Consider the following 288,358-nt stretch of genomic DNA (forward strand, 5'->3'; position numbering starts at 1 on the left):
GGAGCCCCAAGAGGGCCAGATCCCAGGACACTGGAATCATGACCAGAGCAGAAGGCAGATGCTTAACCAGCTGAGCCACGGAGGTGTCCCAAGGAAAGTATTTCTCTCAACCAATCAAGAAAGACCTTAGAGATCACGCAGCTCAACTTCACGCCTCCCACAGCTGGACTGGCAACTAACAATTAAGACTTTAGATATATCGTTGAGAGTTGGAGTTGCTTATGCTTTTCCAAGCATTTCATTCTTCATCCCATTTCATTTTTCATCATGAGAACTCTTTTTTAATGGAATCTCTATTTTATTTTATTTTTTTATTTGCTTAAATTTATTTTATTATGTTCAGTTAGCCAACAACGTTAGTTTTTTATGTAGTGTTCGACGATTCATTAGTTATACATAACATACAGTTAATATCACAACATGTGCCCTGCTTAATATCCATCACCCGGCTACCCCATCTCCACACCCCTCCCTTCTTAACTCTCAGTTTGTTTCCCAGAGTCCAAAATCTCTCATGGTTTGTCTCCCTCTCTGATCTCTTCCCATTCAGTTTTCCCCTCCCTTCCTCTATGGTCCTCTGCAATATTCCTTATGTTCCACATATGAGAACTCTTAATAATTATTGCATTAAAGCTTTAATACTTCCCATTAGTCTTCTTAAGCCTGCAGCTAAAGAATTTTCACCCAAAGTGATGTGATATGGTTTCACATTCCTCTTCCATTCAGGTTTAAAATCAAGCATAACGTGCCAAATGTATGCATGCATTGCTTCACTACTAAGGGCTCATACAGATTTTGTGATCAATGAAATCTGCTAAGTCTTTCATATAACTAGTGTGGACATAATTATCCATCAGTTTGATAAAAAGATAATTTTAAAGATATATATTTACCTCCTCTTTCCTCCAAAATAAATTCCAAAACAATTTTGAAAAAGAAAAGCACAGCTAGAGGTATCATAATTCCAGACTTAAAGTTATACTGCAAAGTTGTAGTCATCAAGACAATATGGTACCAGCACAGAACAGACACAGAGATCAATAGAACAGAACATCCAGAAGTGAACCCACAATTATACGGTTAATTAATATTTGACTAAGTAGGAAAGAATATCCAATGGGAAAAGGACTGTCTCCTCAATAAATGGTGTTGGGGAAACTGGACAGCCACATGGAAAGAATGAAACTGGACCACTTTCTTACACCATACACAAAAATAAGACTTAAATTGGAGACCTGAAACCATAAAAGTCCTAGAAGAGAATATAGGCAATACTATCTCTGACGTCAGTTGCGGTAACATTTTTCTCAATATGTCTCCTGAGGCAAGGGAAATAAAAGCAAAAATAAACTACTGGGACTATGTCAATATGAAAAGTCTTTTACAGTAAAGAAAACAATCAACAAAACTGAAAGGCAATCTACTGAATGGGAGAAGATATTTGCAAATATCCAAATAAAGATATTAGTTAGTATCCAAAATATCTAAAAGATCAGTATCCAAGATCTATAAAGAAATGATACAGCTCAACACCCAAAAAACAAATAATCCAATTAAAAAATGGACAGAAGACATGGCAGACACTTCTCCAAAGAAGACATCCAGATGCCCAAAAGACACATGAAAAGATGCTCAACATCACTCATCTACAGAGAACTATAAATAAGAACCATAAGATATCACACCTGTCAGATTGGATAAAATCAAAAGCTCATGGAACAAGAATTGGTGAGGATGTGGAGAACAAGAAACCCTCATGCACTATAGGTGGGAATGTGAACTGGTGTGGTCACTGTGAAAAAAGGTATGGAGTTTTCTCAAAAAATTAAACATAGAACTACCCTATCACCCAGTTATCACACTATTAGATATTTACACCCAAAATACATGAACAATAACTCAAAGGAATACATGCACACCTATAAATATTTTACAATAGCCAAATTATGGAAACAACTCAAGTGTCCATCAATAGATGAAGGGATAAAGAAGATGTGGTATATACATATGACGGAATATTACTCAGCCATGAAAACTAGTGAAATCTTGACATTTACAATGACATGGATGGAGCTAGAGAGTATAAAGGTAAGCAAAATAAGTCAAAGAAAGAGCAATAACATGTGATTTCATTCATTTGTGGAATTTAAGAAACAAAAAAAAAAAATGAGTGAAGGAAAAACAGAGAGAAACAAACCAAGAAACAGACTCTTAACTACAGAGAACAAACGGATGATTGCCAGAGGAAAGGTGGGAAGGGTGATGTGTGAAATAGGTGGTGGGGATTAAGGTGTACATGTGTCATGATTAGCACTGCGTGTTGAATATCTATAATGTAGACCTGAAACTAATACAATGCTGTATGTTGAGTATACTGAAATTAAAATTTTAAAAATTTCAGATAAATTAAGATCAAAATGTAAAAAATAAAATAAAAATATAAATCTCAAATTATTCAAGGAAAAGAAAATATAGCAGAAAACACTGATGATCTTAGAGTAGTGAAGAATTGCTTAAACCTGTAAAAAAAAAAAAGTGTTTCATAATGGAACAAATTGTCAAGTGTCTTAAAATGTCCTTATGCAGTTTTGAAGGTTCTATCAGCCTCATACAAGGGTTTGGACAACTTTCCCTAATAGGGATTTTTTTGTCCTTCAATTCATAAGAATGGCTAGTAAAGCCATTTGTGCTTGAGATACTTCTGCTTTCTCCTTATTTTTTTGCAGGGTGCTGGAGAGATGTGAGAAATTTGTTATATTATTTCTCATAGGGGTTTTGGTATGTTTCAATTTATATTTTTTCCTTGAGCCATGTTTTTTTTTTTTGTGTTCCTACAACATTTTAACTTTCATCTGTTTTAGTGTGTATGTGTTCACACAGTTTACTGGTATAAATTAATGGTCATATCTCATGATTTTTTTAGTATGTATTTTATGGATATTCATGCCCTTCCTTTTCTTTCCTGGATATTTATACAAAATTTTACTTGCTTTTTTACTGTAAGAGCAATCTTACCAGATGCATGTCTAATGTATTATTTTTTTTCTAATTTTTAAAAATTTTGTTAATTATCTTTTATTTTTTCATATATTAACAATTTCTGATTTTATCTTTACTTCTAATTTCTTAAGGTGCATTTTATGAAGTTTTTCTAATTCTTAGATTAAACCATTAATAATTAATATTCATCCTTTCTGTTTCTAAAAACAGAGTTCTCATTGCTTATCATTTCTAAATATTTTCTTTCCACTATGATTATTTCTTTAACTCTAATATTTTTAGGATGATTTTACTATAGCCATTTATTCAATTTTTATTTATAACTTGTTTATTGCATACTCTAATTTCTACCATTTTTCCCATTCTGTTTCCCTTATTTAATTTTTATTTTTTAAACAACATTACTTTTCCATTAAAAACAAAAATAGAGGAACTAGTACAATGGAAACACATTTAATAATTAATCTAAATAAGCTAATTAAATTAATCTAAATTGGAGAAGCATATAAATTCCTTATTCCTGAGGTATTTACATTTACTTATTTATTGAATAATGTTGTAAAAGAGTTTGTATTTATTCTATTCATGCTTGCATCATATTATAATATAAGTAAATTGATAAAAGTTTTGCAAGAAAGATAATGCTAAATCAATAATATTATCATCCATTATTATTTCAATGATCACTTCTTTATAATAATTATAAAATGCATCATAATTCTAAGGAAAAAAGCAGCTAGCAAAAGGCAAGAAACTAAACTATTTCAAAGTTATTTTGCTCCTAATAATTCAAGTCAGAGATAAGGGTTGTGTGCTCTTCTGATAAGTACTAAAGTAAAGCAATTTCCCCTGACACTTCATATAAGAGAGCTATTCAGTTAGGATGACATGCTTCCTATTTCAGAATATTTTATTTTAGTGATGTTGATATTTATCTGAAGCAGGGGATGAATGCAAATAACCTCCTTTCAATATTTTGAACTAGCAATATTTTCGGTAACAATTACCACTATACTTTGAGGTAAAAATTAAGGCAATGTTGCAAGAATATAAATTAATAATTTATGTCATATTTTAAAGGCAAACATTTTAATTTTTTTAAAAAATAAATTTTTTAAAAATAAATTTTTTATTAAATAAATTTAAAAATAAATTTTTTAAAAAAATAAAAACATTTTAATTTTTTAAAAAAAGCTTCTGGGTGGCTCAGTGGGTTAAAGCCTCTGCCTTCGGCTAGGGTCATGATCCCAGGGTCCTGGGATCGAGCCCCACATCGGGCTCTCTGTTCCGCGGGGAGCCTGCTTCCTCCTCTCTCTCTGCCTGCCTCTCTGCCTGGTTGTGATTTCTCTCTGTCAAATAAATAAAATATTAAAAAAAAAAAAGCTTCTGGTGCTTATATGTTTAAGGTATTTGGAGTAATTACTTATGATATTCATTATATAATTTAGTGCTCTGTTTTCCAATATAAAAACTAATTTCAAGAGGAGTCTACTTTTAACTTTTGGATGTAATATAATATAGAGGAATTTGGAGCCTCAAATTTCAAGTCAAAATTCAAAGAAAAAGTATATAATTCTGGCTAGTATTACAGATAATAAAAATGTAAAGCTATAGTGGTTAATAAGCAGTATTACCATTTACGGTGGAAGTTTCCTTTCATAAATGTTTTATACCATAAAATACAGTAAATTGTATTATTTATATGAGTATTTCTTTTTTTTTTTTTTTTTTTTTTTTTTTGTCCAGCACCATTTATTGAAGAGACTGCCTTTTCTCCATTCAGTATTCTTCCCTCCTTTGTCAAATATTAATTTACTGTGTATAAACTTAGGTTTATTTCTGGGCTCTCAATTCTGTTCCTTTGGTCCTTCTGTTTTTTTTTTTTTCCATTTTATTTATTTTTTCAGCGTAACAGTATTCATTGTTTTTGCACAACACCTAGTGCTCCATGCAAAACGTGCCCTCCCTATTACCCACCACCTGTTCCCCCAACCTCCCACCCCTGACCCTTCAAAACCCTCAGGTTGTTTTTCAGAGTCCATAGTCTCTTATGGTTCGCCTCTCCTTCCAAATTTTTTTTTTATATGAGTATTTCTGACTAATACTTTTGAAAATAGTGTATGGTGTATTATCTACTATATTATCTTTATCAAAAACTATAAAATCTGACTCAGCAATAAAACATTTAAGTACATTTAATTAAAAAATACATTATTGTTTCTTCATATAACTTCCTCTAGATTATGCAGCATCCTTCACAGAACATTTATGCCAAACTACAGGCTATTTTGGGGGCTTAAAAGTAACAGTGGCCACCATGAAATATTAATTTTAAATAAAATACACTTACTATAATCTATAAGATGTTGTTAAATTGTTAATTTTCAGATAGTTTGTTTGAGACATAGCATTTCAATTCCAAATCCTCATTTTAAAAAATTACGTATTGTGAAGAAAGAAGTATGGCATTTTTTCCATAGTTTTCCAAGGTAGTAAACTTATTGAGGGTCTTCATTTTAATATGGTCATGAAGGTCTAAACACTTAGAGTAAGCTTTCTAAATCCAGAATAAAAAAGAAGCATAGAGTTTTAAAATTCTGTTTTGTCAAAGACTGGTCATTCCATCCATCTAAAGGTGACCTAGACAATTTTATTTTTTGTTACTTTTTTTTTTGATACTATAACTGTATTTTAATGGATGCCTGCAACATAGCTAAGCAAATATCTTTAAGGGTGAGGGCCACGTAGTGAATTTATTAATCCTCAGGACACCAGAAAAGTAGTCATTACTATTTACCATCTGAGTTCAAGGGACCTATTTATTTATATTTTTAAGTCTTTTTATTAATATTTATATTCTTGAGTATATTTGGAATACAGTTGAGAATGAATTTCTTCCATTTTAAATGAAGTTTAAAAATTATTTTGCCAGGGTGTCTGGGTGATTCAGTCGCTTAGTGCATGATACCTGCTTTCAGATCTGGTCATGATCTCAGGGTCCTGAGACTGAGCCCCCTATTGGGCTCCAGGCTCAGCGGGGAGTCTGCTTGAGAGTCTCTCTCTCCTTCTCCCTCCTCCCTTCCCTCCACAGGTGCACACTCTCTCTTTCTAAAATAAACAAGCAAATCTTTTAAAAAGTTATTCTGCCAATTTTATACTATAAGTCCCAAGAGGATAGGACTATTTGCTTTATTCACTGATGCACTCCAAATGTCTAACAAATCCTTATCACTCAATAACTATTTAATTTACGTATATATAATAATACATTTTAAGTAGATGTATTCTTGAAAGAAAGAAAGATGAAGTATAGTTTCTGAAAGAATTTTTTAAAGCTGATTTATTTTTTAGCCTTTATAAGAAATCAGATATTGTTCTTTTTTTTTAATACTTGACAAAATTAGATATAAATGGAAGCATTATATATTTTCAAAGTTTGCTAATAAAGTCCCTGGATAAACATATACTCTCAGATATCACCTTGGTATTATTGCATTATTTTTCATGTACTCAGAAACAGCATTTTCAAAAAGAAAGAAAGAAAGAAAGGAACCGCATTTTCACAGGCATTTTTGTCTTGTCATGTAGGTCAAAGTAATCTAAAAAAATTTTGGGGTGGCGTCTGGAAACTTTCAAAATAGCTTGTATAGATAGAAACACATGCCTTAGTCTATATGTAAATTTTAAGATTATGCTTTTTTCCTTTTATTTTGAAAGCAAGTAACATCTTGGACACGCTTTTTGTGAAATTTCACTATGTGGCCAGCAATTACCTTGAATTTAATTTCTGCCTTTCTTCTTAATAAGAAAATCTATGAATGTTAATAGCCAATGCACACATCTGTTATTTGGCATTTATAAAGTTCATCAGAAACACTTATATTTTATTTGTCAATTGGGATGGTACCACATTAGCCCTGATTTATAAGTACCATCTATCAGAGATAACACCTACAACAACAACAAAAATCACACAAGGTCACTTTTTCTCTTAATATCTATGCTGCCAATTTATTTTTTTATGAAGTTTTTTTTACTGGTATTCTATTTTTTTATCATCAGTACTTAATCAGTAAGATAAAAGTCTATATCTTAATTATGCTTAAAGGGCCATATACACATAAATTATATAATATATGAATAATATATAAGATCTATATTATATATACATATTTAAGTTTTTCTTAACTTTGGCTATGTATATGTAGTATGCCTATTCATATATTCTGTAAGTTTTATAGTATAGCAATTTGAACGCAGGTTCTGGGAGATTGGCTATTGTCCATATACACAATGGAGTATTATGCCTTCATCAGAAAGGATGAATACCCAACTTTTGTATCAACATGGACAGAACTGGAAGACATTATGCTGAGTGGAATAAGTCAAGCAGAGAGAGTCAATTATCATATGGTTTCACTTACTTGTGGAGCATAAGGAATAACATGGAGGACATTGGGGGATGGAGAGAAGTGAGTTGGGGGAAATCAGAGGGGGAGACAACCCATGAGAGATTGTGGACTCTGAGAAACAAACTGAGGTTTGTGGAGGGGAGCGGGGTGGGTGGTTGGGTGAGCCTGGTGGTGGGTATTAAGGAGGGCATGTGTTGCATGGAGCACTGGGTGTGGTGCATAAACAATGAATTCCGGAACACTGAAAAAAATAAAGTTAAATTAAATTAAAAATAAATAAAATTTAAATTCAGTTAAAAAATCAACCTTTTGTGGTTCACATTATGATGAAAATTTATTGAATATTATTACATTATTATAATTATAACTATACAATTATTATATAATAAAATAAAATTATAAAATAAAATATATAATAAAATAAAATTATATAAAAATAAAAACAAAATATAATAAAATATTATATAATAAAATAAAATATAATAAAATAAAAATTATATAATAAAATATAAAATATAAAAAATAAAATAAAATAAAATAATAAAAAATAAAATTATAAAAGAAAATAAAATATACAATTATTATATAATAAAATATATAATAAAATATAATTATAACTATACAATTATTATATAATAAAATATTATAAAATAAAATATAAAATTATAAAATAAAATAAAATATAATATAGTAAAATTAAAAATTATATAATAAAATATAAAATAAAAATTATATAATAAAATAAAATTATTATAAAATAAAATATATAAAAATATTATATAATAAAATTATATAATAAAATAATAATATAATAAAATATAAAATAAAATATAAATAAATATATTATTTATATATTTATAGTGTTATATTCATATATTATAATAAAATATATATTAAATAATATATTTATATTATATAATAATTATATAATTATATACTATTATATATAGGTATCAATATATAGGTATATTATGTAGGTGTCAGTATTTTGAGGTTTTTTGTAGTAGGATTTTGTAGTCATGTGTTAACTTTAGATAGCATGCTAAAACTTTATAGAAATAATATTGTGGATGTTTAAACTTTTCAGGATAAAATGTTTTGATGACTTAAAGAGTCAATAAAGAATGACTTTTTTTTAAAGGTTTTTATTTTATGATTTTTTAAAGATTTTATTTATTCATTTGACAGACAGATCACAAGTAGGCAGAGAGGCAGGCAGAGAGAGAGAGGGAAGCAGGTTCCCCGCTGAGCAGAGAGCCTGATGCGGGGCTCGATCCCAGGACCCTGAGATCATGACCTGAGCCAAAGGCAGAGGCTTACCCCACTGAGCCACCCAGGCGTCCCAATAAAGAATGACTTTAATAAACTTTCTATGATTGATGGAGGGTGAGAATATCTCTCCTTGAGAAATGGTGCTATAGTACAACTCTGAGGCCTAGTATTACTCTAATATTTGCTGTCCCTAAACTGGGTTGGATTGACTGTCAGTAACTGCAAAGAATCTTAAGGTTTCTCTACTTGTAAGCTAAGAAGTTAAGACTTTTACCTTTTCATGGATGCTGGTACAAAATATGAAACTCTGGGTCACAATAAAAGGAATTTGCTATTTGCAGCATAGTAGGAAGTAAAACCTCATTTTCTTGAAAATTCTCCCTGTTCCTCAAGTCCCAGTGATGACGTGGAATAGCCCAGATGGATGTTGCATACGCATTGGGAATCATGCACTTAAAGAACTCAAGTCTTCTATGGCGGGCAATGAACTTGCCTGAACTTTGCCCCAGAGGGAGAAGGCTCCCAAGGCTGTTTCCTATCTACACATCTTTGATAACACAGTCAGTGCCTCTTATTTCAAAAGTGGGCAGAAATGGTAGAGAACCATGAAGAATTCTCTCTCAACAGTGACTCCCTTAAAGGTTTTCTTTCCCTTAGGACTCTTGTCCTTGTTGGTGTATAACTTTCAGGCTATTATCAGGGAATGGTTTTTCTGGAAAAAGGACAGTGCGTATCAGAGAGATAAACACAAGACCCCACTTGTTAGAGTTATCTTTTTCAGGTTCACAAAGGATCTCTTTATTAAAGGAGTAATAGGTAGATATATTGCCTCTGAACACTGATATATTTTCTAATTTGAAGAAAAATAACAAAGATTTTAAAAAAGGTTGAAACCTCGACTGGGATGACCTCACTTATATTTCACACGTTCTTTGACTGACAAGTTTCTTACGATGTCTCACTTTTTATGAATCTGAGTCCACCACTGATCCTGCTACTAGGGAGTTCAAAACAAGGCCTGGAAACAGCTAGGGAAATTATAAAATTACTCCACAATATGACAATGGTTTAATGAATGGTTAGTATTGTCAAAATACCATGAAAAATAAGATGTGACTTCTTAATATTTTATAACCTAATTCAGGAGATAAAATTTTTATTTATTTTTTTTAAAAGATTTTATTTATTTATTTGACAGAGCGAGATCACAAGTAGGCAGAGCAGCAGGCAGAGAGAGAGGGGGAAGCAGGTTCCCCACTGAGCAGAGAGCCCAATGCAGGGCTCGATCCCAGAACCCTGAGATCATGACCTGAGCTGAAGGCAGAGGCTTAACCCACTGAGCCACACTGTTACCCCGGGAGATAAGATTTTTAAATGCCAGAAATTGAATAAAAGTATTAAGTACCAGATTGAAATGGTAATTTTATAAACAACCATGTAAATAATTGTTAAAGCTTATGTTAGCAAACAACCCTGATGCAAAGAATTTATGCAGGCGATTACTGGTAAGAAATATCCTGTTGCAATAAAGTAGTTAGCTCCTAGTTTAGCTCCCAATACATAGAGGGCCCTCAGTGTAAATTAATTGGTTAAATGAATGGAAAAATAAAGGAATTGCATACACTATCTGCATTAGTGATCAAAATTGCCTCTTCTTGCAAATAACTTAGAGGTTCTATAGCAGAATTTTCTAGTGGTCAACTATGTACTTCTTTCACAGCTCCATGGGATAGAGTCATTCTCTATCCCTCCAAAACCTCTTATCCCATCGTCAACGCATATTGGCTACTTGTGAAAGGTACCTAGTCCAGGGTTTAGTACAAAAACATCAGACTTTTCTCTTTCTTTCCTTCTCCTCCCCAGGGGAGAAAAATCTCCAGAGCAATTACAATTAAGAAAAATATTTATTCTCTGAAACAAAACCAAACAGCACTAAAGCCACATTGTAATGTCACCATACCCCACTACTTCTCCAATAATACCATTCCAGAAAGAGTGGGAAGAGTGAGAACTAATAATAGTTCTGTGAGAATATATGTTAAAAAATTATAAAATCGTGTTACAAAATTTGTTCTAATATTTAAATTATTCATCTAATAGCTTATCCTGGAAATAATTTCACAGGGTTATATACTCTGTAACCTGCACAGTACTTTTTAAAATTTATTTTTCCCTACTTTTACTGAGAAATAATTGACATAACCATATGTAAGTTTAAGGCATACAGCATGATGATCTGATTTACATATTTTTGAACTGATTACAATAGATTCACCTAACATGCATCTTCTAATAGAGATACAATAAAAAGAAAAGAAAGAGAAAAAGAAAAAAGGGGAAAAAGCTTTTTCTCCTTGTGCTGAGAACTCTCAGCTCTCTAACTTTTCTGTGCATCATCTAGCAATGTTAGCTATAGTCATCATATGATACCTTACATCTCTACTACTTAATCATCTTATAACTGAAAGTTTGTACTTTGATTACCTTCTTCCAAGTGCCCCTCCCTTCACCTGACCCACCTCCTCCGGTAACCAAATTCTATCTTGGTCTCTCTCTCTCTCTTTTCTTAAGATTTTATTAATTTATTTGAGAGAGAGACAGACAGAGACAGAGGTAACGAGAGAGAACACAAGCAGGGAGAAGTAGGCTCCCTGCTGAGTAGGGAGCCCAACACACGGCTCAATCCTAGGACCTTAGGATCATGACCTAAGCTGAAGGCAGACGGCTTAACTGAGCCACCCAGGTGCTCTTTTTCTATGAGTTTTGTTTTTTTTTTAAGGTTCTACATATAAGCGAGATCATACAATATTTTTCTTTCTCTGTCTCACTTACTACACTTAGCATAATGCTCTCAACGTCCATCCATGTTGCAAATGGCAAGATTTAATTTTTTACTACTGAATAATAGTCCATTATGTAAATGTATATGGTATATATATTACATTTGTGTGTGTGTGTATATATATATATATACACATGTCCATTCATGTTGTGGCAAATGGCAGGATTTCCTTGGTTTTTTTTTTATGGCTGAATACTATTTCATTGTACATGTGTATGACATGACTTTACCCATTCATCCATAATGGACACTTAGGTTGTTTCCATGTCTTGGCTATTGTAAATAATGATGCTATGAACACAGAACATAGATATGTTTTTAAATCAGTGATTTTGTTACCTTTGGATATTTTCCTAGAAGTGGAATCGCAGGATCATATGGTAGTCTGTTTTTAATTTTTTGAGGATCCTTCATACTGTTTTCTGTAGTGGCTGTATCAGTTTATAATTTCATGAGCAGTGCACAAGAGTTCTCTTTTCTCCACATCCACACCAGCATTTGTAACATCTTGTCTTTTTGATCATGGCCATTCTAACAACCCTCTGCCTTGGCTGTGAATTAATCCTCCTGCCTGTGCTTAGCATGGGAAGGCCTCATGCCCATTTCTTTCCTTGCCCGAGGGACAATCAACCTGCCTTCCTCTCAGCTAGAGTGCCACTGGGCCACACAACTTCCAGGAATTACTACCAGTCCTTCTGGTCAGATGGGACTGGAAGGCACTCTCCACTAGAGGTGGAGCTATGACTCACACTTGGCCTGGACATGGGCAAACTGGGCTCTAGGACCAGCAAAGCTCTTTTTTTGAAGATCTGTACCCCACCAAGTTCTCTCTCAGAATGCACTCCCAATTTGGTTCTGCAGATGAGCAAAACCACTGGTTGTGATTACTACTTAGGCACTACAAGTATGAATTAGGTCTGCTCAAGTCCATGTGCTGATTGTTGCAAGCCCTCTCCTTTCTCCATCATGGTCAGATTCCCAAATGACCGAGTCCTGCAGATTCCCCTGCATCCTTGTGGTGTAAAATCAGAATTGGGCCTCCCACAAAGCAACACAAAATGCTGATGGAGGCTGGTTTTTCCCCCCTTGGAATCTCTTTCTGTGCTGGCCTGCAGGAGGGACAATGCAGTCAAAGTGTAGCTGCTCTCCTTACCCTTCCTGTGCAGTCTCTCTTGGTCACTGCGGTGAGGCGGGTGCTTCAGCCTCACTCTCATGCCCTAAGACTCTCTCAGTAGCATCTGTTTCTTGAACAGTTGTTAGTGGCTCTTCTTATGAGCAGGAGAAAAGTTGGAAAAGACTTATGTTGTCCTCTTGGTGACATCACACATTTCTCAGTAGAATTGTTAGATACTGCATAAAATTTCTTTTTCATCTTCACAGCATTTCAACATTTACTATTTCATTTCTTTTTTAAGATTTTATTTATTCATTTGACAGAGAGAGACACAGCAAGAGAGGGAACACAAACAGGGAGAGTGGAAGAGGGAGAAGCAGGCTTCTCGCTGAGCGGGGAGCCTGATGAGGGGCTCAATCCCATGACCCTGGGATCATGACCTGAGCCGAAGGCAGATGCTTAATGACTGAGCTACCCAGGCGCCCCAACATTTACAATTTCTTTCTTTTTTTTTTTTAAGATTTTTTTTTAATTTATTTGACAGAGAGAGAGATCACAAGTAGGCAGAGAGGCAGGCAGAGAGAGAGGAGGAAGCAGGCTCCCTGCGGAGCAGAGAGCCCGATGCGGGGCTCGATCCCAGGACCCTGAGATCATGACCTGAGCCGAAGGCAGCAGCTTAATCCACTGAGCCACCCAGGCGCCCCCCAACATTTACAATTTCTAACACAAAATAAGTATCTTTAATAATAAAAAAGATGAGATAACCACATTATGAAAATTGTCTAGCCAGTAGGCATTTATTTATTTATTTATTTATTTATTTGACAGAGAGAAATCACAACTAGGCAGAGAGAGAGGAGGAAGCAGGTCCCTGCGGAGCAGAGAGCCTGATGTGGGACTCGATCCCAGGATCCTGGGATCATGACCCAAGCCGAAGGCAGAGGCTTCAACCCACTGAGCCACCCAGGTGCCCCACCAGTAGGCTATTATTAACACCTCTTCTCTACGCCATTGTTTTAATTTACAGTTTCTTGTTAACATAAGAAATTTAGTTCATCTCAAATACCTATTACAAATTGTTACTGTTTTTTTGTGAATTACTTTCTGTTTGCCTCATTTTCTTAATATGCTTTGCAACTATTTTGTTCCAGTGAATAGTTTTACTTCTCACTTTCTATGTGTATCTTATTACAAAATTTTAAGTGTTCAGATAGTTAAATGCATTAATCTCTTTATTTGTAAATAATCCACAGACTATGTAATCTAGCAAGATCTTCTCTACCTTAAACTGTAAGAGTATTTACTCATATTTTATATTTATGAGTCATACTTAAAAATGTAAAATTACAACTATTAAACTAGTTTTTTAAATTTTATTTTAATATGCAAATATCAAGAATGTTGTTTTTATATATGGCATAAGATTATCATTAATTTTTCTCCAAATCAGGGTGCCTGAGTAGCTCAGTCAGTTAAGGGTCCCTCGGCTCAGGTCATGATCTCAGGGTCCTGGGATCGAGCCCCATATCAGGCTCCCTCCTCAGCAGAGAGCCTACTTCTTTCTCTCCCTCTGCTGCTCCCCCTGCTTGTGTGCTCTCTCTCTCTGTGTCAAATAAATAAATAAAATCCTTAAAAAAAAAAATCTACTGTTAAAAATTTTTTTCTCCAAATCAAGTCAATTATACAAATAATAGAGTTTTAATTATATACAATTTTTCCTGCTTATTTGAAAACATATATTCTGAATAGACATGTATGACTATACTCCTTTCTGCCTTAATGAATTCTGTCTATTCTTATAAAATATCACATTATTTAATTGTGTAATTTTACATTTTGTTATGATATGAGGTAGAATATGCTCTTCTTCATTATTTCCTTTCCTCAAATATCAATGACTATTCTTATAAATTACTTTTCTGCATGAAGTTTACAATAAACACTTGAGACTTATTTTTGAATCATATATATATGTATATATATACACACACACGCACATACATGCACATACATAAATACACATCTTATTAAGATATTGGATAGAACTGTATGGGTTTTATAATTTAATACCAGAACAATTAATATTTTCTTTAATATTGAGTCTTTTTCATTTTAAAACATGATCTTTCTCTCCAGTCACTCCTTTTGGCCTCAATGAAGTATTTAATCTCTTACTATCCTTATTTGTAAGTATTTTTTCATTTTAGATGCTATTTTCATTGGGATTTTTCCAGTGCATTTTCTAGTTGTTGATTGTTTCTGTCATCTACAGAAAAGATACTGATTTTTGCATATTATTTTCCTACTTCACACATTACTAGATTATTCTATTAGTTATAACAACACTTCTTTGATTTCCAGGAATATTCTAGAAACATGGGCGTTTCTTTGGCATTTGTGAGTTTTGTCTTCTCTTCTCCTTAGTCAATTTTTAAATATAATTTGTTATTTTTGTATTATCTGGGTCTTCTAGAATTAGGCTGGCCATAAAGGAAGAAAGTCTATGGGAGAAGTGTTCAGCAAACCTACATCTATGATGGAGCACCTATTTGTAACTGGCTTAGTGAATGAGTTAGATTCATCAGAGTGCAATGTTGAAAGCAAGTTACTAACTTCTATTTTTCATTCATTTTATGGCAGCAAAATCTTTCAAACAAATTTTTATTTTTGTTTCTTTTTTTGTTTTAATTTTTGAGAACTTTTTTTAACTTTAAAAAAATCAAGCCAATCATTATTTACAGTGTCTATTTTCATATGTCCTATATATAATGCAAATATCCCCAAAATAGTCATTGCAAAACCACTCTACTCAGTAATTTATTTTATTTAAATTTAATTAGCTAACATACAACCCACATTTGTTATTTATCCTGATCCCAAACTAGAGAAAGGATCACTAGAGCATGGTATAATGAATTGCATGTTCCTAGAACTATTTTACCATTCAGATGACTCTTTCAGCTGTTACAACTCTTTTACAGCTCACTCTGTATTTTAATATTACAACACAAGCAAAAAATCCTCATAATAATTCATAAGCAAGAGCTATCATTTTCCATAATAATTTCCATAATAATTTTACAAAAACTGTCATTATTGCCAAAATTAACTTCTTAGCATTTTCTAAAATTTTACCAATTTTCTTGAGTTATTTCTTTTAAAATTTCTCAACATGTATAAGTAAAATAATTGTTTAAAACTGTTTATCCAATATGATAGATACTATTTCCAGTGGTTATTTAATTTTATTTTTTGAGGAAGAGAGAGTGGCAGGGGAAAAGGTAGAGGGGAGAGAGAGAGAGAGAATCCTCAAACAGACTACTGACGTGCCCCTCCAGTGGCTGTTTAAATTTAAGTTAAAGTTGAATAAAATTTTAAAATTCAGTTCCTTGGTCTCACTAACCATATTTCACATGCTCGATAACCACTTGTGTCTCATGTTTACTGTGTGGGATAGCACAGACATAGAACATTTCCAAGATTGCAGAATATTCTATTGGACAGCTTTGGTTTTGAGTATGGCAAAACTAGCATGTGTTTGTTACTTATACATTTGTGTATTTTTTTTTTTTACAGTTTAATACTTCATTATAAGTTCTATAGAGATTAAATTAGTGAGATTTAGTGTTATAACAGAAATAATAACTATTTTCAATTTTAGTTCCTCTTAAAAATAGCACCAGAACTCTCTGTGTAGAAGCTGTTGAAGAACCTCAAAATCAGAAACATCAGGATCCAAGAGAACTGGGGAGGGGACTATCAGAAGCATAATAAGGAGAGGCCACTTAAAAACTCTCTCACATGATGATATTGTTTTAAAAAAAGTTTTAATTTTAATTCCAGTTAGTTAACATACAGCATTATATTATTGTCAGGTATACGATGTAGTGATTCAACAATTCCATACATCACTCAGTGCTCATCACAAGGGTACTTCTTAATCCCCATCGCCTATTTAAGCCATCCTCCCACTTACCCTCCTTCCTGGTAACCATCAGTCTGTTCTCTATAGTTAAGAGTCCGTTTCTCGGTTTGTCTCTCATTCTCTCACTTTTTCCCTTTGTTAATTTTTTTCTTAAATTCCACATATGAATGAAATCATTAGGGTATTTGTCTTCTCTGACTGGCTTATCTTGCCTTAGCATTATACCCTCTAGCTTCATCCATTTCATTCCAGAATGGCAAGACTGCATTCTTTTTATGACTGAATAATATTCGGATGATATTGGTTCTTAAACTACTTGGATTCCTCATTCATCCATTCATTAAATCCACAACTATTTACTGAGCTCCTGTAAGTGTCAATTATTGTAAATGCTAAGGATAAACAAAAATAGTATGTATAGAATGTTATATGGTAGTAAATGCAAAAGCCAAAAAAAAAAAAAAAAATGCACAAAGTGAATGGGTATTTGAGATTGGGGAGGGATTCTTATCTTAGAGTCTTAGAGTAATCAGAAAAGGCTCCAGTCAGGTGATATTTGAGCAGCGACCTGAAGAAGAAACTACTGTGTGCCTGGCATTGACTGTATGCTGTGTTAGATTCAAGAGGATTTTTGTTTTAGGCATTATGCTAGACTTTGGAACCACAGAGAAGGAAGGGCTTTTAGCTGATCCTTAGGGAGATCTAGTGGAGCTTAGGGAAGAAGATGAAAGAAAAGATAACCCATTCCATACCACTTGCTAAGTGAAATATTAGAAGTATGTGCATGTAGCTATGTTTTCTTACTCTCTTGGTAGTATTTCTTTCCCCAAAGTCATTTTAAGTAAGCCTTATTAACAGTATTGAAAATAATTATCCATCTCCTTATTCAACAACTTTAATAGAAAATAACTAATGTTAATAACAGATTTTTAAAAATGTATTAGTTCAAATAGGCCTTATTTTGGATAATATAAGCACTTTAACGACTTTTCTTTTTTAAAGACTATTTATTTGAGGGCACCTGGGTGGCTCAGTTGGTTAAGTGACTGCCTTTGACTCAGGTCATGAGCCCGGGGTTCTGGGATGGAATCCCACATCAGGCTTCCCCACTCTGTGGGGATCCTGCTTCGCACTCTCCCTCTGCCTGACACTCCCCGATTGTGCGCTCTCTCTCTCTCTCTGTCAAATAAACAAATAAAATCTTAAAAAAAAAAAAAGAAAAAACCAGCTCTATTTATTTGACAGAAAGGAAAGACAGAGTGAGAGAGCACAAGCAGGGGAACTGTAGAAGCAGGCTCTCTGCTGAGCAGGGAGCCCAGTGCAGGGCTTAATCCCAGGATCCTGGGATTAAGACCTGAGCCAAAGGTAGAAGAAGCTTAACCAAATGAGCCACCCAGGTGCTCCTACTTTTAATTTTCTGAAGTTAAACCATCTTCCTTTCCAGGGGGGATAAGGTAACATTTGACAAAGCTAGTAAACACAGAATCTAAAATGTAATAAATAAACAAAATTTATGTTATCTCTTTTTTTTTTGGTCAAGTATATCCTAATAAATAAATGTGATAAAACATGGAAACTTTTTATAGTAAATCTTATCTACTGACAGGATTTATCATTTTTTACAAGTGTTTCAGAAAAAATGTAAATTAATTGAAATTTTCCTATTATTATTCACTGATTATTTTTTAATAACTCCCAAAGTAAAATATGATATTCAGAAATTGGTATTTTTGAGTTTTCATTTTCTTAAACTGAATATTAAGAATCTTAAAACAGATATAATTTTTCATGTACTTCATGATGGATGCCTTAGAAAGACTTACATGGAGAGAGGTAAACACATCTATTAGTTATCTCCAATTAACCATGAAATAAATAAAAAGCAGATATATGATTGATTACTAAAAAGCTGTGAGTAATTAGGTAATAAGGCAGTAGTAATGTTATATACTCATAGAGTATAATCTAAGAACATGATTTTGTTTGTATAAATTGATTACAAAGCAGTTGAAATTAGTATGACTTTTAGGTAAGGACACAATATAAGGAGTTTTAAAGACAGCAAATATTTGAAAACAAAGCATTCCCATCATTTTTTATGTGACTATAAAAGGATATCTTACTCTACCATATTTAAAGACCATTACTTGTTTTGCATTAGACATATAAACAAAAAATGATATTTATTTAAAGCCTGTGTTTTAATTAAGCAAAGCTTTCAATGTAAATTAATTCAGCCTAGATTTTAGTCATGTGTAACATCATATAATTTTACTGTTATTTCTACAGTCCATTAGTTTAAAATTGATTCAATTTATGCTAACAGTTGAGTGATTAAATAATTTCCGAGGAAATTTTAATTATCACTGTGGCTGTTTTCTAGATATAAATTAAAAGGTCTTACATACAAGTTGAATTAAGAAAAAGAACTTTTTAGAAAATTTAGAATCTATAGTGGGAACAAAAGATATTTCTGTTCTATTTACCATTTTCCCATTTAGTTCTCCTTATTTTTAAGTCATATATCAGCACTGGAACAAGAAAGATGACTTGAGGATTCATCTATTTTATACCTATTATTTTGAGAATGGCCTTCTATAGGGCCTTTGTACATACTGTCTGTGAAAACTATGGTACTCTTTCCCTGAATATAGTGTGTTTTATCCCTCACTTGATTCATGTTCCTGTTAAAATTTTGAGAGGATTTTCCTAATGACCCCTAATCCCTTACTGCTTTATTTTTCTTATCACTTACTAACAATGCAATAATCTTCATTTATTTCTGCGATGTTCAGTCCTCCTTTAACTGTTCCATAGGAGTAAGATATCTATTTTGTTTAAAATATGCATCCAGGGCCTTGTTGAAGGCCAGGTAATATAAAAGATGCTTGTCAGATATCTAGGAAAGGATGCGTGATTATCTGTATATTTAGCTAGCTATCTCATGCAGTCAGATGTTACCCTGAAGGCACAACTGATCTTACAGAACACAGTTTCAAAACAAATGAAAATAACACCCAAAAGCAACTGACTAGCAAATTCAACTCTTTCCATGGTTTCAGGAAATAAAAACATTGGATTTAGTTGCATTTCCTCATGTCAATATGTTGATTTAGGATTGTTCAAAATTAGATATATTTCATGATATCCAGATATCTAAATAATCAAAGAGTGTCTTTTGGTTTCTCTCTTAATTTTCTTTATCCAAGCTTCTGTATTTTTCTAGTCCTTTCAAAATACACTTCAAGGGATACTTTGGTGGCTCAGTCAGCTAGTTAAACGTCTGCTTTGGGCTCAAGTCATGATCTCAGCATCCTGGGATCACCCCTGCATCTGGCTCCCTGCTCAGAGGGGGGTCTGCTTCTTCCTCCCCTGCTCTTGTGTCTCCCTGACTCACCCTCTTTCCCTGGCCAAATAAACAAATAAAATCTTTAAAAAAAAAAAAGACAAAATACATTTCAATATTAATAGTTCCTAAATTTGGTTATAAGCTTAGGATTTTGTTTGCCAAAGCCATATTTTTCCCTCACAAATTATTTCCAAATTTTAATGTGTAGATGATTTTAAGTTTAAAGAACTCTTCTCTGCAAGTTAATCAAGTATTTACCTGCCAGAAGATGAGCATTTTTTTATGCAAAACTTTTTGCAGTGATGTTCCATGTTCAATTTTTTGACACGGGAAAATGCTTTCTTTAGAATCTTGAGTACTTCATGGACAAAATGTTGGAGGAATGGTAGAGTGAAAAAGAATGCATGACTTAATTAAAACAACCTGAGCTAAAATTTCAGCTCTTCCACTTTAAAGATTTTGAGACTCAGTGTCTACAATTCTACAGGATATAAAAAGGAATACTATCGCTTCTCGGCCTTTTGGCTAAAGTGTACTATCTGTTCTTATCAGTAAAAAGGAATACTGACCACATACCAGGCTCTTATGAGATAGATACACATACATACACACACATAGAGTCAATATAAAAATTTTTCAATACAATTCCTGTTACCAAGAGAACATCTGATACATTTAATTCTCCTATTTCCTTATCTTGTCTCATTCTCTAAAAGTGCCTCAAGTAGCATTTTCTCTCTGTGGTCTTACATCATCTCAAATTAGTTATGACAGAAAACTTTTAATATCTATTGCCTTTACTCTAGATCTTAGTCTTAGAAAAAAAACTATCATATTACCTTAATTTGCTTATCAAAATCATTTGCTTCCTAACAAGAATGGGATCTGCTAGAGGGATGCCTGGGTGGCTCAGTCAGTTATGCATCTGCCTTTGGCTCTGGTCATGATCCCAGGTCCTGGGATCTAGGTTCCTTGCTCAGTAGGGAGCTTGCTTCTCCCTCTCTCTGCCACTCCCCCTGCTTGTGCTCTTTCTGTCTCTCTCACTCTCTGACAAATAAATAAATAAATGAATAAAATCTTCTAAAAAAAGATACACTAGAAATTATGACTATAAAATTTAATACAAGGCATAGTCCTTTTAGAAATGAACCAAAAGCATAGAAAATGGGAAAGGAGAAAGGAGAATTAAATTAAATAGAAGGATATTGTAAAATATAAATACCATATACATTTTAAAAATTATAAGAGAAAAATAGAATAAACGCATGGATGGCTCTATGTATGCCGAATGCACAGAACAACGAATTAGGCCAATACAAGTTTTGTAGAGTGCAATAATGTTTCACAGAGAAACTGACATTGGACAGGCATAGAGGAAAAGTAAGATTAGAATGGATGGAAAGGAGACAGAAGTCATTTCAGAATCAGCATAAAGTGAGGAGATAAGACTTTCAAAGCTACCTGAAATGATATGTATTTTTTTCTATTTTGATGCATTTCCTATAATCTAAACTGATTCCCCAAACTAATGTAAAATGCCAAGTGAGCTGTAGCCTTAGTGGATCAACACCCATGTCAGGTGAACTCCCACAGATGGATAAAGTAGAGAATACTTAAGTGCTTTGACTTGTACAAAGAAGCCCCTTGATTTTGTTCTTTTTTTTTTTTAATTTTATTTATTTACTTGAGAGAGAGGGGAGAGAGAGCACAAGTGGGGGAAGGGGAAAAGGGAGTGGGAGAAGTAAGCTCCCCTTGGAGCAGGAAGCCAGATGCAGGGCTCCATCCCAGCATCCAGGATCATGACCTGAGGCAGACGCCTAGCCAACTGAACCACCCAGGTGCCCCTTGATTTTGTTTTTTAAAGAGACATTAAAGTTAAAATTAAATTAAATTAAATTAAATTAAATTAAAAAAATCAGAAACTATTGCCTAACCTAAAAAGACATTAAAATTAAATACAACTAGCAAAAGATACTTTGTTTTTAGAAAACATGCAAATCCCCCCAATATTAAGTTATCATTTTACTATTAGCCATCGTTAAATAAGCATAAATGTAGAAAACACCTTCCGTCAGCAAAATTCTAAGGACAGGTTTCTATTCTTTTCATTAAAAAGCTACTGTATCTTTTCATTAAAAGGTGCTGTAATTGATAAACAGCTCTATCCTTACTAGCCTGCAAATTGGTCATTTAGGAAGAGAATGTCACTCAGGTATGTGGAGTCAGACACTCAGAGATGCCTTAGTGCTTCTTCTCCCCCTAGTCTGGATTCAGGCCTCCGCAAATGCTGCTGTCCCTTTCCCAACCTATAGTTTTCCTTTCCCTTGTGCGTGGGTTTTCTTCATTGATAGACTGGCAAAAATTGTTTTTGCTCTTACCCCCAAATTAAGGCTTTTGTCCCATAGAGAAAACCAGTCTGTGTTTGGTTTGGGTATTAGAGTAAATCTTGTCTCTTCTATTTTCAGGAAGATTTTGCATATAATTAGAATAATTTTGTCTGTAAATGTTTAAGAGCATTCACCAAGGAAGTATCTAGGCCGGATGTTGTCTTTGTAGTCAGGTTTGGAAATACAAATATAGTTTCCTTAAAAGTTGCATGGATTATTCAAGGTACCTATTTTTTCTCGATTGAGCTTTTCAGGACATTTCATAGTTCCTGGTTTGCAGGGACTCTGTTTCATTCAAGTTGTTGAATTTATTGCCATAAATTTTTCATAATATCTTACTATTTTCTAAATATTCTACAGATATTTATTGATGTCACCTCTCACATTCCCTTTTGATGTCTTTTTGACCCACAAATGATTTCAAAACTTTTACTTAGGTTTCAAATATTTGGAGATATTCTAGGTATGTCTCTCAAATATCTTTTGCTCTGTAACAATAAAACAGTTCCCATATACATATACAATTTTTTCCAAGCCATTTATTTATTTAGGGAATTGGGCTAATCACTCTGAGTTAAACATGTTCCATAATCTGTATTTCATTTATTGCTCTCTCTTGATAATATTCAACACTTTTTTTTTTCCTTTCCTTTATATTTCCTGGGATTAAATCCAGAAGTTTGCAGATTCAGACTCAAATTTTGTCAAGAATAACTTGTAGGTGGTTTGTATCTACCTTTACTGTTACTTCAGGGGCACATATGGCCTGGTTTTCCTAAGATAGATCAGTGTTTTCGGTTGTTGTTACCCAATTCATCCATTATTAAGTTCACGAGCAACATTTCATGTGATTTTAATAGCATCTGGTAAGAATTATTATCTAGATTCATTATTTAACCTGGCCCTGTAAAATGATAATTTTATAGTTCTTTTTGTTTCTTTATTAGTTTTATTTCTATAAAGGAAATTAACCTTAGCAAATATTTGGCTACCCTTAAACAGTTTATATTATAAAGTAGTATAATTTCTTCTTTTATTTGTTGATTTGCAGAATAATGAGTTATTACATCAGTACCCTACAAAAGTAGAGTAACTATATGATTTGGCCTCCAAATTGAAACATTTGTGAGCACAATGAGGTGATATTAAGAATTAATCTAGGGATGCCTGGGTGGCTCAGTGGGTTGAGGTCTCTGCCTTTGGCTCAGGTCATGATCCCAGGGTCCTGGGATCGAGCCCCGCCACATCGGGCTCTCTGCTCACCGGGGACCCTGCTTCCTCCTCTCTGCCTGCCTTTCTGCCTACTTGTGATCTCTGTCGAATAAATAAAATCTTTAAAAAAATTAATCTAACGCAATGGTTATTGAGAATATTCCAGACAAACCTAGCCAAAGGTGATCCATGAGTATTTTAAAAAATTCGTTGATTCCTATGTATTTTATGTATTACTTCATTGCAATCATTATTTTTTTGATGCCCCAAAATGTTTTATCTTTAACCATGAAGAACCATTTCAACTTGGCTACTGAATCCTTTTAAGGTGATCTCAGTTGTCTTGGATAGATTCCTTACTTTCTTAGACAATCTACATTATGTTCATCTTATAAGAAATATATATATGCAGGGGCGCCTGGGTGGTTCAGTGGGTTAAAGCCTCTGCCTTCAGCTCAGGTCATGGTCTCAGGGTCCTGGGATCGAGCCCCGCATTGGGCTCTCTGCTGAGCGGGGAGCCTGCTTCTCCCTCTCCCTCTGCCTACTTGTGATCTCTGTCTGTCAAATAAATAAATAAAATCTTAAAAAAAAAATATATATATATATATATGCATATTTATTCTTATATCATATATATATAATAAATAAATTATAGTTTCTTAGAAATAATTATAAATTAATTAATTAATAATAAATATGTTTTTCCTTCTCCCAGATCTGAAAACTTAGTAATTTTTCAAAGTATCCTTGTTTCTTTTAGTGAGTAGCAGCGTGTAAAAGAGCTGTAGACTGTGGTTGCTTCTGTGTTGTCATTGCCTTTATGCCCTCTCGATGAACAGAGCTTGGAAAAAGCACTTTTTTTAAAAAAAAGAAGATTAATAATAAGTGTATGCTGACATTTGTAAATGAAAAGAAATATTACTTGAATTTTACTTGATTTCTCTATTTTTATATGTGATTTTCCTTTATTCTAAAAATACTGATTATATCCTTGTTTGTATATTATTGTATATTGTATATTGCTTTGTATATATATTACCTATATTGTTTCATATATATTCACTTAATACCAATATTTTTACCGTCAATGACTATTTAATTCAGTTTCAAATGTTTTTGATGATATTTTTAATCCTTAAAGCATATCCCAGTAATTGTCAGTTAAAATACCATGTCTTTAAATTACATTAAATAATTCTTGTCTGAGTGGTTATGTAACCAAACCAATGTGTGCACATGGGGATATTTTTTAAAATTTTATTTTATAATTCATGTAAAACATTTAAAGCTTCAAATTCAAAACTATAAAACAAGATACTCTAAAAGTTGTAGCATATCACTTAGCTTGTTTCTATTGTTGCTATTCCCCCCAAATATAACATTACCAAAATCACAGTAATGCTGCAATATTGAAACTAGTATTATATTTATTGACATATCAACACAGAAAAGTACACCCCTAATACGCAATGACAATCTTAAGTGTCTCTGATCTCATTCTAGTTTTAAGCAACCTTTTTCCTTGTCTCTGTTACATATTTATGTATGCTATGCTAGTTCCCATAAACTATCATTTTCAGGTGTCTGTACTGGTAGGCTACTTTTAGGAAAATCTCTGTAGTTTTTCAGATACCAGTCCTTAACTTTAGATTATTTCATCACAGCCCTTTGTGCAATGGCTGAGTTCACCAAGCGAAAAAATTTTTTTTATTTTTGCTGTGTTTTATTCTGACCCTATTGCTGTGGTATGGATTTGTAGAAAGCAGAAACTACTAGATGTATGATTCTCCTTTGAGAATAGGTGAATGCTAGAGATGCTGGAAATGCCATTTTTAGAGCTGTCTCATGCAAAGGGTGATATGCTATAAAAATAATGTCTCCCAAGAAACCTTCATCCTGAAAAATTCTGCTGCATAATTCAAAGGGGCTACAAATTTCTGCAGTGAAACTCTGCAAGTGTTTGGGAAATGATCAGTCCCAAAGGTATAGCTTACCTTAGTAGTTGAATTTCACTTTGTAATATGATTTTTCCAGTTCATTTCAGATGATGGGCAGAGAAAATAATATGACTCTAAAAGAGTTAATATTGTGTTCATTCAGATACTGAAGTAAAGTCTAGAAAAGATAGTAAATTTCAGTTTAGGAAATACCGTAGTAAAGAAAACTATTAAATTTTACTTAACTGATTAATATTCAAACTCATTTGACCACAGAATTTTTTACTCTTCTGTATCACATATTAATATGGAGAAGAATTAGTGTTTCAGAGAACACATACATTTTGTAAGGCTATGTTAAATGAAGTTCAACAGGTACATTTGTGATAAATCTTAGCAGCATTTTCTAACTGCTACTGTGAATCAAGAATCCAAGAATCCTCAAGTTGGAGTAAAGTCTATAGACCATATTCCAAACTCCTTTATGTAAGAATAAATTTTCTATATGATACAAACTGAAATAATTTGGGGGAGGGGTAATCATTCTTAATTTTCACAATTTATTTCCCTCTTTCTTACTCAGAGAAGTTCATATAATTTCTACATCATGAACTGCAGAGAAATATTATTTTATTATTTATCTTACTTATTAATAATAATTATATTTATTGAGGTACATGCAGACAGAATTCTGCATATTTCATAAATGTAAAGTTCAATGAATTTTAACAAACAAAGCCTACCCGTGTAACCAGCATCTAGCTCAAGAAATAAAACATTATACCTACCTATTAAAGGAAGGAAAAATACACACATTTCCTCAGAATTTCCAAGACCTCCTCATTTTCTTTAAAGGAATAGTAAGCAGCGAGGTCAGGAGAAAATTCTACAGAAATCCTGCTAAATTGTACTAGCTCAACTTACTGTAGGTTGCAGAAATTGAAGTAGAGGTTTTGCTTGTCAGTGGTACTGAGAACCACACTGTAGATCCATGCTCCTTCCCAAAGCTTTAGACCTAAGAAACTGACCAGCAAAAATGTGGAGTAAATACTTTAAGCGAAATTCATTCAAGCTGTCTTTTAGCAAATGATCCATGTACTGTGGCTCTTTCCTTCTGTTCCCTGAGCTTTTGTATATTGACAGTGGGGTTGGAGATATAGTGAAAAAATACAAATAGATTTGTTTGTAGAAATGCTAATTCATGGGAGAAAGAGGGAAAATGACTGGCAGTTACAAACAGTATTCACAGACCATGGTAGAAGTGGTAGATGGGACAATTCTCATTGGAGCAGTATCTGCCTCATTTGTAACATGGCTCTTTATAATTTTTTGTGCTATCTAAATAGTCTTTTCTGCCTGTTTTCATGGCCATTTAAATTTGATTTGGGAAAAGTGAATGAGATTCTCCCAATTATCACTATTTTAACTGACACCACTTATAAAGCTATAAAAATTGATATATCTTATGTTCTCACCATTATGCTTTTGTATCTGATTACGCATCTCTAAATCTCACATCAACACCATGAGTAGATATTATTAGTCCCATTTTATTAGTGAATAAAACCAATAGAGAGACAAGGCACCTTGCCTTAAATTGTACTAATACTGCACTGAGAAAACAAGTTTTAACTCTACGTACATCTGGCTCAAAAAACCAAGCAGACTTCAACATGCAGACTGTAAAATATTTTAGGTTCTATGTTCCTGAGAGCCACAATATGAGAAAGGGATTGTTTTCATTCCACAGAAATGCAATAATAGAGCCAGGGGTTGAACCCGGGTCAGCAGACTATGGGTGGGCATGGCTCTTTCAACCACCCAACAGTGTATTTACATATATATTTTTCTTTTTAAACTCAACTTTATAAAACCTCTTTCTACTAAGAAGTTAAAAGACTTACTGTATCAAAGTAAAGGAAACATGCTTCTAACTTTCCATAGAAATTCAAAACTCATGGTTTGAAATGGGAATATGGTACTAGCATGATTTTACTTTTAAGGTACAGCCTAAGAAATGGTTTCTTGGATAAGGAGACAAAAGATTAATGCTGGATTTGCACCATTCACCGTTTTTTTTCTGTGATTGACAACATTAATATTTCTATGCTTCAGTTAAGGATGATGATTTTTTTTCAGATTTTTAATATGTATTGAAGTTAAGATACAACATAAGTACATAAAAATAAATACCTGAAAATCATTAAACATAAAATTACATCCATTAGCATTATGTACCCAAAGGTAGATATATTTACGGAAATTTAAAACACCTTTTATGGGAATGCAAGCTGGTGCAGCCACTCTGGAAAACAGCATGGAGGTTCCTCAAAAAGTTGAAAATAGAGGTACCCTATGACCCAGCAATTGCATTGCTGGATATTTACCCTAAAGATACAAATGTAGTGAACTGACCACGTGCACCCGAACGTTTACAGCAGCAAGGTCCACAATAGCCAAACTATGGAAAGAACCTAGATGTCCATCAACAGATGAATGGATAAAGAAGAAGTGATACACACACACACACACACACACACACACACACACACACACTGGAATACTATGCAGCCATCAAAAGAAATGAAGTCTTGCCATTTGCAATGATATGGATGGAACTAGAGGGTATTATGCTGAAAAAAATAAGTCAATCAGAGAAAGACAATTACCATATGATCTCTCTGATATGAGGAATTTGAGAGGCAGGGTGGGGGGTGATGGGGGGTAGGGAAGGAAAAAATGAAACAAGATGGGATCAGGAGGGAGACTAACCATAAGAGACTCCTAATCTCACAAAACAAACTGAGGCTTGCTGGGGGGTAGGGGGTAGTGATAGAGCAGTTGGGTTATGGACATTGGGGAGTGTATCTGCTATGGTGAATGCTATGAAATGTATAAGCCTGATGATTCACAGACCTGTATCCCTGGGCAAATAATACATTATATGTTAATAAAAACTAAAAAAATAAAAAATAACTTTAAAAAACACCTTTTAGTGCAATGAAAGAGACACATAAATTATGCTACTTTCGATTTAACTGTTTTACCCTTAATTTTCTGACTTCTCTGGAGAATTAGTCTTATATTTTCTTAATTGATTTTAGAGTTAGTAAAGTTAGCATGCCACAAAAGGAGGAAAAAGCCAAAAATGTAATGTTAACTGATTTTGGACATTACAAAGTAATGTATAACTGAGATAGATCTATAGATATAGATATAGATATATCTATCAGTTGTATATAAGAAAAATGATTTTTCTGTAAAAAGATTATTCTGATAGTTATTATTAGACAGTTTTCTAAAAACTTAAAATATGGCATAAATTAGTTTTGTTGACAGGACTGTTTTATGTTTTGTTTACCAACAAACTTGATATGGAATTTTCACAATTTTATCAGTCTTATTCAGGTATATTTTCATATAAGAAATTGTACTCACCTAACATATATAATTCAACTAGTTGTGATAGAGATATACATTGCAAAACCACTGTTTAAATCAGGATACATATTTGCACCACTCAGGAAAGATTCCGTGAGCCCCTTTAGAGTCCATCCCTCCCTCTGCACCTTGCCCCAGGGAATCATAGATGATTTTGGTTACCATAGATCAGTTCACATTTTATAGATATTTATAAATAGAATCAAATTGCATGAATACTTTTGTAACAGGCTTCTCTCAGCACAATGACTTACAGATTCATACATACTATCGTGCATGTCAGCAGCTCATTCACTTCTATTGTTGAACACTATTCAATTATAAAGATAAATCACATTTTATTCATCCATGCATCCAATGATACACTGTGGCGTTATTTGAAGTTTTAGTTATTTTGCATAAAAATGCTATGAATATTTCCACGTAAGTCCTTTGTGTGGATATATATTATCAATTCTCTCAAGTAAGTAACTGGAGTAAAATAGCTGGGTTATTTGGTAGGTATATATGTTTTTGTGTGTGTGTGTGTGTTTTTAAAGAAACTGCCTGTTTTCCAATGTAATTGTACAACTTTACATCCCCAGCAGCAGGCATGAGAGTTAAAATGGCTCCATATCCTCACAAAACACATGAAATTTCCAGCCTTTACAGTTAACTCTTCAAATTGGCATGCTGTGGTAACTTTTTTGCTTTAATTATAATTTCTTTAAAATATAACTGTAATTTGTTTAACTGTAATTAAATAATGTAGTTGACATATTTTCACGTGTTTATTTGCCATGTATATATATTTTGTGTGATGTGTGTTCAATTATTTTAAATAGTTTTTCATTAGGTTAGATTTTAAAGTTGTATAGCTTTTGTCTTCTGTTATTGGGTTTTAGAGTTCTTATATGTTCTTCATATAAATCCTTTCTCAGACACATGGAGTGTATTTTCTCCCCATCTGCAGCTTGCCTTTTCATTTTTTAAATAGTATGTTTTGGGGAACAAAAAAGGAATTTTGTTGAAAGCCAACAGATTGTTTTTATTTGTTTCTGCTTCTTAGAGTCTATCTAAATCCTTGCCTACCTCAAGTTCACACAAATAATCTACTGTTTTTGTTTAGTATTGTTATGGTTTTTATTTTTGTTATATAGGACTCTGTTCCATATCAAGTTAACTTTGGCATATAGCATGGGGTAAATATTGATGTTCCTTTTTATTCCATAGATATATCTAATTATTCTAGCACTATTTGTTAAGGAAGTCTTTGCTTCCCAACAAATGGTCTTGAAAACTTCATCAAAAAAAGGGTGATCATATGCAGTTTGGTCAATTTCTGTACTCCCCATTTTAATTGACCCTATGTCTATTCCTTCAACTATACAAACATTGTTTGGATTACTAGAGCTTTGTAGTGGATCTTTAAATCATGTAGTACAGCTCTTCCAAATCTGTTCTTTGAAAAAAATTGTTTTGGCTATTCTAGGTCATTTGTATTTCCATGTAAATTTTCAAATTAGCTTGTCAGTTTTTAAAATGCCTTTAGGATTTGATTGGTATTGTCATGAGTTACACACACACACACACACATATATTATATATATATTAAAAACGTTAACAATATTTAACAATATTGTGTCTTCCTATATATCTTCACTTACTTAAGTCTTATTTAATTATTTATTTAATTAATTATCCAGTTTTATAGCAGTCAAGGTAGAGTTCTTACATGTATTTTATTAATTTGTTATACAAAAAATATATTTAGGTAACAACTCAATGTATTTTGATAATGTTTTAAAATGAATTTTAAAAATCATGTTTCAGTTATTGATGGCTAGTATATAAAATCCAATTGATTTGTATATCTTAATCTAGCATACTCCAACCTTCTCAATTTGTTTAATTCTATTTATTCTTTTGTATATTTCTTAGGATTTTCTATAGAAACAATTGTGCCATCAGCAAATAGATACTTTATTTCTATTTTCCTAGTCTATTGTCTTTTATTTCTTTTTCATGCTCTATTTCAATTGTTACATCCTCTACTACAATCTTAAAATGGTGGAAGTAGACATCTATGCCTTCTTTCTGATCTTATATGGAAAGCATTAAATATTTTACAATGAAATATGGTATTAGCTGTAAGTTTTTATAGATGCATTCTACTTTATTCTTTATTAAAAAGAATGTTTCTTTTTATTTCTACTTTACTGAACAGTTTCATTGTGAATAGACGTTGAATTTTATCAAAATAGTTTTTTGCACCTATTGATATGATCTTGTGATTTTTGTGTTTTCTTTTATTAAGGAAAGTATTTATCATCACAAAATAAACCTCTTTATCTCCAGTAGTTCCTTTTTTCTTGAGGAATCTTTTTTTTTTCTGATTTTATTCTATTTACTCAGAATTATATATCTTTTTCCATCTCTTTACTTTCAATTTCCCTATGTTTTTATATTGAAAATGAGTCTCTTTTGGATACCATATCCAAATTTGTTTGTGTTTGTGTTTGTTTATGTTTATTTTTAAATCTTTTCAGATGTTATGTGCCATATATATGGAGTGTTTTTCAATTAATATTTAATATAATGCTAATATAGTTGGATTTTGTTCTGAAATTTCACTACTTGCTTTCTTTTCGTCTATCTCATTTTCGTGTTGCTCTTTTTTTCTTTTTCTTTCAATAAGTTATTCTGATTATTTGGGTAGTTTCCATATATTGGCTTTATACATATTATTTTGTATTTTGTAGTGGCTTCTCTAAAGGTATATTATGCATCCTTAAATTTTTACCTTCTAAGTAGAGTTGATATTATACATGTTCATGTAAAGTGTAGAAACTTTATGATCATTTTGGCCCATTTATCTCCCTTGATATCCCTTATGCTAGAATCTGTATATGTATTATATCAATATACATTGTAAAGTCTGCAAGGAAGTATCATAATTTTTGCTTGAAATAGTCACATATTCAAACATAATGAAAAAACAATATATCCTTATATTTATCACTTTTTAGGGTATGTATTACCTCTTGACTGTCTACATTTCCCTCTGCTACCATAAACTTTTTTTTTTAAAGATTTTATTTACTTATTTGTCAGAGAGAGAGAGACAGAGAGAGAAAGATCACAAGTAGGCAGAGAGGTAGGCAGAGGCAGAGAGAGAAGCAGGCTCCCTGCCGAGCAAGGAGCCCAATATGGGACTCAATCCCAGGATGCTAGGATCATGACCTGAGACGAAGGCAGCCACTTAACCAACTGAGCCACCCAGGCGTCCCGCTACCATAAACTTTTATCCTAAAGAGTTTTCTTTAACTTTTCTTGCAGTACCTGTCTTCACATGACAGTCTCTCAGTTAATTTTTTTTTAATATTTTATTTATTTGACAGCAAGAAATCACAACTAGGCAGAGAAGCAGGCAGAGAGAGAGGAGGAAGCAGGCTCCCCGCAGAGCAGAGAGCCCAATGTGAGGCTTGATCCCAGGACCCTGAGATCATGACCTGAGCCGAAGGCAGAGGCTTTAACCCACTGAGCCACCCAGGCACCCCTCTTAGTTAATTTTTTATCTGAGAATACCTCTATTCTGCCTTCTTTCTTGAAGAATATTGCCACTACATATGAAACTTTAGGTTGGCAGTTGTTGTTTTATTTTTTTCCCCATGGTTTTCATCATGTTATTCCACTGCCTCTGCCTTCATAATTTCTGATGAGAAGACCACAATCATTTGAATCATAATGTGCCATATTTTTCTGGATTCTTTTAATATTTTCCTTATGTCCTTGGATTTCTGCAGTTTGTATATGATGTGCCTAGAGAGAGTTTATTTATTGCACTTGGTCTGTTTTGAATTTGCTGCATATCTTGCATATTTAAATTAAGAAATTTCACCAAATTTTAAAATATTTGGTCATTGTTTCTTCAAACATTTTTACTACAACATTGTCTCCTCTACTTCTGGGACTCCAATTGCATCCATGTTAGACCATCTGATATTACCTAATGTCTTCTGAGGCTCTGATTGTTTTTTCTATTAATATATTTTTCTCTCTGGCCTTCAGCTTGAATAATTTCCATTGATCAATTTTAAAATCCTTTTTCTTTTTCTTCTGTCAGTTCCATTCTACTATTGATCCCATCCAGTCTATTTTTTTTTAATTTCAAATATTTGTTTCTAATCTCTGTAGTTTCCATTTTCTATTTAATATTTTTATTTAGCATTTTCTATTTCTATTCCCTATTTCTCACTGAGATTTTCTATTTTTTTCCTTTGGTCTCAGGTGTATTTTCCTTTGCCTCATTCATTGTCATTATAAGAGTTCTTTTAAAATCCTTGTCTGACAACATAATTTTAGGAACATCTTAAAATTTATCTGTTTATTTTTTGTTTTCCTTTCAGAAGAATGAATCACATTTTATTGGTTCTTCATATTTAAATAATTTTGGATTATATTCTGAAAATTGTTAGAGTTGTGTTGCTGAGGCTCCACATTTCTGTTATACTCCTATAAAATAAAAATTAACTTCTGGGGGCGCCTGGGTGGCTCAGTGGGTTAAAGCCTCTGCCTTCGGCTCGGGTCATGATCTCAGGGTGCTGGGATCGAGCCCCACATCAGGCTCTCTGCTCAGCGGGGAGCCTGCTTCCCCCTCTCTCTCTGCCTGCCTCTCTGCCTACTTGTGATCTCGATCTCTCTCTCTGTCAAATAAGTGAATAAAAATCTTAAAAAAAAATTACCTTCTGTAGGGTCAAATTGCAACAATGTTTTTGCAGCACCTCAGTACTTTTTCCTACTTTTACCCTTCACTGCAAACTGCTCTAAGTCTTCCCTATACTTACATGGTTCAGTGATTAGCCAGAGTTTACATAGAGATTTTAGGGTTTCCTTCCTTCTCCCCTCCAGGATTCCCCTTGTCATCTTCTAGGAGTATGATTGCCCTAATTCAAACTTTTGGTTCTTTAAGACAGAAAGAATGTAGGTTTCTACTTGAGTTTTAACTTTCCTATGCCACACTGGGACAGTTGCCTGCCTTCAAACTAATGCTATAAAAAAGAGAGAAATATCCCCCAATATAACCATCTTCCAAGTTTTACATCTTTTCAAAAACAAGCAAACAAACAAAGCAAATACAGGTTTCTATAACTTCCAGATTTCTAAAAAGTTCATCCAGATTTTATGGTTGTTATCTTTGAGATGATTCATTTTTTTAGAAGCTTTTTTTTTTTTTTTGGATGTACTTGAAGAGGAATTCCTTAGGAAAGAACAAGTTAATTCTTTTCTCAGAAGGCAGTAATATCTCTCTTGGATAGATTCCAAAACATATGTTACTGTGTAAAAAGATTATCTGAGAGATTAGACACTTATCAAAAACAAGATTGTCAAAAAGTGGGCATCCTAAAATACAAAGAATTACATCAATGAATCAAAAGAGCAGAGTCAGAAAAATCTTAAGCCTAAAGTAGCATTAATAATTTTTTTCCAGCTGGATATATAGCTTATAATTTTATGAACTGGATTTTGTTTTGGTTGTTGCCTGTACCCCTTCCAGATGGCATAATATAAATTGTATTATGACATAGAGACAGGAAAAGAGAGAGGCAGACTGTCTGAACACATGGCTCTCAAAAATCTAATTTCTCATCACTGATAACGTGCAAACAGAATTTCCTCCTCATTGCACCTATGGATTCCTTTTTACCAATAATTCTTTTTTTTTTAATCAGATGCATATCTAGTCCTATGAACTGTATCAAGACTGCTTCTCTTTTAATTATAAATTATATTCTATGGCTGCAAAACTAAAAATCTTAGAACTTTGATCCAGAAGTTAAAATTAAAATATTAATTTATTTTGAAAATCAAGTATGGATAAGTTACAGATCAAACAAACTCCTTAATGCTCTCTACTGACTTTTTTTCTTCTATCAGTTTTAAAACTAAACAATGTCTTTTATAATTTTTTTTTTACCAGTGAAGGTCTATTTCTTTGGTAACACTGACAGTTGGGTGTTTTAGCCAATTCATCTTGAATTACATTTGGTGAGAATACCAAAACAGATGTTATCTGAAGTCACATAGAATAGTAGCTGAACAAGAATTCCATAACTGAGCAGCATACAGTACAATAAAATGTGTTTCCATTTGAAATATTGTAACTGTGAAATGTTACCTTGTATTTCTATACTTTCCCTCATTACTAAAATAAATGTAGCTATTAATTTATCCCAAGATTATTTTTTTAGATTTAGTGCTTGGATGAAATTCTAATTTCAAATAGTTATGAGTCATTTAGATGATAAATCCAGATTTCTACTCAATCTTTGTTTGATGAGAGAAAAGCCATTTTAGACACTTATGGTAATAAAATATCCCTCGATGACTAGCCTTCAAAATTATAAAATTATCTGTAACATTTTATGTATTCTTTGGAAAAGTTGGGTAGTATTGAACCTTTAGTTTTATGTATAGGAAATGCACTAGTCATCTAATTTATTATTTAATTTTTGTTGATGAAACATGGCATTATAACTCTAAAATATCAAAACATACAGTTATGTTTTCCAATTCATATTTATATTATATAGTAATGAAAGAAATATTGTTGTATATTGGACTTACAGTCCATTTCATTTATGACAGTAGTCTGAAAGGATGTTTTATGACGGAATGTAATGAAGACTTCTGTTTTGAAATCTTCTGAATTAGTTATTATTTCAAATGTTATCAATTATCCTATTTTATCACTTAAATTGAATCTAGAACTTTGTGTTAAGGTTCTAGATTCAATTTATTTACAGTAATTTAGAATAAAAATAAGTATTTTTTCTAATACATTATATCCAAAACTAATTTGTAAAAAAATATTTCTAATACCTAGAAATGTTTTTGATTTGCAAAGGATTTTGGTCATCACAGCTTATCAGAGTTCCAAGAGCCAGAAAAATAGAAGGACTGAGATATTGTGAGATAAACACAGAATTTATTTTAATTAAATGTCTTACTTTTCAAGCCTACTAAGCTCATAAACTGCAGGCAATGTTTCTACAGATATTTATCTCTTTATAAATCAAAAATGATTTCCTTATAATTTTTCACTCATTATGTATTTCTATGAACCTTCAGTTTGAAGGTTTATCTTTTCATGTATATCCTTTGCATTGTAGCCAAGGATGTGTGTTTTGAAGTACATAGCATGCATTTTCCTTCAAACCAGATCTTTAAAAAAGTAAAGTAGAAAGTGTGTATTTCCTTATGCTAGAATAGCATTCACCTGAAGTATACCTTTGCCATTGAATCTGCTGTTGGGTTTTCTGAGCTCAATGCTCACAGTTTAATCAGAGATGCAGGGTCTATGCCAGAGAGCAGCAACTGGCCAGAGGCCAGAACACTGCCTTTACCAGCCAGCTCTGCAGAAGGCAAAGCAAGTACCGTCTCTGAGACTGGAAATATGCTTAGAAACTGCCCAAATGAGCCAAATGGTAAAATATTTCAGATGTGTTGGAGGAAAACAATAAACTATTGTTTTCTATTAATAGAATAGTTTATTCTATTAGTTAGTATTAACTAATAGTTAGTATTCTATTAATAGAATAGTTTAGAATATCTAAACTATTTTATTTATTAAATAAATAAAATAAAGGACATCATTAGAGTGCTTTGATGGGCATTTCTTGAATAGGATTTTTGAGCTGTGAATTCTGTGTCTACCTTTGCCCATAGGACATAAATGAATTCTGTAATTTGTTAACAAAGTAGAAGAGTATTGTTTTACTCTCCAGCTGGTTTCCTGAGGGAAAAATAATACTAATTCAAAGGGGAAATATTTTGTTAAACATATTTCTTTACCAGCAATCCAGCATAGTTTTCAACATTTAAACTCATGCATCGCTACTTTATTCTAATATCTTGAGGCTAGTGTTTGGGAAAAGGTGCTAATAAAAACAGGCTTTCCCTTACATTCTCCTGAATAATAAACCGTCAGTAGGAACACTTTCCCCCCATAAGCCTTGTATGCTATAACAAGCAAATATCTGGAGACCCATTAAAATTGAGCATGCTAATTTAATTCCCTTAATATATTCTGGTTTTGTTTCCCGGTGAACTAATGATGACCATCGTATATATTCAAAATAGTGAATAAAGAATTTTAAAATATATTTTTAAACAAACAATAACCATTAACAGTACCCCCCCAAAAAAAGGTAGAGAAAAGAAAAGAAAGAAAAACAAACATTGCACAATTAAATATTGCCACAGAATAGATCATATTATTATCCCAGGGATGTGAAACAACTGTGAAGAATTATACTACAAATCCACTTGAGGGGATGGTATGGAACTAGTACTTGTCTTGCAAATTTTAAGATATCATTTGAAAGGTAGAGAAAAAAATAGCCTATAAAGAAATTCTTTCTAGGGTGCCTGGGTGGCTCAGTGGGTTAAGGCCTCTGCCTTCAGCTCAGGTCATGATCCCAGAGTCCTGGGATCGAGCCCCGCATCGGACTCTCTGCTCCGCAGGGAGCCTGCTTCCTCCTCTCTCTCTCTCTGTCTGCCTCTCTGCCTGCTTGTGATCTCTGTTTGTCAAATAAATGAATGAAATCTTTAAAAAAAAAAAAAAGAAATTCTTTCTAAAGTTATGTAACTTCAGAGGTAAAAATGAGTGGATCATAGAGTTTTGTGTGTGTTCATGTATCAACTACTCACGTTTCACAATTACACACCTATAGAAAAAAATACAGCAGAGAAATAAAGGAATAAGAACACAAAAATATAGGTGGTACAACAAAGATTATAATCTCAAATTTTGGTTTTCTCTACACCACAATTTATAACGAGGAAAATTTAGATTTTTTTCTTTCCTTTTTTAGAGAATAACACATGACTTTTGTATAGTAGTATTAAGTAAGGAAAACTTTTATGAAATTGGCAAAACATGAAAATTGGGCCAATTTTTGAAGATGGAAACCAATGTATAATAACATACACTGAGATATAGTTGGAAGGTTTGAACTATGCATTAGTTACAGTGATTACACCAATGAGATGACATTACTCTTGATGAGAAATACAAACATAAGAAAGAAAACATATTTCCCACTGTTCTCAGTTTTAGATACCTTTTGGTTTTCAATATATCATGTAACAGAAATCTTATCTCAAAAATAATTTCACTGCTATGATTTTTCATAGTAATAACCAGTATTTTAATCAAAATAATGGCATGTTACACAATCATAGAGTAGACACCATAAAGAAAAACAGTCATAACCCTTGCCACCCACTGCATCCTTCGTCCAATGTAAGTAGACATAATCTTTTAGTCCTTTCTCACTTTATTTCTTTTAAGATTTTATGTATTTATTTGAGAGAGGGAGAAAGAGAACATGTGCATGGGAGAGGGGTAGAGGGAGAAGCAGACTTCCCACTGAACAGGGAGCCTGATGTGGGGCTTCATCCTGGGACTCCAGGATCATGACCTAAGCCAAAGGCAACTGCTTAACTAGCTGAGCCACCCAGGAGTCCCAATCATTTCTCACGTTACATTAATCTAGCCTGATTATCCCTCTTCCTGGACACTTTTTCTTCTTCCCTCTTTTGGAAATCTTACAAGAAAATTGGATGATTCGCCTTCCTAGAATCCACACAGCAAGGAACTGACAGAACAGAGTTCAGATTTGACAAATGAGGTACGGGATGGCGAGAGCAGTGGTCCCTATTGAAATGCAGTTTGCCATGTACCTTTAACAAGTTAAGAGCCTACATTTTATTTTCTCTTCATTTTCTTCTTATGGGTTTTTATTTTACTGGACATAATTTAACACGAATTTTTGATGTTACAATCTAGTTCATACCAGCTACACTGGTTGAAGTTTCTGGTTCAATACTGTTTATTTTCACATTGTCAAGACATTTCAAAATGATTTTGTTTATTTATTTTCAGTGAGAAAGAGAGCATGCTTAAGCAGGGGAAACAGCAGGAAGAGGGAGAAGCAAACTGAGTGAGGAGCCCCATGTGGGACTTGATCCCAGGACCCTGGATGACCTAAGCAGATGCTTAACCAACTGAGCCACCCAGCTATCTCAACAATTCAAAATGCTTTAAAGATAGTATTGGATGCATTGGCTGATTGAGTCAATGCATGATATTTTTTCCTCACATTAACTTGAATGAACTTGGTATCTCTCATTAAAATAAATTGTTCATATGATTTATATTTGTACTTTATAAGACTATTCAGCTTATTCATAAAAGAGTACTACCAAAGAAATCTATACTAGTTTGATTGTTAAGAAAAAGACCATTATAATTTTTATTGTTAGAAATAACCTATTAGCAGTTTTGATCCATTATATTAAGAAATATCTGAGACAAAATAGTCTCAGAATAAGAACACAAATGAAAGAAAGAATTTGCAAGTTAGTATCCTTATCAATACCTGTATATCTGCATTTATTAAAGGTTGCTATGGTGCCTTGTAGTGGATTGAGTAGTTGCCCCCCAAAGGATATGTCCACTCAGAACCTCAGAATGTGACCTTATTTGAGTAAGATTTTTTGCAGATTTTATTAAGGTAAGGATTTTGAAATGAGGTAATCCTGGATTACAGTGGGCCCTAAAGCCAAGGACGGCTGCCTTTATGAGAGACAGAAAAGAAGACACAAAGGAATGCAGAGGAGAAGGCCATGGGAAGACAGAAGTAGAGAATGTAGTGATGCACCTACAATCCAAGAAATGCCAGAGATTGCTGACAGTCCCCAGCCACTTAGAGACACTCAAGGAAGCTTACAGAAAGAAGCAACACGTTGACTATGCACTTCTGTCCTCCAGAATTGTGAGAGAATAAATTTCTGCTGCTTTAAACCACCAAATCTGTGGTAAATTAATCATTTTAATCATTCTCTTGGAAATCACCTAACCCCTGTTTCATTTTATGTCTTAAATACACAAGTTCTGGCAAAATTCCAATCTTGAAAAAATATCTGTCTTCCTTCTGTATGATTTTATACTTATCACTCTACATGAGAAAAGAAAAGTCATACAAGGGAAAATGAACTCTATAATGATTATTAACCTAAACTAGGTTCCCAATATCATGTTCATGCTCGATATTTTAAAATATTCTCTAATTTACTTTTCCTGTTTCTAAAGGACTATCCACACTAACTTATTCTCTGAAAATGGTTGGAAAATATTTTGAAATTGTATCAACTAAACTGTAGAATTTAAAATAGAGTGGTGAGCTCTCAGGTCAATTTTTATTTGAAAGTTTTTTGTCTTTTTTTAAATTAAATTTATTTTTTTTTCAGTGTAACAGTATTTATTATTTTTGCACAACACCCAGTGCTCTGTGCAATACGTGCCCTCCCTATTACCCACCACCTGGTTCCCCAACCTCCCAACCCCGCCCCTTCAAAACCCTCAGGTTCTTTTTCAGAGTCCATAGTCTCTCATGGTTCACATTCCCCTCCAATTTCCCTCAACTTCCTTCTCCTCTCCATCTCCCAATATCCTCCATGTCATTTGTTATGCTCCACAAATAAGTGAAACCATATGATACTTGACTCTCTCTGCTTGACTTATTTCACTCAGCATAATCTCTTCCAGTCCCGTCCATGTTGCTACAAAAGTTGGGTATTCATCCTTTCTGATGGAGGCATAATACTCCATTGTGTATATGGACCACATCTTCCTTATCCATTCGTCTTGGTTCTTTCCACAGTTTGGTGACTGTGGCCATTGCTGCTATAAACATTGGGGTACAGATGGCTCTTCTTTTCACTACATCTGTATCTTTGGGGTAAATACCCAATAGTGCAATTGTAGGGTCATAGGGAAGCTCTACTTTTAATTTCTTGAGGAATCTCCACAGCTGTTCTCCAAAGCGGCTACACCAACTTGCATTCCCACCAACACATGTTGTTTCCTGTCTTTTTAAATGGTTAAAGAGCAATACTGGAGTACCCAAAACTTTTAGGGCATCAAACAATCTATACTACTCAACTTTTAGTTCATTTGCTATACTGGGAGAAGTAAAAACTCAGGCACTGACCAAGTGGAGAGTCTTAAAGAGAATCTCCCCCAGATTATCCTGGGACATAAGGGTTATAGCTTCAGGAAAAGACCAAACCAGACCTAGACATGACTCATACCCTAACCCCAGAAGATAACAGGAAAGTCTATTTGGACTGAGCAGAGCTAGAGAAGTAAAAGGAAAGGAAAAATATTTTGGAGATATTATGGTCATAGAACAATAGCTTAATGGGTTTTCAACCCAGCTATGTACTTTTGAGATACTTAAGGAACTTGAAGCCATGAACTTCACTTATTTTCATCTCCAATGGTGAGTTCCCCTCAGGTACCAGGCAGAAGCAAATGCAATTCCTCTCTGGGAAAAGGCATACTTAATTTTGGTTTCAAGTTACCTCCGAGTGTCTTGGGCACCAACTACAGGCAAAGCTGACTAGGTAATTAAAGAAAAAATGATGCATGAGAAAAAGCGAAAAAATCAAGAGGAAGCAATATGAGACTCGTACATTTCAATAATGAATTATCAAATTTAAAATAAACCATGGCCACTGTCTAAATAAACAACATTGCAAGTTGCTCTAAAAGCCTTAAATAAAAAGAAGAGGTTTAAGAAAGTCAGCCTTGTATTATACTGTGAAATTTGAAAGGCCTTTAATTCCCACAGTTGGGGAAAAGACTGAGTAGAAAATCGAAAGTCAGAGAAAACTTTAAGTCTCAGCTGTGACTCCTCCTCTTACGTGAAAGCCATGGCCCCAGTAGGGAAGGCATGAGACCCTGATATCTGAAAAGAGAATATTGGAATGGATATGCATGGGAAACTTGACACCGCATATTCCTCTGAATGCTCCAGGCCAGATGCAGTAGCCCACTTCTCCTTCCCGAGGTAGGTGGCACCCCACTTTCTGTCCTCAGTTGTACTTAATTTTGCTGAGACTATATAGAGTAAATAAAAATTAAATAGGGCTATATATTAAAGAAGACATTACACATGTTGGCAGGAGAAATGTAAGTACTATAGGAAATCATATCCTACATGGCAGAGATCCAGGAAGAGGTTGATGTCACGTAAGTCAGATATCTTGATGGTGCATCTCTGATGTTGACAGAAACCAAGATACTGCTCTTATCTTTCTTTAAATTTTCCTGTTTACACCTTTGTATCTCCACCAAATTGGAAAAAAAAAAATTAAAAAATCTAAATCCTTAGGAAGTGAATCATTTACATCCAAATTTGTCTCACCTGAAAATTCAACAGATTTAAGAGAGGCCTTCCCTTTCTTTGAGGACTATGTCTGGTTATGTCCAGGAAAGAACAAAGTTCATTTTATTTTCAGAAGTGTTTTGAACAACAAGAAAAAAGAGATGGAAAGGCTAACTAATTTATTGCATGATCATATAGAGGACCTTTAAAAAACAAGGAAATGATGATGTTTATACTTTTTTTAAAAATGGCAATTTTGTCTAAAACTAACTTTAAAATAAATATAATTATATATAGGAGAAAAGTCATAATAGTTCAAATCAATCTCTTCAAAAAAACTGATCATCCAAATCAAAAATTCTACTCTCTTCTCAATAGAGGTTGATTGCATTCTAGTGTAAGAATTATTGACATAACCAAAATAACTATAAGAACCATGTTTGCTTTCTAGTTAAGACAAATAGAAACAGCTCTTTCACCTTGTAGAAGTTATTCAAGGTCTTTGGAACTCAATTTACTCAACTATAAGTGAATATTTTGGCTTATCCTTTCTGGCTTGAATATGTCATGTATTTTTGATGCTCTGATTCAAATGTATTTTACTATGAAATTCCAAAGGAAAAAAGTAAACAATCAACATTATTGTTAAAAATAATTTAGAAATTATTTTTGGTCTCTTCATGATCTGTGCTATAAGGTTCACACTCATTTGAACCTCACATATGGTGCTATTCTGAGACATTATTGCCTCCTCTAAGCCTCATGTGGTCTATATATGTCAATGATTATTCTCCATTCTACAAATGTGTATACAACCTATACTGCAGTCAAATGCTCTACCACTGAGCTATACCCCCCATACAACCTATACTGTTTCTTCTTTTGTCGTTCCTCTATTTTATTGTTTTCTCTTCCTTTTTTTTTTTTTTTTGGATGGCTTTAATCCCATACTCACCTGAATGTTAAATATTTCTTTATTAAAATTTTGGGTCAAATCTCACTCCTTTATTAAACTTCTAAAATATAATACATCATTTTATCCTATGGTTTTGTTCTATGTGTTTGTGCTTTGCCTCTAAGAAAAAGTTCCTTTGAAGAATAAATGAAACAAGATGATATTGGGAGGGAGACAAACCATAAATGACTCTTAATCTCACAAAACAAACTGGGGGTTGCTGGGGGGAGGTGGGATTGGGAGAGGGGGAGCGGGCTATGGACATTGGGGAGGGGAGGCGAACCATGAGAGACTATGGACTCTGAAAAACAACCTGAGGGTTTTGAAGGGTCAGGGGTGGGAGGTTGGGGCAACCTGAGGGTTTTGAAGGGTCAGGGGTGGGAGGTTGGGGGAACAGGTGATGGGTAATGGGGAGGGCACGTTTTGCATGGAGCACTGGGTGTTGTGCAAAAAGAATGAATACTGTTACGCTGAAAAAATAAATGGGAAAAAAAAAAAAGAAAAAGTTCCTTTATCATGTCTTGGGCATGCAATATTCTATCTAATATCAGCCTCGTCATTCCCCAATGCCTACGAATTAAAGGACATTATCAGATTTCACATATAGTGATCCTTAGGAAGGAAAAAAAGCTCAGAAAGATTGTTATAATTTTATCTAATTTACACTTATGACCGAAATTCCAGGACCAGATACAGGATTGGTAGGTCTTAGTCTTAAGTTGCATTGCATGATCAACTAGATGGTATACCATTAGAAGGCTAATCACTAGCCATATTTCTGATCTAGAACTGTGGCTATATTCTTCTGGACGTCTTGACAAATTTATCTCTTAAGACAGGCAAGGGCCTCTGGGTGGCTCTGTCAGTTAAGCATCTGCCTTCAGCTCAGGTCATGGTCCTAGAGTCCTGGGATCAAGTGCCCTCCCCCCACTCCACACACACACACACACACACACACACACACACACACACACACACACACTGCTCAGCAGGGAGTCTGCTTCTCCCTCTAGCCCTCCCCCATGCTTGTGATCTCTATCTCTTTCTCAAGCTCTTTCTCTCAAATAAATAAATAAAATCTTTTTAAAAAAAGAACAACAGGTAAATTAGTGTGAAATGCACTTCACCAACCTAAGATAGCATAACAAAAAAGAGAAATAAGATGCTTAAATAGAATTTGTAGAAAAGGAAATACTGGGTTCCAAAGACAAAAGAGAATTCTAGGACTTGAACACTCCAAAACAAAGGCCTTATAAACTACAAGAGATATACAATTGTTTATTACTTTGTATAGTTGTTCTTATTATCCCTTAATAATTGGAATTAGTATTTAAAATGGGAGAGCATAAAACATAAAAACTATCAGAAGACACTTCAGATATATAATTGCTATGAAAACAACTAGAAAAAATATAGATTTTTTTTTGCTTATAACATTTGAACATAACTATTTGAAACAAAAAACTGTTAACTACTATAATGTGGAATACTTTTGTGAGAAAGAAGTATATTAATTTTAGCTATTTCCTTTTGATATTAAAAATGAGGGTGAATTTTATTTTTTATTCATAAAAGTCCTTTGTTTCAAGTAGTAATTACATAATTTACTTGTGACTAATACAAATTGTTAAACCATTATGGTTAATAATATATGTTAATTAACAAGAAACATTAATTATAAAGCTTAATTTCTACTAAACACCTTTGCTACTTGTGTAGATATATTTCTCTGTAGATTTATTAAGGGTTTTACTTCCCTACTAAATCTTACAATATATCCAAATACCATTTTATCCTACAGCATTATTTTAAATATAGGTAGTAAAAGTTAATGCTATATAATCATATAATTAGGTTCTTCCCCATTTGAATGTGTTGACTTTTATACTTAGTTAATTTTTTTTCTCATATAGAGACAGAAAACAGCAGGAAGTTCTGTTTAAACAAATTTTTGACTATCATCTTATACAATTTTGTACAAATTTGTCATATAAATAGTGTTATAAATTAAAAATAAATGTAATTTATTCCTATGCACAGCTAGAAATACTTATTTTTAGAAATCATCTGATCCCAGTGGTGTGTAAGGATCTCTTCTAGATGTCAGGATACAAGCTAATAAAAGATTTGCTATGTAATTGGAAATACGGGCTGTAAATTTAAAGAAAAATAAATAATGCAAAATACATTTTTGTAGATACTACTGATAAAATTATTTGTATTATTATTATTTACATAATAGGAACTATAAGATATGTTTTTAAAAGCTAGATTTTGTCTTCTTCAGAATGGATTAGGCTTCTAATCCATTCTTTGTGTAACAAGTGAGTAGGGAGCATTTTCAGCAAGTAAACCACACATTGGAATGTATACAAGGGTTCAAAGGATGGCAAAAAAACAAGTACAGGGTGTGTATAGGTGATTAGTGAGAATTATATTTGGAGAAGGAGAATGTAATATTTTCAATTTTATTTTATTTTAAAGATTTTATTTATTTATTTGAGAATGAGAAAGAGCAAGAGAGCATGAGAGAGAGTGAGGAAAGGCAGATGGAGAAGGAGAGGCACACTCCCCTTTGAGTAGGAAGCCCACTTTGGGGCTTGATCTCAAAACCCTGGGATCATGACCTGAGCCAAAGGCAGATGCTTAACTGACTGAGCCACAGATTTAATTAATGCTATCATTCAATCATTTTTTGAAGGCCTTCTGAGTAGAGAAATAACATGGTCATGATCAACAGAGCTTCTCAAACTTGAATGAGCACTCCAATCACTTCGGGATCCTGCTAAAAACACAAATTCTGATTCAAAAGTTCTCAAGTACAGCTTGAGATTTCACCTTTCTAATGAGTTTCCAGATGATGCCAATACTGCCGATTCCCAGACCACTCATTGAGTAACAATGTTAAACAGACAGCTGTAGAGCCTGGAAATAAAGAAGCTAATTTGAAGTCTAATGTTGGAATCCTGATGCAAAGCAAAGACGGTTAGTGACAGAAAGGAGATTAGAGAATGTTAGAAATGTTACAATGGAAGAAGTCACATGTCAATTTACCTCAATTAAAATGTTTTAAAGAACCAAAAAATAAAAAAGAAATACTCAAAAAAAAAAGGGGGGGGGAGGGGAGAAAAGAAAAGAAAAAGAATTAACATGTTAGGAGATTTGTCTCCATTTGGGAGCATCTCTGAAAAAGATGAATCCATTTGTTTTTTTGTTTGAAGAACTGAAGGCATAATGCTAATTTGAAAATAAATATAGGGGACCTGGGTGGCTCAGTGGGTTAAGCTCTGCCTTCAGCTCAGGTCATGATCTCAGGGTCCTGGGATCAAGCACCACTTCGGGCTCTCTGCTCAGCAGGGAGCCTGTTTCCCCCTCTCTCTCTGCCTGCCTCTCTGCCTACTTGTCATCTTTCTCTCTCCCTGTCAAAGAAATAAATAAAATCTTAAAAAAAAAAGACAATAAATATAAATTCTGAAATGTGAGTGATGTGGTTTGGAGGGAACAAGTCTCCTTTTAAGTATCCTTTTAGACTTTACATTTGCATTAGTGGCGAAACACCTACTGGACCTGTGTGCAGGCCATACCAAGTGAGGATATGGAGCTCTGAAGAATCCTGTACATTTCTCTTTGAAGATGAAAGTTTCAGTCAGAAAAACAGTTGAAATTCTCCAGAAAAAATAAGCTACAAAAATGAAGAATCAACACATAAAACCAGATATACTCAAAGCGGGGGGGTGGGGGGGATAGTCTGGAATGTGGGTAAGAAGTCATGGAAATTAGGAGACTTTGGACTTTGGACTTTGGACTTCGGGGCCAGAATGTCATCAATGAACTGAGATGTGTAGGGCAAATCCTTCTTTTAGTAATGATGAAGCTAAAATAACAGTGAAAAGTCCAAGTTTAATTGAATTCTTCTAAGGTACATGTCATAAAAAACATTTTCATTTACCCAGAATAATTTCAGTATCTACAAAATTTTGTTGCTGACTATAGTAATATTCTTCCATTTAGCCTTTCTCGTGTAACCTACATGAAGGTATTTTCTCCATCTCCTTATCTATACCATAATGTGAAACTTCCACACTTTTATCTCATGATAAATAGGTGAGGCTGGTCAAGGGTTAAGTCTCGGTACTGTGTGCTGTGTGCTGTGTACTGTGAGCACGAAACTTGGGGAATTTTTTCAGAGTTTTACATCCTTCACTTATATACATGAATTTGAAATACTATTAGGCATAGCTTACATGTGGTTTTGTTGTTGTTGTTGTTGTTGTTGTTCAGTGATGATTTAGAACTCAGGTGAAATATTCAATTATTTCTTTAATATTGCTTTATGGACTTAAGAGATATTATAAATTCTATTTTATTTTTTATAAATCCTTTTTTAAAGTCAGTTTTTATTTTTATTTATTTATTTATTTTGAAAACGAGAGAGAGCACATACATGAGAGAGAGGAGGGTAGAGGCAGAGGGAGAGGGAGAGAGAGAATCTTTTTTGTTGTTGTTGTTGTTGTTTGTTTTTTGTTTTGTTTTGGTTTTTTTGAGAGAGAGAATCGTAAGCAGATTCCATGCCCAGAATGGAGACCAACTCGGTACTCCATCTCATGACTCTGAGATCATGACCTGAGCTGAAACAAGAGTCAGACACTTAACTAACCGAGCCTCTCAGGAACCCCTATAATTTGTTTTTGAAAATGCATCTTTAGGTCTTTCGTATTACTTCTTTAACATTTTATTCTTCAACCACCTTTCATCACTGTATTACTTTAAATAAACAATATGTTTGAATATTAGGAACACCTGTATTTTAACTTTAAAGTACTGTGGGATTAAACCTAGAATAGTTATAGTGTCCAGTAAATAAAATTGTACCCTTTCAAAAGCAGTAAGGAAGTTAAATCACAATTTGTATATGTTTTTCCTATTTCTACCTTTTCCCCCATTTATCTTGTGTTACTTAACAATTATACTTTGAATTTTTTTTTAATTGTCTAATAATAAAATCTACCCAGTAATGCTTAAATATTTAAACACTGGAAACATTTAAGACAAAAGACATGGATATTACTTTAAAAAATTATTCACAGTCTTGTATAACTAGTCTCAGTATGATAGTGCCTTAAAAAGTACCAATTCTAGAGACACTTTGGTGGCTTAGTCAGTTAAGTGCCTGCCTTTGGCTCAGGTCATGATCACAGGGTCCTGGGATCAAGTCCAGACTCTTGGGCTCTGCTCAGCATGGAGCCTACTTCTCTATCTCCCTCTGTGATCTCTCTCACTCTTGCTCTCTCTCAAATAAATAAATAAAATCTTTTTTTTTAAGTACTTATTCTATATTATCTAATTAGGTACTGATGCTGTAAATTAAAGGCTTCGGTGATCCTTCAGTATCCTTTGCTTTTGAGTCATGTCGTTGATGCCTAGTGTGTTTAAACTAGGTGGAGATGAGACCTGAAAATAAAGCACAGCTGGCCCATGTTCATGGTGCCGTTAATTAAATAATATCATGGAGACAACATTCAGAAGGGTGGAAAAGAAGAGTCTAAGTAAGTTGTCAGTGAAAAAGAACCAAAGAGATAAATACCAGAGTAACACAGAACAAATAGAATTGCAATAGGTTGCAAGCAGAGAGAATCAGATTTCTAAGACCTTGGAATTTATAATGTAGGGACTATCGTACAGGACAGCAACAGTGGTGATTATTAAGGGTATTAGAGCTATTAGGGGTGCTGTGTTGGTTCAAACCTGATATTTTTTCTCAAATAAAAGAACAAGTTTGATGTAAATATTTGGTGGGTGTGATTTGACAAAATTATTACAAATTCAATTAAAAATTAATGGTGATTATTGTTATGAAAATTGAAATCTGAGTAAGTAGTGAAACTGTATATTGTGAGGGTTAATAGCCCTCACAACAGAGACCAACAGACTGATGAACCTAGAGTAGATTTCTGGTTCTGCCATTTGTTAACTTGTAGCAATGGCTACAAATCAAATTCTGAGGGACAATGCATGAATTAAAAAATATAATGAATGAACTATATTGGTTTATAGCTAGACTGTTTTTTTTTGCTTGGTTTTTTTTTGTTTGGCTTTTGTCGATTTGGCTGGGCCCAGTGCCCAGATCTGTGGTCAGACATTATTCTGGATATTTCTATGAGGGTGTCTTGGGATGAGATTAACATTTAAATCAGCAGATTTTGAGTAAAGCAGATCACCTTTAAAATGTAGGTGGGTCTCATTCAATCAGATGCAAAAGACTGACATCCCATAAGCAAAAGGAATTCTGTAGCAGACAGCCTTGGGATTTGCAATGCAACAACAACTCCCTGGTTTTCAGCCTGGTGTCTGTTGAACTTGAACTACAGCAAGAGGTCTTTCCTGTATATTCAACCTACTGGCCTGGACTTGCCAGGCTTCATAATTGATCAAGCCAATTTCTTTAAACAAGAATTAGATTCATAGTTGGATGTAATGGTATTTATCTAATTTTGTGAAAAGTTTTTTGTTTTTTTTTTTAAGATTTTATTTATTTATTTATTTATTTGACAGAGTGAGCAGAGAGAGAGATAGGGAGAGAATATAAGCAGGGGGAACCGCAGGCAGAGGGAGAAGGAAAAGCAGGCTCATGGCTGAGCAGAGAGCCTGATGTGGTGCTCAATCCCAGTATCGTGGGATCATGACCTGAGTGGAAGACAGATGCTTAACTGAGACACCCAGGCACCCCTGTGAAAAATTATTTTTGAGTAAACATAGAATTTTCACAAAAAGACTTTAAAATGCATGGGGATGATAACTTTAAAATTGTAGGGATGATAACTCTAAGGATAACAGACCTAGGACCTGTGAAAGAGATGATAGGTCTTTCACTGGGGCTTTTGGAGGAGGAAGCAGATTGATAAGTACAGCAGTCCCACAAGAAATAGAAAAATATGAGAAATAAGAAATATAGCAAAGAAAAGAAATTTTGTTTTTTATATATTTAGAGTATCAGATCTGGAAGGCATCTTATCTTCATTTACTCTAACTCATTTTACAATAAATAAACCAAAATTGATAGTACTAGATTTCTCCAAAGTCACACGGCTGGTTAGTGACGGAAATCAGAGTTCATAACTCATATTGCAGGGTCTATACAACTACTCCTAAAAAAATGAATTTGATAGGCCATATGTCAACATTTTACAGTATCAATATTTCCTTAGCATGCATAAAACTTTTAAACTCATTAATACCTTAATAAGGTTTGTGAATTTTTACCTTACTAAGACATGAATAGAATAAACATTTCTTTCCTTTCCTATGGTAAAAAGAAACTATATAATTATAAAGATATTAAAAATGCATTCTTAGAGATGTGAAACTATCACTTAACAGAAAACAGCAATTTTATATTTTAAAAGCAGTTAAGAGGTATTTCCATCAACTTATAAACATAGCTGTCTTTTTAAAGACCTAGAAAAAGGGATTTCTCTAGGAAGATTAACATGACAGTTCTAATTCATGTAAGTTATTTTGGCAAAGCAGTAGTATGCAAAAGAAGTTGCTACAAGAGAGAATATTCTATTTCATGGAATTCTAAGAACTGGGAATGTAGTAGGAATGAGCCTCATTGCGATTAGAGCTTGAGAATAGTTCTATATCAAAGGAAAGTTCATAGACTTTAGCAACAGGATTTGTGAAACCTTTTTTATTTTTTTTTAATTGCTCCATTACAGATGTCTTCCTTTCTCTTCCCCACTATCAAATGGCTAACAGTAATCTCCTATTATCTATTATCTCATAATTTTGGCATGCACATAACTTTGGTTTATTACGATTGTCCTCCATGTTATTCCTTATTAGAATCTAATTGCTACTAATCTAATGGCTGAGTCAGCTATTTGGTTTTCTTGGTCCGAATTTCAGTGAGAATCTTTGTTCTAGTTCCAAACGGAAGGTTATTGGTTGGGTTGGAACTGGATCTTTTTAGCTGGTTTGCACAAAAGTGGTTTAAACAGCTGTGGCCAGAATGAAGGTACTAGACTCCTGTGAAACACAAAAAAATTTCTCCTATTCGTCATATGAGGATTTTGCCAAGGTAGTTTCCATTTGGTAGGACTGTAGGAAGGAAAGGCGCAGTGATCCTTGTAGGAAAATATTTTCCCCACTTTACACATCAGAGAACTGAGGCTGAGAAAAGTAACATATCTGGCCTTGGTCATATACCTTATAAATGTTTGAGAACTTAGAGAATTGTCATTTCATATCATACTATGTTTTAGTCCTCACACCAATCCAATTTTTGAACAGGTTCTCTTCTCTTTCTTTAGTCTTCTTATAACTAAAATCTATTTGGGGATCATTACAAAATGCATATTTATAAGGTGAATTGAAAGATAAAAAGAGAAAGAAAGGGGAGCACCTGGGTGGCTCAGTGGGTTAAGCCTCTGCCTTCAGCTCAGGTCATGATCTCAGGGTCCTGGGATCGAGCCCCACATCAGGCTCTCTGCTCAGCAGGGAGCCTGTTTCTCCCTCTCTCTCTGCCTGCCTCTCTGCCTACTTCTGCCTACTTGAGATTTCTCTATCAAATAAATAAATCTTTAAAAAAAAAAAGAGAGAGAAAGAAAGGTAGTTAAAGGAAGAGTAAGAAAGGAAGAAGTGCGTCTGCCGCTGTGATAAAAGGTTACTCTTCATATGTGAGTCAGCAATTCTAGTTAGAGTTCACCTGCTTCTCTTAAGTGCATATAGTTTATAATTCTTCCTGTAATCTATTTTGATTTTGTACTGATGCAAGTCTTCTATTTACTATTTGGTTGACTTCCTCAGAAGAGTCAGGATTCCTAAATCTACCAAGCGAAGTTAACCACTTATATATACCATCACACTTATATGTGAGCTCAAAAATTATATAATATAAAGGAACATGGTGATGTGTAACTAATGACACATGAGCCTTATCCAGAGATACCATCCAAACAGAAACTTACCTATAAATACACAGGACAAGTTTGCTGGCAATTTGCTTAATAATGAACGGACACACACAGGAGAATAAAGGACAAGAGGTCTATTCAAACTGATAAGTAAACAATATTAGCGAGATATCAGCTGGGAGTGTTGACTTCTTGTCATGTTCAAAGATTTTAATCTTGAATTTATTTCTTTTAACATTTTAGAGGAGTAGAATGGCTGGCAAAAATACTGCTTACAAATTACATTGGGTAATTTTTTTCTGATTTATTATTCAATATTTCCTCTTTAAATGTTCAGAAACAAAATGTGCTTCAGATGCAAAACCCTAGTGTCTTCCAATTTTATTAAATGTTTTCAGCGAATATTTCTTTTTACCTTTACTTATTTCCTGGCTGAGATATCAAGAAAGAGAAATAGGAAAATTTCCCATCTAACTCATAAACGAGCAACAAGGGGTACACAGAGAAATGAATACAAGAAAATAAAAACTTATTTAAAGTCATTTGAGTATGTACTATTACCAGGATGAAATTGGAGAGGAGGAAATGAAATGTGGATATGGATGAATTTGACACTCAATTTAGTTAATTTCTAAAGTTTACTTGACTGTATCTTCGTTTTTGTGAATTAATTTAGCTAACAAATCTGAGTGTGCTGGTTTACTGTGAGGGTGGTAAACTTACAAACTGAGCAGTCTGCTTCTTTCTTTTATAGAAACTTAAAATTCCTATAACGTTCATGTAAAAAGTAAACCTATTCTAGAAGATCTTCACTTTATATAGTATAGCTTTTTGGGAAGAAAACAGTACAATGTGTAAAATGGTATCTAGCTTAATTTTACTTTGGTAAAGAAAATATATTTTGGATAAAGAAAGTTATGCTTGTGTTTTTTCAGTGATTAAATGTCAAATTAAAAACAGAAAATTCTTTCCATCCATCCAAAACAATAAGTAATACCTACTAAACATTCTTCTACGACCTCCAAATAGCAATGTCACTGGTCACTGGCCCCATTTCATTTCTTAAAGCTCAAAACCAGAGAGAAATAGGAGGAAAAATTCATTTTCACAAAACAATAGAAATACAGTATAGTACAATTGCCTAACCTATGAAAATCCTCAATGAATCAAAGAAATTGTGACTATTTAAATGAAGAAGTGTTATTGACAATAAAGGTGTTATCTCTTATGAGTTTTAATCCCTGATAGGGAGTTTAAATTTGACTAATGACCCCTTATATAAAATCTCATTTGACTGATATCCTCTCTATGTCCTCTACTATGCTTTTAAATGATTTTATAACTTGATCATTGTAATAAGCCCTGGGATTTGAAAGACGTAGGGTAAGTCAATGACATTTTAAGCATCATCTGCTTTTTTTTCTTCTTTCCTGTTACTAGTGTCTTTTCAAGCATGTTTTATTATTTCAGAGTTCTGTAACAAACTACCAAATAAAATCCATAGAATTCAATAACCAAGGTACCAAATATTTTTAACGAAAGTTAATCAAGGCAAAAGTAGCATTACCTCAAAGTAGTTTTCTTGCAGTGAGGGATAAATTATTTAAATTGCATTTTAATCATTTACAGAAAGTTGGCATATTAGCTGTGAATAAACTAAGTAAAAACAGAGCCACGGAAAATGAATGCCAAACTATCAACAATTCGTGGCAAATGACATCTCATTTAAGCTCCCAGGTTAATCTATATGTTATTCATAATGCATTGATATGTAAGATGGAATACCTATCATTTTAACAACAGAAAGACTTATGATATGGCTCGGTGTTAAAAGTTCCCTACAAGATTGTTTACCTCTGAATCCTCATACATAACTGTCAGAGTGTACCTAAGTATTTAATGTATTTTTTGAATGTTGAAAAATAAAAATAAACAATCTTGCTCAGTACAGGTCAAGATTTCTGTGGGAGAGATGAGGAATAGTAGATTCAACATTTAGGGAAATCAAGGTAGCAGAGTTCAAAGAAAATAAGAATAAAAAATACTGAGGGGGGGGCACCTGGGTTGCTCAGTCGGTTAAGTGTCTGCGTTCTGCTCAGGTCATGATCTCAGGATCCTGGGATCAAGCCCAGCACCAGGCTCCTTGCTCAGCTGAGAATTTGCTTCTCCCTCCCCATCTCCCTCTGCGCCTCTCTCTCTGCTTGTGCTCTGTGTCTCACTTTCTCTCTCTCTCTCAAATGAATAAATAAAATCTTAAAAAAAAAAACCCCAAAATATAGATGAAGGCAATTTCCAGAAGAAAGAGGAAAACAAAAGGAATATAATGTAAAGAATGATAAAAAGTGGAAGAAAAATAAAGGCCGATTTCAAAAGAGGTTTATCAAAGAAGGAAGTCAAAGGATATTTTAAAAGGCTATTTTTTACCTCATTCATTCATTCATTCACTCATTCATTTACTCATTCATTCATTCATATGTATTGATGTCTATCATATACCAGTCATTCTTCCAAGAACTAGAGGTAAAACAATAAACACACACAAAACCCTTTCTCTTATTAAGCTATCAAGCTTATATTTTAATGGGGGAGACACAATAAACAATAAACAAATATGTTATTTCTCAGAAGAGATAAATAGTAGGATAATTTAACATTAGGGTTGTTGGGACCCCCAAAAATTGGGTACCCCAATAATGGGTCTATGATTAAAGGAGCGAGACTGATACAAAGCGAAGGTCAAGCAAAGCTTTATTTCACGCCAAGCATCAGGAATCAGACCGACCATCAAACAGACCGGTCGGGGTCGCCGCTTACAGAGGACGACCCCTCCCTGCTTTCTAGACTGACTTTTATAGAGCAAAGACCATGGTTTGGCCTGGCCACACACAGGTGGCTAATTGAATTACAATTTACCCCACAGTAGCCATGGAAACTAACCCCTCACCTTGGTAGCTAGGAGACAGTATGTGCCCCCACTGTTGGGATGTCTCCACCTGGCCTGACCCACCCTTGTACTTGGACTTGTTACCTGGGACTGGTTTCTGGGACTTGTTAAGTAAGTTCCCCTGGCGGGGGGGAGGCAAGGTCAATCCAAGTTTTACAACAAAATAACAGTTCAACTGGGGTGGGGCTGCTCTAGCTGAATAAGCCCTTACAGGGTAATTTCTAAATTCCTCTGAAGACAGAGGGCAGTTACTCTTCCAGAAAGGTTGGTCAAGAGGGTCTCTCTGATCAGTTATCTCTTGAGCAGACTCTTGGATTCAGACATGTGGAGTCAGTTAAAGGGAAGATGGGACAAAAGGAGTATTCCACAGTTCTGGTGAAGCTGAAGAGTGAGAACTAGGGAGAAGGCAAGTTAAGAGAAGTAAGAACGCTCACATCATATTGTTCCTAACAGTCCATGTGGATCTGATTCTTTGTGAGATGAGAAGTCCCTGGAAGGCATTGATCAGAGCAGCAACTTGATTTGACTTGTAGATAAAAATTACTTTGGGGGCACCTGGGTGGCTCAGTGGGTTAAAGCCTCTGCCTTCGGCTCAGGTCATGATCCCAGGGTCCTGGGATCGAGCCCTGCATCGGGCTCTCTGCTCAGCGGGGAGCCTGCTTCCTCCTCTCTCTCTGCCTGACTCTCTGCCTACTTGTGATCTCTGTCTGTCAAATAAATAAATAAAATATTTTTAAAAAATTACTTTGGTTGCTGTGTGGATTATAAACTATAAAAGCTTGGAGACAAGTATGGAACTTTTATAATAATAGAAGGAAAAGAACTTCATTTGTACTTATTAAAGAAGAACATTTAATATAACTAACGTAAGAAGAAAAATACCTTAGAAATGAAGGGTTATTGGCTCAGAGAAAAAAAGAAAACCAAAAACCTAGCTAGATTTTTGTATAAAAATAGGTAATTTGAAAGTGGGAGATTTATTCTACATTGCCTTTTTGGCTGGACAAGTGAAAAACATGGTGAGATTTAATTTTTTAGTATAAAAATTATAAAGTAAATATTTGAAAGGAATTCAGCGTCTGTTTTGGAAGATGAGTGATCATTACCCTTCACCAAGAGGAGAATATGTAAGTATCAGAAGTATAAAATATTCCTTCAAAATGAACATGGAAGAGAAAGTTGTTAGGAGATGGTCATCCCCCTGCTGTTAATCCCCTCTTTACCTCTTCTCACTCAGCTAGCTTAGGCTCACAGTAAGCCCTGTGAGTGCTGCTTTCACACCTGTCCTTGGTCCCTTGTCACTCTGGCCAGGCAGGCATTCTCTCCTTTATCCCTAACCTCGCACCCCTCTAGACACCCCACAAACCCATCTACTTTAATTATATTTTCTAGTTTCAATCCAGTCTGTTCATAAATCTCCTGACCCCAGCTCTTCTCATCAGGCATCCTCTTGCTCATATTTTTTTCTCTTCTTCCTGAGTCATTAAAGGTGCTCCAATGTCTCCCATAACACTAACCAGGATCAACAATTTTGATGCATTGCATTCCCTAATTTCCACCCACTCTCTTCTCCTTTCTCATGCAAATCTGAGTTGTCCTCATTGGCTTGTGTCTTCTTTCAACTTTCCCACTTTTATTGCTCATTGAACTAGAAACTGGTTCCACCTTCAACATTCTCCTGAGTTATCAATAACATCCTCTTCGACATTGTGTTAGTCTGTCATTGGAAATTCTACTGATTTAACACTGTTGATATTACTCCAAACTTTTAAATGGTTTCTTTTCTTTTTTTTTTTTTAAAGATTTTATTTATTTATTTGACAGAGAGAGATCACAAGTAGGCAGAGAGGCAGGCAGAGAGAGTGAGAGGGAAGCAGGCTCCCTGCCGAGCAGAGAGCCCGATGCGGGACTCGATCCCAGGACCCTGAGATCATGACCTGAGCTGAAGGCAGCGGCTTAAACCACTGAGCCACCCAGGCGCCCCTCCAAACTTTTAAAACCTTGTCTTTTTCTTTCTTTTTTTAAGATTCTATTTATTTGAGAGAGAGAAAGAGAGAATGAGCAGGGAGAGGGAGAAGCAGACTCCCCACTGATCAGGGCTTGATCCCAGGATGCTAGGAGAGGTTTAACTGATTGAACCACCCAGGGGCCCCCTTAATACCTCTCTTATGTGACATTGTGATCTTCCTGTTTTTCTCTAATCTCACTAAACATTCTTTTTTGTTGTTGCTGGTTGCATTCTGTTTTACTCATCACTTCTAAGTTGTTGTGTCTTCTCCACTCTTCTAACTCTAAAATTTTCCATCACTGATCATCATGATTTTAACTAATATCAATTTACTTATGGTTCCCAGATTTACTTCTATATTAGATATTAATTTCAACACCTAGCCACTTTATACAATTTCCTCTGGGACATTTCTATCCCTAAGCTGCAGCTGTCTTCCTTCTTGTTCCTATAATATTCTGTGAATATTGCTATCAGTTCATTTCTGATATTTTTTACAAATATAAATATGTTGATGTGTGTATCTCATGCAAAAATTATGAGCCACGTGACATAAGAGAATGTGTAACAGAATGTGTTTTGTCATCTTTATATTTATAATATGTAATAGAGTAGGTACTATTTAAATATGAATTCATGATGAATTAATGATAATTTTCTACATGAATTTTCAAACTAGGTATAGCATAGATTTTTATAAAAATTTTCTGTTAACTGGGGCGCCTGGGTGGCTCAGTGGGTTAAGCCGCTGCCTTCGGCTCAGGTCATGATCTCGGGGTCCTGGGATCGAGTTCCGCATTGGGCTCTCTGCTCGGCGGCGAGCCTGCTTCCCTCTCTCTCTCTCTGCCTGCCTCTCTGTCTGCTTGTGATCTCTCTCTGTCAAATAAATAAATAAAATCTTTAAAAAAAAAAAAATTTCTGTTAACTTGAAAGCACAATATTTTAACTGCATTCAAATCTCACAATTCTAGCTCAGCCTAATTGGGAGATGGCTTCAAGGGAGGGAGTTTCCAATGTCTTTTATCTCCAGAGGAGTCCCTTTGTCCTAGAACTCTGATGAGCAGCATGAAAATCTTTGTTATACAGGCATTTGTTCCACTTATTCCTATTAGTTTTGGTGCTCTTCAAAGAATCTGTTTAATGCAAAAATATTTATTTGTTTTCATTAGAGACATAAAAAAACACATTTGGATGATCAAAGTGAGAACTTTAGGGTAATTTTAATGATGATTAATGCATTTACAGTAGGTTGTACTATTCAAAGCATTTCACATTTGTTATGCTATTTAATACCTACAAAATTGTTTTTATGTATGTCTGAATATTTTAAACTAATTTAATTTAATTTAAACTAATTCCTATCAAAAGACTGAGACATTAGTAAAAAAAGGAAACAAATTATTACATACTGGTTTTGGGGTGCCTGGCTGGCTTAGTTGGTGGAGCAGGCAACTTTTGATTTTGGGGTTGTAGGTTTGAGTCCCACATTGGGTTTAGAGATTACTTAAGAAAAATAAAATCTTTGGGGCACCTGGGTGGCTCAGTCGTTAAGCGTCTGCTTTTGGCTCAGGTCCTGATCCCAGGGTCCTGGGATGGAGCCCCACATGGGGCTCTCTGCTCAGAGGGGAGCCTGCCCCCCAACACTCTCTGCCTACTTGTGATCTCTGTCTCTCAAATTAAAAAATAAAATCTTTTAAAAAAATAAAATCTTTTAAAAAATTATTACATGCTGGTTTCTAACCAACAAAATAGAGTAAAAGCTTACATTTTAAAATATATTCCTCCTCTTTTCCATAATACATAACATACTTAACACATTTAATTTATTCTTGTTTTCCTTTAGCGTCTGGTATAATATATTATTATCTGTTTTGCTGTATGATCCCTATAATGATGTATGATTTGCAATATCTCTTTTGCTCCATAGAAATACTGTCTTTAATTTTGATTTTAATTTTCATATTTTTTTCTGATGACAAAAAATGTATATTATAGAAAATTTTTAAAAAACACAAGGAAGGGGTGCCTGGGTGGCTCAGTGGGTTAGGGCCTCTGCCTTCGGCTCAGGTCATGATCCCAGGGTCGTCCTAGGATCAAGCCCAGCATCAGGCTCTCTGCTCAGCAGGGAGCCTGCTTCCTCCTCTCTCTCTCTCTGCCTGCCTCTCTGCCTACTTGTAATCTCTGTCAAATAAATAAATAAAATCTTTAAAAAAAAAAAAACCACACACACAAGGAAATAATCACAAAAACCTCAGACAGAGGTAATCTTCATTATTATTCTGAAGGGTATTATTCTGAAGGGTATGTCCACTCATTTTTATGCACAAAGAATCTAAACTTTATTTAATCTTTATAAATAAATATGCTTAATTTTTAAAAGTGAAATGATATGTCTCTTATTTTTATAATCTGCTTTTTAATTTATCAGTATATTGAGAACATAATGTTAATATTTTTATAGAATATAATGACAACAAATGGATCCAAAAATAATGCCCTATCACAGTCAACAATGTTTTATAAATGTTCTAATATATATGCCTTTGTACGCATCTCATTTTTTATCTTCAGATCCATTACTAGATGATGTATGCCAATTGTGATAAGCATTTTTAAGTTATTAACACTCTGCCAGTTAGGGTCTCACTAGGAAAATAAAACAGATGAATCAAAGGAGTTATAATTATACCTCTCCAGTGATTGTACATATGGCATTTTGTGCATGTGTTATTGAAAGTACAACAGTCTCCCCATCCACTGGAGATATCTACAACCCCCAGTGGATGCTGGAAAACAAAGACAGTACAGAACCCTATATAAACTATCTTTTCTCCTACACATTCATACCTTTGATAAAGTTTAATTTATAAATTAGGCACAGTAGATTAGTAATAATAATAACAGAACAATTACACTGTAACGAAAGTTCTATAGATGTGATCTCCCTCTCTCAAAATATCTTGTCCTATACTCACTGTTCTTCTGATGATGTATGAGATGATAAAATGCCTACATGATGAGATCAAGTGAGACAGAAATTTTGACGTAGTATTAGGTGACTATCGACCTTCTGATGGTATGTGAGTAGGAGGGCCATCTGCTTTTGGGCTGCAGCTGACCTCAGCTACCCAAAACCACAGAGAGGAAAACTGAGGATAGGGGAAGGCTACTGTACATGCTTTCAGATGTGTGAAATTCTTTGTTCTTGAATCCCATGTGTGAAATGCTAAGTTCTTGAATCCCGTGTTTAGAATAGTCCTTATCATGCTGTTACAATAGCCTTTGCTAGTGTGAGTCCTTTGAAGGAAGAGATTGTGTTTTATTTTGCAAATCATTTCTTAACACATATCTTGGCAGAATATATATGGAAAAAATGTCTGGACCAATGGATATAAGGTATCAAATGATAAAATGACTGGAGTAACAACAACAATAGTAAAAGTGTTGCCTTCCATTTATTTCTGTTACATAGACACTTTCACTCCATGAAAAAATTATAACTAATACATATAAAGTGGTTCCAATCCCCATGATAGGAAAGTTTAAATATATTTATGCTTAATGATATATTTTTTTACTTTAATGTCTTAGTATCTCATCTGCAATTTGCATAGAAAATTTCCTTTCTAAGAGTTGATATTTTTCTATGTAGAGCCTCTGTTCAACATTTTATTTAAAAAGTGGAACAAAATCATTTACATTTCTATTAGTCATCCAATGCCTTACTCATTGCAAATGTTTCAGATATAAGATTATACGTCCCAAAACAATAAGTGCCTTCCTCTACCTTGGAAAAATGCCACTACTCTCTGAGTCATTCTGATTTAGGTCTCCTCTCATTTGTTATCAATGTGGAACATCAAGTCCTTTCTCTCAATGGAAACACTGTTATTGGCTAATTCTCATTACAGAGTTAACATGATTTTGCTTAAAAACTGATTACACCAAATAAAAAGGAATAAAGCTTTTGTATTTCTTACCTCTTTTTCTCTTTCAAAGTCCAACTCAAATTCCAAATTCTCCACAAAAATACCCCGAAATCATATTTATCTCTCTCTTATGTATGTGCCTTTGGCAGCAGTAATTTGTACACTGATTGGAAGTTTAGCATATGTTGTTATGGATTATTATTTGTTTCACGGATAAACCTCTCAGGGTCCACAATTTAATTTACCCTCCTGTGCAGAAATGAATCAACATAACAGATGAGAGGCAGCTATCATTAGAAGAGCTTGCTTGCAAGGTTGGCCCTTGGCTGGCGTCAAGGAATTTGGCTCTCAACTCATACCCTTACTTATGAGAATGGTTCACTGTGCCTATATGGTCTGTACAAACGTAATGATTTATGGTGCATATCTGCTTTCTTTCCAAAGGTCTGGAATTTAAGTACATGACAGGAAGAGGGTGATTACGTGAATAGACCCCAATAGGAAACCTAGGTGCTAAGTCAGTACTGGGCTTCCTTGGACAGAACCATTGCTTATGCTGCTACATTAGTATTGCCAGATGAAAGAACATGTGCAAAAGAGGATGAGAATAAGCATAGAAAGCATGTGCATGAATTTCTCTGGACTCTGTCTGTTTCCTTTGGTGATCCTATTGTGTGTCTTTACACTGTAATAAATCTTAGCCACGTGTACAACTGTATGCTGAATGTTCCAAATCACTCCAGCAAATCTCCAGATATGAAAGTGGTCTTGGGGATCTCCAACATATTTCATTACTACTAAGTCAATGTGTTATTTAAGGATGCTGTCAGAAAACGTGAGAGTCCTGGGTCAGAGACAAAGAATGTTTTAGCACCATAGAGGACAGCATGACTATCATGCTTATATGCGTTTCTCTTGATCTGCAGTTTCCACATGGGTGATGCAGAGGGTCTTGGGTGGGTGCTGAACACAGTGGGTTGTCATTGCAGCTGATAAACACTGATTTTGCAAAATCTACCTCTTTTATAGTCTTCCTGACTTTTGTTCTGGAGGGAAATATTATCTCGTCTTTCAAGGTTGCTCCCCGCTCTGTGGGGAGTCTGCATCTCCCTCTGCCTCTGCCTCTCTCTGTCTATGTCTCTTATGAATAAATAAATAAAATCTTTTTAAAAAGTACTAAGAAATGGCCTAGAGAAAAGGGGTTAGGAATATCCAGCAAGAACGATATGAGATGTTCAGGCTCATGAAAGATTACTTTGACCAATAATATCCCTGCACATCCCACAAAATTGTAAATATCTCAAAAAGAGTAAACATGCTTTCCTTTTTCTTTTATGCCATCAACAACAATTGCACAGTTTTGAACACTAAATGAAAACTGAATGACTCTCCCATTAGTTCCCTGTATCTGCTGTAACAAATTACTGTGAATTTGGTAACTTAACCCAAATATATTCTTTCATACTTCTGGAGACCAGAAGCTGAATATCAGTATCAATGGGCCAAAATGGGGGTGTTGACAGCTACAAGTTCCCTCTGAAAGCTCTAAAGGATAATTCATTCATCACCTCTTCCAGCTTCTGGTGGCTGCCTGCATTCTTTGCAGTTGCTGTCACATCATCCAGTCCTCGCCTCCGTGGTGACATTGCTTTCATTGTGTCTGTCTCATGAAAAATTCTCTATTCCCCTCTTGGAAGAATACATTTAGGGATTGCCTGATAATCCAGGATGATCTCCTCATCTCAAAGTCCTTAAAATAATCACATCTGTAAAGTCCTTTTTTTTTTTTTTTGGTCATGTAAGGGTAACAATTACAGGTTCCAAAGATTTGGACATGGATATCTTTTGGGTGCTATAGGAGATTTCATTTCATTTTGTTTATTTATTTATATTTTATTTATTTGAGATAGAGAGTACAAGACGGGGGGTGGGTTGGGGGTAAGAAAAAGGGAGAAGCATACTCCCCACTGTGCAAGGAGTCCAACTCAGGGCTCGATGCCAGGACGCTGGGATCATGATCTGACCTGAAGGCAGATGCTTAACTGACTAAGCCACCCAGGCACCCTTAGGATATTTTAAAAGTTATAAGATAATTACAATAGGATCATTTTAAAATTGGGGAAAAATCATGCAATTATACAGCTGCAATAGGAAGTAAATTGTCTTACTACTTCATTAATAGGTTGCCAGAAGAACATTTAAACCAAAATACATGTTTTGGGTAAAAGAGATAAATATATGATCTGAAAAAAAAGCACAAGTACTTAGTAAATATCTAATAAAATTAGGAACACCCTCTTAAAGAGACTTGAAAATACAATTTCCTGAAACATAAAGTATTTGTTTTTACGAACTCACATAGAATTTGGAATGCTCATTAAGATAGCCAATATGTGGGGCGCCTGGGTGGCTCAGTGGATTAAGCCGCTGCCTTCGGCTCGGGTCATGGTCTCAGGGTCCTGGGATCGAGCCCCGCATGGGGCTCTCTGCTCCGCGGGGAGCCTGCTTCCTCCTCTCTCTCTGCCTGCCTCTCTGCCTACTTGTGATCTCTCTCTGTCAAATAAATAAATAAATAAATCTTAAAAAAAAAAAAAAGATAGCCAATATGATTCACTTTTCCTTATCATAAGTCAAAAAACAATAAGCAACACAGCTTTCTAATTTGTAGTTTTGGAGAACACTGCTGTGATGGATAAGAATATACTAGAGGGGAGGGTGATTTATAGACTTCTGGTGACTGACAAGCTGTGGATTAGGGAATTCAACAAATGCTATTCTTCTTAATACCTGTGTTTAGGATCTAGTAAGCTTTTACCTCTACACAGAAGTAGAAGTAATACACAGGTATAACAGTGTAGAAAAAAGGGAGGAAATAGACACCAAAAAACCCAGCTCTATCTTAAGGAAATGTCTGCCTTCTTTCCTTTCTAGGAACACATTTCATACGCATATAAGTATTTCTAAATCAAGTAGACATTTCCAAACACAAATTAGAATTAGCAATTTAGTTTACCCTCATAATTAAGTTTTAAATTTTCTATGTGGCTTTCATACATCAATTTAAAACAACTCTCTTAAGCTATTTCTGGCTCACTAACATTTCCTAATCGGTAAGAAATAAACTTTTCTCTTCATTACTTCCTTTGCTTGAGAAGTCAGAAGGTAATCTCTTTTACTACAAATAAAAACTTAACTAAATCAGGTGTGGTTAGATCTCTGTAATTTAAGTGACAGATATCATCGGCTGCTGTGACTTCTTCCTTGAACAAAACTTTCCAAAGCGTCAATGTGGAGCAAACAAGACTCAAGAGCAGCATCGATTCAAGGTGGCAGTAAGCTCCAGCTCCCCACCTGTTTTTGTAAATAATATATGAATATGATACAGACATGCTCATACATTCACATGTAGTCTCAGCATGCTTTTGCTCTACAACAGCAGATATGAGAAGTTGCAATAGATGCTGTGTGACTCACAGAACCGAAAACTATTTATTACCTCTCTCTTTTATGACATTACATAATCTCTGGTCTAGAAGAATGAGAAGATATACATAGTCTTCTTATTAAATAGAAAACAGACAAAAAATGCAGAACCGGATGCGATATAGAATCAGATTGAAAAAGATATTAAGGAGTACCTGGGTGGCTCAGTGGGCTAAAGCCTCTGCCTTCAGCTCAGGTCGTGATCCCAGGGTCCTGGGATGGAGCCCCACATCGGGCTCTCTGCTTGGCAGGGAGCCTGCTTCCTCCTCTCTCTCTCTGCCTGCCTCTCTGCCTACTTGTGATCTCTCTCTGTTAAATAAATAAATTAAAAAAAAAAGATATTAAAAGGTTAGAATACTAGATTAAAAATAACAAGATTAAATGTAAAATAGACAAATAGAAGGTTCTGAATTCAAAAATCACAAATTTAACTGCACAAATAAAAGTTTGTTTGATCCTTAATATAGGTAATATGAGTCGGTATGGTGGGGCAAACAAAACGTACAGGTCAATTTTATGAATTAATAGATATTTGTAGGTTAAAAGAAGTAAATGTTTCTAGATGAGTAAGACTATTAATAAATGTAATTATTGGGTATATAGTATGTCATATACTTTAAAAGACTACATAGAGATATATGTATATGTTCATGTGTATGTATGTGAACTAAATTCTTGATGACCTATTTAGGTAGATATTATATCCCCACCTCATATATGAGAAAAATGATGTGCATGAGATTCTTGTCCTATATTACACAACTAGTAAGATCCAGAGACAGAATTCTTATGCAGGATGCCTAACATCAGAACCCACTCTTAACTCCTAGCCCAGTGCATTAGTCAGTCAGGACTTCTATGACAAAAATATCAGGTAAATGATTTACACAATTATTTTTCACACTTCTGGAGGCTGGGAAGTCCAAGATCAAGGTGCCTGCAGACCCGGTGTTTGGTAAGGGACTTTTTCCTGGCTTGTAGATAACCACCTTCTTGCTATATCCTCACATGGCCAGAGATCAAGCTCTAGTCTTTTTCTCTTCTTATAAAGACATTAATTCCATCATGGGGGCTCCATTCTCATTATCTCATCTAACCCTATCCTCTCATTATCTCATCTAACCCATTACCTCCCAGAGGCCCCACCTCCTAACTGGGGTTAGAGATTCAACATGTGAATTTTGGGGGTGTGGTGTAACACCCAGAGAGCAAAATAGTTAAATAGCAAAATAGAGGGTCATAATACCTGTATTCAAATATTTGAAAAGATTTCATGTATGAAAGGATTTACATTTATAATGAGTTGTTTCAAAAATTAAAGAGCAATAAGAACAAGTAAAGACAATAATAAAGACAATAGAGTTGACTTTTGTCAAAATATTAAAAAAAAAAACCTTTTGTTAACAATTGGAAGAACTGTCATAAATGGAATAAGTTACATTTGATTTCTAAACTCACAATGAGTGAGTTTCTCCTGGAGTTGCTAGACAATAATTTGGGGAAAGGGGAAATATTCCGGTAGAGATTTTTGTATGAGGTGAAGGAAACCCAGATGTGTTCCTACTAAACCTACACATTTGAATTAGAGAAGAAATCAGGGAAATATGAATCTGCTCAGGCATCTTATTTTGATACCACGTTGCCATGTGGGAAGATGACTTGCCTGAAGCAGAATACAGTCCAAGATTAGTTTAAGAGCATACTGAAAGCACACATCACATTCACAGGGAGTTTTAGCTAGCACCCTAGAGCAAAGTTAATGGATTATTTTTTTCATCCCTCTGCAATTTTTTTTCAATTAGGCTTAAACATGAGAGCTATAGAAAGTTGAAACATTTTATTCTATAAAGTTCAAAGTGGCAAAGAAGCATTAGCAATGTAAGTTTCCCCATGATGTTCTGTCAATGTTACTCAACTTTCTTTGAGGGATTAAAGGATAATTCTTATTCTGTGACCAATCTTGAGTCTCTCTGTAAGATTTTCTATGCTTCAACACAGAGACAGATATTTTAAAAAGACTTTCCAACCTTTGGCCATTCAATACATTGAGTACTAGAACAAAACATGAGATAGAAGATATAAAGAGAGATGCTTATTATAAACTTAACTAAACAAAAGTATAAAATTCTGGATTAAGATTATTAACTTTGACCACCAAACAGTGTGCAGTCACATAGATGCACATTTAAAATATAGCAACAGGAATATGTATGGGATAAATGTTTATGTATAGGCACAAAAGATAGAGTTAATATTAATAATCTTGGTGGTTTACGTTAATGACTATTTCATTTTTTTAAAGAATACCCTTTCAGTCTTAACTATCTATTTAAATAAAAATTATAGGGGGAGTCAAGATGGCAGGGAAGTAGGAGGAGGCGCCGTTTCAACCTGTCCCCTAAAGTGAGCTGATTACCTACCAAAGAACTCTGATCACCCATGAAATCAGCCCGAGATCAGAATTATACACGTCTGGATCTCTACAGGAGCAGAAGACGCCAGTGGCAGGTAAAGCAGAGTGGGAACGTCGGACTGATATCGGAATATAAACAAAAGGGGGAGGGAGCCACCAGAGGCGACAAATTGGAAAGTAATACCCCAATACGAGAGTGCCCTGTGTCTGAGGACCAGCATTAGCTTGGAGTCTGGTTGAAAGCACTCAAAAAAAAAGAGCAAAGGATCGTGGGGGGTGGGGGAGAATTGTGGGAATGGGGGCAGTTAGGGACAGGGTCTTAAGTTCCCGGACCCAGGACAGCCTCCCCTGACGCTGAGCCAGAGAGAGTGCGGTGGAGAAACCAGGTCTTGGTCCCTGAGCCCCCAGGGTGCCTGAGCCGCCAGCGCGACCGAGAACGAGTGGGGTCCGGCTTCCGTGAGGGGCTGGGAGCCTGGCCAGACGGCATTCCTGAAACGCCCGCGTCCCACACCCTCCCCTGGGAGAGGTGCACACAGGTGCTAGCCTGGAGCTCTGGCATCCTGAAAAACCAGGCATTCCCAGCCTGGGCCAGCGGGAAAATCTCAGTGTGCGATCGCTGCTTGGAACCTCTCTGGCGGTCTGGAGCTGCCCAGACAGCCACCGCTGCCGTGGTAATGGGTACAAGGAGGAGATCCTGCATCCCCAGGGACCGGGACTCAGAACCTACTCTGCCAACAGCTCTACAGAGCATTCTGAGGCTTCTCTCTGAGAAAGAAGTCTGGGTGCAGTTTGCTCTCCTCTAAGCCTCTAAAAACCATCAAAAGCTGCCAAGGCGAGAGAAAACAGATGAAAGAACATAAAAATCTCCAGAGAACAAAAGCCTGAAAAACAAAAACGGTTTCCTCGGTGCCCACCCCCTTGAGGGGGGCGGGAGGACCTAACTCAGGGAACATCATTGTCTGAAAACCCACGTGGCAGGCCTCTCCCCCAGAAAACTAACCCAGAAGGAAGAAGAAAAAAAAAAAGAAGAAGAAGACAAGAGAACAACCACCACTACTTCATAAATACAACTTTTATTTTTAACTCTTTACCACTATTCTGGCTCTTTTTTTATATATATACATATAGATAATTTTTTAACCTATTTACCATCACAGTGAGATGTCCAGTACATCAAATCCCTTAATAACCTTCTAACCTGAACTTTTTGATACATACACCCGTGTTTTTCTTTTGCTTTTCTATTTTTTAAAATTTTTTTATTTTTAATTTAGTTTACTCTAGTTTATTCTTTTTTAATTTTTATTTTCTAATATACATATAGAGTTAAACTTCAAGGTAATCCCCTTTTCCCAATCAATGCTACCCCTATAGGCAAACCAATTTTTAATCCCCCTTTATCTTAGGAAACTTGAGTCCCTTAACAAAAACATGAAGATACATCCAGGAAGAATCAAAATAACCTTCCTTGCCCACACTGAGAATTTATAACCACTCTCCCATCTTTTCCTTCTGCCAGTGTTTCTGTGTATTTGTGTTTGTCCTGATAGTATATAAAACTTATCTTATACTTGGGCTTCTTTCTGATGAGGTTCTTCCTTTTTTTTTTTTTTTTTTTTTTGCTTTTATATATATATATTTTTTTTTTCTCCTGTCATATACTTTTATCAGTCTTTTTGTCTGTTTTTATTTGTATACTTCATAAATCTTACCTTGGGGCCCATATGGGCTGAGCCTTCTCTTTTATTTTCCCTTTTTTTCCTGTCTCTCTCCCTCTCTCTCTCTTTTCTCTTTTCTTTTCTTTTTTTTTTCTTCTTCTCTATTTCTTTTCTTTTCTTTTTTCTCTCATTTGGGTGGGGAATCCTGATTGCACAGAAGTGTTCCAGGGTGCACCTTGACTGTACCACAGTCGATACATCCAGCTGCATCCGTTCAGTCATCTCTTACCAAAATGACTAGGAGGAGGAATGCCCAACAGAAGAAAAATACAGAGGATGGACCTTCTGCAACAGAGCTAATGGCTATCGACATAGACAATATGTCGGAAAAGGAATTCAGGCTAACAATTATCCAGGCAATGGCTAGGTTGGAGAAAGCCATGGATAACCAAATGGAATTGATTAGGGCAGAACTGAAAGCCACCAGGTATGATGTTCACAATGTTAGGGCAGAACTGAAAGTCACCAGGGATGATGTTCAAAATGCTCTCAATGAATTCCAATCTAATCTAAATTCTCTAAATGCTAGGGTAATTGAGGCAGAAGATAGAATTAGTGACCTGGAGGACAAACAGAGAGAAAGGATCAGGAGGAAGCCTGGAACAAACAGCTCAGAAGCCACGAAAACAGAATCAGGGAAATAAATGATGCCATGAAACGTTTAACGTCGGAATTATTGGAATCCCTGAAGGGGAGGAAAAAGAAAGAAGTCTTGAAGATATAGTGGAACAAGTTGTCTATGAAAATTCTCCCAATCTCACGTATGGAAACAACGTTCATGTACTAGAGGCAGAGAGGTTCCCCCCCAAGATTTTTAGATTCTCGAAAGTCCTCGCGACACCTTATAGTTAAAATGAAAAATTATCATTCAAGACAGACACTCTTAAAAGCAGCTAGGACAAAGAAGCTCCTTACATAGAGAGGAAAGCCCATTAGAATAACGTCAGACCTGTCCACAGAGAACTGGCAAGCCAGGAATGGCTGGCAAAATATATTCAGAGTACTAAATGAGAACATGAAGCCAAGAATACTCTATCCAGCAAGACTGACATTCAAAATGGATGGAGAGAGAAAGAGTTTCCAAACTGGCAATGCTTAAAAGACTATGCAACCACCAAGCTGACACTGCAGGAAATACTAAGGGGGGGGGGGGTCATATAAAAGAGAAAAAATCCCAAGAATATCATTGAACAGAAATAGAGAGACAATCTACAGACAGAAAGACTTCAAAGGTAACATGATGTCAATCAAAACGTATCTATCAATAATCAGTCTCAATGTGAACGGCCTAAATGCACCCATAAAATGACCCTGGGTTGCAGATTGGATAAAACGACAGGACCATTCATATGTTGTCTTCAAGAGACCCATTTTGAACCTAAGGATACACTCAGACTGAAAGTGAAGGGATGGAGAAGCATCTTTCATGCCAATGGGCCTCAAAAGAAGGCTGGGGTAGCGATTCTCATATCATATAAATTAGATTTTAAACTAAAGACTGTAGTCAGAGATACAGAAGGACACTACATAATTCTTTTTTTTTAAAGATTTTATTATTTTATTTATTTGACAGAGAGACAGAGATCACAAGTAGGCAGAGAGGCAGGCAGAGAGAGAGAGGAGGAAGCAGGCTCCCTGCGGAGCAGAGAGCCTGATGCGGGGCTCGATCCCAGGACCCTGAGATCATGACCTGAGCTGAAGGCAGCGGCTTAATCCACTGAGCCACCCAGGCGCCCCGACACTACATAATTCTTAAAGGGACTATTCACCAAGACGATCTACAATTGTAAATATCTACACCCCCAATATGGGAGCATCCAATTACATAAGAAAACTATTAATCAAGATAAAGAGTCATATTGATATGAATACATTAATAGTAGGAGATCTTAATACACCTCTCTCAGTAATAGACAGATCGTCGAAGCAGAAAAGTAATAAAGAAATAAGAGCACTGAAAGAAACATTGGACCAGATGGACCTCATAGACATATATAGAACATTCCACCCTAAAACAACAGAATACTCATTCTTCTCAAGTGCACATGGAACCTTCTCCAGAATAGACCACACACTGGGTCACAAAGCAGGACTCAACCGATACCAAAAGACTGACATTATTCCCTGCATATTCTCAGATCATAATGCTTTGAAACTGGAGCTCAATCACAAGGAAAAGTTCAGAAGGAACTCAAACACCTGGAAGCTAAAGACCACCTTGCTTAAGAATGCTTGGATCAACCAGGAGATCAAAGAAGAACTGAAACAATTCATGGAAACCAATGAGAATGAGGACACTTCGGTCCAAAACCTATGGGATACAGCAAAGGCAGTTCTAAGGGGGAAATACATAGCCATCCAAGCCTCCCTCAAAAACATTGAAAAATCCAGAATACACCAGCTGTATCTACACCTTAAAGAACTGGAGAATCAACAACAAATCAAACCAACTCCACAAGCAAGAAGCCAAATACTCAAGATTAGAGCAGAGATCATGAGGTAGAAACCAGAGATACAGTAGAACGTATCAATGAAACTAGAAGCTGGTTTTTTGAAAGAATCAATAAGATCGATAAACCATTGGCCACACTAATTCAAAAGAAAAGAGAGAAAGCCCAAATTAATAAAATTATGAATGAAAAGGGAGAGATCACAACTAACACCAAGGAAATAGAAACAATCATCAGAAATTATTACCAACAGTTATATGCCAATAAGCTAAGCAACCTAGATGAAATGGATGCATTCCTGGAAAACTATAAACTCCCAAAATTGAACCAGGAAGAAACTGACAACCTGAATAGACCGATATCTAGTAACGAGATTGAAGCAGTGATCAAAAACCCCCCAAAAGACAAGAGCCCAGGACCTGACAGATTCCCTGGGGAATTCCACCAAACTTTCAAAGAAGAAATAACCCCAATTCTCCTGCAGCTGTTCCAATAGATTGAAGCAGAAGGAAAACTTCCAGACTCTTTATGAAGCCAGCATTACCCTGATCCCCAAACCGGGCAAAGACCCTACCAAAAAGGAGAATTTCAGACCAATATCACTGATGAATATGGATGCTAAGATTCTCAACAAGATCCTAGCAAACAGGATCCAGCAACACATTAAAAAGATTATCCACCATCATTGGGAGATGGAGAGGAGAAGGAAGTTGGGGGAAATTGGAAGGGGAGGTGAACCATGAGAGACTATGGACTCTGAGAAACAACCTGGGGGTTTTGAAGGGGCGGGGTGGGAGGTTGGAGGAACCAGGTGGTGGGTAATAGGGAGGGCACGTGTTGCATGGAGCACTGGGTGTTGTGTAAAAACAATGAATACTGTTACACTGAAAAAATAAATAAATTAAAAAAAAAAAGATTATCCACCATGACCAGGTGGGATTCATCCCTGGGTTACAAGGATGGTTCAACATTTGCAAATCAATCAATGTGATAGAACAAATCAATAAGAGAAGAGAGAAGAACCACATGGTCCTCTCAATTGATGCAGAAAAGCATTTGACAAAATCCAGCATCTGTTCCTGATTAAAACACTTCCAAGTATAGGGATAGAGGGAACACTCCTGAACTTCATAAAATCTATCTATGAAAGACCCACAGCAAATATCATCCTCAATGGGAAAAAGCTTGCAGCCTTCCCGTTGAGATCAGGAACACGACAAGGATGCCCACTCTCACCACTCTTGTTCAACATAGTATTAGAAGTCCTAGCAACAGCAATCAGACAACAAAGAGAAATAAAAGGTATCCAAATTGGCAAGGAAGAAGTCAAACTCTCTCTTTGCAGATGACATGATTCTTTATATGGAAAACCTCAAAGACTCCATCCCCAAACTTCTAGAACTCATACAGCAATTCAGTAACGTGGCAGGATACAAAGTCAATGTACAGAAATCAGTGGCTTTCTTATACACTAACAATGAAAATACAGAAAGGGAAATTAGAGAATCGATTCCATTTACTAGAGCACCAAGAACCATAAGATACCTGGGAATAAACCTAACCAAAGAGGTAAAGGATCTGTACTCGAGGAACTACAGAACACTCATGAAAGAAACTGAAGAAGACACAAAAAGATGGAAGACCGTTCCATGCTCTTGGATTGGAAGAATAAACATTGTTAAAATGTCTATACTGCCTAGAGCAATCTATACTTTTAATGCCATTCCGATCAAAATTCCACCGGTATTTTTCAAAGAGCTGGAGCAAATAATCCTAAAATTTGTATGGAATCAGAAGAGACCCCAATTGCTAAGGAAATGTTGAAAAACAAAAACAAAACTGGCGGCATCACATTACCTGATTTCAAGCTTTACTACAAAGTTGTGATCACCAAGACAGCGTGGTACTGGCATAAAAACAGACACATAGACCAGTGGAACAGAGTGGAGAGCCCAGATACGGACCCTCAACTCTATGGTCAAATAATCTTCGACAAAACAGGAAAAAATATACAATGGAAAAAAGACAGTCTCTTCAATAAATGGTGCTGGGAAAACTGGACAGCTATATATAGAAGAATGAAACTCGACCAATCTCTTACACCGTACACAAAGATAAACTCGAAATGGATAAAAGACCTCAACGTGAGACAGGAATCCATTAGAATCCTAGGGGAGAACATAAGCAGTAACCTCTTCAATATCAGCCACAGCAACTTCTTTCAAGATATGTCTCCAAAGGCAAAGGAAACAAAAGCAAAAATGAACTTTTGGGACTTTGCACAGCAAAGGAAACAGTCAACAAAACAAAGAGGCAACCCACGGAATGGGAGAAGATATTTGCAAATGACAGTACAGACAAAAGGTTGATATCCAGGATTTATAAAGAACTCCTCAAACTCAATACACACAAAACAGATAATCATATCAAAAAATGGGCAGAAGATATGAACAGACACTTCTCCAATGAAGACATACAAATGGCTATCAGACACATGAAAAAATGCTCATCATCACTAGCCGTCAGGGAGATTCAAATTAAAACCACATTGAGATATCACCTTTCACCAGTTAGAATGGCCAAAATTAGCAAGACAGGAAACAACATGTGTTGGAGAGGTTGTGAAGAAAGGGGAACCCTCTTACACTGTTGGTGGGAATGCAAGTTGGTACAGCCACTTTGGAGAACAGTGTGGAGATTCCTCAAGAAATTAAAAATAGAGCTTCCCTATGACCCTCCAATTGCACTGCTGGGTATTTACCCCAAAGATACAGATGTAGTGAAAAGAAGAGCCATCTGTACCCCAATGTTTATAGCAGCAATGGCCACGGTCGCCAAACTGTGGAAAGAACCAAGATGCCCTTCAACAGACGAATGGATAAGGAAGATGTGGTACATATACATGATGGAGTATTATGCCTCCATCAGAAAGGATGAATATCCAACTTTTGTAGTAACATGGATGGGACTGGAAGAGATTATGCAGAGGGAAATAAGTCAAGCAGAGAAAGTCAAGTATCATATGGTTTCACTTATTTGTGGAGCATAACAAAAAACATGGAGGACATGGGGAGATGGAGAGGAGAAGGGAGTTGAGAGAAATTGGAAGGGGAGATGAACCATGAGAGACTATGGACTCTGAAAAACAACCTGAGGGTTTTGAAGGGGCGGGGGGTGGGAGGTTGGGGAAGCAGGTGGTGGGTAAGAGAGAGGGCACGTATTGCATGGAGCACTGGGTGTGGTGCAAAAACAATGAATACTATTACGCTGAAAATAAAGAAATAAAAAAAATTATATGTACTTAGTAATTATACCTCCCTAATTATTTTTAATTATACATAGAGATCAATTTTAAGGGTCTTTGGTCTCATGGAAAATTAGTTTACATTTCTAGCATCTCAATTATAAGCTCCAGTTCCAAAATCCTATTGCTGAAGAAAGCGCATTCATAAATAAGGTAAGTTCCTTCACCAGATATCATTAAATTCCATGAATGAAGAATATGCCTTTGAATATGAGAAACTTTTGATAATACATGAAAAAGGTAAGACTGAAATGTAAAACTCCAGTCCGGTTAGAAACAAAGCAAGTAAACACTGCAATATAAACCTTATGAGAAAGAAGACTTCTTCGACCTTATTCCCCATTGTATTCTTGGTGCCTATGAGAGCAGAAGACACATAAGCACTCAGTAACAGCTGTGGTAAATTAAAAAATGAATGAACAAGCGTTATAGAAAATATCCTCTTATTTCCTTCACAAAATTGCTTATCCAGGGAAATGAACCAGAACTCAGAAATAACACTGGGTAAGTGTCATTTTACAGGAGATGAAATTATAATAACATAGGATATTATAAGACATTTTCTAAAAAAAAAGAAACATAAAAAATTCCAACCAAATTGAAATGCCCTAATTTATTGGCCCAAATTCAATTTAGACAAATGACTTGATATTAGGAACATATCTGTAAACCATTTATGTCAGATTTTTGGGAAGAATTTTAGAGACTTTCCTATGCTAGAATTCCCAAATTCACTTGTAATAAAGCAAAACAGAAACAAATAAAAAGAAAATAACTTTCTCCTTTTTCTTAGAACACTGAACTTTTGCCTTGTTACCTATTTCTTCTAAAGCCAGCAGTATCAAATTTTAATTTATTATAGAAATGGTAGTTTTAAGATTTACCTAAATGATACAGTTAAGATGTGAAGTTTCTAAGCCTTCAGAAAGGAGATAAAATTTTTGAAGTAGCACAGAATGCAATGATAAAAATAAAAGTTAACTCCAAGCTGAGCATGATGGAATGTGTTCAAAACAGAAAAGTATATTAATGAAATTTTCATTAATTTTATAAAGGTTTTTATTTATTTATTTGACAGGCAGAGTTCACAAGTAGGCAGAGGGGCAGGCAGAGAGAGAGGAAAGGAAGCAGGCTCCTAAGCAGGCAGCCCGATGCAGGGCTCGATCCCAGGACCCTGGGATCATGACCTGAGCTGAAGGCAGAAGCTTTAACCCACTGAGCCACCCAGGCGCCCCGAAATTTTCATGAAATTGAGCTGAGTTTTGTTTAGTAGCTACAAGGGAAACAGATTTCAACTGAAGGCTGAAAGTACTTCCAATCCAGGTGTGAAAGCATATTGCTTTTCTAAGAATCAGAATGGAGGTGAAGTAAAGAGTCAGAAGCTGGATCTTAAAAAGTGATTGCCTAGTAACAAAAAAAGGAGGAAAGAATCTTAATGGGTTGGTCTAGTGCTGGGACTAGTTTTCTAAGAGACAAAGCAAAATGGAAATAGTTATCAATAAAATTATTGCACTTCAAATAAGTGGGAGAAATATAAGTATAGAAGATTTCATAATTCCAGATTGTCCACTGGAGTCTGAGTACAGCCTTTTTAAGGCAATGTGAGGGTTGCTCTCTGTTCACGCATTAGCTCATTTAAACATGTTTTTCTCTTTCTTTTGAAATGGATTAAATTTCACAGGAAGCTATAAAAATAGTATGGAGAGTTTCGATAAAGATAACACCCTTTTTAAAAATGATGTTTGCATAACCATACTCTATTATCATAAACAGGAAACTGACGTTAGTAAAATATTAACTAAAAATCAGACATTATTCTGATTTTACCAGGTTTTACATGAACTCCTGTTGTTTTTGTTTGTTTGGTTTTGGTTTGCAGGGGGTTTTGGTATATAGTTCCACAAAAGTTTATCACACTCACAGATTAAACATCACTACAGTCAGGACATGGGACTGTTCCTACAGACAAAGAAACTACCTCCTACCTCATTATCTGTAATAATCATACCTTTCCCCAACCCTAAGCCCTGGTAACCACTTATTTGTCCTTGATTCATGTAATCTTGTCACTGCAAGAATGTTATATAAATGCAATTTTACAGAACATGATTTTTTTTTTTTTTTTTTTGGTTTGGAGTTGTTTTGTCCTGTGTGTATTATTTTTTTTTCTTTTTCAATCAGCACAATGCCCTTGAGATCCATTCAAGTTGTTGCATGTACAAAAGTTCATGTCTTTTTGTTGCTGAGTAGTAGTATATCCTATGGATAGAACACAGTTCATCCATTCACCCAGTTGAATGACATTTGGGTTATTTCCAGATTTTAGCTATTACAAATAAAACAGCTATGTACATTCATTTATTGTACGTATTCATTTTTAGCTCTATAAAAAACTGCCTATCAGCAATGTATGAAGAGTTATAGCTGCTCTCCGTCCTCACCTGACAATATATATTTACAGAGAACTAATTACATGTAAGACACAATACCCGTGTCCAAAATTAAAAGCAAATAGGACATGTCTTTGATTTTAGAACTTACTAAAGGAGTCAGACTTTATCAAATTGAACATCTTGTTAAATGGGGAATAGAGAGGATGCCTGGGAGGCTCAGTGGGTTAAGCGTTTGCTTTTGGTTCAGGTCATGATCACAGGGTCCTGGGATCGAGTCCCACATCAGCCTCCTTGCTCAGTGAGGAGTTTGCTTCTTCCTCTGCCTTTCCTCCTCCCCTGCTTGTGCTCTCTCTCTCCCTCTAAAAATATATAAAATCTTTTAAAAAAGGGAAATGTAGAGATGTCCCTCATTCCCAAAGTTATAAATAATGTTACACTTCCAACTTGTAATATAATCTATAGCAAATTACTTCAGTATGAACTTAAAAAATTAAAACTAAATAAATAATGATTAGAAAGCACTCAAGTGCAAATGCCACATTTTACAAATGACAAAACTGTGGATTGAGGAACTGGTGCCTTCTTCATGGTCATAAAACTAGTTATGACAGAACATCAGATTAGAACCCCAGGTCTATTGCTATTATTTTCATATTTTCTCACTATACTTCACTCTTATTATTTATATGAATAATTATCTTGTTATTATATAAAGTATATTATACTTAAAAATATTTCCTTGCTTTAAGAAAATCTGGTATTATACAACAATGTCACTTTCCATTGCCAAGAAAGGGTTAGAATAAGTTAAATAAAATAACATGCACCACAATGAAATCAATTAAGAAAATAATAGGGCAACTTGAACATCTCCTTTAAAATAAAAACATTATTAAAACATCAAGTGTGAGTAGCAATTAAAAAATTAAATTATACACTTAGTACCAGCTTTTCTTTTCCTGGTTGTGACAAAGTAGAAATAGGAATTAAATACACTCCATTAGTTAGCACATCATGAAAACTGTTTCATGGAGACTGGTCTCTCAATGCACATCTATCTTTTATAGCTTCCAAATTCTAGTTTTAAATTAGGTATTTTATTTTTTATTGATATTTGGTTTTAATATATATTTTTAAAGATGTTATTTATTTATTTTTCAGAGAGAGAGAGAGAGACCGCACAGGAGGGGAAGCAGATGGCTGAGCAGGCAGAAAGAAGCAGTCTCCCCACTGAGCAAGGAGCCTGATTGAGGCCTTGATCACAGGACCCCTCCAGGATCATGATCTGAGCCAAAGGCACTTAACCTACTGAGCCACCCAGGCATCCCTGGTTTTAATATTTTAACGATTACTTTTTAAGTGTAAGAACTGTCTCCAACTGAAATCAGGTCGTGTTCTCAACAATGAATGCAAGCAGAAATGAGACATGTATTTCTCAGACAAAAGTAATCGGTTATTATAATTGGATCATTGTTGGAAAGCGTTCATTGTATTGTTGGACTCTGACAATGGAGACACTATTAAGCTTTTTTGTCCCCTAAAGCCAGACAAGTTGATACCATATATTTTATGGAAAAAAATGTGGGTGGGAAAGATGACTGAACCTAGAATAAATGATAACATACACTAAAAATCTCTATAATCAGAAAGTGTGGTGCTAATGCATGAAGAGACAAAAGGTCAGTAGAATATAATAGAAAATACAGAAATAAAGCCAAGTATATGAAGATATTTATTATAATAAAATGTTGGTATCGAAATACCGGAGGCCAAAAGGACTTATTTAAATGTCTGTATATAATTTGTTTTCCATTTAAGAAAACATAAGATTAATTATTTTCCTGACACCATATGTAAGAATTAACTCTAAAAGGATCATAAATCTAAATGTAAAACATGAGCCTATCCCAATAGCAGGAGAAAACATGCATGAATTTTTAAATATCCTGTGTGTAAAGGAAAGCTTTACAAGTAGAACTCAAAATCTAATGTAATAAAAGCCATTTGATAAATTGATCCACATAGAAATAATTTTAGAACTCGTTTACATGGCAAACTGAACCATACCAAACAATGACAAAAAGACCATAAGCTACATCCAAAAATGATGACAGATTGGAAGAAAATATGTATAATACATATTATATAAAGAGTAATATCCCAAATATATAAAGAAAATTTTAAATGAAGGAATTTCCAAAAATTATTTTAAAAATAGATAAAAATTAGAAAACACGTCACATAAAAGAAAAAAAAATGCCTTAAGCATGAAAATGTATTTAACTTTATATGCCAAAAAAGAGTTATATAAATTAAAACTGTATTTAGATACCATCTCTCACATATCAACTTGGCAAAAATTTAGAAACTTGATAACGCACTCTATTGATGAAACTGTGGACATACTGTTATATATTGTAGGGAAAATGCAAAATGGCATAACCACTGTGGAAAGGAATTTGGCACTTGTTAGTAGAACTACCTACCTATGCATTTGTCCTTTGACACAGTACATCTCACATCTATGAATTTACCATGAAGATACAGATTTAAAATATAAAAATATATATGCACAGTAGTGAAGTATTAAAAACCATGTAAATATCCAAACATAAAAAAATTTATTGGTAAACTATCACATACACAGGATTGAATACTATGAAGCTTTGTAAAAGAATACAGGAGTCCAAAGAACACAAAAATACTAATTCAAAAGGGTCCATGCACCCCAATGTTTATAGCAACATTATCTACAATAGCCAAATTATGGAAACATCCTAATTGTCCACTGACTTATGAATGGATAAAGATGTGAGATATATATATATTATATATATATAAAATATTATTCAGCCATAAAAAAGAATGAAATCTTACCATTTGCAATGACATGGATGAAGCTACAGAGTGTAATACGAAGTATAATAAGTCGGGGAAAGACAAATACCATATGATTTCCCTCATATGTGGAATTTAAGAAACAAAACAAATGAGCAAAAGGGAAAAAAAAGAGAGAGAGACAAACCAAGAAACACACTTTTCACTATAGAGAACAAACTGAGGATTGTTGAGGGGCGGTTGACAGGTGGATGGGTTAAATTACTGATGGGGATTAAGGCGGGCACTTAAGCACCAGTGTTATGGAAGTGTTGAATCACTATATTTTATACCTGAAACTAATATTACACTGTATGTTGACTAATTGGAGTTTAAATGAAACTCTCAAAAAAACAAGAATACCAGGGCACCTGGGTGGCTCAGTGGGTTAAGCCTCTGCTTTCGGCTCAGGTCATGATCTCAGGGTCCTGGGATTGAGACCCTGCATCGGGCTCTCTGCTCGGTGGGGAGTCTGCTTCTCCCTCTCTCTCTGCCTGCTGGCTCTGCCTACTTCTGATCTCTCTCTGTCAAATAAATAAGATCTTTAAAAAAAACAAAATAAAACAAACAAAAAAAACCAAGAACACCGGAGTCCATAGTTGATATGTAGTGATTTCCAGACTATATTGCAAAATTAAAAAAAGAAAGAAAGAAAGAAAAAGAAAACAAACAGCTAAAGAGTCCTGAATACTTATGTTAGTGTGCCAGAATGGCACAGGAATCAGTTCCAAGTGTCTTCCCTCTGGCCAAATCTGGAAAAATTTGAACCTCTAATTAAATAAAGACAGTAATGAATTATAACTCATTAAATAAAATAAAAACCCAAGAATGCATACTATAAAACTATGTGAACAGATAAAGTAAAAAGAAAAGAAAAACTCTTCTTTACAGTAAAACTACCACTTTTGCAACATCACAGTAAAAATTGATGAGGGCAAGAATCAAATAGTTGCTAAATTTAAAGTTGAAAAAGTTGATGAAGAATAAGATATTTACATAGCCTAAAATTATCTCCCTCAAAAGTACATATTAATTGCAAAAAGGAAAATAATAATTTTATACATAGTAAATAATATAAATGTTAATATTTATATTAACATAAATATAAATAATAGAAATAATATTAACAAAATATCAGGTGTATCTACATACAATAACCTGGAAAAACACTATTCATGTAGTTTTCCAGCTCAAAAAAACACGAGGAACTAACACGTTAGTGTTCCTGACTAAACACGAGGAAAATACCAGCAAAATAAATCTGAAGGAAACTCAAAATACCAGAGTTATTTTATTAAAAACGAAAAAGTCAATGCCCTGGGAGATAAAGATTAAAAACTGTTCTGGATTTAATCTCTCATGATTAAAGGAAATTTAAGAGATACAGCAAATAAATGTATACATAATTTGGATATGATCCCATTGTGGTAAAAATAGCTACAATGAATATTTATTATTAGGACAACTGTAGATAATGGAATGTAAAATGTACACGAAAATATAACACCAAGGTTAAATTTCATGAATCTGATCATTTTATATGATTATAAAAGAGACGTTCCCTATTCCTACAGAATTCATATTAAAATATTAGTGGCATATGGGGCATGATGTATGCAACGTAATTTCAAATTGTTCAGAAAAAAATTATATGTAGAAAAATGATGAAGCAAATAAAACAAAATATATAATTATATAATTATATAATAAAACTGGTGAATCTGGGTAAAGTGTTTTTGACATAAACATACCTGGTTAGTGCTAAAGATTTTTGGTAAAATATTATGACTTTTGAAATTGTTATTTTTCTTTAAAGACGGTTAGATTTCCTTTGATAACAAATAATGTTATCAAAAGTGTGTGTTCTTTTCCAAATGTGGATTCTTTTGAGTGCTGATTTAAAGCTCTGCAGAACTATTCTCCACCAGCTTTGTTGTTAATCTTAGGTTGTAGTCCTTACTTCTAAAGTATGTTCCTTATACCTAGGGTGTGGCTTTACTTCTAGACCATGGCCTTTCTGGGTTCAACACAAGACTTGGGTGTTTGAGAAAAGGGCTTCCAACTTCCAGGGCTTGACCCTCAACTTCTTTCTCCCCAAAACTATGTGGCTGATGAAATTTCTGCTTAGTTCTCTTGTTTCCAGTTACTATTTATGACAGGGTTTTGTTTTCAGTTTTACTTTTTTTTTTTTTTCCCTTATTTTCTTTAGAGTCTTGTCTTTCACATGCCAGGATTAGGAATCGACCAATGGCTTGAGGGAAAGTTGTCTGCAGATTATTTTTATTCACTATTGTAGTCCCCTCATTTCAAGATTTTTGCTTCTCAAGTCTCATTCAATTTGGCAGCTTGAAACTCCTGCCATTGTCTTTCAGCCCAGCGAGACTACTACTCTGTTTGGGTTCTGCTCTGCGTGCAGTGAATTGGCAAATGTCTTCAAGGAGAAGCCTGGGTGAATGTGGGGCTCATTGTATGTGCTTCCGTTCTCTCAAAGGTTACAGATGCTCAAATCCTGCCTGAGTTGGTTCCTCTCCAGTGCTTTCAAATTGTTGTTTTAATATGTTTTGTCTGGCTTTTATTTGTTTATGTTTTGGTGATAGGATTTGTCTAAAACAAGTTACTTCCTGATAGGCAGAACTGAAATTTCAAAAATTTTTATTTGAGTTCATGTTTATCCTTCTTTTTTAGAGACTCACTCATAGAACAGAGTAGTAACGAGCAGAAGTATAATTTAAATTCAGATCTTTTAATAACAAGTCCATTTATCTTTCAATTATACCTCAAGGGTTATAAGTATTTATCATAAAAGTACTTTCAATATATACAATCAGTGTATAAAATGTAATAATCTATGTTATTTATGTTAGACTTGTTCATCTTCACATATACGGCATATACGTGTGTGTTCATATATGTGTATACACATTTTTTTCTTTCAAGCATAGTATAGCTCAGCACATATAAAATTTATTTCCAAGCATCCCATCCTAAGGCGCTATTACTTTTGTAAGCATACTTTATTAGACTTGACTGAGGCTCTCACTCAGGAGAAGATGTAGGGTAGGAAAGAACTTAAATACTTAACTCAATATCAAAATAGATAGGATGAGTCATTAACTCTAATGAAGAGCAGTTTTTCTTTGCTTTTTATAATTTACCCACTCATGTAATAAATAATAGTTATAATAAAACTATAAAAATGATAATGATGATCTGGGTGCTTGTATAATTTCACACTTCCAGAAGGGCTAAAGCATATCCTACCCATGATCAGTTGTTTAAATTATATGTCTAAAAATGGCACTTGGTGTTTTAAAAAAGAAAATGTATTTTTGGAGGACTTAATCCTAAAAATAAATCTGCCTCAATTAGAAAGCTTGAGTCCTCATTCTCCTGCTCATTTAGCTTAATGAATGCCATTAGCATGGGCTGTTGATCATAATGGATAAGATATGAGTTGCTTTTTCTCTCCCTTATGTTTTCTACCCCAGGAAAAAAATCCTCCATGTAAGTTGGAGTTTTATAAACTTAGTCCTTCTTCATCACAGAGTATGAATGATGAGACAAAAAAATTCATTTGGGCTTAACTTTGATAAGAACATGGCTGAATTTAAATCCTTGCTTTCCAAATTACTCACTGTAGAAATCCAAGCATATTGAAAAATGTGTATGCAATGCTTCAGAAGAGTTTGGAAGATTAACAATATTTATATATTGAATAAAATTTATAATATGACTATAACAATATAATATGGAGATCATCATTTATTCTGCCAAATTGACTTATATAGACATACATGTCTGTGCATATGTATGTATGTGTGTAGGTATTTATGTATGATTGCAGGCAGAGCTACCAAGATATTATAACTTCAAAGCTTAACTCCTCTTATTCTCAGAAAAGGATAAGTTCCTTCCAGGAAATAAAATAGTCTCTTCAGGGAATGTTAGAAAAACTGGTAGTTAATCCATGACAATATACTAATGGAAGAAAGCTGGAGGACACTGGCTAGATGGTCAAAGTTAAAATGCACTTTTTTTTTTTTTAATAGAGCCCAACATGGACCCCAACTCTTCACCCTGAGATCAAGACCTGAGGTGAGACCAATAGTCGGACATTAACTGACAGAGCCATGCAGGCACCCCAACATATGCACTTTTTAAGTGGCTTTCTTTTACTATCACTTTATTTAAGTAGTCTAATTTAGAGAAGCAAACTCCTTGATAAAAATTTCAGTCCTAGAAGCTGTGTATTATAGTAACACAGGAATGGTATGTAGTTGTCTTGAAAAGGACCATCAAATCAAAGTGTATCTTTCAAATAAAATGTGGCTCACAATCTTTAAAATTCCTTTTTTTCCCCCTTGCTGCAGAGAAATACTTTAAAAGATGATTCAGAAGTACTTTAGAGCGAGAACTAGGGAAATTTTCAATCTGTTAGCAATGCCAAAAAAACACGAGGGGTTTATAAATAATCTCTATCTTGCAGAACCAGAAAAACAGAAAAGCAAACAAACAAGACAATCATGAATCTTAACAGTGAAGGTGAAGTCTGAATGTGGAAGAGTGCATGAACAGAACAGAGTGTAGGAAGATGAAACAAAACCAGCAAAGCATAGTACAAAACACAGAGTTTATGACGAACTGGAGGAAGAGATCTATAAAGGAATAAAAGGGGAAACTTAAAATGTAGACAAATGCAAACTTAGAGAAAAAAGAAATCAGGCAGACTTGTATTTAGGCCCATCAAAGCTTTTACGAGATAAACAACAGCTAGATGCTGAAATATTTGCTGTCCCCTGAATAGCAGATACAACCATAACAGCTATTTTTCTCAAGTTATAGAACAAATATTCCAGATCATTAGAGGCTTGCTGATTGTCATTTTGAATTTACTTGATCCTTTAGTAAGCCTACTTGGGATACTCTATCCAAATCAGAAAGACACCCTCTCCTTGGGAACTGCTTTTGCAATCCATCCCTATGGCCCCCTAGAGCCAGTTTTGTAGGATATTATGTGTATTGCATAAAAAACTCTAGAACCATAGTGTCTGGGTTCAAATACTGGCCTGGCCGCTTACTCCCTTGTGTCATCTTTGATAAGTACTATGGACTAATAGCTTGTGTCCCCCTAAAAATCATTTGTGAAAACATCCTCCTTAATGTCATGTTATTAGGAGGTGGGGCCTTTGGGAGGTGATTAGGTACCGATGGTGGGTCCTCATAAATGATAATGATCCCCTTCTAAAAGAGACCCCAGAGGGCTCCTTTGTTCCTTCTGCCATGGGATAACACAGCAAGAAGTAGACCAACTATGAATCAGGAAATGGGCTCTTACCAGACACCAAATCTGCTGTGACTTGATCTTGAATTCCTCAGCCTCCAGAAATGTAAAAGATACATTTTTATTGTTTAAAAGCTACCCAGTCTGTTATAGAATACCCAAATGACTAAGACCATAGGTAACAATAACTCTGTGCCTTAGTGTCCTCATCTCCAAGAAGGGAGCAATAACGTTCTCTTGTAAGGTTATTATGAGGACTAAATGTGTTTCGTCATGTGAAGTGTCAAGAACAGTGCATGTTATATGCTGGGCACTATATGCCTGTTGAAGGAGAAATAAAAATTACATGTGCTGACTAGAAGTATTCTGTCATTCATTTAACACATATTTATTGAGCATCTGCTATTCACCAGGCACTTTGGATTCTTTATTAACAACATAGACATCCTTATGTTCTTGGAAATTAAATTTTAGGAGACGCATGGTAGTGAAAATATTCAAGGTAGAATGATAATGATAATATCTTGTTAGGCTCTGTTCCAATCTCTTGGGATATATTATCAACCCTGACAAGTAGATCCTCTTTCTGTCCCCATTTCACAGATAAAGAAGCTGAGTTACAGAAATGTTACCTAAGATATCTAATACCTATATGTTTCTAAATGCCTATACTTCCTCTAATTTATCTACTTTTATTTGTTATTTATTCACCTACTCATTCATTCATTCCATCTATTCAACGTACAGTTATTACTATTTTCTGGCAGATCCTGAGTTCTGGCTTCAGAATCCCTGCTCTTAACCAATTTGTTTTGCTGCCTCAATTCACAATTTGGTAAAACTGAAAACAATTTAGTCTGAGTTGAGCTTATTGTAAACCTTTAATTCCCACTCAGTTTCCAGTTCAAGGACATTACCTATCTAGTGATAGATTTTGAAATACTTGAATAAATTGGTATCATCTAAGTAGTTTTCTTTATTCTCTAACATAACGTATCAAAGCAATCACAATACCATGTCAACTTTACTTTCTAAATATTTCTTGACCACATTGTTTCTTCCCAATTTCCAACCTAGATGCCTTAGTTCATGTTCTCTTGACTCTGAGGTAAAGAGATATTTAGATTATATCCATTCCTTAACCAGTTTCATTCTTTCCAAACTCCCTTCATTATTTTCCTCAAAAGTATGTATTTGATCATGTTCATCTCATACGTACAACTCTTAATGAACTCTTCAGCATGTATTAAATCCAAGACTCATTACATAGGTACACAGACACTTTCACTATTTGCCTCTCACCTAGTTTTCTTTTCTTTTTTTTTTTTTAAGATTTTATTTATTTATTTGACAGAGAGAGATCACAAGTAGACAGAGAGGCAGGCAGAGAGAGAGGGAGAAGCAGGCTCCCCGCTGAGCAGAGAGCCTGATGTGGGGCTCAATCCCAGGACCCTGAGATCATGACCTGAGCCAAAGGCAGAGGTTTAATCCACTGAGCCACCCAGATGCCCCTCACCTCGTTTTCTAACACAGCTCCTGACTTGGAATGATATTAGTTCTTTAAATATTTATTAAACATAATAAATATTTATATTTATGTAAATATAAATGTAAGTATTTGTATAAATATATACAAGCTGTTTCCTGTATTATTCAGGAATAACAGAGGAAAAACTATTTATACATTATTTATAATTAATATATTTATTATATATAATTATGTAATTACTATAAAATTTGTGATACATAATTTACATACATCTTATATATATTTATCCCCTATATCACCTATTAGTTCTTTCTCTACAATATGTTTCTAAGTACCTATCTTTCCTCCACTTAACTAATTTTATTTATTATTTATTTCTTCATCTATTTATTTGTTCTGTATATAATGGGCCACATGAGATATGGAGGCTAAGAAGTCCCATGATTGGCTATTTACAAACTGGAGACCCAGAAAAGCTGGTGATGTCCTTTGAAGGTTTGAGAATAGGAGAGCTGGTGATGTAGATTCCAGTCCCAGTCCAAAGTCCTGAGAACCAGGAGCACTGAGGGCAGGAGATGATCGATGTTCCAAATCAACAGTTCAAGAGAGAGGAAAGCTTCCCCTCCTCCACCCTTTTCTCTATTCAGGCTCTCAATGGATTGACGATGCCCACCCACACTGGGGAGGAGAAACTGCTTTATTCAGTTTACCAGTTTAAATGCTAATCTTGTCCAGAAACATCTCACACCCAGGAATAATGCTGAATGTTTAATGATATCTGGGCATCATTCAATCTACTCACATTGACGTATAAAATTAACTATCACATTACCTCCTCAGAAAACATTCCTGGTTAACTCCTTTATACACCCCCAACCAAGAGTTTGTACTACTGTCTCTGGTTAATATTGGCAACATGCATTTTTCCTAATTACTAATTATTTAATATTTATTTGTTTATTACATATGTCTCCCACATGAGGCTGAAGTTCTGTAGGGCAAGTTTTGGACCTTATTCATTATTCTGTCCTTAGGGTGAGCACAACACTTGCCAGACTAGTTGTTCAATAAATATTTGTTAAATTAAATTAAATTTAATGTCAAGTCAAGCATTAGGGGAAATTTACATTCTATATTCCATTGTTCCATTAGCCATTTGCTCCTTTTACTTACTTGAGCATCGCTCATAATAAAAAATCAGTTGGTGTCAAAAAACAAAAAAAGCACTACTTTTCCTGTGAAGGGATTTAATTGCTTTGTTTTCTCAGATTGACATTATAACAAATGGGTATTCGGTAGATCTTCCCATCTGGCAGTTTTCAGACAAATAAATTAGAGAAGCAACTGTACAAACTGAAGTCTCATCATCTTTGCCCATCTCTCACTTCTTTGAAAATTTTAATAACCAGAGCCAATTTATGGAATAAATAGCTTTCAGGAAAATATGCGTGATACTAAATATCGTTATCTCTAGGACTTCACATCCTGCGGAGAGTCCAATCAGGATATCACCTGATACGATAATCAGAGGGGATTTAATGCAAGGAGCTGGTTATACAGGTAGTGAAAGAACCAAGATACAAAACGGGAAATCTGTAGGGTGACTCAGAGATTAAGAAGCAGAAGACTATTATCACTCCTAGGCCTATGTGACAAATGGAAGAGGTAATAGTACCAGAGTTGAGGCATCATAATCAGCTGGTGGAAGCTGGAACCATAGAGAGCCTTTCTGGAGGCATGCAGAGGCTTGGAAGAAGAACTGTTGTAGTTGAAGAAACCACTTTAGAGAGACAGAGATGGAGGCACATATCTGGGATTTTCCCTTTCATTCGCTGTCTACTTTCCTGCCAATGTCTGCCATTGACCAAAGCCAGAAGGCAACCAGGTGACTCGTAGCCTGAGAAATGCAGCCTGTAGTAATTATCCTTGCTGTGATACCCAGCAGGACACCACAATTCTGAGAAACAAATCTCAGGGCACAGCTGTCCAGAAATATGATTGTCTATGGGATATGATTCCATTTGTATCTTAAGCTTTAAAACTCAAACCATAGGCTGTTTCTTTGGGGGTAACTATTTTTAGAGTATGTTCGTAAACGGACTATATAACTTGAAAATTCTGTGTGATCTGAAACTTCTCACAATCCTTTATGATGGAGTCACACATGGATCTGACCAAAAAGGTAACTTTTTTTTTTTTCCAGAAACAGTGGTCACCTGAGAGAGAATTAGCCTTATTCATTTATCTGATCAATTAATTGATGCTTTAGGAACCAATTCTACATAGTAGAGGTAATGTCATGGAGAGAAATTTTAAGAACTTAAGTGGTGGGGGAAATGATGGAGAAAGGAAAAACAACAACATTGTGAAGAGGATCTCTTGTTCAGTTTGTTGCGGTTATTGAGGCTATGAGAGACTGGGATCTGGATAGGTAATACTCGTGTGGAATTTGCTAAGTTTCCAAAAGATCTTCTAAATACTCCTCCAGTTGTAAACATACTGAAATTAATAAGATTCCCTTCTAAAATGTAAATAACATATGGGAATAGGAAGTCATTTTGCTATTTACATATCCTGTAATGATTTTCTCCATAAAAAGTCTTTGGATTAAAGATTGTAACTATTTAGCAGGCTTAAATAATACTGGATTTATTATAAGGGAATCCACAAATAGAACTGCAAAAAATTAATAACTAATACATAGGAAGAGGACCCTAGTACAGGAAAATGGGCATATATTTTTTTCTGCTCTCCATTATTACTTATAATCTGTCTTACATAGAACTTTCTGTTTTTCTCTCTATCTCCTAAGTTTATCTATCAGGATTGCTGCTTCCTAACCTTATTCCTAGTCAGAGTTTCCTTACATATTTGAGCCTAATCACCATGATCCATGATTCTTCCTAGATCCTTTTAGATTCAACAATTTTTTTTTAAGGTTTTATTTATTTATTTGAGACAGAGTGCAGGCAGAGGGAGAGGGAGAAGAAGATTCCCCGCTGAGCAGGAAGCTCAATCTCAGGACCCTGAGATCTTGACCTGAGTGGAAGGCAGATGCTCAACCGACTGAACCACCCAGGCACCCCAGCTTTAATAATTTCTAATTGTGCCAATCTCTTGTTCTATTCTTAGACAAAAAAACAATCCATATAGTTTATCTTTTCTCTCCAGGCCACTAGGGTTACTTGCCAGGGGTGTGGATTGACTATTCTTGGGATGAATATCTATCCATGATCCAACCAGTTATGGTCAGAAACAAATGTTCCAGAGTGAGAGAAAATTAGCCATACAAACTAGGTTTTAGAGCAGTTTTGGTGGTGGCTGGAGGAGTGGAGTAGTTGCATTGGTTAAATAACAGTGTGGTGGGGCCCCTGGGTGCGTTAAACCCTGGGTGGGTTAAAGCCTCTGCCTTCAGCTCAGGTCATGATCCCAGGGTCCTGGGATTGAGCCCCTCATCAGGCTCTCTGCTCGGCGGGGAGCCTTCTTCCTCCTCTCTCTCTCTACCTGCCTCTCTCCCTTCTTGTGATCTCTGTCTGTCAAATAAATAAATAAAATCTTTAAAAACAAAATAACTGTGTTGTTCCCAACAAAGGCAGAATTTTCTCTTGGCCCCATCTCACTACAAATTTAGTCACAGAAGAAAGAGAAATGGCTTTCTGATTCTAAACCTTCAGTATCATACATCTTAATCAAGAGGAGTATCTCTAATGTCACAAGTGAGAAAGTGAGGGCCAGAGAGGTTAAAGAGACACATGTCCTATTATATAATTAGTTACTGGCACAGCTTCACCGAATACCTAGGGGTTCTGTTTTTTATAGTCCACTAAGCTATTTTCAATTCTTTATTCATTTGAGACTGAGCATGAACAGAAAAACAACAACAATAAACACTTTTTTTTTCCTTGCCTGTGAATGAGCAGTCCCCACACTAAGACTATTGCCCATAATTCTGCAGATTGGGGCTGACCAGAGTGTTGGGGAAGGCATTCATGGGTAGGCTTGACGCTTCTGAACAGCTTGTAACCATTTGGTTTTCAAGGTACTGACACCCACGAAACAGATTTCTTGCTGAAGGCTTTGTTTTCTTTCTAGATACAGAATATGAAAACAAAGATAGAAAATTTGGCTGGAGCCAAATACTGGCCACTTTCTTTACCTAAGATATTCCACATAACCTAGATTCTATTTTTGAGTTATAGTGATACCAAAGACACCGCTACTTAGAAAATAACTCACATATTTCAAGGAGTAAAAACTTACATAGACATGGTAACTTCTTTTTGGAAAAGAAAGCCTTTGCATTTCATAAAGTAATTAAATATGGTGCTAAGTGAGAAGAGCTTGGTCAGAGCTATTGATGGTGCACTGATGAAAAGGAGGAGGCGTGAAAAGGCCAGAGTATTTCCCATGTTTCCTACCCTTCACATACTCCCCAAAAGACTGTACATGAAAATATATGTATCTGATATATTTGTCTTTAAGGTGACTCCTAAGAGACATTTAGTAAGAGGAGAGCAGGACTTTTTAATGATCTACTTAACAGGAAAGGAAGCTATATTAGAAAGACATTTAATGAAAGAAAGGAAAGAAGGAATAGAGAGGCGAAGAGAAAAGCAAGGGGAAAAGAGGCAAAATTTTGTTTCAAGAAGTTTCAAGAAATAGGTAATGGGTAGTGATGTTGGCTGTGTAACTTGGGTACTGTGTGGTGAAGTAGCATTCCACCCATCTTTTATATAGGTGAAATATTTCAAAAGCAATATCAATGAAGCAAATGTACATAAAATCTGTACATTATTTGGTACTTAACAGCATACTTCCTACTCAAATGCATGATATTACATAATTATGTCTTTGATTCTCTGAGAATGGGTAAAAAAATGCAAGGGGAGAAAAATGTTATTGGTAATAACATTTCAGAAGAAAAGAGTAACTACCCAGCTCAAATTATGTTTATATTGATGACCATCTATTATGTTATGTTAAAATATCATGGGGTAACTATTTCCCAGGGAGAAAAAGGAAGAAAAATCATGTTATGATGTTATGATGTACCAGTTCCCTATGTCAAGGCCCATTTTTTCATCTGATGCTAGTTAAACATTACAAAGGTTCTATAATTATGCATCTCATGTTAGAAGTGGGACAGATGCTCTGTAGCCAGAGAACCTGAATTATAACTTTAATCAACTTAGAAGTTCTGAATATGAGGTCCTAAGAAATGTCCCCCAAACTAAAAAGCAGGCCTCCCACTAGCGAATATTGCCTCTCTAAGATAAGTAAGAATATGACCCATATATTCAAGAAATTAATAAAAAAGAAATTTAAGGGGTCTCTTGACCCTGACGACTGGATGATTTTGTTCATAGCATCGTTTCCCTAGTATTTGTGTGTGTGTGTGTGTGTGTGTGTGTGTGTGTGTGTGTGTGTTCACCTTAAGGAGCCAAGTTCTATACCAGAGGAATTAATTGTTCACCATGGAAAATGGATGATCTTTTCCATCAATGCTGACAGTCAAACAGAACAAAAGAAACTTCATCCAAATGTTAATAAAAAAATTACCTATTCTTGTTAAGAATAACACTTTCAAGCATACTTAAGTTACTCTTTATATGTTACTAATAAAATTAATCTTTACTATCTCTCTTATTAATAAATGTGAAACAAATGATAACTGGGTTCATTTAATTAATAATGATGAAATAATTTGTTGTGTATTATAGCTATATTCTTACCAATATTTAAACATACTTCATGATTATTTTTATAAATGAATGAATCAATAGCATAGGCACTCACTCAATAGTCAACTCAGTTGTATTCCATTTCCAAATTTAACTACATTGTTTCTGCCCTCATTTAATTGTTAACATTTGTTCTCCTCATTCTTCTCTTATTCTTTCTCTTTATCCACCTCCTCTCTTCAAGTTTGTCTTAAATTTCATTTTTGTACATATAATTATCCTATTGCTAGCACTTATCAATGGCTCCTTATTCTGTTAGTAGATTTACACATTTTAGTAGGATTGAAACAAAAAGAGAAAATGTCATGATGAAATGATGTTGTTAATCAATTCACTTAGTTGTCTTGATTGATGTAGGCTACAATTCAAATTCCAACTTTTGGAAGCATTTCTGAATCAGAAGGTGAGCATTACTGATGTGAATAATCTATCTATAGATAATTTTAGAACATATCAAGTGTTCATGCTGCAAATGTAGAACATCTCAGTCATTTATAATTACTTATCAGTGTTTTTAAAATTTTCAAAACAATTGGAAACAGCACAAAATTCTGTATTTTCATTATCTCAGACTGAGGGAATAAACAAGACGGTTTTGTGAGTAAGAGTAAAGAATTCTATATATGTCTTAAGTAGGCTTCAGGGTTTGGGTTTTTTTCCTGTAAATTATTGAACTCTCTTTTTCAAATGGACCATGGTATTTGCCCTTTTACATTTATGATGGATGCTATATAATGCTATATAATTAACATTATCAAGACAATGGGTGGGCCTACAAAAAGTAATTGCAATAAAATAAGCCTGACATTTTTCAAGTGCAAAAGTGGAAAGTACTCTATTTCAGTATCTGATATATAGATACTTTTTAAACCTTTACTTAACACATAAATTTGTTTTACTATTATACAGATTTCTTTCTTCTTATTCAAGGTCCATACAATTATATTATTCTGGATACAGTTTTGTTTTCACTTCTCCATGAGAATAAATTAGAGTGACTTCATAAAAAATAATTGCAGCAAATATTACTTGGTTTACTTGTTCTACTTCATATTATTCACCTTAATTCATGATTGTTGTTACCTTTAAAAGTCAATATTTTATTGGACTACCAAAAGAGATAGTTATGTACATTAGCATAATTCATTTTCATCCTATGTTTTGGGGAACTCTTATAAATAGGCTTTCTTAAATGTATTTCTGTATTTATGAGTACATATTTATTATTATTATTATTATTATTATTATTAATGATTTTGTTTAGTACCTTTATCTTATATAGCATATTGGGATTTTGCATTTCAGCTTTATTTTCTCTAAATAAGTGTTGGCATTTTATGCCTTTCTTTTTAATATCTAAGTTATTTATATTGCCAATTAGAATTTGAAGATAATTGAATGACCCCAGATTTTTTTCCTTTCTCTAACTTTTTAATAACAACAGTAATTATAAGTTTCACCAGTTTATGTGTACTTATATTTATAGACAAGGAATCTTAGAGTCTAATTTCATGGAAGTTTTGATCATTTAGTTTCTCTGATCAGATTTGATGATTAATAGAACTTCTTATCTATATTTAGTAAAGTTACAAAACATACTATAAGTGAGTAGAAAAGGAATATGAAGCATGCTTTGGAAGTCAGCAACAGCAAAAGTGAGCATGGAAAATTCTTTAAGCTCTGAGTTATGCCTTCAGGGTTCTAACTCCAGCTCTGTTACTACTTACTATCTAACTGACAAATTTGTTCCCGTTTTAGGGCTAGTTTGAATAAACAGTCTAATCCTATATATTTTACACAATTGCTATGATACTAATTTTTAATTAACTGCTTAAAAAATACTTTGTTCAAGCAAAAGAACTATGCAACCATAAAATTATCTTATTACTATAATCAATATTATTAAAGAGCATAAAAAAGCAAGGTAAACTAGAAGAAAGAATAGCAAAATATGTGCCATAAAGTAAACCGCCAAAAGAGAACGCCCAGGAAAAAAAAAAAAAATAAATCATTTGTTTATGAGGACTAAGAGGAATCACTATTAGGATACAAACCAAAATAATGATGAAGAATATGGGCCATTATTAACATAAGTATAGTTGTTAAACCAAAATAATGATGAAGAATGTGAGCCATTATGGACGTAAGTATAGTTGTTAAGAGCACCTTTTTTCTCCTATCGAACAAACAATAGTCCTGGTAAGCCGATCTTTAAAAAAAGAAATTAATGGGATGCCTGGGTGGCTCAGTCCGTTAAGCCTCCGACTCTTGATTTTGGCTCAGGTCATGATCTCAGGATTCTGAGATTGAGCCCCCAGTCAAGCTCCATGCTGAGCATGGAGTTTACTTAAGATTCTCTCCCTCTCCCTCTGTCCCCAACACCCTGGCTCATGCCTGCTCTATAAATAAATAAATAAATAAATAAATAAATAAATAAATAAAATTATGTGTTGGGAATTTTGCTCCATAGACAGGAAAAACTTTCTACAACAAAAGTAAAAGCAGATTTCCAAAAATTCCTGTGATCTCAGGAGGTTAACCTGGACTTCACCTTTCCATTTCTGACAATGACAAAGTAGAAGATATCAGTTGCAAGCTCTCTAGTTAATTCCAAATGGGTCTAAAAATAGAATTCACAAAGTTTTCTTTTTTATGTATGTATGTAGACCAATGTACAGATTTGGGGCAATGTTTTAAAAAATCTGTTTATGGGGTGCCTGGGTAGCTCAGTCATTAAGTGTCTGACTTCGGCTCAGGTCATGATCCCAGGGTCATTGGGTTGAGCCCTGCATTGGGTTCCCTGCTCATCAGGAAGCCTGCTTCTCCCTCTCCCACTCCCCCTGCTTGTGTCCCCTCTCTTACTGTGTCTCTGTCTGTCAAGTAAATAAATAATTTTTTTTAAAAAAATCTGTTTAATACTCTGTAGCAACTCTTAGGCTCACAAACAGTTTTCAGACCAGAAGGTTTTTGCTGTGCTCTTTTAGGAGCTTCTAATCAAACAGGTATATTCCTCCACCTTAGCATGTGTTTTTGAACTAACAAGAGAGAACCTAAACTTCCAAGAAAAAAAAACAAACCCAAAACCACATGAGATTAATAGACAAAAGAGAACTTTTGCGAGTATCTAATTGGCAGCACCAGCGTAACAGCACCCGTGGGCTGTATTAAGGCAATTGTTGTGCACTAATGTGTAGCTGCCATTTCATGGGTGGGATATCTATTCTAAGCTTTGGGACCTATGGGTAGGGAGTAACACTGATTAATTTACCAATTCCTATTCTCTGCATGTTGCTGGAAACGGCATTCTTGTTCCCCATTCCAGTAAACACTTAATATTAAGAATTACAGTGTTTCATTGTCAAAATAAGGGGAAACTGGCCTTGGGCCACATTTGTAAATCTACATTCAAGTACACCATCAATCAATTCTTACCCAAGTGCCATGTGCAGCTGGGTATTACAGATGTTCAGTAGGATCGCTCATCTTCTTTCCACCAAAACAGACCTAGGGAAGAAATTTAAAACAAAAGGAAAAAGCAGGGAAACTAATTTTTTATTAAGACTTTTCTCCCCACTAAAAACACTAGCTGTCAACTGATAGATGAATCTGTGTTATTTACAAATTGACTATTATTTGTACAGATTTAAGCATATTCAGAGTTCTATTTCCCTACACATTTCCATTTCATTACTTTTTCATCTATTCTAGATATGCACATGACTAACCATGGGATAGCTGTTACTTTGAAACTACTCTATAGTACAACTACATTGCCTTTTACTTTGGCAAATGTTTTTTGCTTGAATGGGTTAGAATATTTAGAGCATTGGTTTTAATGTATTGGCTTGACATGAAGTGACACTAAAATGATATCCCTGAGGCCTTATATTCATTCAACCAAGCTAAGTAAATTTCTTGTTCTTAAAATGAAGAAAATGTAGATACACACAATATTCTCTGAAGCTTACTAGAAACCACTGAGCTACGTTAGCTAATACCTACATTCTTTTAACTTTAGTCACTGTTCTCCTATTAATTAACATGTGTAAATATTTTTAAATGTCACCTTTAGGTTCAAGAAAGAATGATAAATATTTTCATTTGTCTTTTAGGTATTTTTAAAAAGATTTTATTTATTTACTAGTCAGAGAGAGAGAGAGAAAGCACAACCAGGGAGTGCAGCGAACAGAGGGAGAAATAGGCTCCCTGCTGAGCAGGGATCCTGCCACTGAACTCTATCCCAGGACCCAACATCATGATCTGAGCTGAAGGCAGACACTTAAAAAATTGAACCACACAGGCATCCCTAACTTTTAGGTATTCTTATTTAATATTTTTAATATTTTAAAACTTTTAGGTATTTTAATTTAATATTTTTAATCAAATATCACATTTTTGACATTAGGTGAACTACCTAATAGTTTACATTTGCCTATAAGTCTTACATAAATATTATTTAAGATAAAGCAGAATTGACTAAATAAATATATTTGTAATTTTACTGCCCAAATACTGAAAATGAACATATATGATAAAATATAAATTGTTGAACTAGATTATTAACAAGTCACATACAGTCACTCTTACTTTTTTAATTATTAATTTTCCAAATTAAAAGGAGTGAAAAATAATTAAAGGCCATGTTATTTTTTTAAAAAAAGGTTTCATGGTGAAATATTTCACAAATACATTTATTTTAACTTCCTACCATTTTTGGTCACTAGCTGTCTCTCCACCAGCACGATTCATAAGATGGCCAAGGATTACATCACTTCTTACAAAGGCCTGACAAATTATGCAGTCATTTTAGAAGCTGGTGACATGAATTGAGAAAAAAAAGAAAGAACCATTCTTAGTAGAGTTTTAAAAGTTAATGTCCTTTGCTATGAATATTTTTTAAATTTAGGGACCAGAGAATTTATTATAGGGAATACAAATATAATAAATGCATATCCATTTGCTTAAAGAAGTCACTATTAAGACAAGATCTTTCACCTACCTGGGCCTACCCAAATTTCAAAAACACTTTTTAAAAAAATGTTTTAAATGAAGTAACACTGCTGACAAGTCTTGTATTTAATTTCCTAATGTGTACAAAAGCCTGCTATTTAAATGGCAGATTCACCTGCCAGAAGCTGGCTCTGAAGAAGTCAGATACGTTGGCACAAGCAGGGCTCAGGTGCCGTCTGGTGTTTCTGCCAGCAGGTCGGAAGCCAGCTCAGAGCTTGAGTCAGAGCCAGGACTCAGATCAGAGTCATCAGGCAATGTGAGCAATCATCCTAACAGGAACAGGTTTCAGACACAGAGTCTGTGGATGGCCTGTCCCTGGCAAGCCTGATAGCCGTGTGTGCATGATGGGTGGTGTGAAACACAAAGCAAGTGGTCAGTGGTCAATCAACAAACTCTTTGTGCTTTCTGTGCCTTTTTCATAAACTCTGACCAATCACAGAAGATGAACATGGAATCATGAGACTGTGAACTGCCTGCAGTTGATAAAATGATACACCATAACAAAAATGGTTTCCAGATTAAGAAAAAAATCAGAGATATTTTAATAATACCACAGCTCACTTATGATTTTCTGTGCACTCTGATGATGCACATTATACTTGTTATTTATGTTTTGATTCCTTTCTTGGTCCTTTGAAGTCTGTATTGTAATTTCACTCACAGCTATTGTGTTATTTTGTGTATTCCGAAGATAGATTAAAGAGTTATCATTTCAGGACCGTAGTTTAGCTCTTTCATTATAGAATTTGATTTTAGATATTCTAACATATGTTTTAACTTTAAATGATGATTTATTTTAAATTGAGAGTATTTGAACTACATTAAAAAGTTAAAATGAAATTCCAGGGGTGCCTGGGAGGCTCAGTCAGTTCGGTGTCGGACTCGATTTTGGTTCAGGTCATGATCTTGGGGTCATGGGATCAAGCTGTACATGCAGCTCCATGTTCAACAAGGAGTTACTTGGGATTCTCTCCCTTACCCTCTACCCCCCAACACACACTCAATCTCTTTCTCTCAAATAAATAAATAATTTAAAAAAACGGAATTCCAAATCTTCAAGCCACTTTATAATTGTACTTTTACATTAATACCTGAAGTGGTTTACATATTATCATATCAGATGATTATCTTTTAAAGTCTCCCTTGTATTAAGAATATACTGGAGGAGCGCCTAGGTGGTTCAGTGGGTTAAAGCCTCTGCCTTCGGCTCAGGTCATGATCCCAGGGTTCTGGGATCGAGCCCCACATCGGGCTCTCTGCTCAGCAGGGAGCCTGCTTCCTCCTCTCTCTCTGCCTGCCTCTCTGCCTAGTTGTGATTTCTCTCTGTCAAATAAATACAATATTTAAATACTGGAAACTCATCATAGCACTCAATTTTATAGGACAATCTAAGAAACTGAAATTGTCTTCGGATGAAAGCCTTTGTCCATGTCAGTAACCAAATTCACCTGATAATGATTTAAGATAAACTCACTACACCTCAAATTTCGTCTCTTAGGTACAATTTGTATTAAAGTTCCACTTTCATAATATAAACTTCTATCAGTTGCGTCTTTAATCTGAACTAACCAGTGAGCAGTTTTAGTGTTTCTGGGTGGTTTTAGTGTCATTCTCTATAGCAGTTATTAAATAGCTCTGATCAACACATAACAGAATAAGATCATCTAACTAAAGGACATTTATAAAATGAGACCTACGTTATTTCAAACAAAGGAAACTCCAAGTGAAAATTCTCAAAATAAAACCAATTAGTGCAGTAGTGGGGCTCAATCTTATAAAAATTATATCCAGAAAATTAGCTATAACAATAAATTAAGTAGGTGTTCCTCAGCAAAAAAGCAAACTTACGTTTAAGTGTATAGTTTTCTAATAGGATTCACATAACATTAACAATACTCAATAGTTATGATAACTGGGTTTATGTGAATGTTTGCTTCAAATGTGATCAAAAAGGAAAAATAAATACTGTTTAATAAAAGAAAACAAGTATCAAAAATCCTCCTTTTTATAACAGGCTACACTTCAATTTCCTTTTGTATTCTGATCAGTCCCTATCACTTTGGGAACACCTCAAATATTTGGTTTTTTTGAATGGGAGTGAAAAAAGATATAGACACACAAACTTAAATTGAAAAAGGTGATTCAAAATGTGGTCATAGCAAACGAATTGAGACAAGAAAGAAAAAACACATCTATGTATACATATGCATCTTTTCCTAGGCATTCTAAAAATGTTTTAATGTTTTTACCTCCTTTCGTCCTCAAAATGGTCTAACAGAATAAACATTATTTTCCTCATTTCACAGGTGAATTGAGACTTTCAGAATAAGTAATCTGAGGTCAGAATGTTAGTAACAGATAAAACCACAATTTAATTCTAAACTCAGTGGCCTTCAAAGACTGTTCTTTCCTCTTTATAGCTCAAAATGTTCTGTAATAGCAAAATTTTGCATATCAAGCTTGGTCAATGATCAGTATTTATTAATGTCCCTACTTTCCTATATGGTGACTACGTCACTCCCTTTCAATTGTCCAAGCTGTTGTATTTGCAATTCCTGACCAAGCTATGCACAGATACTAACAGAGTGAAATGGAAAAGGAGAGCTGTGTCTGGCAAAATGCTCTCTCAACCAAGATTAATGGCCTAGTGCACCAGCTCTAACATGCCAGTTAGAAGCTGATGATTGCAGCTGAGCTCTTTTGCCCTTTGACATAGCTCTAAAACCCCCTGGTCAAATTACAAGGAAAACCAGTGATGGTCCCTCTCTTTTTCTCACAAATTATAGCTGTTCTAAATGTTCAGATTTCCATTAATTGCAGTGTTCCAGGTGATGAACGGAACAACTCTCTACTATGAAAATTTGAGAACCACTGACCACAAAATAACACATTATTTAACTTATCTCCTTTGCTCAACTCCTTCCTATATTTCCGAAGTATCCACAATGTCCCTAAAATTTTGCCTGTGGACCTCCATCACAATCACCTGGAATACATATTAAAATGCAGAATTCTTGGGTGCTTCCACAACTAATGTATTGCCATCTCTAGGCACGGTGCCTAAGAATCTGCTTTTCTCTAAACATAATTCCTTGAGGATTTTTTTACATGCCTTCATATTACATACACTGTAAATTTATTTTATTCATTAATATTAATATTTCAGACAAATCAACAAAATTACAGACAAATGGACCACACTGCCCAATAGACCACAGGATTGAAAATTAAGATGGAAACAATGATCTAGATTAAAGATGATGGACAACAGTAGTTTATCTTGAAACTGTAGGTTCTTAAAACTGTAGGTCACTAAGAAATCCTTGGTGAAGGGATTTCCAGGGAATATAATAGTCAGAAAGTACCCAATGTAAACATTATTTTCAGGAAGACTACATAGAAAGAATTTAGTGGATAGTTTTATTTATGTTCTGAGTTTTAAGGCTTTTGTTATTTTTATAAATTTTATATGCACATATTATTTTAAATATATAAATTCATATAAATATAACATATTTATATAGATACTATAAATATAAGACAGCAAAACAAGTATCTAAACTGGTCTATTTTTCAACAGTTTATGTAATCAGGGCAGAAATTTCAAATGACTAAATGTTTATGAAAGTGTTATAATTTGGTCAAAATCCTTACTGGCTATGTTAGGAAGTCTTTTCAAATTAGAATTTGTCTTTCTTCTTCAAAATCAGTCACTTGTGAACTGAAGCAAGTTGAACCATTGTAAATAAACTATATTCTAAGGTGATGCTACTGTAATTTATTTAAACCTCAATTAGTATTTTTTTTAATTTTTTTTTAAATTTTTTTAATTTTTATTTATTTGACAGAGAGAAATCACAACTAGGCAGAGAGGCAGGCAGAGAGAGGGGAGGAAGCAGGCTCCCTGCAGAGCAGAGAGCCCAATGTGGGGCTCGATCCCAGAACCCTGAGATCATGACCTGAGCCGAAGGCAGAGGCTTTAACCCACTGAGCCACCCAGGGGCCCCAAAACCTCAATTAGTATTTTAAAACAAAATTATGAAATCACTCATTTGATTATTAGAATTTGTTTGCAGTCTCTAATTGAAGTATTAGAAAAAATTCATTAAAGAAGAATGGTATCAATTTTAATTAGCATTGTGAATTGAGACAATCTGCAATGTAGAAAAATTCCATTTTTTTCTCTGGTTTGCTATCTATAAAAATGCCTATTTTAATAAATTGTTTTTGTTTTTATATATATACTGTAGTTAATGAGTCCACCGCATTCTCTGTAAAATATTATTTAAAACTGCTGGTTGAGAAAATAAAGCTGCAGTACTTAAAATCAACTAAACAATGTCTTGTTCCTTGGGCATATTGCTGTATAATCTTTATTATTACCAGAATATTAAAATTTAAGTCTTCTCTTGTCACAAGAAGTGATTTTAACTTTTATTTTATTTAATAATCAAAAACTCTCAAGAGTATGCTGTTTGCTTTTGCTTTTTTATTTTCCCATTTTGTTATTGCATGTTTGGTAAACATAGGTGACTTCCCTTAAATGATTTATTTAACAGACATTATAAATCTCATAGAATATGCTTTTTTTTTTAATTAGCTACTACCCCATTGGTCTTTTGTCAGTATTCTGCACAGACATCTTACTGGGTTTCATTTATTGATGCTTAAATCTTTAACTTGAAATGAACATTTAACTTAACAAAGATAAATACCAATTCAGAATCCATCAGAATATAAAGATAATTTAAACCTCTTCATTTACTATGCATTAATTAATTAAGCACCAATGGGTTACCCATGGAGTTTTTATCAGAAGAAAAAAAAGTGTATGATATTGAAATATTTGTTACAAATATAAGTGAACTCACAAAGTTTGTGCTGTAAGTATATTTTACAGATTTTTACTAAACAACTTTCATTCTTATAAGTCTAAATTTTCTTCACCTTTGAAAAAAATATTGAATTTTTCTCTAAGTGATATTAAATTTGCCCATAAATGCCACTGAGGTTAGCTAAACCAGTAAAATAAATCAAGGAATTAGAATTTATACCTGCATATAGGCACAACCTAAGTGATTTTATATAAATTGATATTGTTTATGTGACCCCATTTTGAGAAAATTTGAGATCTACCAGGAAGTTAAAGAAGACCAGTTAAAACTGGTAAAGGGTTAGGGATAGGAAAGGAAACTACAAATTCAAAACTCGATTTCATCAAATCATTCCCCACTCTGGATGAAACCAGTGAACCTGATGATGAGGCATTTGGGAGCTGAATGTCTTATCCACCAGATGTCAGTATGACAAATCAAAATGATGGAGGCAGAAAAGCTAAGAAGAATTAGAAGTGGAAACAGAAAAAAAAAAAAAAAAAAAAAAAAAAAAAAGAAGTGGAAACAGAGCCCTCAACAAACTGGACCAAAATCCCCTGCTGGTACTGAATTAACAAGGAACTTGGATTTGGACTGAAAGACAACAGAATGGCTACAAAGAGTCTATGGCAAATAATATCTGTAGCCAAAATTCACATTGTGCGTTCCAAAGGCTAAAGTTGCCACAGAAAATTTTTAACAGACCTAACAAGTGCAGAACAAACTTTCAGCGGAACGTCTAGCAGCTTAGGATCAGCCCTAAGACACAAAAGCCATAGGGATAGACAGCTGCTGGTGCTCACCAAGATGTTACAGCATTTAAAGGGTGCTGTTTTCCTGGAATAGAGGTTCACTTTCTTAAAATTCAAAGCAAACACAGCATTCATTCACTTTGCTGTCTTACTCAAATCTTAGGGAATAACCCAGTCCCAGTTACATTATAATGTTTTCCAGAAAATTACTCTTCTATATTAATTTTTTCCAATGTTCAGACATTCACCAGAATTTATTAAATACTTGCTAGGTTCTTGCCACTAAACTAGTATATCTCTTTCTCTCTGTCTGTATCTGCATCTCCCTTTGTTTTTTTTTTTATTTTTTTTTTAAGATTTTATTTATTTATTTGACAGAGAGAGAGATCACAAGTAGGCAGAGAGGCAGGCAGAGAGAGAGGAGGAAGCAGGCTCCCCACGGAGCAGAGAGCCCGATGCGGGGCTCGATCCCAGGACCCCGAGATCATGACCTGAGCTGAAGGCAGCGGCTTAATCCACTGAGCCACCCAGGCGCCCCTGCATCTCCCTTTGTAATTGATTGATTCATCAACTGATGAATAGGTAAATAAAATGTGGTATATAGATAGCTTTATGGATAGGAAAGCTTTTTTTTTTTTTTTAACAAGTCTGATATTTGGAGTTCTTTAGGATATAAATTTCTCTTATGATATCTGCTGATTCTCACTGATGATGGCTTAATTCTTTATATTCTTGTAATATTTGGTTGAGACTCTATTGTTGATTTTAATTTGGGGGAATCTTATGAGTGGAGAAGTCTCTGCTTGAACTAGGAAACTTCAAAGAGGCTAAAATTTTGCCAGGTTACTGGGGTCCCTACAAATCCTCTCCAGGGGAAAGCATCTCCAATAAATTATTTGTCTCCCTCTCTCTCTCCATTCATCCATAGAGCATAAAATAGCTACATATAAAAATGTATAACGCACAGATAGGAATTGGCAAACTTTAGCCCATATACCAGCCACACTTTTTAAAATAAAATGTTACACATTTGAACACAGCCACTCTCATTTGTTTATATATATCACTACACCAGTAGAGTTGAATGAATAGTTAAAATAGAGACTGTTCAGCCCATGTCCCTAAAATACTTACTATTTGCTCCTTTAAGAAAAGTCTGCCAAACATTGAAATAAAGACTAGAAACAACTCACAAAGCCAGCAGCAAAACGCTACCAGGAATGTTCATGCAGGATATTAAAAAGAAACAAATGAAACCACTAAAATGAAGAAAATAATAATAATAATTTTAAACTTAAAATTATCTTGGGTGGATTCAAAAAAGAGATTGAACACCCTGGAGAGACAGTTAGAAAATATGAAGACATGCACAATACAGATAGGCAAAAAAAGACAAAAATATATATGAACGTTTAAAGATATGGAAGATAAATAACATGTATGGAGTTCAATGGAGACAGTAGTGGAAATGCAAGAGAGAAGATATTTTAAAAAAACAAAGGCTTGGGGCGCCTGGGTGGCTCAGTGGGTTAAAGCCTCTGCCTTCGGCTCAGGTCATGGTCCCAGGGTCCTGGGATCGAGCCCCACATCGGGCTCTCTGCTCAGCGGGGAGCCTGCTTCCTCCTCTCTCTCTGCCTGCCTCTCTGCCTAGTTGTCATTTCTCTCTGCCAAATAAATAAAATATTAAAAAAAAAAACAAAAAAAAAACAAAGGCTTGGTAAAAGGAACTGTTGCCAGATCTGAACCTACAGAGATAAGAAGCTAATAGACAAGAAAAAAATTACATGTTTAGTCACATGATATAGCAGTTGCAGAGTACTAAAATTAAAGAAAAAAATTAAAAATAATTAAGTGAACAACTGGTGATAAAAGATCAATCATTGCAATGAAAAAAAAAAAAAAAGACCAAGGAAAGACTTCTCGCAACAACAAATGAAACCAAAAGATCAGAATAATATCTTTTCGAAAATTAAAAGGAAATAATCATTAATCAAAACTTTTTCTCCAGAAAAATCAGTCTTTCAAGAGTCAATAGACTTTAAAACAATAGCATTCTAAGGGATGGATAGGTTCCCTGCAAGCATTCATTAGGAAAAATATTCTAAACCTACATACTTAATACCATAATATTAGGTATGCATTAATAAATTCATCTCAAATATATTAATAAATAAGATTAATGAAACAATAGGGAGAACTTTGAAAAATCTCTCATTAAAGTGAGAGATTTCAACATACCTCTTTTAATTATTGATAGCTTAATTAGAAAAAAATTAATAAAGGTAGAAAAGATGAACAACACAATTAACAAGCATGCCTAATTGTATGATATAAAATTCTACCTCCAAATGATATAATACAAGTAGTTCTCAAGCATGTAGAGAATACCAAAACATTTGTATTACACAGATAACCTAAAAGCATAAAAATCAAAAAGAAAAAAAGCAAAATGTTATTTCTTTATCACATGATATGATTGTCTACATAGAATTCTCTGTTAAATATATGGACAGTAAGACCAAGTTAAATTGCCAATTGTATTTCTATATGTGAACATCAGTTTCATAGTTTTGTGAACTTCATCAGGCTAAACTCTTTGGGCTTCAAGTTCCTTATCCATAGAAACAGGAAAAATAATCATAACTATGTCTCTTAAAACATCAAATGAGCCAAGACATATAAAACTCCTAGAATAGTGGGGTGCCTGGGTGGCTCAGTGGGTTAAAGCCTCTGCCTTCGGCTCAGGTTGTGATCCCAGGGTCCTGGGATCGAGCCCCGCATCGGGCTCTCTGCTTAGCTGGGAGCCTGCTTCCTTCTCCCTCTCTGCCTGCCTCTCTGCCTACTTGTAATCTCTATCTGTCCAATAAATAAATCTTTAAAAAAAAAACCAAAAAACTCCTAGAATAGTATCCGGCACATGGCAAGTTCCAAGTAGGTATTAGATAAATAATGTATAGTATTTATAATATTTTTACATTAAAATAAATATTCAAGCTATTGTGCACAATTTTTCATGCTCCTCCACTTTGATGTAAAGAAGATAGTAAACCCAATGAAATCTGATGTCTTTCCCCAAAAAACATAAAGCAAAAATTAACAAAGTAGGTAATAAAACAAAACTAAAGAAACTGATATAATCAATAAATGTTTGCCTAAAAAATAGAAAAAACCTTGGCAAGGAAAGTTTCATAGAACAGAAAGACAAAAATAACTCAGCATTTAGTATGAGGAAGTAGAAAACAAACAAAATAATCATAGAGAAATAGAAACAATGTAGGTTAGTGCAGAAATTTACAAATGGTAAACTACAAAGCTAATTAAAAACTGAAAAATGAGGGCACCTGGGTAGCTGAGTCATTTAATCCTACTCTTGCTTTCGGCTCAGGTCACGATCTCAGGGTCCTAGGATCAAGCCCCATGTTGGGTTCTGTGCTCAGCATGGAGGTCTGCTTGTCCCTCTCCCTCAGCTCCTCCCCCACCAATTCTCTCCCTCTCTCTCACAAATATATAAATAAATTAAAATCTTAAAAAAAAAAAAACCTGAAAAATGTTTCCTTAGTAGAGTCCAGTAAGAAACAAATTGTTAAATGGGGTAAATCAAGTTAATAAAAAATAAAGAAATACAGAAAAGTAGAAATTACATATACTAATCAACAGAGAAATTATTTTAACAAAAATCAGAGAATACTACGTAAAACTTTATCAGTTATATGAAAAAATTTGGGGGGAAAAATAAGTGATTCAAGACAAAATAAGGAAGAAAATAAAATGTTTTAAAATATATTTTTTTTATTTATTTACTTTTTAAAGATTTTACTTATTTATTTGTCAGAAAGGGAGAGAGAGCACAAGCAGGGGGAGCAGCAGGCAGAGGGAGAGCAGACTCCCTGCCGAGCAAGGAGCCCGACACGGGACTCAATCCCAGGACCTGAGCCAAAGGCAAATGCCTAACTAACTGAGCCACCCAGGCGTCCCTTAAAATACATTTTAGAATATACTCTCAGAGTGTTCATCTCATACAATTTTAAGGATATCAAAGAAAAAAATCATATCCCAAAGAAGACAAAAATTTTCCTTGTTATGTAAAAGAAGGAATGTGACCTAATTTATTCCACAATGCTATGAAATATCTAAAGCATTTTGAGCATATGTACTTACTAAGATCAAATGTACCACTTGACATAAACAACTAGAAATCTGGCAAAATACACAAAACAGCAGTTTTTAGACATTAAAAAAAAAAGTGACCCAGGATTCTGAATTTGAGAGAAGAAACTAATAACATTATGTTTATAATTGCCTTAGCTTTCTGAGAAAATGTTTAGACAGTACAGTTGTATGTGGGTTGAGAGCAACTCAGGTAAAGCACAACCTTCTAGTTAAGTTGTTGAATGAAGATCAGAGTTCAAAGAGACTATCACAGATAGAAGTTTTGGTGCGGAGTACCAAATCAGACTCCCTGAGCACAAAGGGAGTCTATAGCAGAACTGAAGGTGTCCAGAGCAGACAGTATTTTTAGTGCAGACTGCTTTGGTCAGAATTCATGGAGACTAAAGCAGGAAGAATTTTGGGGGCAGAATATCAGAAAAGGACCCATAAGAAGAAAGAGCTCCTGAAACCTGCATAGGATTCCCCCTGAATGAACAGTAAAGGGTGCATGAGTACTGATTTTTCCTTATGCTGGGTAAAGAACTAACAGGATGCTATAAGCCAAATGATTCTCAGATCAAACATAGGGCTAAGAGACTTTCAGTTCTGATCAGCAGAGTAGCGGGCCTGCATTGGACATCATGGACATTCAGTAGAGACCACAGAAGGTCTAAGCCTTTTTCATAGACCTAACCTAGTCCTAAATTAAAAGCTACTCGAAATCCACCCTAAACAGTCATAGAAAAAGCTGAAACTCCTGCCCACAGTTTGCCATGTGAGTGAGCCACCTTGGAAATGGATCTTCTATCTGTGAACAAACTTTAAATGACTCCAATCCTGGCCAGTATCTGTTGGGAATCCTATGAGAGACACCGAGCCAGAATTCCTGAGCCACAAAAACGGAGATGTAAGAAATTTTTATTGTCGTTTTAGCCACAAAAATTTGGACTAAACTTCAAATATACAGCAGATAATTTCAATAATGAGAGAAATTCAGCTATCTTCACTGTTGAGCGCCCAATCTGCAATACCAGAAGTCCATGCTAAGTCCCAAGTTGTATCATCCCATAGGTGCACCAACCATCTACCTCACAGGTGGTTGATTTCACTGGACCCGATTCGTAGATAAAAGGTAATTCATTGTCCTTTTAAAAAATAGAAAATCTAGGTATGGATTTGCCTTTCCTGCCTGAAGGACCTGTGTAAACACCACCATTAGTCAACTTATAAAATATTTATTCCATCACCAGGGTCTCCCCACAATGTGCTGTTTCACCTGCCTGTGTAGTTCCTCAGAAAAAGGGTGGTATTGACCTCACGTACAAAGAGATTGGTCTTCTATCATTATTCATCTATAGAAGTAACCATTCTCAGTCTGTTAAGTCTCCTGTATGTTCCCAGCTGAGAAAGGACACACTGTGAGGCTGGAAAACAAAGTTACAAGATGTGGTATAACCATGACCAATGTATACTGACACTCCCTTATATAAGTAGGGGAGATGGGTGTTCTCTTATTTTATACAGGTTTCCTTTACTATCTGAAAGTAAAGTGTGTCCATGTCAACATGAAGCCAAGAAGCAATTACCACTAATTTATTAAAGCAAGGGGTCCACTCTCCCTGCTTGGAGTCTGTGCTGCTTCTTTAACAGCTCACTGCAAAATGGATGCTGAAGGCTGTTTTCACTTTTTTGCCTTTTTCATGAAAGTGAAAATCTTCTTTGGATTTCTTTAATTAGTAAAAACAGGTTCATGCTAATCTAAATCTTTCATAAAAACGAAGGATACCTAACATAAATTTTCCAAAAGTAAGGGTACCTGACTTAATAACTCATTGAAAAAAAAAATGTTTGTTTCACTTTCCCACAACCTAGGAATGATGGATTTAGAAGTTGTAGTGGACAAGAGAAGAATATTTCCAAAATAGACACAATCAAACTTCTAATGAATTGGAAGCTGAGTCTGCCCCATGTTCAGTTTACTCTCATCATGTCTCTGAAACAATAGTTTGAGGAGGCGTGTTGTTGAACTAGGAGGTGACTGATCATGGTTACCAGAGAAACCTCTCAACTCAGTTTTGAGATAGAAAAATGGAAAACCAACATTTTGGTCCATGAAAACCCAACAAAAACTGGCCTCCCAAGACTTACATTTGTAGGAATGAAGGTTTGGGTCATTCCATAAGAAAAAAATCTTGTATAACACACTAGGGGGGAAAAAATCCTGACAGAGAAGAAGGAAACACAGAAGGGAGAGTGTTGAACTGCATTTCAAACATTTATTTCATCCTTATTCTGTGAACCTTTAATCCTGCGACAGGAACTTGTGAGCAGAGAAAGCTATGGAGAATGCAGTAACTAGTTATGTTTTATGTTACCAAGTGCTTCTTTTCTTACTCTTTTCAATCTATATGAAGATTACCTTCATGAAGAATATGAAAGCTAATGTTTTCAGTTTCAGGTGAAACTATGTCCAGATGTATTCTGAGACTCCATAATCATAGAGAGGGTAATGAGATTTTGTGCATTTGCTATGATAGGGAAGTGTAACTCTCATGCAGGCAGAGAGCAAGAGTGTATATGATGGTACAAAATGGTTGTATTGTATTCTGCTCTGTTCTGCTTTCTGTAGCAAGAGCCCACTTACATGGAATTTGCTTACAGTTAGTTTTAGCCAGTGGGAAACTGCATAGAAGATCTAAGGGAAGGAGTAAAGTGAACGAGGATAATTCTTCCCCTGATGTCTGCTTTTAAGATCACCTTGAGCTGACCACCATCCTGATCAAATGTCACTACCGTTCTTAACATGGCCAACTCTACACAGTTCTCTCCAGTTTCTACTAACAGTTTCCTTTCTTATCCTTTTAGACTAGCAGTTTAGCTGTTGTGCTCCATGTGACTGCTGATTCTTCTAAAGTTTCATATTTGTAATTATTTCCCTTAAATAAGCCTTTTTTGAATCCTATTTAAATGTGCCATTCTGACTCATATATACACAAAATTAGCTCTTAATAGCTAGAAATATTCAAGTCAAAGATAACTCCACTAGGAATCAAGAAAATGTGGTTAATAAAAGGTATGGGCCAAGCCTTGCTCTTCTTTGTAACTCACAGTACACCAAATATCTAGTAAATCTTCAGATGTTTTTCCAGATTAATTAAAATTTTATTTTAAGTAACATCACTTCTTATTCTCAGATGTAATTAACTATCATATACATAGTAACTCCTGGAAACACGTAAAGTTTATTTTATTTTACAGAGACAACATTTAAAAAAATGTCAGGTGAGAAATAGCCAATCAGTCAAATAATGTGTCTCTAAAATTGCCATCATAGAATTTTGTCATTACATTTTCCCTATTTCTATATAATAAATCCCCAAAAGGATCTCTCATCTGGAAACATACATGATAATCAATGTGAATTCCTCTTGAATCTATTTGTGTCATCTATCCTATACAACCATATCAGTAACGTCACCACACAGCACTTTAGAATCATGTTCTTCTTGTCCAACATCCACCTCTTCCCCAGTTTCAGGAATGATTTCTCATTCTGCTTCTGGTCCCCTTACAATTCACACTTTCCTTTCCCCAGGGCCATTTTCCAGTACGGGTTCAGTGAATCATTAAGCCCCAACCTCATTTCTCTAGATTAGTAATCTATATTTGTCCTTTTTTCATTAAAATTTTGATTTTTTTTTCATGGCAGAAAATTATTCATGAGGAAATGTCATCTTAGTTACCAAGTTCAGGCACTTTTAATTTGAAGTCAAAGACATTTATAGTCAACAATAAGTTTACACCTTTCCAATTGCAGTAGCTTACTACAGGAATATTTCCAGGTTTGTTAATTCAACATGTACAGAGCATCTAAAGTAATTAGGAGTGATAATTTTTAGTAATTTGTTATTATTACCAATATCAGATTTTTTGCTGAGAATAAGAATATGAATAAGACACAGTTTCTGCCTCTAAGGCACTCACAGGCTAATAGAGTCATGTTGAGAAGTAAAATCCCCAGAGAATCTGACAAGGATTCATTACATTTAGAAATCCTCCTACTAAGTCTTCTGTATTTTGATATATGGCCTTCTTCCAGAGTCAGAATAATTTCACACTGTCTATCCAACTTAAATTGAAGCTAACGTTCTACTGAAAATGGTTTAGATCATATTTAATTTTAATTTTATTTTTGATATTTATGGTATGAATTTGATCATTTCAAGTTACATTGACACAATTCTGTCCACACCAAATAAACCAATAATAAATGGTTAACAAACCAATACAATTTTTACCAGCATTACTGTCACAGCCATGAAATCCTTGAATTCCTTAGGTTTGAGGATAATTATTTTGAAGAAGTTATTCTGTCGAAATGATGTTAATTTGTGATAAAAATTGCCTAGAGATCAAGCAGTGAATCATGGTGAGACTCTGTTCAAAAATAAAGCATAGGGGTGCCAGGGTGGTAGAGTAGATTAAGCATTCAACTCCTGGTTTTGGCTAAAGTCCTCATATGGGGTCATGAGATCAAGCCCTGCCTCTGGCTCTGTGCTCAGAGAGGAGTCTGCTTGAGATTCTCTCTCCTTCTCCCTCTGCTCTTCCTGTTCATGTTCTCTCTCTGTCTCTCTCTCCCCCTAAAATAAATAAATAAATCTTTAAAAAAAAAACCACACACACACAGACAAAAGAGACAAAGAAGGAAAAGGAATTAAAAGAAAATGGGAGGGAAATGAAAAGAGAGAGAAACTATGTCTTGTCTTTTAAACTTTTTATGTTTTTAAGACACACCATGGAACTTACTACAATTTATTTTGGTGGGTAACAGTAAACACACTTATTACAGTTTAATACTTGACTTCTTAATTTAATAACTTGGGGAATGGGGTAGTATTATAAATGAGCAGATGTACTAAAAAGTAAGAAGGGAAGGATAAATCAATCAGGTCAAATAGATTTTCTACAAAGTAGATGACTTTCTTTTTTTAATATTTTATTTATTTATTTGATAGAATGAGAGAACACAAGAGGGACTGCAGCAGAGAGAAAGGGAGACGCAGAGAGAGAGAGGGAGAAGCAGTCTCCTCACTGAGCAGGGACCCCAACATGGAACCCTGGGATCATGACCTGAGCTGAAGACAGATGCTTAACTGACTGAGCCACCCAGGTGCCCCTAGATAGATGATTTTCGAGTCCAGATAAATTTTAGCAAATCTCAGTTATCTAAAGTTAATTATCTAGAAACTGAAAATACTCATGATCTTGTCTCACTTCACTAAAACAAAACCGAAATGTTTTAAGAAGCCAAAGCATCATAGAAACACACAGGACTGAAAGTCTATCCTTAACTTTAGTGAAGTGTAAGAGTAAAATTTGGAAAATTCCTTATATGGATTTCTCCCTGCCTAACAGTGTCAAATGAATAAAATATGATTATATTTATAAAATGAATCAGTTGGAAAATTTTAATATTCTTAAGATGGCATGTGATATAAATGGCTATGATAAAATAAAATTGATGTTATGCAGAATGTACCATGTTAATTAAATAATGTATAAATGGTAAGGGGATTGAATGAGCACTTAAAATAATTTCAGACATATCATACACTTTCATTAAATTATCAATCTCAAATTCATGTAGGAACAATAGTATAGAGAACAACATACTGTTGCAATTCATATTCAAGTAAATAAAGAAACTCAAGAAGTAATTAGCCTCATTAGTAATCCCATATGTACAATATTTATGGAAGAGGTAAAGACAAAGTGGAAAACTTTGACCAGGGATAATTCAATAATGAAAGTTTTTCAGCATGTGGAAAATATACATTAATTAAATTTTAAAAAGATCTACAGTTTACCTTATGACACACACTGAAAACATGGTGTATGCTGAAAATACAAATTTGTTTGCTTGAAACCTTCCTGGCCGTAAGTCCTTTTGCCTGCAGTTCTACAGAGATATGGTTCAAAGACCTGTAATTAGACTTTTGCTTTGTTTTGTTTTTGGTAACTGAAAGGCTAAAATATCTTTTCAGGCCATACAAAGACTTTTTTATGTTAGTGTTAAACTGAAATTCAAATCATTTCTTATTCCATTCTTATGGCATGAAACTTTTTAAAATCCTACAAAAATATCTAATGTGTTTTCTGTTTTCCTCTAGTCAGTGCAGCATTGATAGATATATTTCTGAATATATACACCAGGCAATTTTCTTCACATAGTTCAAAAGTTATAAAAAAAAAAAAAAAAAAAAGCCAGGGGTCATTTGATCTATGGATCTATGTATTAAAAGAAACCAAAGGCTAATTGTTTTTGCAAAACTACACTTTTACAATGAGGTTCATCAACATAATCTTTGCTGCAGATAAAATTCTGGACTTGAAAGTACAATAAGCTTAATTCTATGTTCTTTAACATGCTACTTTTTGGAATTGTTATAATTTGGGGCAATTTAGAGATTGTTTTTAAATTATGACATTTGATTCTTCGGATTTTATTTTTCAAGTTAACAATATTTACAGACCAAGGAGAACAAGAATATTTTCAGAGAGATATGTGAATAAAAAGAGCATACAACCCATACCAAATGCTTACCTATCCTTCTGATCATGACTATGTTAAGACACCATATATTCTTAGAGTTCCCCAAAGGTTTCTGTGTGTGTGTGTATATGGTGTGTGTGCATATAAAATATATCTATTTTGTTTAACATGCGTGAATGAAAAGCAGTATGGATTAAATTTTTAAAGAACCCATCTCCATAAATCCAACTGATCAAAGGATTACATATCAAAGTACGTGACTACATTATACATTGTTCATTCCAAAGGCATTTTTAAGGGCATCTTTTAATATGTATGAAAATTACTTTTCTGCATATACTAACGTGAATTTTAATGAATATGTTGGAATAAAATATATACCCTACAAACAGCTCATTTATGAAATGAACATACTTCTTCACTTGGGAACATGAGAATCAGGAGTACACAGGGTTTTAGCCCTGGTATCATTAATTTAAAAAAAAAGAGGGCAAACTTCAATACAAAGGAAAGGAACTAGTATTTTTCTAATACTATCCACTATACCAGATTTATTTCATTTAAATCATACAATGATGTTATCAAGTTAATTCTCAATGCTTCTCACAGATTAGGAAATCTAGAGTAAGTAATATTCCTAATGTCAAGCTACCAGCAAATAAATATAAATGATAGTGAAATCCAAGTGTGTTTGAATCCAAAGATCTCATTCTAGAAAAAATATATCACTTTGTACATTCATGTCAGTTTTTAAGTTTCTAATATGTCCTAAGCACAACAGTAGACACTTTTCATCATTTCAAACTTGCCCTTTTTAAACCAAATTTTTGTTTCTATTACACTTCTGAAAACAATATTCTGATTATCTTAGGAGTTTGCTTAATTTAAAAACCACATGACATTCAGGTGGGAAAGAATAACTTATTACAACTAGTGTAACTAAAGTCTGAACTTTTCTTCTCCTTATTCACCACTGTGAAAAATAGAACAAACTCATTATGAAGTTGAGATTAAAAGAGTGCTATTAGATATCTTATAGTTAAATTGTGTTATGTGATATACTCTCTATTCAGAGTGATAATTTGTGGAGTATACTTTAGGGTATGTCATACCTGGAGAGAATAATACTTACTTAAAAATCACAGTATTCTGCTTTAAAATAATGGCTTAGTTTAACTCTAGATGAAAAACTTATAATGCATTTTAAATATAGATATATAAGAATTTATAGGCATATAAAGCTATACAAATAATTGCTTTTATGGAAATGCTGTAGCTGAAATATTTGCTCTGATCATTCACTGCGAACAATTTAGATATCCACAGATGTTAAGGCAAGCAAGTTATTTAACGGCAAGTTCTGAAGAGAAAGTCATTTTTTAAATCTCCCTAGACCTTCACGTTATCTCAAATGTTCTGTACTTATTATTAGACCCTCAATTTCAACAAGATTATATTCACCTACAAAATGTTAAAAAAAATTTAAATTACATGCTTCAGAAAGATAGCACAGAATGGCTATATGTAATTTGCAAATGGGCACTAATACGAATACCATCAAGTTCTTCCTGGATAAGTTACTGTGATTTCTCTTTTGTCTTCTCACTGGAGAAAACTGTTATCAATGTGCCTTTGGTTCATCATCTAAGTTGTAAAAATGAAAATTCTCCAAGGAACCATTTATTATTAAGTAACTTAAATAACTGAATCACAGCAATTTAGCTCTTAGAAATTGTAGTTAGAGAGTTTCTGTTTCTAACTTCAACTTAGTTTGTGAAAAAAATAAAGAAGGCCTTAACAGGAATACGTAGTTTCAAATTATAATTTCAGCTAATGCAGAGGAGGTCATCTTTCTTTTAAAATTGTCAATTACTTCCTCATAAAGAAAAACATATCTTATAATTTTATATGCAAAGACTCAGTATTCATGACAGAGCAAAAAGGTTTATAGTGTATATTGTATTTGGGTCATTTTAAGGCCTTTTACTGCTTTTCAGAGTCAACTGTAGTGATCGAAGGGAAAAATACATGAATGTATCTGAATTCATTTTATATTTTTTTACAATATTTAAATATTTCTACAAATTGTTACACTCATAAATTGAAAAAATTCCAAGTATTTGCTTTAAGTAATTAAATTCATATATTGCTACAAGCATTGAGTACCATAATACGCAAGAAAATGTAGTTTATTTTATATTTCTTCTAATTTAATGTGGTGCTTTTCAGATTTTAAAGGTAATACGTGTTGTTACTGTTTTGGAAATGAATGCATATGCCTCCACATATAACCATTATAAATTCAATTCAAAGTATGTAAAAACAACTATCTGAAGCTCTGGTAAGTGACCAAAAATAGGCAGAAACTGCAGATGTACAGACCCTCGAAATAGACCCAAACTCTATTTGTTATTTTTGTTGAGGTGAAACTTATTCCTGAGCACACTCACCAGTCCACAAGTCAAATATAGCTGAAATTCAAACAGAAATCCCTAATTATACTGGCTTGGGGCACCAGAGGGTAGTTATTGGCTGTCAGAGCAGCTGAAAAATTGAGTGAAAAATCTTGGAAGCAAAGGAGCTATCAGGAAATAAGTCCCAATTTCTGTGTTTAAACTTTACCAAAAGTTCGAACAAGACTACCATGCCTGCTCTCCCCACTGGTATTCAAATTTGTAACAGAGGTCCTAATACAGTAATAAAGGGAAACAATGAATACGAGTTTATAGACTTTAAAGATGGTAATGAAATAGTCTGAACATTTTATGACACCACATTTGATGACTCAGATAATACAGATAAATTCCTCGAAAAATGCAAACCAGTAAATCTCACTCAGGATATAATAGACAAATTGAATAGTACTATTCTTGTTAAGAACATAGACTTATAATTAAAAACCTTGTAGGTTCAGAAACAAAGAGAAAGACAGGAAAGCATTGTTCCTGGATTTCCTTAAAAGCTGCTTGTAGACACAATTTAATCCCTACAGGAAGATGACTGCTGGTATCCCCAAAACAGCCAGAAGAGATGCAAGCATCTAGATGAAGAGAACTGTGAGCAAGATACTAAGAGCAATTAAATCTCTGGAAAAAGTCACTAATGTGTCCCATGAAGAAAAAAGTCAGCTTTAGACACCTGCCACATCTGGAGATGGTCTTTCCACCTGACAATGGCACTAGTCAAGTTAGAGTTTTGCTGTTTCCTTTTCTCCTCCATTTCCTCTGATCCAGTGGAGAGAACACACCTGGTGAACAAAACAAGGACTGGAGACAGGAAAAAGTAGAAGATGGGGAAGGAGAAGGAGCCATGCATTCAATCTCTTTCTACTTCAGGTGACTGTCCATCAGTAATTCAGAGACGGGAAAGCACAGAAGCTTAGGAGAGAAGTGACGACATTTAAACTTTCCTATTGCTGAAAATATTGAATGCTCATTACCTGTAATGACCTGAAAATTCGAGACTTTCCCTAAATTTCATCCAGCAGAATTAGAAGACCCAGAACTATAGAATAAACGGAAACAGAAACTATAATAGTATAATGCTAGAGATACACATCTTTATTTTTTTCCAGTGTTTTATTCACCAGCTTTCTGGTGAATAACAGACTTTACTTGGTTGCAGTTTAATAATTTTGTGATCTGCCGCTGACTTTTATTTATTCCATTTATTTATGTAATTAATATCATCTTTAAAATTATTTGGAATTTTTATCTTAATAAATAAAGTTTGTTCTACTTATATCCTTAATTTTTTGCTATATGATCCAAGGAACACCCCTTACAGTTCATTGTACCCTGGAGACAAAGACTCTTCTTAACTTTTTGAAGTTTTTTGGAAAATTCTCAAAAGGAAATTTTTCTCTTTAAAATCAGGGTACATAAAGTAGTGTGCTGGAGTTAGCTAGTACCAGCTCAAAAGAGTTGCTTGTTATTTTTTAAGAATTTTATGAGCTGACTACATCATCAATGGTGGGACCATTCCACCCCAGAAATCGACAAATGCTACATATGAGGATTTTTTTTTTCCTCTGAGATGCAGTTTTTAAGTATTAACCAGCCTACTACAGGTGCAAAATCATTGAAATATAGGCAAAATTCTTAGGTGAAACCAAGGAAATTATAGGTCAAAACTACAAAAGGGTAATGAATTAATTTTTCTGTGTGACTGTGAACAAATAGTGATCAAGCACAAGTTATGAGAACAGAAAAATTCAAGAAAGTATATGTACATGGAAATATATAAGTGAAAGAGACAAATAAGGTCCTTGTTCTCATAAAACTGCCCTCTTAGAGAGAAGGAGACAAAAAGATGAAAAGATGAATGAATGAATGAATGAATGAATGAATGAATATCAAGAGTATGGTGGGGGTAAGAGTGTAGTCAGAAAGCAAGATATTATTAGATATAGGATATTCAATTTTAGTGATTTATACAACTAAATGGTCCTAAAATTTATCTGGGGTATTGCTAAGATTCATATGGCACAAGACAAAGCAAAATATTAATAGTATTTTATTTAAGGTTATATACCAAAACTTAACTTTAAAAAAATGTGCTTGAAAAAATTATGAACAAACTTTCTGGCTGTCTATTATACCTCACTGAGGAATAAGAGGTGAATTTCCAACTCTTTTCACCTTTAATTATACATATGGATGAACTTGCCTTTAGCAATAGTGTTTTTGAAATGATTATTGATCAATAGTTCTACTTTCAGAGAATCCTGCTCTGATCTTTTATAGTTATAATGATTTAATCAAAAGTTGGCTCTTCTAAATTTATTTTCCCATAATTCAGGCCAGAAGTAAAAGGCTCTTAAATTTCTTCACTGAACTATTCTTTTTTTCCTTCAAAGTAAAAATTGTACTTTCATGAAAAAGTTAATATGAAAAGTACATTTATGTGGTACTAAATTGAATTTGAAAGAAGGTATAAAATTAAACCATAAACTTCTCCTGTATTAGTGAAGATTTAATTTGACTCCACTGAATAAAAACCAGGATTAACAATTTAAATAACTCTAATTTTGATGCTAACGAATGATTATAAACAACTCTTGGGGAAATTGTGTTCCACCCTTTTAATCTCTCCTTCTCAATGAATGGTCTGTCTAGAAAATAGCCAGTAAGTTGCTGTCAATAACATTTTGAATTTAGAATATTTTCAAACATCACATAATTGTTGAAGTTCAAAATGCTTGCATTTAATTATATGGTCCATCTATATTGATACTAATGCTTATAAACCAAATTAGAGATGATCTGAATATTAGAAAAGTGATGAGGTAATACTAATTCTCTAAAAACAAAGGTATGACTTCTTTGCTCCCTCACTTCAGAGCAGCCTTACATAGTCTGTGGTATTAGGTCTCCTTTAGAATAGCTTGAACTAGAGACCAAAAGTTTAAGAAGGTACTTCCTTATTTTTTTCTGCCTTTTCTATAATTATAAAAATAATCTTTTGTAGATATATAATCATGTAATCAGGTGATCATTATACCACTGCCATCTGAGGCATAAGAACAGAATTATAATATATATATTTATGTGCAATTTTCATATATGATTTTTCCTACAAATAACGTACTCATTTACGGACTTGTACCTGATAATTTTCTTCTAGCACCCCTGGCAAGATTTAAAAGCAGAAATTCATTTGGTTAAAAACTATATTTTATTGTTGCTGTGTTCCTCTGCTGATGTCATCATTAATGAGCTAATGTCTACATTTATCACTTTCCTTATGTACTATAATAAATCTAAACAACTGTTTTATTTTCCTGAACTATTTTCTATAAAACATTTATTAGCAGATAGAATAGTAGTTATATTACTTCCTTTCAGTCATCTTCTCTTTGTCCAACCTCCAAAAGTTAAAGCTTTAAAAATAGTTTTTCATCACCCTATAATTAAAAGTTCAGTTATATTTCTACATCAGTTTTAATATTAAGGCCTTATTTTAATAGCTGGAAATCTCAAAGTCCATAGTTTCCAAAAGCTATAGAAAAAGGAATTATCACCATTTCCCCCCTTTCAAATTATTCCCATTAGTTTTCCCCAAGATTTGATCAGCCACTTCTATCATTCTACAATATTTGCCATGCTTATATTCTTCCAACAAAGTCATTTGGTTCACTAAAACATGGCTAAATAAAAAGCATATTCGGACCAACATAAAACAGAGGAAGTGATTTATAAAAGTGTTGGAAGTTGTCTCGAGCTGTTGAAGTCAGTAGTTATGCCTCATATGGTCTCTAAAGTAACTTTAAACATCAAAAACTTAAAGAAATTAAATTCACCCCTCTTCATTTTTCCATATTTATTATTTTCTTAAAATAAGTCAAGCAGAGAGAGTCAATTATCATATGGTTTCACTTACTTGTGGAGCATAAGGAATAACAAAGAGGACATTGGGAGATGGAGAGAAGTGAGTTGGGGTAAATCAGAGGGGGAGACAAACCATGAGAGACTGTGGACTCTGAGAAACAAACTGAGGGTTTTGGAGGCGGAGGTGGGGGATTGGGTGAGCCCAGTGGTAGGTATTAAGGAGGGCACATACTACATGGAGCGCAGGGTGTGGCACATAAACAATGAATTTTGGATCACTGAAAAAAATTAAATTTAATTTAAAAAATAATTGTCCTTTTTAAAATTTCTCTTCTCATTTTTGTTATCAAAAATAAAGAGATGTTGTGTGCCTGGGTGGCTCAGTCCTTAAGCGCCTGCCTTTGGCTCAGGTCACGATTCCAGTGTCCTGGGACTGAGCCTCACATGGGGTTCCCTGCTCAGCAGGAAGCCTGCTTCTCCCTCTCCTACTCCCCTTGCTTGTGTTCTCTCCTCTCTGTTTCTCTGTCAAATAAATAAATAAATAAAATCTTTTTAAAAAATAAAATAAGGGGCTCCTGTGTGGTTCAGTTCTTAAGCGCCTGCCTTCGGCTCAGATCATGATCCTAGCCAGCGACCTGGGATGGAGCCCGCATTGGGCTCCCTGCTCGGTAGGAAGCCTGCTTCTCCCTCTCGCACTCTCTGCTTCTGTTCCCTCTCTCACTGTGTCTCTGTCAAATAAATAAAATCTTTTAAAATAAATAAAATAAGAAAAGTAAAGAGATGTGTTCTCAAAACCTGAAATACAGTCATGGTTAAAGGTTTTCTTTATCAGTGTTTAAGGCCTGTGTGGAAAGGATGTATATAAGCACTCATCCACTTCAGTGTGGCTCTCCTGCTGGCACTTTGCCAGCAAGATCTCCCTCCCTGGACCAAAAAAATGATTTTTAATTTCTATTTATCATTTAAAAATTATTCACAGCAAGTGTGCTCAAATAAACATTAAAAAGATAACTAAGGGTCGTTGCTGGTCTCTAGGAACTCCTCCTCATGGCATCAGGAGCCACCATTTGGTGTCCCGAAGAAGAAATAAGAAAGAGACTTCAAACTAGATTGGACAGTGGCTGATTTTATTTTCTCATATACAATTTCATCTCAAATCAGTTCATGGTATTCTTAAAAGCAATGTTTATATCAAATAAAGAATCCTTGGTTCACGCAGTATTCACCATGATCTTATTAGGTTTTGGGGAAGGAAAAAAAAATATAGAAGTTTCCTGGCAATAAAGGATAAAATATCACTCTCACAAAGAAAAATACATAACACACTCATGTGCCAGAGGTAGATTACTGGGGTCTCAATTTTGTCATATCAGATCTATTTTTAGTTCAAAGTACTTTATGTTTCCATTGTTAACTAGTAATAAGCATTAGTCCTCTCAAACTCTCATGTTCTTTTGTAAGACTGTTGTATCCAATGGGTTAATATTCCTTAGGAGATCAGGGATTGGTTCTTTCCTACTCTTATAAATAAGTAATAGGGAAAACTGGCATACAGTAACCTGGATTGGATCTAAGTTTTTGAAAATCAGACTTGGACACAAGTCAAGTCACCAAGTTCTCAGAGTTAAAATGAAAAAAGATTATTTTCCCAGATATGTTCTCTACAAGTTCTTTAAACATATTGTCTATTCTGAATGAGTTTAGTAGCAGCTGTCATATTTTAGCCAGTTTCCTACAATCACATGGAGGAAAAATGATACCACAATATTAAGAAATGCCACTAATTATTTCTGGAATTTACACATGCTACTTGTAATATTTTCATTAAAATTAGTTTTATTCCCCCAAAGACTGTATTATTTAAAATAGAGTAGATTGACCGTCTGAGGCAGTAGTAAGATGTCTTAAGTAGTAAGACAAAGGCAAAAAAAGCAAAATGCATAATTCCTCAGATAAGACATCGCATCTATGTTAACAATAAAATAATTTTTGTTTTCATATGATGTGTGGCAATTTCAAAGTTGATGATATTTATGTTGGATGACCAATGACAATCCTTTGATATTACTTTGTATTCGAATTTTTTAAAGAAGAGACATTACTCTGGATTGACTTAAAACAAAGAAATTAACAACAAATAAACAACTCTTTTTATATGAGACACTGGTAGTCTTATAGAATCCAAGATTTAAAAAGCCTTAGAAATTTTTTTCCAATAAGAGCTCCTTAAATCTCAATGGTAGCCATTTTTAGTCAACACTCACTCAAAAGTTCACCTGTTAACAGAGACTAACTTCCCAGTGCCACTCAGCATTTCCATATCTCAGATCACCACTCTAATGCTGAGAAAATCATAAAGCATAAACATAGCTCTAGGATGCTATAGACCGAATGTTGTGTTCTCCTAAAATTCATGCTGAAACCTAATCCCCAGTGTGGTGATATCTGGAGCTGAGGCCTTTGGGAAGTGATTAAGTCATCAGAGTAGATCCCTCATGAATGGATTTAGTGCCTTTATAAAAGAAACTCCATAGAGCTCCTTCATCCCTCTGCCATGTGAGGACACAACAAGAAGATGCTATCTATGAACCAGAAAGTGGGCTCTCACAGGACACTGAATATACTAACTCCTGCTCTTGGACTTCCCAGCTCCCAGAACTGTAGAAGAGAAAAAGAAATTCTGTTGTTGATAAGCCACTAATTCTATGGTGTTCCGTTATTGTTGCCCAAATACACAACGACAGAATATGGTACCAGGAGTAGGGTAGTGCTGTAAAAAACAAAACAAACAAACAAACAAAAAACTAAAAATGTGGAGACGGCTTTGGAGCTGTGTAATGAAGACAGGCTACAGGAGTTTTGAAGTGCGTGCTAGAAAAAGACTATGCTGCTGTGACTGGATCTTTAAAGTCAATTCTGATGAGAGCTTAGGCAGAAAATACAAGATGAATAGAGAAAGTTTCAATCTTAGGAACTACCTTAGAAATCCTGAACAGAATGTTAGTAGAAATACAGACAGTAAGGATTATTCTGATAAGATCTCAGAAAGAAATGAGGAACTTCTTGGAGAAAAGGTGACCTTTGTTCTGAATTGACAAAAAAAAACAAAAAACAAACAAACAAACAAAAAAACTTGGCTGAATCATGTTCGTGCTCTATTGTTTTGTGGAAGGTGAAACTTGCAAATGATGAAATTGGATATTTAGCTGAAGCTATTTCTTAGCAAAAGTGTTGAAGATGTGGCTTTGCTCCTCCGGACTGCTTATAGCAAAATGATGGAAGAATGAAATGATTTGAAAATAGAATTGGTAAGCAGACAAGGAAGTAGAACTTAAAGATTTGGTAAATCTTCAGCATATCCAAATTGCAAGAAATGACAACACTAAAGATGTGACCAAGCAATTATTTGATAAGATTAGTATGAATGTCATCTGGAGAGAAATCCGAGCTCCTCTCTAAGACAATGGAAGAATGACCCTGAAGATAATTCAGAGATCATCGGAGCTGCTACCCACACCAGGACCGGAATACAAGATCTGGAATGGGGATGGGGATTTCTAGGGGTTTCAAAGGAAGGGCCACTGGCACCTTGAGGACTTGGGTGCTCATACCTTAAAACCCAAAGTGATGATATTTTGAAATGGGGACTATGGCAGGTGATTAGGTCATGAGGGTGGATTAGTGCGTTTAGAAAAAAGATCCCACAAAACTCCCTTGAACCTTATGCCCTTTGAGGGTACAGGAAGAAGACCCATCTATGATATCCCATTATAGCAGTCCAAATGAACTAAGACACAGGGGTACCACCTCTGTGAGAGCAAGGTGAGATTTAGCAAAGAGATGTCAGATATTATACACGGTATATAATTTTCTAGAAATTTCTGAAATTTTCCAGCAAAGGAAAAGATAAAGCCTAAAACTAAAAAGTACTACTCAAAATCCAGGTCTGCTTATACAGACATACATAAAACTGTTTTAAAAGAAACTTTAAACTATTTAAACTGTTATAATGTGTAATGCTGATAAAGTTTAACACGCATGGAAATTAATATCGGATCTTTCATTATGGAAAACTCAGCCTCCTTGACTAAACTGTGGAATGTTATACCCAAGTATAGGCTCCCAAAGAAAGAATTTTGGGGGTTAGGAAAAAAAAATCAAAACTCTGTCAGCCCAATAGCCAGGAAAGTGAGAAATATGAAATTTATTCAAGGCATTTTGAATAGGCTATTCCTTCACATATAAGCTAACCCACATTAATACCATACCCAACTGCATAAACCTATTTGGCTTTTGTTTTTTCCTCCAGAAGAAAACTGCTTTGCAACAGCAGGTTATTTTTATATGAATCCATTAAATATATTGCCAATAAACTCTGTGCTTTAATTCATCAGTTGGCCATTCATAAATTTGTCAATTATGTCAGAATTAATTACTCCGCTAAATTCAAATATTTTGCAACAATACCCCCGAAGACCATATTTTGTCTTGAACTTTGCATTTAACATATGTTCTTGACTTTAGATTTCTATAGATCATAAAACATTAAATAATAAGCTTCCTCCTTGGCTGATATTTAGAAACATCAAAACATTCTATCTTGAAGTCAGAAAAGGCTATGAGAACAAGTTTATTCAGGGCATAAATTCTCCCTATGGTTTAATTAAAGATTGGTAATTAGGATTATTATGTGTTGTGGCTTATCCTGAATTTTGATCACTGTGCTTTGTTCCCAGTTGGCCCTTTTGATCTTTTCTTTCATGCTCCAAATAGTTTTACCAATTTGAGTCTGAAAAAAAAAATCCTTTGTGACTCGATTTATAAAATAAATGTGCTACAACAGTTCAGGGAGAATATTAATGAAGATATAATAGAAACTTCATGATGAAGTTATTTCTTTTGAAATGTGTTCTGCTCAAATTTATTTCTGTATCTACTTTTGTTTTAAAATTCAATTACTCTATACTCATTTTAAAATAGTTATTATCAGTAGATTACCATGTATATGTGTGTATATCTATATGTGTATACATGTATAAATTATTCCCTTTCCTGTGATTTCAAAAAAAAAAGTGTGGTTTTAATAATTTCTAAATGGAAAGCACACTATAAGCCTTTATATAAACAGGAAAATAGTTACAGAAGATGATGTTTCCTCAAGATTTTTCAAGTGTCAGAATTTAATTTTTTTTTAATTTTGTCAACTCTTACTATTGCCATTTATCCAAGAGCATCAAGAAACTTAGTTGAAATGGTAAGTTATGAATCCAGAATTTAAATGGTTGAAAAATTTGGCAGATTCACAAATGATGGTTTAGCTGTTTGAGGAGAATAAGATCATATGCTGGAAAAATCTGGTCAACCACATTCAAACATTTAGAGTAACACAACAAAGAAACCTTCCACATTATCTCAATGTTCACCTCGTGGAAAATTAGTAACTGTTAGGAAAGGCCCAACCTTGTGAGCTTGATTAATGCAGCCCCAATACCAGCAAACTCAGGAGGAGGAAAAAAACCAACAACAACTAAACATTTGTTTTCTTCTTTTTGTTTGAAAACAAAAATTCCCACTAATAAAACTTCAATTTTTAAAACCCATTTTTGGGGCACCTGGGTGGTTCAGTGAGTTAAAGCCTCTGCCTTTGGCTCAAGTCATAGTCTCAAGCCTGCTTCCTCCTCTCTCTCTGCCTGACACTCTGCTTACTTGTGATCTCTGTCTGTCAAATACATAAATAAAATCTTTTAAAAAAGAATTTTTTTCCTTCATGCTAGTTCAAAAGGAACAAACATATTGTAAACATTATCATCGTTAAATAATGGGCTACTTGCACAGTCAATTTACTATTTTACCTTGTACAAATGGTAGTGGTGAAAAAATTACAGTATTATGAAAACTAGGGTTTTGTATTAAACCTTAGATGGGAATAAATAGCTGATAATTTAAATTGCATTATGTCAAACTTTTGTTTTTTATGATAGTCATCTAATTTTCATGATATTTTCCTTCCTATGGCTATAATTCTTGGACAGATTGTCTTAATTTCATAATGATTTGCCACTCTAAAATATGTTGATATGGGAGTATTAGTAAGAACGTATATACATTCTTAGCCCTTAAAATTTTAGCTCCATTTAAAATAACACTCAGGGGAGCCTGGGTGGCTCAGTGGGTTAAGTCTCGGCCTTCAGCTCAGGTCATGATCACAGGGTCCTGGGATCGAGTCCCACATTGGGCTCTCTGCTTGGCAGGGAGCCTGCTTCTTCCTCTCTCTCTCTGCTTGCCTCTCTGCCTACTTGTGATCTCTCTCTGTCAAATAAATAAATAAATAAATAAAATCTTTTTTAAAAAAAAGTTTAAAATAACACTCAGGAGCTTGCAACCACTTCTGCTTCAGCTGTCCTGCCAGGGCACATTTTGCATGAGAGTCCAAGGACCTCACCAGCCCACACCCACTTAAGCTCTAGCTGTCCTGCCAGGGGGCACCTTGTGTGAAGAACCCCAGGACCTCTGAGCCTGTACTCCTCAGCTCCAGCCATCCCATCAGAGTACCCCCATGTAGGGAGTCCTGGAATACCCTGGTTTATAACCATTTCAGCCTCAACTATCCTGCCAAAGTACCTTCTACACATAGAGCCTCAGGACACCCCAGCTTCCACCTACTTTAGCCTTAGCTGTCCTGCCAGGGTGCCCATGAAGGGAGAGCCCAGGGACTCTCAGCCCTTACCAGCCCACAGCTCCAGTCAACCATTAAAAGTCACCAAACACACACAGTCTATATAAAGGATGACCACACACAAGACCACTCCTCCAAGTTAAGGAGAAGTAGTTGTTCCAGCTAATTGACAGTAACAAACAAAAAAGTCATGCAAAATGGGGAGACAGAGGAATATGCTCCAAAAGAAAGAATAAGACAACACCTCAGAAAAAGAACTAAGTGAGAGGGAAATAAGCAATCAGCCTGACAAAGACTTTAAAGTAATGATTACATAGATGGAGAGAAGAGTGGAAAAACTCAGTAAGACTTTCCACAAAGAGACAGAAAATTTAAAAAAGAACCAAGACCTGAAGTATACGATAACTGAAATAAGACAGTATTCACAAATTCCATTGAGGAAGTCTATTCCACACCTGTCATGTTCATGCTCTGTAGGCAGTTGAAGAAATGGTTTCCTAGTATTTTACTATTAATGTATTGCTACGTACCAGTCATTATAACTGGTCAATTGTGGTAATAAACAGTCCCAAATCTCGGTGGCTTAAAGCATCAAAGATTTGCTCTCTCTCATACAGTTTCTGCTAGGATTAATCAGCTTCCCAGGCACTTGTCCTATGCAGTAGGGCTACACCTTCCCAGCATCCCAGGTTACACCTTCACACCATCAGCTTATAATAACTACAGCAGCAGAATGAGAGAGAACATGGAAATAAGCACATTTTTCAGTTAATACTTCATGTATTCATAAAGTGATTCACGACACTTCTGTTCACATTTTATTGCCAAGGTAAGTTGTTATGGCCTTACCTAAGTTCAAGGGGTCAAGAAAGTGAAAGCCTTCTGAATGCCTCAATGGAAAAGGGAACTAGATATATTGATGGGGAGTCGTAACATCTACTATACCCTCTGAGATTTGCATTTTTTTTTTTTTTTGGTTGTTCTTGATTTGTTTTCATGATTACAGTGTACTTTGGGCAAATGTTGGCAAAACTTTTCTGTCTAAAGTAACACAGTAAAAATGTTCAGCCTTGGGAGCCATATCCTCACAGATACTTAGCTCTTTTGTTGTAGCATAAAAGCAGCAATTGAGATAAACAAATGAGCATTCTATGTTCCAAGAAAAAAATTTCTTCTTTTTTTTTTTTTTTTTCCCACAAAACGTGGTGGGTCTGACTTGGCCTGTAAGTCACAATGTACTGAATCTGACCTTGAGTAATATCCATCCCTTCTGATGCAGAGGCCAAATGCTGATATCAAGATATCCCCGGAATCCTCTTCTTTTTTATCCCATCTTGATCTCTCTCCAAGGCTTCCTCATATAGCCATGCAGTGGGACTGTTTACTAATAAGCTGCTTTTTAATATCTCTCAGGAAAATCAATCTTACTAATGTGTAGCCACATCATTAAATTATTTATGAGTTTATATTTTACTGCTTGAGTAGTCTGTGTGCGTTCTTATTCTTTCAAGCTCAATAGTGGAAAGGGGGAAATCATCTCTTCCAGTTGGTCACAGAAATGGGAGGAATGTAGCGATGATAGAGATATGGTTTGGAAATGATGTATTTGAGGGACATTTTTCTAAGAAGAAAGGGCATAGAAATAAATTAGAAGCATTTTAGAGACAGGAAGAGTTAGCAGTCCTTCTGTTCTGGTCTCCTTGTGTTTTTCGTGTTTTTCAAGTTTTCTCAAGCTGCTTTATCCAGTTTCAAATATACTCCCATATGTCCTCTCAAATAATGTTTTCTTGTCTATTAATGGATTCACCAAGAACAAATTTACATGAAATTGCTTTATATTTTTTCAAAGAATATATGAAAAGTTGTTGACTTTAATAATTACAGTTGTACAGTTAACTATAATAATGATAATAATTAGTGTTATTTTCTAAGTTTTCTTTAGCATTTTTAGAATGTCATCCACAACCTATAGTTCTATTTTATGCAGTAGGCGTGTGTTACAAATGTAATAATAGAAAGATAGAAGGAACAAGATGGGAAAAAGGAAAATTGTTAGGGAAAGGAGTTTTGAACTTTAGGGTAATACCAGTATTAATGGCCTATTCATAATAGAAACTATACTATATTTTTATTGTTATTACATGAGTCAACAAAAAATTTAGATATTAGTACTGCATCTGAATGTTGCCCTGAAAATAATCAAATGACAATACATCAGCAATATTAGCAGTACCAACTTTCTTTAACCTCTAACTCTAAGAAACTCTTAGGTCACATCATCAGCCAAAATGATTAGTGTTCTCTCTCTCCAGTAGGGAAAGGAATTAGATATTATATCTGTTCTGTCTTATCGTTGGACATCAGGATGGTAACAAAATGGGAATAAATCCAGGTGCAGCAGACACTGCCAGTTGTCCCACATTTCCAGTCTCATCCTTTCAGTGTGAAGTTTGGTGACAGCTGATGTTATTTCCTTCTTCCATACATCTAGGTATGGCCATGTGATTAAGTTCTAGTCCATGTGACTAAGTTCTAGGGTGTGAAAGAATGTGAAGGAAAATAGCTTTCAGGCCATGTTCTAAATGGCAAAGTACATGCCTTACATTTTTGCCTGTCTCAGTCTTGTTAGCTGGAATGCAGGTAACAAAAAGTAGTGGCTATCTCAGAGGGAAGCTGCACGTTGAGTACAGTAGACCAGCAAGATAGGAGGCTGGGCTCTGGCACTGTGTAGCCACCATATCATACCTGGAATACTTTGGCTCTGACTGTATATAAGAGAGAATTAAATTTCTTTTATTATTATTTATTTAATCATTTGAGAGATAGAGAGAGTGGGGGGCCAGATGGAGAGAGAAAGAGAGAGAATCTCAAGCAGACTCTGCACTAAGCATGGAGCCTTACTCTGGGCTCAATCTCATGACCATGAGATCTTGACCTGAGCTGAAACCAAGAGTTGGTGGCTTAACCAACTAAGCCACCCAGGTGCTCCAAGAATTAAATTTCTATGTGGATTAACACATTTTGTACTTTGTTACTGCAACCAAACTTTAATCAATTAGTCAGCCAACTAAACACAAACAAAACAAATATAAATGGGCTGGGATAAGTAAGAATAAGAAATTAATATTTTCTTGTGTTTGCAGCTATGACAATAAGATTGAGCACTATGGATATATTAAATAGTCACAGTTGTATAGTAAAATATTTGCTTCTACATTTTAAATATATAAATAAGCCTGATTAAGTAAATCCCCAAAGATTCTATGAATGAATATATATATATATGAGAAAATTCTAATAAAATATGCAATACAATCCAACAGATTTTACATGTTGACTCTAACCACTGAAGTTGGTGGAGGCAAAGGCAAGCATAACTAACTGTGATATATCACAAATACAATTATATTTGTGTGAACAAAATACTTTGAGATCACAAAGGAGTGAGTTTATACCACACTTATTTACAGTTTGTAAAATCTATTGCATTTTGTTGTCTATTTTCTTTGAATTTTTTCACATAAAACACTAATATAAAAATGTATCTGATTTGTTCAGAAGATTATAAAATTTAATCTATCTTCAACAAAGATTTATTGACTGCCTCCTGTTTTTTCTTCTGCTTGGCACTGAGAAACAAAAGTTAGTTCACAGTTGTTTTTTTTAAGAAACTCAGAATCGGGTTCAAGAACAGAGGCAAGCAAAACTAACTGTTATAGATCATAATAAGTGCAATAATATTAGTATGAAGAAAGCACTTTGGGAGCACATATGGGTAAGTGATGAATTTTCTTCTAGAAGTCCGAATAGGTTTCAAAGAAAAAGTGATATATGAGCTAGACCTTAGAGAATGAGTTGTATTTTTCCAGCCTTGTCCTTTCAGGAGTTTCAAAAGTCAAATTTATCACAATGTGAAATGAGCTGCTTCAAGAAGCGGTACATTTTATATCACTAAAGATGACAGAGCACATGCTGGACAAAGCTCATATGGAATGTTTTGGTAGGAAGTCAATATCAGTGTTGGGATGTTTGGCACATATACTTTGCTTCTTTAAGTTCCTTCTCCCCCAAGACAGTAAACTAAATTCTGAGCTGGGGTAAGCATTGAGATGAAGAGAGAGTAGGAGGATAAATGTACTCCATGCAAATGCACAGCATGTACAAAGCTCTAAAAGTAATTCATAGATTTGAAAAATGTGAAATAGTCCTGGATGGCCAGGGTGGCTAGTGGCAGGAATGCGCTAGTGGAAAGAGAAGTCAAATGGGCAAGACATGAGATTCAAAGTATGAATTGAGTTCACATTAAAAAAAAAAGCCTCAAATAGAATGTGTAGTTTTATTCTATAAGCTAATGAAATACAATGAAGATTTGGGAGTCAGAAGGGTATGTGAGAGTTGTGAAAGCATGAAGTGAAGATACTATAATTAACAAAATTAGATAAGATCATATATGATGTTGGGGCACCTGGGTTGCTCAGTGGGTTAAAGCCTCTGCCTTCGGCTCGGGTCATGATCCCAGGGTCCTGGGATCGAGCCCCACATCGGGCTCTCTGCTCTGCAGGGACCCTGCTTCTCTTCCTCTCTCTCTGGCTGCCTCTCTGCCTGCCTGTGATCTCTGTCTGTCAAATAAATAAATAAAATATTAAAAAAAAAAAAGATCATATATGATGTCTAGTGGATTTCTGGTGTTTTTGCCCATGAACCATTTTCCCTCTATTGCTAAAAGTGCCTCCTCTTTCTTTTATTTATATATTTATTTTTTTAAAAGATTTTATTTATTTATTTGACAGAGAGAGAGATCACAAGTAGGCAGAGAGGCAGGCAGAGAGAGAGGAGGAAGCAGGCTCCCTGCGGAGCAGAGAGCCCGATGCAGGGCTCGATCCCAGGACCCTGAGATCATGACCTGAGCCGAAGGCAGAGGCTTAATCCACTGAGCCACCCAGGCGCCCCATCTCCTCTTTCTTTTAGAACCACTTCTTCTCTAATACAAGAAATCTTGGCATGACAGTCAATTAAGGTAGACAAATAACCTAAACCAGAGAATGAAGAAGTTCCCTTGAATTTTAATCTCGTGTCCACAGTCGAAGCTAATGATTGCCCCTCACCCCAAAGACTGTATCTTGAAGAGATTATTTGTTTATAAAACTATCTGCAGAGTTGCTTTGTTCTTGTTCTTCCTAAAGTGTCATTGTTCAGCTTTTCCTTCAATATTGTTTGCTACCTCACACCTTTTCATAAAGTCTAGATTGGTGATTTAGTCATAGTTCACTTCTGTTTTTTGCAAATAGAGAACCCCAATACACATCCACCACAGACCTATCTAATAATCAATAATAAGCATATGCTTCACACATCACTTGGTCACATATGAGATGTTGGTGTTGGATAAAAGTGAAAAGGTGGAACAGGAAGCCCCGGAATTTCCCAATTCAACAACAACACACAGACTATTTTCCTTTGAGAGAAATCTAGAGACCAGTTGAAAGAGTCCTGTACCTTAAGCAAAATGCAAAAACAGAGGCATCAAAACTGGTAAGAAAATTCATAGCACCCCCTCACCATAATCCCTCCTCCTGGCACATAACCAACAGAAATTCCCCTAACTCCCCGCTTCTCCCCGGGTAGGGAAAGAGATGACTCTACCATACATTGAAGTTCTGACACTACAGGAGGCTGCTTAAGGGACCGGTATCTCTCCTGCCTGAATCTAGGACCTGACAAGGAAGGGCCCCAGGTTGGGAGCCACTGAGAACAAAAATGAGAGTTTGGACTAGTATACATTCACTTGCCATACCCTTCCCTCAGACTCAGTACAGAATAAGTGGATGAAAACCTCCAAATCCCACCTCCCCTCTGGGGATGGAAAGGTTGGAGCTTTGGGTCCAACATTCCAGCTCTTCAGTGAGGTCTCTTGGAGAGTGAATTTCTGTCTCATCTACTGTGGAGTACTAACAAGACCTGGCACACTCGAGATGCCTGAGGGGCCAAAGAGAACTAAGTCAGAGATTTGGACTATTAACACATCCACCTGAAATTTATAAATATGTAATATGTGAATAATGATAATTGACTATATTTTGTTAAGCATATTGCTGCTCCCCAAAAAAATCGGGGAGGAAGAAGGAATAAAGGGCAGGGATTAAGTTAACAATTAACAAAGCCTACCTCAGAAACGCCAAAAAAAAAAAAAAGTCTTCAAATGTGGACAAGTTATTTCCATTACAGAATATTATGATATGTCATTTTAGAGTTTTTTTTTTCTGTGAAGTTCTGGAACCAAGGAATTTGTGTCTCTCCATCATTGGCTAGACAGCATGAAAAAAGTGACTCTCATTTAGTAAGCATAGGTGAGCTGCGGTAATATGGCAGCAAAGTAGAAAATCAGTAAGGAAGACTCTTACTTATGAACAGATGCAGTCAATAGATGAAGAAATCAGAAATAGCTAATATTTATTTGCATTTTCCTTGTGGTATTTGGATTCACCTATGTTATCTGTAAACCTTAGTAAATTCTATTAAGGGGAAACCCAGAGGTGTGAATCAGAGGCTAAGGTGATGGGCTCCTACCAGGAAGCACTTGCGAAACACATAACTAAGCCCTGGAGATTGGAGAAGAAACTGGATTCCGGCATTTATGCTAAGCGGTGGTGGGATGGGATTATTGTTATTTGAATACTAAAGTAAAAGCTGATTTTTCCTTATCACTTGTATTCCACATAGATGTGGAAATAATCAAGTTTGAGACAGGCTAATAGAATGAACTCCGAGGTGCTTTGTTCTGCCCGTGGCTCTTGCAGCCTCATTTCCCTTAGAAAAGCACAACTCTGGGAACCAGCAGGGTGTTCCTTCACTTGAAGACCTACCAATAAAGGATTATATAAATGTCTCTCCAAACTAAAGAAGTCTCATTTTTATCGCTAACAATTATCCCCTTCTCTCACTCTCTAGCGCCATATGTGCCTCTCTGAGATACAGCAGGACACAATAGAGCTTTGTTTCTTGCTTGTTCCCTACTGAGTTGAACTGATCCCAAGCATCTCTAGGCCAGACGGTCAGATTTATTCTGTGACAGGAGCTTCCAAGTCCACGCAGGTTAAGGAGGGCAGAGTGGGCAAAACTGATGGCATCGTTTCAAGTGTCGGGGAGAAGATTATCTGGTGCGGGACCACATCTGGAAGCTCTGTCACTTCTGTGCATGGACTTCTTCATAATTTCCCCAGTAATGCCATCTGAATTTTTTTTTTTTTTTTTTTGAGAGAGAGTGCAGACATGCAAGCGGGGTGGGGAAGAGGCAGAGAGAGAGGGAGAGAGAATCTTAATCAGGCTCAATGCTCAGAGCAGAGCTCACTCGGGGCTCAGTCCCTCAACCCTGAGACTATGACCTGAGCCAGAATCAAGTCAGATGCTTAACAGACCGAGCCACCAGATGCCCCACCATCTTAATTTTTAATATCAAGGTTCATTTTCAACATTTCATTTTTTTGTTAGGAAATCTATATATTCTGGCCAATTATAATATTGTTATTATCCTGAGGATTGAGTCAGATTGCACCTATTTCACTTATTCTTTCACTCATTCAACAGTAATTATTGGGTCCCTTTAACTAGGTACTTTGCCAGACATTGGACATATGGTAGTGACAGTAACAAATAAACTCTGACCCTCATGGAGCTGGAATTCTAGTTAAGGGAAAATTATCATCAAGTTCAGGATATATATCTATATATTTATATATATGAGCTAAATTATCATATTAAATATCATATTAAATTATCATATATATAATAAATTACCATATATATGACATATAATTTTGCTCATATATATAAATTATCATTTATATTATCATATATATCATATATGTCACATATATCATTAAATTATCATATATATTATATATGATAATTTAGCTCATATATATAAATATATCATGCCCTCATTTTATTAAATTATCCACTCAGATTTGATCTACTCAAGACAAGCATTCCCAGGCAACCTATCTGAATTCTTAAACAAAAGTTGATAGTATATCTTGTTTTATACATAGCCATCTGACAGAATTTATACATGTATGTACTATATATATATATATTTATATATTACATGCATTTTATGTGTATAAAATATTAAATATATAGCATGTTTAAACTATAATATAATCTATAACAAATTCTGGCAAACATCTGTTACTTTAACACATTCATATACATTAAACAACAGAGTGCTCAAAACAGAATAAACAACAGGAAGACAAAGAAAAGTGCAATGGAAGAGATTTTTTTTCCTGATAAAATAGAATAATATAAAAAGCACTTTAAAATGGTTAAGTGTTTTATTTAGCTCTTTTTTGTTGTTGAGCATGAAATGACTATGAAAGCATAGGAAAAATAATGGTTTTAAGAAGTACATAGTTAAAAATATGCTCTTTTCAAAATGAAAAATATCTTTTTGTGATAGTTATTATATATTAGAAATGGGGTATGTGTGCATTAAAAGTGAGTGTGATTTTAATATACAATGCAAAAAGAAGCCAGACATTACTCTCTCCTCCCCACAAAAAAAAAAAAAAAAAAAAAAAAATTACCCAGGCACCTGGGTGGTTTGGTCCATTGAGCAATCAGCTCCTGGTTTCAGCTCAGTTCCTGATCTCAGGGTTGCGGGATCGAGCCCCACATGGGGCTCTGTGCACTGTGCTGAGTCTGTGTAAGACTAGCTAAAGCCCTCTGCCCATCCCCCATTCTTTCTCTCTCTCTCTAAAATAAATGCATAAATCTTTTTTAAAAATTACCAATAATCTTTAGGCTTCTAAAACAACTTTGGTATTTTAATAAAGTATTAGCAAACACATTTTGAGTTCTTTAGAATCTGTTCAAGCTGTTGAGTTCTGAGCTAATTAAATTCTACCAAAATTTGATGAGAAGATATTTTGTATTTTTGTTGTTTCTTTCAGTGCATACTCTTTTTCCACTCCCCATCTGCCTAATTAGGTTTTTTTGGTTTGTTTGTTTTTGTTTTGTTTTGTTTTGTTTTTGGTTCTTTTCTTACAAATCTGAATTATTAATTCTAACTTATTTTTGTTATTGAATTATAGCTGACATAAAATGTTACACTAGCTTCCAGTGTACAAAATAGTGATTCAACAACTTTAAATATTATGCTATGTTCACCACAAGTGTAACTACCAACCGCCACCATACACACTATTACAGGACCATTAACTATATTCCCTTTTTTTTTTTAATATTTTTTATTTATTTGACAGAGAGAAATCACAACTAGGCAGAGAGGCAGGCAGAGAGAGAGGAGGAAGCAGGCTCCCTGCAGAGCAGAGAGCCTGATGCGGGGCTCGATCCCAGGACTCTGGGATCATGACCTGAGCCGAAGGCAGAGGCTTTAACCCACTGAGCCACCCAGGTGCCCCAACTATATTCCCTTTGTAACACCTTTCATTCCCTTTTATTCCATAACTGGTACCCTGTACCTCCCACTCCTTTCACCAATTTTGCCCATTCTCTCGGCAACATCAGTTTGTTCCCTGTATTTATAGGTCTGTTTTTGTTTTTTCTTGTTCTTTTTGTTTGTTTTTTGATTAAACATATGAGTGAAATCATATAGTATTTGTCTTTCTTTGTCTGATGTATTTAATTAAGCATAGTACCTCTACGTCTACCAACGTTATTGCAAATGGCAATAATACAAATAATACAAATCTTTTGTATGACTGAGTCATAGCGCAACATATATTTATAACATCCCCTTTATCCATTCATCTATTAATGGACACTTAGGTTGTTTCCATATTTTAGCTATTGTAAATAATGCTGCAATAAACACGGGGTTCATATAACTTCTTTTGAGTTAGTGTTTTAATTCTAACCTATTAAGACCTATTTTTTCTCTTCTATGCATTTCTGAAACTTGTTAATTCCCCATATTTTTCCACAAACAAAACCATTACTTTAGTTGTTTTTTTTTTCCTTAACTCTTGATATCCTACACCTAACTATGAAGGAGTGTTCTGCATTTTAAGGGGAGTTTAAAATATGTTGTCACTGACTTTTTAGACAATGATATATTTTTGTAAATGATATGTTGCTTTCATTTTTCACGGGTCTTGCTGAATGCTGGATTGCTTCCATGAAGAGTGTTTTCAAGGATGGCCTTTGTCTGTAACAATTTTGAGGCTTTTTATGCCGATGACTATCTTTATTCCCATCTCATATTGAAACTATTTAGATGCACATGTTATTCTTGGTTCACACTTTTTTCTTTATTATTTTGAAAATATTATTCCACTGTATTCTTGCTACTAGAGTCAAATCTGAAACTTACTTAGAAGATCTGGACTTCTAGCTTTGTGAGTCAAGTGAATTTCTTTATTCTTTAAATGATAAAGAAATTCACTGACTCACAAAGCTAGAAGTCCAGATCTTCTAAGTAAGTTTCAGAATTGACTTGATCCAGTAACTGTTTTTCTATAATTCACTGTTTTTCTGTTTTTCTATAATTCACTCACATGTGATATCTGTGTTTTGCTTCATGCTCCGGCTCAATATTTTTCATGCTGGAAAAATGGATATAGCAATTTTCAGACATCTAATCCACACACCTACATGTCCTAAACAAGGGAATGTATCTTTTCTGGTGGATATCTTTTAAAAGAGAAGAAAATTCATGCACAGAATTCTCCAGCAAGTCAGTGTCTATGTTTTTGACCCCAAATCGGTTCATATGCGCAACTTCTATTTACCACTGTGGTTAAGAATAATGTTTTATGATATTTGGCTTTGGCCTGAGTTATTGAATCAGTCGTTGTGGTAAGTGTGATGGATTACTCTTAACCAATAAAACTTAACTCTGATACCAAGGTTGGGTCAGTTATCTCTGAAGCAAATGGGGTACTTTGGAGAATTTTAGATATCTGATTTTAAAAATCAAATCATTGATTAAAAGAAAGAATGGGTAAATAGCTACCACCAGTGGTCACTACATTCACTATCACCACAAATATTTTAAATTATACTAACAATTCAAAAGAACAATAAAAAAGAAGTAGGAGATATAAATTTTGGAGAGGAATAATTAGAAGAGGAGGCAAAGTTGTCATTTTATAATATCTTGCAAGAAATAAAATAGAACTAACTGAAAATCTAGACTATTGAGGAAAATGATTTGGTTCAAGAGCAGCACTAGAAAGTTACTGTCCAATGCATAAGCAATAACTGATTAGAAATTGTAAAAGCTTTTTAAAAACATTCCTTTCCCACATTCATAATAGCCATGAATTTCTCTTATATGTTGAAACTAGTCTAATATATAATGTGCAGGACCTACGTGTTTAAAGTATAAAGTTTTAGTAGAGGGCTGAACCAAGGTAAAGGACCTGGCCTTGAATGGCATGATTAAAATATTAAAATTTTTACAAAATAAAATATAGAGGGGACACAAAAATGAGCCCAAGCATGCCACAGCAAAATTTCTTCGGAATAAGCAAGGAAAAAGTGGTATCTTATTAGGGGTTTTATGTATAAATACCTTAAATATATAACAGTACAACCCACAGCTCATTTCTGGTTTTGGTTTGTAAATTTTTAGTTTTCTAAGTTGCTGCAGGGTAAAGTTTACAGTATCTAAAGAATGGAAGAATGTTCATATTTTTCTGTGGATTTGGAAAATTATTGCGTTAAATATTTATCAACTCTATGTGAACATTAGAATCACCTAAGATCTTTAAACATTATTGATGTCCATGTCTACACAGATCTATGATATCACATTTCTAGGAGTGACACCAGGCCTCTGGGATTTTTCAAAGTTTCCCAGGTCATTCCAAAGTAAACTAGGGTTGACTGCCTCTGACTAAATTCTGATCTTAGGAAGATGATGATGATAAGCTACAGAAAAGAAAGAAAATAAAAGCATTTGTCTGAAAAACATGGAAACAATTTTCTTAAATTGTTGGACTACAAAGAAATCAATGACCAAAGCATCTTAACTATTCATAGAGGATATGCTTTAGAAGACTTCAATTATTTAGAGAGGACAGAATGTTGTGGAATTAAAATATTGTTTCATTCTCATAAAAGTATAACCTTGTCTAGAAAATAAATTCTCTTTCTATCAGGCTGAGTGTGTTGCCATGAGAGATTCTATAGAAGATGTGGTTATATCCAAAGGCTGGAGCAGAAATCCAGTCTCTGACCAGACTCAGAAGAAAGGGGGAAATGGGTGCAGACCAGAGAAGATGATGAGGAGGTTACGAAGAAGGTCAGGTGCAGATCTGGGAGCAAGAAAGTTCAGCCTACATGAAAAATCCAAAAGCAGACTGAAAAATAAGTAGGACCAAACTTGGGATTTCATGATTTATTGTGTTTTTTTTTTTTTATTGTATTGTATTTCAATATTGCTTTTTTTAAGCCTTGACCTTGCAGGGGCCTAGAGACAGTAAGTGCCATGTCTTGGGTATTTAATTGCTAGCTCCTTAAGATATTTTCTGCTTTGCATATATTTAATGTCAACTCTGGAATAACTGAAAACAAGTTAAGATGTTTTACAAGCAACAAATTACACGGTCTCAAGCATATTATTGCATTATTAGAAGGCAATTTCCCTAATCCAAAGGGATTCATTAAAAAATATTGAAGTACTATTTAAAATAGAGCTTATTTTAAACTCTAGCTTTTCAAGTTGCATTTTAGTAGGCAGCATTTTCTGTTAGGTGAGTCTGAACAAGTAATGTCTCTACTTTTAAATAAATCTGGAAGCATTTTGATATATCATATTTCCCTTTCAGTGATTATTGATTTAGTAATAAATATTTTCTATTTAGTGGATTTGTCAGTACCAAAAATATTTGTGGGTGGGATGGGATAGGAGAAAGAAAGATTTGCATAAGAAAGAGAAATAATAATTATTTTAAGCTGAAAATACTATTTAACCTTTTGAGTTTGGTAAAGAAAAATTTTCTTACAAAATTCTATTTTTAATAACCCCCAAATTATTCACACAGTATATATTATAGCTTTTTCTAGTATGGCAGGCTACCAATTTCTCTACTTTTTAACAATATAGACAAATATATTAGAGACCAGGAATTATTTCTCTACAATATTAAATCAAGTTTATAAGAAGAGAAATTTCCTCCTGATATACTTCCACCTTTTTACCCTGTGGTATTCAATCATCTAACAGATACTTCTATGCTTCTTAGTTATGCTAAGGTCTTAATAAATAATCGGTGTCTCTGATGTTAAAATATAAGAAATTATCTCATATAGAATGTTAAAAATATTTAAGTACTCAAAATTCTAATTTATTTCCAGTTGGTGCACCAAAGTTCTACCTATTGAAGTTCTACTGAATCCCTGTTCTACTTAATTGAAGTTTTATTGACTATCCCTAATGGCCTTTGGACAGAACAACCCAATGCTAGCAAACCTGGAATATTAAGGTCAGGGAGCACAATCTAAGTCAAAATTTTACAATTGCTCAAATCCCAACACAACTTACATGGGTGTCAGAAGAATGAAGTTGGGTCACTTTTCTGACCCAGGAAACAAGGCTGATAGCTAAAACTAGACAATTTTGACTGACATCCACTTACCAACATCATGGAGAAAATTACTATGACAGCAGTAGGCTGGAAGATCTTAACCCATAAGCTATTTAATACTATGGGACAAAATTCTTCTCCTCCTAACTTTATCCTTGGTCTCTGACTTAAACATTTCAAGCTTCTCCCTCAGATCTGCCAATAACATGCTGTTTTGCCTAATTCACTTTTTTTCTTATCGTAATATTAGAAACACATGAAGATGCTTCTTTATGAAGCTTGTGGAAGTGTTGTCTACTGGAATCTAAGCCATACAAGATCAAACTTTTACTTTGTTTTTGGTTCATCTCTACTTTGTGGTTGGTAGAATGTAAATGTTTTTCAGTTTTCCCTGAGTACAGCTGTCATTTCATGAGGTGTTCTGGGTTGAATTGTGATCCGAGAAAAGAGATATTGAAGTCTAGTCCCCTCTACTTCAGAAAGTGACCTTATTTGAAATGGGATCTTTAAAGAGTAATCACATTAAAATAAGGTCGTTAAGACGGGTCCTCTCCAATATGAATAGTGTCCTCATAAAAAGGGGAAGTTTGACACAAATCTGACAGACATGTTCAGAGGAAAGACATAGGGGGACAAATAGGGAGAAGAAAGCCACATGAGTGGAAGGATGCAAATACAAGCCAAGGAACATCAGCAGCAAAAGAGGATTTTCCTCTGAAACCATTGGACACATCAGCATGGTCCTAATAGCACTTTGAACTTCTAGCCTCCAGAATTATGAGAAGATAAATTTCAGGGTTTTTTTTAAGACAGCAGTTTTTGGTACCTTATTACAGCAATTTTAGGAAATTAAATCATGAGATTTTTCTTATCTCTACACAATCTCAAATTTCCTGACTTCATACATTCTATTTTTCAAACTCATTCTGCACATTAGAATTTTTAAAAAAGTTTTCACCCTTTATAGTAAAGATATCTCTGATTATTGCACCTATATATGCATGTTAAAAAAATTGTATATATACATATCTGTCCTGTCCAAATAATATTCTTCAGCATCATATTTCACTGATTTTTTATTTTATTATTTATTTATTTGAGAGTGAGACAGCATGAGTAGGGGGAGGGGCAGAGGCAGAAGAAGCAGCCAGCTCCCCAGTGAGCCTGGAGCCTGATGCAGGGCCCAGTGCAAGGCCAACATGGCCCTAATCCCAGGACCCTGAGATCATGACCTGAGCCAAAGTCAGACACTTAACCCGCTCAGCCACCCAGGTGCTCCCATAGTTCACTGCTTGGCATGAAGTTGTTGGTAATGTGCAGCTGCAACTGATCCTTGGCTTTAGTTAGGCTTCTTATCTCTCACAGTGAAGGAGATCATCCACCCAAAGCAGCCCAGGTAGGAGAAATGCTCTGAAGCACCTGAGAAAATCATTATTACCACAGAAGCAGATGAAATGAAAACTATTCCACTGAGAAGTGTTCCTAATCAGCCCCTGTAGATTCTTGTCATTATTTCTTAAGATGTCTTATTTTTATATTATTGTTATGCTAATCATTGTGTCAAGAAACAACCAAGAATACAAATAGCAATTTATCTAAAACCTTAGCTAGAAACTGGCTTAGTTATTAGAGATAAGTTCAAACGTTCTAACAGCAAAAAAATCCTGGACTTAAAATATATTACCCTATATGCATGCATCCAGGTGGGCTGGACATCTCCTGGTCTTGCATCTGAAGTCTATTCATTCTTAATGTATAAATAGTTCTTACAAGCAAAATCCACTCATTTTCAGATCAATGTGGAAAAAATGTAAGAAACTTCTCAAATTTAATATATTCCCTTTTATTTTTGAAGTAATGCAAATACATTATAGAAAACTCTAAATATACAGAAAACCAGTGGCAATAGATTAAATTGCCTTTAAAAAGTCTATTAGCATTTTTAAATTCTATCTGCATCTTTATCTATATATACATCTTTCATAATAAATATTGTACATCTGTAATATGCATTTTTCTTCTTTATCACTGTATGTCAAAGATACTTTCCATGCCACTACAACCATTTTAATGTTGGCACAATATTCCACTGAAGTCTTTTATTTCATTCCATTAAGTCTATAAATTAAAATAAGGGTGAGTGTTGCATCAGATAACTAAATAGATAGCAGTAAGCAGTGGCAGATGGAATTGTGGCATGGAGGTATGAGATGAATGTTTATTAAAAGTTCATCTGTGAACTCCAACATAACCATGGCACACTCCTCGGTTGCTACTGAATGATTCATCATAATATTGCATGGCTAAAATCATTCAAAAATTTTAATTCTGTACCTCTAAATCCACTTTTTAAGAAGTCAGAAAAACATGTAAATGCAAAAACACTTTGGTCACATTTGTAGAATGTTTAAAATTAAAGTGTGCTTTAGCTCATAGAGAGACATTCAGATTTGGAAAATGAACTCAAGAACCGCAAAGGTGATGTTTGATTAAGACAGACTAATTACGTATTATGCCTGGTCATCCCACTTTTCAGCGCCATAGCACACCATAATTAGCAAATCCATACAAGGAACCATGCACTCATCTGGTGGAAAAAAGTCTCTGCTGGTAAGGAATGATTAATATAACCCAATCCACAGGATTCCATAGGATCCATCCAGTTTTGGAAACTGCTCCATTTTGTAATAAAATTAGACTTCAAACTTCCCCATTGGGAGTGCCTGGGTGTCTCAGTGAGTTAAGCCTCAGCCTTCAGCTCAGGTCATGATATCAGGATCCTGGGATCCAGACCCGCATCAGGTGGTACTCTGCTCAGCAGGGAGTCTGCTTCCCCGCCCCCCCCACCCCTCCATCTGCCTGTCTACCTACTTATGATCTCTCTCTCTCTCTCTCTGTCAAATAAATAAATATAATTTTAAAAAAAACTTCCCCGTAGAGACTCATATAAAACAAACAACAACAAATATGAGTCAGGGATATATTACTGCAATAATTAAGATATTTCCAAAGCAACATATCATACCAGTTCCTTTTTATATTCTATTCACCAGACAGGTCTTTCCAGAATTCAGAGAACCATGAAGAATCCTTCAAAACTGCTATGGCACCTTTTTATCTCCCTGATTTAAACTTAATGTAAAGCAGAAACAGCTGGAACTACTTCAGTGGCCCTATATGTTTCTCAAACTCATCAAAATACAATTCTCAATATTTGCATTCTAAGGTCCAGAGGCAAAGAAAAGGGAAGTAAGAAGAGAAAGGAAAACAGTAAAAAGAATAGCACAGTTGAAAAATAAAAAGGATATGCAAGAGGGTAAGGTGGACGAGAACGGAGAGAAATACAATTCTGATTCCCTACTTTGCAGTTACTCTAGTGGAGAAATGCATTTATATCACCATTGCCTGGATGGTTGATGAGGGAAAAGTGTGTGTATACCTTTGTATTTCATCTTGCCGTATTGTAGTGTCTTGGGCTAAGTTTTGAGTCCTTTGAGATTTCTGAATGTTGACAAAATGAATGAAAAAGTAACTCTAGAATTTGAAGGATGACATGAATCACAGATTGCATATTTCATCAACTGTCATCTCAGTTTCAATTTTTCTTCAGGACACATCTTCAAGGAATTCAGCCTGTCTTCATATCCTGACTTCATAAGCTTTGTAGTACTTAGTACCATAAAAATAATTTTTAAAAAGAAGCGGAAGGAAAAGCAAGTACATAATATGTACTGCCCGTGAAATTTGTCTTTACTGCTTTTATTGTCCGATCACTTCTCGGTACTTGCCAAGTCTGCTGATGACTGGAAGTCTACTCAGGCCCCCAAAGTGATGTATTTTATATTTCATACATAGTCTAAGACATTAACAATACTTTTAAAGCATGGCAACCTAACTTAAAATCAAATGTCGGGACCATTCTGTATACTCCAGTATTTAAGTTCTGTACCCAATTCCAATTCATACGTGGGGTGGGTATGTGTGGGGATGGGTGGTTCCCATCACCAGACCATACTCCAGACAACAGCTGGATGTCTTAAAATTCAGCTCCGTTCTGATACTATCTACCTGGGATAACATGACTCCACATGTAAAGAGCTTAGTCCCACAAGACTTCATTCACCTCACTTCAGATGCCAATTTTAAGCTTAGGTCGAACTAGTCCTTTTGACCAACAGGCTACAGTACAAATTGGAAGTTACAGCTTCCTCCAACTCAGGATGCCAATCCCAAGTGCAGACTGTACTTCAGAGATTCCCATGACCCCCTCTTTGGGTTTGATTAATTTATTAGAGTGCTCATAGAACTTAGGAAACCCATTTACTCACTAGATCACACGTTTATTATAAAAGGATATAGCTCAGGAGTAGCCAGTTGGAAGAGAGGCCTAATCATTGGTCATTAAGGATCAGTTCATCCTCCATTCTCTCTCTCCTTCACGGAAATGGAGGAGTAGAGCTGAAAGTTCCAGCCCTCCAGTCACTAGATTGGTTCCCTCTGGCAAGCAGCCTTCATTCTTAGGTGATATAAGGGTATTTTGAACATCGGCCAATTAACAAAAGACTGTGATGGCTCTCACCACTTAGTTCTAAGGGTTTTAGAAGCTCTATGATACAAACTGGGATTGAAGACCAAATAAATATATTTTTTAAAGATTTTATTTATTTATTTAACAGAGAGAGAGAGACCACACGTAGGCAGAGAGACAGGCAGATAAAGAGGGAAAGCAGGGTCCCTCTGAACACAGAGCCCGAATGCAGGGCTTGAACTCAGGACTCTGGGATCATTACCTGAGCCAAAGGCAGAAGCTGAACCCACTGAGCCACCCAGGTACCCCTAAATATTTTTTATTATAAACCACAATATCACATCCAGCAAAGATACGAGATTCAAGATCTATCTGTTACACTTTCTTGTGCTGGGTGACCTGAGGCAATTCACTTCAGCTTTTTGTGTTTTCAGTCTTTTACACTTAAATAGAGATAATAATACTCACCTCCTAACACTGTTATGATTAAGGAAGTTGTGTCTTGAAAAATACATAACATTGTATATCCTATGGAGAATGCATTCAATAAATAGTAATACTCTTAAGTTTATTATTATTACTGGTACCACCAATGTGAAATAACTGAAGAAAATAATCTCACACATCCAAAGACATCTAGAAGTATACTGGCCCTTTGGTATTTAGCATATTTGTCATTACCCTAATTTGTTAATTACCAGTTTGGTTCAAAATCACACATGCAGAAATTATGAATTATTTGTGAGATACTAAAGTAAAATGTATTTTCGCATGTGATTTCTGGGCATTTGAAAGATTCTAAATTCATGCTGTCAAATAACTTCCTAAATGAGTATTCAAAGATAGGATGTCTCAAAAATCCTACACCAGAAAGGCTGAGTAAAACTAGCACCCTAAGGGGGCGCCTGGGTGGCTCAGTGGGTTAAAGCCTCTGCCTTTCGCTCAGGTCATGATCCTAGGATCCTGGGATTGAGCCCTGCATTGGGCTCTCTGCTTGGCAGGGAGCCTGCTTCCTCCTCTCTCTCTCTCTATGCCTGCCTCTCTCCCTACTTGTGATCTCTATCTGTCAAATAAATAAATAAAATCTTTAAAAAAAAAAAAAACTAGCACCCTAAGGACCATTGGGTGGAAGCCTGTCTGTCCCCCTTCAACTTTCTATCTCGAGAAACATATGTAGATACCTAGAATTGCTGCCCCTCTGTGTTATTTGCAATGCAGTGTTGATGCAACACCTAAGTGATTCACCTACAGTTATCTTCAAGAATGAGGGCTTTCAGGGGCGCCTGGGTGGCTCAGTGGATTAAGCCGCTGCCTTCGGCTCAGGTCATGATCTCAGGGTCCTGGGATCGAGCCCCGCATCGGGCTCTCTGCTCTGCAGGGAGCCTGCTTCCTCCTCTCTCTCTGCCTGCCTCTCTGCCTACTTGTGACCTCTCTCTCTGTCAAATAAATAAATAAAATCTTTAAAAAAAAAAAAAAAAAAAGAATGAGGGCTTTCATCCTGAAATAAAATACAACTTAGTATTGTATTTTAATATGAAGCTCAAATTATAGAAACTATGAAGGCAATTCTTCTAGCTCCTATCAACAATGCCCTTTCCCATAGTATAAAGAAAATCAATACACTAGTAGTGATGACAAAAGTAGTATTTGTATCACTATGTAGCCATTAAAAGTTCATGTTACTACCCTGTAACTGTCAACCATTTAAAATTTAGTTTAATATATTAAATAAAAATGTATTCTAAGTTTTCTGCCTGTGACAAGTCTTTTCACAAATGACAAGTCGTAATACAAATCTGTGATAACATAGTTTATCACAGAACTGCTGAAATCCACAAAAGAGAAGATGCCAAAGGGCAATATTGTACGAATTGGATTGTGGTGCATCCTTCTACAACTGCAAGAAGTATCTAGGGAAAGTCATTACGAGATCATTCGAGAAAGTTCTCCAAAGTGAATTAAAATGTAATGTAGGTATTATCACTTACTTATCATTTATGAAGAATCAGATTAAGGTTTCTTTAGTAAGGTAGAGCTCCACTAGGGGTGATATTACAATGAGAGCAGCAGAACTCTTTAATCAGTAATAACCATATATTACGTATGTTGAAGCGAAAATATTGGTCACTTGTATCAGTTAAGTTTGGGTGCCATAAAGTAAAAGAACTATATACTCAAATGAAAAGGAAAGTATGTCTTTCATTTCAAATCCCCCATTTAAATCTTCCATTTTGTCAGATTTAAAGTTCTACTCTTTCAACTGCCTTAGGTCTTTTAAGTCACAAACATGCTGTCTTACTTTTAAGATGCAATTATCTTCCCTGAATTTTTTTAACTTCTGAGCTATCTATTTTATTCCACTACAAAGAAGTAGAAATTGAAGTCAAATACCACTTTTTTTTTCCCAATGAGGTTTTCGTAATGCAATGGTTTAGTTGTTTTAATTTACTATTTCTCAAAAAAAACCTCTCATGTATAATAATACAGTTTAGATAGTCAAAGTCAGCGAACTGGACATCATTCTTTCCATTAAAAATTATGCCCAAACAAATATAAATAAATCCAATAAGTATAAAATATAAGGATATTTTATATTATTATTTCCATTATTTTACTTCAATAATGCCTCTAATAGTCCTATATTTTAAAATGTCATGGTTAATACTTGTTAATACACATGAAAAAGTTTTAAAATTGCAAATATAAAGTATTATTAACAACATTTATCAAAAACAGAAAAAAAAAGTGCTGCGACTGTTATTATTTTTAAATGTCCTCTAGCTAGAATGGGAATCATTGTATCATGATTTTACCTCTGCCTCTGTGACTAATTTTTTCATTTGTTGTAATTTGGTGTTATTAAAATCGTATCTTGGTATCAATTCCAATTTGTGACCTCTAACTTTGCTCTGGCAATGGCTATAGTCTGCAGTAAAATTTTAATTCACCAGTCATGAACACACTCCCTTGGCCACAAAGGGAATTACTCATGAGACCAAGGATAAGTTAGTGTAAAGTCACCACCTACATTATTAAAATAATTTTGAAAGTCAGGTATACAACTATATTCATGATGGACAACATACTATTAGCATCATTATATGTAATTTAGATTCATAGCCTTTACAACATATTAAAAAAGTAGAAAATACTAGTAGGCATCATCAGCTTTTATCTTTCAGCTTCTAATGATACATTATAATAATAGTAATAAAAATCTATTATTCCTCAGAAGACGAATCTTGTGAAGTATAAAATAAATTAAGATTATGCTATATACAAGCTTTCCACTGATCTTTTATGGCAACCTTCAGTTTTCTAGCAGGTGACCATTTGCTGTGATTTGTCATAAACCAATGGTCTTACATGCTGAGGAGGCTGCCTGATTGCTGTAGGGGAGGTTAGTTTGATGGAATAGAAATGAAAAGTGTAATAGAAAATTCATCCCACAGCAAATGCCTTCCAGACTATAGAAAGTCTTCTCTCAGTAGGTGAAGTCTCTCTCAGACTTGGGCATTCTGAAGGTGAAACACCGAATACATAGGGAAGAACTTCACTGTGCACCCAAAATAATTTAGTGGCCATTCATATCTATTAGCACCAAGGCTAACTCAAACATGAAATCTTAGGAGCTTGATTGTAGTTAGGGACTTGGAATAGATATCCAGCTTGTTTGCAATACATTATATCAATTCTGTCTGTTTGGATTCCTGGAGGCTTTATTAAATTCCAAGAGAGTATTTTGTTTACTGTGCATCACAATAGAATTTGAGGGTTAGGTAAGTCTAGCTAAAGTAAAACATTCGCATCAATTCAGGCTTTCATAGAGTTCTGAGCTTTTGGCTGTGAAACAGTCTTATGGCTTGCAAAGAGTAAACATTTACTATGTTTTGAAATATATGAGTTGTGTGCCTGTGAACGAGAAAATATTATACTAAATATGATTTATACAATGGCTGTAAAGATGCAGGAGACCCTGAATACAGCAGGAATTTGGCCCACTATCTTTTACCACATTCCAGGCTGTGGCCTTCTTCAGTTCTGCCATACACAATTACTCCTTCTCAGGGACTGGAGGTATCCCCTGTGGACTAAGGAAGAGGGCCCTGTGTGACCTTCTTAACCTTTCTCAAGTATAGAGAGGGGTCAGGTTCACGGAAATACATAAATTCCTTAAATGTGCTTGTTTGTCTTAAATATATATTAAAGGCCTGATTCCTCATCCCCAAAAGCTTCTGAAATAAAAGAAAAGTTTATGTGCCCTTAATTATATATCAGAAGATCTTATTCAATATGAAGCTCTCATAGGGCCTTGACTTTGAGAGGGGGAAAAAACCAAATCTTTGGATGCCAAGAACTAAATAAAGATTTCTCGCCTCTCTTCTCCTCCCCTTTCTTTTCCTTCTCCACCACCTCCTCCTCTTTCACCTTCTTCTTTTGTCTTTCTCTCTCTCTGACTTTCTCTCTCTCTCATTGATAACATATTTAGCATTACTATAATTACATTTTGTACATAGCCCATGGTGCATAGTCTCACACAACACACACAGGCATAAAAGTTGCCTTCATGTGGTTTTCGTAGGTTGAAAAATGGCCCACAAAGATATTCCGGTTCTAGTCCTTGGGCCTGTGAATTGTTACTTTATGTAGCAAAGAGAGTTTACAGATGTGATTAAGGGGTTTGAGAAGGGGAAATTATCATGAATTACCCATGGAGGTTCCAAACATAATTGTAAGGATCCTTGTTAGAGGGAGGTCCTGGGAGAGTTGACTGCAGAAGTAAGAAGAGCCCACATGATGACAAAATCAGAGAGAGAGGGAGGAAGGGGTCATGAACCAAAGAATGCAAGTGATGTTGCTCTGGATTCTAAAAAAGGTAAGGAAATGGATTCTCTGCACAGACTGACTTTTTCAAATAACAACATACATTTAGCAAAGAAATTACTTTTTGGAAGTCAAGAAAACTAAACTTATACTCAAAGGTGTCTCAAAACTATCCTGAATCTAATGGACTCTGTTCTACAATTACTGATGAAGACAAGGCAAAAATATTTTCTATCACAGGATTTTATCTCTACTTTCCCTCTAAAGCTTCCATGGGTTATTGGACCAGGAGTGGGCACAATGTACAAATGCAGCCAATTTCGAGGTGGCTAGTGTCCCAAGGCCTGGAATAGAAAGATGTGAGAAGATGTGACATATGTATTTCAGATGTAGCTGAGAACTTACAGGAAATTACAAGAAAATAAGATGATTTTAGGTGTAGGAGGAGAAGAAAAATCATGTAGCAAGAGAGGCCACAAGCATAAGCAAGTTAAAAGGTCCACGATTTATGAAGCACTAGGAAAAGAAAATAGGCAGAGATAAATGAAACAGATACTCAGAAACAAAGCTACAATTAAACTGAGACCATGTTCTCCAGAAGGAAAAAAAAAAAAAGACAAAGAGAATATATGATCCCCATGATGTCTTTTGGTTCAAGGAGATGAATGTTCTAGTCTTACACAAATCCAAGAAGATTCTGTGCCTGATAACAAAAATGGCCCTGGTTGCAACAAAATGAATATTTCTCATTATATTTTTTTTGAATTTTTGAATGTCTTATTTCAGTAAGATATCCTACATATTTACCTTTCTCTTTTTCTTTTCTTAAAGGACATGATTAGAATTTGAGTGGTTGAATTCCCCAAATCCTGAACTATATAGGGTCTGCCTGTATCTTTTGGAGCCAAGGCTTCAAATCTGGTTTGATCTCAATTTTGGCCCTTAGCATCTATAGGAACTTGATGTCTAATAAACCGATATAATCCTCACCTTCCTCAGTGCTATAGTCATTCCTTAGAGTAATTGGGTTGATTCCTGAAAAGCACTTGGTATAAAATGCTTGGCATACAGTAAACTCTCAATAAACATTAGCTGTTCTTTCCCTTATCATTTTGTTAAAAGCAAGGTTAGTTGGACAGTAAGGTTTGGAAATGCAAGAAGATTGCTGGAGAAAGAATAAATTTTTCATACTATTTAAAATTCTGTATTTATTTTCACACTGATAGTCTCTATACTAATTTTAAGAATTAACTCATTCTTACTCATACATTACTAATCAGGGATTTTTTCTGAGCCATACTTTAAAAACAATTAAACACCATTCACAGTTAATAAAAAAAAAATTCATACTGCAATCCTGTACACACATACTTTTTCCAGCATAAAAAAGTTTCTATTAAATCAACCCTATGTGTGATACATTTAAACATTTTCTCTTATTCTCTTCTCTATTCTATTCCATTCTGATATTTTAATTTTTAAGATCTAGGAGACATTATAATCACATATATTGCTGAATTTTATAACAATGACAAAGTGTAAAATACCCACCTATCAAGAAAAGAATGGATATATAGTGGAAATTAATGAAGTAGAGAAAATCACATCAACATAAATAAATCTCAAAACTACATTCAGATACCATCTAACTATACAGGGATACTTTAATAGAAAATTTAAAAACATACAAAACAGGGGCACCTGGATGGCTCAGTCAGTTGAGTGTCTGACTCTTGGTTTGGCTCAGGTCATGATCTCAGTGTTGTGAGATGAGCCCCGCATTGGGCTCCATGCTTAGTATGGAGTCTGCTTGAGTTTCTCTCTCCTTCTCCCTTTTCTTTCCCCTTGATCATTTGCAAGCTTTCTGTCTCTCTTTCTGTCTCTCTCTCAAATAAATAATAAAATCTCTAAAAACATACAAAACAAAACTATATATTTTGGGGTATATTTACTAAAAATGTAAGATATAATGATAAAATTTGGAATAGTAGTTACCTCCAGGGAGTAAAAGAATGAGGTGAATGGAATTAAGAAATAAAAATAATTCTATTTGTAGTTTTATTTCTTAAGTAAAAAGTGGGCACTTGGAAATTGTTCTTAGTATTCTATTTTTTTATGAGTTTAAAATATTTCATTATAATAAAAAAAGGAATGCAAGATGCAGAAATAATTATAAAGAGAAATCTCTATGACTATTATTATACTTATCTTTGCATAATAACTCTATTCAAGTTAAAATAATTAATTCAAACTTTGGTGCCCTCCTATAGTTAAGATATGGCATATTTTCCATAACCCCATTTAATGAATTCTTCATATTTCTCTCTGGATTTGAACCTTCAGTAAGCCACCATAAATTGCTCAGTTTTCCTTGGTACTGAAAATCCAGAACTAAATCGATATATATATATATAGAGAGAGAGAGATTACATAGATCTATATCTATCTATCTATGTATATATATTTTACATAAGAAAATGACTTTGGGATGCCTGACTGACTCAGTCAGTTAAGCATCTGCCTTGGGCTCAGGTCATAATCCTAGGGTCCTGGGATCAGGTACCGAATTGGGCTCCTTGCTCAGCAGGGAGCCAGCTTCTCCCTCTGTCTGTTGCTTCCCCTTGTGCTTGTTCTTTCTCTTTCTCTCTCGCAAATAAATAAAACATTTTTAAAAATTTAAAAAAAGAAAAGAAACTGACTTTGCATAACCACAATATCTCACCAAAATTCTACTTGTAAACCTGCACTGATAGAGTAAACCCTCATTTGCATGTGGACATTACTCAAGCTGAATCTGTCTAAATTTTAAGTTTAGCCCAGGCAAAAAGATGCTTCTATTTTCAGATTTTTTAAAACCAAAAATGAAGTATCTCTGAAAATGAATTCAGAGAACTGAGGAGTGTCAGCTGAGTTGCTCACTTTAGAAGAATAGTACATCTAGATGTTATTGTAATGGCCCAATAACACAGAATTTAATGTGTAGATCTTAGTTTTATTTTTATAAGCTCACAGCAGATCTGATTTATTTAAATCTATGCTTAGTTTTCAAGGTACAGTCCATCTATTTAAAATTATAAATCAAATTGATGACAAACATTATCAATGACCTTATAGTTTATCTGTGTCTTGGTTAACTGATGTCCACTAGGAAAAGACAGATGATGGGACAGTTGAGGCTATTTGATATAATGAAGACTGATAGCTTCTACTTTTGTAGAGTGAAGTACATTTGCCATCAATTTAAATTCCAGCAGTTCATTTCAGGCAGAACCATACAAAATAAGAAAGAAAGTATAAGGAAGGGACTATACTTTCAAAAAGATCTGAATGAAATCACTTAAAATGTCACAGAGTAGAATTTTTATGCTAAAGACATGTAAGGAAGGAAAATAAAAAAAAAACTATATGAGTTGTATTTCCCTCTAATTTGAATGATACATATTACTACTACATGATTTTTTAGAATTTTTAAAATATGTGATATTTTATAACATATATCCATTCTTCTCATGATAGATAAGTATTTTACACTTTCTCATTGTTACAAATATCACATATGTGATATTTGAGATTACTATTTTTATGAATTCTATATGTATTTTCACATTGATAATCTCTACAAATTATATTAATTTTAAGAACTAACTCATATATTACTAAGCAGGGAATTTTCTGAGCCATACTTTAAAATATGATTCCCATATCAAATACTGACATTGATATCAAATACTGTCGAGGATAGTATGAATTAGAAAAATACAGACAGGAATCATTAATGATCCTGGATTTTTTTTTTTTTTTTTTTTTTTTTGACAGACAGAGATCACAAGTAGGCAGAGAGGCAGGCAGAGAGAGAGGAGGAAGCAGGCTCCCTGCTGAGCAGAGAGCCGGATGTGGGGCTCGATTCCAGGACCCTGGGATCATGACCTGAGCCGAAGGCAGAGGCTTTAACCCACTGAGTCACCCAGGTACCCCCTTGATCCTGGATTTTTAAAAGTTCTAAAAAGATACTAACAACAACAACAACAAAAAGACCAGATTGGATTTATTTAAGTATATAAGATTGGTTTTAGGATTTGAGTATCATTGCAATTGTTACATTAACACAATGTGGTCCTCTCAAGTGATGCAAAGTAAAAAAATTAATAAAAGTCACTATCTATTCATAATTTATAGAAACCTTTAGCAACAAATTACAGAAGGCTATTTTTTAATCTGATAAGAAGAATTGAGTAAAGCAAAATAAGAACAATCATCACACATGTTGGTGACATAGTGAAAGTTTTGTCTCTGACAACAGAAATAACATATGGGTACTTTATTTTTTTAAAGATTTTTATTTATTTATTTGAGAGAGAGAGGGGGCATGCATGAAGGGGAGAGGGACAGAAAGGGGAGAGGGAAAGAGAGAAGCAGACCTGAGCAGGGAACCTAAAGGGAAGCTCCCCAGGGACCTCAATCCTAGGATTCTGAGCTATAGGCAGCCGCTTAACAGACTCACCACCCAGGTGTCCCCAAATTTGGATACTTTTATCACCTCTTCATGCAACTTTGTGCTGAAAGTCCTAGACATTGATTAAAGGGAGAGTAAAATGCAATGTAATGTTTTAAGAGAAAGATAAAAACCATCAAAATGTATAGGCTATACTTTCATCTAAGAAGAAAATCTGAAAATATCTACAGATAAATTATTAGACTAATAAAACAGTCTAGCAAGATTACTAGATATAAATTCAATATAAAAACCTGCACTTCTAGCTATCAGCTACAAAATATCTACAAAATCCAATATCTAGGAATAAACCTAGCAAAAGATGTGGAAGAACATGGGGCAGAAACTAGAAAGTGTTATTGACACATTTAAGGAAGCCTTCCTAAAGAAGGCTGTAACAATTTCATGGATTGGAAGATTCACTGATGGAAAAAAAGTCAGTTCTTCTTAAAGATTCATGCAATCCCACTGAAAATACTAACAGAATTTTGCAGAAAGTTGCTTTTAATTTTATATGAAAAGTCATAAAAGAAAGAACAGTCAAGAGTTAAGAACAGTGGAAGGCTTTGTACTACAACACAAGATACGGATCTATAGTAATTAAGGGAGAGGCTTTGTAATAGACAAATAGTCCTGGGATGTAATTCAGAGCATGGTGAGTATAGTTAACAATAATGATTTGTTCATTTGAAAGTTAATAAGAGTAGATCTTCAAAGTTCTGATCATAAGAAAAAAAATTTTTGTAGCTGTGTGGTGATGGATGTTAACTTACTGTGATAATCATTTTGCAATACATACATAATATGAAATCATTATGTTGTACACCTAAAACTAATACAATGTTATAGGTTAATTATATCTCAATAAAAATAGACAATGTCTATAAAAGAATCTAGAACTAAGCATAATATGAATACTTGAGTTTCAACAAAAGTCTTCCTACAGAGCAACAGAGTGAGGGCAGTCTTCTTAATAACAGATGCCAAGGTTGATTGCTTATCTATATGGGGAAAAAAGTGAAATTTGAATGTTATCTTATGTCATACATAAAAAAAGTAACATTAGGATGGATTTTTGATCTATCCATGATTGGTAAAGCAATAAAATCACTAGAAGATTATATAGAAAACTTTTTTTAACTTAACATTGGACTTTTTTTTAAAGATTTTATTTATTTGAGGGTCAGGGGTGGGAGGTTGGGGGAACAGGTGGTGGGTAATGGGGAGGGCACGTTTTGCATGGAGCACTGGGTGTTGTGCAAAAAGAATGAATACTGTTACGCTGAAAAAATAAATAAAATGGAAAAAAAAAGATTTTCTTTATTTGAGAGAGACAATGAGTGAGAGAGAGAGAGTATAAGCAGCAGGGAGGGACAGAAGGAGAAGCAGACTCCCTGCTGAGGAAGGCGCCCAACCATGAGTCTGATCCCAGGATCCCCTTAGGTCAGGGATCATGAGCTGAGGTAAAGGCAGGTGCTTAACCAAGTGGCCACCCAGACACCCGTAACATCAGTTTTCTTAAATAGGATACAAGATGCACTAGTTATAAAGGGGAAATAGGTAAAATTAAAAATTTCTGTCCATCAAGACACCATTAAGAGATGAATCCTGGACTGAGTCAATAAATTTGTAACAAATATACACAACAACAAAATCCGATCCAGACTTTATTTTTAAAACGCTTTTAATGAATGAGGAAGAGACAAACAGAAAAAATGAACAAGGGACTTCAGTGAGCAATTAAAAAAAAAGGAGAACCAAATGGCCAATAAACATAAGAAAATGTGCTCATACTAATTTTTAACAAGGGAAATGCAAGTTAAAATCACAACACATTTGCCAACATAGCTAAAATTAAAAGTATGACTAGGAATTGGAGTGGAGGAAGAATGATGGATGGAAGAATGTGCATAAATTGAACATGAGAAATGAAATTTGTTCGGTTTGGAAAACTTTGTGGCCCTATCTTTTATAGTTCATAATATAGATGCACATGACCTAACAACTCACTATCCAGGAATATACGAAACAGAACCTCAAGTGTTGTGAAAGCATGTCCATAATAGCATTTTTAAGGCCATTACTCGAAAATAACCAAACTATTCATAAACAATAGGATGGGTTCATATATTTTGCTATAGACATACATACAATAGAACACTCCAGCTATGCAACAATGGATAAATTACATGGTAATGTCAAATAAAGAAAAACAAGGAAGAATATATGCAATGTATTCAAATCATATTAAGTTCACAAATAATATGAACTACTATATTTATGGATTTATGATTAGGTTGTAAAACTATCAAGTAAAGCAGGGAACTGTTTACCTTTTGTGGAAGGTAGGGGAGTGGCCAAAAGCTGGGTTTAGCAATGTCCTATTTCTGGACCTGGGTGTTGTTTACAGGAACATTTTCTTTGTGATAAATTGAGATGTACATTTTTTCTTTATGCCTATCTCTATGAGTATTACATTGTACAATAAAAAGAGGTAAGCACTAAAAAATAATCAATGGGGCATGCGAGAATAGATTCTGGAGGCAATAAATCCGGTTAGGACACTGTTGCAATTGTCTATCCCAAAAGTGTAAGCACTTAGGCAAGAGTGATTATGGTAAATAAATAAAAGAGAAGCGAGGTAAAAAGAGTCATTCAAAAGGAGAATTAATATAAATGTAAGACATAATCATATAATATAAATACTGCAAGTTTAGGAAAGAGAGAAATCTAGGATTAAATTTTTTTCTACCACATAAGATTAGTGGGTTCCTGGCAAAAATATTTACATTTTGTGAGTCTCCGTTTTTCACCCATGCACTGGAGAAAATAATGTATGTGGAACAAAATCACATATATAAAAAAATTAAAACTGTAAGTGGCAAAACACAGTATTTGGCAGAATTTAGGAATACAGTGAATGCCTCTTCTCTTCCTTCAATCTATTTCTTCCAATAAAATAATCTTATTGATGTGGATTAAGAAATAATGTTATAAGTTATTCGTATATTACAAACATGTTTAAAAACTGAAAATTAGGGGTGCCTGGGTGGTTCAGTGGGTTAAGCCTCTGCCTTCGGCTCAGGTCATGATCCCAGGGTCCTGGGATTGAGCCCCGTGTCAGGCTCTCTGCTCAGCAGGGAGCCTGCTTCCCTTCCTCTCTCTCTGCCTGCCTCTCTGCCTACTTGTGAGCTCTGTCTGTCAAATAAGTAAATAAAATCTTTAAAAAAAAAAATGAAAATTACATGAAAAAGTTTAGATTCAGGATGATATTTGGAAATTTATTTTGAAATGTACCCTGCATTTTAGTTCATTGATATTTTCACAGAAATTTCTAATAATGATATTGAAAGAAAGATTCAAACTCTATTACTTATGAAGAGTGGAATTAAAACACAGCTTGACATGATTACAACTCTGAAGAATTTTACGAGTGTTTTATCCTAAGATGTTTCTAAATGATTATCATTCAGCAGGCACTTTACCCTCTATTTGCCTTTGGTCAGGTACTCCATATGACCTCTAGCCAGCTGAAGAAGTGATGTCTCTTACTGTACAAAGAGTATAGATGTATCATGGACCAGGTAGAACCCTTTCTCAGCATTAGTCTCTGGGACTGCAAGGTGGAAATTTCTAAAAGAGGAGCTTAGAATTATAAGACCTTTCCTTTCCTCTCATATAGACTAGGGTCTTTTACTTGATTCCTTGAAACTCCAAAAAGCCAATAGGAATATTTAGGGGCTCCAAGAAAAATGATCTAAGGATTTGTGGACTTCAGGTAGGCTGTTTTCTAAATTTTAACAAAAAGAGGTACACAAGGATCCTTTAAACAAATTCATTTCCAACCTAAATTGCCACTGCAAGAATGCAAGAGGAAGTCTGGACAGAAACCTTAGTAAGAAGTAAAAAATTTGCCATCTTCCCAGAAAAGTAAAAGAGATGGGAGTCAGCTAGATGAATGGCTATACAAATAGCAGATGTAAGAAAACATCCATGTATTTTCTATTTCCATAGACACACACATATGACAATTTGAACATTAAAAACCTAAGTTAAATAATTACTGAGACACATAAATTAAAGTAAACAAATGCTTGTTGGTAATCTACCTGTTAAGGGTAACTTTCTTGGGCATTTTCTCTGACACGGTTTTAACATCCCTCTAATAAGAGAAGATAAGAGGTATAATTTCTGGTTTATGTCACTAGATAACATAATGACTAAATATATTATTATAATTGTGCAGTCCAATAACTAGGTGGTCATCAACCATGTGTGATTATTTAAATTTAAGTGAACCAATTTTACTAAAATCAGAAATTTAATTTCTTAGTTAAATTACTCATGTAACAAACACCTAGTACCTACACTTTGTTAATAGCAACTGAATTGACTAGTGGAGAATATTTCCATAATTACAGAATGTTCTGTTGATTTATATTATATTCAAGATGTTGATCGATATTATAGTTAAGTCAAGAGAATTTCTTTAGCTAATTTAGATTCTAAAACTCTTCCTTTCTTCAACAAGATTTGAGTATTTGCTTAAAATTATTTAGAGTTGCACTGCATTATTTAGACTGTGGTATAACTGTTATAAACAAGGAACCAATTAACATGGCTCAAAAGAGATGTAAATAGATAACCGTCCTGAAATGAAAGTAATTTTTTCCACGACATCAAATAATCCAGGCCTCTGTTAGCTTAACCTTGCCATCTTTCTTATACAGGTTCTAGCTCATGTTCTGAGATAGCGTTTCCAACTCCCACCATCATGTCCTTACTCAACTAACCGGCAACAGGGAGAAAGAAGGAAGAGCATGCTCCTTTCAAGTGCATAAATCTAAAATACTACACCTTGCTTTCTTTCACATCTCATCATCCAAAAAATAATCCCATGGTCACATCTTATTATGAGGGTGCACAGGAATGTGATTTTCAGCTTGGTGTCTGTGTGCCTAGGCAAAATCTTACAGAAGATAGGTAGAATGAATATTGCTGATGGATCTAGCAATCTATCCTATGCATACCTACATTTTATATTCTCTTGCATGTATAATTGAGTTTCCCTGCTTCCCTCTATTAGATGTTTCAGTAAAGATGATGTAAAATTTCTATTGCAAACGCCAGAACACTACACAAGACCTTTATATTATCATCTGAATTCTGTGATAGAATTTATATTATTAGTTTAAAGTTCCATTCCCCCTTAAGCAGTGAGTTACCCCCAAAACAGAAAAGAGAAATTCACTCCAGTCTGCCAAACACTTGATAGAAACAAAATGTTAATACAAAAGCATTTTATGGCTGCCTAGTTCAATTTTTGATACTGCATGCCATTTCTTTACCTATGACTAGAAGCTGAGTATTTGAAATAGAAATTCATGCTAACTTAAATCATTACATGGAATCCTATCATAATTCATTTTTGCACAGAACAGTGCATAGCAAGCATTAATTAAGAATTGTTTTACATAGTATCTAATAAAAGACTCCTTTAATAGAATAGAGCATTGTGTATGTAAACCATTCTCTTCCCTGAATTAAAATATAAAGGTAAGGTAAATTAAATTGAACTTACATGGGTATAATTTATTGGAATAATAATTTCATGTAAATTTTTAATAATTGAGAAATCTCTATTAATTCAGCTTTTTATTCTCTTGATGGGTTACGTGAGAAGAAAAATCAGATTTGTGAATTATTTCATTTTTTGAAGGTGAAAAAATAAATAGATCTTCATGATAAATATTTGGTTACACAACTCTCTAGCCTGAGAATATAAGCCTTCATTGATAACCCTGAGCTTGTGGTCTACAAAGGAGTTGGCAACATAACATACTTGTGATAACAAGACCAGGTTTGACACTACCATCCATTCAAGTAATGAGCACTTTAGTAAGAAAGATACATAGTGTATTAAGTCATTTCCTACAAATATTCATCTTACTTTTTCTGTTAATTATTTAAACTATGTGGTACCAAGACTATAATAATAATAAACTACTTCTTTTTTTCCAAGGAAGAAGTAGTTTAATTTTGAAATCTCAAGAGATGCCTCTAAGCCACCCACAGGTAAATATAACATCATAGTCCCCTTGAAATTTCATATATGAAATTTTCTTCATCCCATAATTCCTCATATTTGCCATTTCTTCACATTTTTCCGCTTTATCGCAATTTATCTCCTATTCTGTCAATCTCTCTCCTCACTTGAGCCTTCCATATCATTAACATCGGACCACAAAGCCAAGTTACTGGTTCCCAGGGACTCACCACATAACCAAAAGAACCAACCTCTAAACGGAGTACAGGATTATGTATTTGAAATACACTGAAAAACCAGGAGAACAGAAGACCAGAATGTGACAAACATTAATTGATTTCTCTCAAATTTAACCTCTAGATAACTATAGGATACTATCCTAGAAAGGTGAATATTTCCTGAAACTTACTGTATCAAATGATCTTCAATCGCCTTTAAATTTTTTACTTAATTCACCTATTATGAAGCCACAATTCTTAATGATCAGAAAAAGAATTACATTTTTTTAACTTCCATTTTGTGTTGTCCTAGTCACTGACAAAAGAAAATACATTAGAATAAAATAACATAAATATTTCTTTCCATGGTCTCCCACAGTGATCTGACCATTAATTAATAAAATAACATTTATATAAAGATAATATTGGTTAATAAGAGACTCTTAATGTCACACAAAAAAAATGAGGGTGGCCGGAGGGAGGGGGGTAGGGAGAGGGTGGTAGGGTTATGGACATTGGGGAGGGTATGTGCTATGGTGAGTGCTGTGAAGTGTGTAAACCTGGTGATTCACAGACCTGTACCCCAGGGCTAATAATACATTATATGTTTGTTAAAAAATAAAAAAAATTATAAGAAAAAAGAAAAAAAGATAATATTGGTTAGATGTATTTTCTCTCTTAATTTCTTTTCAGTTTCTTATAGGATGGAGATGCAAAAATATTTCCTGTTCAAGAGTTATCTTTGTTCCATTAAATTTATTGGATTTTCACACCAACAAGTAATCTGAGAGAGGCATTCTTTATCTGTTTATTATGTTTGGGATCTCCCATCTATACAGAATAGATCAGTCATCTCTGGGAGCTTAAACCAAATTTTTCTAAAGACTCCAATATCCAATCATCACATTAGGACAAATCCTTTATTACAGTATTTTAAAAAACTATAATAGTAGAAAATAGTATGAAGTGTCCTAAAAAAAAAAAAATTCAAGATCGAACTACCATATGATCCAGTAACCACAACTACTGGGTATTTATCCAAAGAATACAAAAATACTAATTCAAAGGGCTGCATGCACCCTCATGTTTACTCTATCATTATTTACAATAGCCAAATAATGAAAGCATCCCAAGTGTCCACTGACAGATGAAGAGATAAAGAAGATGTGTTATATACATACAATGGAATATTACTCAGCCATAAAAAAGAATGCATCTTGCCATTTGCAACAACATGAATAGAGCTAGACAGTAAAATGCTAAGCAAAATAAGTCAGTGAGAGAAAGACAAATACCATGTGATTTCACTCATATGTGGAATTTAAGAAACAAAACAAACAAAGGGGAAAAAAGAGACAAACCAAAAAATGGACTCTTAAATATAGAGAAAAAACAGAATGTTACCAGAGGGGAGAGGGCCTGGGGGATGGGTGAAATAAGTGGAGGGGATTAAGAGTACATTTGTCTGGATCAGAGCACCAAGTAATGTATAGGATTGTTGAATGATTATTTTTTACACTTGAAATTAATATAATACTATATGTTAAATATACTGGAATTAAAATTAAATTAAATTATTAAATTAAATTTAAAAGTATTATGGTTGGTTATATAAAAATAATTTTGTTTTATACTTCTTGTATTTAAGATTCCCAGACAAATGACCACAATAATCTTTATTGTCTTTATTTTTTTCTTAATAAGATCACCCCAGCATAGGCTATAATCACCTATGTCTAGATTATTATGATATACTCCAGAACTGTTCCTTCACCCCAGACTAACTTCGGTCTAACTGACACTACAGCTCTGAAACACCTCTCTAAGTAAATTAGTAGATACAAATGTGTCAGAAGAAAAACCTACAAAAATTAAAAAAAAAAAAAAACAACTATGAAAGACAGAAAAAATAACTCACACACACACACACAAAAAATCTGAACTTCATCAACTCCAAATTGCTGGCAAACTAAAGTCCAAATGCTCAGGGGTCAAGGCCCTACACCATACATATCACACCCTTATGTCCACACTGTCAACCACAGTGTGAAACCTGACTCTACGATGCCTCAGCCTCATTTCCAAAAAAAAGAAAGTAAATTAAGAGATGAGTCAGATTTATAAAAAATGTTTATATCATAATGGAAGTATATTTAAGGCACTCCCCTGGACTAACAAAAGGACAAAAAGAACAAAAGAACAAAGTATATTTGGGAAACAATAAGTAGTTCTGTGTCATTTCAGCATAAATAACATGGCCAGGAGAATTTCGTTTAAGAAATTTCTATGTCACAATAGAAGACCTAGATTTTATCCAATACACAATGTGACATCATTGAAGAATTTTAGGCAGAACAGTAACAAAATTAGATTTGTGTTTTAGAAAACTATCCTTTTTGGTGTATGTATGATTGAGCAGAGAGGCTAGAGAACTTAGTCTGGAAATCCAAATGGAAGATAACGATGGTCCAAAAAAAGAATGGCACTGGAAAAGAGTTCTTTAAGAACAGGGACTATTTCTTATTCTTCTCTGGTGCCCTCAATACCTAGTGTAGCATCTGTCACATAACATCTTCAATTTTAAATTGTCTGGGAAAGAAAAATTGACTAGTATCAAAATGTGACAAAAACATAAATTCCTGTCACATCTTCCAAGTTTATTCATTCATTTAATGCAGCATGCTTATATGCCTGTGAGGACGTTGTTATAATCAGCCTGTAGGTGGGTATTTCACAGACCACCTCCCCACCAACCGACTCTCTAATTCTGGTTCCACCATTTTTATGGCACAAAAGCCGAGAAGAGAAAAAGTTAACCTTCTTTCTTTTCTATTTTTCTCTACTCTTCAGACAAAAAGAACAAGATAAAAAATTCCATCCAACATTTTTCCTCATAATAATCCCAAACCTGCTTAACTTCCCTAGCTAATATCACACATTTTGTCATAAACAATTCTCTATTTGTTTTGCTTTCTCAACCATATTGCCATTTTATTGACAGTTTAAGATTTGTTTTTCAACATTCATAGAAAAGTGTGAGGCACAGCATGATAGATGCTTTAAAATAATATTGTTTGATTAGTTCCTGAAAATTAGGCACATTTAATTCACTGATACTCCCTTATATTAAAATATAATTAGAAGTAGGGAGTCATGACATTTTTTTTAAAGATTTTATTTTTTTATTTGGCAGAGAGAGAGAGGGAGAGAGGGAATAGAAGGAAGGGGAGAGGGAGAGGGAGAAGCAGGCTTCACACTGAGCAGGAAGCCGAATGCAGAGCTCCATCCCAGGACCCTGGGATCATGACCTGAGCTAAAGGCAGACTAACGACTGAGCCACCCAGGCACCCTGAGAGTCATGACTTTTTTATCACTGTGATATGCAGGTGCCCTAGACTGCCTTGCAAAGTTGAAACATTATTTAAATTTATTTGAAATTTATTTTATTTATTTAGATTTAAATTCAATTTGACTGAACATCTAAGATGCCATATTCTATTTTTGTTAAGTGCACAAGGAAAGGAACTCTGGTTATGACTGACATAAGAAGAATCCCATAGAGTGAGGCAGCCAGCTCTGAACAGTCTAGTCTTTGTAAAATCCTAACAGGTGTCAATCTTATCAAGATTAAAATCATGATTACCAAGATTAAAATTTGTATTGATCTAATTTCACTGATAGATTTGATTGGCATTGAGTTTATTCTGTTGACACAAACAATTTGCAAATTTCGCTTTTAGTAATATTCATCCCAATTTTTTTTTCTATGTTCAAGTAATTTGTTAAAGGTCTTGATGACTTTAATAACCACAATGAAAAAATGTGAATCACTAACCCATATTTGGACTCAGGAAAATTTGTGCATAGGCTATAGACCTCAGATTTTTAAATTAAGGCAAAATTTAGTGTAAAAATGGGGATAAAATGACAGGCTCACCAATCTGATACTGCTGAAGTTCTGCTTGTCTGGCTTCTCAGTCTTATCCACCACTCCACCATGAGAGGAGAGGGGATCCCAAGAAAGTACACTGAGTAAAAATTTACTGAGCATTTGTTACATGCTAGGCCCTAAATCCTGAAGATACAAAGCCGAGCTGCCTCCAGGCACTGAGAACCTGCAAGGAACTTCACTGGTTCCTTTCAAATTCAAAAGTCTAGCCCAGACTGCTTATTTGGGCTCAAGTCCTACCTGTGGAGTTCCCCACTAGCTATCTCTAGTTACCCAACTAAATAATTTAATTGTCTCTTAAAACTTTGCATATCCAATTCTGAGTTAACCATTTCTGTTTCTCAAATTTGGTGCAACATTTATGTCCATGCAAAAGACAGAAACAAAGCAAGTATCTCTCATTCTTCTTCTAAGTCATCTTCTTCTCTACAACAACAACAACCAAAAAAAAAGGCTAATTGATTTTATCCCCTAAGTATCTTGTCCATCCACATCTCTTCCCTGACATTCCCTAGTCCATGCTGTCATATACTCTGGCCCAAATGACAGCAAGTGCTACATTTAACTTCATATCACTTCTGTCCCCTTCAATCCTTTCTTCCTACTGCAGCAAAAGCAATCACTTTGAATTGCAAATGAGACCATGTATACCCTACTTAGATCTTTCCAATTGCCTCTCATAACACTTAGTATAAAAAACACACTGTTAACATGGCCTCTGAGACCCCATGTGATTTAACTCCATTTTGTGCTACTTTGCCTGAAACCTAAATTCAATGCAAGATAGGCTATTTAGTTTCTCTAATACATTCTGCTATTTAGCCTCAGAGATTTTGCAGTTGCTAAAATCTTCTCTCTGCAAAATTTCTCTTCCTTAATTTGCCTGATTAATACTGTAAAGCAGTGCTGGCTAACTTGGTAGCCACTAGCCATACAGCTATTGAGCACTTGATATGTGGCCAATCAGAATTGAAATGTGCTTTGAGATATGCTACAATAAACAGTGGATTTCAAACACTTCATATAAAAATATAATATAAATATAATATATAATAATATAATATATAATATGAATATAAAATAAATATCTTATGACTAATTTTTATAATGATTACATGTGGAAATGATAACATTTTAGATATATTGTTAAAGATATTAAAATCAGTTTCATTTTTTTCTTTTTTCAATATAGCTACTAAAAATTTAAAATTTAATATGTGGCTTGAATTGTATTTCTATCAGATAGCCGTGTTTGAGGACTTAGTTTAAACTGTCAGTCTTGCTAAGAAATGTTTTGTAAATTCTCAGACTACTTCAGTTCCTTCTGTCGTTTCTTTCATTGTGCTCTTTGCTTCTCAGTTGAAGTATTTTTCTAGTTGTAGTTTAGTATTATTTGTGCAAGTTCTTATTTTTTTTTAAAGATTTTATTTATTTATTTGACAGAGAGAGATTACAAGTAGACAGAGAGGCAGGCACAGAGAGGAAGGGAAGCAGGCTCCCTGCTGAGCAGAGAGACCGATGCGGGGCTCGATCCCAGGACCCTGGGATCATGACCTGAGCCGAAAGCAGAGGCTTTAACCCACTGAGCCACCCAGGCGCCCCAGTTCTTATTTTTTAAATGTCTCTACTCACTGCTAAAATGCAAGCTTCCGGAAGGCTGGTGTTGGTGTAACTCATTCAACCATTCAACTCATTTAACTCTAGGAAAAATTCTTATGTATAACAGACAGCCAATAAATAGTTGATGAATGAATAAATTAAAAATTTAGGAAATGGAGTAAAATAACACAAAAACAATCATTTAGAGCACAGTAATAAGTGAAAAAATAGTGAAACGAATGAAGTAGCAAAAACTAATACATATGAACAACATGGCAAGAGAGAGTTTCAGTAAACAGTATTCTTACTCTAAGAGCCTTCTGACTAAATACTGATGTATTTCCTCTCACATTTCAAGATTAGATGGAGAAAGACCAGGGATATGAAACTTGGCAAATATCTTGGTTTGTGTCCTTTACGGCAGGGACACATAGCTCTGTATGACACTGGGTCAGTACCCATTGGACCCCTTAGACAGTTTAATATGATGTACACAAGAATCACTTTCATTTGGGCCTTTTTTTTTTTTTTTTTTCTTGAAGAGTATGAACTGAGGTGAATTGAATTTTTGGCCTCAATACTTACTAACCTCAGCAGTGCTATGGACTTTTCTGTGCATAGAGTATCCCTCACTGCCCCTTAATGATATCAAATATGATATTTGGCCATGTTTGACCAATAACAAGTAGGTAACAGTGAGCTTGAGCCAATTCTGAGCCCCAGGCTTTATGTTATTTCACTCACTCCCTTCCAAATCTGCCTTCTCCATGAGAAAAACCTGACTGCATAGCCCACTATTCCCAGGAGGAGAAGAATAACCCAGTGGCCCAAAAATAGGTAGTAAGAAGCAGAGCCTCCCTGACAAGGCCAGACTAAATTAGCCAAATCCTACCACCTGATTTGTGTGTGTGTGTGTGTGTGTGTGTGTGTGTGTGTGTGTGTAATAACAAGTAACTTGCTGCTTAAAGCTACTGAGTTTTGGAATGATTAATTATGTAGCAATAGCTAACAGATACATGGACAAATTTCCATTGAAAAACAACATACAAAAATACCTCTAAGAATGTCTCAAGCCTATTGGGACCTTAATAATAATATTAATAAAAATCACCATTCCATAATGACCAAATGCCAAACACTATGGGTAAGTCTTTACAATACTTATTTAATTTTTCTACTAACACAGGGCATAGGCGCTGTAATCTTCATCTGGATCAGTCAGAATATTGAGAGTCTAAAAGTCTGTGAGGCAAAGCCAAAATTTTAATTCTGATTCTCTCATATTTATAATTACAAAAACCTATCTATTCTCATTTTAGATTTCTATAAAATATTTGACTTTATTTGGATAAAAATATTATGATAGGAAGCAAGCAGTCTCACCAACTTTTATTTCAATGTATCTTTTTATAATTATGCAGTTTTTGACACTGGGTGAAAGGAGAGCTGGCATCTGTGTTTTACATACCATGAATCAATATAAAGAATCCATTAGTACAAAATACCTAGTTATCATTACCTCAGTTTGTGTATGCAATATATTGTAAAGTTGTCACTGAACATTCTTTATTCCATGTTTTAATGTCATGATATTTAGGAATGGCCATTACCTGGGAGCAACGTTGCCATATAGTGCCATATTTGATTGGAAGCCACACTTAGAATTTCAATTAAAAAGATTTTAGGGGCACCTGTGTTGTTCAATTGGTTGCGTGTCTAAGATTTTTTTTTTTTTTGGCAGAAGATAGTAAAATCTTTTTTATTTGATAAGATATCCCAACTTCAAACTAAATATCTTTATTAACATAATTGAAAACTGACATATATTTCTCAAAATTAATATAAATTAACTGTTGAGCAATTTGGTCCATTGTTTCTGATAAGCATGTCACTAAGTTGTGAAAATGGAATGCCTCTAAGTAGCAAAGATCATGATACCGGGGCTAAAATGGAGACTCTAGGACCCAAATCAGCTTCAAGAGAAGGCAGTCAAGCAAGTCCTTCATAAGTACACAAAACTTGGGGGAAAATTTGCAGCAAAATGTCATTTTGGAAGGAGACGTCTTGTTCTATATTTACGGTTGCTATATTTCATAATAATATAAAGAGAAATCTCACCCACCCACAGGATGGATGGCAGCCCACTGTCTTCGTGCACAAATCCTCTCACCTCACTCTCAGAAGCTCTAGTTCCCTGAAGGTCTTCTCTTCTGTCAGCTTGCAGATACCAGACATATCACAGAAGCAACACATTTCACCTCAGCATATCGACATGGAGCTAAGCCTCCCAAGTAGCCTCCCAAGTAGCCAACTCAAGCCAAGCAAGACTAAACAATTCTTACACAATGACGGCTGAAATTCTGGCCTCCCTAGAACATCCAAGAAACAAAGAAACTACAAATGACTACAAATCATGGTTTATAGAAGATTAGCGTTGTGAGGGAATATGAGTGTTCAAGCCTTAAGAGTTTAAGTTTTTTTCCAACAAAAGGAAATCCTCTTCTGTGATACAAACAAGTGTAAAGTCTTTGAATGTGAATATAAATGACAAAGATGGTTAAAAAGTCATTGTTTTTTTTTACTCCATGATTTATCTGGAAGAGGACATTTATCTTCAGAGGAAAGATGTCACTAAGGGTCAGCAACCTGCTCTCCTCACTGTCCAACCAGCACACACAACAGTTTCAGCTGTATCATTTCACTGTCATGGCTTTGCACATACTATTCCCCACTTTGCAGAGGTTTCCCTCATATGTTCAGCCAGTGCAGATTGACTTTGCAATTAATGTTGGTGCCACAGAGTTAATGACTTACTCTAAACAGCCTTACTCACTGGTAGTCTACAGGACATAATTTAAGCATTTGAGTAGCTGAATGTTCTGGGTACATCCTGAAGTCTGTGAACGAAGAGAGTGAAGTGAATGTAAAAAAACCACACAAACAGAACATTTTCATCTGAAATTTAGAATCAATTTCAAATAAAGTTCTTCAGTTCCTAGGGTCATCTTTAAGATGAATATGTTGGGGTTTGAAGTGAATGGTCAAGAAAGAATTCTTAAGTTGTCTTTGGTGCAAAAAGGTAGTTTTATTAAACCAAGGGACAGGACCCTTGGGGAGAAAAAGCTACACTGGAGTCATGAGAAGAGGATGATTATATACTTTCAAGTCGGGAGGGGATTAGAGACAGTGTAAGTCCCAAAGGAATTTGGAAGCATGGTTTTCAGGCCCTTGAGGAGCTAGCTGTTGTCAGAAAAGGTCATTTACTACTGTCTAGTAAAACCTTAGACATGAAACCCTTCAGATGTATATGGTGGGCCATATGCTTAGAGGATGATTGCTAACATATGTCTTGGGGAAGTAGGCATAAAGGAAATTTCCAAAGGAATTTTTATATGTTAAAGGAGACTTATAGGATCCTGGAGGTCAGACTAATGTTAAGCTAAAGTATTAACACCAAGGGAGTTGAGTTCCTAAAGGAAGGTCAGTCTGCCTATCTCAAAGACTTGTCAAAAGGCTGTAAGTTGGAAGGAAATTTAACTTTTTTTTCTGTATTTCTTTTGCCTTTGTTCTCCACATGAATCTTGTCCCAGAATATATAAATAAAGATGACTCAAATTACTATTCCCTTGGGAGGAAATATATCATCCACATGAGTATTATTAGGGAATATTGGGAACATCATAAGTTTTACAAAACTGAATTACTCATTTCCTGTTTAAACTGGGTTATTGATTTCTCTCAAATCTCACTTCACAGACATGCAGGTTTCTCTCTCCCATAGTAACTGAGATGGAGAACAAAGCACCTTTTTTTTCATGTTACCATTATCTACAACTATATCTAAATACACATTTCTTAATATTAGCTTAAAAATATAACACAAATTTAAACTAATTTGTTTGTTTGTTTGTTTATAAGTAGGTTCCACACTCAGCCTGGAGCCCAACATGGGGCTTAAACTCACAAGCCTTAGATCAGGACCTTAGATCGGGACTTGAGCACAGATTAAGATTTGGACACTACACGATCCTAAACTAATTTTAAAATATTTACTTCTATAAGGTAAAATGCAAAAGTCTTTTATCTCTTACCTCCTAATTCATTCAACAAACTCTGTGTGTATATATATATGTAATATTATGTTGAATGGATCAGACATTGTAGCCATAGAAATTCTCTGCTTTCCCTCAGCTCAAGACCAATACAGACTAGAGAACCTGACGTGGGAAATGTCCCTTCTCTTCCCTCTACTCTTCCCTCCCTACCATTCCCTTCTATTTTTTTCCCTCCCATTCCCTTCTCTCCCATTCCCTTCCCAAATGCAAAAAATCTATTTGTAGACATTGCCCTCTGAAATGCTTCAGTGACTTGTCCTCCTATGACTGGGTATGGACCAAAGGTCGCAAGCCCTGCTATGCTACTTCTTAGGAACACATGCACTCTAATGTCTCTCTTTAGAATGTTGGGTCCTCAGCAGTCCTAGTCCTCAGCATGAGCCCTTAGCCAAAACCCCAAAAGAAGAGGGAAATCTAAATTAAATTTCCTGTTACATATACACAGACACTTAATTCATCTTTAATTATCTGAGTACTATACTAACAAGTTTTATTTTTAGAACTTAGAGCCAAAATCTCTTCCCTCTGACCATTATTAGAAAATACATCTTTCTAATTCTTTATATCTGCAGAAATATATCACTTTGTTTAGTGTGGTTTTTATTTAATAAATAAGAGATCATATCATCCAGTACAACCTACCTCAGTCTTTTAAACTGTAATGCATTATTCCATATGAATGTGGCAAAATTTATTTAGCCAAGTCACTAAAAACCATCAAAAGCCAGTTCATTAAAAACCATTTCACCAAATGATCAATGTGTCAAGTAAATATTTTACAGTATTTCCTTTCAAAATTTTAATTTCAACAATTCGAAGAGGAAAGCTGGATATAAGGTTTGGCATGTATCTGCAACGTTTAAATTGACATGTTTAGAAACTAAAAATATCGGTATTTCAGAAGCTCGTGGTCATATTTACCCTCCAGGTCTTCTCTCTGCCCCTCACTCACCTGGCTCTGGTGTACCATCTGCCTGGGTTGTTTTCTTCCTTTTGTCCCAGGCAGCATGTTCTCTATGTTCTAATTCCTTTAACTACAGTTGCAAGTTGAGGCTGCACAATTGGGATCCTTAAAATCCTGTGAAGAAAAAAATAAACATTTATTAATCATCAAAAAATTTTTTTTTCTAAAGAAGTTTTTATTTATTTGAGAGAGAGCATGTGAGTACAGGGAGGGATAGAGAAAGAGGGAGGAGTGAATGAATCTGAAGCAGACTTCCTGCTGTGTATGAAGCCCAGTATGGGGCTCCATCTCAGGACCCTGAGATCATGACCTGAGCTGAAATCAAAAGTCAGACACTTAAAGAACTGAGTTATCCAGGCACCCCCTTCCAAAACAATTTCTGAGAAACTGATTGTTCTCTGGACTGACTTTTGGCAGTTTGGCTATATGGTAAATTAGCTTTTCATAACTGACTTGAGTTAATTCACTTCTATAATTATCCACTTCTTGCACTAATGGAAATTTAGTTTCTGGTTATATTTTCCTTTGGGTTTTTGTATATAAAATATAAGTACATGCTGCAACATTTTCTGCCAAAGTGGCTTTTTAAATTTCTACCCCCACAATAATACAGAATGTATTAACTTCACCACACCTTCACATTACTTGTTATCAAACTTAATGTTTTGTTATTGCTGTGTTTCCCTATTTGTTAGAGAGACTAATAATATTTGCACTTTTTTATTGGTCACTAGAATTTCCTCTCCAGTGAATTTCCTTTTTAAAAAAAAAATATATATATATTTATTTATTTCAGAGAGAGATAGCACAGGTGGGAGGGGCAGAGAAAGAAAGAAAATCTCAAGCAGACTCCACACTGAGTGCAGAGCCCCATGTGGGGTTCAATCCCAGAACCCTGAGATCACAACCCTGGGATCATGACCTGAGCTGAACCAACAGACACTTTATTCATTATGCCACCCAGGAGCTCCCTGAATTTCCTTTTAATATCCCTTGCCATATATCATTTTGAATACTATGCCTTTTTCTTAAAAAAAAAAAATCAATCTATAGAAAGCTTTGTATATTCTAGTCCCTGTTCCTTTGTCACATGTCTTGTACAAATACAATTTTCCAGTTGATAGCCTGTATTTTTGTTGTGCTGTTTTGCCTTTTTGCTTTTTTGTAAATTTTTTTGGGGGGGGTAAAATTTGTCATAATGTAATTTATCACATAGAAGTTCACATTTAGGGGCGCCTGGGTGGCTCAGTGGGTTAAGCCGCTGCCTTCAGCTCAGGTCATGATCTCGGGGTCCTGGGATCGAGTCCCACATCGGGCTCTCTGCTCAGTGGAGAGCCTGCTTCCCTTCCTCTCTCTCTGCCTGCCTTTCTTGTGATTTCTCTCTGTCAAATAAATCTTTAAAAAAAAAAAAAAAGTTCACATTTAAGTGTCAATTAAAAAAATAGTTTATTTCATGTCCCTAGCTTTATTTTGGGGAGAGGAGGGGCAGCATACACAAAATGGACTTCCCTATTTTAAAATCATAAATATTTTCTTTTATATTCTGCCAACATTTTAAACTTTTTCTTTTTGTGTGCCCAACATATATAAAAGTCGCTATTCCGAAAAATGTGAAAGAAATATCTAATTTCAGTATTTGAAATACTCAAACTTTACTTTTTAAACTTTCTGCATTTAAGACACAATTTAATACTTAATAGAGTAAATCCCTATCTTTTTTTCTTTCCTTTTTTTAAAAGATTTTATTTGAGAGAGAGGGAGAGCACAAGCAGGGGGAGGGGCAGGCAGAGGGAAAGGAAGAAGCAGGCTCCTCGCAGAGCAAGGGAAGCCCGGTGTGGGACTCGATTCCAGGTCCCTGGGATCATGACCTGAGCCGAAGGCAGTCGCCTTACTAACTAAGCCACCCAGGCACTCTAAGTCCCTATCTTTCTTAGTCAAACTTGTCGATATTGCAAAGCTGACATATGAATTTTAGAGTAAGTTTGCCATTCCATAAAAAATCTCCAGAATAATTTTAATTGAAATTATAGTAAGTTAATAGACTATTTTGAGAACTGATCTTTTTACCATATTTATTATCAATTAATATAGACTATTTCAAAATTTTCCTTTAATGTCTAAAGGTGTCTTTTAATAACTTTTTAATGTTTTGTCTATTTCTGCTTCGGTTTATGCATAGATCCTGGTGCCATTTTAAAGAAATGTATATATTTTGTTTGCATTTAGAATTAGTTATTGTTGTTTCATAGGGAGTTTTGGGTTTTCATATATTGATCTCAAATCCTGTTATCTTGTGTAACTTTTTAAATGGCCCCAAATTTATTGGAAATATTTCTAATGTTTCACAACTTATTTTGCTTGCTGAAGATTTTAGATAGAATGACTAAACCAGATTTTACTTCTCCCTATTCTGGTGAAATATTTTCATCAGAAATGTGAGGTAAATTTTATAAAATACTTTCCCAATACGTATTGAGATGACAGTGGTGCCTTTCTCTCTAATCTTCAATAAAGTTAAATTGATAGATTTTTGAATGCAGTACCATTCATGAATTCTTATGGTCACATATTTTTGTATGGTTACTAAATACTTTTATTTCTTTTTTGTTGACTTGATTATTCCTATTCTTTGTTTTTCTCACTTATTACTTCTATATTTGTAATAACACTTTGTTTGTAATGGTAATGACCATTTTGTCATCGTGTGTTGGCAAACATCCTCAATTCTTGTCCTTTAGGTTTATTTGCTGTGGGTTTGTTTCTATATAATATATAAATATATATTTTCACGTGACAAATTACATATTAAACTATATATTTCATATAGCTTCCTTCCTTTCTGCCTTCTTTCCTTTCCTTCTTTCCTCTGTTTTCAAAGCCTTCTTCAAAAAGGCTTGCTAGTTATCCCAAACCATTTACAACATACTCCATTTTTGACCACTCATATGACATGTCATCTTTGCCATTTGTTTCATTCTCATGCATACTAGAATATATTTTCCAATGTACTGTACTTAATGCCAAACTCCCAATCCTACATTCTTTCACTGATATTTACACTGCTTTAGTTGCCTTGCCTTTGGCACACTAGATTTCCCCCAGCTATTTCAGGTTTTAATTTCTAATTTTTTAAAAAAATTTTTTAAGATTTTATTCATTTATTTGACAGACAGAGATCACAGGTAGGCAGAGAGGCAGGCAGGAGGGGGGTAAGCAGAGAGCCCGATGTGGGGCTCAATCTCAGGACCCTGGGATCATAACCTGAGACGAAGGCAGAGGCTTTAACCCACTGAGCCACCCAGGTGCCCTCAGTTTTTAATTTCTAAGTGAACAATTGTTCATTTTGTAAATTTCTAAATGATACTTTCATAGTTCAAATCAAGAGAATTGTTACTTTTTGACTACTACATCTATAAAAGTGAGACATTTTATTTTATATATTCAATGCTTTCTTTTGTTCTTTAATAGAGTTTTAAAGCTTCATCCATACAGTTTCTGAATGTTTCCTGTTGAGTGTGTTCTTTGGACTTTAATTCTTGTGCCACTAATTTTTTTCATTTTATTTTCATTAAAAATTTCATTTAAAATTTTATTCATTTTCTTTTCTAACACGTTACTTTTTCACACACAAGCAAATATTTCAGTACAGGCAAATTTTTAAAATATTATCATTTAAACAAATCATGTTACCAACTACCTATTTTGTTTCCAATATATATTTACTTGACATATGCCTAAAACTTGTTTTTGATGGTTGAGAGAAATGGGAAAAATTTACAGTGCAAGTTATTTTAGTATAAAATATGAAATTTAAATTTAGCCACCCTTGTTCTTACAATTTCTGAGCCATAGCTGCTCTGGGAATTTCTCCCTGAAGGGTTCTTCTCCTGGGTTCACAGCTATTTGCCATCCTGTTTGGTCCAAACACTTTTCCCACTCCCGTTTTCTCTCATTTCCCTCTATACCACTGGACTCTTCTCTTACTAACTCTTCTGTAGATACTTTCCCCAAAATAAGAAAGTCTTTATTTCTAACAAGTTATCTTCCTGTCACTTTTATACCAACCTAATCACGTCTTTGACACTGTATTTCCACAACCATTCTCTTCAAAACAAATCAAATTGTTTCATTCAATGCAAGATTGTGAATTTTGTCTGAGAAATTCTGCCATGTACTCCAATGCCAATGGAACATTGGGGGGGGCAGTTTTGCGTCTGTTTTTCAGAATACTTTCAAATAACAGAGCTGTATGCAAAGCACTGTAAGGCCCAAGGGGAACTAACTAGTAAAATTACCCATGATACTGGTCCCAGACCCACCAGGAGCAAAGGCTTATGGTGATATCATACCATACACTTAAATTTTGAACCAAGAGGGGTGCATGGTGGCTCAGTCTTTTAAGCTTCCAAATTTTGACTTTGGCTCAGGTCATGATCACAGGGTTGTGAGAACAAGCTCCAGGCTGGGCATGGAGCCTGCTTAAGATTCTCTCTCCCTTTCAGTCTGCCCTGCCCCCACCCTCTGCTGGTGCTCTCTAAAAAAAACAAAACAAAATAAAACAAACAAACAAAAAACAGCAACAACAAAAAACAAAAAACAATAGTGCCTACAGAAAAACTGTCAGAGAAGATTTGATGTATCCAAAGACCTGCACCCATTCTCGAACTTATTGCTGTGTCCAATGTGGAATCCAAGTTAGTTATCCAAGCTTTGGGTAATGTGACCAACACTGTCTGACGGGGAGAGGGCAGGGTCATTACAACCTAAACCAAATAAAAAATATAATAATAAAATATAATGTGGTACATTAGTCAAAGCAGAGGAAGGGTGCGAGACTGACAGAATCAACAAACGTGCACTATAATAGAAGTGTTAGAGATTTAAAATAAGACATATTACGGATGGTCACTCCAGTGTATAAAAATTATTTTAGAGAATTCAAGTAAATCACACTTTCATAAGCCCATAATACCATTACTAATAAGCAATACAGATATGAACCATCATCTATTTATTAAACAGACAGGTATTTTTTGAGAACCCAATTTGCACCAGGAACTGTTTTAGCTGTTGTGATTAGAGCACTGAGCTAGCCATAAATGAATTCTTCCTTCACAACACTTACAGTGTTTTAAAGTATATTAATATTTTAGTTGCAAATATTAGAAACCCAATTTCAAACAGCTAAAGAAAAGGAAAAAAAAGAGAGAGAGAGATCATAAACAGTTCCTTCACTTTATATATGATATTTCAGGCACCTCATTCTTCCTAATTGCAAAATTCCCAAAGAGCCACTAGAACTATCAGTGAAATGTTTACTATGGGACCAATTCTCTATGGCCAGAGAAAGTGGCAAAAATCAGTGTCATCACGGCTACTGCTGCAAACATACAGATGGGAATTGGAGGAAGTTACCAGAAAAGGGTGCAAATATTACTATTTAACGGATGTCCATTACAATTTTTTTGTGAAGTACTTTGTGATAAGGAAAATATAGGATCTTTTGAAATACATAGTGCTGATAAAGGGAAAAGAGCTCTTACTTTTTTAAGGAAAAGCAAAGACCTCTCAGTCAAAGTAATGTTTCCATTAAGTCTTCAAGAAATAAATAACCAATCCAGGCATCCTAATTTGGTGTCACCCTGCAGTCTTCCCATGAAATCTCTAAACACAAATGAAATTTCAATAAAGCAAAATTATAAAACTTTTTCCTCTGGAATTAATCCTTCTCTAGTGCAATACTTATCAGACTTTAATGAGTGTATCGTCCTGGGGGGCATTCTGGCTAAAATACAGATTCTATTATCAAGGTTCTGGGGTAGGGGATTCTGCATTTCCTTAAGCTGATAGGTGATGATGGTAATGTTCATGCATGGGCTACACTTCGAGTTACAATGTCTGGGTATTTTAAGGAATGATTTACATTTTGGAGATTAATATGCTACTTAATGCCTTAAATAATGAAGAATAATCACCATGTACTGGTTACTGAATGAATGAATGAATGAAGTGATAACAAAGCATAATCAAAATTTTTGAAGTCAAAAGTCAAGTATATTAAGGTTTGGATATTGGATAATTGCAGTCAATGCTATGACATATAAAATTTAATATAAAATTTCTGTGACATCTGGGGGGACCCGCTGTGAATAAAGCAAATTTTTTCATACCATGTTATTTTTAAATCTGATTTTAAGCAATTTGATTCTTTGAAATTATGTTCAGTGTCTTCTAGTGGTCTTCTGAGGAAAAAATAAATACATGTTTTTTATATCCACAAGAGTTCATACAAATACCTCTTTACAATTCCCCTCCATTTTCTTAGCTGAATTGCTGAGCATATGAAGCTAATTTGGTAGGACAGATTTAAACATACAAATACTTGCATTCAAAGGCCAATGTGTAATAAACTATGAAATAATATCATAATATCTTCCTATATACTACGAAGTCTCCTGTATAAAATAAGACTAGTAATTGAGAAATAATATTTGCTTTGACTAATAAATCAAAATTAATTTATAATTAATACATAATGTCGTAAGTCTGGTTCCCAAGAAGCAGAATACAAGTTGAATATTTACATGCATGTTTTTTCTTGGAGAATGTTCCCAGAAAAAAACACAAGTGACAGGGAATAAGAATTGAACAGAGGGAGAAGATGAAGCCCTAGGAGAACACATGGGTAGCTCTGAACCTGACCCTTAGAAATGCTCTGAATTGAAGAAAGGTGTTAGACTTTTATTTCCCTGCCCATTGCTTGAGGGCAATTTTCTGGGAAGGATTTAGCTGTAAACCGTCAACTGCCAACACTTAAAAACTGTGAGAATGAATGTCTCTGTCTTAAAAGATGATCTGAGCGAGACACCCCAGCATCCACTGAGAACACATGTTGCACATAGCTGTCCCTTCCCTACTGCTCACTATAACTGTGCCTCATTCACACTTCTGCTGGTCTGGGTTAGTTACCTGGTGGATAATCCATATGCTCCTTCCTGAGGGTTCTGAGTCCTATAACTGTGACCTGTCCAGGCCACGACTGCTACACTTGTTGATTATTGTCCAAAGTAGCCAAGACAACACTCAAATGACTCTTTAGTGGATTGCCTGCATCCAACAAATATTTATTCCTGGCCCCATTTTATAACAATAGCCTTACATCTCCAATGTTATTTGCCCTGGCCAGGAGAATGACTCTGTTCCTTGACTATTGGTTTCTTGGTGACAAGGTGGCCACTGTGGCTTAAAGTTTATGAAATTCTTTCTACTGGGGTTTCGTACATAGCAGAGCAGCTCCCTCCCTGCGATCTATTGAAAGTCAGCCCTCGACACAAGGGTTTGTAAAATAAATAAATAAATAAGAATGAGATCCTTTCCCAAGTATAAAGAAAGATTTTCTCCCCGGAAACCTATACACATTAGGACCTAGAGCTACAGTGGTGGAAAGCATATTTGTGCTCTACATGAGACACTGCTCTAAGTGGGACTACTCTCACTTCTACCTCTTTGTTTCCTGTTCCCGTCTATTTAACACCTATAGGACACAATATTAATCTGTGGTGTATAATAATTAATTTAGTTAATATACTGCATCCTGGAAGATGTCACTGCATCCTTTCAGGGTATTATTTGCAAGCAAGGACCTAGGCTGTGCCCTCTAAGAATGTTCTGTTACTCTGCCTCCCCTGAAACTTCCTGCTGGTGTTATATGTGATAGGATGAGTATAGCCAATGATCACATACCCACAGTTGCTGTGTCCTTTGCTATAAAGGGATCCATTGTTTGATGTGATGTAGATAAGATCCCATACTAACGAATCAAGCATTCTATAGGTCCTAGAATAGTGGCTTGGTTGAGGCATTATGGACAGGAAAGATAAGTCTATACTATATTGAATGAAGCTAGAATGCTGTCTCTTCCAAAGTGGAAGTAGTTCAATACGATCAATTTTCCACAAGTGTTTCCTGAGACTCCTTGGGAAATAGTACCAAGTTATGGCTTCGGCTTTGATCTCTTGGTGGCATGCTGAACATTTAGTACAGAAGTAATTAAACCAGTCTTGCTGAATGGGAACTCATTATGTTGGACCAATGCTTGCCACGGTGGCTATTCTGTTTATGAACCTGTTGTGTCAGAGTGCAATATGAGTAACTAATGGCAGGGGCAGACTGACGTCTACTTAGCCAAGTCATTCTGTCCATTTGATTATTGAGTTATTCTTCTATAGAGAGTGCAATCTAGCAGGCCCTAGATTGTGATATACGGTGCTTCCTATTTAGTGCCCAATCCCAACAGTCCAACCAGAGCCTACTACCCAGACTTTGCTGCCCGAATCTAATTTTAATCATTCTCCTTCCAGGTCCACGACTAGTCAACAAAGTGGGGACTATAAGGTCATACATATGAGCTGGGACAGACATACTATTGTCACATTGGTGGATAACATGGGCAGTCGCTTTCATGTGTCCAGTTTTCCAAGTATAGTATTTCCCAAACTTAGTGCAGATATATTAAAACATTCTAAATTCTTGACTAATGAATATTTCAATCTACAAATCATATAGCATGAATGTCCAGAGATAATTTATAATTAATGACTTATATGCATCACTCTCTTATAATGAATAAAAGAATAGAATTGCATGTTAGCTTCAATTTACATGGAAGATGCGGTGAAGAGGAATTTCCACAATTCTTTTTAAATAAGGAAGAAAATTTATAGATATCTGTCAAGTAAATATAATAACAGCAAGTTTTTAAAATATAACTTTCACTCACGTAAATTTCCCTGAAGTTGTTTGTATTGGAGTTTGATTCTAGGACAAGTTGAAACTTTCAAATAGCACCATCTGGTCATCTATTAGACAGTGACACACAGTAGAGCAGTTTCAAAATGAAAAAGAAATGAAGCAATGCTAAAAAGTAAAGGCAAAATGGTTTCAATTTCCTAAATTTCTGAATTGACAGAAGACTGATTTAGAAACCGTGCAACTGGGAGCATCACATTCTAGACCAGAACCACAATAAAACCCAAATTCACATTTTCAGTAGCAGAAGTGAAAGGTATATTATATGATAATTCTAAGTCTTGAAAATAATACGGTAGACCCTAATGGTCTACCAGAACTCATTTTCCACTATTAAAACTGTTTTTTTTAAAACACATGTTGATATTCATACCTAAAATGATAAACTAACTGTCCATTGTTAAATTAACATGTAAGTGTGTGTATTGGGGTGAAGAATGAGCAGTGGTGTCAGTAACAAAATATTTTAATGATGGTCATCTAAAGTCTCTTTATGTACCTATCTGTGAATTAACCGTGAAAGTAAAAGGTGCAGTGTAACCTGGTGAAAGAAAAAGAAATACCATCTAAGATACAATAAAATGATATGAAACAGATCTGCTCACTGAAGCGTAAGTGGCTCAGTAACCGCTCCTGGCTATAGAATGAAAATTCTTATAACAAATGAAATAAACTCTTCTCAAGTATTATCCTTTTTAAAATGTTCCTATAGAAAACATCAAACATAGAAATGTGGCGATAATGGTATAATGAAACTCCATTTACCTACTATTCAGTGTCAGCAATATAAACTCCTAACCCATCTGGTTTTATCGGTACCCAACTCATTTTCCCCTAATTAGTTTGAAGCAAATGCCAAATATAACACCTTTCCATTGGTAAATATTTCAGTATGAATCTCTAAAATAGTATGATTTTTCTGACCACAGCAGACCACTATACACAACTGAAATTTAGGTAAGCCCATACTATCAATAAATATCCAGTTTATACTTCCTGACTATGATAACTTTTGTTTGTTTGTTAATGGACATCCAAATAAGATCTGTAGATTATAACTGATGGAGAAAACTCTTAAATTTCTTGAATTAGAGGTTCAGTTTCCATTATGTGTTTTTCTTGCATTTTTTATCAATGAAATCTTGTCACCAGTCCACGATTTTGTTGTGTCATTATTTATGTACTATTTAATACATTCTTCTGTCTCTTTCCTGTCACTGGAAGTAGGGGTGGATAAGATTCTGTCTTTTTTTTTTTTTAAGATTTTATTTATTATTTGACATTTGACAGACAGAGATCACAAGTAGGCAGAGAGGCAGGCAGAGAGAGAAGGGGGGAAGCAGGCTCCCCGCAGAGCAGAGAGCCCGATGTGGGGCTCGATCCCAGGACCCTGGGATCATGACCTGAGCCGAAGGCAGAGTCTTTAACCCACTGAGCCACCCAGGTGCCCCAGATTCTGTCTTTTGTATGTTCATTTGTATTGCAGGAGTATTTCATAGTTGGTATGTTTGTTCTCCTTAGGAGGTATATGTGTCTAAATTACTCTCTTTGTGTATCATCATCACATGATCATTACCTATACCTATGGGATAATTAGAGATTGTAAATGGTAATGTTCTAATTCCATTATTCTGTCTTCATTTTTATCAGGATATTTCTATAAAGAGAAACTTCCTTTTACCACCAATTTGGCTAACTGCCATATAAATGGCATAGGAACAATAAATACTATATGCTTTCACTGTATTTACCAATTTTCAAAATAATGAATTAATTGCCAACCATCTTCCAAAAATGAGGCTATTTTTAATAAAAGTGTCATTAGGTGTTTATGCATTTAAACATAATTGATGTCTTTTCATCTATTCTGGTATTCTTTATTTAGACCCTGAAATGACACCATCTCTGATCAGTGGAAACCCATCTACTTTGGCATAACACCGCTAGACTTTGAAAGATGCATTGCTTGGTGCTACGACAATGTATTCCGGGCTCATCTAGTATATTTCCTGCTCAGACGTGAATCAGTCATTTCTTAAAGGAGGTCAAGCACTTTTTTGTGTGAAATTGTATTTACAGATCATAGATTTGATAATAGAAGTACTCATAGCAATGGAATCTGTCATTATTTCCTGGCCTCTTGTGTAGGAAGAACTAGGATATGTAGATTATATTATTTATGAAGCACATCATGAGTTCATATTGATACTTCTAATTCAAATTCAAGGTGATAGTGTTTTTATTTAATTTCCATTGATTTTACATCTATATCTCTTATCCTCTAGGTCAGATATTCTGTATTTCAGTTCCACCAAAAATTGCCGATTCACTTTATATTCTAAACTACATCCAAAACAGTCTCAGAATGTGCTCGCTCTGGCAGCATATATACAAAACAGTCTCAGAGTAATGATACTAACATCACCATCAATATGTTTATAAAAGCCATTTAATTCGTTTTATTTTCCTTTGTATATTTCACACCCAAGATGTACAGCCCATTGCTATGCTTTAACATCCTTGGATTAGTTTCTCTTGTATAGGAATGACACTAAATCTACATACACTTAGATTAATTTCTTTCATTTAGTTTCCATTTTTTGAAAGTGATTTTTAATTATCTTGCTTAATAATCTTATAATTTGCATGGTTTGAAGTCAAATCTACCAAAATATATTCAAAGATGACTGACTTCTGTGTCCTCAAGCTTATTGATACATATTGCCTAGATATACCTTTCTTTAAAAATATGGTTTAGGTTCAGCAAAAAATTAAAAATTGAACTACCTTATGATCTAATAATTGCACTATTGGGTATTTATCCAAAGAATATGAAAACACTAATTCAGAGGGAGACATGAACTCCTATATTTACAGCAGCATTATTTACAATAGCTAAAATATGCAAACAGCCCAAGTGGCCATTTACTGATGAATGGATAAAGATGTGGTATTAGGGTGCCTGGGTGGCTCAGTTGGTTAAGCCTCTGCCTTTGGCTCAGGTCATGATCTCAGGGTCCTGGGATCGAGCCCTGCATCAGGTTCCCTGCTCAGAGGGGAGACTGTTTCTCCCTGTCCCTCTGTTCCTCTCCCTGCTCATTCATTCATTCTCTCTCTCTCTCTCACTTTCAAATAAATAAATAAATAAAATATTTTTTTAAAAGAAGATATGGCACGCACACACACACACACACACACACACACACACACAGGAATATTACTCAGCCATACAAAAGAATGAAATCTTGCCATCTGCAATGACATCGATAGATCTAGAGAGTATAATAAATACCAAGCAAAGAAATCAGCCAGAGAAAGACAAATACAATATGATTTCACTCTTATGTGAAATTTAAGAAAAAAAAATCATGGGGGAAAAAAGAGAGAGGCAAACCAAGAAACCAAAAAACGGACTCCTAACTATAGAGAACAAACAGGTGGTTACCAGAGGGGAGGTGTGTGGGAAAATGGGTGAGATAGGTGATGTGGATTAAGAGTACACTTATCTTGAAGAGCACTGAGTAACATATCAGAATTGTTCGATCACTAGATTGTACACTTGAAACTAATGTAACACTGTAAATTAACTATACTGGAGTTAAAATTTAAAAAATAAAAAATAAATAAAATAAAAAAATAAAAATAAAAATAAATAAAAAATAAAAAATAAAACAAAAATACTCAGGACCAGCCCCACGCCAACCAATTAAATAAGGAAAATAAGTAAATAAATAAATAATAAAAATATAAAAAGGATAGCTCTGTTTCCATTTCTTAAATATAAACATATATATTATTTAGGAAATCTTATTTATATTTTTTGCTCTAGTGTAACTAATATACAGTACCTTTATATACTACTCTTATTCTCTCTCACACACGTTATTCATTACTATTGTCTATTAATAGTTTGTGCCATGAGCAGTTCTGAAAATGCATGGTAACTTTTTATTTCTTTTGCCTCTCTCTTCAAATTATCTGATTTAAAGTAATACCACACTATTCCAAATTAATATCTGAAAGACAATCAATGAGGATCCTATTTTTCATATAATTTCCTTATTCTATCCCAATGTTTAATAATTGTACACTGTGTATTATAAATATGTATAGCCATTACATACAATGCTGATTTTCTTAAAATTCATCATTTAGTCATAGATCTACAGGTAAATATATTCAGTACCAGCACCAGTCCTTATGTTGATGACTCTCCAATCATTTAGATTGTCTGCACTCATAATCTAATAGATGCTTCAGGAACGATATTCTCAAATTTTTGCATGTTCAAAAAGATTATCTGTAGCCTTTATATCTGAAGGTCAGTTGGGTTGAATTTACACCCTGTGACTCATATTTTCTTTTCTTGGCTATATTAAATGATATTTATTTTTGTCTAGCAAAAAATGTTACTTTCATAGGGTTTGGTGATAGTCTTTTTTTCTTTGTAAATAATTCTTTTAGGGTTCACAGTTCTTCAACTACTTCCAGTAGTTGAAATATTTTTTAATTGATTTTTTAAATAAATTTTAAATTTTAATTTTTAATTTAAATTTAAATTAAATTAAATTAAATTAAATTAAATTTAAATTAAAAATTAAATTAAATTAAATTTAAAGTAAATTAAAATTTAATTTAAATTTAAATTTTAAAATTTAATTTTAATAAAAATTAATAATAAATTTATTAATTTAATTTTTTAATTTAGTTTTTAAATAAATTTGCAATATACAATAATTCCATTATTGTATATTGCAAATTTAGTTTTAAACTTCTGATAATCCTCTGAAGCTACCTGAAAACTGGAATTCTACAAACCTCCTACCAGTTCTTTTGCTTTCTCAAGAACAATCTGTTGCTCATTTCACCCAGATCCTGATGACAGTTTGGAGGTTCTTGTGTTCTTGGCCCTATATGCCTTCTCTACAAGTACTAAATGGGCCTCGTAGATGTTGGTGCTTTATCTCCACTTGCTTAGATTTTGGGTTCATATAGTTTTGTTGTACACATTTACTCTGGGATTTTGGCTTTACTATGCTAGTTGTTTTATGTTTTTTTAGTGTGTAAATTTAGGAAGGTTAAAACACTGCATAATCATCTCCCCCAAATCCAGGGGAAATATCAGAATCAATGTTAATAAAATCTCAAAAAAATGCATTATATAAATAGAGTAAGAATTGGCAAAGGAAAGGACTGAATTCATATTAGCAACAACAGAACACTTACAACTTTTAAAATGACAGTTTTCGTCCTATAAAATGGGAACTATATGAGTCCATTATTTTGCATGTGTACACCCATACAAACATACACAATGTTGCGAGCAATAGCAGAAAAAACAGTAAGTTTGAAAGACACGAATACAAACATACACAATGTTGCCAACATATACATATAAATATACACAATGTTGTAAGCAATAGCAGAAAAAAACAGTAAGTTTAAAAGCAGGAATAAATAAATGAAATAAATGGCTACTAGAAATTAAAGACTAAAAGATTATAGAGTCTTATAATAAAACCTGAGCTCCCAGAAATGATATGTTTAAAAGTTGTTAGGTTATTACGAGATCTGATCCAGAATTCCACCTTATGCCTATGTGATTTTCTATTTTATTAAAATATAGTTAACATACAATATAATATAGTTTCAGGTGTACAGCACAGTGCTTTAACATTTACATACATGACAAAACTAAGTGATTTTCTTAAATTCACCTAGTAAGTTATGAAATATGAAGTACAGCCTTATTCCTTGTTTTAGCATTATTGTATATTGCAATCAAATGAAATTAAAAATTTTCATTAATGATTCAGAGCAACTAAAAGTGTCTTTATGCAATCGAATTCCAAAGAAATATTAATAAAATGTTAAAATAATAAATTTCATAGTTTTGTATAATGACAACACAACACATTTCTGTCGTTTTTTTCAATTAGTAACTCACTGCTACTTTTTAATTTATTCTTTCTTCTCTGTTACTTTCTTTTTTTTTTTTAAGACTTTATTTATTTATTTGACAGAAAGAGATCACAAGTAGGCAGAGTGGCAGGCAGAGAGAGAGGGGAAAGCAGGCTCCCTGCCAAGCAGAGAGCCTGATGTGGATGAGGACCCTGAGATCATGACCTGAGCCGAAGGCAGAGGCTTAACTTAACACTGAGCCACCCAGGCGCCCTTCTCTGTTACTTTCAATTTCCAAATATTGGAGACCTAAGTGGAAGGCAAAAAGAGCTGATGTGTTGACTGGCAAATGGTAGATGCAGGACTAGGGGGAAAAAAAAAAACAGACCACATGGGTAAAAGGAAAATGGCTAAAAGGTACAACTTCTCTCTGGCCATGAAAATCTTCAAATGTTTGCAACACTTTGCAGAACAGCTACATAAAGTTTATTTTCCTGATAAACTTTACTGATTTACTTCCTCAAAACCAAAAGCACTTTCTCAAAGTTAACATGCATTTTAGGATCAATCCCCCCATCTGAGATAACAGGAAATAGAACCCCAGGATTAGAAATGACCTTAGAAATCAAGCTGTTTTTCATCATTGGGCAGAGAAGGGCAGGGCAGGGATGTTTACAGATGAGGGACACCTGGGAATGCCTGGGGTCCCCCAAGGGCCCAGAAGCTACCACCAGCACAAAGACACAGAGCATCTCCCTCCTATTTCCTGCCTCTCCCAGCATCCTGGGTGCAGTGGGCAGAACACTGGCTACGAGAAGAGGGACTGAAAGACCTAGAAGTATTGGAAACATGAGGGCAGGATATGCACTGAAAACCAAAGTGTCCATGAGCCAGCTCCCCCCAGGCAGGCAGGCTTATATTTAAAAAAAAAAAAAAAAAGGAAGAAGAAAAAAGAAATCAAGTTGTCTTTCAACTATTACTAGTAGTAATAAGTCCTTCCTTTCAAATGAAAATGTTCTGGGGTCCTCAATAGATGAGATGAGAACAGAAGTGTGTTGTATGAATTTGACAGGAAAATCTCACTTTGCTGAGCATTTGTGACAGGTGTTTGAATAACTCTGCAGAGAATATTATGCCTTCTTCAGAGTTTGGGAATCTCACATTTAATTCAGCTACTTCATGTCTCAGGTAAGGAATGTGAAGTTAAATAATTCCCCTAAGTTAGAAGCAGTTAATCAGTAATAGAAGTGATGTTATAATAAGTAACTTGAGCTCAACTACACTATTATTTGCATTATACATGACACCCTGGACCTTCCTAGAAAATCTATTAAACAATTTTACTTTTATTTTTCCATTTTGCTTACATAACTATGCCTCATTTTGACTGATGGTTCAGTGCTAATTAAAGTTTTATAAATTGAGTTATTTAAATGAACTTGTGGAGTTCATGGTTTCCAAAGGACCTTAAATAAATCTTTGTGAATTAAAGAATCTTACTGTAAGCAGTAAGCCATGCACACCTTTCTCTAGTTTATAAACTAATCATTTATCTTATGTAAGCAAAGACGAATTTTATAAACTTACAAATGCACCTGTGGAAAAACATAGGCAAAGCATGGGTGTGGAAAGTTTAGCTAAGTTAGTTCACAGTGTTGCTTCCTCATTCTGCATTTTGTTTGGCCAAGCAGTCTACAGTGACCTAAAACTGACACAAGCCCTTAGTGTGAGTATGTGCCCTAGATAGCAGCCGGCAGAGTCACCAGCAAATGCTAAGTTCCTGATACGACTTCTTCAGCAGTCCTGGTGATCAACACCCTCCCTGCCTTCCACCAGCATTCTCATAAAACTCCCCTTAGAATATGACTGTGCAGCTTACCAAAACCCTGATCTTTCAGTTTTAATAAACCAATCTGACTGTAGTCAGGGAACCCCAAAGCACTCACCCACGGATCCCAACATGTGCCTACTATGGCCTGTCTGTCTCTTTGATTGCACTCAGCCTTGATCTCTCCATGGGGCCCCTCAAAGCTCCCCTGGTATTTCTGAAGACCTATGAGTAATAAACAGTATTTCAATTTTTCTTCTGCCCTCTTGTTGAATCAAGGCTCACCATCCAGCACCCTATGCTCCAACTCACATGCGTTAATTTGATAAATTCAAGACAATGAGAAAAAAAAAATGGGGAAAATTTTGAGAAGAAAAACTTAAGAAGAAAAAATAACATGCGAAACAGGTACCATCAGTATCAACCAAAAGCTACCGAAAAAATAAAATAATAGTTGAGAATGGTGAACATCACCTCTGTAGTTTCTCTTCTCTCTTCTATCCTAGCTGTTTATCAGTTCTTGTGGCTGAATGTCATGTGTTCTTATGCCAACATAATACTCTCTATAAACTGTATTTATTGGAAAAGCAACAAAAGTATATTAAGTTTCAAGATACTTCATGAAAATAGAAACTTCACAAGAAACAAAATCTGCAGCACTAATATACTAACATTCTTTCCTCTACTTACCTCTACTTCGTTTTCAAATAAACTCAGTAGGATGTCCCTCAAAACAAGCAGCCACAAAAGTCAAGTAGAGATAGATTTGAAACCTGAGTAGCTGGTAACTTCAAAATAAAATATCAAGGGGCATCTGGGTGACTGTCAGTTAAGCATCTGCCTTCGGCTCAGGCCATGATCCTGGAGTCCTGGGATCAAGTCCCACATCTGGGGAGGAGAAGAGTCTGCTTCTCCCTCTGCTCCTCCCCCTGTTCATGCTCTCTTTCTCTCATTCTCAAATCAATAAATAAAATGTTTATAAAAAATAAAATATCAAAATTGCCATAATTATACTAATGATAATTAATATTAATTTAACACTTTCAGTGAGCAAATACTGTGTTCAGTACTTTATATGTATTTGTCTTATCTCATTATTACAAATATTACAAGAAGTATATATTAATATTGACATCTTACACATGAAGAAACTAGGGCTCATAGCCATTAAATATATTTTAATCTTTTTTTTTAAAGATTTTATTTATTTGACAGATAGAGAACACAAGTAGGCGGGGGGGGGGGGCGGTGAGGGCGGGCACGGAGCATTCTTCTCGCTGAGCGGAGAGAGTGATGCAGGGTTCAATCCCAGGACCCTGAGATCATGACCTGAGCGGAAGGCAGAGGCTTAACCCACTGAACCACCCAGCTGTCCCTTAAATATATTTTAATCTTTAAAAACATAATATGTAGAGTACAGAAAGAACTGGGTGAAAATTCTAGCTCTGCTACCTACTATGTGTAGGGCGTATGATAAGTTATTAAATCTCTCTGAGTTTAAAATTTCTACTCCAGGGGCGCCTGGGTGGCTCAGTGGGTTTAAGCCTCTGCCTTCGGCTCAGGCCATGATCCCAGTGTTCTGGGATCAAGCCCCGCATCATCATCATCATCATCATCATCATCATCATCATCATCATCATCATCGCATTGGGCTCTCCGCTCAGCAGGGAGCCTGCTTCCCTCCCCCCACCCGCCCCACCGCTTCCCTCTTTGCCTGCTTGTGATCTCTGTCTGTCAAATAAATAAATAAAATCTTTTAAAAAGTAAAATAAAATTCCTACTGCAATAATTGGGCTTATTTTACTTAGTTTGCAAGATTACTGTGAAAATCAGAGATTATGTATGAAAGAATCTGGCCATAGAAGGCATTTAAGACACTGGAACTAATATTATATTCTTTTATTACCTATGTAAGTAACAACTTACTTACTTAATTTGTTAAACTGTAGCTGTTGTTATACTACTCTATGCCATTTCCATTTCTATCATCAAAAATGCTTTGGCTTTTGCTATTAGAATTTTGTTTTTTCTGGTGTGACTAAAATAACCAAAAAAATGCAGGAACCATAATTGTAAGAGTTTATCATAAGCTACTTGTTCAGAGATGACATTTCAAAAGTGACCTTATTTTCAAATGTGCCCAGTGTCTTGGGGAATTAGTTAGTAGAGTATGTAAAACATCCTATATTGAAGAGATTAACAGTCTCTAGCCATTTCTAAAAATGTAGGAGACACTGAAACAAATTGCTATCTATTTATTTTCTTGAAACTGATAGTCTTGGTAACCAGTTGATAATCTGTGGTTAATTCAAAAGAGAATCACTTCTTATAATTGCCTCATTTTTAATAATCTTGGTGAAACCTTCAGTAAAAGGTCACTCACTATCACCCCGAGGAAAGTATTCTAGAAACTTAACAATTATCTCCCTGGAGTAAGATTATTTCCTCCATTAACCTTTTAAATATAATTACATGAGTTTATTAACAAGAAAAAGTTAATCTCAAAAGGATTTTTATGGCATGTGATTTGTCATTTTAAAACATATTAATCTAACTCGTCCAACATCACAACCAATCCAAAGCCATCTTTGGCAATTCATTCATGTGCTATGGTAAGCACAAAATAAAGGTTCATTATTACCATGTAATAATTCTAATGATGTTCTAAAATGTTAGTAACTCCCATCTAATTAATTTGTCTTCTCTAACCCCTTTTATTATTATTAGCAAGGGTGATAACATTTTGAACACTGGCCTATCAAATGTAAGGATCATTTAACTCAAAATCACCCCTTTCTTAAGTATTTCTCTTCAGTAATATAAATCTGCTCAATACCTTATAAACCATCTGGAAATTTATGTGAATCAAATTGTTATCTAGAAAATCAAGTCAATAAATGGGTCTTGGTGATAGCTCATATTGGTAGGACTTCTTGTACATGGAATGATACGTAAATGTTATTTTTTGTAAAGCACTTCAGTTTTTATTCATTCTAACATACTTATTAAATGTCCAGTTATATTCAGTTCTCACTTATTTAGCTTCACTTTATTTTTTTTTCCATTTTATTTATTTTTTCAGCGTAACAGTATTCATTCTTTTTGCACAACACCCATTGCTCCATGCAAAACGTGCCCTCCCCATTACCCACCACCTGTTCCCCCAACCTCCCACCCCTGACCCTTCAAAACCCTCAGGTTGTTTTTCAGAGTCCATAGTCTCTTATGGTTCGCCTCCCCTCCCCAATGTCCATAGCCCGCTCCCCCTCTCCCAATCTAGTCTGGTTCCAGTTTCCCAAGCTGCAATTTATAGTCACCAAAATAATTTCCCCCTTTTCTAAATTCTCTGCCAATGCCTCATTAATGAACCAATTTATTTCCATCCCCCAAATATTTTTGATATGCAAACTGCATGCCATCTAGCTACTCAAGAAAAGGCAATTCCAAACTCATCTCCAACTGGTGGATTCTTAGATATTCCTCAAATACACTGTGCAGAAATAATATCTCCCTATCACAAATTGCTAGAATTAAGTTAAAGAGCACTTATACACATAAATGAATAAATATCATTCCCTTTGATGTCAGAAACTCTATTAGAAGAGTTACAAATTCTAGGGAAGGAAAAGGATTACCAATGGATGCCTTCCTTGTGGAAATATGCTTTCTCCCCTCTACCTCAGGGGTAAGTGCACATTTTAAGGGCTCATGGATATATTTAATGTACACCAAGTTAGTGCCTCCTGTGTGCCAACATGCTTCTGGGAATCTAATGGTGACTTCGATGAGCAAACTATACACGGGGGAGAAAGAAAATATAAAAGTAAACAAAAAATGAATATGACAATATTAGATAACACTAAGCTCTGGGAATTAAAAAAAATCTGTAAAAAGTTCTGGGGTGTTATGGCTACTTGAGATAGGGCACTCAGAAAAGCCAGCTCAAAGAAGTTGACATTTGGGTTAACAAATGTAAAATTTAACAAGGAAAGGGTAACTGACTGGAAGGAACAAATTGATTAGCTGAGTGTGAAGTGTTCTTAAAATATTCGTCTTATTCAGGGAGACACCTTCAGGGAGGTGTGCTCTCTCCAGTCACCAGGACTCCGAGATTGGATAAGGATTAAATGTCAGAACAGGGGCATTAAGGACTCACACATGGTCCAGGAAGTTTGAGAAATGAATTAATCCTGAATTAACTAAGATAGGGGATTTTTTTTAATTTATTAAATCATGAAAGAAATATTTAGTAGTATCTGTTACATACAAAGCACTATTCTATGCATTTTCTTATTGACAGGTAACTTGTTTACCAGCTTCAAGACTGGGTTAAGATAACACAGATTTAAGTATCCGTAGAATAATACATTCAGCAGAGATTTATTCAATTCCGTGTACCTGGCTAGCATTAACAGAATTTTAAATTTAACCTACTCTTCCTGGTGATGTATTTTTAAAAAACTGCTTCTGACATCTTTACCTTGCCACGTGAACACAAAAGTTTACATTACACACTGTAACACTCTAACTTTTCCTCTCCCAAATTTGACATCACTCATTCCCTTTAGTGTGCATTGATTACCTTGGCTCTTTTAACCATTTTGACAACGTTCATAACCAAGCCATGACTTGTTCTCAAATGCTTGCTGAGTCCAGAAAGCAGTGTCAGCATTGGTTAGTGGAAACAAAACTCTCTTTGAAAGGTCATTATGATAACTTTTTTTTTTTTTTTTTGCAATTTTCACTTTCCGTTTATTTTTCAGTGCTTTGAAATTCTTTTTTTTCCCTTTTTATTAATTTTTTCAGCATAACAGTATTCATTCTTTTTGCACAACACCCAGTGCTCCATGCAAAACGTGCCCTCCCCATCACCCACCACCTGTTCCCCCAACCTCCCACCCCTGACCCTTCAAAACCCTCAGGTTGTTCCTCAGAGTCCATAGTCTCTTATGGTTCGCCTCCCCTCCCCAATGTCCATAGCCCGCTCCCCCTCTCCCAATCCCACCTCCCCCCAGCAACCCCCAGTTTGTTTTGTGAGATTAAGAGTCATTTATGGTTTGTCTCCCTCCCAATCCCATCTTGTTTCATTTATTCTTCTCCTATCCCCCTACCCCCCCATGTTGCTTCTCCATGTCCTCATATCAGGGAGATCATATGATAGTTGTCTTTCTCCGATTGACTTATTTCATTAAGCATGATACGCTCTAGTTCCATCCACGTCGTCGCAAATGGCAAGATTTCATTTCTTTTGATGGCTGCATAGTATTCCATTGTGTATATATACCACATCTTCTTGATCCATTCATCTGTTGATGGACATCTAGGTTCTTTCCATAGTCTGGCTATTGTAGACATTGCTGCTATAAACATTCGGGTACACGTGCCCCTTCGGATCACTATGTTTGTATCTTTAGGGTAAATACCCAGTAGTGCAATTGCTGGGTCATAGGGTAGTTCTATTTTCAACATTTTGAGGAACCTCCATGCTGTTTTCCAGAGTGGTTGGACCAGCTTGCATTCCCACCAACAGTGGAGGAGGGTTCCCCTTTCTCCACATCCTCTCCAGCATCTGTCATTTCCTGACTTGTTAATTTTAGCCATTCTGACTGGTGTGAGGTGATATCTCATTGTGGTTTTTCTGGCGTGTTAAATACTTTTAAAATGAAAACACAATATTTATAAAACAGATCAAAAGTGCTTCAGAAAAATTATTAGAGCATAGTGAGTTAAAAAATAATGAAAGCCTATTTCAGGAATATAGCCCCATTCAGCCAAAGTGCTTTATGGATGGAGATTGCTTCAATCATTCTCGCCAAAATAGAATGCACTTTATATTGTAGCTATTTATGGTAAGAAAAATAAAATGACTGCACCTCACTTAAAACAAAGAGTGTTAGATGACAAATTGTGATCAGTAAAATGCATCTAGTTTAGGATGGCAATACGTGACCCAAAAGTATGAAAATTAATTTCATCCTCAAATCAATTATGAGGAAGGAAGTCCAAATTGTATAGTCAGTATAACTAAAAGTCATGAGGACAAAATACTTGCCTCAAGTTGGACGCCAATGCGCAGCACACTGACCTACATGTTTTGTTAGGTCTTCATGAGCACAAAGCAGCTAAGGTTTTACCAGGAAAAGTAAAAAAAAAAAACAAAATGAGAGCAAAAAGCATGAAGCCTTATGTCCTATATGACACCAAAGCCCAAAGTAAACACGTGCATAGTGTATATACTATTGAAAACTTTTTTTTAGTATAGGAAAAATGAAGCCAAAAAATGGATTTGACTGCATGAGAATTAGATTTCATTAACTACAGAATAATTGTTTAAAAAAAGGAAGCCCTTGTTTGGAATGCCTTTACTTGCAATACAATTCCTTTTTATGTCTGCATAGTTGCTTTTATTAATGGGCCTTGCATTCTCCACTCCGTGTTTTGGCATTGTTATTGCGGGTTGTCATATGTAGAGAGTTTTTACATTGAGAAGCTGATTTGACAACAGTACTTAGAGTTTTTGGAAGCAGATTACCAATCTCTTCTAGAGAAACTAGAGCCCAGTACAGTAGGACCAAATTCTATGGAAATTCAAGATTCAACAAGATTTCCATCTCGTTTCATTTTGTTGTTGGATAAAGTTGCATACTGGTTTTATGTGGTTGGCTTGGGTACGTTTTTTAAGATTTTATTTATTTGTTTTTATTTATTTATTTATTTGTCAGGGGGAGAGAGAGAGAGAGAACAGGGAAAGGAGCAGATGGAGAGGGACAAGCAGTCTCCATGCTAAGTGGAGAGCCTGCCTTAAGGCTTGATGCCAGGCCCCCAAGATCACGACCTGAGCTGAAATCAAGAGTCAGATGCTTAAGCGACTGAACTACTCAGGTGTCCCTGGTTGGCTTGGGTTTTTATCAAATATTTGAACACATGTTATTTAGTCCCATAAATTCTATTAAGATTTTCCTATACAAATAGAGAGTTAAATTTCAGGCCTAGAGATGATGTTCTGGAAATCATTCCCATTTTTTTTTTTTTTTTAATCTGCTGCCCTGTAATTCAGCATCACACTGTTAAGTATCTAAGAGGTCATTATGTGCATTTTATAGGTGATTTTTCACAGTTATAGATTAATCCTTTTATAATGGCAACCATAATAGTTTGATCCTAGGTTCAGACATTTGTGGAAATGTGACTCAAATATTCCATCAATTGTTCTAATTACTGATCTGTTATTTTAATACAGATAGGTGATACATTTAATCTTTCTTTAGAAATCATTTGGGGGGCGCCTGGGTGGCTCAGTGGGTTAAAGCCTCTGCCTTCAGCTCAGGTCATGATTGCAGGGTCCTGGGATCGAGCCCCACATCGACTCTGCTCAGCAGGGAGCCTGCTTCCTCCTCTCTCTCTGCCTGCCTCTCTGCCTACTTGTGATCTCTCTCTCTCTCTCTGCCAAATAAATAAGTAAACAAAAAATCTTTAAAAAAAAAAAGAAAAGAAATCATTTGGTTATATGGAACTGAGAATCACCAGAACTTGCAGGACAGCTCAAAATACTATTTCACCTAATTCAATGAATTCTTTCATTCTTTTCTTGGTTTACTTGCTATGTTTCTTTTCCTGTCTTTCTCTAAACTTTCTGAATTTCATTGTCTTCATCAAAACTATTATTTCTTCCCTCTTTGAGATTCTATCCTAAATACTCTTTTTTCTTTGCACCAAATATTTCTGTTTTCTGCTATTGCTTCAAAGCCATCCATCCACACACCAGTAAAAAACACTTGTTTTTATATCTCCATTCCTAAATTCTCACTTCAGTTCTACATTTTCAGTTGTACAGTTGTACATTTTCTTATTTCATATTTTCAGCTATTTGATCATTACCTTTTGCCTATCTAAAAGTTCTTCAAACTTAGCATTTTAAATGAAGTAAACATCTGTTTCCAGTAATATGGTTGGAGAGCTAGGAAAAAAAATTTTTTTTTTCCACTAGGAAAAAAAAAAAGTCAAAACAAAACAAAATAAAGCAAAACCCCAAAAACACAAACAAAGAAAAAAAATTTTTTTAACTTCAAGTATAGCTGACACAAAGAAACTTCTAATAAGCATTGTTGAACTAGCAAGAAAGGAATACATTTTCAGGAAGCAAAGAAGTGAAGACAGGAATAAGAAAGCAGCAGAGACTGCAACAGCCTATCATCCTGAGTACATTTCTCAAATGGGAGAAGCCGTTGGTGCAAGAAATCTGCTAGAGGAGAATAAAAAGGTCTAAACCCAGGGCACAACTGAGGTGAGGAGCCTAGCAAGTTTTCCTTATCCAGTAAAGCGAGGGCCTTATCCAGAGTGGCCAAACTGTAACACTTGAGGACACATTCCTGTAGAGGACCATCCTCACTACTAAGAGTAACTACAACTTCCTGAGGTTCAAAAACCAACTTTAGTTTTAATAATGCATTAGATGGACTCACAGAACTCACAGAAAGCTATTACACTCACAGTTAGAGTTTATTATAGGGAAAGGATACAGATTAAAACCAGCAAAAGGAACAAGTTGATAGGGTGAGGTCCAGACTGTTCCAAAGACAGAGTTTCTCACATCCTTATCCAGTGGAGTCAGAATATATGACTTTCCCAGCATCAGTGTGAGACAAGACACATGGAGTACTGCTAGCCAGGGAAGCTCACCTGATTTTCTATGCTCAGAGCTTTTACTGGGGCTCCACTGAATAAGCATAAGTGATTGATTGACTGCCACATGGTTGGTCTTAGCCTCTGGGTCAACTTATACCACATGACCCAAAGCCCAGCCTTAGGTCACATTGTTGGTCTTTCTGGAATGGCCAGCCCACATCCTAGGACTATTAAGTATGGCCAGCCCCATCCCTTGAATCCAATGTAGCTACGTCCTACTCTAAAAAATCTAGGGGAAAGGAAGACTCATGTCTGGATAAGGCCAATTTCTTTACTGCATAAGCCTCGAAAGGTTATATAACTATATAAAAGTGAATTATAAATAAGCTCAAGGAATAAATAAATAAACCAGAGAATGAAAAATACTAGCTATCTTAGGTCTTGGTACTTAGCAAAGGAAAGAAAATAATAATCATTAAAAATCTGGACTCATAGTTGACTGCACAGTTTTGCAGCCCAATTTCATAAGAAATGGGAAGTCCAGGAAAATCTCGAGCCAAGAATACACAGAAACAAATTTAGATCCTCTTCAGTGTAAGCATTCTTCCATTTCAGGCCTCAACAATTTTGATAGATAAAATTCCAAGGAAAATGAACAACTCACAGTCAAAATAAATGTACCATCTATCTAGCACTGTAAACAAAAATAAACAAAAACAATAGAGAGCAAATCAAGCTCCCAAACCTTCACGTAGAAATTATTAGATACAGAGAATAAAATGAATATGTTTCATATGCTTGAAGAAATAAATTGATTAAAGGAAAACATCAAGTAATCCTTTGAATGGATGTATACTAAACTGATTAAAGAGAAAAGCTAATCAATGCCTAAGTACATTTCAAAGAAACATGTTATAAATTTGTATTTGTATAGATAGGGTGTTATATTAGGAAAGTCAAAACAGAGAATACATAGAAAGGATATTAACATTAAAATACCTTCATATTATCTTCCTTTGTGAGGTTTCAGGATGAAATTTTGGATAGATTATAATTAAGAGAGAAAGATATGGGTAGATATGAAGATCTATGTATGCATATCATTAAATATATATTAATACACAGAGTTTTTTTGTAGTTTTTTTCCCATTCATCCTTACTGAAGGTTCTCTTTGAATTTCATCATATTTGTTTGCTGTAATAAATGTTTCTACTTAAAAAAGAAAGTTTTTTCTTGCTTTGAAATTATCAGGTGAAAATAACTAACATGTTTATAGCATATTAAGCTTCCAAATTTATAAAATGCATTGTTCTATTTTATCCCTAAAATGACTCTGATAAATGGAGCTTACCATTATCTCTATTTTACAGTCAAGGAGAAAGGAGTAACCGAATATGAAATGCTGCAGATAAATCAAGTAAGATGAGAACTGAGAATTAACAGTGAATTAAGCAACCTGGAAATCACTGGTGACCTCTACCACAGAGTTTCTGTAGAGTTGTGGGTTACAAAAGAATGGGGAGAGAGAGGTTGGAATGGAGAGAATGGAAATATATTTCAAGGAGGTTTGCAGTCTAAGGAACAAAGAAATGGTGTAGCTGATGGAGGAAGTGGAATCAAAAGCAGAGTTTCACATTTTTGAAATTGAAAAAATAATAGCATGTTTGCATGATAATGAGAACAATGGAGCAGGGATCAAAACATTAAAAAGATAGGAGAGGTGAGAGCATTAAGGGTCCACTTAGAGATTCTGGCCCTGAATTGAAGTCAGGCCAGTGAGTGAAGTTGTGTGTTTCTCTTTCAGCTGCACGGGTTTAGCCTAGAATGGGCAATGTAGGGTTTAACTGGGGTGTGGCTGTGCCAAGTCTTTAGTACAACGTGCCTACCATGGTATTTAAACACAGTAGGCTCTCAGAAAAAGATAGGTCTTACTATTTATGTCTGCTCATCATTTTCCTGGAGGACATTAAAAAGAGAGCAAAGAATTCTGGCTAAATAATGCTTTAAAATGCCTGGATACCTTTGGGGTGGGGCACTGTTTTTACTGGGCATTATCAAGCCATTAGAGGATAACATCAGGCTGGTGACCAGAGAGCCTCCTGGCCCTCTTTGCTTCTAGCCCAGATACAGACTGAAGTTCCATCTTTGAGTACAACCATTTCTTTCTTTTCATTGACTTTTCTATTTATCTTTGTCCACCGCGCCAAGACTTAGGTAAGTCCAATTCACTGACATGACACAAAAATTTTGCACAGGCCTCTCTTTAACTCCCAGGAGAAGGCTCTGTCATACAGACCTCAAAGGTAAGAAAATCCACACCCACTGTCTGAGGGGTTCCTGCTTGCATTTTACAAAGTCAACAAAATGGGCTCTCTGTAACCCCAAATTTATCAAACAGACCTATGGAACTCACTACACTTTCGAAGGAGGGAGGGCAAGTAAGTTGCTTATAGTTCACATTAAGATTGTTTCAAAAGATAAATAATCCCCTTGAGCAACAAAGGATTCACCCTTGAAACAATCTCTTCCAGAAGCGAGAGTGATAGAAGTTTATAAAACTTAAGCAAAGGTAACTTTTAGCTGGTTTCTGAAAACTTCAGGAAAATTCCTAGAGAAAAAAGAATAGGATGATAATAAATCGGGAAAGACTTTTTGAGCACAAGCTGTTCTTAATACAGTTCTAAAGGCAAAAATACCGGACAGGGAATCCAGAGTTGGGGGTATGAGGAGAAGATAAAGCTTGCAATTATTTTGAACTGTTCTGCAATTAGCCTGTAAATGACCAAAATATTAAATATCATTATAAAGCTTCCAATTATTCAAATATTGGGTCCCCTCATTTAATTGTTTCTCTACTTGATTTTCTTGTAACATAGCAACTCTGTTCCTTGATCTTGTTTGAGAACTCCAGATTCTAAAATAATATAGAATTTTTAAATTGACCAAATTAATTCATTTCTCCTTGATAACAGATTTCTAAAAGTGTTTTTCACACCTATAATAAAGTAAGGTATAATGTTATTAAGTTTTATGAAATATGTGACTCCTCATATCTTACTCATAACGTAGAAAACAAACAGGAAGTCTTATTATAAGAGAAAGTAATAGCCTTCTTAAACAACAACAGCAACAACAACAGGGGGTGCCTGGGTGGCTTAATCATTAAGAGTTTGCCTTTAGCTCTGGTCATGATCCCGGGGTCCCAGGATCCAAACCCACATCGGGCTTCCTGCTCAGCTAGAAGCCTGCTTCTCCCTCTCCCACTCCCCCTGCTTGTGTTCCTTCTCTTGCTGTCTCTCTCTCTGTCAAATTGGATAATGAAAGCATTTTCCTATATGCTATTCAATTAAAAACTGAAATGTTCGCAATTTCTTTTATTATAATGAGGTGAATAATGTGATAATGGACATTTAGAAGCACAAATAAGAAGAGTACAGAATGCTATCTCAAGAGAATGTAGCTTTTCCATTTATATATATTAAAGATAAAATCGTTAAATTTCAAAACAAGACTATGAGGCCACTAATTGAAATATTTTACAAAGTAAATGTCAGGTGAATTTTACCTTCATTGTAATTACATAAATAGCTAAAAATAAATATAAGAAAATAAAGGTAGTTATAATGCTTTAGTATAGCATCTTTTCAAGAAGCAAAAAGGTGGGAAAATTCAAAAAATTTTTAACTTAAGTCTCAAAAATTTAAAAAATTCTCATTGACATCAAAAGCCAAAGAGTGAATTTTAAAATGGTTTCACTTTCAAAGAATTGGTAAGAAAGAAATGAACTATATTTGAAGTTGATACGATTATATATCTGAAAAATTCCAAAAAGTAAATGGAAAAACTAGCACAATGAGTGAATATTTTGTGAAGTAGCAAGTTATAGAATTAACAGATGGAAAGCAATAGCCTTCTTATGTTAAAACACACAACACTGCATGTGTATATACACACATATATACACACATAAGTATATGTGTATATACATTATATACAGAGGCTCACTCTTATAATTTTAAAAATACAATATCATCTGAAGATAAATAAAAATCAAATTTTGAAAACAATTTCACTAATGAGTTTCTGAGGAAAAGGCACATGGTAAGCAGGAAATTAAAATAGATTTTAACATTTTATAGTTATCAGAAAATCCAGTTAAATTCCATAAGCATTTACCCAGCAATCTCACCTAATTACCAAGTCTTTATTAAAACTATGATATGACTCAGCTTACCTCAGGTCTCAATCTTTATTTATAGATAAAACTAGGTTCACTCATGTTTAATTTACAGCTCATTTTTTTAGAAAGCATAAGAAGAAAGAGTGGCATGGGCGGAAAAGAGGGAGACCATGTTTCAGGAAACTTGGACCATAATTCTGTATGGAATTGAGCCTAACTTGCTGGATGACTTTAGACACACTTCTGAGACCTCCCAAGGCTGAGCATTGTGTTAGGTATAATAAAGTTTGGTTTGCTTTGATTAGAAGAACTTACCAGCTGTATCTCCCTAGCTAGATGCCTTATATTCAGGGTAGCCTTGACTATGCTCTCCAACTTCTTGATGATCTGTCAGCCACCGCCACTACTTACCTTCCATCCTTAAACTTTCCTCCTTTCCTATTCAGAATAGCAACATGGGGAAAAAATGGCATAAAACTTTTCTAAATGTTTCAGCCTTGCCCACCTCTATGTTGATTTTCTAGTTTTTCCTCATTTTGCAGTAATTCTTACATCAAGCTCCTTGGATTCTGTCTGTTCTTTTGTTCCTACATCTCCACCAGTAACACTAGCTTGGCTCATCACCAGACCCAATAGATTAGAAGCAATAACTATACTCTTTAGAAGGTAGAGAAAGTGGAAAGGGTTAGAGATTGTACTTGCTACAAAGTCCCTGTATGGATTTTCCATAAGTAGCTGTATGCCAAAGCTACAAGGGAAACTTTCAGAAAGTTCTAATCCTGATCTTCGACTCCAAAGTCTCTGCCTTGAAAATTTAGTACAAAAGAGTAGCATTCGGTCTTACAGAGTTGAGAACCACTACTGTAAATGAAAAGAATGGTTGAGTATTTGACTAATAGGTTTTAGATTGTTCAGGAAAGGGAAAATTCTATTTAAAGAACCAAAAATGAACTTGGTGAAATTAAAAGTATGAGAAGTTATTAATTTTTAATATCTCCAAAAAAGTATATTTAATGCAATACTAATTAAATGATCAAGTGTTTAATAAGCTGCTCTGTTCTTACGTGTATCACTGAAATCATTTTGTGACAGCTCTGACTCATTTTCTTTTGTCTTATCTTGTGGTTCCTGGAGACAGGATAGGAATAAAGTTACCTCTTTGGTAACTTCTTTAAAAATCTCTTTATTAAACTTGTCTGATAGACCTAATTTTCTAACCCATTGCTTTCCCATAAAACCTGAAAGTCCAAAATTCAAGCCAGTAGAATGTTTGAAATTCAAATTAGTACTTTATTTCATTTATTTCTTTGTAAAATGTCCTTCCATCCCTACTAGTATCATAACTCACATAATCTTTTATATATATTACAACATTTTCTCTTCATGTCTTCTTGTCTGTAAAACTGTTTTAGCAATATGCTATGCTCTGCAGCTGATGTCACACAAAGTTATGCCAGCTGGCTTAATTTATTAAATACTACTCAAAAAGGGAAAAAGTTACATAAATTCCTTTTCTACCTACATGCAATTGAAAGTTTTGTGAAGTGTTAAAGAGTACCATTCACTTTCATTTCTTGATGACAGTCAAAAGCTTTATATAAACTAACAACCAGGAAAAATCAGCTGTGAGTATCTACTGCCTAGCCCAACATGACCTATCTATACATACTGAATCTTCTCCAAGGAAAACAGGGTTATTTTTGTGTGTGTGGCGGTTGTTTTTCGTTTGGTTTTGTATTTGCCACTACTATTCAGTAAATAGACCTATGGCTTTTAGATCAACCACTGCCAAATTTACTTTAATCTTGTATTTTTTCCAGTGGATCTCTCAGTCTACCAATCTCAAGATCCTTAATTTAATCACATATGCAAAGATCCTTTTACTGTGTAAAGTAACACCTTCATAGGTGTCAGAGATAAGGATGTGAACATGTTTGGGTGACCATTAACCTGCTTGCCACCAATCAAAACAAAAAGAAACATGATCCCTCCTTCAGGAAGTGTCTCTAATTCTTCAGGCACACTAAGGCATCTTCCTTCTAGTCTCAAGAGTAGGTTTTGTATGTCTCTATTGTTGGTACTTGTATGATTACCCAGTTATGTCTACCTGTGAGTGCCATAAGGAAAATGCTGGGGCCATCTTCAGCTCTGTGTCCACAATACTTGACACTTAGTAGATATTTAAAAACAAAATAACTGCTTGACAAAGTACTAATTATAACTGAGACTAAAAAAATTCTTAAATTGAGACCTTTTCATTGTTTCCTAATAGAAATTTATTTATCTATATTTGGTCTCTAGAGCTTGTGGTGGTATCATGATAAATAGAGATCAATGAACTATTCTGTGCCAAAATTAGTCATTTTTAAGCCTGACAAATGTTAACATTAAGTCATATATTCCCCCCCCTTGGGTATTAGCTAAGGATTTAGTACTATCTAATTTTTTTCCTATAGCCACCCAAAATTTTAATGTATTTATTATAATAAGCCATCATGTGAAATAACTTTTCATCTTTGAAAAATATAAAATAGTCTGCATACTACTATGTATTATAAGAAATCTGAGATCTCTCATCCTGAGAAAGAATATGACTTTTCTTCTAACAATATTTATTTTAAAAAACTGTATTTAAAAACGAATTTGTTCATGACATTAAGCAAGAGTCTTACTTTATGACAATTAGATTTCAAAATGTGCTTTTAAGGCATTTTAGCCCCGATGGCAGAAAAATTTCTCATTTGTATATTACTGGAAACAAGGTAAAATAAACACAATGTCCTTACAGATTATTCTAGGTAAGACTGATTTTGTTCAGAGAGGTTAACAACATTGATATTATAATGATCTTAATATTTATTAATAAATACCTGTATGACATATAGTTGCTGTGACAAAATGACAGTTTTTCAATAAAATATTTATTAGGTCTGTGGTATGTTGCACAGACTGCAGAATAATTGAAAGGAATGGCGCACATTTGATCAATACCATGAAAAACAGAAGGAGTCTGGATAATTTACCTCTAACAGAAAGTGATTTTCTGTGTGTGTAACTCATCAGCAGCATCAGTGGGAAGTAACAGGCATTAACGAGGACGGAGCTAGGTACCTACTGGCATGTTTCAATAATTGGATTAGATTCTGTAGTTCAGGTTTGCCTTGCCATTTCACTTCTTTGTCAGTCTCATAAGAACAGCCATAAAATGAAAGTAGTAGCATTCTCATTAGATGTTTCTGGTAGCAAACAACAGAGTGAGTCAAAACACGAGACAAATGGAGACTTTTTAAAATTCAGTCCCTCCTTGTCCGTTGATGCAAACCATCCATTGATCCAATTGCCCAGTTGGCCAGCAAACAAGCATTACACTTACACAGATGTAAATTCATAACAAAGTCGATGGATGCTAGTGATTACAAGTGTAGAGAAACCGCAATAAAATGATTTTAATTATAATGGAATAAATTTAATAACCACTCATTTCTGAGAGGAAAAAAAAAAACATTTGCAGAACTCATTTTATTTTGGAAATCTTGCCATTTGCAATGACATGGATGGAGCTAGAGAGTATTATGCTAAGCAAAATAAGCCAGAGAAAAATAAATACCATACGATTTCACTCATATGTGGAATTTAAGAAACAAAACAAATGAACAAAGGGAAAAAAGAGAAAGAGAGAGAGAAATCAAGAAACAGACTCTGAACTATAGAAAACAAACTGATGGTCACCAGAGGAGAGGTGAATAGAGGACAGGTAAACTAGGTGATGGGATTAAGGAGTGCACTTGTCTTGATGAGCCGTGGGTGATGTATGGAATTGCTGAATCACTATATTGTACAATAGAAACTAACATAACATTGTAGGTTAGGGGCGCCTGAGTGGCTCAGTGGGTTAAAGCCTCTGCCTTCGGCTCAGGTCATGATCTCAGGGTCCTGGGATCGAGCCCCGCATCGGGCTCTCTGCTCCGCAGGGAGCCTGCTTCCTCCTCTCTCTCTGCCTGCCTCTCTGCGTGCTTGTGATTTCTGTCAGATAAATAAAATATTTAAAAAAAAAAAACAACATTGTAGGTTAACCATACTGGAATTAAAATACAACCTTAGGGGTGCCTGGGTGGCTCAGTGGTTTAAGCTGCTGCCTTCAGCTCAGGTCGTGATCTCAGGGTCCTGGGATCGAGTCCCGCATCGGGCTCTCTGCTCAGCGGGGAGCCTGCTTCCTCCTCTCTCTCTCTGTCTGCCTCTCTGCCTACTTGTGATTTCTCTCTGTCAAACAAATAAATAAAAAATCTTTAAAAAAAAATACAACCTTAGTAATTAAAAATCAAAACAAAACAACTCACTTTATTTTATATATGTATGGAGGGAAGAAAAGTCTTTCCCTCTGCCCTTCTCCTAGTTCTATAACTAGGTCTTCAAAATAAACTAACAGGCAGGTTAATAGGAGAAAATGTATTTTTAGTATTATATTAGTATATTTGTAATATACTAATTTTTAGTATTTCATATGAGAGGCTTACAGGGGAAAAAAGTGAATACCCAAAAAAGCAGTAAGATTTGAAAACGTGTACGTTGCTTAATAGGGGAGAGGGGGACAGACATGTAGGTCACTTAGGGGAGAGTAAATGATCTATAGGAAAGATAAATAGGCCCTTAGAGAATAGACGGTAGGTATGATTGTTTGTTACAAAGTTCATCTGGATCTGGTGTCGACTTTGAGTCTCTTCTCCTGTGATAAGAATCAATCTACCCTGGTTAATGAAACTCCTGGGGAGAGGATTTATGACAATTGAGTTTCTTTTGGATGATCTGTCTTTAGGTAGATGAAAGGAATTCAAAGAAAGTCTCTCCCTGTATTTGCTGTTTTTCAAATGCCCTCAGCACAAAATAAGCAAAATATACCAAAGCTAGAATATTTTGCGGTGGCATATCCCAAACCCCCTCATTTGTCAATACCCAAATACAGAGTACTAACAAATCAAGAAGAAATTTAGGTGCTGCAGATTAGAAGTATGATTCCTATATGAACAAAATGATAAATGTTTTTGAAATTTCTGAATTTCGAAGTTAAATTCGTCAGGAACTCTACTGATTGCTTAGAAAGAGATAAAATCTCTTCTATTACCTTTATATCCTGCATAAATCTAACTGAGCGGTTTTCATTTTCCTTTATCTCTTCTCATGTTATTTTAAAAGTGTTTGCTTTTTAATGCCAATATCCTCAAGATGAGATTTATATGTTCTCACAGGAGTGAAATAAAAGAAATGGAGACACATTTTGCAAAATTGGCAATGTAGTTATTTTTTGACTGGCATTAGATAGCACAACAGCCATTGTTATGTTCTAAGTTGTGCCTTTTTGGGGCTATGACTCACCTGAGTTGCTTTTCCATCATTCCTGTTATTTTCTCTAAGGATAGTCCACCTAAATCACAAAGGGCACATTATTAATGTGCTTTGGCAGGGACACTTGACAAAGAAAACAGCAGCCCTCACAGACTTAATGTGAGTACCATTGTACTCACATTAAGTTAACCTGAAAAAGGTCAAACTTTTTCAAATGTATTGTCTTCTGTTAATGGTACTAAAAGAACAGAAAATTGTCATTTTAGAGAAATCCAACAAAGTGTGTTTCCTTCTAACTTTAAATCAGACAGAGAGAAATTTTAAATGAACACGATGTCTAAAGATCATAATATTTCATGGTATTTAAATATTACATGTGTGTATTTAAGTCCATTGTATATATAATTGTTTAGCAAAAAGTAACTTCCCTTTAGTTCATAGTGAATTTGTAACTAATAGTCATAATACATAGCACTTCAGACTTCACAAACTGTTTCCACAGACATTATTTTAATTAAATCTTACAAACTTCCTGGGAAATAGTTATTATAATTTTGCTTTTGGAATAGAGAATCTGATGCTCAAAGATCTTATGGCATATAGCCAAAGGATGAATCTTCTAACTCCATTTCCTTTATGCTTTTCAGTAAACCTCAGCAAGTCTTAAATGTATTGAGTGATGACATAATGCTTTAAATATGAAAAACTTGAGATTTCTATTAAGACGTTTATCATTCTTTATTAATAAATATTTGCTGAACAAAAGAACATTCTTTAATTTGAAATGGGATTTTAAATTGTGAAAGTAAAGAAAACTTAAAAGATACATTAAATGTGCTGAATGCAACAGAAAAACTTCTATTAGAATTGGTATTCCCAACTTGCAAATGCAAACAGTTTAGCATAATTTAAAGACATATATAGTTTTGAGTTCCTAGTCTAAAAAGAAGATTGAGGTAGAAATTAATGGATTAGCTACACAAAAGCCATTCACAAGCAAATTTCTGCTATTCTTGTAATACACAGGTTGGAAATATAAAATATTCACTTTGCTTGGTTTTTGTGAACATGAGAACCAGTTCTGTCCATAGAATATAAGCAGAAGTTACTAAGTAGGGGTTCCAGAAAAAAATGTTTAAAAGAACAGATCAAGTTAGCCTTTTGCCTTTCCCTCTTCTTCCACCCGGAATATAGATGCAATGTCTCAGGGAATAGGATGGTGACAAAAGATTCATGCACAGATGAACAACCAGGAAAAGGGAAGACTGTCTTTGAATAACTACCAAGCCTCCTTATTCAGTAGGATATAAAATCTAATCATTGTTAAACATGTCTTCATTTGCAGCCAAACAGAAAAAAAAAAATCTGTCCAATAATATTCTAGTTTAATGTACATTAAACTATAAAATAAGAAATAAGGTATTTGGGGTGGCGATAAGGGGAGGTGGTACACCTGGGATGTTAATTCACCAAATGGCATTTATAATCCACTTTTGTTTTGCCTTTTCCTACTACAGCAGACTTAAAGTAAAAAATACCTACTTTACTACCTTAAGGAAAAGAGTGGTTATGAGGTCCCAGCCTAGATAATGAGATGTTTGTTGAAGCTAATGAGAAGATTACTGGACAGATTTTTTTTTTTTTTTTTTTTTTTTTAAGGGACAGATCTTAAAGGTTTCTTGTAGGCAGCTTTTCCTCTTTCCCTTTTTTCCTACATAACACACATTTTATGTTTTTAAGCAGTACCCATTTTCTGATGACAAGGATGAAAAAGCCATAAAATAAATTTTGATGGAAAAGGAATATTGAAGGATCTGGATCTATAACAATATACCTCAAAGATTCCACAATCCAAGATTTCCTTCTTCAGGAATTCTTGTTATAGCAGTAAGCAGCATAAATATAATGATCAATTGTTATTCAACAGCAAAACTTCCCAAAATTCAGAGGTTGATCACTCCTATATCTGTGGGTCTGTTAATATAGGATAAAGTCGGCTGGGGTGGCTTGGCAGGGGTGGTTCTGTTCCACATGGCTTTCATCCTTTTTCTGAGACTAGCGAAATAGTCCAAGGAAACCTTACATTGATAACAGAAACACAAGAAAGCAAATGGAAATCTAAAAAGCCTCTTTCCGGCCTAAACTTAGAACTGGCATGCTTCATCTATTGACTAAAGCAAGTCACATGGCTGAATCCCAGTTAAAAGGTAGGAAACAGGCCTGCCCCATGTAGTGTAAAGAAATACAAAGTTGCATGACAAAGAACACTGGATCCAGGAAAGTTGAATATTTTGGAGAAATAATGCAATCTACCATAGATAATGTTACTCATATTTTCTGTTAGTTACACACAAATACAAATCACCTAGATGATCGCTTTAGGGGATAAATTAGCAATGTAAATCAACCAGTACAATACCAGAAACAAAATACATAATAAATAGTTATCACCCACTGTATCTCCAACATGATCTAAATTGAAGTCAGCAATGGAAATATCCTAAAATTCTAAAATGCAACAATCATAACATGAGTGACTTTATACTTCTGCAAATTTTATTTAGTGATGACATGATTTAATGTATTTGAATTTTAACAAAGACACTATTATAAAACTAAAATAAGACTGGAGAACAAAAACATTCCCGGTGATTTTGCATTTTATTGTTACCTACCTATTTAAACAATAGTTATAATAAACAATAGCATGTATTTTCATTCACGGAAAATAAAGATTGCATTGGCAACTAAGCTTACTAATATATAAGTAATACATTCCTGTTTGAAGTTGAATGTTTTGTTGACTTTTTAAGCCTTCATTAAAAACAAATTAATTTTAAAAACTGTAAGATAATATAAACAAATAAGATTTTAATGTATTTAAGAAGTATGCATTAAAAACATTAAAAATTTAACTTAGTAAGCCCTTTTTCAATACCTGCTAGTTGAAATTTCAAAAATTCCAAGTGAAGATTGTTTACATGTAATACTAAGCACATGTTTACTGCATTAAGGAACAGATGATAAGAACAGCAGCCATCCAGAAAATAGAATAGCTGCACATGAACTGTCTGACTCTCAATCATTACCCTATTGACTGAATCAAGACTTTCCAAAAACATGATGAATAGTAGTTCATAGAGCAAAGAGTCAGTTGAATTCTATTTCATCAGAGAAAATCTGATCTGGTAACTATTTAACAGTTAGCTGTCTAGGCTCTTCTAACTGAACTAAACTTAGCTGGATTAGTCTAGAGACAGAAGCTATCTCAGCGCCAAAGAAATAATGCAAGGTCTCTGCATGCTTTGAGATCTACTTAGATTGAACTCAGCCTTGTCATTACAACACATTCCCATAACTGTAGGGCAACACCCTTGTTAGACCTGAGCAAGACGGACCTCTGATGCGGGGCTTATTTTAGGGAGTCTTGTGTTGTAAAGGGTCTTCTCTTCTATCCTTTTCTCTTCTTTTCCCTTCCCTTCTTTTCTCTGCCTACACACACACACTTAAAATTTAATACAAAACACATGGACCAGTCTATCAGCTGGGATCCAGTGTGCAGCACTGTCAGGACACAACGGCTCTCGTGATAAATGCAAGTACCAAGTCAAAGGAAACACTTCTCCACATCTCCTGTCCTATATCTGAGAAACAAAAGTCAAATGTGTCCTGGTGTCATGAAGGTTTGTGGTTTGGATTGTGGCCAACATTAGAGAGGGACAATGTCTTAGGGTTCTAGAAGAATTTTATTGGTGGGATACGTAGATAAAAGACAACAGAATTAACACATACTCCCTCTCTGATCGTATAAAACAGTAGTTTTTGCATAATAAATATAATTTCACAGTAATGTCATACCATTTTCTTTTTCTCTTTATGTCCAGAGCTTGGTTCTAGACATACTCAAGAGTTATCATGTTTGTAAAGTTACATATAGGAAGAGGAAAGATATTTTGCAAATTAAACAGTTCATGTTATTCTCAAATTTATATATCTGTAGATCTATAGATGAAGTATGTAACAATTTTTCACATTACCAAATATGCTCAGATATTACTTTGAGAGCAAAAATTGTTGTACAAATAAGATGAATTTTATTAAATTTAACTTTTCTGCAATAGTGCATAATTACAATTACACATGTTGTTCTTTTACAATGTTTGAGTATGATAGGTAGAATTCATGATTAATTTCTAAAATTGTTTTACTTTAAGGAATTTATTAGTAATCCCAATCTAGTGACAACTCCAGCAGAGCAGTCTATACATTAATATGAATGAAGCACTATATAAGAACTAAATTAATAAATTATAAAATAAACAAGAAAATTATTTGATTTTGCACTACTGTTACAAGAATATGTTTGTGTGAAAGTAATTACCTTAACAACATAATTTTGCTTGAAATAAAAGCAGGAAAAGTTATGAAATAAATACCACATAATTTATAAATTATGTGTATCTATTTTATCACACGGCCAAACATCATTAATTGATTAATTGAACAACAGTTAAATTGTTTTGATATTTAGCCAACTCTCAATCATATGGTTTATTTTATGTATATATAAAATTTCTTTTTAAAAAGGACATTCTCCAAGGTAGAGGGGTAGAGGACAGGATACATTTTAAGAGTTCTAACCTGACTTGTACTCCACAAGACATAGACTCTTAGCATGGGAGTCTCTATTTGTATCATTGTCTTATATCCAACAAATGTGGAAGAAGACAGGCCATCAGGGATTTCAATTTGAAAAAGTGGTTTAAAAGTCTTACAAGGAAAATTAAGTGCACTTGTGATTTTCGAATGTCAACACATTAGGGAAAGAAAAGTCAATATTTTTTAAAAAGAGAGAGAGAATTATCTTCAATTCTTAGCCAATAGCAACTGAGAAGTATTCTGCTGCTCTGCTTTTCTAAAATAACCATTTATTTCAATATAAGGTATTTTAATTATTAGTGTATATTTTAAAATAACATTTTGGAATCTCATTATTATTGTTGTTATTGTCATTATTATTTGTAAGTGATTGATTTTCAAGTAGGGATATTTCTCCTATATTGAATTAATATCCTATCAGGCCACCTATTTCCTTTGTCCAGCAACCAATAGATAGGCTATAGTAGGTACTCCCATCCAAAGCAAAATTCTTTATTCATCAGTTGGGTGTTTTTTAATCTAAATTTCTGTCTTCTTCTGTTGTCCACTGCCTATAATGCAGATAGACTATTTTGATCTTTTTCTGTATCACATAATACTTAGAGCACTATGTAGTCAGAGGCTCCTCAAACTTAAAGACATTTCCAGGTTTAGGTCTAACTACTACATCAGGAAAGTGTAAACAGAGAAGGAGAGAGGGGATCTAAAAATAACCAGTGAATAATGTTAAAAATCATGACAAAAGATCTATTCAAAATGCCAATTTGCCTGAGAATTTTATTTAACAAAATTTGAAAAAAAAAATTTGAAAAATGTTTATATTCAATCATATCATTCAATCATAGCATGCAACTTTTAAGAAATTGCCATTTGAGCTTTGTTTGGTAGTGAAACTCAAAAAACAATACCACCACTCTCTGAAAACACTAATAAAATATTTTTACTTTTTCCAACTACATATCTGTGAGGGTCTCTTTACAAGATTGCCACCAAAGGAACATATGGCAAAAGAATAAACAAAGAAGTAGATGAGAAAGAGGCACCTGAATGGCTCACTCAGTTCAGTGTCTGACTCTTGGTTTTGGTTCAGGTCATGGTCTCATGGGCAATGAGATGAATGAGCCCAGTATCAGGCTCCACACTCAGCTGGAAGTCTACTTAAAGATCTTCTCCCTCTGCCCCTCTCCACCACTCACACACGTACTCTTTCTCTCTCTCTCTCTTTCTCAAATAAATAAATAAATCTTTTTTAAAAAAAGGAATAGCAAATACTAGCTGTCTTTATAAGTATAAACACCTATATATAGAGAGATAAATTAAAGAGATTTTAAAAAATGCAGTGAAGTTCTTTTCTCCAATTTTTCTTGTTTTGGAAAATAGATGTTATTCTCAAAAATATGTTAAATACAACAAATTTAAAAGTTTCAAATTGGAGAACAGAAAAAATGAGAAACAGAAAATATCAAAGAAATAACAGTTTTCCCAAAAAAAGAAAGATGAGGTTTCCACTCAAAATCATCCTGAGTTCATACTTTTAAGTGTGCTTATTCATCCCAAATGGTAGCAATGGAAAATTTTTGGAAATTAAATTAAATATGTATAATTCTGCTCAAAAACAAGAAGAAAAACAAATCACTATAGATTAGAAATTACAGAGCAGGCACAAAGCCTCAGATCTATTTGGCCTTAAATTCAGTAACAGGTAGAAGCTGCCAATTCTCTGGCCCTTGCAGAGTAACTGTAACCCAAAGCCCCCTACAGATGATTTGGCAAGGAAAGAGCCAGGCTCACAATATGAAATCAAGGTCTGGAATGGACTCTCTCCATCCATGGAGAAATGCTGAGCATAACTGTAATTATTCCTGTAGCTGTGACCCATGAACTTAGTTTGGCACGTGGCATAGAGATAGCCACCCAATCAGGATGTATGCCAACTCGGTTTCTGGCTCCATGAGTGGATAGGAGATATCCCCAGTGTCACCATGGGACAGGTGCCAAGAATCTTCTATATGATCTGCTTCTTGACTGAGCTGGAGAGTAAGCAGATGGAGGAAAACACAATGAGAGGATGAGAAAGAGCAAAGCAGACAGAACAAACCAAAATAGGGCCTCAAGATGAGCCAGCAAGTGAACACTATAAAATACCTGAAAAACAAAGCAAAACAACATGAAGAACTAAAGCCAACAAACGTAATAATTATACCAACATGAAAATAATGGCTTTGAAATAACAACTTTAAGATACATATTTTTAAATAATTAGAAAAAAAGAATGACATTTAAAAAATAAATGAGTCATGAGAAAACTGATGCAGAAATTAGTCAAAACAGATGGCTATGGAAGAGAACCAATTAGAAACAGCATATAAACATTTATTTGTAATCAGTCTAAAGACTCAATATCGGCATACCCTCCAGACTTGTCCAATAGAACTTCCTGTGATGATGCAAAGATTCTGTACCTGCCCTGTCCAATATGGTAGCCATGAGCCACTTCTGGCTATTTAATAATTGAAATATACTTCTATGACTGAAGAACTGAATTTTTAACTTTATTTAATTGTAATTAATTTAAATGTCTTTAAATAAGCATTTATGGCTACTGTCTACCTTTTAAAACTGCAGACTGAGTTAGAACATAATCAAAGAAAGAAATTGAAGTTTGAAATATAGCACTCAAGAATTTGTCCAAAAGGCATGAGATTAAAAATATATATATAAGCATAAATAATGGAGAATGATAATAATTAGGACTTTAAAACCTATGCCTAAACGATTATCCAGTGGTAGAAATTAGAGGGAATGATGGAGAATCAGTATATGAAAAGATAATGGCTAAAAATTGCATGGAATGAGAGGGAACTTCAGGTTGAAAATATGCTCTATAACTAGTAAAATGAAGATAAAGGCATCTAAATATAGCCCCATGAAACAGCAGAATAGCACGGTTAAAAAAATAAATCCTAAGAATTACAAAAGGGAAAATAAAGCACAATTCAATGACGGCTAGACTAACAGATAACTCATCAACATCATATTGGCCAGAAGTAAAGAATAACATTTTCAGAAATGAAGGAAAATAATTGACAATTTATAATCAAAGTTCAGGTAAACTCTTGTATATGAGGGCAAAGTCATGATTTTTTTTTCAGAAATAATAAAAATGAATGTATTTCATAGATGTGTAGATTTCCTAGATCCCCTATGAAGGAAGTATTAAAGAAAGCATTTCAACATGAAGAAATGTTTAGTTAAGAGTAGGATGCAAGAAAGAAAGAAACAAAGTTTTATAAGAAACATTGTTAAATCTAACATTGCAACTGTTAGGATACAAGTAAAAGACTAATAGAGGCAAGTCAAGGGGTGCCTGGGTGGCTCAGTGGATTAAGCCGCTGCCTTCGGCTCAGGTCATGATCTCAGGGTACTGGGATTGAGCCCCGCATCAGGCTCTCTGCTCCGCAGAGAGCCTGCTTCCTCCTCTCTCTCTGCCTGCCTCTCTGCCTACTTGTGATCTCTCTCTCTGTCAAATAAATAAATAAAGTCTTAAAAAAGAAAAAAAAATAGAGGCAAGTCAAACTATTTCATAAATTAAAATGGCATTTCCGGTGTCAAAGAACTGGGAAGTCCTGAAGAAGATAAACTGGGCAGGTTGATCCAATGGCTCTACAACAAATCCAATCAAAGATCAAGTTCCCTTTTATTTCTCAATTCTACCATCCATAGTGCTGTAAGGATGATAAGCTAATATTGAAAGAGGACTTCAACTTCTGCTGTTGTGGCTGCAGTCTGTACTTTCTAATTGATTAAGTTCTTATTTCCACTTATCTCTTTTTTTTTTTTTTAAAGATTTTATTTATTTATTTGACAGAGAGAAATCACAAGAGAGGCAGGCAGAGAGAGAGGAAGGGAAGCAGGCTCTCCGTTGAGCAGAGAGCCCGATGTGGGACTCGATCCCAGGACCTTGAGATCATGACCTGAGCTGAAGGCAGTGGCTTAACCCACTGAGCCACCCAGGCGCCCTCCACTTATCTCTTAACTCAGGCAAAAGATCCTGCAGGCAAAGCATCCCCTGAGAGGAACAGAAATTACCCCCATCAGTAATAAGGACTGTCCTGAGCCAGCAAGACCCCACATGGCTGACCCCCAGAAAAATATCAACTTGACCTTCACTGCCCACCTACAGTACCTGCTGACCTTTGTCCCACATTTTCTTCATATAAATCTGAAAGTATTTTCAAAACTTCAAAGATAGGCTTTTGAGATTCTAGTCCACTATCTTTCCAATGCTGTCCTCACTGAAATAAATTCCTTTGTTGTTTCACACCACTCATTTCTCTGCCTTTAGATTTTATCATCAGCCAATAATTGAACCTAATTTGTTTGAGACCCCTGGAGCCCTGTGCTCTTGCACCTGAGCCCTGGCTACAGTTTATCCAGTTTAATTATTATCTATAACGAAGGCATTATTCAATTTCTATGCTTGACAATAGGTGGAGAAACTGAAAGGGTAGATTGTAAAAAGGAAGAAAATAGAACTGCCCTATGATCCAACAATTACGCTATGAGGTACTGACACAAAGAATATAAAATAAAAATTTAAAAAAAATAGTAGGATGCAGCACCCTACTGTTTATAGCAGCATTTATAATAGCCAAAGTATGGAAATAGCACAGATGTCCATTGACAGATGAATGGATAAAGAAGATATGGCACACACACACACACACACACACACACACACACACACACACACAGGAATACTACTCAGCCATCAAAAATAATGAAACTGCCATTTGCAATGACTAGATGGAACTATAGGGCATTATGCAAAATTTAAAAGGTCAATCAGAGAAAGACAATTACCACATATTACTCATATGTGGAATTTAAGAAACAAAACATAGGTTCATAGGGGAAGGGAAGGAAAAATAAAACAAGATGAAATCAGAAAGGGAGACAAACCATAAGAGACTCTTAATGGTTGCTAGAGGGGAAGTGGGTAGAGGGATAGGGTAACTAGGTGATGGAAATTAAGGAGCACACATGATGTAATGAGCACTGGATGTTATTTACAACTGGTGAATCACTGAACTCTGCCTCTGAAACTAATAACACATTATGTGTTGATTAATTGAATTTAAATTTTAAAAATTCAAAAAAATTAAATAAAAAAGAAAATAAAAAATAAAACAAAACAAAAAGTTTCTACTAAAAAATGCAATGTTCCTACTTCTGTTTTCTTTTTCTGTGAGAAGGATAGATATGCTGAATCAATTTAGAAATATTTCAGAAGTATAATATTTGATCTGTGCATTAAACATTTAAGGATATACAATGAAAACTAAAATAATAGGTACAATTTGCAACAAAGGAACACACAGAAACAAAGGAAATGTTTTAAATTTACTGGAATGCAGAAAAAAAGGTAAAAAAACAAGAGACATGACAAACTGAAAACTAAAAAATACATGTCTGGAATATGTTCAAATATATTTTAATGAAAACAAATAGAGGGGCACCTGGCTGGCTCAGTCAGTAGAGCAAGTGACTCTTATTTCTGAGTTGAGAGTTTGAGCCCCACATTGAGCAAAGAGACTACTTACTTATTAAACAAATACATACACATTTATCTATTAAAAGACAAAGACTGTAGAATTTTTATAAGCTCTACATAAAAAGCACATCGATAAAAATTATGCAAAATGGTTAGAAAAGCTATACTTCACAAATATTACCCAACAGAAATTGGGTGTCATAATTTTAATATCAGAACAAATAGAATTTAACATAAAATAATAATAAAGAGAAAGAAATTATAAGAGTGCAAAAAAATCCTAAAGAGATATTTCAACTTTCAACTACAAACTTCTAGAACCTTTATAACATTGCTTACAATTATGTATGACAAAATTGATAGAATTTGAGGGAGAGATTAAACAATCCACATGTACACTGGGGAATTTTTAACCCAGCTATTTTAGAAAATCATGGATCAGAAAAACCCCAAAATGTAGTTAAGGCCCAGAATATTTCAATAACATAGTTAATCAATTTGATCAAATCTCTTTAAACTATGCTACACTATGCTACATAAAAATAGTTTCTTTTCTAACATACATGAATATTATTTTAAAATGACCACATAAAGTTGATATATATGAAAAGGTGCATGTAATAAATCGCATTCTCTAAGTAAACTGCATTTTCACTCAGAAAGTTATTGGGATCAATTGTTAGTAAGTTGGAACTGAGAAAAAAAAGAAGAAATGAGGAAAATGCTGTCTGTTAGTAGGTCCTAGATTCCAGGACTAGACAGTGGACAGAAATGTCAAGGAGTGGCTTCCCATGGAGCACTTGATCAATATAAATGATCAAGTTTAAATTGCTTCCTATTTCACTCTGTAACACTTTCACCTTCAAACTTCAGTAAAAGGCTATTAAATGTAACTAATGTTATATAATGCACCTAGGAAAATAAAGTGGGGATAAATATATTTACCTTTAGGGGCAATGTGGAGGAACCCATGCAGACTCTAGCTGTATGTAGAAAGAAAAACAGATGAGCCAGCATGGCCTCAGATGGATCAACCTTGATAGACTAACATGACCCCATGGTCCTGAATATGGGACAAGGATGACACACTTTCAATAGCTGTGGATTTCTTAGAATAAGAAATGAAGGATTAACACCTTGATAGCAACATTCAGGTTACACTAATGTAAAATAACTTATTTATTTGAAGAATATGGCTTAGTAAACTCAAGGGATGACTGTTTGCTATAGAAACAGATTTTCAGTCTGGCATGCCTGAAATAAATTTGCTACAATCTGTGTCTTTATTACACATAAAAAGATTTACTTTGGGGAGCAACTAAGCCAAGGACATTGTGTTTCCTTTAAGAAGGAAAAGTACATTTCTCATTAAAAGGCAAAGCCATCATTTCAAAAAGATGAATTAGTGAGTACTTTTAAAAGATTTCCAGCTGGTTAAGTTATTAAAATAAATCTAAGAAAATTTCTTTAGTCCCACAGAATTTTAATTTGATTGTGCAGAGTGTATATTTTTCACCATAAACTCTTGCTTTATAAGATTTTATTTTTGTACACATGGAAGAGTAAGTAACAGTCTCTCAATAAATCTTTTTTTTTTTTAAGATTTTATTTTTAGGTAATCTCTACACTTAACATGAGGCTCAAACTCACAACCCCCATAATCAAGTATCATGCTCTTCCAACGGAGTCAGCCAGGCACCCCCTCTCAAATCTTTTTAACTTAAGAAAAATAATCCTCAATTTTCATCAACTCAAGGTATGCTTAGATTGCTAATATGTTGAATGTTCAAAAATAATTGCTTTTTTGAGGTATTTATTGATTAATTTAGATCTCCTCATCAAGACTTTGAAGGTTATAGGCAAAGCAGAGATGCATCAACATGAATTCATTCTTGCATTAGAACTTGATATGAGTGCCTTTCAAAAAGAAACTTATCTATATACATTCAGTGTCTTGCAGTTATAGAATTGGTATAAAGTCTACCTACTGCATGGATTTTAGTAGTAGACTTGTTGCCCCCCCCCCCCGCCTTACTTCTGAAAAAAAAGCCAACTCTTTCAGTGGAAGAGTTTTTAATACTTGAGCAATACTGAATTAATCCTCTGTTCAAAAAGATAGGTATTGTGAAATTTTATGTTATTTGAACAAGTTCCAGACAGTTTAACACAATTAATGTTTCAAGACTTTTTATGCATTCTTGAATGTGCCAACTGACTTCATTCTGTTACAAGACAAAAACTGAGATGGCCTTCTCACAAATTACTGGTAATAGTATATGGAAGAATCAGTATACCTTATCACCATTACAGAAAAACAATGTAGAGAGCATTTTCTGTTAAGTGTGTTATCTTTGATCTGTAGTGAAAGTATCATCATGTCTGAAATGGTTATACAGTTTAAATGACTTAAATAAGATTTCAGTTTGCATTTCAAATATATTAATCTTTCTGATATGTTGACTTTAAATAACACATACAGACAAATAATATGATGCTAAAGCTCACAGCCCATCATAAGTTCCAATAGAGCAGGAACTGTACTTTCAGCTGTAAACAGCATCTAACACAGACTGTCATAGACAATATGGTCAACCAATAACTATAAGTGAATTAAGTGTTGGATGTTTCCATAAGAGCCTTTCAAGAAACAGGACAACACGTGAAGCAAATTTGTTTGTTTGTTTCAACTTACCCTATTGAAGGATGATATGAGAGCCATTCTGAATCCATGCTCTAAAGATTAATATTTTAATTATCTTAGACAAGTTATTTAGCCTCTTGGTTCTTACCTTTCTCACTTACAAAATGAGGCTAATAATATGTACTTTATATACCTAACAATTTATTATAAGGATAGAAATGATACTATGAGTCCACAGTCTCATGGTTTGTCTCCCCCTCCAATTTCCCCCATCTCACTTCTCCTCTCCCAAACCATGACAGACTGTGGACTGTGAGAAACAAACTGGGGGTTTTGGAGGGACGGGGGATGGGGGTTTGGGTGAGCCTGGTGGTGGGTATTAAGGAGGGCACATATTGCATGGAGCACTGGGTGTGGTGCATAAACAATGAATCTTGGAACACTGAAAAAATTAAATTAAATTAAAAAATACTATGAGAGCCATTTATGAGTTAATATAGTGTTATGCATACCTAATTTAGTTAAAGTAATTGCTACATCAAAATAAATTAAAGGTTATTTACATTAACAAAATAGATCTGAGTATTTGTCCTAACTTTCCTAGTAGCTATGTGTAAATATATAATTAACCTAATTATAGTTAATTTATAGTAAAATAGAAAATCTTGGGGATTTTCCTTCCTAAGAGCTAATATTTCCTGATTAAGGTTGTATACCTAAAGAGTGAGACCAACCCCCCCCCCCAAAAAAAAACCCAAACTTATCTGACACATTAAATATCATTCGGACCCTGGAAGAATAGCTTTCCCTCTTCAGGGTCCTGGAAAACATTCTTTCTTCTTCCTCTCACTTCCCCCATGAAAGACGTGTGAAGGCAAAAAAAAAAAAAAAAAAAAAAAAAAAATTAGGCTAGTTAAACTTGCTGAGGTATTGAAAACAGAGTTCAAGGACGTGCAGAGTACTGGCATCGGTCTCAGAGGTTCTTTATTTTGTTAAAATGTAGATAGTCCATTGTACATAAATGTATAAGTTTTGTTCTTCTCAGGAAAAGACGCTTTATCTTTTATCAAATGCTCAAAGAGTTTCTCAACCCCTAAAAGATTAAGATATCTTGCTTAAAGAAAATTGGGTGGCAGATACTCAAGATAAATCATGAAGAAGGTTGTCATTTCAGTTATTGAATTATTAAATATGTTCATGGAACTCAGTGTTTATGGAAAACCTTTGCACAAAATGCAGCAATACTCTGCGTTTACTACTTCACTCTTTTTACTTTATCTTCTAGTACAGAATATTTAAGCAATAGAGTCTATGACAATCCAGTGTTCAATGGGATTAATTTTACAAAACCATGGCCGAATTTTAGTCAAGATTTCTTATGGTGTCCATAACTAAAAATTAGATTTTAATGACTAGCCCAATAGCCCTTCTCAAAGTGATATAAGGTTTAAATATTGCCTAAAAAGTACTTGGAACACTGAAGGAATAATAAAAATGTAAGAAATTACTGTATTAATATTTTGTACTATGCACCTTTTTTGTTTCTTATGTTCTCCTTTATAGCTTTTGCTTTGGGAGTTTAGAAAAACCAATAAAAATTGAACACTAAAATATTAAGCTTTTTCATTTTAGAAATTGCCACATTTTGGAATTCGGAGAAGCTGTCTCAGAAAGCCAATTGATTATGAAGTTTTCAGTCATAAGTCATTGTATTCTCAAGTCAAATCTTTTCAATTTTGCTTTTATAGTTTCACAGGAAGTCATATGAAATCACAAAACTTATTTTAAAGTTAGTTTCTGTATTTGTATCTCACTATTATTGGAAAAGCACTGAATAAAATTCTCAAAGTTTGCTTTCTTCCTTTATAGAGCTGGTAAATGAATGGAGTGAAGATTCTGATGATTTTTCTTTTTTATCAATTAATTGTTAAACATAATAAAAATTGGTGGAGATTCCTTGCAATTTCTTTAAAAATATTTTTATAAAAGTGAGTATGACTTCTTTATTTTTCCATGCTTGACAGAGAGTATCGACTAGGGAGAGGAAGTTGGAAGCAGAGGCATTTTTTAAGGGGCTTATTAAACAAAATACCTCATAGTCACTAAAAAATTATAAAGAGTCACCATACAAATATGTGAAAAATAAGATTTAAGATAATGTAGAAGCCTATGTGATCACCTCCTGCTGGGTTTTATACTTTTTTATAGTTAGATTTAAGAGAGATTTAAAGTAATTTACACTTAATATATACTCTATTCAAAATTAGCTAAGATTAAATGTCTCCCTTGTTCAGTAATCCTTTGGTTTCAGAGAACAGAAATCTACCTAAATTCAGTAAATTAGTGGAATGGTCCAGGGGAAATCCAGCATACATATTTATAAGAGATATGCAAGTGTTAAATGAACTAAAAATATCAGATGCATTTGTTTTCTCTTGTTGCTTTATATCTTTCTCTTTTCTTAGTAGTACACTGAATTCTTGATCCCAATGTTGTACATTTTCTATATTACATCAAAGTTTTGATCACATGCTATCATTCCCATTTCCATTAGTGTGTGCAGAATAGATTTTGTACCCCATTAATGTTGATGTTGGTCATATAACTTGATCTGGTCATGAAATGCTGGCAAACAGGCGTAGTTTTCATGGTTTAGGAAATCTGTGTTGTCTGGCTGGACCAACTGTGCTGTTGTAAACTGCCGCGAGAAGAGCACATCTCAGCAAGCCACTGCCCTATTAACCTGGGCTCCAGAACAAAATTACATGGAGACATAAGATATCAGACTAAAAGCCTTGAGTGCAGCCTAGCCTGCCTGGCTTACACCAGTTCAATCACTGGCCATATGCAAACTGGCATGAAAGAAATTATAGTTATCATAAGATATCATATGAAAATAAATAAATCAGACTAGTAAATGCATTTGTTGTTCTTTTTAATGTTTTATTTATTAGTCTGTATTTCCTCACAAATATGACTTCTCTCTTTACTCTTCAACAAGTAAATTGTCAAATTACCAAAAATATTTGCCATCCTAAACCCTACATGACCTTACAGCTATACTGCCTATCAGTATTATCTGACTTTCTAAAGTCTGTATTTCTTAACTCACAGTTTGAAAGAGAATTTGATTGTTAGCCAGAAAATAAATTAGCTAGCAATGAATTAGCTGTTTACTGGACTCATGGTACAATCTTCGATGTTTATTCTGGGCTGTCAGAAGAAAAAGTTTTCTTAAAATGGATGTGGATGGGAGATTGATGAAGGATTTTCTACTATAATGTTTAAAGTGATAATGCATATTTTCAGGCTTGACATGTAGGTTGACTTGACATTTGTCTAACAGTATTTGCTTCAATTTGCCCCAAATTCCCACAAAAATATATATTACAATATAGGAAAAAAGTTATAAGCACAATACATTGGATCTGATAGCCAACCCATGGTTAAACTTCAGGAGTTACTTCCATTAACATAAAACCAATAATGAGTTGAATTATAAATCAAGCTGAATTATAAGTAGCAAGATGAAAGAAGAAAGAGGCCCACACCTTGTTCTCTTATAGAGACACAAACTTAAAAACAATACAGGACCCAAAAACTTTATGAAAACTTGAGAAACCAGATAGAAGCTCTCAATATTCAGGTAAACTAACAGCCAAGAACAGCTGAATTGAAATGGATAAGAAAGCCATTTTTTTAACTGCATCAGCCTCTCTCCCAAGCTGGTACAGTTTGTGTTGGGAAGGAAATGTCCATCCTTTATCTTGGCTTCATCCTTGGAAGAGAATAAGAAGACTGGAACATATGTCCTAAGTTCTGGCTTTTTGGGAGGCAATTCAGGTGACTGGTTTCTGTCTTGCTTGACTCCAAGTTCTAATAGAACTGGCATACTGTGGATGCCTGGGGATCACAGAGAACAGAAGAGAACTCAGCAACTTCTGGTACCACCAGAGAACTTATAATACTGCAGACAGAAACTGGCACAGCTCACACTGATCAGGAGAAACTACCTGGCTCACAGCTTCTCACTTGAGAGACAAAGGAGAAAGGGAACATATGTCAAACGTTTCAGCTTTTGAGGGGAAGGGGAGGTGCTCCTTGAGGGACTGCCTTTTGCCTCATCTGACTTGGAATGACATACTTCATATTCCTGGGGTACATAGAAAGCAAAAGTGCTCAGTGGTTTATGGCAGCCTGAGAACCTGCAGTAACATAAAAAGACAACAGAGAGAGCAAGACTCAAAAATCCTGAAAAAGAAACCAGAAAACCTGTCTAACTGAGAAATTACACACATAAGCTCAGAAAGACATATCCTTATAAAAGTTTTGAGAGACCCTTAGAATTTATAGCCAGGCTGGTATGTGAAGGTCTTTCCTTGTACAAAGCCAGTCCATAAAGACTAGAGAGATGGATTTTTTTTTCAAATGCATAAATCATAACAAAAAAGAACAAAGCAAATGAAGAAACAGTAAAACAGGGACCAAAAAGAAACAAAATAAATCTCTAGAAACTGATACTAAAGAAATGGAGATCAATGAGCTACCTGATAAAGAATTCAAATACTATATTTATTTATTTATTTATTTAGCACATTAACCAGGGGGAGAAGTAGAGGGAGAGAGACAATCTTAAGCAGGCTCTGTGCCCATATAGAGCCCAATGTAGGGCTCCATCTTACAACCCTGAGATTAGGACTTAAGCCGAAGAGTCAACCACTTAACTGACTGAGTCACCAGGCACCCTCAAAAATACTGTCTTTAAAAGGCTTGATGCATTACAAAAGAACACAAATCAAAAGATAAATGAAATCAAGAAAACAATGCATGAAACAAGGGAAATATCTACAAAGGTGTTTTCAAAGTGATGAAAGAAAAAAAAAATGCCAACCAAGAATACTGTATCTGGAAAAACTGTTCTTCAATAATGAAAGAAAAATAAAGACTGCCAGATAAACAAAAGCTGACAGAGTTCATCACCATTAGACCTGTCTTGAACAGGACACTTTCAAGCTGGAAAAGGGGACACTAGGTAGTAACATTAAAGCATACAAAATATAAAGCTCTCTGGAAAAGGTAAATATAGAGACAAATACAGATTCTTGTAATATTGTAATGGTTTTGAGTAAATAACCTTTAATTCATCAATAGAATTAAAAAGAAGAAAAGTATAAAAATAAATACAACTGTAAAACTATGTTGATGGATACAAAATACAAAAATGTAATTTGTGATATTGATAACATAAGCTTGGGGGATGAAAAAGTAGATATTTTTGTAGTAATTAGAGGTAAATTTTTATCTGTTTAAAATAGATTGTTATAAGTAAGATGTTTTACAAAATCTCCATGGTAACCACAAGAAAATACCAAAAAAGATGTACAAAATAAAATGAGAAATCCATTAAAGCTTATCCTTACAAAACTTCAACAAAACACAAATGAAAGTAGTAAAAGAAGAATAGAAGGAATTTGGATTTGAGAAAGAATAAGAATCAACGGTATGCTGTCTGTAAGAGATTCACTTTAAAAATATGGACAAACTTAGGCTGAAAGTGAAATGATAGGAAAAACATTCAATGCATTGATAACAAAAGAGCAGAGGTGATACTTAAGATAAAACAGACTTTAAATTAAAAACTATCACAGGAGACAAAGAAAGAACATTATTTAATACTAAAAGGGTCAATTTGCTAGGAAGATATAAAAATTAAAAATGTATTTGCATCCAACATCAGAACAAAAAGGAAAAATATATAGTAATGCAGTAGTAATAGGAGACTTCATGTTTGATAGTAGATAGATCAACCAGACAAAAGATCAATGAGGAAACAGAGAACTTCAATAATACAAACCAGTTAGACCTAATAGACATATACAGAACACTCCATCCAAAAACAAAAAAAGCAGTATTCCTCTCAAATGCAAATGGGACATTTCCCAAAATTGATCACATGTTAGGCCAACAAAAAGTCTTAACGTATTTAAGAAGACTGAGATCAAAGCAAGTATCTTGTCCAACCACAATGAGATAAAACCAGAAACAAATAGCAAAAGGAAAACCAGAAAATTCATGAATATGTGGAAGTTAAACACCACACTCTTGAATAGGTAGTGGATAAAAGAAGGAATCACAAGGGAAATTAGAAAATATCTTGTGATAAATGAAAATAAAAACACAACATACCAAAACTTTCAGGATGAAGAAAAAGCAGTACTAAGAGGGAAAGACTGACAAATACCTAGTCAGGCTAAATTGGGGGGGGGGGGGGGACAAAAAACAAACAAAAAAACATGTTTTAGTCAGCACAGGCTAATATAAAGAAAAATCAGAGCCTGGGTAGTATAAACAATAAACATTTATTTCTAACAGTTCTGGAGGGTGAAGTCTAAAATGAAGATGGGAACAGATCCAGTGTCTAATGAGAACCCACTCCCTGGTTTGCAGATGGTTATTTTCCTGTTGTATCCTAACATAGTAGGAAGTTAAGTAAGAAAGGAAGCTGTCTCATATCTCTTCTCTCTCTCTCTCTCTTTTTAAAGATTTATTTATTTATTTATTTTTGGCAAGAGAATGAGTAGGAGGTACAGAGGAAGGAGAGAGAACCTCAAGCAGACTTCATGTTGAGCATGGAGCCTAACTCAGGGCTTGATTTCACAACAGTAAGATCAGGACCTGAGCTGAAACCAGGAGTCAGACACTTAACTGGCTGCATCACCCAGGTACCCCATGTCTCTTCTTTTAAGGGCACAATTCTCATTCATTAGGGATCCACCCTCATTACCTAATTACCTCTCAAATATCCCCCTTCCTATCATCACATTGGAGTTAGAATTTTAACATATGGGTTTTGGAGGGACACAAGCATTCAGTTCAAAGGAGGTTGAAATAACAAATATCAGAAATGAAAGCAGGGATACTATAACTAATGCCAGGAAAACATAAAAATAATAAAATACTATTATGAAAAATAACATGCCAACAAATTGGATGACCTAGAAGAAAGTGACAAATTTTTAGAAACATACAACTTACCAAAACTGAATCATGAAGAAAAAAAAAAATTGAGTAGTCCAATAACTAATAAGAAAATTGAATCAGTAATCTAATATCTCCCAACAAATAAAAGCTCAAGACCAGATTGTTTTACTGGTAAATATTACTAAATATTTAAAGAATAATTGATACCAATTCTTAAATTCTTTCAAACAATTGAAGATAAAAGAGCATTTCAAATTCATTTTATGAGTCCAGGATTAACCTGATACCAAAATCAAACAAAACATTACAAGAAAAAAAAAAAAACAAACTATAGATCAATATTCCTGATGAATACTGATGAAAAATTCAACAATACATTTAAAAGATTGAAGATCATGATAAAGTGGGATTTATTTCTGGAATAAAAGATAGTTCAATATAGGGTCAAAATTAACAAGACAGTAAACAACATGTGTTGGAGAGGATGCAGAGAAAGGGGAACCCTCTGACACTCTTGGTGGAAATTCAAGTTGGGTGCAGCCACTTTGGAGAACAGTGTGAAGATTCCATAAGAAATTAAAAATAGAGCTTTCCTATGACCCTGCAATTGCACTACTGGGTATTTACCCCAAAGATACAGATGTAGTGAAAAGAAGGCCTTCTGTACCCCAGTGTTCAGAGCAACAATGGCCACAGTTGCCAAACTGTGGAAAGAACCAAGATGCCCTTCAATGGACAAATGGATAAAGAAGATAAGGCCCATATCATACAATGGAGTATCATGCCTCCATCAGAAAGGATGAATGCCAACTTTTGTATCAACATGGACAGGACTGGAAGAGATTATGCTGAGTGAAATAAGTCAAGCAGAGAGAGTCAATTACCATATAGTTTCACTTACTTGTGGAGCATAAGGAATAACACAGAAGATACTGAGAGATGGAGAAGAGAAGTAAGTTGGGTGAAATCAGAGGAGGGGACAAACCATGAGAGACTGTGGACTCTGAGAAACAAACTGAGGGTTTTGGAGGGAAGGGGCGTAGGGGTTTGGGTGAGGCTGGTGGTGGGTATTAAGGAGGGCACATACTGCATGGAGCACTGGGTGTGGTGCATAAACAATGAATTCTGGAACACTGAAAAGAAATAAAATGAAACAAGCAAAAAGAAGTTCAATATATGAAAATCAATCCATGTAAATATACCACCTTAATAGAATGAAAACTAAAGACCACATAATCATCACAATTAACATAGAGAAACATTTGACAAAATTTAACACCCTTTAAACATTTAAAAAACTAGGAATAGAAAGAAATTATTTTAACATAATAAAAGTCATATATGAAAAGCCCACAGCTAATACATACTCAAACAAAAAACTGAAAACTTTCCCTCTACAATCAGGAACAAGACAAAGATGTTCACTCTCTCCAGTTCTGTTCAGTAGAGTACAAAAAGTCCTATCCAGACCACTAAGACAAGAAAAACAAATAAAAAAGCATCTAAATTGGAAAGGAAGAAGTAAAATTATCTCTTCACAGATGAAATAATCTTGTATGCAGAAAACCTTAAAGATTACACACAAACATAACACACACAGATAGACACACACAGACACACACAATACCCTGTTAGAACTAATAAACAAATTCAGCAACCTTACAGGATAGAAAATCAACACACAAAAAAACAGGTACATTTTTCTTCAGAAATAATGAGCAACCAAAAAAGGATATTAAGAAAATAATCCCATTTACACTAGCATCAAATAGAATATAATACTTAGCAATAAATTTAACTAAGAAGGGAAAAGATGTATTCTCTGAAAACTATAAAACATTCCTGAAAAAAAAGTCAAGGAAAACACAAATAAATCGAAAAACATCCAGTTTTCATGGATTGGAAGTCTTAATATGGTTAAAATGCCCATGCTATCCATAGCAATCTACAGATTCAGTGCAACCCTTAGTAAGATCCCAATGACATTTTTGTCTATGGGAATGTCTATGGGAAATGGGAAGTCATCCTACAATTCATATGAAATTTTAAAGGACCCTGAATAGTGAAAAAAATCTTGAGAAAGACAAAAAGCTTTAAGTGTCACATTTCATGATTTTAAAACATCTTACAAAGCTATGGTAATCAAAATATTATAGTACTGACTTAAAGAAAGACATATAGAACAATGAAACAGAATATAGAGCTGAAAACTAAATCCTCATGTATATGGTCTATGAAAAAGAAGCCAAAGCTACATAATGGAGACAATAGTCTCTGGCAAACATTGTTCAGAAATGATAGCCACCCACAAAAGAAGAAGTTAGACTCTTACCTAATGCCATATCCAAAAATTAACTCAAAATGAGTTAAATTCTTCAATACATAAAATTCTTAGGAGAAAATACAGAAGAAAAATTTAGGACATAGAATTTGGCAAAGATTTTTTCGATATACCATAAAAATCAGAGGCATAAAATCGAAAATAGATATATGAAACTAAATTAAACCAAAACTCTACAAAGCAAAGGTAAAAGTCAGCAGAGTGAAGAGATAACCTACAAAATAAGAAGAAATGTTTGCAAATCATATATCTGAAAAGAGGTTAATATCCAGAATACATAAAGAACCCCTACAATTAAACAACAACAACAAAAAATCAAATAACCTGATTAACAAACAGGATGGAGATATATTCAATAATATATCTCCAAAGAAGATTAAACAATAAACAAGTATATTAAAAGATTCTCACCATAATAGTCATTAGAGAAATGCAAATCAAAACAATGAATTATCACCTCCCGTGTATTAGGATGACCACTCTGAAAAATTAATAAAATAACAAGTGTTGGCAGGAATGTGGAGAAATTGGAATGCTTGTATATTGTTGGTGGGAATGTAAAATCAGGCAGCCACTATAGAAACCAGTATGGAGATTTCCCAAAACCAAGATTACCATATGATCCACCTCTGGGTATATTGATCCAACCCACTTCTGAGTATATATCCAAAAGAATTGAACACAGGATCTTAAAGAAAGGTATTTGTACATCCATAATCATTATTCACAATAGCCAAGATATGGAAGTAACCTAAATATTTATAATTGAAGAATGGATAAAGAAAATGTGGTGTATACATTCAACGGAATATTATATAGCAACACCAAAGGACATCCTGTCATACAGTACAACAAAAATCAGGACATTATGCTAACTGAAATAAGACTGTCATAAAAAGAACAAAATTGCACATTCCACTTATAAGAGATATCTAAATCAGTCAGACTCTTAGAAACAGAATGGACATAGAGCTTCAGTTTTTCAAAATGAAAGTTCTAGAAATTTTTTGCATAACAATGTGCATATAGTTAAAACTATTATACTGTACATTTAAAAACTGTTAAGATGGTAAATTTTTTGTCGTGCTTTTTTTAACATAATAATAAAAAAGTCCCTAAAGTAATAGTATATACATCTTTTTAAGTTTGAAACAAGTCAATTTATAGCTTAAATAAGACAAGAAGTCTCTCTTTCTCCCTCAGTATCCTGAATAAGCTCCTAATCTAACACACACACTATTTCCCACCCTAACATGTGAAAAAAGGGAATCCCTACCCAAGGCCTGCACTGTAGAGAGCCTAGGATCATACCATACCCCCACCAAAAATTTATCAGGGAACACAGGAGTGCTTTGTCAGTCAGATTCTGTCACTTAGCAGACACAGAGCAATCCTGTAATCCTGAAATTTCATTCTCATGACAATTCTATTCAAACAAGTGCAAAGGATATTTTTCTCCACATCTCTTGCCCCCAAGTTTTTGAAACCAAAATCAATATGTTAAGAAGACTTGTGAGAGCACCTCTGCTGACTTTGGAGGAAAAGTCTTCATTTTGATAAAGAGAAAATGAGCAGCAGAAGAATTTAGGTAGGGAAGAAGACTAATTTGTAAATTCTTTCTCTAAAAAAGCATGAATTCATTAGACTCTTGTGTAACAACGTAAGGTTTCCCTGTAGTTGTGGAGTGTCCATTTTCTTGCTTTCCTTTGTGTTCAATTTTAGGTCCAAAACTTGGCAGGTGACTAGCAACTGTTGAACTTTGCAATTGTTGCACTGGAGAATGAGAAACATTTTGCAATATTAACACAATTCATATTATTCCTAATATACACCTTGTACTTTTATGTATGCATATGTCTGAAGCACAGTACTTATTCTTTTCAATTAGAGCCAGATAAATATTGAATTATAGAATTGTGAAGTTTTACTCTTACAAAAATATTTTATAAAATCTAAGTAAATTTTAAAAATAAAAAGTTCTAGCTTTATTTAAATAAAGTTTATTAAATATAGATATTTAGTTATTATGTTAAGTACTTTGCCTATTAATTTTAATAAATACTTATGAAGGTTTGAGAACTCTAAATTTAGAGAGCATGAAAATAATTAGTATTTAATTTTCTTAATTTACCAATTATTTAAAATATTTTCAAATTTTATATACTTTGAATGTAATTATAATTTATTTTTTACACATTTAAACACAAAGATGAGGCAGGCAAATAAATATATAAAATAGTCATGACAATAAAAATTTCCAATAAGATGGAATTCATGAGAAAATGGTTGGAAGTGATTAATTGGAGTGCTTTATATTAAGATACTTTCTGCAATAAATATATTAACTATGGATCTTCATGTATATAATAATAGCATCAAAATGTACAAAATCAAAAATTTAGAAAATGAATAGAAGTGCTATCATTGAAAGGTATTTAAACACACTTTTTGAGTCAAAAACAGATCAGGAAGACACAAAACAAGTATATGACTGAGTAATATCACGAAGAAACCTAATTAAAACCTATATTTAATATTTTCACCTTTATAAGAGTATTTTCATTTTCTAGCATCTGCAAAAAAGAAAAAGATAAAAATATAAATCTATAAAGATCTCACGCATACAATCTTAAATTGGTTATTTTACTATTCATTTAAACACAATGCAATGAACCTAGAAATGTTTTTAAAATTTTAACACATCAAAAAAATCTGTATTTTATTTAAAAAATCTCTTTATGGGGCGCCTGGGTGGCTCAGTGGGTTAAGCCTCTGCTTTCAGCTCAGGTTATGATCTTAGGGTCCTGGGATTGAGCCCCATGTCTGGCTCTCTGCTCAGTGGGGAGCACTGGCTCTCTACCTGCCTCTCTGCCTACTTGTGATCTCTCTCTCTGTGTCAAATAAATAAATAAAATCTTTAAAAAAAAAATCTCTTTATGACTGCACAACTATTAACTTACAATATCCAAACTAGAATTTCAAAATGCTTAGACAGCCTATATATCAACATTTAAAATATTTGCAAATATGACTATTATTCATTTTATACAACATATTAATGCATCCAACTAAAATTATGCAAATATTAACAGGAGCTGAAAGTGCACTAAAAATTTAACTTTCAGTCCTGCATAAGGGTTTGTAGAGTGGAATGGGAGGTGATATATCTTAAACCAAGAGCCAGAATTTACTAAATTTAGAATCTTTATTCTCATTCACATTACTACTAAGAGTGCTATTGGGGCACGTGGGTGGCTCAGTCAGTTAAGCGGCTGCCTTCTGCTCAGGTCATGATCCCAAGACCATGATCCTGGAATACAGCTGCCCATCAGGCTCCTGTTCAGCAAGGAGCCTGCTTCTCCCTCTCCTTCTGCCTGTGTGTCACTACTCCTGCTTGTGCTCTCTCTCTCTCACTATCTCTCCCTGTGTGTCAAATGAATAACGAAAAACTTTTTAAAAAAAGAATGTTATCATAATTTAATATCTAACCTTATTTTTTGGAAGATCTAGTTCAAATCAAAATTGGGTTAGAAGCTAAGATCATTGCTTTGTTGAGCAAGCAAGACTACCAGTTCTTAAGATATTGGTCATGGAACCAAGGTAGACTTGGGGACAAAAAAAAGTCATGTGCGGCATTAATAGGGCTATAAACATAATTACTTCTCTAGTTTTCTTTTCCCTAAAAACTAGATAGCCCTAAATCACCAGTATTACTTAACATAACTCTGAAAGTTCTGGCTAATGTAATAATTTGTAAAAAAAAAAAAATAACAGGGGAAGATAATTACTGCTTGCAAATAAAATAACTATATTCAGAAAACCTGGGGGAAATCCAAATTTATTTTAAAAGTTAAAGGAAATAGCTGGGTTGAAAAAAAATTCTTTATACCAGCTACTAACACTTAAAAAATAAATAATAAATAAATAAATAAATAAATAAAATTAATAAATAAAAAAACACTAAAATAAATAAAAATAAATAAATAATAAATAAATAAATAAACACTTAATAAATAATAAATAAATAAATAAATAAATAAATGATATCCTTTCAAAGAGAAATAAACCAAAATAATAAAACATTAAAATAATCCCAATAAATGATTGCATCTAAATTTTTTAAATAATAAAAATGTTTCTGTGTAACTAAGATATATTTAAGTCAATAGAGAGACATATAGCTCTCTGATTTGGGAACCTTGAAAGTGAAGCAGTTATTATCCTCTCAAAGTACACCATAAATTCAATGTAAGTCTCAACCAAAAATTTGTGTATATGCAAAGGTGATGGATAAATTCTAAAATTTCTCAGGGATAAAAAAATATCCTAGATGAGCAAGTAAGTTGTCTGAATAATTGGAATAGCAAGGTCAAATATCCCCTATCAAATTTAAATTACATTACAAAGTTAAAATAAAAAGATTTGATACTGATATCATAATACCACATCATAACCTGATATGGAAGAATTAGATAAAATAACAAATGATATTAAGGAAAAATATCTATGTAGAAACATAAAATTAGAGTATCAGGTTATTTCAATTACACAAATGAATTTCAGAATTCACTGTAGAAATTTTAAAAATAGAGATGATGATACTGGACTCTGGTCTCCAGGTAGAAATTTTCAATGTGTTCTTAGCAAAGAGAAATTCTATCAGACTTGATTACATATTATTTAAAAGAGTCTTGTTATTCAAGTACCAAAAAGAATGTTAAATATGAAAAGAGACAAATGTAATAGGATACAAGGGATATATTTTCCTCAATAATTATTGTGAATCTCTTCACAACTGCAATAATTTTTGAAGAAAATACATTATATTCCTTGTTACATAAAAAGTTTTTACAGACAACTCAATAGACAAAAAAATAAAGCCAGATTAAAAAATTGACAGAGAAACTAAATAGATATTTTTATTAAGAAAACATACAGATAGTCAACAGACACATGAAAAGATATTCAATATCTCTAATCATCAGGGATATGCAAATTAAAACCACAATGAGATATCATCTCACACCTTTCAGAATGGCTATTACAAAACTACAAGAAATAATAAGTGTTGGCAAGGATGTGGAGAAAGGAAATCCTTGTGCACTGTTGATAGCAAGGTAAATTGGTACAACCACTGTGGAAAAGAGTACGGAGTTTTTTCAAAAATTTAAAAGTGGAAATACTATAAGATTCAGTAACTTTACTTCTGGATATTTAGCCAAACAAACAAACAAAAACAGTGACTTGAAAACATATGTACACTCCCATGTTTACTGCAGAAGTATTTACAATAGCCAAGATACAGAAACAACCTAAATGTCCACTGACAGATGAATGGATAAAGCAAATGTGATGTGATATACACAATGGAATATTATTCAGCCATAATAAATAATGAAATCCTGCCATTTGCAACAACACAGATAGAACTTGAGGGTATTATGCTAAGTGAAATAAGTCAGCCGGAGAAAAACAAATACCCACCAATCTCACTTACATGGAATCTAAAACGAAAACAAAAACCAGCTCATAGATAGGGAGAGCAGATTGCCAGAGGGAGGAGTTAAGGAGAGGAGAAGTGGGAGTCAAATGTATAAAATTCCAGTTAAAAAAATAATTAAGGGGCACCTGGGTGGCTCAGTGGATTAAAGCCTCTGCCTTCGGCTCAGGTCATGATCCCAGGATCCTGGAATCAAGTCCCGCATCGGGCTCTCTGCTCAGCAGTGAGCCTGCTTCCCTTCCTCTCTCTCTGGCTGCCTCTCTGCCTACCTGTGATCTCTGTCTGTCAAATAAATAAATAAAATCTTTAAAAAAAATAATTAAGTCATGGGAATAAAATGGCATGGCAATTTTAGTTAATATTATACTGCATATTTGAAAGTTGCTAAGAGAATAGATCTTAAAAGTTCTCTTAAAAGAAAAAAATTTTTGTGACTATGTATGGTGATGGGTATTAACTAGACTTATTCCAGTGATCATTTCACAATATATACAAATATCAAATCATTATGTTGTACACCTGAAACTAATACAATATTATATGTCAAATATACCTCAATAAAATTTTTTTAATTCTTACAAATTATGAAAACAACTCTAAAAACAGTGGGATGACAAATCATTTATAAAAGAAATACAGGGGCGCCTGGGTGGCTCAGTGGGTTAAAGCCTCTGCCTTCGGCTCAGGTCATGATCCCAGGGTTCTGGGATCGAGCCCCGCATCAGGCTCTCTGCTCTGTGGACAGCCTGCTTCCTCCTCTCTCTCTCTCTGCCTGCCTCTCTGCCTACTTGTGATCTCTGTCTGTCAAATAAATAAATAAAATCTTAAAAAAAAATTAAAAAAAAAAAGAAATACAACAATGACCAATGTACAAGTGATTAAAAAAACATTTTTTACCAGTAAACATGAAGGAAAATTTCAAGCAACCAGATACCAGTTTTTTCACTTAGGAAATTGTTTTCATGAAGTCTATCCTCAGTAAATTATCAATGTTATTTGTCACACAATTTCTGAGGAACAATATTTTGGAAAAAACCTATTATCTAAAAACTTTAAATTGGTTTACAAATCATGATGTCTCCAGGTGGTAGGATATTATGCAGTATTTAATGGTATGCTTGATAAGTGTTCCTTACAGTTCTGGAGTCAAGTCTAAAATCAAGGAGTCTGCTGGCTTAAGTTCCTTCTTGAGGACTCAGGGGTGAATTCATTTCCTTACTTTTTACAGTTTTTAAAAGCAGTCTGCATTCCTTGGCTTTTGGTCCCCTCCTCAAATGATTCCAACCTCTGGCTTGCTCTATTGTTATACTTCCTACTCCTTACCTGAATCCCCTGCCTCCCTTTAATAAGGATCATCACTGATTACACTGGGCCCACCTGGATAATCCAGGATGCCAGGATACCATCACAAGATCCTTAACTTAATCACATCTGCAAGATCTCTTTTACTTTGTAAGTTAACATTCACAGGTTTGGGGATTAAGATATGGACATCTTTGGGGCGCCTGGGTGGCTCAGTGGATTAAGCCGCTGCCTTCGGCTCGGGTCATGGTCTCAGGGTCCTGGGATCGAGCCCCGCATCGGGCTCTCTGCTCCTCAGGTGAGCCTGCTTCCTCTCTCTCTCTGCCTGCCTCTCTGCCTACTTGTGATCTCTCTCTCTGTCAAATAAATAAATAAAATCTTTAAAAAAAAAAAAAGATATGGATATCTTTGAGGGTTCATTATGCAGCCTTCCATTATAAAAAAAGGTTTAAAAGAAGATGACATGTACTCCTACTCTTCTCAGTAGTGGAATTGTATGTGTGATACTCATCTATTTCCAAATATTTTTACAATAGGAGTGTAAAACTCTTATAATCCACATTTTTCCATGTCTGCAGGCAGAATCTTTTTTTTTTTTTTAAGATTTATTTATTTGAGAGAGAGAGAGAGAAAGCATAAGTGGGAGGGGTGGTAAGATAGAGTGGGAGAGAGAATATGAAGGAAACTCCACTCTGAGCGCGGAGCCCATCTTGGGGCTCAGTCTTAAGACCATGAGATCACCACCTGAGCAAAACTAAAATGCTTAGTCAGATGCTTAACCAACTGTGCCACCCAGAGTGCCCCCCCGCCCCACCGCTGGCCAGAATCTTTAAAATTCTGACTTGCTTCTATGGCCTTAACAATGGTGGTTAAAAAGTATTTTTTTCCATTTCAACACATACTATGTCAAAAAAAATCACTTTTCAGATATGACTAAGTAGCTAAGTTTGAATATCCAAAAAGAAAAAAATGCACACACATGCACATGCATATTTCTTTGGTTATAACAGTTATACTATGATCTTACCCCAAATTGCAAATCTATGCCCTATGTAGTTTCTTTCTGCCCTAACTGAATATCTTTAATGCTTACATGAAATTTAAATAGTTATATATTTTTTGGTTTCATAAACAAAATAAAATAAAAGTACCTTTTCTATTATTTTGCTATTTTTTAACCCTTAAAATATTACCAGTTGTTCTGCATAGCTTGTTTTTTAATAAATGCAAATGTACTGTGGCTTCTGGGAAATTTTAGATTCTATTAATCATCTTGACTTATTAATTTACTACTACCACTAATTTAATACTGGGGATTAAATAGTTTGTACCACTGATTAAAATGTTTGTTTTATAAAAATATAAACACAAGAGATCAGTTATAATAAGCTTGGGAAATACTATTTCTTCTTTTAGTGATAGTATTGAAATGATTATTAGTAGCTCATTTTACTCTGTATCTATTTTGCAAGATTTAATCCGTTTGTCACAGATTTTCTTTTAACACGAAGTCAAAATACCCATGTTCTTTGTATTTTATTGCCACCCGAATGTCATTCCTCAGAAACATATCAGTTATGATTCTTTACTGTATGACTTTACACTTAAGTCATTATAATAATTTTCCTCTGAAAGTAGCATTCAATAATAATGTTAAAAGTTCCAATTATTTATTAAAGAAAAAGGTGACAATCCAGTGGTATTTTACTGCTCTGAATAATTTCTCAGAATATCTGATCTGAATTTGCTAATACCAATTCTAATAATCTCTTTCTTGTTGGTGGAAGCAGTGGTATGCCCTCTGCTCTCTGCCTCTGGATATTTCTTTTTCATTTGATAGCAGTGCCAAGCCAACCTGCTGTGGGATTTATTAATTCCTTGGGTGAAAATAATGGAAAAAGTGATGGCATTCATATGGGTACTACCTTCATTATGCAATTCATGGAGACTGTTTTACAGTTTAACCTTTCATTTACCAACTAGTTTATCTTCATGTCTGTATTTCTATTTGGCCCTGTTTTTATTTGGCTTTCTCACTGAATATTCAAGAACAAAGTGATCAGAAAGTACGTGCTGATTTTCATTGTAATTCAAGGTATATTGGTTAAGTTACTTTCTATTGCCCTGTGGTTTGGTCTTGCTTTGAGAACATTTAACTGGTTCTCCTGAATAGTATTTATTATTTCTGTCTGGTAGCATGGAGCTTTGACACACAGAGGTGCTTGGACAACCCCAAGAGGTCAATTGAAAATAGTATTTCAATCAAATTCCATAACAAAGAGTTGACCCCTGGATGTTTATGGTGAGGATTTTGAATTCCTTTCACCTTATAATTCTATTGAAAAGATATTTTCTTCCCTATGCACTATTTCAAAGCTATTGTTCTTTGTAACTTCCTATCCTTTATGATTACCCTTACTATACTGACATATACTATCTTTGATCAGAAAAATACTCATGAGACATAACAAACTTCTGACCCAAGTCACCAAGTTTGCTGATTAAATACCTCATTACTTTCACTTTATATGCCAAGCAAATTCTTTAGCTTGATTTAAAGTACTTAATTTGAGTTGAAAAAATTTGCCTTTTGGGTGAGGATTTATTATGCTATGCTGATTTTTCCATACTGCATTTATCCTATTTTAATGAGATTATGGGAGTGGGGTCCCACTTTCAGAAGGATATGTCAACACCTCGACTCTTGACGTCCTTTTTGTTATTTCTGCTAGCTTTGACTACTCCTTCAGTCATGCATTCAAGGCTCTTGGAATTTGTTCTAACTCTGGCCCTGACATTCAATGAGTTTCTAAACCATAATTAGATGTGGGAGCCTTGCCAATATTCGGTGACTACGAAAGACTGCAGACAACCTCTGGTTTTAGCATAATCTCTTTCAGGCTTGAAAATACATAGAGATCCATAACATATTTGTAATTTATAAATAATCCCAAATTCATAAATAAATTTTTTACAATGGAATAAAATTTAACTCTTTTGGATTCTGAATAACACTTCTACTTATAATTAAAAATCAGCTTCCCAAATACTACAGGTTTTTTAACTCAAAAAATAATCTGTTAAGTACTAAAAATAGTGAGGTAAGTAAATCTACCCTCAATATTAAAGTGCTCCTGTCAAACTTTAAATTGTTACAAATATATTGATTATAGAATGTAATGCAAAACAATTTGGTTTACATTTAAATTTAAATTCAGTGATAAATAATGATATACAAACATAGATTATTCTTCATTTAGTAGATATAAACATGTAAATATAAATTTACTTTGGTAGCTGTTTGCTATGAAAAAGTTGTTTGCTCTTTTCATTCCCCAGTAATTGCATCTAACCTTTTCTGAATACATGAGCGAACTCATGCATAGACTAAGTTCTCAGAGAATTGTTTATTCATTCATAAAATATACAAATTCTAGGTTGTCGAATGTTTCAAAGTAACAATTCATTATTTCCATATATGCTTTTTTCTACAGCAACATAGGGACAACTAGTTAGTAACCTTGTTATTAGTCAGCTAATTGTATAAAAACTGCATTAAAGAATGTTATATAGAGAAAACTTTTCCATCACTTTAAAATATAATTTCTATTTTATGAAGAAATGATTTACCTTTGAAATTATTTTTAAAATCTTATTATTTTCTACTGGATTTTTTTAATCAAAAAGGAGTTTTTTCAGAATTTAAAAAATGGACAACTATATCCAAAAAATTGGACAGTTTTATTATTTTTTCTATTTACATATATTAGACATTAGTTTACTATAATTTATGGGAAAGGTATGCTTTCCTTTTCTATTATAGAATAATGCTTAAAACTTGAAAATATTTTGTATCATTACTTAGATTCATTTTTTATTTAGAGTAGATGGGTTAAGCCAGTTCTGTAGTTAAGCAAGGAATATTTTTAAATGAAAAATATTTTCATTTTATGAAATGATCAGTTTATGCAATTATTATTTATACTGTTAAAATTATATTTACACTTTTTCTAATTACTAGGTTTGGTTACACTGCATCTCCCTTTTTTTTTAAAGATTTTATTTATTTATTTGACAGAGCGAGAGAGAGAGTACAAGAGGGGGAGGCAAAGAGAGAGTTAGAAGCAGGCTCCTTGCTGAGCAGGGAGCCAGACTGCATCTCCTTTTTAAAAGCTATGTTTAATATAAAAAACTATTCTACCGAATATATGAAATTTGATTAAAATACGCATAGCTACTGATCCTTACAAAGTCTAAATGTGCACGGAGGTTGAAGCAGCAGACAGTGTAATGCAATAATCAAATACAGCGACATGGTGAAGGCAGGAGGCAGGTCACAGCATCAGAGCAGAGCTCTCATGGTAAGGAATAGAGGTGTATATAAATAGGTAAATAAAGAGTCTTGGGGACATCCAAAACAGAGCACATGAGACCATGTGCAATTACAAAAGAAGAGTTCATGGTTAGGATAAGATTTTCTGTGTGCTGGAAGTTCCAGTTCCCAAAATATTGATCATGAAGCAAGGCAGAGACTTAGAGACTTAGAGAACATTACTCATTAAGAGTAAAGACATTAGGGTGCCTGGGTGGCTCAGTGGGTTAAGCCTCTGCCTTCGGCTCAGGTTATGATCTCAGGGTCCTGGAATCGAGTTCCGCATCGGGCTCTCTGCTTGGCAGGGAGCCTGCTTCCTCCTTTCTCTCTCTGCCTGTCTGTCTCCCTACTTGTGATTTCTCTATCTGTCAAATAAATAAATAAAATCTTAAAAAAAAAAAAGAGTAAAGACATTATATTCATTGAAGTAAAAAAATAGGCTGATGATGATAAATTTAGATATTATTATTAAAATGATCTTATAGGAGCGCCTGGGTGGCTCAGTGGGTTAAAGGCTCTGCCTTTGGCTCAGGTCATGATTCCAGGGTCCTGGGATGGAGCCCCACATTTGGCTCTCTGCTCAGAAGGGGCCTGCTTCCCCCTCTGTCTCTCTGCCTGCCTCTCTGCCTACTTGTGATCTCTGTCAAATAAATAAATAAAATCTTTTCAAATAAGTAAATAAATAAATAAAATAGTCTTAAAGTCCAGAGGAATAAAGGAAGTAGAGAAAGGAAATAGATGGAATGAGAATATAACAGAAAGTAATCTTTCAATTCTGCTAATAGTAATCAATGACAAAATATGAAGGGAAAACAATTACATTTGCTCTAATGACAACAACAACAAAAATAAAGCACATGGGAATAAATTTATGAAATATACAGGAGTTAAATGAATAAAACTTTTAAACTCCACTGAAGAACACCTAAGACTTGGATAAGTGGAAAGATGTACATTCTTTTTAAATAGAAAAAGCCAATTATTATAAAGATGGATGATCTTCCCCATTTTAAGTGATTGTATTGGGAAAAAAAAAGGTTTGAGGGAAAATTGACAAATTTTATTCTAAGTATTCTAAAGAATAAAGAAAACTCTGTGAAGATGAATTTCTGAAATAGAGTACTGATGATTTCCAATGTCACTTTTAAAATCCACTGTAAAGCTTAAATAATTGGCACTGCATGTATTTTGTCAGATCACTCAAACAGACTTTGATTAATAAGGAATATGACATTCAGAATCTGTGATGTAAAAGTTTCATTCAATAAACATTATTGAGATAATTAGCTAGCTATCTGAAAGAAATATAGATAGATCTATATACCTATCTCATTACTTATACACAGCTAAATAAGTCTAAATGAATTTAACATTTTTGGATACTATAAAAATTGTGAATTCAATATTTAAATGTATAATATTGGAGTGGAAAAACTTTGTAAAAGGACACAGACTACAAAAGTTGTTATGGAAAAGTTGATAAATTTTATTATATAACTCTAAATTTTATTTATAAAAAATTCTAAAAAGTCAAATATAAGCAACAATCTTAGAAATGCTTTATATATAATTTTTAAAAGATTAATTTTAATGAATAAATCATACAAAAAGACTAACAATTTTATGAATGAATAGAGAAAGAATAAATGAATCATAAATAGAGAAAAGTCTCAAATTGCTCATAATTAAAAGGGTACAAATTTATTTTTTTTTTTTTAAAGATTTTATTTATTTATTTGACAGAGAGAGAGATACAAGTAGGCAGAGAGGCAAGCAGAGAGAGTGAGAGGGAAGCAGGCTCCCTGCCGAGCAGAGAGCCCGATGCGGGACTCGATCCCAGGACCCTGAGATCATGACCTGAGCCGAAGGCAGCGGCCTAAACCACTGAGCCATAAAAGGGTACAAATTTAAATAAAAGTTTAAATTTAAACAAGGTATATTATATATAAGTATTTATTTATAAAATTCCACAAGACTTGAGTGTATAAAAGTCCAACCTTTCCTTAATTCTCCAATGAATTTAATCTAGCTTTGAGCCATTAAAAAATTCTCTTAAATTTCTGCCAGCTCGTAGCTTTTTCCAGTTTGAAAGTCAGTCCTATTAAGTAATTTCTCAGTTCCTATTACCCATTTTCATTTAAAAAAACCTCAATTCAATATTCAGTTGTTCCCATATTCACCCACATCCCAATTTGGCCTCTGCATTTCTGGGGTGAGATTAGGTGTGTCCTGGTGTCAGATTTGGAGAACATCAGATCTTACCCTTTCATCTTGCTGACTTTGTCCTTCATGGATAGGTAACAGTGTAACTATTATATCTGCACCTCACATTTTCATTAATCCAGGAATATTCTTACTGGGAATTCATCTTATTAACAAACAACACAAATAAATATGTCAACATGTACAAGGATGTTCAGTTTTGGCATGGTTTTATAATAACAAAACAAACAATGATTTTTAAAAATCCCTAAACACCAACCAATGATAAATAATAGACTATAACCCAACCATTAAAAGAACAGTGTATTTTGGGTGTTGAGTTTTATAAGTTATTTATAGAACTTGGAAACTAGCCCTTTATCTGTAATGTCATTTACAAATATTTTCCCCATTCCATAGGTTGCCTTTTAGTTTTGTTGACTGTTTCCTTTGCGTGTAGAAGCTTTTTATCTTGATGAAGTCCGAATAGTTCATTTTTGCTTTTGTTTCCCTTGCCTTTGCGAATAGTTCATTTTTGCTTTTGTTTCCCTTGCCTTTGGAGATGTGTCTAGCAAGAGGTTGCTGCGACTGAGATAGAAGAGGTTGAGGCCTGTGTTCTCTAGGATTTTGATGGATTCCTGTCTCACATTTAAGTTATTCACCCATTTTGAGTTTCTCTTTGTGTGTGGTGTAAGAAAATGGCCCAGTTTCATTCTTCTACATGTGTCTGTCCAATTTTCCCCACATCATTTGTTGAAGAGGCTGTCTTTTTCCCATTGGATATTCTTTGCTGCTTTGTCAAAGATCAGTTGACAATAGAGTTGAGGGTCTATTTCTGGGCTCTCTGTTCTCTTCCATTGATCTATATGTCTGGTTTTTGTACCAATACCATACTGTCTTGATAATAATAGCTTTGTAATATAGCTTGAAATCCAGCATTGTGAGGCCATCAGCTTTGGTTTTCTTTTTCAACATTCCTCTGGCTATTCAGAGGCTTTTCTTACCATACAAATTTTAGGATTATTTGTTCCAGCTCTGTGAAAAATGTCGATAGTATTTTGATAGGGATTACCCTAAATGTGTAGATTGCTCTGGGTAGCATAGACATTTTAACAATATTTATTTTTCCAATCCATGAGCATGGAATGGTTTTCCATTTTTTTGTGTCTTCCTCAATTTATTTAGTAAGTGTTCTGTATTTTTTAGAGTACAGATCCTTTCCCTCTTTGGTTACGTTTATTCCTAGGTATATTAAGGTTTTTGGTGAAACTGTAAATGGCATTGATTCATTAATTTCTCTTTTTTCTGTCTCATCGTTAGTGTATAGAAATGCAACATTTCTCTGTGGATTGATTTTATATCAATCCACAATTGTGGGAAAATTTTTTAACCTAACTTTTTATTTTAAAATATTAAAGCGCTATGAAAAATTTATGTAATTATAAAATGAACAATATCTTTCATCCAATATTTACCACATTATTTACTCACCTTTTTTATCTGATCTTTTTCTTTTTCTTTTTCTTTTTTTTTTTAAGATTTTATTTTATTTATTTGACAGAGAGAGAGATCACAAGTAGGCAGAGAGGCAGGCAGAGAGAGAGGAGGAAGCAGGCTTCCTACGGAGCAGAGAGCCTGATGCGGGGCTCGATTTCAGGACCCTGAGATCATGACCTGAGCCGAAGGCAGCGGCTTAATCCACTGAGCCACCCAGGCGCCCCTATCTGATCTTTTTCTACATTTACTTCTATATGAATCACAGATTATTTTTTTCCTTCATTTTATTTGTATATACTTCTCATTCTTCTCTATTGCTTGTGTAATTTAAATAGTGCAAGCTTTATCGTCTGTGTTTTAACAGACTTAAGAATCGCAACAATCTTTCAACCAATATAAAATCATATTATTTTGATCTTAATTCCTACTAGTCTTAAGTGCCAAATATCTCTTACACACTTAGGTTCTATAGTATTTATAGACTGTGGTTCTTTTTAAGATTTATTTATGTATTGGGGGGGGAGGGCAGAGGGAAAGAAAATCTTAACTGAGAGGAAAGGAGGGCACAATCTCACAACCCTGAGAACGTGACCTGAGCTGAAATCAAGAGTCAGTCACTTAACCCTCTACACCACCCAGGTGCTCCAATTGTGTTATATTTTTACTTACGTTTTCATAGATGTAGTTCCTCCCACATAACAGAGTTTGCTATGTATCTGTCAAAATACATAGACATAGTGTATGTGTCATGAGTTCTCTGGTCCAGGAAGAAAAGAGAAGAAAAGAGCTTACCCTTAAATATCTGATTTTTATGTTTGATTTTTCCATTCAGTACTAACTCTGGTCTAGAAGCACACTAAGGATCAGCTAATAATTAATTGATTTTTAATTAACAAATGAATAATAAACTCCCCTCAATAAGTGATTTAGATAATCTGAAAATTTGTTTCTACCACTCAAACTTTAAACTCAATACAAAAGACATTTTAAAATCAAAATGAAAAAATTAAGCATAATTAAAAACATGTTTCATAATCATTGATTTTTAACTACCTATTTTCATATGCCTGGAATAATTCCTTGAAAAATGACTGAAATAATTTTAATATTAATAGAGAAAAACTGTCCTGTATTTATTCACATTTTCTACTTGACAAAGTTCAGAAGACCTTTTGAAAACATAGTGAAGTGGCATTAATATGAGCAGAATTTACTGAAAAAAATCTGTTATGTTAAGATGCTTGAGGTTTCATAACCTGTAATATGTTTTAGTTTCACTAAAGTTAATATGGGGAGAACAGAGAAAGAAATAAAGTATTAATTTTTATTTTGACTCCAATGTGTCTAAAATTTAATATCTAGATAATGCTAGGGCTGTTCATAACCTCAATTTCAATATACAGCATGCAAAATGAGAATTCAATTGTACCATACAGATTTCATTCAATCAAGGGAACAATGAAACAAAAATGTTCTTCAGGAAAATGCCTAACTCCTTATTGACCAGTGGGACAGAAACCATTGAAGAAAGTAGAATTTGGGACTGATATGTCTTTTGGCAGTCCTTTTACAAGAAGCAAGTCCAAGATTTTAAAAGAATGGGAAAAGATGCAATTCTATCATGTCATTTGTTTCACTTAAAATAAGGATTGCTGAGCAGAGAAAAAGGCTTATATATGTTAATCTAGTCAAATTTAACAGGTTAAATTTCTAATTCCATAAAATATAAAAAATATGTATCCTAAGGTCAAAGTCTAGAATATTCTGAGGAATAGGTAAATATATTACATTTTCCAAAATTGGTACAGTATTTATCCATAATGAACCCAAGTTAAAAAGGTTGGGAAAGGGAATTTAGTTTTTAAATTTGCTATCTTTAAAGTGCTTTGAGGGGTGCCTGGGTGGCTCTGTGGGTTAAGCCTCTGCCTTCAGCTCAGACCATGATCCCAGAGTCCTTGGACTGAGCCCTGCATGGGGCTCTCTGCTTAGCAGGGAGCTTGCTTCCTCCTCTCTCTTTGCCTACTTGTGATCTCCGTTTGTCAAATAAATAAATTAAATATTTTAAAAAATAAAAAAATAAAGTGCTTTGAAACAAAACAAAACAAAATGCTCATTGGTCCTAGAGGATTAATTACCTGTCCTGGAAAAAGACTCATGACAATCAGGGTTACTTTGTGAGTAAAGCATTATAGCTGAGTTAAGAATTATAGCTGAGATTCTATAGGGTACATTGAATGGGCAATATATGAGAATTGAATATCCTACTGGTGTGGACATGTTGGAGTTCAGAGCAAAGGGTCAAGAAAGAATTCTTGAGATGTCTTTGATGCAAAAATGTGGCTTTATTAAAGCCCAGGGATAGGACATGTGGGCAGAAGCTGCACTGGGGTCATTAGAAGTGGCTGATTATATATACTTTCAAGTTGGGAAGGGGTTAGGGATAGCATAAACCTCCAAGGTATTTTGGAAACAAGGTTTCCAGGACCCTGAAGGAACTAGCTATTGTTAGGAAAAGGTCATTTATTAATGTTTAGTAAAAACTCAGTCTTGAAACCCTTCAGATACATATCAGTGGGCCATATTCTTGGAGGATGATTGTTAACATATATCTTGGGGGACAGAGAAAAAGGAAGTTTCCAGAGGAATTTCTGTAGGTTTAAAGTAGACTCACAAGATCCTGGGGGTGGGGCTAAGATTGCTTTTTGCCCTTAGCAAAGTGCCAACAATGAGACAGCTATTTCCAGAGGAAGGCCACTCTGTATTTTTCAAAGACTTGCCAAGGGGCTGTAAGTACCAAGGAAATTTAATTTTTCTTTTGTCTTTGTTTTCCACATCACTACTAATAAAAACTATGCATCCAATGGAAAGAAAGCTAGAGAGAGGAAAACTGTACCTTTTCCCCTCATTTCCCATTTCATTTGTTGATGTCTTCCTTTATTCTAGAAAAAAACCCAAAAAAACAAAAAAACTCTGCTTTTGATCTCACTTGCTAATCTCTTTTCTCCTCTCCTTCACATCTCCCTTCCTACCTACTTCTTCCTTCTCCACACCCCCAACCCTGTTGCACTCCTCTGCTTTGTCTTCTCACTCCTCCCTCTCTCTCTCTTTCCTGTCCACATCTTATCTCTATGACTTTTTCAAGATAATTCTTTCCAAATAATTTCTTCATTCAGATCCATAGTCATCAGAACAGTCTATAGAACAGTTTTGATAACGCTTAAAAATTCTTTTCAATCCTTTCAAGTTTGTTTATTTATCATTTATTTATTTATTTATATTGTTTATTTCACGACTAGGCATATGATCTATCCCAGGGATGTCCCAGATGTGCTTGCAAAGAATGTGTTTTATTCTGTTATTTCAAGAAGTGTTCAACAAATGTCAATTAGGTCAAGTTGGTTGAGAGTATTCAAGACTTCTATACATTCATTGATATTCTTCGACTTGGTTATAACAATGACTAGAAGGAAGCATTGGAATCTTCACCAATAATTTTTAATTTGTCTATTGCTTTCTTCTCTTCTTTTTTAAATCTTTTAATACAAACTATAGTTAAAATATAAAACTTGAAACAACTAAAGATCACAATTTTGAAAGCACCTATTAATGTGGCCCTAACCCATCCTGATTTCCAGCCTGCTGTGTCTCATAGTAGCCACCCTAGAATGCGCATGCTGTTATCTGAGTTGTCATGTGGTGCTGAGTCTCTGCTTGTGTGGGTTCCCCTATACCAACCCATTCAAATAGAACTGAAAGATGTAAATTTTGTGTGTTCATTGCTGTTTTCAGGAAATAAGTGCAACCATCAGCTATGGATAATTCAGCTTTGTACTGTTAGCACAATAGTTGAAATGGGAACCTAACCTCCAGACTTGCCCCCCAAAAGAATATGTTAATCCATTCAATGTGCCTGCTTTGTGCCAGTCACATAAATATGATGGACTTGATCCCTTCCCTAAGTGTTTGCACTCTAGCAGATAAAGAGACAATTAAATAAGAATTTTCATAGACTTTCTTGGAAAAAATCACGAAGTACAGACATCTAACTTTCTCTGTTATATTGGTCAAGAAAATAATCCTCTCTTTCAAAAAAAAGTTATTTTGACTAAAACTGAAAGGGATAAATAGGAGTTTTTCAGGTGAAGAGGTAAGAGTGGAGTGTTCCACTTACATATAAAAGCCTGGATAAAAAAGAGTAGGATCTAGTCACCAAACTGTAAGTTTAGCATGGCTGAAGCCTGGAAGGAAATGGCAGACATACTGAGAAATGAGTCAGGTCCTGGTGTGTGTGCTAAGGGGTTAGAATTTTATCCTAGAGACAAGGATTTAAGTATGTGAATGAGATGATCAGTTTCATGTTTGAGGAATATTACTTTGTCTTCCCCATGAAAACCTACCCATTCATCAAAAAATCTACAGACTTAGATGGCAAATAACAATGACTTATATTTTGAGATTCACATCCAGACAAGCATTCTTTGCAATGTCTCTGGAGTCTGAAAGACAGATTTAGTACCACTTCAAGATTATTTTTTTATAGAGATTTTTCCAAAGAAAAATTTTATCTATATAAAATGACTTAGAAGTAAAAGGATATATTTTGGATTAACATAGAAAATTAAAACAATCTGGTGTGTTTTAACCAATAATGTGTTGCAATGAAGTCTGCTAATAGTTAAGTATAGATATTATATTATTAATACAATTATGGACTATTCATAAGGCTTCTCAATACTGAACACACGCAATGAATGTTTATGAGTGAGATATGATTTATTAGATAAAATTTTCCTTGAAAATTTTCCTTGAAAATTTTACCTATGGCAATATTTTAAATAGTGCTTTCAAGCAAAGAGAATATTTATAATAAACTGTTTTGCTAATTTATTTACATAATGTCATTGAGCTCTGTTTTCAAGATAGTCACTGTAGTAATAAATTCTTTCTCACACACAGGCATCTTACTCCTGAGAATTACCAAATATAATTAGTGATGGTGGATTGCTGGCATTTTCTAAATAAAGTAATCTGTGTAATAATCTGTGTCTTCCCAGAAATAGTTCCAGTTATGCCACCAGTTTGAAAAAAAATTTACTTAAGGGCAAATAAGGTAAGTCATTGAAAGCCTGTTAAGTGTTCCTTGTCTTTTCATTTACTGGAGAAGATAATTACTCGGAAAATACTTTGTTTCATGGGCAGATTTAAACTTTCTGGACCCTCTTTAAAAGAAAGAAAAGAATATTATGAACACAATATTTGAGAGGAAAGTAAATTTTATACTGAAAAGGGAAATCATATACAAAAATTAACTGAAATGTGACAAATACCACAAAAATTACAAAATCTAGGAGAAAAAATAATAATACTGATCTATCAACTCCCTGACGTATCTCTAATATATTGTTTGGTTGCACATTCTTTTTTTTTAAGATTTTATTTATTTGTTTGACAGACAGAGATCACAAGTAGGCAGAGAGGCAGGCAGAGAGAGAGAGGGGAAAGCAGGCTCCCCACTGAGCAGAGAGCCCAAGGTGGGGCTCCATCCCAGGACCCTGGGATCATGACCTGAGCTGAAGGCAGAGGCTTTAACCCACTGAGGCACCCTTGGTTGCATATTCTTTGACCACCTCTTCACGTGACATTGATTTCATATAATTTTCTAGCAGGTAAATAGAAATATAATTATTCTATCAATATAGTTAATAAAAATATTGATATTTCAGATTTGTAAAATATTTATCAGATTTGTGAAATATAATAAAATTATGTATCATAATTTACATAAAAGTGCTTGTATTATTGTTTACAGTTTGGTGTTCTACAAACTCAAAACTGCCATTGTATTTTATACAATTCCCATCATGCAAAAATACATGGTACTTTTTTAAACTTTAACCTCTGCATTTTTCAATATATTCCTCAAAGAAATTTTCATTTTGACAAGGCATCAAAGAGACTTATTCTTCTGCTTGAAATTTGACATGTTTGAATATTGAGGTTTCCACAGACTAGTTTCTGGTTCTTTTTATTTTAAAATTCATCACTTTCTCCTCCACTACTCTCATATTTTCAGTACTTGGCACCATATGATATGTCCATATAATGATCAGACCTATAGAACTGTCACTCAGGCAGAGTGAGTCAGCAAGTGGGCAGTTCTCCTGAACATCATTAAATATGAATGGTTAAAAATAACCTAACTTCTATGGAAGTTGTTACAAATCTTGTAGCATAGTAAACCCAAATATTTTAATTACTTCAAATTCACCGTGGCTCGGTCCCAAAAATGGCTACTCTTTGTTGATATGAACGAGGGGGAAGTCAGAGAGGAAAGTGACTGTAGTCAAAATGCACCTGTTCTTAAATCTTTCAAAAACATATATTCATGTGAACATATACTAAATGACCTTCCCAGGACTTTGCTGCATCCTTCTAAAATACATACAAAAATTCTATGAGTCTTCCTTTACAGCCAGATTCTAGAATAATTGCTCATTTTTCTTGCCTCTTTAAGAGGTGGCAAGCCCTCTACTCCCTTCCCCCCAACACACATTATCTCTAGTCTGAAGTGCTGCACTATTCCTTAAGTTTTTCCTATTACCATGCCATTCCTCTTAAATTATTCCTTTACTTAAAAATGCTTCTTACTTAACCACTTGGATTGTACCATCTGTTCACTGCAAGGAGCCTAACTGATACACCCTCTCATCCTTCCATTCTTATCTTAAATATAAGTTCCTCATCAAGTAAGTTTGTTTGTTTCTTTGTTTCCTATCATGGTGCTTAATTAATTTTTGTCACACACTTATCCAAATTATATACATTTGTTCATAGTCCCCCAGTTCCAAACACAGTGCCTACAATATAACAGGGCTAAATATTTATAGTAAAACCCAATTAAGAAGTTACATTCTCTCAGACCCCATTACCAAACAAATTTTGGTTCAAGTCCTTACCTTTGGAGCAGGAGAGGAAAATGGAAGAAAGAATGAAGTACAAGTTTAGCCACAACGAACCAGCAGGCAACCTTAAGATGTCTCTTAACTTTCTCGGTGTGTCTCTCACCCTGTTCTCCTTAGCCCAGCCCCCCAAAATAAATAAATAAATAAATATCCAAATAACTATAAAACTAACTAAAACAACTACTACTATCCCAGATATTCCATCACAACCACAAGAACAGGCAGTAATTCCACTGGTAGATGAGCCAGTCTGTACATCTTATACCAGATAATGCCAAGCCACATTTGAAGTGAAAACTCTTGGTAAGCCTATTAGATTGTGATCACTCCTGGTCATGTTCTTCAATTTGCAGTAATGCTATCCTGCATTTATAAGACTGGATTTTCTGGATCCTGCTTACTGTATTGTAGTGGGGTTTTATTGTATTTCATGCGAGAGTGAATGAACCCAGGTTTATCAATATTTCTTCTATTTTATTTTATTTTTAAAGATATATTTATTTATTTGAAAGAAAGTGTGTGTGCATGTGTGTGTGTGTGTGTGTGTGTGCGCGCACAAGCATGTATGAGTAAGGAGAAGGGCAGAGGGAGAGAGAGAGGAGGCAGACTGCTTGCTGAGTGGAGGACCCAACAATATGGGGCTCCATCTTACCACCCTGAGATTATGACCTGAGCTGAAATCAAGAGTCAGATGCTTAACTGACTGAGCCAACCAGGTGCCCCTGTATTTCTCTTATTTTAAATGTAACAAATAATGAATTAAAATCAGGAGTGGAATATAATGAAAAGAATTTAATTTTTAAAGACTGAATTTAAACTAACACAGTGTTTTGAGGAAATAGAATTATTAACTTTATAAATAGAAGATGAACTAAATTATCAAAGTGTTTTAAATTATCCATACTCTTCTTATGAGAAATCATGTATAACATACTTGGAATTAAATGTTCTGGGAAATCCAATAACTCCTTCCATTTTTTGCCCATGTTTTTTATAAAAGTTTAAAAGCAAGTTTACCTCCATTAAATCATTTGAGTATAAAGACCTTATGAGATAAATCTATTTATATGGTAAGTAGACTGAATCAACATTTATTCTAGCCCTATTTTCCCTTATTTCCCATATTTTAAAGCTGGAAACTAATCTTTCTATACCACATTGAATCTAGCAAAAGATATGTGACAGTCTAGCCAAGGAAGGTATTATAGAAGTCATTGGGATTTCAGGAAAATATCTGTTTCTTGATACAGCACCCTCTTCTTTCTCCTCCATTAATTTTCCTTCTTGACTTGGATGTAGCCATGAAGAGTGGAGAAACCAAAGCAGTTTTAGTCATGAAGAAAAGTCTTAAAACATCACAAGACTAAAATCCTTGAGATACCAAAATAAGGCCAACAATTGCTTATTTCTTGGCATTTTGTTGCTTTGGAATAATATATGTCTCAAGTTTATTTAAACCTCATTTTAGTAGAATATCAGGAAATTAATTTTTTATCAAAAGAATAGAGAGAGATTTTATTTTGTCTTTTGTGATACTTAATGGTCAAACACAATCAACAAATAAGACAGTGACACAGGAATATTATTGTGTAACAGACGGGTAAATAAAGCTTGGCATTACATCCACATACAGAATAAGCAATACATCTTAGACCTAAGTCAGGTTGTTAGAGGAAAACCGTACTGCCATTCACTAGGAATTGAAAATCTAGGAGATAAATAAGACTTGTGCTAAAACAAATACATTAAAATAAGTGATAATTTATTAGGTTGGGCAGTTTGAGTGGAATTATCTAACTCTTTTTGAGTAGTTAGTTTGTGTCAGTCACTTTTCTAGCCACTTCACATTCATTAACTTACTTTATTCTCAGCGTAACCTTACTGCATAAATGTTATATTATGCACATTTTACAGGGGAGAAAACTGAGGGTATTAGAAATTATGAGCTTTTAAGTACCTTGTCACTAGTGACACAGCTAATAAGTGGCAGGGCTGGCATCTGGACTCAGGAAGTCTGGCTCCAGCAGTTATGCTCTTAGCCATGACCTCACACTATCGCTCCTGTTATGGTCTGTTTATGTCAGTCTGAATGCAGTAGATGCTTCATCCTAATATTAGGGTAACATACTTAAAACAATTTTAAAAAAAAGTTTTCAGATGCAATGAATAGAGAAAAAATATTAACACTTAAATAGTACTCCGTATGTTCTGACACTTTGCCAAGTAATTTACATATATTAACCCATTTAATTCCCATAACAAGATACCAATCCAATGTGGCTAGACCTATTTATTTCTTCATTCTGTAGAGGAGAAATTTGGACCCCCAGAAAAGCTAAAACCCTAGCCCAAAGCGGCATAGCTTATAAGTTGTATAGCTGGGATTCTACCCCGGGAACCCTGGCTCCAACAATTAGCTCATAAGCACTTCAGTAACAGAGCACATAGCTTCTACTCACTACACACATAGTAAAGGCTAGTAAAATCTACAGAAGAAAGAAAATATTTGCTGAGCATTCAGGGACAGCTTCATGGAAGGGGAAATTTGATCTGAATAAACTTTGAAGGAAAAGAAAGTAAGAAACAATAAGCAACAAAATTGAGATTCAGAAGTTATAATAAAAAATGAAGAAGTATGTGAAAATAATTCTAGAGTCAACTAGATACATGTTGGTATTCAACAAGATCATTGTATTTTTAATTTCCAAATTTGAGTATTTTTTTCACATCCAAAGCTAACTTGTTCTATTTTCATCCACCAATACTTGTTCATTTAAATTCCTGACTATTCATTTTAATTTCATGACAGTTTATATTCTGACTGGCAGCTCTGAACTCCCATAAAAATTAAATTTAAAAACTATGATTCCTGCCTTCAAGGTAATTATAACCTTTCAAATTTACTAAATAATTTAACAAATCAGTTTAATATACATTTAATGAGCAACTGCTATCTCTCAGACATTGTGCCAGGATCTGGGGCTGTAGAAGCTTTACAGGGAAAAGACACATAAACAAATAATTACATTGCAATATGGCAAGGGTAATGAAACAGCAGGGTCCATGAACTCTGGTATCAGGGAAAAGGGTCATGCTGGAAAGGATTGGATATTTAGAAAAAACTTTCAAGGCTTTCCTTCAAGAAATATTCAATTACTACATTCAGGTACCATGCTAAGTGATGGTGATACAGTACTGAAAATTTCAAACTTCATCTCTATAATTACAAAAGGTCAAGAGAATTAGTGCAATTACTTTGTCACTATGGACTTGATAAGAAGCCACAATAATTCAGTTTTCTAGCCCTGTTTATAGGTGCTGCTTATCACCAGAAACTAAAACCAGATGCCAGAAGCCAAAAGCTCCAAACAAGTCCCCATGATTTGGTTTTTGACTGGTTTCTTCCAGTTCAGACCCAGTTGCTAACCCTCCAGATGACCTCGAGATCATTATCTCCTAATTCTAATAAAGAACACACTTACTAGCACCTGGACAAATCTGACTGTATCCATTTAAGGGATGAAAAGAGGTGGCACTCTTATTCCAAGAAACCACCTCTCTTCCCTAAAACACCTTGACATCAACTTGCTTACCAGCCCCTTATCATAAATCCATAAGACCCTAACCATGAGACATAATCAGGGAGAGTGTGCCTTTAAAGCATGAGTTTCCTTTCTCCATTTTCTGACCACTGTACAAATTACCTGCTTGCCATCAAATACTCTTTTGTTATTTGGTTATTTGGGAATGGTGTTAAGTAGAGAAAGAACTTACCACTTCAGCAACACTTTTAGCAAGGTGATAGAGAACAAAGAAATAGAGAATGAAAGGAAGAAAGGAAAGGTAGGGGCCATAGGCAGGCTGCCTCAAGATGGGCCACTTTGGCATGAATATTGTTTTGAGTTAAAAGTAATCAAAACCCAGCAAACACCAAAAAAGCTCTCTTCTTGGTCCTCAACTGCCTAAATTTACATTGGAAAGGAGAAATTGTATCAGAAAGAGTGCTATTTATAGACTTCCCTTTCCAAAGAAACTCATCTGCATAATAGGGCAACCTTTCTTCATCCAAACATTTATTCTCACCTTCCTGCTAATGACCTTCTCACCTTTGTATCCTCAGACCCTTTTCTTCTCCTTAGCTCATATAAGCTTCCTGTTGCCTCACTGTCTTTGGAATTTCCATGTCTGTGTGGATTCCTCATAAGTATGCCTATTAAATTTGATGTTCTCCTATTACTGTGTCTCCTGTCAATTTAATTCTTAGTCCACCTAGAAGGACCTTGAAGAACAAATGAAGGTTCTCCTCCTGACAGAATGAGGGAACAAGGGAAGGGACCACAGAAAGGGATTTTGGAACCAACAGAGTTTGTTCAACTTCTGAATCAGCAACTTCTGAAAATGGGAGGTGCTGCAAGGCGAAAAAGCCAAATAAGAGGGAAAAGCAGAGGTCAATTCCAACACTTAAGCCCAATAGCTCTATAGGATGAGGAAGCTCAGCTATCGAGATAAATCCGAAAAGAGCTAGAATGAATGAATATATATGCAATGTGACTAAAAAAGCATATTAGATTGATGATTCAGAGGTAATAATTTTCTCTGGAAATGACAGCCTAGATCTTCCAGCTATGCCTAATCAAATCAATATAGATTCCCCCTCCCCCTTGGTGCCCATGAAGCAAAACATCAAAATCCATGGGAATGATGGTATATTTCACTTTACAAAGTTGTCTGTGAATAAAAACTTTGCAAATTGAATCAGATTTGTATTGCTCTTGTGGAATTTTCAATGCAGACCTACAATTCTACGATTCCAATAAAAAACAACCACTTCTAATGCACATGATTTCATTCAGCTTCCTTCTTTTCAGTAAATTTAAAATTCCTGTTAGAAGTCTTTTACTACACTGAGTGAAATAAGTCAAGCAGAGAGAGTCAATTATCATATGGTTTCACTTACTTGTGGAGCATAAGAAATACCACGGAAGACATTGGGAGATGGAGAGGAGAAGTGAGAAATTGGAGGGGGAGATGAACCATGAGAGACTGTGGAGTCTGAGAAACTCACTGAGGGTTTTGGATGGAAGGGGGCTGGGGGTTGGTTGAGCCTGGTTGTGGGTATTAAGGAGGGCACGTATTGCATGGAGCACTGGGTGTGGTGCATAAACAATGAATTTTGGAACACTGAAAAAAAATAAAATTTAATTTAATTTTTAAAATTCAGAAACAAACAAAAATGATGAAAGAATAAATACGTAAATTTTAAAAAAATGTAATCCTTTATCAAGGTAGTAAATATTTTACGTATAATAAAACAAATGTACAACAATAAAAAAAGGCTTTTACTGATACTTCAATAAACATGTTTTGTATTTTCAAGCATCATGTTAGACCCAGTGTAGTCAGATACAGTTTGCAATTTCTTCTCAAGATAGCTTTGTAGAATCAGGCTTTATGGAGCCCCTTTCCTCGAAGTAGATAGCAGTGACAGATAAAATACCAGAGGAGTAAGTCAAACACATTTAACAAGATCAAAAAAAGATAAACATCTCCATAAATAAGCACAGAACTACAATATCAGCTTAAATTGCAGGTCTCCTGAGCTATTGGTTGGAAGAGAAATGTATATCTCTACTCTCCCCGGTAGAGATGACTGAGAAGTATATCCCTTCTTAGTAACAGAAAATAGAAGTACTCTTCAGGAAGAAGGTCTATTCATGATATCAGGATCTTCCACTAATGCTCATGAAAGAAAGATGAAAAATGCTACTAACAGATCTGCCAGGAGCTCTGGATTCAAAAAATGCTATGCACCTAAGTAGGAAAAGGACACAGGTAAACCTTCTCAACAGCAGCTTGGCTATACTACTCAATGGCTCATTGTCTGGATACTATGACAGGAGAAAGTTCTATTTCCAGTATAATGATGGAAGTCCATATGAAGCAGCTATCCAGTTGACTGATATTCTGGACAGAATACAAACAAAAAACTACTAAAGGACACTAAATAACGAACAAAATCAAGCAGAATATGGAGGAATCAAAACTTTGAGGGGTGACCAAAATAAGCATGGTTCTCATTATGTTAAGGCCTTTTCCCCTGCCAGAGGGAACTTCAAAGATAACTTCTTAGGAGGCAGCATGACCTATTCTTTATGGAATAAGCAGCCTAGAACCAGATGAAGTAAGCGGAAAGGTGAGCCAGCCAGGTTGAATGGTGGAGGGGAGATACATGTGCTAGAAGATGAAGGTGTGCATAAAAGATAATTGACAAGCATAAACTATTCTACAATATTCTTCTGGATTTTAAAGCAACACTTAGAAAGTAGGATCAGCATGTCAGGGTTTGTTTAGGATATAAAATATGTGTTAAAATTATGACAATATACGGGAAAGTTTCTGAGTTAGAAAATTATAAGATTGGAAAAAAAAACTATTAAATTAAAAAATAAGATGAAGGGGTACCTGGGTGGCTCAGTGGGTTAAGCCTCTGCCTTCGGCTCAGGTCATGATCCCAGGGTCCTGGGATCGAGCCCCATATAGGGCTCTCTGCTCAGCAGGAAACCTGCTTCCTTCCCCTCTCTCTCTGCCTGCCTCTCTGCCTACTTGTGATCTCTCTCTGTCAAATAAATAAATAAAATCTTTAAAAAAAAAAAAAAAAAGATGAAGTGGTTAAAAAGAAAAAAGTAAAATACATTGGAAGTAAACATTAAAAATATAGAAGCCAAAATAAAATTCAATTTAAAGGCAATTGAATAGCAGAAATAAGACAATAAATTAATATACTGACATCAAAAACAGAAAAAATATAAACAAGGCAAAGGAAAAATTCAGTAATAGATATAATACATGGAAGATAAAAAACTAGGATCCAGCCTATGAAAACTAGCTATTTCCCCAATCAGGTCAGAACATTTAACAATGACTATCCACATCTCACCTAGGTCTGCGATAAAAGTACAACCTACATAAATCTGAAGCAACCAAGTTCAGATCTAGGAATCCTGTTCTCATCATCATATACCATTCCAGCCTGTCACATTCTTCTGTTGTAAGAGAGAAGCAAACGCTGACCACAACTCATTTTCAGTTCTCATGGCTGATGAGTGAAGCAATCCAAAGCTCTACCACCAAGAAAACTGAAGTTCTCTTTTCCCTACTACAATTCACAAATTCAAATTGGGTTATATAATAAGTGAAATGTTCTTCCATATATATTTTGTTTCCATGTCAACAAACTTCTACACAATCACTTATGCCATGTAGAAGATCAAAAATATTTTCTTCTCACAAAATGTTTTTTTAATGCTTTTTATCTAAATCTTGTTTTACAATGAAAAATATAATCAGCAGATACTATGAAGGTTTTATAGAGCTCCCTGTTAAGTGGATAAATAAAATTACTAAATAAAATCTTAAAAAAAATAAAATAAAATGTTAACGTGATCCTCTCTAAGTGCTATGGAGCTCCACATTTACTACTTGACAAACTTATACAAGCACATTATTTGATGGTGAACTTGATTCTTGGGGAAACAAGAAACTTACAATAGGTAATTAAAATATATAATATCCTAAAAAATTCTCATTGTGTATATCCTAACGTAAATGACTACTAGATGCACACGATAACTATCAGGAGCTTTCTAGAAAATGTAGATGAACCTACTGATAATGTTTCAATGAAGTATACCATATAGAAGATCATATGACTCAAGTCTGAATGTCATTCAGTCAGCAACCATTCATTCCAAAATGGATTAAAAATGGACAACTTAGAACAATGCTAAAAATAAACCAATCCATAAACAAAAAAATAATAAATAATAAAATAATAAGTTTAAAAAGCTTATTCCAAGTTGTAAAATTTTAGCAAGCTATAAAAGAAGCTTAGAAACTAAGTTAGAGACAGACCATGGGGAGATAGATCACAGACTCTAACAGAATACAAGGAAATAGGTCACAGACTCTAACAGCAATACCAGAATAATTCCAGAGGGTAATACAACATTGTTCAGCAGCAGAGGATCTCATAATGTGATGATATGACTGGTCCTTCCATGTTATGAGTGTATAAATGCTGTCATCATTATCACCACAAACACCAAGCACTGAGTTCGGTGTTTTGTGTCAGGCATTGAAAGACTTTACTTAGCATAATGCCACATAATATAATTGAGACAAGTACAGTGTTTTCCCCCTAATTATTCAATCACCATACTTATGTTCCAAATATCAATTCCCAGAAGATTGTAAGATAAGACAAATAACAATAAGGGGTATCATTTTATAGTGATTAAACAAAGGGAAATACAATAAAAATTACAGCAGGGTTTATTTTTTTAGAACTCAACAAGTTGATTTTTAATTTTATATGGGAATGCAAAGAACCTAGAACAGCTAGGTTAAAAAAAAAACACTATTTTTTTAAAGGAATAAAGTAAAAGACCTTACTATATCTGATTTCAAGACATATTCTAAAAGCTTACTTATCAAGTATACTAATCAAAACTGTGAAAATTGGGAAAAGTGACATATAGATCAATGGAACATTGCTTTCTATGCTCAATATTGTTACATCAGTTGGATAACTATATGGAAAAAATAATGGGTGGTCACCCTTATCATACTATATACGCAAAAATTTATTTAAAATGAATCAAAGACTTAAATATAAAATCTAAAGCTGTAATTATCCTAGAGGAAAACATAAAAGAAAACCTTTGCAACCTTCAAGTGATGAAAAGTTTCTTCGATAGAACACAAAAATAATGAACTATATTTTTAAGTAATGTTTTAGATTTCATGAAAACTTAAAACTTACTCTTCCAAAAACAATTAAGAAATGAAGTGCTAAGCCACAAACTAGGAGAAAATATTCACAACACATAAGTCAGACAAGATATAAAGAATGCTCACAACTCAATAATAATATAAACAAAGCAAAAAATTTAAAAATAGGCAAAAACATTCAATATTTACTTCAAAAGAGAAAATAAACAAATGGCCTATAGATACATAATGTACAGCATCATTTGTCTTTAGAGATGTAAATTTAAACCACACTGAAATAAAACACACATTCACGGGAATGGGAAAAATTTTAATAGCTTTTTTTTAATGTATTTATTTATTTATTTTAGAAAGAGAGACCCAGCGCAAGCTGGGGGAGGGAGAGAGAGAATCTTAAACCAACTCTGCACCGAGTGTAGAACCTGACATGGATCTCAATCTCATGACCCTGAGATCTATGACCTGCACCAAAACCAGGAGTCAGTTGCTCAACCCACTGAGCCATCCAGGCAACTTGGAATGGGAAAACTTTTTTTTTTTTAAGATTTTATTTATTTATTCGACAGAGAGACAGATCACAAGCAGGCAGAAGGGGGAAGCAGGCTCCCTGCTGAGCAGAGAGCCCCATGTGGGGCTCGATCCCAGGACCCTGAGATCATGACCTGAGCCAACGGCAGAGGCTTTAACCCACTGAGCCACCCAGGTGCCCCAGAATGGGAAAACTTGTAATAAACAAAATTAAAACAGAAATGGGAAGCATATGGACAACTAAGTCAAACAAAGCTGGTGAAAATGCAAAATGGTACAACTGCTTTGGAAAAGATTTGTGAAGTTTCAGGGCACCTAGATCACTCAGCCACTTAAGCATCTGACTTGAGTTCAACTCAGGTCATGATCTCAGAGGGGTGACCGAGCCCAACTTTGGGCTCTGTGCTGGGTCAGGAGCCTGCTTAAAACTCTCTCTCCCCCACCTCTCTGTTCCTTCCCCCTTCAGAAAAGAAAGAGTTGGCGAGTTTCTTAGAAACTTAAACATACATTGACCAAAATCAAATATTTCACTCCTAGGTATTACTCTGAAGAAACAAAACTAAATGACTATAAACAGTAGGTCACAGATGGTTTTAACAGCTTTAATTTAAATAGACAAAAACTGTAAAAAATTTGAATGTCCAACAACACATGAATGTGTAAACAAATTGTGATTATCTATTCAATGAAATATTAATTAGCAATAAAAAGGAACTAATTATTAGTTCATGCTATAATATGGATAAATCACAAAATCATTGCGCTAGGTGAAAGAAGTCAGGTCAGAAAAACAAAAAAATATTTAAAAAGAAAGAAATATAAATAATTTTAAAATTAAGTTCATATAAAATTCTTTTTTTAAGATTTTTTTTATTTATTTGACACAGAGAGAGAGATCACAAGTAGGCAGAGAGGCAGGCGGGGCCGGGGGGGGGGGGGGAGAAGCACTCTCCCCACTGAGCAGAGAGCCCGATGTGGGGCTCAATCCCAGGACCCTGAGATCATGACCTGAGCCAAAGGCAGAGGCTTAACCCACTGAGACACTCAGGAGCCCCAGGTTCATATAGAATTCTTAAGAATAAACTAATCTATGGTGTCAAAAATTAGGTCAGTCAGATATGAGGGTGCAGGAAGGAGGGATTACAGAGGAGTACAAGGAAACTAGGGAGAGATGGAAATGTTCTCTATCCTATGATATTGAATATTTCCCAGATTAGTATACACATGCCCAAACTGATCATATTGCACACTTTAAATACATGAAGTTTAGTGAAATGTGATTATACTTCAGTGAAGTTGAAAGAAGCCAAAAAGTAAAGATGGATAAAATTACATCTATTTCAGGATATGGACTTACAGTAAAAAACACATTTTTAGAATAGGTTGCCAAAAGCAGGTTTACATGAGACGATTTTTCCTATAACTGCTAATAGCCACTTATCCTAAAACTTATCACTTGTTAAATAATTGAATGTCTGTTCAGATATTTTTTAAGGGATTAGGGAGATACCTTATGCCATTTTAAGAAAATGATAACTAATTTAAACTGATATAAACTCTAGCTTTTTTAGTAAAAAAAAATGTTTAAACTTAAAACATTTTAGTATGAGGAAAACTTTTCTTCTTTCTTTCTTTCTTTCTTTCTTTCTTTCTTTCTTTTTTTCTTTTTGAGAGAGAGATCATGGAAGCAGAGAGACAGAGAGAGAAAGAGAGAGAATTCCAAGCAGGTTTCATGCCCAGCTCCCCACACCCTCTGTGGGACTCCACCTTACAACTCTGAGATCATGACTTGAGCTGAAATCAAGACTCTGACACTTAACCCACTGAGTTACTCAGGCACCCCAGGAATGATCCAAACTTACCTATCTCTGTGGATTATTATTATCTACTTATGAAATAATTTTTCAAAATCATAGTGAATATACCAAAAACCACTGAATTGTATATTTTAAATGGGAGAAGAGCAAAATCTTTGTTAATAAATGCTTATATGATTGAGAAAATTGAAAAAGTCTTATGGAAAGGGGAACTCTGTGACTTTCAAGGACTTTGAACACCAATTACTGTTTGTTTAGGATGGAATTCATGTTTTACCACTGAAGGTCTTGAACAGGGCAATAGCTTGACCTAGGCTATGCTTCGATAAAATTGAGCTGGCAGAGGTATGTGGAATCTTATTTGTTGTAGGGGTTCAGTATTGAGTATCCTAACATTCAGGTTCAGGCAGGATATGGAGAGTCCGTTTGGCCTTACAGAAAGCATATTCAAAGCATTCTGAAAAGAATACAAGTAACATTTATCATTATCATCTATATTTAGGGAACTGGACATTGTTTTTACCCTACAATTGTGATGGTTTCCCAGTTTTTACATAAAAGACCAGGTACTTGCTCCCCTAAGTCTTGGATTTACACCTCAGGGACATGTCAGATTTAAACAATCTGATGATCCTATTCAGGACATGAGTCTGAAATAGCTAACACAAAGAAGCTAGAAGAGCTGGTTTTGTGCCGTCAGTGGAAAATGCCAGTATCTGTGACCCCTGATGGCTGAGGCGGTATGTATCCAGGAGTGGCAGGACCAGTGGCAGCATGGAAAACTGATAGATCCTGTGTCCAGAGCTGGCTGTGTCTTACTCTTACTGGCCTTCCATGGTCCCTGATGGACTTTTTAAAAACAGTTTTATTGAGATACAACTCACGCAAGATAAAAATTTGTACATTTAAAGTATACAATTCTGAGGGTTTTTTTAGTATATTCACTAAGTTTGCAATCATCATCACAATCTAATTTTAGAACATTTCATCACCCCAAAGAAACCTTTTCCAAGCTAATGGTAGCTGTCAACCCACCTCCCTCTGGGCAATGACTGATCTACTTTCTATCTCTATAGATTTGCCTATTTTGGACAATCATATAAATCAGTCATACAATATGTAGTCTTTTTCAGCAGATTATTTTACTGAGCATAATATTTTCAAGATTCATCCATCTTGTAGCATGTATCAGTACTTTACTCCTTTTTATCTTGAATAATTGTATGGATATACAACATTTTGTTTATTTATTCCTATGGATATACAACATTTTGTTTATTTATTCCTCGGTTAATGAATACTTGGGTTGTTTTTACTTTCCAGATATTACAACTAATGCTGCTTAGAATACTCGTGTGTATAATTTTTATGCAGACATATGTTTTCATTTCTCTTGGCTATATTTATATATATATATATATATATATACACACACACATATATATACACACGACTGGAATTGCTAGGACATATGGTAACTCAGTGTTTAACATTTCGAGGAACTGTCAAACTGTTTTCCAAAGTAACCACATCATTTTACATTCTCACAGACAATGTGTGAGCATTTCAATTTCTCCACATCCTTGTTGACACTTGTTATTATGCACAATTTTTCATTACAGCCACCTTACGGTTATAAAGAAGTTTCTCTTAGTTTTGCCTTATATTTCTAATGACTAATGACATTGAGAATCTGTTTGTTTGCTTATTGAACATTCACATATATTCTTTTCAAGTTATTTGCCCATCTTTTTAACTGGTTTATTTGTCTTTTTATTATTAAATTATAAGACTTCTTTCTACTTGAAGAACAGAGACTTGACAGAGACTCCTTAAATAGGTATGAGAGAGATTGTGATGAATTAGCTTTAAAAAGGAGGAGGAATACTTTTTCTTAGAAATAAGGAAAATAATAATTAAAACTTAGAGGTGGATAGTAGAAGATCCTGAGGTGAAGACTTTAATATGAGAGGGTCTTCAGCAGGTGGCTGTGACATTCTTCAGAGATATGAGTAATAGTATGTTAAGACCAATGGTCATAGGTTGGATAAGGATGTTGAGAAAAGTAAGGAGTAGCTGAGGAAGGAACCAGATAATAAGTCAAAGAGAGTTAATTTGAGAATCTTCTAGCAGAAATTATGTTCTAGCAGTAGCAAATTCAAGCATATTTTCTATCATTCTGCCTAAATCTTTAAATTCTTCTTTCCTTTCTCTCTTGCACCTTAGTTAATAAAAATGCATCATGAAGTAATAAAATCTTCAGCAAACATTCAAACACAATGAATATTAAATATATGTGAATCTTTGCTCTGGCTCATTCTCTTAAAGTTTTTCCCTTGCATGTTTTTCCCTCCCTTCTTGTTTCAGGGTATTCACAGCAAAAAAAAAAAAAAAAAAAAAAAAAGTAAATACTATGAACAAAATTGTTCATTTAGTCTTAAATTTCAGAAATGCTTTTTTTCATCTGTCAAGTATCTCTGACTTAAACAAGTGTAAAAGTGATTACTTTTTTTTTTTAAGATTTTATTTATTTATTTGACAGATAGAGATCACAAGTAGGCTGAGAGGCAGGCAGAGAGAGAGAGAGGAGGAAGCAGGCTCCCCGCCGAGCAGAGTGCCGGACGTGGGGCTCAATCCCAGGACCCTGGGATCATGACCTGAGCCGAAGGCAGAGGCTTTAACCCACTGAGCCACCCAGGCGCCCCATAAAAGTGATTTCCATAGTGATTTATAGGGTTCTTCTCTAAGCTTCTTTCAAAATAGATATCTCACTTAACTCTTTACAAGTGATAAATCATTGTGGTCTTGTAGGAATAATTTCTTCATGTTGCAATGTTAACAAAATAAAACTACAAACCGATCGAGTTGTTGGTTTTTCCTTTTGCATAATTTATTTGCCTATTTTTCCTTATTTTGGCATTATAAAAACTCTCATGCAAAAGACCCATTATGGTATCCTTGGTTAGAGACTAACATTCTGCTTTCAGTCATTAGTGAAGCTTACACTACTAAACAAGAAAAGTAAAGACAACCCACCAACATCCTCTTAAAAAGCAAAAGATAGAATTCTTTTATTCTTCTCCTATCCCCCTACCCCCCCATGTTGCTTCTCCATGTCCTCATATCAGGGAGATCATATGATAGTTGTCTTTCTCCGATTGACTTATTTCACTAAGCATGATACGCTCTAGTTCCATCCACGTCGTCGCAAATGGCATGATTTCATTTCTTTTGATGGCTGCATAGTATTCCATTGTGTATATATACCACATCTTCTTTATCCATTCATCTGTTGATGGACATCTAGGTTCTTTCCATAGTTTGGCTATTGTAGACATTGCTGCTATAAACATTCGGGTACACGTGCCCCTTCGGATCACTATGTTTGTATCTTTAGGGTAAATACCCAGTAGTGCAATTGCTGGGTCATAGGGTAGTTCTATTTTCAACATTTTGAGGAACCTCCATGCTGTTTTCCAGAGTGGTTGCACCAGCTTGCATTCCCACCAACAGTAGAGGAGGGTTCCCCTTTCTCCACATCCTCGCCAGCATCTGTCATTTCCTGACTTGTTAATTTTAGCCATTCTGACTGGTGTGAGGTGATATCTCATTGTGGTTTTGATTTGTATTTCCCTGATGCCGAGTGACGTGGAGCACTTTTTCATGTGTCTGTTGGCCATCTGGATGTCTTCTTTGCAGAAATGTCTGTTCATGTCCTCTGCCCATTTCTTGATTGGATTGTTTGTTCTTTGGGTGTTGAGTTTGCTAAGTTCCTTATAGATTTTGGATACTAGCCCTTTATCTGATATGTCGTTTGCAAATATCTTCTCCCATTCTGTCAGTTGTCTTTTGGTTTTGTTAACTGTTTCCTTTGCTGTGCAAAAGCTTTTGATCTTGATGAAATCCCAATAGTTCATTTTTGCCCTTGCTTCCCTTGCCTTTGCCATTGTTCCTAGGAAGATGTTGCTACGGCTGAGGTCGAAGAGGTTGCTGCCTGCATTCTCCTCAAGGATTTGGATGGATTCCTTTCTCACATTGAGGTCCTTCATCCATTTGGAGTCTATTTTCGTGTGTGGTGTAAGGAAGTGGTCCAATTTCATTTTTCTGCATGTGGCTGTCCAATTTTCCCAGCACCATTTATTGAAGAGGCTGTCTTTTTTCCATTGGACATTCTTTCCTGCTTTGTCGAAGATTAGTTGACCATAGAGTTGAGGGTCGATTTCTGGGCTCTCTATTCTGTTCCACTGATCTATGTGTCTGTTTTTGTGCCAGTACCATGCTGTCTTGATGATGACAGCTTTGTAATAGAGCTTGAAGTCCGGAATTGTGATGCCACCAACTTTGGCTTTGTTCTTCAATATTCCTTTGACTATTCGAGGTCTTTTCTGGTTCCATATAAATTTTAGGATTATTTGTTCCATTTCTTTGAAAAAAATGGATGGTATTTTGATAGGGATTGCATTAAATGTGTAGATTGCTTTAGGTAGCATAGACATTTTCACAATATGGGATTGGGAGGGAGACAAACCATAAATGACTCTTAATCTCACAAAACAATCTGGGGGTTCCTGGGGGGAGGTGGGATTGGGAGAGGGGGAGTGGGCTATGGACACTGGGGAGGGGAGGCGAACCATAAGAGACTATGGACTCTGAAAAACAACCTGAGGGTTTTGAAGGGTCAGGGGTGGGAGGTTGGGGCAACCTGAGGGTTTTGAAGGGTCAGGGGTGGGAAGTTGGGGGAACAGGTGGTGGGTAATGGGGAGGGCACGTTTTGCATGGAGCACTGGGTGTTGTGCAAAAAGAATGAATACTGTTACACTGAAAAAATAAATAAAATGAAAGTGAAAAAAAAAAAAAAAGATTTTTATCTTGCCCAAAAAAAAAAAAAAAGATAGAATTCTGATACCTGCATTTCCAGGAGACCCTCATTGCTTTTATATTGGTTTATGTATTTGCATTAATGTTAAAAATTAAAACCGTACCTAAAAATAAAAAATATTATGGATAAAGTCCACACGAGATTTAATAGATACTGATCCAAATACTCTTCAAAGCGAGAAAGTGTTGCATTTCAATTTTCTGTGAAGTTGGGGAGTTTACATCCTACTGAACTCTTCAGCTGAAGCTGGCACTCCAGGGGATTTCAAATCAGTTCAAAGTTATATGGTAAAGAGAAAAAGAAGAAGAAATGGGTGAAATTCCTTCAGTTCAATTTCATTGTTTAGCATTTCAAAGGTTCCATCTATTCTCTTGATTAAAGCCCTGGTTTCATTGGGTTTATGGATTGTCTGAAGCTAGGACTGTGTCCAAATTCACAGCAAGCATTTTGGTATTCAAAAGTAAATCAAGAAGCTTAATTGAGAAATCTCCTTTCAATTCAGAATGAACTTAAAGCCTATTCAAATGTGGATATAATCTATAAATAACCAATAGCATTTTAGCTGGCACATGGAGATGAGGAAAAAAACTTAGGGCTAGGAATTTGTGAACCTGAGGGCTCTCAACACAGATCTTCAACTAACTAGTTATTTGACCCTCAGTAATCATTTTACTGGATCTTAATGTCATCTGTTATAAAATAAGATGAAATGCTTAATGAAATTAGATATTCATTCTTTTTCTAAAATTTCATTAATCTACTCTGAAGGTATTTTTTAATGTATACTCCTTTGGGATATTTTTATAAAATACACCTTTTACTCTTTATAATGTCTGTTAGATGCATGAAATGACAGCATGTAATGTTTATTATGTATATATGTACTCATAATTGAGTGACTATTTAGTCTAATATTATTTACTCTATTTATATATGACCAGGACTGGGTTTGTTTTTTTTTTAAGATTTTATTTATTTATTTGAGAGAGAGAAAAAGTGAGAGAGCATGAGAGGGAAGGAGGTAAGAGGGAGAAGCAGATTCCCCACAGAGCTGGGAGCCCAATGCAGGACTTGATCCCAGGACTCCGGGATCATGACCTAAGCCAAAGGCAGTTGTTTAACCAACTGAGCCACCCAGGCACCCCTAACCAAGACTGTTCTTGGTTAAGACTGTCTTGTTCAAGACAGCAGAATAGGGGGCACCTGGCTAGCTCTGTCAGTAGAGCCTGTGACTCTTGGTCTTGGAGTTGTGAGTTCAAGCCTCATGCTGGGTATGCAGTCTATTTAAAAAAGTAAAATAAAACAAATAAAATATTTAAAGAGAGAAAGAGAGAGAGAACAGAATGATGTTAGCCTGTGAAGTACTTTAAAGAACTCTAATGGCACCTACCCAAATATTTTTCTACTATATTAAAAGACTTACACTGATATCTTAAATTCTACCAGTGTATATTGAATCTGGCACAAAATTAAATATATATTTTCTATTCAAAAGTATATATACACAGGAGAAATTATATATGTAAAATTTAGCATTTACGTTAACCTAATGTGGGTAACATTGCTGCACCTTTCTCAAAAGAAAAAAAAAAAGAAGTTCTAGAATGTGTCTCAGGAACCTCAACAAAAACATCTCTATTTATATTTTCTTCTAAGACTGAGTTTGATCATTTGTAAAGCCACTGGACTAGAAGATGGAAGAAAGATCAGTTTTGAAATTTGTATAATAAAGGGTGCCTGGGCAGCTCAGTCAGTTGAGCATCTGACTCTTGGTTTTTGCTCAGGTCATGATCTCTTGGGTCATAGGATGGAGCTCCATGTCAGGCTCCACACTCAGCAGGGAGCTGGCCTGAAGATTCTCTCCCTCTGTCCCTCTCTCGCTCTCTTACTCTGTCTCAAATAAATAAATAGAAATTTTTTTAAAAATTATGTAATATTAATGGAGTACAAAGTTCTCATGGGAATGGATAGAGGAAAGGAAGGACAAAGTAGAGAAGACCTTAAAAAGCAAGGAAACTGTGATAAAATGGAAAGAAGGTCAATGAAGCGAGAATTTGTAAAAAGGACATTAAAAATTGATCTTGTGGGGTGCCTATGTGGCTCAGTCTGTTAAGCATCAGACTCTTGATCTCAGTTCATGTCTTGATCTAAGGGTGTGAGTTCAAGCCCTGCTTTGGACTCCACATTGGACATGGAGCTAACTTGAAAAACAAAATTGATCTTGGAAATAAAATACATACTTTACAAATTTGCTTATGTTCACATATACCAAAATATCAAATAATGTCTTATTGTAACTCTCCAGGTGATGGTTATACTCACTAAAGTTTAAGAATAATTGTTCTGGTTTGTGTTACAAAATTGTGTAACATGAAAGTCATAAAAAATACTTTACAATCACAAACTATTTAAAATTAATTTAAAGATGAATAATAATGAGGCACACTTTTCAAATAGCCTACATTCTAATCCAGCTCCCATGAATAATAAATTTCTGTATTTTATTAATTCCTACTGAAGTGTGGAATTATCTCTTTATGAAACTAAATCCCTAAGTCTGTGTCACTATAGAAAGTTTTACTATTTTCACTTATCTAGGTGTCAGAATAATATGTACATTAAAAGCTATTTATGCTCTTATGTTTTTTATATTTTTAAAGATTTTATTTATTTATTTGAGAGAAAGTGAGAGAGAGCATGAGAGGGGAGCCAGTCAGAGGGAGAAGCAGACTCCCCATGGAGCTGGGAGCCTGATGCAAGACTCCATCCCTGGATTCGGGGATGACCTGAGCCAAAGGCAGTGGCTTAACCAACTGAGCCACCCAAGTAATCCCTGCTCTTATTTTTGTTGTTGTTTCATTCAAGAGCATTTATTGATCACTTAATAATGTTTACAAATAAGGCAAGTTTTAATCTCAACAGGCAGAAGTGAGTAAGAAGTTATTATGTTTTTGCCCCAAGAAGTTTTCAGTCTAATGGACATAAATAGGCAAATAAGAATCACAATTTGGTATATGATGTATACCTTCGTAATATCTAAATATGAGTCAAAAGATAGCAACCTTCATTTAATAAGTCAGTGATAACATGATAAGTACTAAAAGATGTGGCTTATTCAATCAAACTCTGGTTTCATAACTGAGAATTCAAAGCACATGGGTGATACATTGGGTTTCTGTCCTGCTATCAGAGTCTAAATGTGATTTGATGTCTAAATGTAAGAAAAAAGGGTGCCTGGGTGGCTCAGTCGATTAAGCATCTACCTTCACTTCAGGTCATGATCCCAGGGAACTGGGATGGAGCCTCACAACAGGCCACCTGCTTAGTGGGGAGTCTGCTTCTCCCTCCGCCCCTCCCCCTTCTCATGCTCTCTCTGCCTCTCTCTTTCAAATACATAAATAAATAAAGTCTTTAAAAAAATAAATATGAGAAGAAAGTCCCAATGATGTCTCACTGCAAAACAAAACAAAACAAAAAAAAACATAAGTAGAAGCATAAAACAAGAAAAAGCACCACCACCACCACAACAAAAACTGCCCTTATGAAGCTTAAATTCTAGTAAAGGGAGACAGAAAATTAAATACGTAATTAAAATACAAATGATATGATCTTGATTGTGTTAAGGTTCAGAGCTATGCCTGCTTCATCCATAGTAACATACAGGTTTTTAAGACCTGTAGACAATAGATAAATCAATACATTTAAAAATATAACACAATGTTAGAGTATGTAGCAAGTACCTGCAGGTTTCCAAGCGAGAGAGTAGCAAAATGCCAAGAAGGTTTCTCAAAAGCTAGTTCTGTGATCATAGCATAACATAATCTTAAAAATATAAAATAGTTGAGGTCAAGGAAATGGCCTAAGGATCACTTAAGAATGTGTTCAATAAAGGGAGGCTTCCAAACAGAGGCCAGCATACCTCAGCAGAAAGACATTTTAGGCACCAAAGGGCAGAATTATTTTAAGAAACGCTTGGAGTGCTTAAGCATTTTCCCTTCTTGATCAACAGGAGGGCTCTCTTCCCTCACACCTCATGCCAAGTAAGAGGGGCTTTAGGGCATCATTCTGACAGCTTGATATGTGTTGTGGGGAGGTTGATGGGGCAAAGGGGCTGCTTTCTATTCAATGTAAGAACAGAGGGAAAAGGCTCTGACTGGATTAGCTGCCCGGTAGTACAGTTCACAGAGGTTACCATTGTCAGATCAAGCCACTACCCCACTGCTGGCTTCCTGAGGTGTGTACTTCCCACGGATTGAGTGTGAGTCCTGCATCAGGAAGCCAATGCAGGAGCCACTTAAAAAGGCCCCACAAAATGCTGGTGGCTAGTAACAAAACGGGTCGGCTGGAAGACACATGAGACTTAGAGATGGTTTTACTTGCTAGTACAGTCATATTCTGATGCTCGTGTGCTCTGGCAGGTATTCAAAAGCTGACTGTTTTGATCACGTTGTGCTTTCATAGGTATCTCAAAGATTCTCCTACTGAGAACAACTAACTGCAACTACCGAAATGAGGGCAAAGCCCTTCCACCAGCCAGCTGCTTCTCTGCCCCCCTCAGCTCCTGCATCCTCCAGTACTCTGCAGGGCTCCTTCCATTCCCATCTCAAAGCAGCTGCAAGAGGCCCACTTAGATAGGATCTATTTTAAAATGACATCAGAACCACCCCTTCAAAGTAAACCCTTTTATATCCTCCTATATGACAAATAGTTTTGGAGCCATTGCCACTGAAATTTTGGCATAATTGTCCTTGTAACTCACTTAATATGAGAAAAGAAAAAAAAAAACCGAGTGAAGATACCACTTATTGGTTTGTTTTTAGCCTTTGGACTTTTGCTAAAGCTGAGGCAGAAAGAATTCCATTTTTAAACTGTGTTAATAAACAAGCAAATCAGGTTATTTTAAGTGTCAGTGCTGAAGCAAGTTAACACCATGAGGACACTATGAAAGAAAAAAATCAACGAAGTTTGGATATGGGGGAAAAAGGAGAAGCAGAGTTAAGCATGACTTTGAGGATTAGATTTGTGGTATTAAAGGAATGAGGGAGAGAGTTCTGTGTAACTACAATAAATTGACCAGTCTTTTATTCACCTTCATAGTCTTTAATTTTCCCCCAAATTCCCATTAAAATTCAACAAAGAGTTAAAAAACTAACAATAAAGATGAAGAGAATGGAGTAGAAGACAATAGTAGGGTTTTGGTCATCGTACAAAAGCAAGAAAGAACCCTACTCAAGGTTTGGTTTGGATGTTGAGACTGATAACCCTATCTACATACCAAGAGGGTATGAAAAGCTTTATTGCTTACATAAATGTGGTCTCCAGGGAGAGCAGGGCAAGCATTTCAAATAGGTCTGAAATAGCTTGAGAGAGCAAAGAAAGGAAACCAGCCTCGCTTTGTGTTGCAGTTTGGATGTGGAAATAGATAGAGTGTTCTCACATAAGCAAACAGAGATTTGCATGATTTGAGCCTTCTGCTGGTTCCAAAGGAGGGAGCACCCAGGCTTTCTTACCAGCTTGCCCAGCTGTGGGATATAAGGCATATAGGAAGGGATGAGACCTAAAAGTTGTTAGTGGTCGATCATCAAACAATGAAATCTGTCTCCTCATGACAGTAAGCATTTTGAAATAGAACAGTTGGGAGAAAGGCAAATAGCCAATTGGGGAAATCAGAGTCATTTTCAAGCAATGGAAGGAAATTCTAATTTAACGTGAGGGTATGTGTTATGGAGAGTGCTGTGAATTAAGACTGATGAATCACAGGCCTATACCCCTGAAACAAATAATTCATTATATGCTAATTTTAAAAAGTGAAGGTATTATAATACAGAAATTCTAAGAGACATGTAGCAAGGGATATAAAGCTGGAATGAGGTTTTTACTTTTCAGTAGCAACGTATGGGAGCCAAGGACTCATGAGGTAAATAAAACTTATAAAATACAGAAGGAAAGTGATTTCTCATTTTTAAATGGTGTGAGAGTGGGGAACGGTCATTTTCAGACATTCAAGGTAAAACAATTTATTTACTATGATGACTTTCCTTTGGAAATGACCGGAAGATGCCCTATGGTCGAAGCAAGCAAAAAACAAAGAGAGGTCAAGAGTAAAATTTGTTTTCTGGCCCAGAAGAGCAACAAATCATGATTAAAGATGAAAAAAGTATTCCAAAAAGGAAAAGGAAAAGGATGAAGGACAAGGGAGAGGAAGAGGAAGAAACTACGGAAGGAAAGAAGGAAGGAAGGAAGGAAGGAAGGAAAAACAAACACTGGCATGCTTGACTATTTTCCAGTAATTTAACATATACATGGGAACGTATGGGGGAAAACAGTGATTTTCATAAACAACTAAGAAAAAAAAATTAAGAAATTATTATCAATTATGAACAGCAAAAAATTCTATTAGATAGTAAGTACAGTTATACCATACTGTTCAGTTCAACAGTGAATAATGTTTATAGTCTCATAGCAATATAAACATTGACTGTTGATTTAACAAAATTTGTAATTATAAAGGAAAGATGGAGGGAACAGAAGTATGAGTATGGTATAAGAAAAGCAAATCCTTAGCTACCATATTAGAGTGACAGTAGATATAAAATTGCATCACTGAATTAGCCAAGTAGAAATATGAATGCAAGTGACATAAAAATATTAAAAAGCAGTTCTTTCAGAGCAGAAAGATACTCAAAAATATTATCTCCTTAGTATTCTTTGACATTTTAATCATAAGCATGTATTACCATGAAGAAAAAATATTTTAATAATTAGAAATTTAAAATCAAGTGGACATGAGAAGAAAGGTGGGTTTAGGTTTAAATGTGTGGAGTTTCAGAGGCAAGATGGCAGAGGAGTAGCAAACTGAAACGACATCAGATCCCAGGAGTTCAGCTACATAGGTATCAAACCATTCTGAACACCTACAAACTCAATAGGAGATAGAAGAGAAGAAGAGCAGCAATTCTTGGAACAGAAAATCAACCACTTTCGGATTGGACGTGTGGAGAAGTGAATCCGAAGCCATGGGAAGATAGACCACAGGGGGTAGAGCAGTGGAGAACCAAATCAGAACCTTTAGAAGACTGCTCCATGGAGGAACATGGCTCCAGAGGCTAAGCCGGCATGGAGCCCTCACAGGGACAGTGTGGTCTCAGGTCCCACGGGGTCACAGAAAGATCAGGGGTTCTGAGTGTGGCAGAGCTGCCAGGTATCAGAGCAGGGAAGCCGACTATAGAGACAGAGCTGAAGAGTGAGCTTTCAGATCTGGGTTACCTTAACCATGATGGAAGACACAGTCGGGCCACTGCTCTTCGAGCAGGGTCCTGACAAGTGGCAGATCTGAGGAGACTCACCTTCCTGCTCCGGGAGGAGCAATGCGGCAGGAATCTGATGGGTTTGAAGACTTCAAACGGGGCCATGCACCAGAGACAGAAATGCTCAGTCACAGCCTGGGTGAGCTTGGAGTGCAGCCTGAGACCAGGGAGACAAGAATGACTGACCACTTCTCTCTGAGGGCGCACTAAGGGGTGGGGCCCTGAGCTCTCGGCTCCTCCAGGCTGGAGATTGGGTGGTGCCATTTTCATTCCTGTCCTCCAGAGCTCTACGGAAAGCGGAAAGCATTCAGGAAACACAAGCTCCCACAAGCGAGCCCGAGGGGATTACTTAGCCCGGCCCCTGGCAAGGGCAGTGCAATTCATACTCTGGCAAAGACACTTGCGAATCACTACAACAGGCCCCTTCCCCAGAATATCAGCAAGAAATCCAGCCAAAACCAAGAACACTTATCAAGGAGAACAGCAGAATTCCAGAGGAGGAGAAAGCAAAACATGGAATTCATGGCTTTCTCCCCATGATTCTTTAGTCTTGAAAAGTTAATCAATTTTTTAACATTTCCTCTATCCTCTTTTAGCATTTTTAACGAGTTTATCTTAACAATACCATTCTTTTAAAAAAAATCTTTTTAAACCTTCACTGTTATAGTCGTATTTTATCCCTTTATCCCTAAATTTAAAAAAAATTTTTATTCTATTTTTTAACTTTCCTCTTTGCTCTTTTAGCACTCTTTAACTAGTTTATTTTAACAATACTTTTCTTTTAAAAAAATCTTTTCAAACCTTCATTGTTATAGTCATATTTTATCCCTTCATTATATTTAACATTATTTTTTATATACATACAGGGTTTTTTTTCTAATGAATTTTGGGATACAATTTCTTTTAATAGATCAAAATATACCCTAAATCTAGCACAGGGCTTTGTTCTAATCTCCAGCCTAAGCAAATTCCCTCCTCTTTTTGTTTTTCCCAATGAACTTATCAATTCCTTTCTTAGAATTTTTTTTTAATTTTTATCTTTACAGTCATACTCCATCCCTTCATCATGTTTATCCATATTTTTCTATATATACAAATTTTTCTTTCTTTAAGATTTTGGGAGGTAATTTGTTCTAAGCGACCAAAATACACCCAAAATCAAGTGGGTGGCTCTGTTCTATTAACCAGTCTAATATGTATGTATGTGTGTGTGTGTGTGTGCATAAAATATACATATACATAATTATTATTTTTTATTTTTTTAATTTTATTTATTTTCCTCCCTTACTTCTCCTCCCCGGTTTTGGGTCTCTTCTGATTTGGTTACCATACCTTTTTCTGGGGTCTTTGTCAACCTTTTACTATTTTATTCTCTCATTCATATATTCCTATCCAGATAAAATGACAAGGTGGAAAAATTCACCACAAAGAAAAGAAGAAGAGGCAGTACCGACGGCTAGAGACCTAATTAATATGGACACTGGTAATATGTCAGAACTAGAGTTCAGAGCAACAATTCTCGAGGTGTTAGCTGGGCTAGAAAAAGGGCACAACCTAACTAAAAATGTACACAACCTAACCCTACACCTAAAGGAGATGGAGAAAGAATAGCAAAGAAAGCCTAAACCCAGCAGGGGAAGAGAAATATAAAGAGCAGAGCAGAAATCAATGAAATAGAAACCAAAACAACAGTATAACAGATTAACAAAACTAGGATCTGGTTCTTTGAAAGAATTAATAAGATGGATAAACCCCTGGCCAGACTTATCAAAAAGAAAAGAGAAAGGACCCAAATAAAATCATGAATGAAAGAGGAGAGATCACAACCAACACCAAAGAAATACAAACAATTATAAGAACATATTATGAGCAACTATACACCAGCAAATTTGACAGTCTGGAAGAAATGGATGCATTCCTAGAGACATATAAACACCAAAACTGAACCAGGAAGAAATAGAAAACCTGAACAGACTGATAACTGGTAAGGAGATTGAAGCAGTAATCAAAAATCTCCTAACAAACAAGAGCCCAGTGCCAGACAGCTTCCCAGGGGAATTCTACCAAACATTTAATGAAGAATTAATACCTATTCTCCTGAAACTGGCCCAAAAAAATAGAAATGGAAGAAAAACTTCCAAACTGATTTTATGAGGCCAGCATTACCCTGATCCCAAAACCAGACAAAGACCCCATCAAAAAAGAGAATTACAGACCAATATCCTTGATGAACACTGAAAATTCTCAGCAAAATAGTAGCCAATAGTATCCAACACTACATTAAAATGATTATTCACCATGATCAAGTGGGATTTATTCCTGGGCTGCAAGCTTGTTTCAATATCTGCAAATCAATCAATGTGATACAATACATTAATAAAAGAAAGAACAAGAACCATTGATACTCTCAATAGATGCTGAAAAAGCATTTGACAAAGTACAGCATCCTTTCTTGATCAAAACTCTTCAAAGTGTAGGGATAAAGGGTACATACCTCAATATCATCAAATTCATCTATGAAAAACCCATAGTGAATATCATTCTCAATGGGAAAAAACTGAAAGCTTTTCCCCTAAGGTCAGAAACATGGCAAGGATGTCCACTATCACCACTGTTATTCAACATAGTACTAGAAGTCCTAGACACAGCAATCAGAGAACAAAAGAAATAAAAGACATCTGAATCAGCAAAGAAGTTAAACTCTCACTCTTTGCAGATGATATGATACTTTATGTGGAAAACCCAAAAAAACTCCACTCCAAAACTTCTAGAACTCCTACAGGAATTCAGTAAAGTGTCAGGATATAAAATCAATGTACAGAATCAGTTTACCCAAAACCACAAGATACCTAGGAATAAACCTAACCAAAGAGGCAAAGAATCTGTACTCAGAAAACTATAAAGTACTCATGAAAGAAACTGAGGAAGACACAAAGAAATGGAAAAATGTTCCATGCTCGTGGACTGGAAGAACAAATATTGTGAAAATGTCTATGGTGCCTAAAGCAATCTACACATTTAATGCAATCCCTATCAAAATACCATCCATTTTTTTCAAAAAACTGGAACAAATAATCCTAAAATTTATATGGAATCAGAAAAGACCCCAAATAGCCAGAGGAATGTTGAAAAAGAAAGCCAAAGTTGGTGGCATCACAATTCTAGACTTCAAGCTCTATTACAAAGCTGCAATCATCAAGACAGTATGGTACTGGCACAAAAGTGGATGAATGGAACAGAACAGAGAGCCCAGACATGGACCCTCAAGTCTATGGTTAACTAATTTTCAACAAAGCAGGAAAGAATGTCCAATGGAAAAAAGACAGTCTCTTCAACAAATGGTGTTGGGAAACTTGGACAGCCACATGCAGAAGAATGAAACTGGACCATTTCCTTATACCACACATGAAAACAGACTCCAAATGGATGAAAGACCTCAATGTGAGACAGGAATTCATCAAAATCCTTGAGGAGAACACAGGCGTAACTTCTTCGACCTCAGCTGCAGCAACATCTTCCCAGGAACATCGCCAAAGGCAAGGGAAGCAAGGGCAAAAAGGAACCATTGGGATTTCATCAAGATCAAAAGCTTTTGCACAGCAAAGGAAATAGTCAACAAAACCAAAAGACACATGACAGAATGACAGAATGGGAGAAGATATTTGCAAACAACATATCAGATATTTGGCTAGTATCCAAAATTTATAAAGAACGTATCAATCTCAACACCCAAAGAACAAATAATCCAATCAAAAAATGGGCAGAGTTCAGCTCAGGTCATGATCTCAGGGTCCTGGGATCGAGCCCCGCATCGGACTCTCTGCTCAGCGGGGAGCCTGCTTCCTCCTCTCTCTGCCTGCCTCTCTGCTTACTCGTGATTTCTCTCTGTCAAATAAATAAATAAATCTTTAAAAAAAAAAATGGGCAGAGGACATGAACAGACATTTCTGCAAAGAAAACATCCAGATGGACAACAGACACATGAAAAAGTGCTCCACATCACTCAGCATCAGGGAAATACAAATCAAAACCACATGGAGATACCACCTCACACCAGTCAGAATGGCTAAAATGAACAAGTCAGGAAACGACAGATGTTGGAGAGGATGCGGAGAAAAGGGAACCCTCCTACACCGTTCGTGGGAATGCAAGCTGGTATAGCCACTCTGAAAAACATCATGGAGGTTCCTCAAAAAGTTGAAAATAAAGCTACCCTATGACCCAGCAATCACATTACTGGGTATTTACCCTAAAGGTACAAATGTAGTGATCCGAAGGGGCGTGTGCACCTGAATGTTTATAGCAGCAATGTCCGCAATAGCCAGACTACGGAAAGAACCTAGACGTCCACCAACAGATGAATGGATAAAGAAGAAGTGGTATATATATATACAATGGAATACCATGCAGCCATCAAAAAATGAAATCTTGCCATTTGCAACAGCATTGATGAAATTAGAGGGTATTATGCTGAGTGAAATAAGTGAATCAGAGAAAGACAATTATCATATGATCTCCCTGAGATGAGGAATTTGAGAGGCAGAGTCAGGGGTTTGGAGGGTATGGAAGGAAAAAGTGAAACAAGATGATTTCGGGGGAGACAAACCATGAGAGACTCTTAATCTTACAAAACAGACTGAGGGTTGCTGGGGGAAGGGGATAGGGATAGGGTGGTTGGGTTATGTATATTGGTGAGGGTATGTGATATGGTGAGTCCTGTGAAATGTGTAAGCCTGATGATTCACAGCCCTGTACGTGTGGGCAAATAATACATTATATTTTAATAAAAATAATTAATATAAATAAATAAATAAATAAAAGTGTGGAGTTTCAGATGATGGCACGATATAGCCCTCAAATCATTACTTGTTGATTTAGTATTAGGACTGAACAGGATAAGGGTGAAGATACAAATGCTAGACTCAGAAATTATTCAATCAGAGAAGTAAATTGTTCAAGGAACAGTAAAACTTATTGACAAGAAACCAATAATGCAGATTGAAAGAAACAGAATATGCCATTGAATTATAGAGAGATCAAATTCTTCTCATATTCATAAAATTTTTATATTCATTTTCTCATGTTTCACTATTTTTCTGGAATTTCAATAATTCCCTTCATTATAAAAATAATACTCATAAACAAAAACCTCCCATGTCAAAAAGAAATTATTAGCATGAATAAATTAAATTAGCAGAAGCGGGGTGCCTGGGTGGCTCAGTTGGTTGAGTGACTGCCCTTTATCTCAGGTCATGATTCTAGAGTCCTGGGATGGAGTCCTTCATTGGGTTTCCCGCTCAGCAGGGAATCTGGTTCTCCCTCTGACCTTCCCCATATCATGCTTGCTCTCATTCTCTCTCTCTCAAATAAATAAATAAAATCTTTAAACATAAATAAATAAATAATAAAATAAACTAGCAGAAGCAAATGCCCAAGAAGCATATAGATGCTATGCCAGTCACAACTATAACAACAAGATCTTGTTTTCTTCAAAGTAGCCATGTATTAATATTAAATTTAAGTAGGGAAAGTTTTACTGCTTAATGATCTTATCTATTTTCTCAGTAGCTAAGACAAGAGAGAAACATGATATATTATAACTTTCCTTATTGACATAAATGCTACTTTTTCTTGAAACTTTAACTTAAATCTTAATAACAAAAAAAACTTTTTAATGTTTTTAATGATTTCTATTTAATTTCATAAGCTTATAAAACATTAATCAAAAAATTCTATAGCAGTCAACTCAGAACAGATGCAATGACCCCCACTTAAGTCTTTGTAAGGATTTCAGAATGAGGAAAATTCACATTTCTCCACTACGTCACTACCCAGGAAAATTGTTTCATAATAAATGATCTCACAAGAATTTCATAATGATGAACATATGCTTGGCCTTTTAAAATCCTATAGGCTCAGTTTAAACTTAAAGAGAGACAAAAATGCAGAGTGCCCATCTTCCAATTACAGGAAAAAAAAAAAAGGTAAAGAACATACCCTTTGCAAACACATTTTTATAAAATCTTTTTTTTTTGGCATATTTCTAATTACTCTGAGTACATACAGCAAATTCAAACTGGATTTTAGATAGATATTTCATGACTTAAAATCTGAATTACACTCCACCAGCAGTTTTCTCTCTCATACTTGCAAAAATACTGAATTATCATTTTTTTTAAAGATTTTATTTATTTGACAGCAAGACAGAGAACACAAGCAGGAGGAGTAGGGAAGGTAGAAGCAGGCTTCCTGCGGAGCAGGGAGCCTGATGTGGGGCTCTATCCCAGAACCCTGGGATCATGACCAGATTATCATTTTTAATGCTTACAAATGTGTTAGGAAAAAATGATTTTGCACATTTATTTAATCTTTTTTCTTTATTATTGGTGACCACTTTTCAGATGTCAATTTATTATTTCTTCTTTTTTTGTATTGCATATTTATACCCAATTTCACTTATTAGTAATAACTTCTTATATATTGACAATAATATTTTTTAACGTGACAAATATTTTCACATTCTTTCAATTTATTTTTAATAGATCAAAAATCAGTGGTGATAATTCTGTCACCTGTATATATCTATTAGAAGATGAAAATAAAATTCAAGTCAATGTTCAAATAAAAGGCCATATAATGTTATTTAGTTTTCTTCTTGAGATGAGTGTTCTTTGTCACAAAAGTATCAAAGAAGAAGCTCTAAGCTAAACCTTCCAGTCAAGAACAGGGAACTGGATATGACATCATTCTTTTCATTCAATTAGCTAGAGTTTTGTCTTTTAATTTTTTTAGAACTTCCTCTGATTAAATTGGTTAAACCATTTGACTCCAATTCATCTGCTTTGGGATATGATCATTTTTCTCAAAATACTATAAACATGACAAAAATAATTTTCATTTTTTACAATTTTTTCAAATTATCCAAAATACGATATTCAATAATTCACAAATTAACAGTGCCAGTGTATGTGAATTATGTTGCTTAGTTAATTAGAATTCTTCAGAGGAATATTAATCTTTTTCATGCTTGTAGTCTCCGTTTAGTAACTTTATATATCTATGTGCCACAAAGAAATATCCTAGACTTCTGGCAACTAGAATTCTGGGAATAGATATATTAATTCCACAAAAACAGAACCTTGAAAAACAGGAGTTTCAAACTTTAGAATAAATACAATTTTGCTGGCTAAATATTCATATTGGCTTGTTTATTTATTTAATTTACATAGGACTGTCTTGGTCCATGCTATAATTACATTAGCAAATATTTTCACATCTGGGAAGGGGATGCTAACAGTAGATAATGAACCATATATAAGGATTAAATACCTGATCCCATTCAAAGTGTTGTTTTAAAAATGTATCATCCACTATTATTTCTCTATCATTTTATATAGATAGTAAGCTGAGAAAATGTTTTTCTTGCAGAAAAGGGAGGTATCAGCCATTCACAGTACTATCAAAATTATTGCATAAAATTCTGATGTATTTCTTATTCCTCAGTATAGCTAAATTAATTAGCTTCTAATCTTCATTTTCTGTAATCAGGGGAAAAAAGGATTAAAAATACTCCCATCATTGTGCAATAAAATCCAACATTGGTTGAAGTTGACTTAAAAGTTTAAGAACTGGGTGATAAAAATCTGATATTCTTTCCTTCCATTGCAGAGACAAAGAAAAATTATATGGTGCTATGCTTCTATTGTAGGAGAGAAAAGCAAAATAAAGGTAAGCAATTGGAACAGATGCTTTCAGGAAAACAGGAACAATGAATGCTCAGACTGCAGGCAACTCCAGCCACTTCATCATACTCTGAAATGCCATAAACACTAATGCTAAAAACCGGATGCTATCAGAATTACAACCCAAATACAGATGTGAGGTCAGAAGAGAAACAATGGCTTTACCTTAGAAATTGTCCCCAAACTGATTTAAAAGTAAGTAGAAAGTTTTCTTTCTTCCTCCCTCTTCCCCCCATCTTTTTTTTTTAAGATTTTATTTATTTATTTATTTGACAGACAGAGATCACAAGTAGGCAGAGAGGCAGGCAGAAAGAGAGGAGGAAGAAGGCTCCCTGCTGAGCAGAGAGCCCAACGACTACTCAGGGCTTGATCCCAGGACCCTGGGATCATGACCCAAGGCAGAGGCTTTAACCCACTGAGCCACCCAGGCACCCCTTCTCCCCCATCTTTTCTTATTTGCAGTGTTACCAGATCTTCAGTCTTTTCATTATATGGCTATAGATTTTGGAGGGAGTTTTCAAAGAGGGGAGAAAAACTAGTTCAAAACAGTAAGTAGGGGGAAAAAAGAGGTAGCCAATTACCAAATTCCTATGTTCTCAGTAAAGAAAAGCGTGGAGCAAATTATTTGATGTGTTGGTTTTGTCACATATTTTTTTCCCTTCATAAGGTAATGTAAACATGTTCCACACTGATTAGAAATTGAGAAAAACAAGAATAAAATCATCATGTCCTGACTTCAAATAACTAGTTTTTCTTCCCCTTGTAATGCCCTTTTTGCCTTTGCTATTATTGCTTTAATTGCTATATTTGCTATAATTGCTATAATCGTAGAATATGTCCAATTTTTTATTCCAACTTGGTACTTTGTAGGACAAGAATTATTTATTACATTGTCTTTAGAGGCATTTGGGATATATAATATCCCTTCCCATTAATATATGACTTTTTATATCTTGCCAGTTTATTTAAGTTAGTAGAATAATGTTTCATTGAACATCTGCAGCCATATAACTTTCCACATAGTTTAAATTATATTCTGAGAAATAGATTTACTAGGTCAAATAAAACCCTATAGATATATTACAGCTTTTGATGAATATTGACAAATTGCTTCCTGGAAATGTTACGTTGATTTCGAAAGTCAATAGTACTGATTTTAAAGCTAATAGCAGCATTTATTATAAGCTTCCCAGCACTGATACAATTTTTGTTTTTTGTCTTTTATTCTTTATTTACTTATTTATTAAGACTGCATTTTAGAGCAATATAATTTTTAATTGATTTCTTTGTTGACTATACATTTGATTCTGTTATTATAAGCAGGGTTAAATTTATTTCATTATGATTTTCTAATATTTCTGGACTTTAATTGCATTTCCTCTTTTGTATCTCCACCTCCTTTTTCTGCTTTTCCTCTTCTTAGCAATTTCTATTTCATCATTCAGCTATTGAAGATGCATTATTTTTTCTTAAAGATGCATGCAAAGTACACACACACACACACACATTATTTCATATATTTTGCAAGTATTCCCCAGAATCTCATTTCCTCTTTTATTTTCATGTATTATGTATTCAATATTATAATTATATATTATACACAAATTATGTAATTATATATAATTAAATAAATATTAAAAACATTTCTTACTTAGATTCTTCTACCTTTCTATTTCTTCTAAGATTTGCTAGACTGTGAATTCTAGAAGATCAGGAACTTTGCTGCTTTTTGATCAACATCGTTTCACAGATATCTAGCATGGAGCCTGGCTAGCAAAAAATATTCAATACAAATGAATAGAATTTAGAAAGTTCTTTACTGGCTGTGTGGTCCACAATCATCCACCAACTGGTAAAGGTGAGAAGTCACAGAGCAGCTTCCTCAGGCTTTGGGACAAGAGGTCCCCACACCCTCTTCCAATAATTTAATAAAAGCTATCAACCAAACAAACAGAAGTTTTACAAAGAAATGACAGATCAGACACAGATTGGCTTTTTGACTAAGTACAAATGTGATTCCTAGGATATTAAGAAATGAATCTGATGTCCTAGTTAAATTCATTTAATTAAACTCCTTTATTCCCTGTATGTAGATACAGTTAAAAGATTTAGATATTAAATATAAATATGGGTATAGGTATATGGATAGGTATATAATCTTTTTTTTTTAATTTATATATTCATTTGTCAAGGAGAGAGTGAGAGAGAGCACAAGCAGGGGGTATGGCAGACAGAGGGAGAAGCACGCTCTCTGCTAAGCAAAGAGTGGAATGCTGGATTGATCCCAGGACCCCTGAGCAAGGAAAGCCCATCATTATGGGACACAATCCCAGGAACCCGGGATCATGACCTGAGCCAAAGAGTCATGACAGAGCCACCCATGTATCCCTATGACCTTAAAATATATATGCCACTGGGGGTGGTAGTACACCCCATTGCTATCAAAAATCAACTCATCCTCCAATCAAATCAAACATAGATTATCAAATCTTAGTTTCTTAGATTCAAGAAACTATAACTCTACTAAAGAAGGCTTTTTGTACCCAGTTTATGACATTTTACTGTGTTTTAATCTAATAATTTTATGATTTAAAATATTACCTTAAACAGTGACATCATATATTTATTCATTTGCTAAAGTACATTTTCTATTTGACAGTGCCTATATTACGCAGTTATTTCTATAAAGTAGTAAACAAACTTGCATTATAATGTGATTTTGTCTTATTAATGTGAAGGCTTAATAGTTTTTGAGGCTTTCCATTATCCTTATTTTCTTAAAGTAAAGCCTACTTGGTCATAGTATTCTTTTAATAAACCCTTAGATTAATTTGCAAACTATTGTTTCGTTTTTTTGCATTAATATTTGTGATTTTTTCATATGAATATCAAGATATCATACTTCACATGAAATCCAGCTATTTATTGAATAATCCACTTTTTCTGATTCATTTAACATGCAGTATGCATCATATGTGATTTCCATTATGCCCATATTTGTTTCGAACTTTACTGTTCTTCATTTATTTACTCTCCAATACAGCTTTGAAGAATGTATTGATCTCATTGAGCAGGACATTCCTCATTGTTCTTTTTATTTACAAGATGTCATATTTATTCCTTTGCATTTCAATTTGAACAATGAAATTAAATTATCAAATTTAAAAATCTTAGTGTGTCTTCATTCTTCTCTAGTACACATGGAACATTCTCCAGAATAGATCACATCCTGGGTCCTAAATCAGGTCTCAACCGGTATCAAAAGATTAGGATCATTCCCTGCATATTTTCAGACCACAATGCTCTGAAGCTAGAACTCAATCACAAGAGAAAATTTGGAAAGAACCCAAATACATGGAGACTAAACAACATCCTTCTAAAGAATGAATGGGTCAATCAGGAAATTAAAGAAGAATTGAAAAATTTCATGGAAACAAATGATAATGAAAACACAAGGGTTCAAAATCTGTGGGAAGCAACAAAGGCAGTCCTGAGAGGAAAATATATAGTGGTACAAGACTTTCTCAAGAAACAAGAAAGGTCTCAAGTATACAACCTAACCCTACACCTAAAGAAGCTGTAGAAAGAACAAGAAAGAAACCCTAAATTCAGCAAGAGAAGAGAAATCATAAAGATCAGAGCAGAAATCAATGAAATAGAAACCAAAAAAACAATAGAACAAATCAACAAAACTAGGAGCTGGTTCTTTGAAAGAATTAATAAGATTGATAACCCCCTGACCAGACTTATCAAAAAGAAGAGAAAGGACCCAAATAAATGAAATCATGAATGAAAGAGGAGAGATCACAACTAACACCAAAGAAATACAGACAATTATAAGAACATACTATGAGCAACTCCACGCCAACAAATTTGACAATCTGGAAGAAATGGATGCATTCCTAGAGACATATAAACTACCACAACTGAACCAGGAAGAAATAGAAAACCTGAATAGGCCCATAACCAGTAAGGAGACTGAAACAGTCATCAAAAATCTCCAAACAAACAAAAGCCCAGGGCCAGATGGCTTCCCAGGGGAAGTCTACCAAACATTTAAAGAAGAACTAATCCCTATTCTCCTGAAACTGTTCCAAAAAATAGAAATGGAAGGAAAACTACCAAACTCATTTTATGAGGCCAGCATCACCTTGATCCCAAAACCAGACAAGGATCCCACCAAAAAAGAGAATTACAGACCAATATCCTTGATGAACACAGATGCAAAAATTCTCACCAAAATACTAGCCAATAGGATTCAACAGCACATTAAAAGGATTATTCACCACGACCAAGTGGGATTTATTCCAGGGCTGTAAGGTTGGTTCAACATCCGCAAATCAATCAGTGTGATACAACATATTAATAAAAGAAAGAACAAGAACCATATGACACTCTCGATAGATGCTGAAAAAGCTTTTGACAAAGTACAGCATCCTTTCTTGAACAAAACTCTTCAAAGTGTAGGGATAGAGGGCACATACCTCAATATGATCAAAGCCATCTATGAAAACCCACCGCAAATATCATTCTCAATGAAGAAAAACTGAAAGCTTTTCCGTTAAGGTCAGGACCATGGCAGGGATGTCCATTATCACCACTGCTATTCAACATAGTACTAGAAGCCCTAGCCTCAGCAATCAGACAACAAAAAGAAATTAAAGGCATCCAAATCAGCAAAGAAGAAGTCAAACTATCACTCTTCACAGATGACATGATACTATATGTGAAAAACCCAAAAGACTCCACTCCAAAACTGCTAGAACTCCTACAGGAATTCAGTAAAGTGTCAGGATATAAAATCAATGCACAGAAATCAGTTGCATTTCTCTACACCGACAACAAGACAGAAGAAAGAGAAATTAAGGAGTCAATCCCATTTATAATTGCACCCCAAACTATAAGATACCTAGAAATAAACCTAACCAAAGACACTAAGAATCTATATGCAGAAAACTATAAAGTACTCATGAAAGAAACTGAGGAAGACACAAAGAAATGGAAAAATGTTCCATGCTCCTGGATTGGAAGAATAAATATTGTGAAAATGTCTATGCTACCTAAAGCAATCTACACATTTAATGCAATCCCTATCAAAATAGCATCCATTTTCTTCAAAGAACTGGAACAAATAATCCTAAAATTTATATGGAACCAGAGAAGACCTCGAATAGCCCAAGGAATATTGAAAAAGCAAGCCAAAGTTGGTGGCATCACAATTCCAGACTTCAAGCTCTATTACAAAGCTGCCATCATCAAGACAGCATGGTACTGGCACAAAAACAGACACACAGATCAATGGAACAGAATAGAGAGCCCAGAAATAGACCCTCAACTCTATGGTCAACTAATCTTCGACAAAGCAGGAAAGAATGTCCAATGGAAAAAAAGACAGCCTCTTCAATAAGTGGTGCTGAGAAAATTGGACAGTCACATGCAGAAAAATGAAATTGGACCACTTCCTTACACCACACACGAAAATAGACTCAAAATGGATGAAGAACCTCAATGTGAGAAAGGAATTCATCAAAATCCTTGAGGAGAACACAGGCAGCAACCTCTTTGACCTCAGTCATAGCAACATCTTCCTAGGAACATCGCCTAAGGCAAGGGAAGCAAGGGCAAAAATGAACCATTGGGATTTTGCAAACACAAAGGTTTTATCAAGATCAAAAGCTTTTGCACAGCAAAGGAAATAGTCAACAAAACCAAAAGACAACTGACAGAATGGGAGAAGATATTTGCAAACAACATATCAGATAAAGGGCTAGTGTCCAAAATCTATAAGGAACTCAGCAAACTCAACACCCAAAGAACAAACAATCCAATCAAGAAATGGGCAGAGGACATGAACAGACATTTCTGCAAAGAAGACATCCAGATGGCCAACAGACACATGAAAAAGTGCTCCCATCACTCGGCATCGGGGAAATACAAATCAAAACCACAATGAGATATCACCTCACACCTGTCAGAATGGCTAAAATTAACAAATCAGGAAATGACAGATGCTGGCGAGGATGCGGAGAAAGGGGTACCCTCCTACATTGTTGGTGGGAATGCAAGCTGGTGCAACCACTCTGGAAAACAGTATGGAGCTTCCTCAAAATGTTGAAAATAGAACTACCCTATGACCCAGCAATTGCACTACTGGGTATTTACCCTAAAGATACAAACGTAGTGATCCGAAGGGGCACGTGCACCCGAATGTTTATAGCAGCAATGTCTACAATAGCCAAACTATGGAAAGAACCTAGATGTCCATCAACAGATGAATGGATAAAGAAGAAGTGGTATATATACACAATGGAATACTATGCAGCCATCAAAAGAAATGAAATCTTGCCATTTGTGACGACGTGGATGGAACTAGAGGGTATCATGCTTAGTGAAATAAGTCAGTCGGAGAAAGACAACTATCATATGATCTCCCTGATATGAGGACATGGAGATGCAACATGGGTGGTTAGGGGGATAGGAGAAGAATAAATGAAACAAGATGGAATTGGGAGGGAGACAAACCATAAATGACTCTTAATCTCACAAAACAAACTGAGGGTTGCTGGGGGGAAGGGGGTTGGGAGAGGGGGAGGACATTGGGGAGGGTATGTGCTATGGAGAGTGCTGTGAAGTGTGTAAACCTGGCGATTCACAGACCCGTACTCCTGGGGATAAAAATACATTATATGTTTATAAAAAAATAAGAAATAAATAAAAAATTAAAAAAAATCTTAGTGTGTCTTATATTGATATTGAACTGAATTTAAAATTTGAAGAGAATTTATATCCTTACAATATTACCTCTTCATTGAAGAATATGGCCAATACATAGTTACCAGATCTTTTAGGTCCTCTTTAATTTGGGGTAAATATTGAAAATTACTTGAAGGGTTTATAACAAATTTCATAGTCTTACTGAGTATTTTTAAGTTTACCTTTTAAAATTAAATTTTCTAATTGGCCATTGTTGAAGTAAAGAGGTCTATATTTTTAGTAATATGAAATTCATACCCATTCATCTTGGAAACTCTCTTAATAGTGCATATAGCTTTTGAATACAATCTTATAGATAGTCTTGGTAGACAATCATATTGGTTGTGATTAATGACTTTTGTGATTTTCTTTCCAATATTTTACATATCATATTGATTTTTCTTATCTCATTTGATTTCTTGGATTTTATTCTTGATTTTAATAGAATTTTCCAAATTTATACTATTGAGTAGAACTTTGTCTATAGGATTTTGGAAGGTTAACAACATTCATTCTAGTCCTAGGTCCTTACAAATGTAATCAGGTATGAATTTTAATTTTATCAAACATTTTCCATACAGTAATTCAGAGGATAATACAATGTATTTTTTTCTTGGTTAATATGATAAAAATATTAATATTTATACTTTTAGATAACATCTACCAGCCATGTTATTTTTCAAGTAAGTTACTAAATTTAATTATATTTATTTTCATTTTCTTTAACTATCAAATTTATACTAATCTTAAAGAAGTCATTGGGAAACTAATTCACATTTCATAATTATTTGAATTATTTGAATTGCCTAATTCAAATTTCATAATTATTTCTTTGTGATAGTAAGAGGAATGTGTGCTCATGACTATTTGAATCTGCCACCTTTTTAGGTATGTATATATTGTTTATTTAAAATAATTCTACAATTATCAATACTAATATGTTCTCTTCTTATTTTGGGTTCAATATCCAAATGTTCCTATAGTAGCTATTTCATCCAGAATTTCAAAACTTTTAATATAAATATGAACACAAATTCTTTTATACTAGTAATTTCTATCTGTAGTTATAACTTCTTTTGCATTCAATTTTTAAGGAGATTTGCAAAAAAAAATCTTTGTCACTTTATTGGTCTTTTTAATGAAGTCTTTTTATTTTTACTGATTTTTTTGTTAATATATTTTTCTGGTTAACTGATTTCTAATTTTACC

The sequence above is a fragment of the Meles meles genome, chromosome 10 (assembly GCF_922984935.1).
Source record: "Meles meles chromosome 10, mMelMel3.1 paternal haplotype, whole genome shotgun sequence".
Lineage (NCBI taxonomy): Eukaryota > Metazoa > Chordata > Mammalia > Carnivora > Mustelidae > Meles > Meles meles.